General features: G+C 46.3%; 6 protein-coding genes across 10 annotated transcripts; 3 read left to right on the forward strand and 3 right to left on the reverse strand.

Moving 5' to 3' along the window:
* Positions 1-236: 236 nt before the first annotated feature.
* On the reverse strand, positions 237-41384 carry LOC140190006 (uncharacterized). Of its 3 annotated transcripts, XM_072246396.1 has the most exons (10): positions 41285-41384; positions 24247-24359; positions 19068-19178; positions 18576-18606; positions 17002-17028; positions 15313-15339; positions 13157-13183; positions 9936-10005; positions 9690-9839; positions 237-5872 (listed from the first exon to the last, which is right to left on the reverse strand). In XM_072246396.1, the coding sequence occupies exons 1-10, from the start codon at positions 41358-41360 to the stop codon at positions 5833-5835; spliced, it is 672 nt and encodes a 223-aa protein (XP_072102497.1). In that variant the 5' UTR covers positions 41361-41384; the 3' UTR covers positions 237-5832. The 3 variants fall into 3 exon arrangements, with proteins under 3 accessions (XP_072102497.1, XP_072102498.1, XP_072102499.1); XM_072246397.1 differs by lacking the exon at positions 15313-15339; XM_072246398.1 differs by lacking the exon at positions 24247-24359 and having other exon boundaries at positions 41285-41370.
* A 9750-nt stretch (positions 41385-51134) lies between these two features.
* LOC140189864 (uncharacterized) lies at positions 51135-73863 on the reverse strand. Its single transcript, XM_072246188.1, has 9 exons — positions 73708-73863; positions 62038-62150; positions 60347-60469; positions 60092-60122; positions 57480-57545; positions 55990-56055; positions 55618-55675; positions 55390-55490; positions 51135-53169 (listed from the first exon to the last, which is right to left on the reverse strand). Exons 1-8 carry the CDS (start codon positions 73781-73783, stop codon positions 55418-55420), a joined length of 606 nt encoding a protein of 201 aa, XP_072102289.1. The 5' UTR covers positions 73784-73863; the 3' UTR covers positions 51135-53169; positions 55390-55417.
* Positions 73864-102195: 28332 nt separating this feature from the next.
* Positions 102196-149065, forward strand: LOC140189972 (cytohesin-2). 2 transcript variants are annotated; one of them, XM_072246356.1, is made up of 12 exons: positions 102198-102315; positions 118236-118383; positions 119570-119636; positions 119945-120063; positions 127484-127564; positions 128077-128189; positions 129480-129628; positions 130262-130373; positions 138542-138618; positions 139059-139130; positions 144948-145102; positions 148459-148630. In XM_072246356.1, exons 1-12 carry the CDS (start codon positions 102297-102299, stop codon positions 148541-148543), a joined length of 1197 nt encoding a protein of 398 aa, XP_072102457.1. In that variant the 5' UTR covers positions 102198-102296; the 3' UTR covers positions 148544-148630. The 2 variants fall into 2 exon arrangements, with proteins under 2 accessions (XP_072102456.1, XP_072102457.1); XM_072246355.1 differs by lacking the exon at positions 144948-145102 and having other exon boundaries at positions 102196-102315; positions 148459-149065.
* An 11769-nt stretch (positions 149066-160834) lies between these two features.
* Positions 160835-196749, forward strand: ecsit (ECSIT signaling integrator). 2 transcript variants are annotated; one of them, XM_072246538.1, is made up of 9 exons: positions 160835-161405; positions 162182-162347; positions 167308-167573; positions 172510-172936; positions 174766-174989; positions 178568-178625; positions 181257-181405; positions 195152-195257; positions 195680-196749. In XM_072246538.1, exons 3-9 carry the CDS (start codon positions 167463-167465, stop codon positions 195988-195990), a joined length of 1386 nt encoding a protein of 461 aa, XP_072102639.1. In that variant the 5' UTR covers positions 160835-161405; positions 162182-162347; positions 167308-167462; the 3' UTR covers positions 195991-196749. The 2 variants fall into 2 exon arrangements, with proteins under 2 accessions (XP_072102639.1, XP_072102640.1); XM_072246539.1 differs by having other exon boundaries at positions 162253-162347.
* A 10579-nt stretch (positions 196750-207328) lies between these two features.
* On the reverse strand, positions 207329-235112 carry LOC140189905 (neuronal pentraxin-2-like). Its single transcript, XM_072246245.1, has 5 exons — positions 234711-235112; positions 225092-225233; positions 222562-222812; positions 212887-213066; positions 207329-207544 (listed from the first exon to the last, which is right to left on the reverse strand). Exons 1-5 carry the CDS (start codon positions 235110-235112, stop codon positions 207329-207331), a joined length of 1191 nt encoding a protein of 396 aa, XP_072102346.1.
* A 37156-nt stretch (positions 235113-272268) lies between these two features.
* On the forward strand, positions 272269-284816 carry LOC140189908 (scavenger receptor cysteine-rich type 1 protein M130-like). Its single transcript, XM_072246252.1, has 4 exons — positions 272269-272368; positions 273058-273360; positions 279412-279714; positions 284500-284816. The coding sequence occupies exons 1-4, from the start codon at positions 272269-272271 to the stop codon at positions 284814-284816; spliced, it is 1023 nt and encodes a 340-aa protein (XP_072102353.1).
* Positions 284817-287904: the final 3088 nt, after the last annotated feature.

The following is a 287904-nucleotide window of genomic DNA, read 5'->3' on the forward strand; positions in this document are numbered from 1 at the left end:
TTTGGGATGTATCTATCCTGTGCCTTACAAAGTGTCCCCAGAAACTTCAGACAGTGCTGCTCTGCTGTCATCACTGCCAGTATCCCCTTCCAATCAACGTTGACCAGCTCCTCTCTCATGCCTCTGTAATTCCCTTTACTGACACATCTGACTTTAGCTTCTCCCTGCAGAGTGAATTCTATTAAATTAAATCGTACAAGTTAGTAGGTACATAGGTCACATGAGTACAACTTGGCGAAACAGTTCATTCAAAATCAATTTATTACCAAAGTGTTTATACAATATTTTTTGAGATTCCCATTCTTATAGGCACTTACAGGAAAGTAAAGAAATACAATAGAATGTTGACAAACCATACATAATAAAAACAGCCCCTCTTCCAGCTTAAAACCAAGCACCATTTTACAAGTTGGACCAGTGGGCCTGTGACTGTGCTGTACCTCGAAATAAAAAGTACAAACTCATGTACACAGTCCAAACATCATCCACAATATGAGGAATTGGCCCCAAAATGTGTGGACGGGTTTGGCTTTCACACAGAACAGTCAATACCAATGGAGGGGCTTACAGGCGGTCCCTGGGTTTTGAATAGGTTTCCTTCTTGGGTGCTAACTGTGAGCCAAATTCTCCCGTCATTAGAAATATCCACTTTTACAAGCCACCCATGCAACATATGCCTGTTGCAATCCTTTCATTTCATCATACATTCCGTCCCAACACTGCCCAGAATGGAACATGTACCATATACACTCATTTAAAGGCATCCATTAGTCTTGCGAGACCACGGATCTGCGCCTGGAAAGTCTTCACTCTCCAGGACGCAGGCCTGGGCAAGGTTGTATGGAAGACCAGCAGTTGCCCATGCTGCAAGTCTCCCCTCCCCACGACACCAATGTTGTCCAAGGGAAGGGCATTAGGACCCATACAGCTTGGCACCGGTGTCGTCACAAGGCAATGTGTGATTAAGTGCCTTGCTCAAGGACACAATACGTTGCCTTGGCTGGGGCTTGAACTCACAACCTTCAGGTAGCTAGTGTAATGCCTTACCCACTTGGCCACCTGCCCACTATATACACTCATTAATCACACATTATTAATATCAATTAATTATACTATTTTTAAAAACTTTTAAAATATTCCTAGCTCAAGTATTCAGGCCTGCCAAGCCTGCTTTGAACACTCTAACTGGTTCAAAGTAAATATAGGGAAGAATTTGGGAAAAGTCAGATGACCCACGGGTCAGGTCACCCATAACCTTGGGAACCTGTCTCCAACATTTTATGACATCTCTGAATGTGAAGCCACATCATGTCCAGCTGACCAGAGGGAACAGACCCCATCAGGGCTGGCATGGGCTAGTTACTCGTGCCAGCAGGATCCATCGCTAGACAGCGTATAAGATCCACCCATTTATTGCTATGAAAACTTCAAGACGAAGAATACCCCTCGAGTCTGCGAAAGCAGCAGCGCAAGATGACTCACTGACAGACAACATAGTAACAGACCTAGGAATGGAAACGATGACGAAACAGACAAGTAGCACGGCGTTTGACACAGCAGCAGCTCTGGCAGGATACAAACTACAATGCTGCATCTGTGGCTGGACAAAGATAACATCAGAGAAGGGGCTTAAGATCTACCAGGGCAGGAAAAAGTGCCCAAAGGAGCTCGGCGAGGGGCCTCGCATTGACCATTACCTTCTAAGAGGTAGATCAAATCAGTCGAGTGAAGCCCAGTGACAGGACAAACACCACAGTCCACAGGGTATCAGCACCCCAGGCAAAGCTCAACCAAGCACAGGTCCACCGACGGACACAAGTCCCGAGCCCCACCAGCCACAGCCAGCAGCAGAAGGACGGAAGCCCCAAATCTTGTGGCCTAAATCCTGCCAGAAGAATGAGTGGGAGATCATCAACACAGGCCTAGTCCATCTTCTAGAAGGAATGAAGAGAAATATGGAAAAAATAACTGGAGAAGTGGGGAGACACCATATACAGCTATGGGGTAGAGAGATTTGGAGTGAAAACAGAGGACACAGAAGGAACCTTCAGTCCAGCCTAAGTCTAGGAGACAGCAGGAAATTGAAAGACTGTTGAAGGAAAGGAGACAGCTGAGGAAACAGTGGAGGAAGTCCACAGAAGGGGAAAGGACTCAAGGTATTACAAGCAGAAATAAAGCAGCGCTTGACAAAGCTGCGAAGAGCAGAATGCTTGAGAAAACAACGTAAGAGGAAAGAACGGGCGAGGGCAAGCTTTTACAGAAACCCTTACAAGTTCGTCAAAAGCCTCTTTGGCAAGGAGAAGAGCGGGGTCCTTAGAGTACCTGTGAGGGAACTGGAGGAGCACCTGAGGAAGACCCACTCTGATAACCAGAGGCATGAGCCAGTCACCCATTCCGAATGACATGCCACCAACCCACCCACCTGAGCACCAGATGGACGTAAGGCCCCCAACATGGAGGGAGGTGGAAAGTAAAGTTAAACAAGCAAGATTAGCATCAGCTCCAGGGCCCAATGTCATCCTGTACAGGCTCTATCAGAACACCCCCAGCGTCCTGAAATACCTCTGGAATCTAATGAAGATGGCATGGGGGAAAGGAATTATACTGATGTGGCGAAGAGCAGGAGGGATACTAATTCCCAAAGAGAAGAATTCCTCAACAATCAGTCAGTTCCGCCAGATCAGCCTCCTGAATGTGGAAGGTGTCGTGGCTCAAAGGCTCTCAGCCTTTTTGCAGAGCAACTTCGTCAACACATCAGTGCAGAAAGCAGGAATACATGGTTTCCCAGGATGTCCGGAACATGCAAATGTCATCTGGCACCAGATACAAACTGCCAAGAGAGAAAAGAAAGACCTGCATGTGGTCTTCCTAGATCTTGCCAATGCTTTTGGATCGGTGCCTCACAAGACTCTATGGGCACCTTTCAATTTTTTCCAGGTTCCAAAGGGCATCACAAAGCTGGTCAAAGCGTACTTCCAGGATCTGCAGTTCTGTGTCACAACACAAGATAACACCAGCACATGGAAGCACCTTGAAATAGGCATAATGGTGGGCTGTACCATCTCTCCTCTGGCATTTATCATGCTCATTATCCGAGCATCACAATGGGTGGCCAGAGGGCAACTCTTGAAGAATGGGCTGCGTCTTCCTCCAATCAGGGCATACATGGATGACATGACCACAATAACAACAACAAAAGCATGCACCAAACGCCTGCTGGATAAACGCCAGGGAAACATCAAATGGGCACGAATGGAGATCAAACCCAGTAAGTCTCGCAGTATCTCAATTGTCAAAGGCCGGCTCACCGACATAAGGTTTTGTATCAACGCTGAGCCAATACCAACTGTCCTGGAGAAGCCCATCAAAAGCCTCGGACATTGGTACAACGCAGACCACAGAGACACAGTGCAGGTGGAACAACTAAAGCAAGATACAAACAGTGGCCTCAAGCTAATCAACAACACGGCTCTCCCAGGGAGGTTGAAGCTTTGGTGCTTTCAGTTTGGACTGCTGCCCCAACTTACGTGGCCAATTACCATCTATGAGGTCACTATATCTCATGCAAATCGGCTGGAGAGGCTGGTGAACTGACATGTGAGGAAGTGGCTTGGGCTACCAAGATGCCTTAGCAGCATAGGGCTTTACGGGAACGGAGCCCTTTCTCTGCCAATTTGTAGCCTGGTGGATGAATACAAATGTTCCAAAGCAAGGCTGGAAATGACACTCAGAAAATCTCGGGACCCAATCGTAAGAGGCGTTGCTCCTGCTCGAGCAACAGGAAAGAAATGGACCCCAGCCACAGTAGTACTGGATGCAGAAGCCACCCTCCGACACCAGGACATAGTGGGCAGCGGAGGCTTTGGCCTTGGAGTGATGAAGCACTTGCTAATGCCGCCGAAATGAGCAGTCACTGGCTGTGGTGGCTGTAAAGGAGGCATGCTGCCTGGGCTGCCAAGTGACCATCTAGAGACTAACCATGTGACACACACCCAGGTCTGATCAGCCTGTGGTGGGCCTGCCTCGGCTGAGGGTATCTTGTGAAACATCCAGTGATGTTGAGGTACACAACTGAAGGTGTGTCGTAATGGTAGTAACATCATCTAGTGGTCATCCTTCACAACCACTTCCACTCAAGTGCAGTGCAGGAACTTCAGGGATTGTAACATCCAGTCCTATTAATCAAACATATACACTCATTAATCACACATTATTAATATTATTTAATTATTATATTATATTTTAAAACTTTTAAAATATTCTTAGCTCGAGTATTCAGGCATGCCAAGCCTGCTTTGAACACTCTAATTTTTTTCAAAGTAAATATAAGGGAGAATTTGGGAAAAGTCAGATGACCCACGGGTCAGGTCACCCATAACCTTGGGAACCTGTCTCCATCGGTTTATGACATCTCTGAATGTGAAGCCACATCACGTCCAGCCTGACCCCAGCCACCCATTTACACCGATCCTACTTAGATTCTGTCCTTTACTAGGGAGGAACAGCACAGGGAAAGTCCATTTGGCCCACTGAGTCCATTCCAGACTCCAACTAGCTCCTTTTCACACCGATCCTCATCGAAATCTTCATATCAATCAACCGGCCACATCCCCCCAACCCACCTACAGATTCCTCCCTTCAGCCACAGACCAGGGAGATTTACAGTGTCCCATTCACCCATAAATCTTGCACAGTTTCTGGGGATGTGGGAGAAAATCGATGGGAAGACCCACAGGGAGAATGGGAAGAGCTCCCTACTTCACGCAGAGAGAGCTTGGGCGGAGACGAGGATCGAATGGGGAGCCGCCAAGAGGAGAGTGCCGGCGGGTAACCACTCCACCTGAAGGGCTCTCCGTAAAGCAGAGGGAGATGAGGGCCGGTTAAAAAAAAAACAGATGTACCCACCATCCAGGGACAAGCATCGCTATTGTTCTCAAAGTCTCTTCAGAACTCAGGATATACAGAGGAACAGGATTTAGTCTTGACTGAACTGGAAACAGAAGAAAACCCTCCCTTCTCTCACTCCACATGAGATAAACACAGTAACTCTGATGAACTAACCCCCGGGAGTTTGGAGATACGCTACCCCACAGGCCTTTCCCGTGCCAGAGGACTTGGATGCACCCTTTCATAAAATTCTCCACTCCTTAATGGCGGGCAGCTTAAAAAAAAACAGCAATTTGTCCGTTGGTAGGTTGGGTGGGGGAACAAAGCAAAAAGTCTGGAAAAACCCCCAAAGTCATACATATCCCTGTGCAGTTACAATTTCTGATCAGGGAACTCATCCTATGTAACCTTAACAGTTATAACAAAAAACATTTTATACAATACAAATTTACTTATTGCTATCATGCCCAATGGATCCACTCCATTGGTAATAAGCACCAACCACATATCCAAAACAGATTATGCAAGACTAATGCCATATGTAAATACATGAACTATAATGTCCATTGGATCTATTCTAATGGATATAAATCCTTTAGACCCTCAGCAGTATATTCTGGGTTAACACATCTGTTAAATACAACATACAAGATGCAAAGGCCAAGGAAGCAAACACACATCTCTAACCAATTAAGTTTATGTCAGAAAATCTCTCAGAGTTTTCTCCAGGACCTCTCTTCGGACGTCGATGGACGGGCCACATCAATGTGAATCCCATCATTCCAGTCACCTCCCATCCACACCATCAGCGACACACGACAACTCCCTTCCGAGTCCATCCCGGGAGAGTTCGCCGTGACAAAAGCAAGTAGCTGAAGGTGTGATAGGGGTGCAGGGAGGGAGAGGCGATGGCAATCTGGAACAAGTTTGCCAGACACGGCGAGTTCAACAGAAGTTGGATAAGCAAATTGATTGTCGACATGAGCTGCAGAAAAGAACATTGAAGGGTTTAGCAGAGTCAGCAAGAATTCAACACGTTTGTCTAATCTACTAGCAAAGATACAATGGGCAGTGTAGATCTGGTGATACACTAGATGTGGTACACAGTGGTTTCCAGTAAAATGGGCTATTATTTCATTAGGACAGTCGCTTATTTGGGGCAACTCTTAAAGGACAAAAACTAATCCAGAAAATAGCTAAGCTTCCCTTTGTTTATTTGGGACACTATGCTGCTTAATTGGGACAGGATACAGCTGCCAAAAGTTACCTAACTAGTGTCAGTCACATACACTTGCATGGTCGTTAGATCGAACACCATGCTTAAAGAAAATAGGTTTTAAATAGCACCAGTTGTGTGTTCCTGTTCAAAACACCTTTCTTTGCACTGATCTTTGGCGAGAAAGAAGTAGAAAGACAATTCAGAACCGATTTTCTCAGTGCGGTTCCAAGCATTTGGGCTTGGATATGCCAGAAATGATCGGGAGTGAAAATGAAACAATTTTGCAACTTCACTAAGTTAAAAACGATGAAAAAATTCAAGGTGTCGACAATCACTTTGAATGTTACAACGAAACTGAAAATTTGGAGGATGCAACTGTTGACAGCATTGTATGAAGGCAGTCCATTATCTGCACTCAGTGTCTATCCTGAATTTAGAACATAGAATAGTACAGCACATTACAGGCCCTTCGGCCCACAAAGTTGTGCTGACCCTCAAACCCTGCCTCCCATTTAACCCCCCACCTTAAATTCCTCCATATACCTGCCTAGTAGTCTCTTAAACTTCACTAGTAAATCTGCCTCCACCACTGACTCAGGCAGTGCATTCCACGCACCAACACTCTCTGAGTAAAAAACCTTCCTCTAATATCCCCCTTGAACTTCTCACCCCTTACCTTAAAGCCATGTCCTCTTGTATTGAGCAGTGGTGCCCTGGGAAAGAGGCATTGGCTATCCACTCTATCTATTCCTCTTATTATCTTGTACACCTCTATCATGTCTCCTCTCATCCTCCTTCTCTCCAAAGAGTAAAGCCCTAGCTCCCTTAATCTCTGATCATAATGCATACTCTCTAAACCAGGCAGCATCCTGGTAAATCTCCTCTGTACCCTTTCCAATGCTTCCACATCCTTCCTATAGTAAGGCGACCAGAACTGGACACAGTACTCCAAGTGTGGCCTAACCAGAGTTTTATAGAGCTGCATCATTACATCGCGACTCTTAAACTCTATCCCTCGACTTATGAAAGCTAACACCCCATAAGCTTTCTTAACTACCCTTTCTACCTGTGAGGCAACTTTCAGGGATCTGTGGACATGTATCCCCAGATCCCTCTGCCCCTCCACACTACCAAGTATCCTGCCATTTACTTTGTACTCTGCCTTGGAGTTCGTCCTTCCAAAGTGTACCACCTCACATTTCTCCAGGCTGAACTCCATCTGCCACTTCTCAGCCCACTTCTGCGTCCTATCAATGTCTCTCTGCAATCTTCGACAATCTTCTACACTAGCTACAACAGCACCAACCTTTGTGTCGTCTGCAAACTTGCCAACCCACCCTTCTACCCCAACATCCAGGTCGTTAATAAAAATCACGAAAAGTCGAGGTCCCAGAACAGATCCTTGCGGGACACCACTAGTCATAATCCTCCAATCTGAATGTACTCACTCCACCACCACCCTCTGCCTTCTGCAGGCAAGCCAATTCTGAATCCACCTGGCCAAACTTCCCTGGATCCCATGCCTTCTGACTTTCTGTATAAGCCTACCGTGTGGAACCTTGTCAAATGCCTTACTAAAATCCATATAGATCACATCCACTGCAGTACCCTCATCTATATGCCTGGTCACCTCCTCAAAGAACTCTATCAGGCTTGTTAGACACGATGTGCCCTTCACAAAGCCATGCTGACTGTCCCTGATCAGACCATGATTCTCTAAATGTCCATAGATCCTATCTCTAAGAATCTTTTCCAACAGCTTTCCCACCACAGACGTAAGGCTCACTGGTCTATAATTATCCGGACTATCCCTACTACCTTTTTTGAACAAGGGGACAACATTCGCCTCCCTCCAATCCTCCGGTACCATTCCCATGGACAACGAGGACATAAAGATCCTAGCCAGAGGCTCAGCAATCTCTTCCCTCGCCTCATGGAGCAGCCTGGGGAATATCCTGTCAGGCTCCAGGGACTTATCCGTCCTAATGTATTTTAACAACTCCAACATCTCCTCTCCCTTAATATCAACATGCTCCAGAACATCAACCTCACTCATATTGTCCTCACCATCAAGTTCCCTCTCATTGGTGAATACCGAAGAGAAGTATTCATTGAGGACCTCGCTCACTTCCACAGCCTCCAGGCACACCTTCCCACCTTTATCTCTAATCGGTCCTACCTTCATTCCTGTCATCCGTTTGTTCTTCACTAATTTGCTCATTTACAGTCAAAAGAAGCAATACAGATGAATTCCTCTGTTGCTTGCTATACAATACTATAAAAACTATTAGTTCCTAATAAGTATTGACAGTGTTTTACTGGTTCTGTGTTTCATTTAAATACAAAATCTGTTGCTCAGTCCATTCTTTAAATTCACCTTTAAAATATTTCTGTGAAACTTTGACTAATTGCAGCAGCCGCTATAAAGTAGTGGCCCCAACTTGCCCAATTGAGCAGAATCCACTCCTTGGAGATTTTTGGAATGTGCTCAATAGGTTCCAACGTAGGGGGAAGCTCCACACCTTGAGGGGGTGGTGGGGAGGGCTCAGGTGGTAGTGGCATGCTTGCCTTTATTTGTCAAGGCACTGAGTCAAAGGGTCAGGAAATTATATCAGAGGTTAACCACCTGCCAGGCCTTACTGTGCTGCTATAAGACTATTGAATGGATTCCTAGCACTCGGGTTGACCTCACTATCTACTACATTGTTGCCCTTGCACCTTATTATCTGTCTGCACTGCACCTTCTCATTAACTGTAACACTTTAATCTGCATTTTGCTGTGGTGTTCCCACAGTCAACTGTTTCAATGGAATGATTTGTACAGACGGCATGCACCATAAAAAGCATCCGATCCAGGTACATCACGGCTTGGACAAGCAACTGCTCTGCCTGACCACACAAAATAAACTGTAGACAGTTATGGACACAGTTCAGTACATCACAGAAACTAGCCTCTCCTCAATGGACTCTGTCCACACTTCTTGCTTGCTCAGTAAAGCAGCCAGCATAATCAAAAGATCCCACACTCCCTGAACATTCTCTCTTCACCCCTTTCCCATCAGGCTGATGATACAGAAGCCTGAATGCACACACCACCAGGCACAAGGACGGCTTCTATCGCACTGTTGTCGAAATGGAGACAAACTGGTCAAGGACCACTTCCCACCCACACTCTCTCTTCTCCCGTCCTACCGGGCAGAAGATACAGAAGCATGAAAGCATGTACCAACAGGCCCTCGGACAGCTTCCACCCCGCTGCCATCAGATATTGAACGGCCCCCTAGTACGATAGAATGGACTCGAACTCACAATCTACCTCATCGTGGCCCTTGCAGTCTGTCTACACTGTACTTTCTCTGTAACACTTTGTCCTGCATTCTGTTATTGTTTTACCTTGCTTACCTCAATGCACTGTGCACTGATCAGATCTGTACGGATGGTGTGTAAAACAGAGTTTCTCACTGCAACTCAGTACGTGTGACAAGGGCTGGTGGAGTGAGAGCACAGCGATGCTCCCTCAACGGGTAGCGGTGGGTGAAGCAGGGGGACGGGCAGCAGGGGGTGAGCTGTTCAGCAGACCTACCTGGGATCAGGACAGTCCGGCTGCTGCTCCGACTGCAGGGTTTCCTGGGATTCACGCAGGCTCTCATTCACAGCGGGTTCCTCGGTGGGGACCTTCCTTTGGGATTCACAGCAGAAGGGCAAAATGTGTTGATCCCGGCCACGTACCTTGCTGTGTGGAGAAGGAGAGAGACAGTCAGGCACTGCATGTCCAAGGAGTGCAACAGCTGAGAGTGGGCGGGGGTCAAAGGGAGAGGTTGCGATTTACCTGTAGTAAACTGCGAATGGCAGGAGCAGACAGACCAGGACGCCCACAACTACCCCGGCGATCCAATATCCTGCAGGGAACAAGGTCAGTCACATTCGGTTCGTTCCCCTCTGTCCCAAGGGAGGGACTGAAGGATAGCACGAGAAGGGCAGAGGAGGCGAGAGAGGTGTGGAAAGAGGGGTCGCATGAGGGATGGATGGAGGTGGTGAGGGAGAGATGGAGGAGGCAAGGGAGGTGCAGAGAGAGGGGTGGTCCAAAGGATGGAGGGAGCAAGGAATATCTGAAAAGAGGGGTGGTGTGATGGACAGATGCAGCGATCAGAGGGAGAGAGAGTGAGGGCAAGGGAAATATTGAGAGAGGGGAAGCGCAAGGGGGATAGCGAGGCGCTGCAAGTTAGCAAGGAAGATGTGGAGAGAGGGGTGACATGTCAGAGGGATGGATGGAGGGGGCGGGGGAGCAATAAGAGAGGGGGTAAATGAGGAACGAGGGTTGGTGTAAGTGAGATGGAAAGAGAACAGATGAAGGTGGGCCAGGTGAACAGGTGAGCGAGTAGCGAGTGATGAGACGGGGAGTGCTGGATGAGACAGCGAGAGGTGACAGAGGCAGGCAGAGATTGAAGGATGAGGATCACTCACTATTGCCGTCAACACCCTTTTCCTTCATTGCAAGCAAAAACAATAACATGGCCATTAATAGGGTGCTTCCAGTCTCCTTTTACTTCAACCCCTCCCTCTCCTACTCCTCCCTACCTCCCTCCAGCACTCCCTAAATTAGTTGTGCCCTCTGCATCACACTGTCAGTGGCCCCTGCATCTCTCCTTTATGATGTGCTGTCTTCTCACACCTCCCATCGAAGGATGAGGTACAGAAACCTGAGGTCACATAGCACCAGGTTCAGGAACAGCTACTTCCCTTCAACCACCTGGTCCAGAAACAACTGACACAACTCTAATCATCAAACTTCGAAAATCAGAATCACGTTTATTTCACTGGCAGACATCGCGAAACCTGATGTTTTGCGGTGGCAGTGCAGTGTAATAAATAATTTAAAAACTATAATTTACACTAACAATGAAATTAAATAAGTACTCCAAAAACAGGCAGTGTTCATGGGATGATTGCCCATTCAGAAATCTGAAGATGGAGGGGAAGTAGCTGTTCGTAAAAAGTTGACTTGCTGATAGGTCTTTGGACAGTGGGAGGAAACCAGAGCACCCAGAGGAAACCCACGTGGTCACAGGGAGAACATACAAACTACTTACCAGCAGCAGTGGGAATTGAACGTGGGTTGCTGGTACTGTAAAGCGTTGCACAAACCACTATGCTACCATGCCATGTAGATCACCCACCATCCCGGCCATGCCATCGTCTCACACCTATTATCAGGCAGAAGCCTGAAGTGCCACAACACCATGTTCAAGGACAGCTACTTCCCTTCCACTATGCTGATTCTGAACTGACATCTACAACTTACTCCTCCCTCAGCAACAGAACAGGACAGAACCACATCTCGCACTACTCCAGACATTTCTCAAAGTTCATAAGTGCATTTATTAGCAAAGCATGCAAACATTACACACCCTTGAGGTCTGTCTAACAGGCAAACATGAAGCAAAGAAACCCGAAAGAGCTCATAAAAAAAAAAGGACTGTCAGTCACCCAATGGGCAGAGAGAAAAAAAAATCATGCCTTGATTTGGCTTCAACACAACCTTTCCGATTCGTCATGGCGCTTAAATCGCTCTCGGTGATGGTCGCCACCGTGAATTGCCTCCAACTCGAAAGGGAGGTTACATTCTATCGCTTGCGATGATTGTTAATCACACTTTTTCTGGCAAACAAAGAACTTAGTTGTAGTCCCTGTTTCCTCAGCCAACAGCCAGGCGTCACTGAGACTAACCACCACAATCTGAGCTGGAACTGGTCCCTGAGTGTGTCTTTGCTGCACTCTTGTTTCTGCACACTCTTTATTTTTACTTTGTAATTTATCTCCTGTGTGTTGTCGAAATCTGCATTACCAGTAATGCTGCTGTAAGCAAGTCTTTCATTGTATCAGAACCCCACTGTACCAGTGCACAGGGCAATGAAATCAAATTAACTTGTTTTCCCTTCATTCTACTTCCTAATCTTCCCTTCAGCTCTCCTTCCCCATCTATCTGCCCCTCCATCCTTCTCCCTTCCTACCCCCTTCCAGTTATTGCACCCACCCTGACATTGTCTCTTCTCCCCTCTCCATCGGATACAAAATACAAAAGCCTGAAAGCACCTACCACTAGGCTCAGGAACGGCTTCTACCCGGCTGTTGTCAGATTATTGAACACTGTTCTAGGACGACAAAACGGACTCTTCACCTTATAATTCATCCTAAGACCTTGTTTATTGTCTGCCTGCACTGCACCTTCTCTGTAACTATTCGGCATTCTGTTATTGATTTCCTTTGTTCTACCTCAAGGCAGTGTGTGATGATCTGATCTGTATGAACAGTGTGCAAGACAAGATCTTCACTGCATCCCCGTACATTTAACAATAAAAAAAAAGTTGCCACAGCTCAGCACATCATGGAAACCAGCCCCTCTGCCATGGACTCTGTCTACACTTCCCGCTGCCTCAGTAAAACAGCCAGCAGAATCAGAGACCCCCCTCACACTGAACATTCTCTCTTCTCCCCTCTCCCATCAGGCAGAAGATATAAAAGACCAAAAACATGTCCCACTGGGCTCAAGGACAGCTTCTACCCCACTGTTATCAGACTATTCAATAGATCTCCAGTGTATGAAATTGGATTCCCGCCCTCACAATCTATGTCGTTATCATCTTGCACCTTGTCTGCCTGCACTGCACTTTCTCTGTAACTGTAACACTTTATTCTGCGTTCTGTTATTGTTTTACCTTGTTGCCCTGTGTAATGATCTGATCTGTATGAACAGTGTGCAAGACAAGCTTTTCACTGTATCTCGGTATACATGACAATAATAACTGAACCAATAATTACAGGCTACAAATAGTGGGAGCAAGGGAGGAACATGGGAGGGGACAGGAATAAAGGAGGGGCTGAGAAATGAGAGAAAGAGTAGGGAGCAAGTGACGATTAGAGGGAAGGAGTGATCATGCTGGGGAGGTTGGGATGATGGAGGGGAAAGAGTGAACATGAGTGGAGTGAGGAAGGAGGGCAGAGGGAAAGGAATGAGGGACAATGGAGGGTCACCCTCAGCGATCCACTCACCGTTATTACTTTCAGCATCCTCCGTCCCTGGAAAAAGCAGCAACCATAACGTTAGTGGGGTGGATCCAACCTCCATCCCTCTCTCCCCACTCCTGATCTTCATCCATCACCTCACTCATTCTCCGTCCATTCCCCTCCATCCATTCCTCTCCCCTCCACCCCATTCTCTCCATTCCACCACTCTCCCCAACTCCCTCTGTACCTCTCTGTCCCACTCCTTCCCTCCCTCCCCCATCCCTACTCCCTCCCTCCATCACACAGTCACACTTACTCCCTGCATTTCACCCTTCCTCATCGACTCCCCTTTCCTCCCTCCTACTCTCCCCCCCCTCCTCTGGACACCCTCCAGACATCACAAGACTCTGCCGCTCAAAACATATCCCTGCATTTTACACCACCTCATGTGACCTGCCGCAGGCCACTGGTTCCTGCCGGGGACAAAGCCCCGTGGACCTCACTTCCCCGTCCTCTCTCCCTCCCTGTTAAAGCTCCCTTATCCCCCTCTCCCACCAAGTGTACAGTTCTCACTGCCTCAGTACAGCAGCCTGCAGAATCAATGACCCCACCCATCCCAGACATTCTCTCTCCTCCCTTGTCCCATCAGGCAGATGATACAAAAGCCTGAAAGCACATCCCACCAGGCTCAAGGACAACTTCTATCCCACTGTCATCTGGCTGTTAAACAGATTTCTTGTTCGAAATTGAGCTCTTGCCCTTACAACCTATGTCATATGATCTTACACCTTATTGTCTGCCTGCACTGTACTTGCTCTGTAACTGTAACACTTAATTCTGCATTCTCTTCTTGTTTCCCCTTGTTCTACCTCAATTCACTGCGTAATGATCTGACCACCACCAGCTGAGCCGAAACTGGTCCCTGATTGTGTCTTCGCTGCTCTCTTGTTTCTGCACACTCTTTATTTTTACTCTCTGTAATTTATCTCACGTGTGTTGTCGAAATCCACATTGCCAGTGATGCCTCTGCAAGCAAATCTTTCATTGCATCACAACCCCACTGTACCAGTGCACAGGGCAATGAATTCAAATTCCCTTCCAACTATTTCCTACTCCTCTTCCCTCCAGCTCTCCTTCCCCATCTGTCCGCCCCTCCATCTTTCTCCTATTACACCCACCCTGACATTGTCTCTTCTCCCCTCTCCATCGGATACAAAATATGAAAGCCTGAAAGCACCTACCACTAGGCTCAGGAACAACTTCTACCCAGCTGTTGTCAGATTATTGAACAGTGTCCTAGGATGACAAGATGGACTCTTCACCTCATAATTCATCCTGTTATGATCTTGTTCATTGTCTGCCTAAACTGCACTTTCTCTGTAACACTTCATTCTGCATTCTGTTATTGTTTTCCCGTGTTCTACCACAATGCACCGTGTGATGATCTGAACTGTATGAGCAGTGTGCAAGACAAGATTTTCACTGTATCTCCGTACATCTAACAATAAAAAAAACGATTGCCACAGCTCAGCACATCATGGAAACCAGCCTCTCTGCCATGGACTCTGTCTACACTTCCCGCTGCCTCGGTAAAACAGCCAGCAGAATCAGAGACCCCTCTCACACTGAACATTCTCTCTTCTCCCCTCTCCCATCAGGCAGAAGATATAAAAGACCGAAAACTTGTCCCACTGAGCTCAAGGACAGCTTCTACCCCACTGTCATCAGACAATTCAATAGATCTCCAGTGTATGAAATTGGATTCCTGCCCTCACAATCTATGTCGTTATCATCTGGCACCTTGTCTGCCTGCACTGCACTTTCTCTGTAACTGTAAGACTTTATTCTGCGTTCTGTTATTGTTCTACCTTGTTGCCCTGGGTAATGATCTCATCTGTATGAAGTGTGCAAGACAAGCTTTTCACTGTATCTCAGTATACATGACAATTATAACTGCACCAATCTTCACGGGCTACAAATAGCGGGAGCAAGGGAGGTACATGGGAGGGGGGGAGGAATAAAGGAGGGGAGGAGAAATGAGGGAAAGGGTAGGGAGCAAGTGAGGATTAGAGGGAGGGAATGATCATACTGGGGAGGTTGGGATGATGGAGGGGAAAGAGTGAACATGAGGGGAGTGAGGAAGGAGGGCAGGGGGAAAGGAATGAGGGACAATGGAGGGTCACCCTCAGCGATCCACTCACCGTTATTACTTTTGGCATCCTCCGTCCCTGGAAAAAGCAGCAACCATAACGTTAGTGGGGTGGATCCAACCTCCATCCCTCATTCCCCACTCCTGATCTTCATCCATCGCCTCACTCATTCTCCGTCCACCACCCTCCATCCATCCCTCTCCCCTCCACCCCATTCTCTCCGTTTCACCACTCTCCCCAACTCCCTCTGCACCTCTCTGCCCCACTCCTTTCCTCCCTCGGTCACACAGTCACAGTTACTCCCTGCATTTCATCCTTCCTCATCGACTCCCCTTTCCTCCCTCCTACTCTCCCTCCCCTCCACCGGACACCCTCCAGACATCACAAGACTCTGCCACTCAAAACATATCCCTGCATTTTATGCCACCTCATGTGACCTACCACAGGCCACTGGGTCCTGTCGGGGACAAAGCCCCATGGACCTCACTTCCCTGTCCTCTCTCCCTCCCTGTTCTATTTCCCTTATCCCTCCCCCCACCAAGTGTACAGTTCTCACTGCCTCAGTAGAGCAGCCTGCAGAATCAATGACCCCACCCATCCCAGACATTCTCTCTCCTCCTTTGTCCCATCAGGCAGATGATACAAAAGCCTGAAAGCACATCCCACCAGGCTCAAGGACAACTATCCCACTGTTATCTGGCTGTTAAACAGATCTCCTGTTCGAAATTGAGCTCTTGCCCTTACAATCTATGTCGTATGATCTTACACCTTATTGTCTGCCTGCACTGTACTTGCTCTGTAACTGTAACACTTTATTCTGCATTCTCTTCTTGTTTCCCCTTGTTCTACCTCAATTCACTGCGTAATGATCTGACCACCACCAGCTGAGCCGAAACTGGTCCCTGATTGTGTCTTCGCTGCACCCTCCTTTCTGCACACTATATTTTTACTCTCTGTAATTTATCTCCTGTGTTGTCGAAATCCACACTGCCAGTGATGCCTCTGCAAGCAAATCTTTCACTGAATCGGAATCTCACTGTACCAGTGCACAGGGCAATGAATTCAAATTCCCTTCCAACTATTTCCTACTCCTCTTCACTCCAGCTCTCCTTCCCCATCTGTCCGCCCCTCCATCCTTCTCCTATTACACCCACCCTGACATTGTCTCTTCTCCCCTCTCCATCGGATACAAAATACGAAAGCCTGGAAGCACCTACCACTAGGCTCAGGAACAGCTTCTACCCAGCTGTTATCAGATTATTGAACACTGTCCTAGGATGACAAGGTGGACTCTTCACCTCATAATTCATCCTGTTATGATCTTGTTCATTGCCTGCCTGCACTGCACTCTCTCTGTAACTGTAAGACTTTATTCTGCGTTCTGTTATTGTTTTACCTTGTTCTCCCTTGTTGCCCTGTGTAATGATCTGATCTGTATGAACAGTGTGCAAGACAAGCTTTTCACTGTATCTCGGAATACATGACAATAATAACTGTACCAATCATCACGGGCTACAAATAGTGGGAGCAAGGGAGTTACATGGGAGGGGGGAGGAATAAAGGAGAGGATGTGAAATGAGGGAAAGGGTAGGGAGCAAGTGGGGATTAGAGGGAGGGAATGATCATACTGGGGAGGTTGGGATGATGGAGGGGAAAGAGTGAACATGAGGGGAGTGAGGAAGGAGGGCAGGGGGAAAGGAATGAGGGATAATGGAGGGTCACCCTCGGCAATCCACTCACCATTATTACTTTTGGCGTCCTTCGTCCCTGGAAAAAGCAGCAACCAGAACTTTAGTGGGGCGATTCAACCTCCATCCCTCTCTCCCCACATCACCTCATTCATTCTCCGCCCATCCCCCTCCATCCATCCCTCTCCCTCCCCACCCCATTCTCTCCATTTCACCACTCTCCCCAACTCCCTCTGTACCTCTGTCCCGCTCCATCCCTCATCCCTACTCCCTCCCTCCATCACAGACACTTACTCCCTGCATTCCACCCTTCCTCATCGATTCCCTTTTCCACCCTCCTACTCTTGCTCTCCTCCCCTCCACCGGACACCCTCCAGACATCACAAGACTCGGCCGCTCAAAACATATCCCGGCATTTTATGCCAGCTCATGTGACCTGCCGCAGGCCACTGGTTCCTGCCGGGGACAAAGCCCCGTGGACTTCACTTCCCTGTCTTCTCTCCCTCCCTGTTAAATCTCTCTTATCCCTCCCCCCCTACCAAGTGTACGGTTCTCACTGCCTCAGTACAGCAGCCTGCAGAATCAATGATCCAACCCACCCGACATTCTCTCTCCTCCCTTGTCCCATCAGGCAGATGATACAAAAGCCTGAAAACAGATCCCACCAGGCTCAAGGATTGCTTCTACCCCACTGTTATCATGCTGTTAAATAGATCCCTTGTGTATGAAATTGAGCTTTTGCCCTTACAATCTATGTCTTTATGATCTTACACCTTGTTGTCTGCCTGCACCGTACTTTCTCTGTAACTGTAACACTTTCTTCTCCGTTCTGTTCTTGTTTTCCCTTGTTCTACCTTAATTCACTATGTGATGATCTGACCAGTGCCATCTGAGACAGAACTGGTCCCTGATTGTGTGTTCGCTGCACCCTCTTGTTTCTGCACTCTCTTTATTTTTACTCTCTGTAATTTATCTCCTATGTGTTGTCGAAATCTACATTACCAGAGATGCTGCTGCAAGCAAGTCTTTCATTCTATCGGAACCTCACCGTACCAGTGCACAAGACAATGAGTTCAAATTAACTTGAATTCCCTTCCAACTACTTCCGACTCCTCTTCCCTCCAGCTCTCCTTCCCCGTCTGTCTGCCTTTCCATCTTTCTCCCTTCTTACCCCCTGCCAGTTATTGCACCCACCCTGACATTGTCTCTTCTCCCCTCTCCATCATATACAAACTATGAAAGCCTGAAAGCACCTATCACTAGGCTCAGGAACAGCTTCTACCCGGCTGTTATCAGATTATTGAACAGTGTCCTTGGACGACAAGATGGACTCTTCACCTCATAATCAATCCTATGATCTTGTTCATTGCCTGCCTGCACTTTCTCTGTAACTAACACTTTATTCTCCATTCTGTTATTGTTTTCCCTCGTTCTACCTCAATGCACTGTGTAATGATCTGATCTGTATGAACAGTGTGCAAGACAAGATTTTCACTGAACCTGGGTACCTGTGATAATAATAAAAAAACAATTTTCCCATGATCCCAGTGTAATTTGTGTTCCATGAGCTGTCTGCTATGAATCTGTGATTAAACGCCGATCGCAATACAGGGAGACCAGACTGACCTTGGACTATATAATGCGTCTCCATGTCATCCTGTAAGATAATGGGGACAGAGTGGCAGGGTGACTCACACGATTCGGCACGATTGCTCAACACAGTACGGTATGAAAGAAGGGGTTGTGGAACAGGAGCAGTGGGTGTTGGAGAGACGGATGCCTGGGGGATGGGGGAGGAGGGAGGGGTGCAATAGAGGAGAGACGGAGGAGGGGGACAGACACTGGAGAGGCAGCGGATAGGGGATGGGTCTAGATGCCAGAACGTTGGGGGAAGTGGGTGTGTACGTGGATGTCAGAGGACAGAGGAGGTGGACCGACACCGGAGGTACATGGTGGGGGCTGCAGAGGAAGAGGGAGGAATGGGGGTAGAGAGGAGACATAGGGGGAGAGAGGAGTGGCAGTGGAAAAGGGAAGCCAATGAAAGACAGAGGGATAGAGGCAAAAACAGAGAGACTCAATGCAGGAGGGAGACAGAGTTCGGATTGTTGCGGTTCTCACCATGTAGCACCTCATGAATACAGTTCGGCAGCCTTCCACCACGAATCCCTTAGACTTCATGAATTTCTTTACGGGCAGATGATGTTCGTCGACATCGAGGATCGTTCTATTCTGTAGGAGTGGGGAGGAGAATGCGACAAAACAGTTCTCAGCAGTAGCAACTTTGCCCATGTGTCTGAACACACATCTCTCCCCCACACCCTCTGACCATTTCCTCAAGGTATCACTGAGACAAACATTTTGACCATGTACCCTGTCCCATGTAGTATCGGACTGGCAACTTCATTTCAGTATTTAGAAATACTGTGCGCAACAGTCCTTTTCAGCCCAACGAGCCATACCCAGCAACCGATCCATTCAACCCCAGCCTGATCACAGGACAATTTACAACGACCAATTAACCAGAGCACCCAGAGGAAACCCAGGCATTCCATGGGGAGGACGTACAAACTCCACCCAGATCCAGCAACATCCTTGTAGATTTTCTCTGCACTCTTTTAATCTTATTTACATCTTTCTTGCAGGTAGGTGGCCAAAACTATGCACAATACTCCAAATTAGGCCTCACCAATGTCTTAGACAATTTCAACATGCCATCTCCTGTGCTCAGCACTTTGATTTATGAAGGCCAATGTGCCAACAGCTTTCTTTACGGCCCTATCTCACCAGCATGTTATTTAACGTGCTCCTGAGGTTGCACTCAGAGTAGCGTGCACAGTTTTAGTCACCTTGCTACAGTATTATATGACTTAAATCGCACGGAAACTGGCCTTTTGGCCCATCCAGTCTACATTGACTGACCTTTGCCTCGCCCCACAAGTATTATAGCCCTCCATACCCCTCCTATCCATGTACCTATCCAAACTTTTCTTCAACGTTACAAGTGAACCCACGTCCACCACTTGTGCTGGCAGCTCGTTCCACACTCTCCCCACCCTCTGAGTGAAGAAGTTTCCCTTAAACATTTCACCTTTTACCCTTAACCCATGACCTCTCGTTCTAGTCTCTCACAACCTCAGTTGAAAGATTCTGCATTCACTTACCTTATCTATACTCTTCATAATTTTGTACACCCCTATCAAATCTCCTCTCATTCAGAATCAGATTTAATACCGCTGACAAATGTTGTGAAATTTGTTGTTTTGTGGCAGCAGTACATTGCAAAACATCACAATAAAAACTGAACTACAGTAAGTACTTGACAGAGGTTTATAAGATTATGAGAGACAAACAGAGTAGACAGGGTTGAAGTGTCTAATTCCAGAGGGGGTGCACTGACGGTGGGGGGGCGCAGGGGAGAGGCAGTTCAAAGGGAATGTGAGAGGCAAGTTTTTTTTTTTTTACTCAGAGTGGTGAATGCATTGAATGCTATGGTGGTTGAGGCAAACACATTAGAGACTTTTAAGAGACGTTTAGATAGGCAAAGGAATATGAGGAAGATGGAGGGATTTGATGAGGAAGATGGAGGGATTTGTGTAGGTAGGAGGGATTAGTGCTTGGGTGTTTTGGATTTGCTTTTTAGCTGATTGAGCACAACACTGTGTGCCAAAGGGCCTGTTCCTGTGCTATACTGTTCTATATTCCATCTAATACAAGTTACAGGCATCCCTTAGTCTTGTAAGACCATGGATTTGCACCTTGGAAGGTTTCCAGGGTGCAGGCCTGGGCAAGGTTGTATGGAAGACCGGCAGTTGCCCATGCTGCAAGTCTCCCCTCTCCACACCACCGATGTTGTCCAAGGGCACTGGGGCCAATACAGCTTGGCACCGGTGTCGTCGCAGAGCAATGTGTGGTTAAGTGCCTTGCTCAAGGACACAACATACAAATAACATTATTTAATTATATAAATAAATTAAGTAAGGAGGGGAAAATGGCAAGGAAGTGTTCATGCATTCATTGTCCATTCAGAAATCTGACGGCAGAGCGGAAGAATCTGTTTCTGAAACATTGAGTGTGTGGCTTTAGGCTCCTGAGCCTCCTCCATGATGGTAGCAATGAGAAGAGGGCATGACCTGAGTGATGGGGGTCCTTAATGATGTACGCTGCCTTTTTTGACGCTTAGCCTTTTGAAGGTGTCCTGAATGCTGGGGAAACTAGTGCTCATGATGGAGCTGGCTGTGTTTTCAACTTCCTGCAGTGAATTCCGATCCTGTGCGGTGACCCCTCCATATGTCGGTAATGCAAGCAGTTAGAATGCTCTCCACCGTACATCTACAGAAATTTGCGATTGTCTTTGGTAACATGAAGAAATAACAAGTAGGATAGACAAAGGAGAATTAGTTGATGTTGTGTACCTGCACTTTCTATAAGACTTTTAAGAAGGTGCCATAAATGAGCCTGCTGAACAAGCTTTGAGCCCATAGTATTACAGGAAAGATTCTAACAGGGATAAAGCAGTGGCTGATTAGCAGAAGGCAAAAAGTGGTAATAAAGGGAGCCTTTTCGCATTGGCTGCCATTGACTACTGGTGTTCCACAGGATTCTGTATTGGGACCACTATTTCAATAATTAGGATGATGGAATTGATGGCTTTGTTGGCACATTTTGCAGATGATATGAAGATAGGTGGAGGGCCAGATAGTCTCAAGGAAGTAGAGAGGCTACAGAAGGACTTAGACAAATCAGGAGAATGGTCATAGTGGCGGAAGGATTACAGTGATGGGAAGTGTACAGTCCTGCACTTTGGTAGAAGAAAGGAAAGGGAAATGAGAGAAAAATACAAAAATCTGAGGTGCAAAGGGACCTGGGAGTCCTACTGCAGGTTGAGTCTGTGGTGAGGCAGACAAATGCAATTAATTTCAAGACAGCTAGAATACAAACACCAGGATACCAATGTTGCGACTTCATAAAGCATTGGTGAGGCCTCACTTGGAGTACTGTAAGCAGCTTTGGGAATGTTAACTTAGAAAATGTGTGCTGAAACTGGACAGGGTTCAAAGGAGGTTCAGATAAATGATTCCAGGATTGAAAGGATTGGCATAGGAAGAGCATTTGATGGTTCCATGCCTGTATTCACTAGAAATCAGAAAAATGAGAGGTGACCTCACTGAAACCTTTCGAATGGTGAAAGGCCTTGATAGAGTGGATGTTCACCGGACGGTTCCTGTGATAGTTCTGTTGTTGGTAAATTTATAGATGCATTTGAGTTGTGCCTAGTCACACAATCGTGGGTGCAGAGTTGAGCAGTGGGCTAAGCACACATCCTTGAGGTGCAGCAGTGTCGATTGTGAGGAGGAGATTTTTTTTCTGATCCACACACAATGGGGAAGTCAAGGATCCAGTTGCAGAGGGAGGTAGAGGCTAGGTTTTGGAGCGTTTTTGGTTAGAACCAATGGTACGATTATGTTGAACGCTGAGTTGTAGTCAATAAACAGTAGCCTGACATAGGTATTGCAATTGTCCAGATGATCCAAGGCTGAGTGAACAGCCAGTGAGGTTGCATCTGCTGCAGGCCTATTATTACGATAAGCAAACTGCAGCAGGTCCAGGTCCTTGCTCAGGCAGGAGTTAATTCTGGCCATGACCGACCTCTCAAAGCACTTCATCCTAGTCGATGTGAGTACAACTGCTCACCCTGCTCTCCTTGGGCACTGGTATGATTAACGACCTTGTGAAGCAGGTGGGAACCACTGACTGCAGCAGTGAGAGTTTGAAGATTTCCTTGAACACTCCCACCAGTAGGTTGGCACAGGTCTTCAGAGCCCTACCAGACAGACCATCAGAGACTAATGCCTTTCCAGAGTTCACCCGCTAGAAAGACGCTCTGACTTTGGCCTCTGAGACAGAGATCACAGGGTCACCAAGTGCTGCAGGTGTTCGCATAGATGTACGTTTATTCTCCCTTTCAAAACATGCATTCTTCAGCATTCAAGGGAATAAAGTCCTATCCTATTGAACATTTCCCAACAACTCAGGTCCTCATGTCTTGCCAACATCCTTGCTGGTTGTCTCTGCACTCTTTCAGTCTTGATGTTTCCTGTAGGTAGGTGACCAGAAATGCACAGAATACTCCAAATTCGGCCTTGACAACGTCTTGTACAGCTTGAACATCAGCGTCCCAACTCTTGTAATCAGTACTCTGATATATGAAGACCAAAGGGTCAGAAGGTCTATTTACGACCCTATCTACCTGTGACACCACCTTCAAGGAATTGTTGTTCCGCTCCACGCCTTGTAGCACATGGGTCAGAAGCATACCATTTCTACAGCTTGTCTGATATTGTTTTTGAGCACAGAATGAAAATGTGCAAGGAGCTGGTGGGATTTGAACCCAAGACCACTCAACTCGAAGTCCAGTGCAGATGCCACCACACCAATGGCTGGCTTCCAAGGAATTATGCAACTGAAACCCTGTGTTCTACCGCACTCCTCAGTGTCCTACCATTCGCAGTGCAAGACCTACTCTTTGGTTTCTCCTGCCAAAGTAAAAACATCTCACACTTGTCTGCAATACAAAAGGCCTGAACCAGAAAGATTGGAAAGATTTACCAGAGACTGGGGGCCCAAGTTACAAGGACAAGCTGCATAGACTTTTGGATTTCATGCCCTGCAATGTAGGAGATTGAATGGCGACGAGATAAAGGTGTGTAAAATTATGAGAGACAGAGACAAGGTAAAACCACAGACTTTTGTTACGGGAGGGGCTACTTAAACAAGGGGGAATACGTTTAAGATCAGAGGTGAGAAATTTAAAAGGAACATCAGGGCCAACTGCTTCACATGAAGGGTGGTGCGTAGTTGGATTGAGCTGCCGGAAATCATGGTGGAAGTGGGTAAATTAGCAATACCTATAAGCCAGTTAGACAACTTCATGGATAGGTGAGGTTTAGAGGGCAGATAGGACCGTCTCTCTAGCCAAGACCAGTAAATTCTTTGGTCTTACTGACGTTGAATGCAAAGTGGTTGCTGCCACACCACTCAACCAGCTGATCCATCTCACTCCCATATGCCTCCTTGTCAAGGTCAAGTCTCTTTAGGCTTTCTGAGTATGGACCATTTGGGGGTGAAGAGCCTGCTGAGGTGCTGTATATCTCTGTGACTGAAGTCCCCCCAGCACAGTTTTATCCTTCCTGAGAGCATCACCAGAGCTAGACGCAGTGATCCGAAAGATTCGCACCGCCCCTCCCACACCACCGTCACCCACCACCCTCATTGCCTACAGGTTATGAAGGATACTTACATTAATGGAAAGATGTATATAATTACAAGTAATATTGTAATACTTGAAATCAAACCAGCAATTCTGCATATGTTGAGACACATAAGATATATTTATAACCTTTATAGTGGTATCTGTAAAAAAAAACAAAAAAAAATCATTTAAAAAACCTTTGAACAGGGCACAACTGCACAAACGCGTGGAGGTCGGCCACTGAGAACAGCGGGAAGAGATTAAAAGGAAGACAGGTTTACAGAGCGGGCATCAGAGGAGCAGGTGACGGAGTAGTGGGAGACAGAGTAGGAAGGCCATGGCGATAAAGGGTCTCCTGTCTTTATTTTAAACAGTAGGTTATCTGTTTAAAATAAAGACAGGAAATACGTGTGTGAGGCCGTTTTCTGTGCTCGGTGTCAGACGTGGAGGTCCTGGAGACTCCCAGTCTCCCGGATGACCACATCTGCACCAGGTGCGTCAAGCTGCAGCTCCTTAGAGACTGCGTTAGGGAACTGGAGCTGCAGCTCGATGACCTTCCTCTGGTCAGGGAGAGTGAGGAGGTGATAGAGAGGAGCCATAGGCAGGTAGTCACCCCGGGACCACAGGAGACGGAGAAGTGGTTAACAGTCAGGAGAGGGAAGGGCAAGAAGAATTACTAGAGAGTACCCCAGTGGCTGTCCCCCTTAACAATGCATTCCTGCTTGAGTACTATGGGGGGGAGGGGAACGGCCTATCTGAGGGAAGCAACAGTGGTCGCGCCTCTGGCACAGAGTCTGGCCTTGTAGCTCAGAAGGGTAAGGAGAGGAAGAGGATGGCAGCAGTGATAGGGGACTCTACAGTTTGGGGGGGGAGGGGTCAGATAGGCAATTCTGCGGACGCAGGAAAGAAACACGGATGGTAGTTTGCCTCCCAGGTGCCACGGTCCGAGATGTTTCTGATCGCGTCCATGATATCTTGTAGTGGGAAGAAGAACAGCCAGAGGTCATGGTACATATTGGTACCAATGACATAGGTAGGAAAAGGGAGGAGGTCCTGAAAACAGACTACAGGAAGTCAGGAAAGAAGTTGAGAAGCAGGACCTCAAAGGTAGTAATCTCAGGAATACTGCCTGTGCCACATGACAGCGAGTATAGAATTAGAATGAGGTGGAGGATAAATGCGTGGCTGAGGGATTGGAGCAGGGGGCAGGGATTCAGATTTCTGGATCATTGGGACCTCTTTTGGGGCAGGTGCGACCTGTACTAAAAAGACAGGTTGCACTTGAATCCGAGGGGGACCAATATCCCAGTGGGAAGGTTTGCTAAGGCTATTGAGGGAAAGAGTTTAAACTAGAATTGCTGGGGGTTGGGAACCGAACTGAAGTGACGGAGGAAAAGGAGGTTGGCTCATGAACAGAGAAAGCTTGGAGGCAGTGCGAAAGGGAGGATAGGCAGGTGATAGAGAAGGGACGCACTCAGTCCAATGGTTTGAGATGTGTCTATTTCAATGCGAGAAGTATCATGAATAAAGCGGATAAGCTTAGAGCGTGGATCAGCACTTGGCGCTATGATGTTGTGGCCATTACAGAGACTTGGATGGTGCAGGGGCAGGAATGGCTTCTTCAAGTGCTCGGCTTTAGAAGTTTCAGAAATGATAGGGAGGGAGGCAAAAGAGGTGGGGGCATGGCACTGTTGATCAGAAATAATGTCACGGCTGCAGAAAAGGAAGAAGTCATGGAGGGGTTGTCTGTGGAGTCTCTGTGGGTGGAAGTTAGTAATAGGCAGGGGTCAATAACTCAACTGGGTGTTTTTTATAGACCACCCAATAGTAACAGAAACATCCAGGAGCAGATAGGGAGGCAGATTCTGGAAAGGAGTAATAATAACAGGGTTGTTGTGGTGGGAGATTTTAATTTCCCAAATATTGACTGGCATCTCCCTAGAGCAAGGGGTTTAGATGGGGTAGAGTTTGTTGTGTTCAGGAAGGTTTCCTGACAATATGTAGATAAGCCTACAAGAGGAGAGACTGTACTTGATTTGGTATTGGGAAATGAACCTGGTCAGGTGTCAGGTCTCTCAGTGGGAGAGCATTTTGGAGATAGTGATCACAATTCTATCTCCTTTACCATAGCATTGGAGAGGGATAGGAACAGACAAGTTCGGGAAATGTTTAATTGGAGTAAGGGGAAATATGAGGCGATCAGGCAGGAACTTGGAAGCATAAATTGGAAACAGATGTTCTCAGGGAAACGTACGGAAGAAATGTGGCAAATGTTCAGGGGATATTTGCGTGGGGTTCTGTGTAGGTACGTTCCAATGAGACATGGAAAGGATGGTAGGGTACAAGATCCGTGGAGTACAAAGGCTGTTGTAAATCTAGTCAAGAAGAAGAGCTTAAGAAAGGTTCAAAAAGCTAGGTAATGATAGGAATCTAGAAGATTATAACGCTAGCAGGAAGGAGTTTAAGAATGAAATTAGGAGAGCCAGAAGGGGCCACGAGAAGGCATTGGTGGACAGGATTAAAGAAAACTCCAAGGCATTCTACAAGTATGTGAACAGCAAGAGGATAAAACATGAGAGAATAGGACCAATCAAGTGTGACAGTGGAAAAGTGTGTATGGAACTGGAGGAGATAGCGGAGGTACTTAATGAATACTTTGCTCCAGTATTTACCACAGAAAAGGATATTGGCGATTGTAGGGATGACTTGCAGTGGACTGAAAAGCTTGAGATTGTAGATATTAAAAAAAGAGGATGTGCTGGAGCTTTCGGAAAGTATCAAGTTGGATAAGTCACCAGGACCGGACGTTATGCACCCCAGGCTATTGTGGCAAGTGAGGGAGGAGATTGCTGAGCCTCTGGCAATTATCTTTGCATCAATGAGGATGGGAGAGGTTCCGGAGGACTGGACAGTTGTGGATGTTGTTCCCTTATTCAAGAAAGGGAGTAGGGATAGCCCAGGAAATAAGCCAGTGAGTCTTACTTCAGTGGTTGGCAAGTTGATGGGGAAGATCCTGAGATGCAGGATTTATAAACATTCGATGAGGCATAATATGATTAAGAATAATCAGCGGGGCTTTGTCAAAGGCAGGTCGTGCCTTATGAGCCTGACTGAATTTTTTTGAGGATGACTAAATACATAGATGAAGGTAGAGCCGTAGGTATAGCGTATATTGATTTTAGCAAGGCATTTGATAAGATACCCCATGCAAGGCTTATTAAGAAGTAAGGAGGCATGGGATCTAAGGGAACACTCACAACACGCTGGAGGAACTCAGCAGGTCGGGCAGCATCCGTGGAAACGATCAGTCGATGTTTCGGGCCGGAACCCTTCGTCAGGACTGTAGAGGGAAGGGGCAGAGGCCCTATAAAGAAGGTGGGGGGAGGGTGGGAAGGTGAAGGCTGGAAGGTTCCAGGTGAAAAACCAGTAAGGGGAAAGATAAAGGGGTGGGGGAGGGGAAGCAGGGAGGTGATAGGCAGGAAAGGTGAAGAAGGAACAGGGGAAAACACAATGGGTAGTAGGAGGAGGCGGAACCATGAGGGAGGTGATAGGCAGCTGGGGGAGGGGGCAGAGTGAAATAGGGACAGAGGAAGGGCGGGGGAGGGAATTACCGGAAGTTGGAGAATTCTATGTTCATACCAAGGGACTGGAGACTACCTAAACGGTATATGAGGTGTTGCTCCTCCAACCTGAGTTTAGCCTCATCATGGCAGTAGAGGAGGCCATGTATGGACATATCTGAATGGGAATGGGAAGCAGAGTAAAAGTGGGTGGCTATCGGGAGATCCTGTCTGTTGTGGTGGACGGAGTGGAGGTGCTCGACGTAGTGGTCCCTCAATCTGCGTCTGGTTTCACAGATGTAGAGGAGGCCGCACCAGGAGCACCGTATGCAACAGATGACCCCAACAGACTCACAAGTGAAGTATTGCCTCACCTGGAAGGACTGTTTGGGGCCCTGAATGGTGGCAAGAAAGGAGGTGTAGGCACAGGTGTAGCACATAAGTGGCGGGCAGTGTGGAGGATCAGAGGGATCTTGGGGTCTGAGTCCATAGGACACTCAAAGCTGCTATGCAGGTTGACTGTCTGGTTAAGAAGGCATACAGTGCATTGGCCTTCATCAATTGAGTTTAAGAGCTAAGAGCTAACGCTGCAGCTATATAGGACCCTCATCAGACCCCACTTGGAGTACTGTGCTCAATTCTGCTTGCCTCACTACAGGAAGGACATGAAAACCATAGAAAGGGTGCAGAGGAGATTTACAAGGATGTTGCCTGGATTGGGGAGCATGTCTTATGAGAATAGGTTGAGTGAAGTCAGCCCTTTCTCCTTGGAGCAACGGAGGATGACAGGTGACCTGATAGAAGTGTACAAGACAATGAGAGGCTTTGATCATGTGGATAGTCAGAGGCTTTTCCCCAGGGCTGAAATGGCTAGCACAAGAGGCATAGTTTTAAGGTGCTTGGAAGTAGGTACAGAGATGTCAGGGGTAAGTTGTTTTACGCAGAGAGGGGTGAGTGCTTGGAATGGGCTGCCAGCAGTGGTGGTGGAGGTGGAAATGATAGGGTCTTTTAAGAGACTCCTGGATGGCTGCATGGAGCTTAGAAAAATAGAGGGCCATGGGTAAAGCCTAGGTAGATCTAAGGTAGGAACATGTCTGGCACAGCTTTGTGGGCCGAAGGGCCTGTATTGTGCTGTATGTTTTCTATGTTTCTAAATTCACCACCACTGCATATCCGGTAGGCATGACAAACCCCGACACTGAGTGGACAGTCTCAGAGTATCCAAAAAATAGACCATTCAGCCCATTAAGTCTGCTCCTATCAGGGAGAGAGTAAACATCACGAACAGAACAGGAACGGGTAGACTCTGCCCCTGGTCTGTGTTCCCCCCCCCCCCCCCCCCACCAATGGATGCCAAGGAGTGAGATACAGGCTGGGGTCTAATCCTGGGGTTCAGGGGAGTTTATATATAGAACAACAGATCCTTGGGAGTGGGTTACAGTCTGGGATCTTAGCCAGGGGCCGGGGGTGGATTGTGTGTAGAAAAACAGATCCCTGGGAGCCGGTAACATACTGGGATCAAATCCAGAGATTCGTGGACATTTATATATAAACAACAGATCCCTGGAAGAGGGTTATAGACTAGATCAATATATAGAATAATTGACCTCCAGAAGTGGGTTGCAGGCTGGGATCTATGCGAGGGGTTCTGGGGTTTATACATTCCAGTGAGATGGCAGTGCGACTGGTAGCAGCAGCTTCTACAGGGTCAACAGAAGGTGCTACCATTCTACTTAAACGTACATCTAATAAGTGCCAGATTCTGTTACAGGTTAAGAACTCCAAAGTACTGCAGGTCTACACCATCAGCAAGTTGCTTGCTGACTGAGATAATGAGGGAGCTGCCACAGCCTTGAGTCTATGGGAACTGGTCTCTATCTGGACACTGCTTTGCACATCTGGACACAGCAACTTTCCCCCTTCTTCACTACAAAACTCTGTCAGATTGCACAGGGATCGTGAGTGAACAACTTTTTTCAAGTCCAGCCACAAAATTTTCAATTGGAGAGAGGTCTGGACTCTGACTAGGCCACTACAGGACATTAGTCACTCAGTTTTTGAGGACGGCCTGCTCTAGGCAGATATGCAGCTGTGCTTTCCATTTCTTAATGATTGGCTTAACTGTATTCCAATGGATATTCAGTGACTTGGAAATTTCCTTGAATCCATCTCCTGACTTGTACTTTTCAATAACCTTTTTGTGGAGTTCCTTAGAGTATTCTTTTGACTTCATGGTGTAGTTTTTGCCAGGATACTGACTCATCAGCAGTTGTATTTTCCAGATACAGGTGTAACTGACTACAATCAATTGAAAGATCATAAGACATAGGAGCAGAATTAAGCCATCCGGCCCATCGAGTCTGCTCTACGATTCAATCATGACTGATCCTTTTTTCCCTCATCTCCTCCTCAACCCCAGCTCCCAGCCTTCTCCCCTCAACCTTTGATACCATGACCAATAAAAAACCTAACAATCTCTGCTTTAAACACACTCAATGACCTGGCCTCCACAGCTGCATGTGGCAAAAAATTCCACAAATTCACCACCCTTTGGCTAAATAAATTTCTCCACATCTGTTTTGAGAGGGCGCCCCTCTATCCTGAGGCTGTGACTTCTTGTCCTAGACTCTCCCACCATGGGAAACATCCTTTCCACATCTACTGTCCAGGTCTTTCAACATTTAAAAGGTTTCAATGAGATCCCTCCTCATCCTTCTGTATTCCAGTGAGTATAGAAACATAGAAAATAGGTGCAGGAGTAAGCCTTTCGGCCCTTCGAGCCTACACCGCCATTCAGTACTATCATGGCTGATCATCCAACTCAGAACCCTATACCTGCCTTCTCTCCATACCCCCTGATCCCTATAGCCACAAGGGCCTTATCTAACTGCCTCTTAAATATAGCCAACGAACTGGCCTCAACTGTTTCCTGTGGCAGAGAATTCCACAGATTCACCACTCTCTGTGTGAAGAAGTTTTTCCTCATCTCGGTCCTAAAAGGCTTCCCCTTTATCCTCAAACTGTGACCCCTCGTACTGGACTTCCCCAACATCAGGAACAATCTTCCTACATCTAGCCTGTCCAATCCCTTTAGAATTTTAAACATTTCAATAAGATCCCCCCTCAATCTTCTAAATTCAAGAGAGTATAAGCCTAGTCGATCCAGTCTTTCATCATATGAAAGTCCTGCCATCCCAGGAATCAATCTGGTGAACCTTCTTTGTACCCCCTCTATGGCAAGAATGTCTTTCCTCAGATTAGGGAACCAAAACTGCACACAATACTCCAGGTGTGGTCTCACCAAGACCTTGTACAACTGCAGTAGAACCTCCCTGCTCCTGTACTCGAATCCTCTTGCTATGAATGCCAGCATACCATTCGCCTTTTTCACCACCTGCTGTACCTGCATGCCCACTTTCAATGACTGGTGTACAATGACACCCAGGTCTCGTTGCACCTCCCCTTTTCCTAACTGGCCACCATTCAGATAATAATCTGTTTTCCTGTTCTTGCCACCAAAGTGGATAACCTCACATTTATCCACATTAACTTGCATCTGCCATGAATTTGCCCACTCACCTAACCTATCCAAGTCACCCTGCATCCTCTTAGCATCCTCCTCACAGCTAACACTGCCGCCCAGCTTCGTGTCATCCGCAAACTTGGAGATGCTGCATTTAATTCCTTCGTCTAAATCATTAATATATATTGGAAACAACTGGGGTCCCAGCACTGAGCCTTGCGGTACCCCACTAGTCACTGCCTGACATTCTGAAAAGGTCCCGTTTATTCCCACTCTTTGCTTCCTGTCTGCCAACCAATTCTCTATCCACATCAATACCATACCCCCAATACCGTGTGCTTTAAGTTTGCACACTAATCTCCTGTGGGACCTTGTCAAAAGCCTTTTGAAAATCCAAATATACCACATACACTGGTTCTTCCCTATCCACTCTACTAGTTACATACTCAAAAAATTCTATGAGATTCGTCATACATGACTTTCCTTTCACAAATCCATGCTGACTTTGTCTGATGAGTTCACCACTTTCCAAATGTGCTGTTATCACCGATGTCAGGCTTACCGGTCTATAATTCCCCAGTTTCTCTCTCCCTCTTTTTTTTTAAAAAGCGGGGTTACATTAGCCACCCTCCAATCCTCAGGAACTAATCCAGAATCTGAAGAGTTTTGAAAAATTATCACTAATGCATCCACTATTTCTTGGGCTACTTCCTTAAGCACTCTGGGATGCAGACCATCTGGCCCTGGGGATTTATCTGCTTTCAATCCCTTCAATTTACCTAAAACCACTTCCCTACTAACATGTATTTCCCTCAGTTCTTCCATCTCACTGGACCCTCTGTCCCCTACTATTTCTAGAAGATTATTTATGTCCTCTTTAGTGAAGACAGAACCAAAGTAGTTAATTCAATTGGTCTGCCATGTCCTTGTTCCTCATGATCAATTCACCTGTTTCTGACTGTAAGGGACCTACATTTGTCTTAACCAATCATCTTCTTTTCACATATCTATAAAAGCTTTTACAGTCAGTTTTTATGTTCCCTGCCAGCTTTCTCTCAATCTTTTTTCCCTTTCCTAATTAAGCCCTTTGTCCTCCTCTGCTAGACTCTGAATTTCTCCCAGTCCTCAGGTGTGCCGCTTTTTCCGGCTAATTTGTATGTTTCTTCTTTGGAATTGATACTATCCCTAATTTCCCTTGTCAACCACAGGTGCACTACCTTCCCTGGTTCACTCTTTTGCCAAACTGGGATGAACAATTGTTGTAGTTCATCCATGCGATCTTTAAATGCTTGCCATTGCATATCCACCGTCAACCCTTTAAGTGTCATTTGCCAGTCTATCTTAGCTAATTCACGTCTCATACCTTCAAAGTTACCCTTCTCTATAGACCCAATATAGTCAATGTTCTATAGACCCAGAGCCATCAATCGTTCCTCATGTGATAATACTTTCATTCCTGGAATCATCCTTGTGAACCTCCTCTGGACCCTCACCAACCCCAGCACATCTTTTCTATGATGAGGGGCCCAAAACTGTTCACTATACACAAGGTGAGGCCTCACCAGAGCCTTATAAAGCCTCAGCATCACATCCCTGCTCTTGTATTCTAGACATCTTGAAATGAATGCTAACATGGCATTTGCCTTCCTTACCACCAACTCTACCTGCTAGTTAACCTTCAGGCTGTTCTACACAAGGCCTCCCAAGTCCCTTTGCATCTCAGATTTTTGGATTTTCTCCCTGTTTAGAAAATAGTCCACACATTTATTTCTACTACTAAAGTGCATGACTGTGCATTTTCCAACATTGTATTTCATTTGCCACTTTCTTGCCCGTTCTCCTAATCTAAGTCCTTCTGCATCCCACCTGTTTCCTCAACACTACCTGCCGCTCCACCAATCTTGGTATCATCTGCAAACTTGGCAACAAAGCCATCTGTTCCATCATCTAAATCATTTATATACAGCATAAAAAGAAGTGGTCCCAACACTGACCCCTGCGGAACACCACTAATCACTGGCAGCCAACCAGAATAGGATCCTTTTATTCCCACTCGCTGCCTCCTACCAATCAGCCAATGCTCTAAACATGTTGGCAACTTTCCTGTAATACCATGGGCTGCTTCCTACCATCTAGCTGTTCCCAGACTCTGGGCTCTGTGACAAAGCCCAGGTCCCTCCTTTCTCGGCCATCCGATTCTGTAGCACTGTTTGGCGAATTGCAATCATCCTAGTGGATATCTCAGTTACCTGTGCTTGAGTGTCAGTCAGTGCTGCAGCTGTATTATTGGCCAATTCAATTAATTATTTCCCTGGAATTTCTGGCTCCCCCACAGGAGGGGAAGGCAATCATCCACAATCTCTCAGACTCCGTTATACGCCTTCGCTGCCTATTCCACTGGGGGTGATCCAGGATCCTCAGGTGTGACACATTGTCGGCCAAACAGCGACAACCACTCCAACCCTCGTCCCGCCCTCGAGGACCCGTCTGGTTGGGTGTGGCTCCATGCCGCTGCCCTGTTATTTCTCCCAACAGCCAGAGATAGGCCCGGTTTTCCTGATTGATTCCTGGGATGGCAGGACTTTCATATGGTGAAAGACTGGATCGGCTAGGCTTATACTCGCTGGAATTTAGAAAGTTGAGGGGGGATCTTATTGAAACGTATAAAATCCTAAAGGGATTGGACAGGCTAGATGCAGAAAGATTGTTCCCGATGTTGGGGAAGTCCAGAACGAGAGGTCACAGTTTAATGATAAAGGGGAAGCCTTTTAGGACTGAGATGAGGAAAAACTCCTTCACACAGAGTGGTGAATCTGTGGAATTCTCTACCACAGGAAACAGTTGAGGCCAGTTCATTGGCCATATTTAAGAGGGAGTTAGATATGGCCCTTGTGGCTAAAGGGATCAGGGGGTATGGAGGGAAGGCTGGTACAGGGTTCTGAGTTGGATGATCAGCCATGATCGTACTGAATGGCGCTACAGGTTCGAAGGGCTGAATGGCCTACTCCTGCACCTATTTTCTATGTGTAGCACCTTGTCAACGGCCTTCTGAAAAGTCCAAATATATAACATCCACTGCATCCCCTTTATCTATCCAACTTGTAACCTCCTCAAAGGATTCCAACAGGTTCGCCAGGCAGTATTTTCCCTGAAGGAAACCATACTGACTTCGTACTATCTTGTCCTGTGTCACCAGGTACTCCATCACCTCATCCTTAACAATTGACTCAACATCTTCCCAACCACTGAGGTCTGGCTAACTGGTCAATAATTTCCTTTCTGCTGCCTTCCTCCTTTCTTAAAGGGTGGACTAACATTTGCAATTTTCCAGTTCTCTGGCACCATGCCAGAGTCCAATGATTTTTGAAAGATCATTTCTAATGCCACCACAATCTGTAACACCACCCCTTTCAGAACCCCGGGGTGCAGTTCCTCTGGTCCAGGTGACTTATGTACCTTTAGGTCTTTCAATTTTTTGAGCACCTTCTCTCTTGTAACAGTAGCTGCACCCACTTCTCTTCCTTCACACACTACAACATCAGACATACTGCTAGTGTCTTCTAGAGTGAAGACTGACACAAATATTCATTTACATTATGAAGACACGTAGTACCCTTTATTGTCATTTAGTAATGCATGCATTAAGAAATGATACATTAAATGACATATTTCCTCCGGCGTGATATCACAAAACATAGGACAGACCAAGACTGAAAAAACTGACAAAACCACATAATTATAACATAGTTACAACAGTGCAACAATACCATAACTTGATCAAGAAGTCCATGAAGAAGTTCATCTGCCATCCCCTTGCCCCCATTATTATTTCTCCTGCCTCATTTTCTAGTGGTTCGATATCCATTCTCATTTCTGTCTTATTTTTAACGTACTTGAAAAAACATTACAATCCACTTTGATATTATTTGCTAGCTTGCTTTCATATTTCATCTTTGTTTTTCTAATGATTTTTTAAAAAATTATTCTGTGTAGGCTTTTAAAAACTTCCCAATCCTCTATCTTCTCACTAATTTTTGCTTTGTTGTATGCACTTTCTTTTGCTTTTACAAAAGATTTGACTTTCCTTGTCAACCACAGTTGTACTATTTTATGATTTGAGTATTTCTTCATTTTTGGAATACATGTCCTATACCTTCCTCATTTTTGCCACAAACACACATCATTGCTGCTCTGCTGACATCCCTGCCAATAGCTCCTTCCAATTTACTTTGGCCAACTCCTCTCTCATACCACTGTAATTTCCCTTACTCCACCGAAATACTGCTACACCAGACTTTACTTTCTCCCTATCAAATTTCAAGTTGAACACAATCATATTGTGATCACTGGTTCCTAAGGGTTTTTTTACCTTAAGCTCCCTAATCACCTCCAGTTCATTACATAACACCCCATCCAGTATTAGCTGAACACCCTTGTAGGCTCAACAACAAGCTGCTCTAAAAAGTTTGATCGTTAAAAAGCTTGACTCTAAAAGGACTGATCGTTTGCACGGATGCTGCCCGAACTGCTGAGTTCCTCCAGCGTGTGGTGAGTGTTGCTTTGACCCCAGCATCTGCAGAGTATTTTGTGTTTGCTCTAAAAAAGCCATCTCGTAGGCATTCAACAAACTCACTCTCTTGAGATCCATTACCAACCTGATTTTCCAATCAATCTGCAGGTTGTAATCTCCCATGACTACCATAACATAGCCCTTTTGACTCGCTTTTTCTATTTCCTGGTGTAACCTGTGGTTCACCACCCAGCCACTGTTGGGAAGCCATCAACGTCCTTTTACCCTTGTAGTTTCTTACCTCAAACCACAAGAGTTCAACATCTTCAATCCTATGCCACATCTTTCTACTGATTTGATGCCATTCCTTACCAGCAGAGCCACACCACCCCCTCTGCCTACCTTCCTGTCCCTCCGATATAATACCTTGACTGCACACAGGTCTCCAAAAACAGATCTCCATTTAACTAATTATGTGACTTTCAAAACCAATTGGCTACAACAGTGATGATTTGGCTGGGCGGATACTTGTACAATTATTTTACGTTTCATATTTCTAATTAATTTAGATCATTTCATTGAGATCTGTTTTCAGTTTGACACAGAAGTGTCTTTTTCTGTTGATCAATGTTAAGAAAGCCAAATTAAATATCTACCACGGTTCAATGTTGCGAAAAATAAAACATGAAAACTTCTGGGGGGCGCGGGGGGAAATACTTTTTATAGGCGCTCTATATATTTGTCTGGTTGTGTTTTTACTAATATTGTATATGGGCTTGTATATGTGAGGACTGGGTCGCAACGCCACCGTGTCACCTAGCAGGCACCAGGGCTGTCGACTGATAATGTCAATGGACTGTGGAATCTGGACTAATATATCTCCGCACATTCCGCGTCATTGTATTTTAACTAATATTCGACACCGATTTGTTGGCTTGCACCTTGAACCCGTAGTAACAGTGTCTCATTTGGCTATAGTCATGAATATTCATGAATGGTTAAATGCCAATTAAACATGATTTGAATAACAGATCTCCAGGATAGGATCTAATCCAGGGGTTCAATGCGTTTATATTTAGACAAAAACAGATCCCCGTGAATGGGTTACAGCAGCGGTCCCCAACCACCGGGCCGCAGAGCATGCGCTACCGGGCCGCGAGGAAACGATACGATTTGGCGATATGAGTCAGCTGCACCTTTCCTCATTCCCTGTCACGCACTGCTGAGCTTGAACGCACGCGAGGTCACTACCCGCGCATCATCCACGTCAGCGCAGGAAGAAGATCAACTCCTCGAGCTCGCAACTGACGGCGAGCTGAAAAGTATGTTTGACATAACACCTCTGCCGGCATTCTGGATCAAATCAAGGCTAAAAATCCTGAGATAGCCACAAAAGCACTGAACACGTTGCTTCCATTTCCAACATACCTCTGCAAAGAATGCAACGAGAACTAAATTGCAGAATAGACCGGACATAAGGAACCTCCTTCGAGTATCGCTGTCTCCCATCACCCCTCGACAGGACCGTCTCGTTGCAGGGAAACAAGCCCAGGGCTCCCACTGATTCAGCGATATTGGTGTGTTGCAATGATTTTATATGTTCATACGGGGAAAATATGTGCCGTGTTTAATATCCAAACATTACTTAAAATGTTATGATGCTATTGACTGATAAGTGACTTATATAACCATATAACAATTACAGCACGGAAATAGGCGATCTCGGCCCTTCTAGTCCGTGCCGAAAGCTACTCTCACCTAGTTCCACCGACCTGCACGCAGCCCATACCCTTCCATTCCTTTCTTGTCCATATACCTATCCATTTTTTCTTTAAATGATATCGAACCTGCCTCTACCACTTCTACTGGAAGTTCTTTCAACACTTAATTCAAGCTCCCCTGATGATTGACTTATCACTATATTCATGCTAGGAAAATATGCGCTGTGTGTTTAATATTAAATTCGTCAGATAAACCCTCTTAGAAACGAAATTGAGTGTATTAGCCCCTTATTACCAATATTCCGGTCGTGATTAACACCCCCCACCCCCGAACAGAATCGCCAAAAAAGACTTACAGAGAATAATATCGGCAGGTTCACGCATGCGCACTGGCGCCCGCGCAAGGCTTCATGGTCATTGTAGTCTTTCTTGGGGCAAACCCAACGTATTTTTTGACTGCTACTCTTGTCCGTTGGCAACCCTACCCCCCCGGGTCGGCCGGTCCGCAGCGCAAAAAAGATTGGGGACCCCTGGGTTACAGACTGGGATTCAGTCCAGAGGTGCGGGGGTGGTTTATATATAGAATAACAGATCCCCAGGATTGGGTTATAGGCTGGGACCTAATTTAGGGGTTAGAACATAGAAATTTACAGCACATTACAGGCTCTTCGGCCCACAATATTGTGCAAACCATGTAACCTACTCTAAAAATTGCCTAGAATTACCCTAGTGCATAGCCCTCTATTTTTCTAAGGTCCATGTATCTCAGACTCTCTTAAAAGACTGTTCTGCATCCACCTCCACCACTGTCGCCGGCACCTAGCACTCTCTGTGCGAAAAACTTACTCCTGAAATCCCCTCTGTACATACCTCCAAGCACCTTAAAACCACGTCCCCTCATGTTAGACATTTCAGCCCTGGGAAAAAGCCTCTGGCTATCCACACGATCAATGCCCATCATCATCTTATACACCTCTGTCAGGTCACCTCTCATCCTCCATTGCTCCAAGGAGAAAAGGCCGAGTACACTCAACTTATTCTCACAAGGTACGTCCTCCAATCCAGGCAACATCCTTGTAAATCTCATCTGCACTCTCTATAGCATCCACATCCTTCCCGTAGTGAGGTGACCAGAACTGAACATAGATTCGGGGTTTACAGCTATAGAATGATAGATTCCTATGAGTAGGTCACAAACTGAGATCTGATCGGAGGTTGGGTTCTATAATGTATAGACACGCACTGGGAGGTGGGGGGGGGGGAGTGGAGCCCGTGTCCAGTGAATTCAAAGTAAATTTGTGATCAAAGCATGTATATGTTATGTTATCACAAACAACTTGAGGTACATTTTCTTACAGGCATTCACAGAAAAAATCAAATACAATAGAAATTTATAAAAGACTATGCATAAACATAACAAAGACTGAAAACCAACCAATACGCAAAAGAAGAGAAACTATAAGTAAAAACATTAGAGAACAAGAATTGTAAAGAGTCCTTGAAAGTGAGTCTGTAGGTCATAGGATCGGTTCAGAGTCGTGGTGACTGACGTTATCCACACTAGTTCAGGAGACTACTGGTAATGGTTTCTGAACTTGGTAGCGTGGGACCCAAGGCTCCTGTCCAATGGGAGTAGTGAGAAGATCGAATGGTGGAGTAGACCCGATGGGCTGAATGGCCTAATTCTATCGGTGTGTCTGAAAGCCTTGAAAGACAGCGGGCTGTGAGGGAGTAAGGCGATGGTGATCCAGCCCGGGGAGGACTTTGGATGCGGCTGGAACAGGCTCGCTCCCTCCCTCCCACTGCAGGGTGGGGAGAGATCCTTCAATTCAAGTCTGTCATTTAATCATTTAACTTATGAAACAGCCAAACAAGACAGTGTTACTATGGGTCACGGTGCAAAGACACATCAATAATAGTCACACCCAAGATGATAATCATTCCAAGGGCATCCTCATTCCAACACCATCAACTCTGCCCTCAACTGCATCTCTTCCCTTTCGCTTAACCCATCCTCCTGCCACCCCACCAGGGAAAGGCTTCCTCTTGTCCTCATCTACCACCCCACCAGCCTCTGCACCCAGCACAGAATTCTCCGTAACTTCCACCATGTCCAACAGGATCCCACCATCATGTTCATCTTTTCCACCTTCATCCCACCTTCTGCTTTCTGCAGGGATCGCTCCCTACGTAGCTGCCTTGTCCATTCGTCCCTCCCCACTGATCTCCCTCCTGGCACTTATCCTTGCAAGTGGAACAGGTGCGAAACTTGGCTGCACACCACCTTCCTCACCATCATTCAGGGCCCCAAACAGTCCTTCCAGGTGAGGCAACATTTCACCTGCGAGTCTGTTGGGGTCATATACTATATCCAGTGTATACGGCTGAGACCTCCCGGTGTGGTCTGCTGTATATCGGTGAGACCAGACACAGACTGGAGACTGCTTTGCCGAGCACCTACACTCCGTTGGCTAGAAAAAGTGGTATCTCCAATTTAATTTTAATTCCACTTTCCATTTCCATTCTGACATGTTAGTCCACGGCCTCCTTTATTGTTGCAATGAGACCACACTCATGTTGGAGGAACAAGACCTTGTACTGCGTCTGGGTAACCAACTTGATGGCATGAACATCAATTTCCTGAACTTCCGGTAATAACCCCCCACCATTCCCCATTCCTCCCTCTCACCTTATCTTCCTATCTGCCCATCACTTCACTCTGGTGCTCATCCTCCTTTTTCTACTGTGGCCTTCTGTCCTCTATCAGATTCTCCCTCCTCCAGCCCTCTATCTCTTTCACCAGGCGACTTCCCAGTTCTTTACTTCACCCCTCTCCTCCATCTGGTTTCATCTGTCACCTTGTGGTTCCCCACTTCCTGCTGTGACTCCTAATCTTTTTTCCCCGTCCTGGTGAAGGGTCTTGGCCCAAAACGTTGACTGTACTCTTTCCTATAGATGCTGCCTGGCCTGCTGGGTTCCTCCAGCGTTTTGTGTGTGGTGATGGCGGCGGAGTCCGGGCACTGAATCTGCTCGGGATCGTCAGAACCATGCAGGGATGGCTGTCTGGAGACGTCTGTGCCCGCCGACGCCCACATCTCTCCTCTCTCTCTCCCCCACCCACCCCCGGCGACGCCGCAGCTTGATGCATACATGTCAACAAACCCATGGAGAATATCTGTTAACATACAACGATGCAAAATATGCATTTATACACAGTCCAGACCCCACTGCCCACCAATATCATCTGCCGACTGGCTCCCGACGCCTGCTAGGCGACACCGTGGCTTTTGAGGCCCAGTCCTCGAATATAGAAGCACGTACAGATTAGTGAAAACACAACCAGACAAATATATATATATATATGTGTATAGTCCAGACACCCTTCAGTCTATTTAAATATTCAGTCGCCACAAATGCGCTATAGCACCCCGCAAGCTTGAGGCCCGAGTCCATAGAGTGCCGCTAAAAAAATCTGCAGTCGGCCCCAGCAGAACTGTTCATGCCGAGCGAAAGCATGGAATGGCGGCTGCACACAGGCGACACCGTGGCTTCGGCCGAGTCCTAGGCCCCCTCCATCCGCGTCCCAGATTAACGATGTCCAAATGGGTCACAACAGAAGCGACCGTGCCGGCCTTCGTCCAAAGCCCGAAAACTCCCACCCCTCTCCTCCCTCCACCGTCCGACCAAAACGGGCCCTTTCCGTCACCAAGCTCGGGGCTCCGTCCCGGAGCCCCGGGACACGGGAGTAAGAGTGGGGAAGTGGGATCCTCACCTTCAGTAAACAGCGCCGTGGACCAGTGGAGCCACGTTATTAGTATCAGACGCCAGAACCACCAGCAGGTCCCCATCTCCACCTCGAACAGCGGTACACGGGGAGCCGAACGTGACGCAATTTTGTGACGTAATGTTGTGACGTAAGCCAGTATAGAGCAGCACGGGGAATTCTGCAGATGCTGGAATTTCAAGCAACACACACAAAAGTTGCTGGTGAACGCAGCAGGCCAGGCAGCATCTCTAGAAAGAGGTACGGTCGACGTTTCAGGCCGAGACCCTTCGTCAGGACTAACTGAAGTAAGAGTCAGTAAGAGATTTGAAAGTGGGAGGGGGAGGGGAGATCCAAAAAGATAGGAGAAGACAGGAGGGGGAGGGATGGAGCCAAGAGCTGGACAGGTGATTGGCAAAAGGGATATGAGAGGATCAGGGGACAGGAGGCCCACGGAGAAAGAAAAGGGAGGGGGAGAACCCAGAGGATGGCCAAGGGGTATAGTCAGAGGGAGAAAAAGGAGAGAGAGAGAAAGAATGTGTATATCTAAAAAATAACGGATGGGGTACGAGGGGGAGGTGGGGCATTAGCGTTTGAGAAGTCAATGTTCATGCCATCAGGTTGGAGGCTACCCAGACCGAATATAAGGTGTTGTTCCTCCAACCTGAGTGTGGCTTCATCTTTACAGTAGAGGAGACCGTGGATAGACATGTCAGAATGGGAATGGGATGTGGAATTAAAATGTGTGGCCACTGAGAGATCCTGCTTTCTCTAGCGGACAGAGCATAGGTATTCAGCAAAGCGGTCTCCCAGTCTGCATTGGGTCTCGCCAATATATAGAAGGCCACATCGGGAGCACCGGACGCAGTATATGACCCCAGCCGACTCACAGGTGAAGTGTCGCCTCACCTGGAAGGACGTCTGGGGCCCTGAATGGTGGTGAGGGAGGAAGTGTCAGGGCATGTGTAGCACTTGTTCCGCTTACAAGGATAAGTGCCAGGAGGGAGATCAGTAGGGAGGGACGAATGGACAAGAGAGCTGCATCGGCAGTTAGCAATAAAGAAATCCAGAGCAGGCAGAAGACCAGAGCGGGGTGTCCATGAAGAGGAGGAGGGTTGAAGAAGGGAGAAGGGGTCATCGGTAAGGGTGGAAGAGTCCTCGCCGAAGAAGTAGGCTCGGAGACGGAGATGGCGGAAGAAGAGTTCCGCGTCATGGCGAACACGGAACTCGCTGAGGTGTGGGCAAAAGTGGACAAAGGTGAGGCCCTTACTGAGGACAGAGCGTTCCGCCTCTGATAGATCAGAAAGTTGGCAGCGGAGTGACGTAGAAATTATGACGTGCTCGCCAGTATAGAGCAGGAAGTTGGCAGCGGAGTGACGTAGAAATCATGACGTGCTCGCCAGTATAGAGCAGGAAGTTGGCAGTGGAAGCGTTCAAATGAGGATATGTCAGTTTAAGAGCAATTAAGAAAGAGGTGCTGACTTAGATTAGGGTTTTTTTCTTATTGGGGTATTTTTTCTTTTTTCTTTTTCCATGATATTTTTGTATTTTTTTTCTATATACTATTATATTTGTACTCTGTAAGATTTTGGGAGGTTAATATCTGTGTATTAACTGTGTTTATATCTATATATACTAATTATTAACAATGTAATCCCAATTGCTTTGTATCAATTCTTTGTAATGTTCAAGAAGTTGATATTAATAAAAAGTTTGAAAAAGAAAGAGGCGCTGCGTTCCGACGGAGAGAAGTCACCGGCCAGAGAGCACGTCATGTCCTGAAGCTGCCGAAGTTCACTGCTTTCTCAGTTATCTCTTAAATTCATTGGCAGCGCCAGAGATTTTTTCTTGCTGGTGGTACAGTGGGGCTGAATTATTCAGTGATGCTGCTGAGGGGTGCACAGTATGGTAATATGTATTCGCAAGGCCAGACGCGTGGCGTTCAAAAGTCAGTTTCAAGCATTATGTGCCTACTATAAATGCCTCTGTTGGTTTACAGGCAAGAACAATTGACAGATATAATAATATAGGAGTGAACTGTGACAGTGTCAACAGCATAGGAGACAACCCGGGCTGCACAGAGCATAAACAAACAAACCAACAGAGCATCCGACCCACAGTGCACAACATGAATCACGCCCCAATCACGCAATCAGCATCAAATGCGTGGTTTTCAACTGAAAAACACAACACTCACCCACAATCAATGTCCACTGCTATTCACATTACATAGACAGACAATGCCAAAAGATACACTGTTATTAAAGTCAAATGAGGCAAACAACAGATGCAAGGCTTTACCAGGAGTTGGACAAATCATACTCTGACCATGCAATACTTCAATTAATTCGGCTACTGAATTTAAAACAAAAATCAACAGAATCACCGCTTGGAAGTCTAAGCAAAACCAGTAGGCTTAATAGCAGTAAATGTAATATTTTAGGATTTGCAGGAAACATAAGGACTATGGGGTATCCACCACAAAATAATAATAATAATCAGCAAACAACAAGAATTCTGCAGATGCTGGAAATTCAAGCAACACACATCAAAGTTGCTGGTGAACGCAGCAGGCCAAGCAGCATCTGTAGGAAGAGGTGCAGTCGACGTTTCAGGCCGAGACCCTTCGTCAGGACTAACTGAAGGAAGAGTGAGTAAGGGATTTGAAAGTTGGAGGGGGAGGGGGAGGGGGAGGGGGAGGGGGAGATCCAAAATGATAGGAGAAGACAGGAGGGGGAGGGATAGAGCCAAGAGCTGGACAGGTGATAGGCAAAAGGGGATACGAGAGGATCATGGGACAGGAGGTCCGGGAAGAAAGACAAGGTGGGGTGGACCCAGAGGATGGGCAAGAGGTATATTCAGAGGGACAGAGGGAGAAAAAGGAGAGTGAGAGAAAGAATGTGTGCATAAAAATGAGTAACAGATGGGGTACGAGGGGGAGGTGGGGCCTTAGCAGAAGTTAGAGAAGTCGATGTTCATGCAATCAGGTTGGAGGCTGCCTAGACGGAATATAAGGTGTTGTTCCTCCAACCTGAGTGTGGCTTCATCTTTAAAGTAGAGGAGGCCGTAGATAGACATGTCAGAATGGGAATGGGATGTGGAATTAAAATGTGTGGCCACGGGGAGATCCTGCTTTCTCTGGCAGACAGAGCGTAGATGTTCAGCAAAGCGGTCTCCCAGTCTGCGTCGTGTCTCGCCAATATATAAAAGGCCACATCGGGAGCACCGGACGCAGTATATCACCTCAGTCGACTCACAGGTGAAGTGTTGCCTCACCTGAAAGGACTGTTTGCGGCCCTGAATGGTGGTAAGGGAGGAAGTGTAAGGGCATGTGTAGCACTTGTTCCGCTTACACGGATAAGTGCCAGGAGGGAGATCAGTGGGGAGGGATGGGGGGGACGAATGGACAAGGGAGTTGTGTAGGGAGCGATCCCTGCGGAATGCAGAGAGGGGGTGGAGGGAAAGATGTGCTTAGTGGTGGGATCCCGTTGGAGGTGGTGGAAGTTACGGAGAATAATATGTTGGACCCGGAGGCTGGTGGGGTGGTAGGTGAGGACCAGGGGAACCCTATTCCTAGCGGGGTGGCGGGAGGATGGAGTGAGAGCAGATGTACGTGAAATGGGGGAGATGCATTTAAGAGCAGAGTTGATAGTGGAGGAAGGGAAGCCCCTTTCTTTAAAAAAAGGAAGACATCTCCCTCGTCCTAGAATGAAAGGCCTCATCCTGAGAGCAGATGCGGCGGAGACGGAGGAATTGCGAGAAGGGGATGGCGTTTTTTGAAGAGACAGGGTGAGAAGAGGAATAGTCCAGATAGCTGTGAGAGTCAGTAGGCTTATAGTAGACATCAGTGGATAAGCTGTCTCCAGAGAAAGAGTCAGAAAGATCTAGAAAGGGGAGGGAAGTGTCGGAAATGGACCAGGTAAACTTGAGGGCAGGGTGAAAGTTGGAGGCAAAGTTAATAAAGTCAACGAGTTCTGCATGCGTGCAGGAAGCAGCGCCAATGCAGTCGTCGATGTAGCGAAGGAAAAGTGGGGGACAGATACCAGAATAGGCACGGAACATAGATTGTTCCACAAACCCAACAAAAAGGCAGGCATAGCTAGGACCCATACGGGTGCCCATAGCTACACCTTTAGTTTGGAGGAAGTGGGAGGAGCCAAAGGAGAAATTATTAAGAGTAAGGACTAATTCCGCTAGACGGAGCAGAGTGGTGGTAGAGGGGAACTGATTAGGTCCGGAATCCAAAAAGAAGCGTAGAGCTATGAGACCTTGGGATGGAAGTATATAAGGACTGGATATCCATGGTGAAAATAAAGCGGTGGGGGCCAGGGAACTTAAAATCATCGAAAAGTTTAAGAGCGTGAGAAGTGTCACGAACATAGGTCGGAAGGGATTGAACAAGGGGTGATAAAACAGTGTCGAGGTATGCAGAAATGAGTTCGGTGGGGCAGGAGCAAGCTGAGACAATAGGTCGGCCAGGACAGGCAGGTTTGTGGATCTTGGTTAGGAAGTAGAAACGGGAAATGCGGGGTGTGGGAACTATAAGGTTGGTAGCAGTGGATGGGAGATCCCCTGAGCGGATAAAGTCGGTGATGGTGTGGGAGACAATGGCCTGGTGCTCCTTAGTGGGGTCACGATCGAGGGTTAAATAAGAGGAGGTATCCGCGAGTTGTCGCTGTGCCTCGGCAAGGTAGAGGTCAGTACGCCAGACTACAACAGCACCCCCCTTATCGGCGGGTTTAATAATAAGGTTAGGATTAGTGCGGAGGGAGTGGAGAGCAGAGCGTTCCGAAGGAGTGAGGTTGGAATGGGGACAAGGTGCGGTGAAGTCGAGACGGTTGATGTCCCGTTGGCAGTTAGCGATAAAGAGATCCAGAGCAGGCAGAAGACCAGAGCGGAGTGTCCATGAAGAAGAGGAGGGTTGAAGACGGGAGAAGGGGTCATCGGTGGGGGTGGAAGAGTCCTTGCCGAAGAAGTAGGCTCGGAGACGGAGACGGCGGAAGAAAAGTTCCGCATCGTGGCGAACACGGAACTCGCTGAGGTGTTGGCGAAGGGGGACGAAGGTGAGGCCCTTTCTGAGAACAGAGAGTTCTGCCTCCGACAGTTGAAGGTCGGAGGGGATGGTAAAGACCCGGCACGGATGAGAGCTGGGATCAGAGGGGGGAGGGGGGAGTCTGGGGGTGTCAATGGAGAGGGGAGGGTTGGGGTGAGAGGAAGATGGAGCCTCTGAGGGCCCAGGAGTTGACGGTGGGATCTGAGGAAGACGGGGCTGCGGAGTGGTGGTGGGGGAAGGGGAGACGGGAGTCACAACAGCAGCACTTGAAGACCCGGCCTGGAGTTCAAGGTACTCACATTTTATTAATCCCAGGTACTCACATTTTATTGACCACATTTTAATTCCACATCCCATTCCCATTCTGACATGTCTATCCACGGCCTCCTCTACTGTAAAGATGAAGCCACACTCAGGTTGGAGGAACAACACCTTATATTCCGTCTGGGTAGCCTCCAACCTGATGGCATGAACATCGACTTCTCTAACTTCCGCTAAGGCCCCACCTCCCCCTCGTACCCCATCTGTTACTCATTTTTATGCACACATTCTTTCTCTCACTCTCCTTTTTCTCCCTCTGTCCCTCTGAATATACCTCTTGCCCATCCTCTGGGTCCACCCCACCTTGTCTTTCTTCCCGGACCTCCTGTCCCATGATCCTCTCGTATCCCCTTTTGCCTATCACCTGTCCAGCTCTTGGCTCTATCCTTCCCCCTCCTGTCTTCTCCTATCATGTTGGACCTCCCCCTCCCCCTCCAACTTTCAAATCCCTTACTCACTCTTTCTTCAGTTAGTCCTGACGAAGGCTCTCGGCCTGAAGCGTGGACTGCACCTCTTCCTACAGATGCTGCTTGGCCTGCTGCGCTCACCAGCAACTTTGATGTGTTGTGGCTTCATCTTTACAGTAGGGCAAGTCGTGGATAGACATATCAGAATGGGAGTGGGACGTGGAATTAAAATGTGTGGCCACTGGAAGATCCTGCTTTCTCTGGCGGACAGAGCGTAGGTGTTCAGCGAAACGATCTCCCAGTCTGCGTCGGGTCTCGCCAATATATAGAAGGCCACATCGAGAGCACTGGATGCAGTATATCACCCCAGCCGACTCCCAGGTGAAGGATGGCCAGAAACTAAGAATGACTGTCCAATGTGCATTCAGGACTATTGGGCATGCAGAGCTGAACTGTCAGTAGTGGAAGATATCGTCTTCAAAGGCGACAGAGTTTTGACTCCTGTGTCGCTACGCAAGGGCTCCAGAAGATACATGAAAGGCATCTTGGTGAGAAAAATGTAAATAAAGAGCTCGTAAAGTGATGTACTAGCCAAGAATGAACCAAGGCATCAGCCAGACCACTGCTTCATGTGAAATATGTCTTACCTACAGACCAAAACAGCAAGCAGAAATGCTTACACCATATACTGTACCAGACAAACCGTACTTCAAATTTGAGGTAGATTTGTTTGATTGAAATGGGAAGAGTCATATTGTTGTAACAGACTGCTCCTCCAATTACCCAGAAGCTGCAACACTGCAATCAACATCCAGCAAAGTGGTTATCACCTTCTTGGAAACAGTGTTGTGCGATATGGAGTTCTATGAGAAATGGTATCAGACAATGGTCCACAATTGTTGACCTGTGAATTAGAGTCCTTTGGGGTTTCGACATATAACTTCAAACCCACATCACCCAAAATTGAATGGCCTGGCAGAGAGTTTGGTCAAATTAGTGAAGGGCCTCATGAAGAAGACATCAGATGGATGAGAGGACTTCCACAAGAGATTATTTACAGAAGTGTACCACTGCAGAATGGCCTTTCACCAGCCCAAATGCTGATGGGTCGACGTATACACACTAACCTTCCAGTGCACAAATACCTGTTGACACCTAAAAGAGCACACAAGGTCAAATTGGCTAAGGAGAAAGGGAAAGAAATATTATCATGATAAGACTGTGAAAAGCCTACAAGTCCTGAAGCCTAGAGATCAAGTGTGAATCCATGATCACAATTCCGGCACATGGTCCATGCTAGGATATATGCAAGAGAAAGTTGCCCCACATTCCTACCTTTTCAGACGGAGCAAGGAACACCTCTGAGAAGGAATCAAATTGATCTATGACCACGAGCCATGAAACATCACTGCCTGTACACCAAAGGGACCAGCAGATTTAAAAATTAAACTTGTGGTTCATTCCTTAGAAAGACACTGTATTAACACAGCCAGTGAAAGCAATACATCAGTGGAGACAAATTGCAGCCCAGAAATGATCATCAAACCATCTCAGAGACTGATTGAGAGGCGTTGAGTGAATAAGAGACTGTATTTGCTCATTTGAATTGAAGTTAAAGTAAATATCTTTGGAAAGCATGACTGTTTATTGCAGGTTTATAACGATATAGTTTTTTTTCAATAAAGGGGAAAGATATGTTATTATGTATATACATAATTAAGAACTGCAGTTCCCAATGGGTAATACAGGTGGTTCGCTGGGAACTAGAAGTGCCATCACTTAGTGACTATGCATGCTAGTGTGGGGCTAAGCCATTACTAGAGTGTTCAGATAAAGAAGTGTTAGTCTTACCCATGCTAAGCTTGTTTTTAGAAGAATAAACATAACATCCAGTATGTGGCAATGAGATGATGCAAGATCAAATGCTCTTCTAATCCTTTTGTGCAACTGGTGACTCACACATATTAAGAACATGCATCAACTGTAATGGAGAATGATAGGAACCATGACAGGGATCAGATCCCTCCTCCAAAACCTGATTTGATTCAGAAGTTCACCGGGACCCTTCTGGTCCCTGCCTCTGGTGCCAGAATATCTAACGAACTAGTAGCCCCAGATCTACCCAATAATTGCCTAAACCCTTTCTTCTTCTGACTTTTTATGGCGATTGGCAGTCAACTTAAAGGTGCATTCCCGCCACCAACTGGAGTGTGGTGTAGAGAATTGGGAATAAAAATAACCCTTTCTACTTCTCTTTCAAATGAAAGCAAAATACCCCTAAATGCCCATCAAAGTTGCTGGTTTCACCAGCAACTTTGATGTGTGTTGCTTGAATTTCCAGCATCTGCAAAATTCCTCATGTTTACCCCTAAATGTGCCTCAGATTGTAATTAATGAAGGACGATACTGTGAATTACATTAAAGGCACTCCCATAACTTAATAAAGTTTTAAAATGAAAACTATCAGCCCCCAAAGATTGTAATGAAGTCTGCATTTGATTTCTTTCAATCTCATATGCTTCAAACTGTAGTGGTACATGTTCAACTGTTTCATAATGACAAAACCTACACAACCCAGAATGATGTTTTCCGACAAGATATCCTCCTTCTCTGAGAGTTGTGAGATTGTGGAACGATTTGGCAGCTCAAATGGTGCAAGTGATCTCAACTTCAGTGTTTAACCAAAGTTTGGATGGGTACCTGGATGGCAGGGATATGGAAGGCCGTGGTTCCAGTGCAGGTCAATTGAAGTAGGCAGTTTAAATGGCTCAGCACAGACTAAATGGGCCAATGGGCCTGCTTCTGTGCTGTACTTTTCTATGACTCTATAAGGAATAATTAAGCATAGTATGCCCAATCTAAGCCATGTCAAAATAATTACTTCCCTTTGTGTTTTACCCTTTTCTCCCACAAACCCAACAGTTTTGTGTATTCTATGAAGGTGTCTCCTGTTATTCTCTTCATCCCACAAGGCTTGCCAAAACCCCTCCCCCCCCGCCAGTTCTCAACCCTACCAACCTCTTAGCTTCCGATTTGAAAATTTTAATTGAATTGAATTGATTTTATTTCTTACATCCTTCACATACATGAGGAGTAAAAATCTTTGTTATGTCTCCGTCTAAGAGTGCAATGTGCAATTAATAGTAATTTGTCGTAAATAGTATGTACAACAGGACTGTTGATATAGCATAGAAGTATAATTGTATCAGCATGAATTAATCAGCCTGATGGCCTAGAGGAAGAAGCTGTTCTGGAGCCTGTACGTCCTGGCTTTTATGCTGCGGTACCATTTCTCGGATGGTAGCAGTTGGAAGAGTTTATGGCTGGGGTGACTCAGATCCTCAATGATCCTTCGGGCTCTTTTTATGCACTTGTCTCTGTAAATGTCTTGAGTAGTGGGAAGTTCACAACTACAGATGAATACAGAGAATTGAGCAGTGGGCTAAGCACACCTCACTGAGGTGCACCTGTGTTGATCGTCAGCAAGGAGGATATGTTATCACCAATCCGCACAGACTGTGGTCTTCCGGTTAGGAAGTCGAGGATCCAATTACAAAGGGAGGTACAGCCTATTTTATCATTTGCCACCAAGTGTCCTGAAACCTCATGCTTAATAATGGACTCTTAACATTTTGCAAGCCAATAAAGTCAGGCTAACTGGTCTATACAGTAATTTCCTGTCTTTTTCAAATTTTACTGAACTATTAGCTACATAACATATCCCCTTTGATATTATTGGTGAGTTTACTTTCATATTTCATCTTTTCCCTCCTTGTGGCCTTTTTAGTTCCTTCTGCTGGGTTTTAAAAGCTTCCCAATTATCTAACTTCCTATCATTTTTATTTCATCATATATATGCCCTCTCTTTTGCTTGTATGTTGGCTTTGACTTCCGTTGTCAGCCACGGTTGTGTCGTCTTGCCTTTAGAGCACTTACTCTTCATTGGGATGCATTTATCCTGTGCTTTCAAACAGCAGGGTGAATTCTATCATATTAATACATTCGGGTTAGTAGGTTCATAGGTCACATGGATACAATTAGGCGACACAAACTTATTCAAAGCAAATTTAATACCACAGTGTATACAAGTATAGCAAAATAAAGTACAATAAAATTTTGAAAAACCGTCCATAACCAAAGCTGTCTCCCTTCCAGCTTAAGACCAGAGCACGTTTCACAAGTTGGGCTGGGAGGACCTGTGACTGTGCTGTACCTCGGAATAAAAAGTAGTAACTTGTATATCCAGTCCAAACATTATCTACGATCTGAGGGATTGGCCCCAAGATGGGTGGATTTTGGTCTTCACACCACCACAGCCAATATCAGTGGACGAGCTCAGAGGCCTTCCCCAAGTTTTGAATGGGTTCCCTTCCTGCGTACCATCTCTGAGCCGAATTCTCCCCACGTTAGAAATATCCACTTCCACCGGCCACCTGTGCAAGTTAATTTCATCACACTAACACTGGCCAGAATGGAACGTGTACCATATCCACACATTAATCACACCATGACACAGTATTAATAATACTAATTAATATTATTATTATTATTATTATATTTTTAAATGCACTTTAAAAATATAGATGAGAATTTGGGATAAGGCAGACAAACCGTGGGTCAGGTCACCCATAACCCTGGGAACCTCCTGTGTCTCCAAAGGTTTATGACATCTCTGAACGTGAAGCCACATTATGTCCAGCCTGACCCCAGCTACCCATTTACACCGATCCTACTTAATTTCTGTTCTTTACTGGGGAGGTACAGCACAGGAACAGTCCATTCATCCCATCAAGTGCATTCCAACCCCTTTATACCGATCCTCATCCCGGTTCTTCACGTCAATCAACAGCCCACCTACAGTTTCTACCCCCTCGGCCACAGCCCAGGGATGGTGGGGGGTGGGTAGGGGGGCACTTACAGCGTCTCAATGACCCACAGACACAGCACGGTTTCTGGGGTGGTGGGAGGAAATCAGAGGAAAAAACCCACTGGGAAGCGTTTCCCACTCTCACGCTCACGCACACGCAGAAAGGGCATGACGGAGGCGAGGATGAGTTTGGGGGCCACCAGGAAGAGGTAAACACTCTGCCTGAAGAGTTGTCCTTCAAGAGGAGGGGTGGCGGTGCAGTTAAAAAGAAAAGAAGCGCCCACCACGCAGGGACAAGCGCCCCTATCGTTCCCCAAGGCTCCTGTACGTCTTGCCTGAGCTGGAAACAGAAGGAAACTCTCCCTTCTCTCACTGCACGTGAGATAGGCACCATAACTCTGACAAACTAACCCCCAAGAGTTTGGAGTTATGCGGCCCCGCCCGGTCTTGGTGAATGCTCCCTTTCATAAAGTCCCTTAATTGCCAACAGGTAAAAAAAAAATGATTTGCCGTGCATTTGGCTGTTGGTCGGCGGGGGAGGGTGGAAGAAAGGTCATACGTCTGGAGAAATCCCTTAAGTCATATACTGTATATCCCTACTCAGCTACAGAATCTGGTGAAGGGAGAATTAATCATATGTAACTTCGGATGTAACAGGAACAACATTGGAGTGGTCTCCTTGATACAATACAAATGTAAGTATTGCTGCCATGCCCAATAGATTCACTCTATAGACACACCAACCGCATATCTGAAACATCAGATGATGCAGGACTGTTAAGTCATATTTAAATACATGAACTGTAATGTCTATTGGATCTATTCCACTAAACATAGATCCTTAAACCCATATATTCTATTCAGTAGAATATTCTGGGATAACATATTTGATAAATACAACATATGTAATACAAAGCCCAAGGAATCCACTCCATTGGACGGAGATATTTATATAGCAAAATAAACTCATAGCAGAAATGCTCCTGGACATTTCTCCGAGACAGATGACTGGGACTTCGATGTCAATGTGGGATCCTGTCATTTTGTGCGCCTCCCCTCCACACCATCTGCGGCATGCATCAACTCCCTCCCAGGTCCATCGCGGGAGGGTTTGCCGTCACGAAAGCAGGCAGCTGACGTGATAGGGAAGTGAGCAAGTAGAGGCGATGCTGGTCAGGGACACCGTTGTCAGGTGGTGAGAGTTCATTGGAAGAAAGACAGAAAGGAGATTTCACTGGAGATCGAGCTGCAGAAAGTAACATTTGATGGTTAGGCAGAGTTAGCAAGAATACAACACATTTGTCTAATATATTAGTGAAATTAGGACGGGGAGGGTGGGTCAGGTGACATAGTAGATGTAGTATATTCAGATTTTCAGAACATGTTCGAAAAATTCCAACACAGGGTAGGGCTCAGAAGGCATATGCCATGCCTCCCTTTATTAGTCAAGACACTGAGTTGACGAGTCAGCAAGTTAACCATCTACCAGGCTCGAGGACAGCATCCTATGACAAACAGCTCCTAACTCAGGTCATAGCATAGAGATCAGATCTTGAGGTGGGGCTTGGAAGGCGGCAGATGCCAGGGGTTATCAGGTGGGCAACCCCCTTCTTTAGATGCCTTATCTTAAGTAAAAAGTGGCAGCCTCTGCATATTCGGCATCTTTGTCTTGGCCTCAGTCTGCTCTTTAGTTCACATGCTCTGTATCTGTTCCTTTGTCTGAACTTTAAAATAAACTATCGTGAAACAACATATTTTCGCATTCTGGGACTCCTAAAAAAATCACCAGATCCTACACTGACAACAATAATTGACTGATTACTTACACTCTGTGGCCGCTTTATTAGCTACACCTGCTCGTTAACGCAAACATCCAATCTGCCAATCCTGCGGCAGCAACTCAATGCATTAAAGCATGCAGACATGGTCTAGAGGTTCAGTTGTTGTTCAGACCAAGCATCAGAGTGGGGGAAGAAATGTGATCTAAGTGAATTTGATCATTGGAGCCAGATGGGATGGTTTGAGTAACTCAGAAACTGCTGTTCTCCTGGGATTTTCACGCACAACAGTCTCTACAAGTTTACAGAGAACGGTGCAGAAAAAATAAAAAGTCCAGTGAGTGGCAGTTCTGTGGGTGAAAACACCTTGTTAATGAGAGAGGTCAGAGGAGACTGGCCGGACTGGTTCATGGCAGGTGCAGAAGAGCATCGTGTCGAACTTTGAAGTGGATGGGCTACAGTAGCAGAAGACTAGGGATAAACCCTCAGTAGCCACTTTATTAGGTACCGGAGGCACATAACGAAATGGCTACTGAGGGGAAACTGCTGTTAGCGTGAGCCAGACAGGGTGAACAATTATGGAGCCGGTGGTCGTTGAGATAGTCATAGTCATAGTTATACTTTATTAATCCCAGGGGAAATTGGTTTTTGTTACAGTTGCTCTATAAATAATAAATAGTAATAGAACCATAAATAGTTAAATAGTAATATGTAAATTATGCCACTAAATTATGAAATAAGTCCAGGACCAGCCTATTGACTCAGGATGTCTGACCCTCCAAGGGAGGAGTTGTAAAGTTTGATGGCCACAGGCAGGAATGACTTCCTATGACGCTCAGTGCTGCATCTCGGTGGAATGAGTCTCTGGCTGAATGTACTCCTGTGCCCAACCAGTACATTATGTAGTTGATGGGAGACATTGACCAAGATGGCATGCAACTTAGACAGCATCCTCTTTTCAGACACCACAGTAAGAGAGTCCAGTTCCATCCCCACAACATCACTGGCCTTATGAATGAGTTTGTTGATTCTGTTGGTGTCTGCCACCCTCAGCCTGCTGCCCCAGCACACAACAGCAAACATGATAGCACTGGCCACCACAGACTCATAGAACATCCTCAGCATCGTCCGGCAGATGTTAAAGGACCTCAGTCTCCTCAGGAAATAGAGACGGCTCTGACCCTTCTTGTAGACAGCCTCAGTGTTCTTTAACCAGTCCAGTTTATTGTTAATTCATATCCCCAGGTATTTGTAATCCTTCACAATGTCCACATTGACCCCCTGGATGGAAACAGGGGTCACTGGTACCTTAGCTCTCCTCAGGTCTACCACCAGCTCCTTAGCCTTTTTCACATTAAGCTGCAGATAATTCTGCTCACACCATGTGACAAAGTTTCCTACCGTAACCCTGTACTCAACCTCATCTCCCTTGCTGATGCATCCAACTATGGCAGAGTCATCCGAAAACTTCTGAAAATGACAAGACTCTGTGCAGTAGTTGAAGTCTGAAGTAGTTGAAGATGGTGGGGTGGGGACTGAGTGGGAGAGGGACAGTGGGACGGGGGTGAGGGACAGGGGCATTGAGGGTTAGAGTGACAGTGGTAGGCAGGATAAGGTGGCTACACTGTGAGCTGGGTGGGGGGGGGGGCGCAGCAGGGTGATCAGTCTGGTTACTCAGTCTTCCCCACCTGGAACAAGATGTCTCGCCATCAGTGGCTAAACGACCTCCTGGAGTCTTCGCGATTTCACATGTTGGTAGCAACTTCGAAAGCAGCATTTGATCTTCTCACTGCGTGGAGAGAGAGGGCGTAGAGTGAGTTGGGCGCAGAACATCCAAGGAGCAGGCACCCCGCGGTGGTGGTGGTGGGGGGTTAATGAGGGGAGTGTGAGGGAGAAGGAGAGGGGATGGGATTTACCTGTTGGCAACCATCACCAAGAGCAGCACGATAAAGATCACGAGTCCTCCAGGAAGTCCTGCGGGGAGCAAAATCAAAATCTATCAGCAGCAGTTCACTCTCTAACAGAGCGGAGGGAGGGAGGTGGCAGAGGTAAGAATAGCAAATAGAGGGAGGGGTGGGGGAAGAGATGGGAGGTGGGAAATCGAACAGGCGGGAGGGAGAGGAATGGCCGGCGGGGTGGTGTTGAAAGAATGACAGCCGGTGGGTGGAGAGTGCAACGGCAGGTGGGAAGGGATAGCGGGATGATGGGAGGAGGGGGTGGGAGGAGTGTGTGGAAGGGCCTACACTGGTAAACCAGAATTACAAACAATAATCCAAGTGCAGTCTCACCAGGTAGAAAGTGATTTCTTGATGACATTTTGCCCTCGTTGGTATTGTTTTTGTGATTTTCTATCCCTGGGGAGAGAAGCAGAGATCCGATTGGCAATGATTTTTCTCCACTGTCCCAGGCCCTCTTCCAAAGCCACTCCGAACATCCCTCAGTAGGACAGTCCCATAATCCTCCATGTCCCCAAACATGCCAGAACCGCTGATTTGGGAGGTTAAGGTTCAGCTTGTCAGCGGTGGACATTTGCAGACACAGTCCACCTTGTGACCCCACCCCCACCCTCCAACAGCATCGTTAGGAGGTCCTGGATCAAGAAAGCTGCATCAAGGATCCTCACCGGTGAGGCCATGACATTTTTCTCTCTGCTACACCAACACTCCTGAATGGAAAATCCTACAGAACGTAATGGATATGGTCCAGTCCGTCTGCACGGAGCGTTAGGAACATAAGAAACAGGAACAGAAGTATATCATCTGGCCTGTCGCGCCTGCTCCACCATTCAATAAGACCATGGCTGATCTGACCATGGACTCATCTCCACCTGCCTGCCATTAATACCCCTACTATGCAAAGATCTATCCAAACTTGTCTTAAGTATATTTACTGAGGTAGCCTCCACTGCTTCATTGGGCAGAGAATGCCACAGATTCACCACTCTCTGGGAAAAACCAGTTCCTCCTTATCTCCGTCCTCAATCTACTCCCCCGAACTTTGAGGCAATGTCACCTAGTTCTAGTCTCACTGACCAGTGGAAACAACCTTCTTGCCTCTATCTTTTCTAAAATTTTGTATGTTTCTATATTATCTCCTATCATTCTTCTGTATTCCAGCGAGTACAGTCGCTGGCAGCTTGTGCTGGCAGCTCTTTCCGCACACTCACGACCCTCTGAGTGAAGAGGTTTCCCGTCAAGTTCCCCTTAAACTTTTCACCTTTCACCCTTAACCCATGACCTCTGGCTGCAGTCCGCCCAACGTCAGCTGGCATTTACCCTATCTGCACCCTTCATTATTTCATATACCTCTATCAAATCTCCTCTCAATCTTCTGTATTCCGGGGAATAAAGTTGTAAGCTATTCAGTCTTTCCATGGATCTCAGGTTGCCCAGACCTGGCAACAGCATTGTAAATTTTCTCTTTCGTTATTCCTATATCTTACACTTATTCCTATATTCCTATACTTGTGCTCAGGGCAATGAACTGCAATTGACTTTCAAACTTTTCCCCTCTCACCTTAGACCTATGCCCTCCGGTTTCAGACTCCCCTGTCCTGGGGAAAAGACTGTAATCATTCACTTCATCGATGCCCGTCAATGCCATAAACATCTACAAGATCACCGCTCAGCCTCAATCTTATCGAGTCTTCCCTTGTACCTCAATGCCTCACAGTTCCAGCAATGTCATTTCTGTCACCCATTCCCCTCTCCAGCTTAATGAAAACCCTCCTGTGCACGGGTACCCAGAACTACACACGATGATCTGAATGCAGTCTCACCGTATGTAAGATTATCTCCAGAGTCCTTTATCCCCTCGTCAGTATTGTTAATATGATTTTTTATTGCTGTGGAGAGAAGCGGAGATCCGATTGTCAGTGAGTTCTCTTGGCTGTCCCAGGCCCCTCCCCCAGTGTCAGTCTGACCATCCCTCAATGAGACATTTCCACAACCCTCCATGTCCCCAGACACCACGCCACCCACCTCGTCTCTGGCCTGAAGAAGCAATGTGTCTGCTACTTTCTCAAGGGGTGGGGGTGGTGAAGGGAGTTTAGGGGTGGAAAGGAAGGGGATGAATGAGTGAGAGAGAGAAAGAGAGGGAGAGAGTGTGGGGAGACAGAGATATGGGAGAGAGAGGATGGAAAGAGAGAGGGTGTGGGGAGAGAGGGGTGTGGGGGAGAGAGGGGGGTGGGGAGAGAGAGGGGGGTGGGGAGAGAGAGGGGGGTGGGGAGAGAGAGGGGGTGGGGAGAGAGAGGTGTGGGGAGAGAGGTGTGGGGAGAGAGGTGTGGGGAGAGTGAGGTGGGGAGAGAGAGGTGGGGAGAGAGATATGGGGAGAGAGATATGGTGGGAACAAAGAGAAAGGGTGGGAAGATAGAGAGAGGGGTGGGGTGAGAGAAAAGGGGAGAGCGAGAGCGAGGGAGATGGGGAGGGAGACATACAGAGAGAGGGTGGGAGTGGGGGAGGGGGAGAGAGGGTGGGGGAGGGAGGACAGGGAGGTGGGAGAAAGTGGGGGAAGAGGGAGTGGAAAGAGGGAGGCGATAGGGAGGGTGAGGAGGGTAGAGTGGGGGGAGAGAGGGGGTGAGAGAAGGGTAGAGGGAGAGCGAGGAGAAGGAGATTGTGAAGAGGGAGAGTGGGAGGGAGGGGGTGTGAGGAGAGATACGGGAGAGAGAGATGGGGAGAGAGAGGTGGGGGAGAGAGAGGTGGGGGAGAGAGAGGTGGGGGAGAGAGAGGTGGGGGAGAGAGATATGGTGGGAACAGAGAGAGAGGGGTGGGGTGAGAGAAAAGGGGAGAGCGAGAGAGAGGGAGACGTACAGAGAGAGGGTGGGGTGGGGAAGGGGGAGAGAGGGTGGGGGAAGGAGGACAGGGAGGTGGGAGAAAGTGGGGGAAGAGGGAGTGGAAAGAGGGAGGCGATAGGGAGTGTGAGGAGGGTAGAGTGGGGGGAGAGAGGGGGTGAGAGAAGGGTAGAGGGAGAGCGAGGAGAAGGAGATTGTGAAGAGGGAGAGTGGGAGGGAGGGGGTGTGAGGAGAGATACGGGAGAGAGAGATGGGGAGAGAGAGGTGGGGGAGAGAGAGGTGGGGGAGAGAGAGGTGGGGGAGAGAGAGGTGGGGGAGAGAGATATGGTGGGAACAGAGAGAGAGGGGTGGGGTGAGAGAAAAGGGGAGAGCGAGAGAGAGGGAGACGTACAGAGAGAGGGTGGGGTGGGGAAGGGGGAGAGAGGGTGGGGGAAGGAGGACAGGGAGGTGGGAGAAAGTGGGGGAAGAGGGAGTGGAAAGAGGAAGGCGATAGGGAGTGTGAGGAGGGGAGAGTGGAGGGAGAGAAGGGTAGAGGGAGAGCGAGGAGAAGGAGATTGTGAAGAGGGAGAGTGGGAGGGAGGGGGAGTGAGGAGAGATACGGGAGAGAGAGATGGGGAGAGAGAGGCAGGGGGAGAGAGAGATATAGAGCAGGGAAAGGGTGGGGAGGGAGAGAGATGGGGAGAGAGATAAACACAAAATACTCTGCAGATGCTGGGGTCAAAGCAACACTCACAACACGCTGGAGGAACTCAGCAGGTCGGGCAGCATCCGTGGAAAAGATCGGTCAACGTTTCAGGCCGGAACCCTTCGTCAGGACTGAAAAGGGATGGGGCAGAGGCCCTATAAAGAAGGTGGGGGGAGGGTGGGAAGGAGAAGGCTGGTGGGTTCCAGGTGAAAAACCAGTAAGGGGAAAGGTAAAGGGGTGGGGGAGGGAAGGCAGGGAGGAGATAGGCAGGAAAGGTGAAGAAAGAATAGGGAAAAACACAATGGGTAGTAGAAGGAGGCAGAACCATGAGGGAGGTGATAGGCAGCTGGTGGAGGGGGCAGACTGAAATAGGGATAGGAGAAGGGAGGGGGCAGAAATTATCGGAAGTTGGAGAATTCAATGTTCATACCAAGGGGCTGGAGACCTAGACGGTATATGAGGTGCTGCTCCTCCAACCTGAGTTTAGCTTCATCATGGCTCAACGGACCAGACGGCTACTCCTGCTCCTATTTCTTATGTTCTTATTTCCTTAGGGCATGGAGAGAGAGGGGGATGGAGAGAGAGAGAGTGCGAGGATGGTTTCAGGAAGGAGAATTGATGGGGGCCAAAGAGGGAGCGAGGAGAGTGAGGGATGAGGGAAGTGACCAGGTGAAAGTGGGTGAGGGTGTGGTGAATAGTGAGGGTGTAGGGGGATTGTGGAGGAAGGAGAGGGTATAGAGTGAGGAGGAGGCATCATGGAAAGTGGATGGGAAGTGTGCGAGGGGACAGAGGAGGATTTTGAGTGGGAAACAAAGGAGCACTAGCAATGGAGGAAGGGATAATAGGCAGAGTTGGGAGTGGGGCATTGAGGGAGTTCAGGTCTAAGGTCATTACTACACAGGAAGATGAGACTCACCTATTATTGTTAGATGTTTCTCTCTGAAACCCTGTAAGAAGAGATATGAGGGTTGATAAACTCACTACACAATGGGTCAACAAGGAGAGAGGACGATAAGGGATGCACGCAAAGGAAGCCGCGCGAGGTGAGCAGGTGGTGGATAGTGAAGGGTGTGGGACAGTGTGTGTGGGGAATGGGAGCAGATATCGGGGGTGGGGAGCAATTGACATTAAAAGGGAGGGCTCAGGAGAGGTGGCGGGAGACAATACGCACCGATTTGTCGCTCCAGTTACATATGTATTCAATGGTATGGCAGCCACGGATTGTGAAGTTTTTGCCTGGTGTAGAGTTAATTATTGGTGTATAAAAACTATTTGAGGCAATAACTCGTTTGTTCTGTGATGGAGAGGGAGACAGAGAAAACAGTCGTCAAGAACACAAATTCTGCTCACTTGCCCTGTCTCCACCCCACTCCTCCCTCCCAAAATCCTCTCTCCTCCCCAGGTCTAGCAGGGTCCAGTACAGAGCACAAAGGGGCCATGTTGACTTATGAACCCATCTACGTCAATCCCGTTCGCTCACATCGGGACCACTTTCCAATTTAACTGCCCCTAATGCCTCTTAAATGTAGTAATTATATCTGAAACTACCACCTCCTCTGGCCGACATCCAAAATATAAACCACGGCCTGTATTAAAAGAAAAGCCTACCCATTAGATCCCCTTAAATCTCTTTCATCTCAACATGCCCTCCCCTTAACGATACCCCCTAGGAAAAACTCTTTGACCGTCCGCCCTTATCTTCTGAAATTTAGGATTGGGAAGTTACGTACAAGTAATACAAGATGCTGCTGAGGCCACACTTCGATTAGTGCGCCCAATCTCAGCACCATGTTGTGAGAAAGTTGTTATTAAATTAGGAGGAGTCTGGGGAGGATTTACCAGGACACTACCTGCCCTCCACCTGTCTTTAAATCATTGGCAAAATTGGCCATACACCCATCAAGCATCCCTTGATCATCATCGCCCTTCCCGTTCCCCCACAACATGAAGCCATTCACACCACCGTCCCGTAACTCAACACCGTCTCTCATCACTCTCAGCACAGGATGGTAAGGAATGGGTCTTGATGATGTGATGAAAAAGCAAGTTATCAGAAGATTGATGCTGATGACAGAGATAAGGGAGACAATGGAGAAACATTCAAAATGCCAATAAGAGAGAAGAGAGAATTAACCAGAAAGAAACACATTTCAGATATTGACAGACCAATTGCTTTGAACCTGAACTGTTTGAAGTTTGATGGACAGGCGATACCCCAGCAGGAGGATAAAAAGAACAGGTTCGCTAAGGCACGACACACACCACGAGATCACGAGACCCATAAGAGCAGTGTGCCCTCACAAGTTGGTGGAAGTTGGAGGTCTGTTTCGAGGGAACCGACCATAGACTGACAGGGTGAAAAGGGACGATCGGCAGGAACCTGGTGTGTGTGTCCACCCTTGCCTGGGTGCCGGGTTCACCGCGGAAGAATGGTCGTATCCGGAACGGAGGGGTCACAGTCGGTGACCACAGAAGACATAAAAGGGTTCGCCCGAAAACTAACTGCGAAGAACATCAAAGGTCTGTCTGAATCAAAATTTGCATTCTCTCTCTCTCCAATGGCACAACAGCGATTACTGCGAACTGTACTAAGCTGAACTGAACTCTGCATCACTTGAGACTGATCATTTTACCCCTAGACTGCGATAGAGCATTATTGATTCCTATTATCCTAGTTCTGTGTACGTGTGTGTTTTATCATTGCTAACCTGTTGCATTTATATCCCTACGATTAGAGTACTGTGTTACTTATTTCTTTAATAAAACTTTATTAGTTTCTGTTAAACCAGACTCCAACTAAGTGGTCCATTTCTGCTGGTTTGGCAACCCAGTTTTGGGGTACATAACAATGAGTACACTTACATTAATAGAGGCATTCAGCTCATCACATGGCAGATTATATGCAGATAAGTTTACCACTGTTTCTGATGATTGATCACACAGATAAGTTATATTTAACGGTTGTACGTATTCCCCTGTAAAATAAACAGACACACAATAAGATGGATTCTTGGCCTCACAACTACCTCGTTACGATCTTTCACTTTTTCAGTACTTTTTACACTTATTGTTTTCGCTTGTCCTGCCACAACACACTGTTATCTGATCTGATCTGTATGACCAGTGCCCAAGACAAGATTTTCACTGTACATGTGACAATACAGAAACAATTCCTGATGCAGTTCAAAATTTAATGTAAATTTATTATCAAAGCACACACGTCACCATACCCAACCCTGAGATTCATTATCTTATGGGCATCCTGAATAAATCCAAAATTAAATAACAACCTTAATAGAATCAATGAAGGACCACACCAACTGGGCATTCAACCAGTGGTTAAAAGATACCAAACTATGAAAATACGAAAAGAAAAAAAAACATATAAATAAATAAATACATAAGGAAGCAAGCAAGCAATAATTATCAAGAACATGAGATGAAGAGTCCTTGAAAGTGAGTCCAGAGATTGTGGGAACATTTCAATGATGGGCAAATGAAGTTGAGTAAATTTGATTCAAAAGCCTGATGATTGAAAGTGGGCATGCAAGTACAGCAGGCGGTGAAAAAGGTGAATGGTATGCTGGCATTCATAGCAAGAAGATTCGAGTACAGGAGCAGGGAGGTACTACCGCAGTTGTACAAGGCCTTGGTGAGACCACACCTGGAGTATTGTGTGCAGTTTTGGTCCCCTAATCTGAGGAAAGACATTCTTGCCATAGAGAGGGTATAAAGAAGGTTCACCAGATTGATTTCTGGGATGGCAGGACTTTCCTATGATGAAAGACTGGATTGACTAGGCTTCTACTCTCTGGAATTTAGAAGATTGAGGGGGGATCTGATTAAAAGGTATAAAATTCTAAAAGGATTGGACAGGCTAGATGCAGGAAGATTGTTCCTGATGTTGGGGAAGTCCAGAACGAGGGGTCACAGTTTGAGGATAAAGGGGAAGCCTTTTAGGACCGAGATGAGGAAAAACTTCTTCACACAGAGTGGTGAATCTGTGGAACTCTCTGCCACAGGCAACAGTTGAGGCCAGTTCACTGGCTATATTTAAGAGGGAGTTAGATATGGCCCTTGTGGCTAAATGGATCAGGGAGTATGGAGAGAAGGCAGGTTCTGAGTTGGATGATCAGTCATGATCATACTGAATGATGGTGCAGGCTTGAAGGGCCGAATGGCCTACTCCTGCACCTATTTTCTATGTTTCTATGATTGAGGGGTAATAACTGTTCCTGAACCTGGTGGTGTGGATCCTGAGGCTCCTGTACCTCCTTCCTGAAGGGAGCAGTGAGTTTGTCCTGGGTGGTAGGGATCCCCGATGACGGGTGCTGCTTTCCAGCAACAACACTACCTGTAGGTGTGCTCGATGACTTCACCCATAAGACCATAAAACCATAAGATCTAGGACCAGAATTTGGCCATTTAGTCCATCAGGCCTGCTTCACCATTTCATCATGGCTGAACTATTTTCCCTCTCAGGCCCAGTCTCCTGCCTTCTCCCTGTACCTTTTCGGGCCCTGACAAATCAAGAGTCAATCTGCCTTGAATATATGTAAAGACATGACCTCCACAGCCACCTGTGGCAACAAATTCCACAAATGGACTGAGCTGTATCAACAACTTTTTGTAGGATTTTCCGTTCAAAGGAATTAGTGTTTCCATACCATGCTGTGATTGCAGCTAGGCATACAAGAGCATTCCAGGTTCCACCTACTCTCTGGATAGAGAGGTTTCACCTCAGAATCCCCATTGCATCTCTTACCCATCACATTAAACACAGGAATAGTATAGAGTTTGGGATCTAATCCCTAGGGATTTAAAGGAGTTAAATACAAAATAACAGATCACTGGGACTGGGTTACAAGCTGGAATCAAATCTAGTGGTACAGATCCCAGGAGTGACTGTTGTGTGTTGAGGACTGCAGAATAACAGGTCCCCAGGAGAGTTATAATAAGGAAGCTAATTGAGAGTTGTTTTTGTGGGGGTGCACAATTAGTCTATTGGTTATGTGCCATGTCATATGACATGGGCAATGCTGATCTTTCCATGACCACGGTTGTGGTTGGCAAATCTTTCTACAGAAGTGATTAGCCACACCTCATATGCCTGATTTTATTCTCACAAGTCAATGAATAGGTTGTAAAAAAGATCACTCCCTACTCTCTACATAATTTTCTTCTTTTGATTCTTCTTTCTTTCCTCTCCCCTCTGTAAGTGTATACCTCAGATAAATATTATGTGGAAATGTGTGACAAATATGAATATATGATATATATGTACAGTATCTGAAATACATCTTATGGAAATGTTTGTTTGATGATGAACTTCAATAAAAAATAAATTACCAAAAAAAAAGTGATTTGCCATTGTCTTCTTCTGGACAGTGTCTTTACAAGACAGACGATCCCAGCCATTATCAATACTCTCCAGAGGTTGTCTGCCTGGCATCAGTGGTCCCATAACCTGGACTGGTGATATACACCGGCTGTTCAGGCGACCATCCACTACCTGCTCCCATGACTTCCCATGACCTTTACCGAGAGGCTAAGCAGATGCTACTCTTTACCCAAGGGTGACCTGCAGGCTGGCGGAGGGAAGGAGTGCCTTACACCTCCTTTGGTAGAGACATATCTCCACCCAGCCGCTCAAATATTTAGATCAGTATCATTCAGCTGGAGAGGGTGCAGAAAAGATTTACAAGGTGCTAAGGAACTGTGCAGGGGTCCTAATGGACATCTTTTAACATCTCCTTGAAATAGTCCACTTTCCCTTCAAGGCAGCCACCATCACTCCGGTGCCCAATTGAGCCACGGTAACTGGCCTATACAATTAGCACCCAGTGCGGCTGACTTCAACAATCACGAAGTGCTTTGAGCGGCTGGTAATGGATCATATAAAATGCCATCTTCCAGCCACATTGGACCCTTTCCAGTTCGCCTACCACTCAAACCAGTGCAACAATGACTCGGCCCTCCACTCTGTCCTGTCCCACATGAAAAACTACGCCTCAAATGCCACGACGTTGTTCATTGACTTCAGCTTGGTGGTTATCACAATCATCCCTCAGAGGCTGGTGGGTAAACTGTCCTCGTTTGCTTTTTGGACTTATTGATGGAACGACCCCAGTCAGTCCAAGTTGGCAACAACATCATGCTGAGCACTGACACCCCCGCTCTCCCCCCCCCCAGGCTATGTGCTCAGCCTTCTGCCATTCACGCTGCTCACTGACAACTGCAGAGCCAGATCCGGCACAAACTGCATCAAGTTCGCTGATCGTACTACAGCGGGTGGCCTCGTCAGCACAATGATGAGTCGGCCTACAGAGAGGAGGTAAGAGAGGCTTGCCAAGTGGTGTGAGAAGAACAACCTGAGTCTTAACGTGGACAAGACAAAAGAGATGATTGTGGACTTCAGGAAGGCACAGGTTGACCACTCTCCATTGCACAACAATATCTCTAGCTGGGCGAGAGTGAAGAGCACAAAGTTCCTTGGAGAGCACATAACGGAGGACCTAACCTGGACCCACACAACCTCCTCGGGAGTCAAGAAGGCACAGCAGCATCTACACTTTCTGAGGAGACTGAGGCGTGCAAGGCTCCCCACCCCCATCTTAACAATGTTCTGCAGGAGAACCACCAACAATGTCCTGTCTGGCTGCATCATTGTGTGGTCCGGAAGCTACGAGGCAGCGGGCTGCAAGACACTACAGAGGACAGCAAAAACTGCTGAGGGGATCACTGGGGTCTTCCTCCCCCAATTTACCGGGAGCATTGGAGATGAAGGGAGTGTTGAGGATCCCCGCCATCGATCCCACAGTCTCTTTGGCCCACTGCCGTCAGGAGGGAGGAACAGCAGCAGGACTGGAGCTGCCAGGCTTCCACCCTCAGGCTGTGAGAGTAATGAATACCCTGCCACCCCAGAGGTCTCGTCACTCGGTCAGTGAGCTGTTTACTGATTACCTGTGCTGTGCTTTACAACATGCATTTTGAAATATATTTTATTAACTTATTTATGGTAATCCTTTGCTTTATGTGCCGTTTGTAGCTTTGCTCAGTATATATACAGATGACCAATTTCCCCCAGGATCAATAAAGTATGACTATGACTATGACAATACACTTGATATTGCTGGGACTTGAGGATTTGAGTTACGAGGAGAGGCTGGGTCTGATTTCCCTGGAGCGGAGGAGGCTGAGGTGTACGGTGGCTACTCATGGTCTTTATTTATTTATTTGGATTAGAGAGACAAGCCCTTCAACACTAACGAGCCACACCACCCAAAAACCCACAAAATTAACCCAAGATTGATCACAGGGCAACGTACAATGACCAATTAACCTCCTCACCAGTGCGTCTTCACACGGTGGGAGGAAACCAGAGCAGCCAGAGAAAGCGCGTACGTTCGTGAGTCCGACAAACAAACTCCTTCCAGGCAGCGGGGGAGGGAGGAGCAGTGAGGAAGAGAGGAGGGAGAGGCTTAGAAGAGGGGGAGGGGGTGGAAGGGTAGAAGGGGGGAGGAAGAGGAGGAGAAAAGGGGTGGAGGGGTGAGGAGTGAGGAAGAGGGGGAGGGGGCACAGGGGGTGGGGGAGGAAAAGATGGAGTGGAGGGGGAAGAGGGGTGGAGGAAAGGGGGTGAAGAGGGATGGTGAAGAGGTGGAAGCGGAGGGAAAACAGATGGGAGGGTAGAAGGATGAAAGTGTAGGAAGAGGTGAGAGGTGAAGAAGGGAAGGGGAGGAAGAGGTGTGAGGGGAGGAGGGAAGAGGTGGGAGGAATGGGGAGGAAGTGGGGAGGGGTCAAGAGGAAGAAGGAAGAAGAGCAGAGGGAGAGAGAAGGAGGAAGTCAGGGAATGGGAGGAAGGTGAGGGTGCGGAGGAGAAAGGGGAAGGGGAGGGAGGAAGCATTGGGGGAGGAGTGGAGAAATAGGTGAGACAAGTGAGAGGGGCAGCGGTGGAGGAAGAAGTGTGGGGGAGGGGAAGAGGGTGAATAGGAAGGGGGAGGGGTGGATGAGGAAAGATGAGGGGGGAAGGGGAGGCACAAAGAGGGGGAGGGAAGTAGAGGGGTGAGGAGAAGGAAGAGGATCAAAGGGAGAAAGAGAGGCGAGGGAGGGCAATGGGGCGGGATGGGAGAGGAGGGGAGGGAGAAGGAGTGAGGTAGGTAGATGGGGGAGAGAGGGAAGCGAGGCAAAAAAGGGAAGGGAGGGGGAATGGGAGGTTTAGGAGAGAGGAGGGAGGGGAATGGGGAGGGGGTGTGGGAGAGAGGGATGTGAGGGAGGGTAGATGGGGAGAGGGGAGTGAGGGAAGAAGAGGTGGGGAGTTAGGGAGAGCAGGAAGTGAGGGAGGGGAGGGGGAAAAAGTGGAGAGGGAAGTAAGGGAGGGGTTGAGGGGAAGGGGTGTGGGAGAAGCTAGGGAGCGCAGCTGTGGGAGAAAGGGGAGCCTGGGAGGGGAGGGTGGAGTGGTGTGATGGAGCGAGGTGGCGGAGATATGGAGGAACACACACAAAATTCTAAAGGAACGCAACAGGTCAGGCAATGGAAATCAGTTGATATTTTGGGCAGGTGAAGGGTTCAGATGCAGCCAAGGCAGGTGATGCTTGTTGCCTCCTGAACACGACCTTTATTTATATATCTTCTACAGATGTTATTTTTAACATATGGATTTTTATTTACATATGTATTTTATACATACGTGTGTGTGTCTATTTTTATATATGTTATATATCTATTTATAGTTCCAAGGAAGTCAAGCTGAGGAGTGGTAGTGGGGACAAGCTCCCACTTCCTAAAAGCACTCCTCACAGCATGCACCTCAAATAGCCTCTGACAACCAAGTCCAACTCCTGGCCTTCTCGTGTGGCTTAGCCTCTAAGCCCGGCGGAACTGTTTCTATTGACAGGAGAAGGGGAGAAGGCGGGTTCTGAGTGCTAGGCAGCTGCTTAGAGGAGCCCATGGCTGCTGATTGTTGGGACAAGGTTTGAGGAGTCAGGGTATTTATAAAGCTTTGATATTTTTATAACCTGGCCCTTCCTAATGATGCTTGTAAACAAGCCATAGCCCTAACAAGCTAATTATGATCTGAGACTTTGATAAAAGTTATCTGGCAGCTCAAATCTCTTGGGGAGCCCAAACTTTTGCATGGTGCTCCTTTCCTTTTTTCCCCACTCTAAAATTGTACAAAACAAAAATAATACACTAATCTTGCTGAAGGTGTTAAAAAGAATGTTTCAGCTTTAACTTTATGCATTTTGGAGATCAGTTCATCTTCTGCTCACTTAACTATTCACAGTAACAGAAATTTTGACCAGGGGTGCCCAAACTTTTCCATGCCACTGTATATATCTACATGTGTGTTATGGGTACGTGTGTGTATATACAAATACAATTTTTGTGCGTGTGTGTGGGAGGGTAGTTGGGAAGAGAGGGTAGTGAGGAAGAGAAGAGAGGGAGGTGAGGGGAGGGCTGGGAAAGGGAGAGGGGGAAGTGAGGGAGGAAAGAGGGTAGAGTGGTGCGATGGAGCGAGATGGCAGAGGAACACACAAAATTCTGGAGGAAATCAACAGAGATGGAGGGGGTGAGGGGGAAGAAGGAAGGGGGTGGAAGAGGGAAGTAGAGGAATGGGAGGGAAAGGTTGAGGGGTGAGGGGGAGGAATGGGGAAGGTTGAAGAGGGTTAGAGTGAGGGAGGAAAAGGGTGTGGGAGTAAGAGGGTGAAGGACAAAGGGTGCAGGAAGGAAGGGGAGGAAGTAGGAGGAGAATGAGGGGTGGGTTCCAAGGAGGGAGTGTGAGGAAGGGGGTTGGGTTCGAGGGAGGGAGTGTGGGGGGGAAGAGGAATGCAGGAAGGGAGATGAGGGGTGAGGGAGGAAGGGGTTGAGGTAAGTGAGATGAATTAGGGGGAGGAGGAGGATGGGGAGGGGTAGAGGAAGAGAGGGAGGGTGAATGAGGAAGGGGTGGGTGAGGGTTGAAGGGAAGGATGATTGAGAGGGGGTGGGAGGGAGGAAGGGGTGAGGAGAGGATGGAAGGGAGGGGGAGAGGGAAGAGGAATGGGAGGGACGAGGGGGAGGGTGGAAGAGCGGGAGGCAGGAAGAGGGTTAGGGATGTAGAGGGTTGATGGGAAGGGAGGAAGACAGGAAAGGGGGAAATGGAAAGGAGGAAAGGGGGAAATGGAAAGGAGGAATAGGAGAAAGTGGGGGATGGGAGGGAGGAAGAGGGGAGGGGAAGGGATGGAAGAGGGAGGAAGGAAGTGATGGAGAGAGGAAGGAGCAGGGAGGAAGGGGGAGAGAAATGAGTGAGGGAAGAAGGGGTGGAGGAGGAAGGGAAGATGAGTTGAGGGTGAAGGATGAAGGGGAGGGAGAGAAAAAAGGGTAGGAAGAGTGGAGGAGAGGGGTGGAAGGAGTAAGGGGGACTGGGAGGTAGGGGATGATGAAAAGAGGGGTAGGGGTGAGGGGAAGGAAGATGAGGGGGAAGCAGGGAGGCAGGAAGAGGGGGAGGGAAGTAAAGGGGTGAGGGAAAGGAAGAGGGGCAAAGGGAGAAAGAGAGGGATGGGGGTGATGGGGAGGGATAGGAGGGGAGGGAGAAAGGGTAGAATATATGGAGAGAGGGAAGTGAGGGGGGAGGGTAGAGGGTTAAATGGGGAGAGGGGAAGGGAACGGAGGGAGAGGAGTGGAAGGAGAGGGGAGAGAGGGAAGCAAAGGGGAGATAAGGGAAGGTGATGGGATGTTTGGGAGAGGGAGAGTGGGAGAGGGAAGGTAGGAAGAGAGGGAAGTGAGGGAGGGAAATGAGGGAAGTGAAGGTGAAAGTAGGAGAGGGAAATGAGGGAGGGGTAAATGGGAAGAGTGGGAAGTGAGGGAGTGCAGATGGGGAAAGGGGGGAGCTAGGCAGGGAGAGGGTGGAGTGGTGTGATGGAGCGAGATGGAGGAGATACGGAGGAACGCACACAAAATTCTGTAAGAACTCAATAGGTCAGGCAATGGAAATCAGTTGATATTTTGGGCCATCCCTTCAGCCCCGTGAAAGGTTCGGAGGCAGCCAAGGCAGGTGGCGCTCGTTGCCTCTTGAACACTACCTCTTCCCATGTGTATATAAATCTTATACAGATATCATTTTTAACATATGGATCTTGATGTACATATATTTCAAGTCAGTCAAGTCACTTCTTATTGTCATTTCCACCATAACTGCCTGTACAGTACACAGTATAAATATTTATATATATTTATACATTTTATGGATATATACACATACAAACACTTAAATATTTTATATATGTTATATATCTATTGTTTTCTATGTATATTGTTTTAAATATATTTATATATGCATTTAATTTTTAATTTATTTGTACATTACATTTTATTTATGTGTATGTGTGTATATATACATATATATTTTTCTGTGTGTCTGTGATTGAGTGGGGTAGATGGGGAGAGAGGGAAGTGAGGAAGAGAAGAGGGGGAGGGGAGAGATGCAAGCTGGGGAGGGTAGATGGGAGGTAGAGAGAGAAGCGACAGAAGGGAGAGGATAGAGTGGTGTGATGTAGTGTGATGATAGTTTGACTCTTATACATATTGACTATTATTTTAGTATATATTTTTGTTGTCAATTTTCAATAATAATTAATAAAAAGATTTTAAAATTGGAGAGAGAGAGAAGCGAGGGAGGGGAGAGGATAGAGTGGTGCGATGGAGCGAGGGATGGAGATAAAGAAATACACACACAAAATTCTGGAGGAGATCAACAGATCAGGCAATGAGAAATCAATGGACGTTTCGGGCCGTCTCTTCAGCCTGTGGCTTTGGAGGTGGCCGGGACAGGTGGCGTTCACTGCCTCTTCCCGCCGGAGGGTAGGGGCTGGGGGGAGCGATCCTTCTTCCTTTTCAAATCTTTTTATTGTTATATTATACAGGAAAAATAACATGAGTACATTGAAGTAACAACATTTACAATGTCTGAAAAAAGACATTATCTTAAAGATTGAAAAAAAATTGTGATAACAAAAAAAACCTACTAAGCAGAAAAGTGAGAGAAAAAAAAAAGACCCCATTAGGTGTACAACCCCGGAGTCACGCGTCATACAAAAAGCTTCTAAAAATAAACATCAAACCGCCAGCAAGAAAAGAAAATATATTAAAAAATTTACAATTAGATCGTGGAAAAATTATATCAATTAGCTCAAATGATAATAATGAGCAAATGAGCCCCATCTTTTCTCAAAATCAAATAAAGGTTCGTAAGTTTGACTTCTAATTTTCTCCAAACTAAGACATAGCATCACTTGAGAGAACCATTGTGACAAAGGGGGAGCTGATGTATCCTTCCACTTCAACAAAATGGCCCTCCTAGCTACCAATGTAACAAATGCAATAACATGTTGGTCAGACACAGAAATACCATGAATATTTTGAGGAATTATTCCAAAAAGCACAGTTAATTTATTAGGTTGTAGATTAATTTTAAGTGCTTTAGAAATTGTTGAAAAAAATCGACTTCCAGAACTGTTCCAATATAGAACAAGACCAAAACATAAGCGTCAGTGTAGCTATCTCAGTTTTATATCTATCACAATGACTATCAGCATTAGAAAAGATTTTAGCAAGTTCTTCTTCGTCAAATGATAACGATGTACAATTTTAAATTGAATCAATGAATGGCTAGGACAAATTGAAGAAGAGTTAACCAACTTCAAGATCCACAACCAATCCTCCGTCGTAAAAGTCAAATTAAGTTCCTTTTCCCAATCCTGTTTAATTTAGATAAAGGACGCTTATCCCACTGTAATAATAAATTATAAATTCTTCCAATAGAACCCTTAATCGAAGGGTTCATACTCATAATAGTATCTAACAGGTCAGCCTCCAATATGTAAGGAAAATTACTTAAATATTTTTGTAAAAAATGTCTAACTTGAAGGTACTGCAGAAAGTGTGAGTATGAAAGAGAATATTTATCAATTAATTGTTCAAAAGACATCAATCTATCTTCTTTAAATAAATCCAAAAAAGAATTAATACCTTTATTTTTCCAAAGCAAAAAAATTGATCACTCAGAGAAGGCTTAAAAAAGTAATTTTGATAAATTAAACTACAAAGTTTAGATTTTTTAAGATTAAAAAAATTGCAGAACGGGAGCCAAATTTGTAAAGAATGCTTAATCACAGGATATAGGTTTAAATTAACAACTTTAACTAATTGCATAGGTAAAGGAGCTCCCAATAACGAGGTTAAATAAAACTGTTTTACAACTTTCAGTTCCAGGTCTACCCAAATTGGCTGATCACTCTTATCAACCCAGTATAACCAAAGAGACATGTATCGCACATCAACTGCCCAATAATACATTCTTAGATTAGGCAAAGCAAGACCTCCATCTTTTTTCAATTTTTGTAAGTGACATTTACTAATTCTTGGTCTTTTATTATTCCAAATAAAAGATAAAATAATAATATCAATCCGATCAAAAAAACTTCCTAGTCAAAAAAACATGAATATTCTGAAATAAATATAAAAATTTTGGTAAAATCATTTTAACTATATGAATACGACCAACAAGTGAAAACGTAAGTAGACTCCATCAACTAAATAAATACTCCAGAGTCTACTAAAGGAACAAAATCGGCTTTATAAAGATCTTTATATTTTTTAGTAATTATAATACCTAAATATCTAAAAGAGTCTGTGACTTTAAAAGTATCATATATAGAGACAGAATCATTTAAAGGAAACAATTCACTTTTACTAAAATTTATTTTATATCCTGAAAAACCTCCAAATTCATTAAATAATTTTAGCAAGGCAGGAACGGATTCGTCAGGGTTAGATATATAAACCAATAAATCATCAGCGTAAAGAGAGATCTTATGCAATGTCTCATTCACAAAAATACCTTGGATATTTTGAGACTCACGAAGAGAAATAGCAAGGGGTTCTAATGTTAAATTAAACAACAAATGACTTAATGGACAGCCTTGCCTTGTCCCCCGTGAAAGCAGAAAAAAAGACCTACAATTGTTAGTGATTTGATTATTTTAATGTATTTTTTGTTGTCAATTTTCAATAATAATTAATAAAAAGATTTTAAAATTGGAGAGAGAGAGAAGCGAGGGAGGGGAGAGGATAGAGTGGTGCGATGGAGAGAGGGATGGAGGTAAAGAAAAACACACACAAAATTCTGGAGGAGATCAACAGATCAGGCAATGAGAAATCAATGGACGTTTCGGGCCGTCTCTTCAGCCTGTGGCTTCGGAGGCGGCCGGGACGGGTGGCGTTCGCTGCCTCTTCCCGCCGGAGGGTTGGGGGTCGGGGGAGCGATCCTTCATGCAAAGCCCGAAACCGCCGTCCCCTCGCCTTCCCTCACTGCGGCCCACCAGCTGATCTCCCAATACGAGCCTCTCTCCTCAGCCACATCCTCCACTCAAGCCTCGGGGCTCCCTCCCAAGCAGAGCCGAAGCCCGGCTCCAATGTCCCGGGGCGGGTGGTGGGTGAGGGTCAGATATTCGGAAGGAAAGGGTCCTGATCCAGCCCTCACCGACGGCAGCTGCTCACCTTTGACTGAGACTTCCATGGATAGACAGATCAATATTATCAATAATATCACAAAGTTACAGCCAAGGAGCTCCATATTCTACGACTGAATTGATACGCAAGATTGTAATGCTTTAACTCGCTCGATCTAGCGCTGACTTGAAAAAACTGGTTGAATGAGTCATTAACGAACCAACCCTAATTACGTCACTGAAGAATCCGGCCTAGGAGCCTTAAAAATCACTTCAGTGAAAATATGTTGAGTCATTTCCGCATCCAAGTGAGATTTACAATCAGAATCAGTTTTACTGTATTATTGTCAATTTAGCAGCAGCAGTACAATGCAACACATGGTAATACAGAAGGAAAAAATAAAGTAATTCAATTACAGTTAGTATATTAAATGCTGGTGAACGCAGCCGGCCAGGCAGCATCTATAGGAAGAGGTACAGTCGACATTTCGGGCCGGGACCCTTCGTCAGGACCAACTGAAAGAAGAGATAGTAAGAGATTTGAAAGCGGGAGGGGGAGATCCGAAATGATAGGAGAAGACAGGAGGGGAGAGATGGATCTGAGAGCTGGAGAAGGGAGAGGATCATGGAACAGGAAGCCTGGGGGGAGAGAGAGAGAAGAGGGGAGGGGAGCCTGGAGGGTGGACAGCAGGCAAGGAGTTATTGTGAGAGGGACAGAGGAGAAAATTAAAAAAAATAAATAAATAAGGGTGGGGTGTTGAAGGGAAGGGGGGCATTAACGGAAGTTAGAGAAGTCAATATTTATGCCATCACAGATGGGAAAGAAAGGGGAGGCTGGGAGGGGAGAGAGTGGTAAGATGGAGCGAGGTGGCAGAGGAAACAAAATTGCAGAGAACACGCACAAAACTCTGGAAGAACTCAACAGGTCAGGCAATGGAAATCAGTTCATATTTTGGGCCATCTCTTCCTGAACACTACCTCTTCTATATGAGCAAGTATATATATTCTTTACATGTTATTTTTAACATATGGATTTTTATTTATGTATGTATTTTATACATATATATATATATATATCTGTGTGTGTGTGTCTATTTTTATATATGTTATACATCTATTATAGTTCCAAGGTTGTCAAGCCGAGGAGTGGTAGTGGGGATAGCTCCCACCACCTAAAAGTGCTCCTCATGGCACGCGCCTCATATAGCCTCTGACAACCAAGTCCAACTCCTGCCCTTCTCGTGTGGCTTAGCCTCTATGCCCGGCGGAACTGTTTCTACTGACAGGAGAAGGGGCGAAGGCGGGTTCTGACGCTTTAAAGCCAGCGCTTCAGGTAGGTAGAGCTTGTCAGCCTCAGAAGGCAGTCCATCTAAGAGAGAGAAAACCCTGATTTCAAACCTCCGCTGCCTTGCGGCCATAGCCACTCATGGGAAAGGCTTCGGGAGTAAACTCTGAGGACAAATCCAGAGCTGGAGTCCCTAAGGCAGTCCGACGTTGACTTCGACCTCGTTTTGGCAATTCCTGCCACGACACCGATGCCACGCTGTATCGGTCCTTGCCCTTCCTTGGACAATATCGGTGTCGTGGAGAGGGGAGACTCGCAGCACGGGCAACTGCCGGTCTTCCATACAACCTTGCCCAAGCCTGCGCCCTGGAGAGGACACTCCACAGACAGACTTTCCAGGCGTAGATCCATGGTCTCGCGAGACTAATGGATGCCATCATGCTATCCATTATATGTGTTCTTTGTGTATACCTACATTTATATTTTTAATGTAATTGTATATACAGTGGCATGCAGAAGTTTGGGCACCCCGGTCAAAATTTCTGTTACTGTGAATAGCTGAGTAAGTAAAAGATGACCTGATTTCCAAAAGGCATAAAGTTAAAAATGACACATTTCTTTAATATTTTAAGCAAGATTACTTTTTATTTCCATCTTTTACAGTTTCAAAATAACTAAAAAGGAAAAGGGCCCGAAGCAAAAGTTTGGGCACCCTGCGTGGTCAGTACTTAGTAACACCCCCTTTGGCAAGTATCACACCTTGTAAACGCTTTTTGTAGCCAGCTAAGAGTCTTTCAATTCTTGTTTCGGGGATTTTCACCCATTCTTCCTTGCAAAAGGCTTCTAGTTCTGTGAGATTCTTGAGCCGTCTTGCATGCACTGCTCTTTTGAGGTCTATCCACAGATTTTCGATGATGTTTAGGTCAGGGGACTGTGAGGGCCATGGCAAAACCTTCAGCTTGCACCTCTTGAGGTAGTCCATAGTGGATTTTGAGGTGTATTTAGGATCATTATCCTGTTGTAGAAGCCATCCTCTTTTCATCTTCAGCTTTTTTACAGACGGTGTGATGTCTGCTTCCAGAATTTGCTGGTATCTAACTGAATTCATTCTTCCCTCTACCAGTGAAATGTTCCCTGTGCCACTGGCTGCAACCCAAGCCCAAAGCATGATCGATCCCTCCCCGTGCTTAACAGTTGGAGAGGTGTTCTTTTCATGAAATTCTGCACCCTTTTTTCTCCAAACATACCTTTGCTCATTGCGGCCAAAAAGTTCTATTTGAACTTCATCAGTCCACAGGCATTTCCAAAATGCATCAGGCTTGTTTTGATGTTCCTTTGCAAACTTCTGACGCTGAATGTTGTGGTGAGGACACAGGAAAGATTTTCTTCTGATGACTCTTCCATGAAGGTCATATTTGTGCAGGTGTCGCTACACAGTAGAACAGTACACCACCACTCCAGAGTTGCTAAATCTTCCTGAGGGTCTTTTGCAGTCAAACAGGGGGTTTGATTTGCCTTTCTAGCAATTCTATGAGCAGTTCTCTTGGAAAGTTTTCTTGGTCTTCCAGACCTCAACTTGACCTCCACTGTTCCTGTTAACTGCCATTTCTTAATTACATTACAAACTGAGGAAACGGCTACCTGAAAACGCTTTGCTATCTTCTTATAGCCTTCTCCTGCTTTGTGGGCATCAATTATTTTAATTTTTAGAGTGCTAAGCAGCTGCTTAGAGGAGCCCATGGCTGCTGATTATTGGGACAAGATTTGAGGAGTCAGGGTATTTATAAAGCTTTGAAATTTGCGTCACCTGGCCTTTCTTAACAATGATTGTGAACAAGCCATAGCCCTAACAAGCTAGTTAAGGTCTGAGACCTTAGTAAAAGTTATCTGAGAGCTCAAATCTCTTGGGGCGCCCAAAATTTTGCATGGTGCTCCTTTCCTTTTTTTCACTCTAAAATTGTACAAAACAAAAATAATATACTAATCTTGCTTAAGATGTTGGAAAGAATGTTTCATCTTTAACTTTATGACTTTTGGAGATCAGTTCATCTTCTACTCACTAAACTAGTCACAGTAAGAGAAATTTTGACAAGGGGTGCCCAAACTTTTCCATGCCACTGTATATATCTACATGTGTGTTACGGGTATGTGTGTGTATGTATGTGTGTGTGTATATATATATATATATATATATATGTGTGTGTGTATGTATAAAAATAAATATTTTTGTGTGCGCGCGTATGAGAGAGAATGTGGGAGGGTAGTTGGAAAGAGCGGGAAGTGAGGAAGAGAAGGGGGGAGGGGAGAGGCAGGTGCAGGGCGGGGAGGGGTCTGGGAAAGATGGAATCTAAGGAGGGTAGACGGGAGAGGGAAGCGAGGCAGGGGAGAGCGTAGAGTGGTGCGATGGAGCGAGATGGCAGAGAAACGGAGGAACACACAAAATTCTGGAGGAAATGAACAGAGATGGAGGGAGGCATAGTTCCCTCTAAGCTGTGCGTGTGTGCACGCGCACACACATTTTTCAACCAGCGCACAAAGGAAATTAATGTGCGTACCAAAGGTTAATTACCTAAAATAATGTAGTAGTTAATAATTATACATATTGAAAATAATCTTTTAGCTAACTGTTAATGTTAACTAGTTAGTCAGCTTTTCAAATACCACAATGCACGTCGCTAATTTACATCACCTCACCTATCCTGCTCCGGTTTGTACAGCTGCATCACGGCGGCAGCCATCTTTGGCGGACAGTGTTCATATCGTAAAGTTTACAAAGATCTGTTTCAGATCCTGTAGATAGCTTACTAAGTTTTTATTGGAAAAAATATTGATTCACTATGTCGAATTCAAAAGAAGCGAAGGGCGTGAAGCGCAAAAGAACTGCAAATTTGTTTAAAGTTGAATGGCTTAACAAAATAGTAGAAACCGTTACACCGAAAGCTCCTGAGGTCATGAACGTTCAGCTACGAGAAATATTTATGTATGATTTGGAAACTGGAGTTATTTGTTTATATTGTCGTGATGTGAAAGTTGCTGGAGAATTTGCTAGTGGAAAGAAGTGGGATGATATTTGGAAATGACTTTTTGAAGCATCATTTGGCAAGTAAATCGCATTTGGACAGTGTACAAAGGCTCAGGCAACAGAACCTGTCATTACCCGTTACAGGAGTGCTATGCATGTTACGGTTGAGCGCAGATTAGCGAGAGTGAAAATGATCAAACCCAGAGGAGATCAAAGTTGAGGTACAAGAATGGTCAGCTTTTGATTTCTCCGCAATTACAGATTGTGACTTCACATTTGGCGATGAACAAGTTAATGCCTTATGCCTAAACTATCATGATTTTCTAGCTGAAAATATTGTAATAGTTAGACAGTTTAATGATTTCCTATTTTCCGTGCAAGAAAAAATTAAAACTGCTCAATTGATGGCATTTGAACTTCAAAATAAACAGATTTGCGACCTTGCACAGTTGATGGGCATTGGGGGAACCTCTCTTGCATCTAGTGTGGACTGTGAGCGAGGTTTTAGCCTAATGAATCAATTCGAGAACAAGCTGAGAAACCATTTAGGTGAATATCATTTGGCTATGTTAATGAGAATCAAAAGCTATCAATGGGATAGAAGTTCTATTGGTCGAGATAGAGTTTACAAAGAATGGGTAAATGCCAAAGACAGGAGAAAGAAAAAATAACTGAGTGACTTAAATATGAGAAAAATTAAATACCTCCAACCTGATATCATGAACTAACTTCCATTAATGCCCCTCCCCCCTTCGTACCCCATCCCTTATTTATCTATCTATCTATTTATTTATTTTCTTTCCCCTTTATTTCTCTTTTTTTCTCCCTCTGACCCTCTCACTATAACTCCTTACCCATCCTCTGGGATCCCCTCCCCCTTTCTTTCTCTCTCAGCCTCCCGTCCCATGATCCTCTCCCTTCTCCAGCCTCGTATCCCTTTTGCCAATCAACTTTCCAGCTCTTAGCTCCATCCCTCCCCCTCCTGTTTTCTCCTAGCATTTCGGATCTCTCCCTCACCCTCCTCCTCCCACTTTCAAATCTCTTACTATCTCTTCTTTCAGTTCGTCCTGACGAAGGGCCTCAGCCCAAGATATCGACTGTACCTCTTCCTATAGATGCTGCCTAGCCTGCTGAGTTCACCAGCATTTTTTTTGTGTGTGAATTAAATATGCACGTTATTTTGTTGTTATTCTGTGCACTTTTTAGTCAAATATTTTGTAAACCTACATAAACTGTCCCATGTGTGCATTCAGTGTGCTCATACTTTTGTCACGAAAAAAATTTGCACAACATAAGATTTTTGCGCACACTGACTACGAAAAATTAGAGGGAATATTGGAGGGGGGTGAGGGGAAGAAGGGGGTTATGGGGAGGAAGGAAGGGGGTGGAAGAGGGAAGTGGAAGAGGGAAGTGGAGGAATGGGAGGAAAAGGGTGAGGGGTGAGGGGGAGGAATGGGGAAGGTTGAAGAGGGCTAGAGCGAGGGAGGGAAAGGGTGTGGGAGTAAGAGGGTGAAGGACAAAGAGGGCAGGGAGGAAGGGGAGAGAGGGAGGGAGGGATGAGAATAAGGGGTGAGTTTGAAGGAGGGAGTGGGAGGAAGGGGGTGGGTTCGAGGGATGGAGTGTGAGGAAGGGGGTGGGTTCGAGGGAGGAAGGGCAGTGGGTTTGAGGGAGGGAGTGTGAGGGGGAAGAGGGAGGGGGAAGAGGAGTGGAGGCAGAGAGATGAGGGGTGGAGGGAAGGGAGATGAATGAGGGGGATGAGGAGCAATGAAGGAAGAAAGAAAGGGGGAGGAAGCCCAGAGGATGGGCAAGGGCTTATAGTGAGAGGGACAGAGGGAGAAAAAAGAGAGAGAGGAAAAAGGGAAAGAAAAAAATCATAATGATAATAATAAATAAATAAGGGATGGGGTGTGAAGGGGAGGAGGGGCATTAACGGAAGTTAGAGAAGTCAATGTTCATGCCATCAGGTTGGAGATATTTAATTTTTCTCATATTTAAGTCACTCAGTTATTTTTTCTCTCTCCTGTCTTTGGCACTTACCCATTCTTTGTAAACTCTATCTCAACCAATAGAACTTCCATCCCATTGATAGCTTTTGATTCTCATTAACATATCCAAATGACATTCACCTAAACGGTTTCTCAGCTTGTTTTTGAGTTGATTCATTTGGCTAAAACCTCGCTCACAGTCCGTACAAGACGCAAGAAAGGTTCCCCCAATGTCCATCAACTGTGCAAGGTCGCAAATCTGTCCATTTTGAAGTACAAGTGCAACCATTTGAGCAAAGTTTGAAATCGGTTGGATTTAATTTTTTCTTGCATGGAAAATTTGAAATCATTAAACTGTCTAACTATTACAATATTTTCAGCTAGAAAATGATGATATTTTAGACATAAGGCATTAACTTGTTCATCACCAAATGTGAAGTCACAATCTGCAATTGCGAAGAAATCAAAAGCTGACCATTCTTGTACCTCAACTTTGATCTACTCTGGGTTTGATTGTTTTCGCTCTCGCTCATCTGCACTCAACCGTAACATGCGTAGCACTCCTGTAACGGGTAATGACGGGTTCTGTTGCTTGAGCTTTTGTACACCGTCCAATGCGATTTACTTGCCAAATGACGCTTCAAAAAGTCAAGTTTCCAAATATCCTCCCACTTCTTTCCACTAGCAAGTTCTCCAGCAACTTTCGCATCACGACAATACAAACAGTTAACTCCAGTTTCCGAATCATACATAAATATTTCTCGTGACCTCATGAGCTTTCGGTGTAACAGTTTCTACTATTTTGTTAAGCCTTCAACTTTAAGCAAATTTGCAGTTCTTTTGCACTTCACACCCTTTGCTTCTTTTGAATTTGACATAGTGAATCCAATAAAAACAGTAAGCTATCCACAGGCTTTGAAACAGATCTTTGTAAACCTTACGATATGAACACTGTCCGCCAAACATGGCTGCCGCCCTGATGCAGCTGTACAAACCGGAACAGGATAGGTGAGGTGACGTAAATTAGTGACGTGCGTTGTGGTATTTGAAAAACTGACTAACTAGTTAATAGAAACAGTTAGCTAAAAGATTATTTTCAATAAGTATAATTAATAACTACTACATAATTTTAGGTAACTAACCTTTTGTGCGCACATTAGAGGGAACTATGATGAGGAGGAGGGTGAGGGAGGAAGGGGTGGAGAGAAGGGAGCTGAATGAGGGGAGGAGGAGGAAGAGGGGGAGGGGATGGGGAAGGGAAAGATGATGGAGTGGTGGTGGGAGGGAGGAAGTGGTGAGGGAGGATGGAAGTGAGGGGAAGAGGAATGGGAGGTGCAAGGGGGAGGGTGGAAGATGGGGAGGCAGGAAGAGGGTTAGGGATGTAGAGGGTTTAAGGGAAGAGGGGAAATAGGGGAAAGTAGGAATGGGAGGAAGTGGGGAATGGGAGGGAGGAAGAGGGGAGGGGATGGAAGAGAGGGAGGAAGTGATGGAGAGAGGAAGGGGGAGAGAAATGAGTGAGGGAAGAAAGGAAGATGAGTAAGAGGGTGAAGGATAAAAGGAGTAAGGGGGACTGGGGGAAGGGGAAGATGGAAAGAAGAAGGGTAGGGGTGAGGGGAAGAAAGATGAGGGGGAAAGGGGAGGCAGGAAGAGGGGAGGGAAGTAGAGGGGTGAGGGGAAGGAAGAGGAGCAAAGGGAGGAAGAGAGGTGAGAGAGGGCGATGGCGAGGGATGGGAGGGGAGGGAGAAAGGGTAGAGTAGATGAGGAGAGGGAAGTAAGGGAACGGAAGAGATGGAGGGGAGGTGGGTGGAGAGGGAGGGGAGGGTAGAGGGTTCGATGAGGAGAGTGGAAGGGAAAAGGGGGAGGGGGTGGGAGGGGAGGAAGAGGAGAGAGGGAAGTGAGGGGAGGGAAGAGAGGGAAGGGAAGGTGATGGGATATTTGGGAGAGGGGATGGGGGAGTGGGAAAGGGTATGTAGGGAGAGAGGGAACTGAGGGGGCAAAGTGGGAGAAGGAAATGAGGGAGGGGTGGAGGGGAGAGTGGGAAGGGAGTGTAGATAGGGGAGAGAGGGGAGCTAGGAGGGGAGAGGGTGGAGTGGTGTGATGGAGCGAGGTGGCGGAGATACGGAGTACACACATAAAATTCTAGAAGAACTCAACAGGCAGGCAACGGAAATCAGTTGATATTTGGGGCCGTCTCTTCAGCCTGTAAAGGGTTCAGAGGCAGCCAAGGCAGGTGGCACTCGTTGCCTCTTGAACACTACCTCTTCTCTATGTGTATATAAATCTTATACAGATATTATTTTTAACACATGGATTTTGATGTACATATATTTCAAGTCAAGTCACTTTTTATTGTCATTTCGACCATAACTGCTGGTACAGTACACAGTATAAATGTTTTTATATATTTATATGTTTTATGGATATATACACACACAAACACTTAAGTATTTTATATATGTTATATAACTATTTTGTGTGTTTTGTGTGTATATTTTTTATGTATACTGTATATACATTTAGATTTTTAATTTATATATATTACATGTTTTATGTGTATGTGTGTATATATACATACATATATAATATATTTTTGTGTGCGTGTATGATTGAGTGGGAGGGTAGATGGGAGGAGAGAGGGAAGCGAGGAAGAAAAGAGGGGGAGGGAAGAGGGAGGAGAAGGGGAGAGATGCAAGCTAGGGAGGGTAGATGGTGGGGCAGAGAGAGAGGCGAGCGGGGACTTCCGCCTGCGACTCGATGGACTGATACATAAATTATGTGGCTGCCTTTAATTCCTCCTTTTCCCCAGTTTAAACCTTGAATGTTTAACTTTTATTTCTCGGATCTTAGAGGGAAATAGTTGTCATTATGTCATATCCTTTAAGAAGCGGAAAGCTGCCTTTTGAATCCAGCAATGGAACGGAAAAAACTTTGAAACAAAAATCGGAAGATATGCCTGTCTGGGCTGAGTGCTTGGAACGTGTGTTGATGGCTGTCGACAACAAAATAGACAATAACACTCCTGAGTTGAAGTCGTTCCGACAGAGTTTTCAGACTGTTGAGGAAAATATTATTTCCTTCAATACTGAGTTTAAAGAATCAAAACGTCTGATTGTGGATATTTCAACCCACTTGGAACAGGCTCAACGTAAAATTGTCGTTTTAGAGGCGAAGTCTCGTTGGAATAATATACAAATTATCGGACTCAAGGAAGGTTCTGAGAGTGGGAATTTATTGGACTATTTTGCCAATTTGTTTCAATCTTTGTTTCTGGATATTCTACCTCAACCTCCCGATATTGAAAGAGCTCATAGAATTTTCATATCGAATTCTCAGATTTCAGGTAAACCTCAGCCTATTTTGGTCAACTTTCTTCATTTTAAAGTTAAAGACAAATCATAATATGTGCAAGGAAACAGAGAGTTTTTAAATTTAACGGTTCCGTGATCCGTTTTTACGAAGACCATCTACGGGAAATTATGGAACAGTGGATCAAATTTGCCCCAGCAATGAAAACTGCTTATGCAAAGGGACTTTTTCCATCGCTCCGCTATCCAGCTTGTTTAAAATTATTTCCTAAAGATTCTACACCTCGTGTTTTTGGATCCCCAAGCAGCATTGGACTTTATTAACTCTATCGTGGAGTCGGCTGATGCATGAAGGATACTTGGGTTGCTGAATAATTTTCTGAAAGAAAACAGGCTTTGAAGATTTCTGATATGCTGAAGATTTTGTTTGATTATTGAACTATTTAAAGAAGAGGTGAACTTCTTGGTTTGGCTAATGAATGACATTTTTGAAGTCTTGGTACATGGAGTGAACTAACAAAGTGGGCAGATTATTAACTGGTTTGATTATTTGCTTCTTTCTTCCTTTTTATTAATTAAGTGATAGCTTTCCTAGTTTATATAGACTTTTTCTTATATAATGAGGAGTGTTTAGAACAGATAATTAGCTTTAGTTTTAAGCTAGAGGAATAATGGTGTCTTTTTCTTGTTAGAGATTGTATTGTTGAGGTTTAATAGCGTTGTTTTGACGCTTCTGGAGACTGTTTTCACATTCCTAGTTTATTTTCAATGATTAACTTTAAACATCTTTTTTCTGCTTCTCTGCTGGGCTTTCTTATCTTAGGGTCATTTGATTTCTTTGTAAAGGGGAGGGGGGAATTGGGAGAAAAACTTTTAAATCACTATTTATTTTGCGCTGCACATGGCGTTCTACTTTTTTTTCTTCTCTTTGGGGAGGCACTCCAGCTTTTTCCTTCCTTTTTGCCGGATTTCTACCTTTTGGGATGGGGGGAAGGATTCAGGTTTTTTTTTTGCATTTTGAGGTTTATTATAGGTTTTTTTTCAGGTTTTTTCCCCATTATGGAGCTCCGGAGCATGCGTGTTTTCTATATGGTTATATTCATCACCTCCATCTTTGATTAGCCCATGATGGTATGCGTGTTTTCTATATGGTTATATGCATCACCTCCATCTTTGATTAGCCCATGATGGTATGCGTGTTTTTTCGTGTTTAAAACAATATTCTATGGTTATTAAACAGATAAACGTTATTAGTTGGAACGTACATGGCTGGAATCACCCTATTAAGCGAAAGAAGACTTTTAAAATTATTAACCGATTCCGGCCCGATATAATTTTTGTTCAAGAAACGCATATCAGAATGGGCGATCAAAATAGATTTTTTAAAATGTGGAAGGGCCTTCAATATCATGCTACTTGTCAAAATAAAACAAAGGGAGTATCTATTTTTATTAAAGCTAATATTTTATCTATCCAAGAAGATATCATCTCAGATATCAATGGTAGATTTTTAATTATTAAAGGAACAATTTTCAATATAAAAATTGTCTTGGTTAATCTATATGGACCTAAAATAGATGATCCTTTTTTTTAAAAATGTATTTGGTTCATTACCAGATTTAAATGAATGTACACTGCTGATGGGAGGTGACTTCAACTGTTGTTTAAACCCTTTGATTGACAAGAGTTCAACCAATCTGCAGCTTCCGAGTTGTTCAGCATCACTTATTAATTCCTTTTTAATTGATTATGGTTTGATAGAAATCCGAAGAAATCTACATCCTAATGACAGAGATTATTATTTTTATTCACATGTCCATAAAAAATACTCGCGAATTGATTATTTTATAGCTGATTTCCGATTTTTGTTCAAGGTCCAGAAATGTGAATATGATGCTATTGCTGTCTCGGATCATGCACCTTTAAACTTAACTTTTGAATTGAATGATGTTAGCAATGTAAACTTGCCTTGGCATGTTCCGGAAAGCTTAGTACAAAGTTTGGACTTTGTCAAATTTATAGAGATTAAAATATAAGATTTTTTTCTTTTTAATAATACGGAAGATATGTCAAAATTGATTATATGGGATACATTTAAAGTGTATTTTCGAGGTCAGATAATCTCCTGTTTGGCTAAGCTTAAGAAACAGACAAAAATAGAGTTAGATTGGATTTCAAAACAAATTAAAGACTTGGATAACACTTGTGCAGTTTCTCCTAATATTGATTTATTTAAACAAAGGGTTGAACTTAAATCCCAATATAATTTATTATTAATTTATTCTATTGAAAGAACTTTGCTTAAATTAAAAAGTCAATTTTATGTGTCTGGAGGTAAAAGTAATAAGCTACTAGCATTCCAACTGAAAGCAGTTAGAGCTAAAAGACAAATTTTAAAAATTCGTAAGGGAGATGGTAGATTAGCTTGTAACTATGAAGATATTAATAAAATTTATCAAGACTATTACAGTGAACTCTATAAATCTCAGTTTCCAGCTGATCCTTCCAAAATGAATGCCTTTTTACAAAACGCAAACACGAGGAAATCTGCAGATGCTGGAAATTCAAGCAACACACATCAAAGTTGCTGATGAACGCAACAGGCCAGGCAGCATCTATAGAAAGAGGTACAGTCGATGTTTCGGGCTGAGACCCTTCGTCAGGACTAACTGAAAGAAGAGCTAGTAAGAGATTTGAAAGTGGGAGGGGGAGGGGGAGATCCGTAATGATAGGAGAAGACAGGAGGGGGAGGGATGGAGCCAAGGGCTGGACAGTTGATTGGCAAAAGGGATATGAGAGGATCATGGGACAGGAGGCCCAGGGAGAAAGAAAAGGGGAGGGGGGAAAAACCCTGAGGATGGGCAAGGGATATAGTGAGAGGGACAGAGGGAGATGAAGGAGAGAGAGAAAAAGAATGTGTGTATATAAATAAATAATGGATGGGGTACAAGGGGGAGGTGGGGCATTAGCGGAAGTTTGAGAAGTCAATGTTCATGCCAACAGGTTGGAGGCTACCCAGATGGAATATAAGGGGTTGTTCCTCTAACCTGAGTGTGGCTTCATCTTTACAGTAGAGGAGGCTGTGGATAGACATATCGAAATGGGAATGGGACGTGAAATTAAAATGTGTGGCCACTGGGAAATCCTGCTTTCTCTGGCAGACAGAGCGTAGGTGTTCAGCGAAACTTTTTACAAAATATTGATTTTCCTAGAATATCTGTTGAAGATCAACAAATTCTTGATACTCCTTTTACTGAAAGAGAAATTCAGAAAGCTATTTTTTCAATGCAATCTGGTAAAGCTCCTGGACTAGATGGTTTTTCTGTAGCATTTTATAAAAAATTTGAAAATTTGTTTACTCCTTATATTTAGGAAATGTATAAAGATTCTTTTTTGTTGGGAGAGTTACCTTCTACATTTTATGAAGCTTCTATTTCTTTAATTCTTAAGAAAGATAAAGACCCTACGGATTGTGCTTCATATAGACCTATCTCATTTTTAAATGTAGATGCCAAAATTCTTTCAAAAATAATGGCTAATCGGTTGGAGAATATACTAGTTAAAATTATTTCTCAGGACCAAACAGGTTTTATAAAAGGCCGTTATTCTTTTTCTAACACTCAGAGACTGTTAAATCTTATATACTCATCCCCCTCGAGAACTCCCCAATGTGTTGTTTCTCTTGATGCTGAAAAGGCATTTGATAGAGTTGAATGGAAATATTTATTTAACGTTTTAGAGAAATTTAGCTTTGGTACTAATTTTAATAAGTGGATTAGAATGATGTATAAAAGCCCTATTGCCACTGTGATTACTAATAACTGTAGATCCCCTTTTTTCAACTTTTGCGGGGTACGAGACAAGGATGTCCGTTAAGTTCTTTGTTATTCAATTTGGTGCTAGAACCTTAGGCTATTGCACTTCGTGAAGATAAGGATATTCAAGGAATTTCCATAAATGGAATTATTCAAAAGATTTCCTTTTATGCTGATGATCTCTTAGTTTATATTTCGAATCCTGAAGAATCTATTCCCAATTTATTGAAATTATTAAATGAATTTGGAAAGCTTTCAGAATATAAATTAAACCTGCATAAATGAATTATTTCCTTTAAATGATTCTGCTTTTATATATGATGATATTCCTTTTAAAATTATGAATTCTTTTAAATATATAGGTATTATCATCACCAAAGTTATGGAGACCTTTATAGTGCTAATTTAGTTCCCTTAGCGGATTTTATGAAGCAATTATTTTCTAGATGGAATCCTCTTACACTTTTGTTAGTTGGTCGAATTCATGCAATTAAAATGATGATCTTACCAAAATTTTTATATGTATTTCAAAATATTCCTATTTTTTTAACTAAGAAGTTTTTTGAGCAGGTTGACTCTATTATTTCATCTTTTGTGTTTAATAATAAAAGACCAAGAATTGGAAAATATCATTTACAAAAATTAAAAAAGGATGGCGGTCTTGCTTTGCCTAATTTAAGAATGTGTTATTGGGCAGTTAATATATGCTATGCGTGTTCTTGGTTATATTGTACAGATAAAAATGAACGTCCACCATGGGTTGACTTGGAACTGAAAGCTGTGAAACAATTTTACTTAAGTTCGTTATTAGGAGTTTCTTCACCTGTACAACTAGCCAAAATTTCAATTTTAAATATTAATCTGATGATTAAGCAGTCATTATGAATTTGGTACCAGTTTCTTAAGTTTTTTAATCTTAAAAAATTTAACCTTCTTAGTTTAATTTATCAAAACTATTTATTTAAACCTTCACTTAGTGATCCTACCTTTTCTCTTTGAAGGAATAAAGGAATTTATTCCCTTATGGATTTGTTTCAAGAAGGCTGATTGATGTCCTTTGAGAAATTAGTAACTAAATACTCTTTCATACTCACACTTTTTGCAATATCTTTAGGTCAGACATTTTTTACAAGAATATTTAAGTAATTTTCCATATATACAAGATTCTGACCTGTTAGACACTATTTAAAAAATTAACCCTTTAGTGAAAGGTTTTATTGGGAAAATTTATAATTTACTATAACAACAGGATAATTATCCTCTATTTAAGATTAAGCAAGATTGAGAAAGAAAGCTTAACAAGACCTTGATAACAGAGGATAGGTTGCAAATTTTGAAGCTGGTTAACTCTTCTTCGATTCACGCCAGTCATTCTTTGATTCAATTTAAAATTGTACATCGTTATTATTTGACAAAGGAGAGACTGTCTAAAATATTTCCTAATGTTAATAGTCAGTGTAATAGATGTAAAACTGAGATAGCTACATTGACACATACGTTTTGGTTGTGTTCTGTACTGAAACAGTTTTGGAAATCTCTTTTTTGTACAATTTCTAAAGCTTTAAAAATTAATTTACAACCTAATAAATTGGCAGTTTTATTTGGTATAATTCCTCAATATATTCATGGTATTTCTATATCAGACCAATATGTAATTGCATTTGTTACATTATTGGCTAGAAGGGCTATTTATTAAAATAGAAAGATGCTTCTGCTCCCACTTTGAAACAATGGTGATGCTATGTCTTAGTTTGGAAAAAAATCAGAAGTCGAACTTTTGATCCTCGATTTGACTTTGAGAAAAGGTGGGGCTCTTTTGCCTGCTACACTATCATTTGATTTAATTAAGATGGTTCCTTTCTGATTCTTGGGTAAATGGATTTGGTTGGCAGATTGATGTCTTTTTTTTATAGAAGCTTGTATGGCGTATAGCTCCAGGTTTGTGCTCCAAATGGGTTTTTGTTTTCCTCTTTTTTTTTTGTTTGTTAGCTGTTTTTTTTTGTTTTAGTTATTAGGGGTTCTGTTTTCCTTCTTTCTTTTTTCAAAAAAAAAGCTTTAACATTGTTTTTTAAAACATTATTATTGATATACTGTTTAGCTTGGTTAATAGTTTGACTCTTATTATACATATTGATATATTGACTTGATTATTTTAATGTGTTTTTTTGTTGTCAATTTTCGATAATAATTAATAAAAAGATGTTAAAAATAGAGAGAGAAGCGAGGGAGGAGAGTGGTGCGATGGAGTGAGGGACGGAGATAAAGAGGAACACACAAAATTCTGGAGGAAATCAACAGATCAGGCAATGAGAAATCAATTGACGTTTCGGGCCATCTCTTCAGCCTGTGGCTTCAGAGGCGGCCGGGACGGGTGGCGTTTGCTGCCTCTTCCCACTGAAGGGTTGGGGGGGGGTGCAGAGCGATCCTTCATGCAAAGCCCGAAACCGCCGTCCCCTCTCCTTCCCTCACCGCGGCCCACCAGCTGATCTCCAAATACGAGCCTCTCTCCTCAGCCACATCCTCCACTCATGCCTCGGGGCTCCCTCCCAAGCAGAGCCGAAGCCCGGCTCCAACGTCCCGGGGCGGGTGGAGGGTGAGGGTCGGGTATCTGGAAGGAAAGGGTCCTGATCCAGCCCTCACCGACGGCAGCTGCTCACCTTTGACAGAGACCTCTGTGGACAGACACATCAACTTTATCAATAAACACACATCAAAGTTGCTGGTGAACACAGCAGGCCAGGCAGCATCTCTAGGAAGAGGTACAGTCGACGTTTCGGGCCGAGACCCTTCGTCAGGACTAACTGAAAGAAGAGAAAGTAAGAGATTTGAAAGTGGGAGGGGGAAGGGGAGGGGGAGATCCAAAATGATAGAAGAGACAGGAGGGGGAGGGATTAGCATGAACATTGACTTCTCAAACTTCCGCTAATGCCCCACCTTCCCCTCGTACCCCACCGTTATTTATTTATATGTACACGTTCTTTTTCTCTCTCTCCTTTTTCTCCCTGTGCCCCCCTCACTATACCCCTTGCCCATCCTCTGGGCTTTTCCCCCCCTCCCCCTTTTCTTTCTCCCTGGGCCTCCTGTCCCATGATCCTCTCATATCCCTTTTGCCAATCACCTGTCCAGCTCTTGGCTCCATCCCTCCCCCTCCTGTCTTCTCCTATCATTTCAGATCTCTCCCTCCCCCTCCCACTTTCAAATCTCTCACTAGCTCTTCCTTCAGTTAGTCCTGACAAAGGGTCTCGGCCTGAAACATCGACTGTACCTCTTCCTGGAGATGCTGCCTGGCCTGCTGCGTTCACCAGCAACTTTGATGTGTGTTACTAGTACAAAGAGATCGGGATTACATTATTGGTAATTAACATACGTGAATATAAACTACAGATAACACAGGTATACTAAGCCTCCCAAACTCTTATTATAAATAAACGTAATAAAAAGAAAAATGTCAAAATATCAAGGAAAAAATATAAATCAGAAAAAAAACTGAACTAAACAAAGCTGTGCTATTATATTACATCGGATACAATCATTAATGTCGTTAACTCTGCTCCTCTGTCCATATATTTTAGGTTAGTAAAAAGGATTCGGAAAAGGTCAAGCTACATCATATGGGAGTGTTGAATAAATGGCCTCTAAGTCTCTTTAAATTTAACCGAAGGATCAAAAATGACACTTCTGATTTTTTTTCTAAATTTAAAGAAGATATAGTTTGGGAAAACCATTGAAATGTAGTAGGAGGATTGATCTCTTTCCAATTCAATAAAATGGATCTTCTCGCCATTAATGTAACAAATGCAATCATCCGATGAGCTAAAGAGGATAAATAACTGTTCCATCATTGGTAAACCAAAAATTGCCGTAATAGGATGAGGTTGTAAATCAATATGCAAAACTGTTGAAATAATATAAAAAATGTCTTTCCAATGTTTTTCCAAAAGAGGACAAGACCAGAACATATGAGTCAAAGAAGCTACCTCAGAGTGACATCTGTCACAGACAGGATTTATATGAGAGTAAAAATGGGCTAGTTTATCTTTAGACATGTGGGCCCTATCAACATATGTTTAGCACATACAGAGGAAAAGTTAACTAATTGAAAGATTTTCTCCCATTTCTCTATAGGTAAGAGAAGTTGAAGTTCCCTTTCCCATTCATTCTTAATTTTATCAGATATACCGGGCTGTATTTTCATAATCATATCATAAATAGTTGCTAGTAAACCCTTCTGATAAGGGTTTAAACATAACATTTTTTTCTGTGATATCAGTTGGATATGAAGTCAGAAAAGTAGGTTGCGTAGTATTTTAAAAGTTTCTCATTTGTAAGTATCTGAAAAAAATGGGATCTAGGCTAATTATATTTATGAGACAACTGTTCAAAAGACATGAAACAGTTATCCAAGAATAAATCAAAAACATATTATACCCTTCATTTTCCATACCAAAAAGGCTTGATCCATAACAAAGGGTTGGAAAAAAATTAGATATAATAGGGCTTGATAAAATAAATTTGTTCAAACCAAAAAATTTACGAAATTGAAACCATATTCATGATGTAATTTGTTTATTCAGTTTAGAGAGAACAAAGGGAAGTGAAATCCCTGAAATAGAAACCAGTGAAAACCCTTGTACAGATTTACATTCAAGGTTTACTCATTGCAGACTTGGAAATATATCCAAATCCTGTTTCCAAAATATTAAATATTGGATATTAATTGCCCAGTAATAAAATCTTGAATTCGGCAATGCCAAACCACCATCCTTTTTAGACTTCTGTAAGTATTTTTTACTTAGCCTAGGATTTTTATTCTGCCATATATATGAAGAAATTTAAAGTCAGCAGTATCAGAAAAGGATTTAGAAATAAAAATTGGTACCACTTGAAATAGATATAAAAATTTAGGTAGAATAATCATCTTATTAGCATTGATTCAACCAATCAGTGATAAAGACAATGGGGACCATTTAGTAAGCAATTGTTTAACCTGATTAATTAAGAGTAAAAGAACTGACGTTAAATAATTCCTTTTGCTTCTTAGTAATTTTAACACCCAGATAAGTAAAATAGTCACCAATCTGAATGGTGAAGGTCTATAAATTGGAACCTGCATATTTAACGGGAAGAGTTTACTCTTATTAAGATTCCGTTTGTAGCTAGGAAAATTACTAAACAAGCAGGGATATTACTGCCGGAATGGATTTCTCAGGGTTAGAGATATATAGTAACAGATCATCTGTATATGTATATAGTGATAACTTGTGCATCCCATTCCCATGGGTAATGCCAAGTATATTAGGTGAGTTACGAATAGCAATAGCTAAAGGTTCCAAGGCAATATCAAATAATAATGAGCTGAGAGGACAGCCCTGCCTAGTGCCACAAAACAACTGGAAAAAAAAGGGAGATCTTAGATTATTTGTAAATACCAAAGTAGAAGGAATATGGTAAATCAATTTAATCCAAGATATAAATATCGGACTAAAATTAAATTTCTCAAGCGTACTAAATAAATATGCCCATTCGACTCTGTCAAACGTTTTCTCAGCGTCCAGTGAAATGACACATTCTGGAGTTCTAGATGAAGTATAAACAACATTCATTAATCTCCTAACATTAAAAGACAAATAACGATTTTTAATAAATCCAGTCTGGTCGACAGAAATAATTTGAGGCAATGCATTCTCCAATCTAGTTGCCAGAATTTAAAAAAAAATCTTGGAATCCACATTCAGCAAGGATATCGGCCAATATGATGCACATTCAGTAGGATCCTTATCTTTTTCAAGAATTAGGGAAATAGAGGCTCTGTAGAAAGATTGGTAATTTACCTATAAATAATGCATCCTTAAAGATTCTACATAACCAAGGAGAAAGTATAGTAGAAAAGGATTTTTAAAAATTCTACTGTGTAGCCGTCCGGACCAGGTGCTTTACCTGAATTCATTGAAGAAATAACATCCTTTATTTCTTCTTCCGTAATAGGTGCATCTATTGTTAAATGTTCATTGGGTAGTAATTTTGGAATATTCAATTTCCTTAAAAATTCATGCATAATAGTGGGGTCTTAAGGAAATTCTGATTGATATAAAGAAGTATAAAATTCTTGAAAAGATTTGTTTATCTCATCATGATCAACCGTCAAGAGTACCATCTCTTTTAGTAACCTTAATAATCTGGCGTTGAACCGAAGCAGTTTTTGATTGATTACCCAGTAATTTACCAGATTTATCACCATGTATATAAAACTGACTCCTAGTTTTAATTACGCAGACACGAGGAAACCTGCAGATGCTGGAAATTAAGCAACACACACAAAAAAAATGCTGGTGAACACAGCAGGCCAGGCAGCATCTATAGGAAGAGTCCTGACGAAGGGTCCCGGCCTGAAACGTTGACTGTACCTCTTCCTATAGATGCTGCCTGGCCTGCTGCGTTCACCAGCATTTTTTGTGTTCCTGTAGTTTTAATTAATTGATTTTCAATCGAGGATGTTAGTAATAGACCATGCTCCATTTGAAGTTCAGCTCTCTTTTTATAAAGCTCCAAACTGGAAGCGATAGAATATTTCTTGTCAATTTCTTTAATCTTATCAACCAGCATAAGTATTTCATTATTAATTTGTTTTCTCAGTCCAGTAGAATATGAAATAATTTGCCCACAGATACATGCTTTAAAAGTGTCCCACACACCTAGTTTCTGTCCCTGTCTCACTCTCTCACACACACCCAGTTTCTGTCTCTCTCACACACACACACACTTCCCCCTTCCCCCCCAGACACACAGTCCCTCTCTCTGTCACACACTCACACACCCAGTCACTGTCTGTTTTGCCTCTCTCTGTCACACATACAATCTCTCTCCCTCCCTCTCACAGACATTTAGACACATAACCTCTGCCCCCCCACACAGTTTCTGTCTGTCACACACAGCCACACAATCTCTCTTGCACATTGTGTGAGAAAGAGAGACAGACTCTTTTCCCCCTATACACAGTCTGTCTCTCTCCCTCACACAGACACACAGTCTATCTACACACACACACACACACACACACACACTGTCTATCTACACACACACACAGTTTCTGTCTTTCTCTCTCTCTGACAGGACGCTGGAGCAGCGATCCAATCGCAGACCCAGTACAGTGATATTAACTGAGTCACAAATCCCGAGGTAGGAACAAAGTCAGTGCCAAAGTTCAGGCAGAGAACAAAGCATCCAGAGAAATCCAAAAACCAGAATCGGGAAACAGGCAGAGTCAATATTCAGAGAGACAAGAGTACAGATACAAATACTGGATCAGCTTGGGAAAATTCACCAGCACAATCTGGCAACAAACAGGTGAAAACACAGGACTGAAATACACTGAGCAATAAAGAGAGGCAGATGATAAGTGGAGCACAGTGAGACACGGGTGGCAGCGATACAGGTAATAATGAGAAACGAACGAGAGACGGAGTACTCAGTAATACAGGAGTACAGCAGGAGTGGGGACAGGAGCACATGGCAATACAAAACCACAGACTGACATAGGGAGAAACACAAAAAGACAGTTGAACTGGAGGTGCTGACACTCTCCCATACTTACAGTCCCTGTCTCTCTCTCCCCATAAACACACAGTCTTAATCTCTCTCCCACGCACACGCAGTCTGTCTCTCTCCTCTCTCCTCTCTTCTCTCTCTCTCTCTCTCTCTCTCTCTCTCTCTCTCACACACACACACACTTACATACACAGTCTGTCTGTCATACACACATACACTGTCTCTGACTCCGGCTCTCTATCTTTCACATGTGTCTCTGCCTCTCTCTGTCTGTCTTTCTCTCTCTGTGACACAGTCTCTCTCTGCCTCACACACACTTGCACACCCTGTCTATCTGTGTCTGTCACACACACACACACACACACCACTCCTTCTCCTTCTCCCCCTCCCCACTCACTCACTCACTCTCTCAGACATACAGCCTCTCTCTCTGTCACACATACAGTCTCTGTCTCTCTCTCCCCGTCTCTTTCTCACACTTGGGCACACATGATCTGCCCCTTTCTCTCTCTCTCTCTCTCTTTCTCTCACAGACAGACACACATAGCCTCTGCCCTTCTCTCTCCCTCACACACAAACACAAAATCTCTCCCTCTCCTTCTCCCCATCCCCCACTCACACCCTCCCTCTCAGACACACAGTCCCTCTCTCTCTCTGTCACACACACTTACATGCTCAGTCACTGTCTGACCGTCTGTTTCTCTCTGTCACACATACAGTCTCCATCTCTCCCTTTCTCAAACACACATTTCTGCATACCTCGACACTGTTTTATCCCCTCTTGTTCAATCCCTTCCCACCTAGGTTTGTGACACTTCTCACGCTCTGAATTTTTTCAATGATTTTAATTTCCTTGGCCTCCACTGCCTTATTTTCACCTGGATGTCCAGTCCCTATATACTTCCATCCTCCATCAGGAAGGTTTAAAAGCTTTCTGCTTCTTTTTGGATTCCAGACCTAACCAGTTCCCCTCTACCACCACTCTCCTCCGTCTAGTGGAATTAGTCCTTACTCTTTATAATTTCTCCTTTGGCTCCTCCCACTTCCTCCAAACTAAAGATGTAGCAACGGGCACCCATATGGGTCCCAGCTATGCCTGCCATTTTGTTGGCTTTGTGGAACAGTTCCTCCCACTTCCTTCAAACTAAAGATGTAGCAACGGGCACCCATATGGGTCCCAGCTATGCCTGCCATTTTGTTGGCTTTGTGGAACAGTCCATGTTCCAAGCCTATACTGGTATCTGTCGCAAACACGAGGAAATCTGCAGATGCTGGAATTTCAAGCAACACACATAAAATGTGCTGGTGAACGCAGCAGGGCCAGGCAGCATCTCTAGGAAGAGGTACAGTCAACGTTTCGGGCCGAGACCCTTGGTCAGGACACTGTCCTCCACTTTTCCTTCACTACATCAATGACTGCATTGGCGCTGCTTCCTGCACGCATGCTGAGCTCGTTGACTTCATTCACTTTGCCTCCAACTTTCACCCTGCCCTCAAGTTTACCTGGTCCATTTCCGACACCTCCCTCCCCTTTCTTGATCCTTCTGTCTCTATCTCTGGAGACAGCTTATCTACTGACGTCTACTATAAGCCTACAGACTCTCACAGCTACCTGGACTATTCCTCTTCCCACCCTGTCTCTTGCAAAAATGCAATCCCCTTCTCGCAATTCCTCCATCTCCGCCGCATCTGCTCTCAGGATGAGGGTTTTCATTCCAGGACGAAGGAGATGTCCTCCTTTTATAAAGAAAGGGGCTTCCCTTCCTCCACCATCAACTCTGCTCTCAAATGCATCTCTCCCATTTCATGCACATCTGCTCTCACCCCATCCTCCCGCCACCCCACTAGGAATAGGGTTCCCCTGGTCCTCACCTACCACCCCACCAGCCTCCGGGTCCAACATATTATTCTCTGTAACTTCTGCCACCTCCAATGGGATCCCACCACTAAGCACAGCTTTCCCTCTCCCCCTCTCTCTGCTTTCCGCAGGGATCGCTCCCTACGCAACTCCCTTGTCCATTCGTCCCCCCATCCCTTCCCACCGATCTCCCTCCCAGCACTTCTCCTTGTAAGCGGACAAGTGCTACACATGCCCTTACACTTCCTCCCTTACCACCATTCAGGGCCCCAGACAGTCCTTCCAGGTGAGGCGACACTTCACCTGTGAGTTGGCTGGGGTGATATACTGCGTCTGGTGCTCCCGATGCGGCCTTCTATATATTGGCGAGATCTGATGCAGGCTGGGAGACCATTTCACTGAACACCTATGCTCTGTCCGCCAGAGAAAGCAGGATCTCCCAGTGGCCACACATTTTAATTCCATATCTCATTCCCCTTCTGATATGTCTATCCACGGCCTCCTCTACTGTCAAGATGAAACCTTGCAGTTCCTCCCGTGGAGGGTCAGACACCCTGAGCCAATAGGCTGGTCCTGGAATTATTTCCATCTGGCATAGTTTGCATATTGTTGTTTGATTGTTTGTGGTTTTTTGTATTGCTATATTTATGCTCTATTCCTGGTTGGTGCAGCTGTAATGAAACCCAATTTCGTTCGCGATCAATAAAGTATGTCTATCTATCTATCTATCACTCAGGTTGGAGGAACAACACCTTATCTTCCACCTAGGTAGCCTCCAACCTGATGGCATGAACATTGACTTCTCTAACTTCTGTTAATGCCCCACCTCCCCTTCTTACCCATCTCTCATTTATTTATTTATTCATTCATTTATCTAGCTATCTATTTATTTATTATGATGAATTTTTTCTTTCCCCTTTTTTTTTCTGTCTCTCGCTTTTTTCTCCTGCTGTCCTTCTCACTATAACTCCTTGCCCATCCTCTGGGCTCCACCTCCCCCTTTCTTTCTCCCTTGGCCTCCTGTCCCATGATCCTCTCCCTACTCCAACCTTGTATCCCTTTTGCCAATCACCTGTCCAGCTCTTGGCTCCATCCCTCCCCCTCCTGTCTTCTCCCGTCATTTTGGATCTCCCCCTCCCCCTCCCACTTTCAATCTCTTACTAGCTCTTCTTTCAGTTAGTCCTGACGAAGGGTCTTGGCCCGAAACGTGGACTGTACCTCTTCCTAGAGATGCTGCCTGGCCGGCTGCATTCACCAGCAACTTTGATGTGTGTTACTTGAAATTCCAGCATCTGCAGATTTCCACATTTACACTTAGCACCGGCTCTATTTTTCTCTCTTTGACAGGTACACTTGCGCGCGTGCACACAGACAGACAGACACACACACACACACACACACACACACACACAGTCTCTGACTCTGTCTCTCTCTCTCTCTCTCTCTCTCTCTCTCTCTCTCTCTCTCTCTCTCTCTCACACACACACAGTCTCTGCCTCTCTCTGTCTCTCTCGGACACAATCTCTTTCTCTCTCTGCCTCACACAGACTTACACACCCAGTCACTGTCTGTCTGTCTCTCTGTCTCTCTCTCATACACACACAAAGTCTTTCCCTCTCCTGCTCCCCACTCACTCACTCACTGTCACACACACTTACACACCCTGTCACTGTCTCACTGTCTGTCTCTGTCACACATACAGTGTCTTTCTCTCCCTCTCTCTCACACACAGACACACAGTCTCTGCCCATCTTTTTCTCTCTCTCTCTCTCTCTCTCTCTCTCTCTCTGTGTCCGCCCCCTTTCTGTTTCTCTCACACACACACAGTCTCTCCCTCTGCCTCCCCCACCCCTCACCCATTCTCTCTCTCTCTTAGACAGACAGTCCCTCTCTCTGTCACACACACTTACACACCCAGTCCGTCTGTCTGTGTCCCTCTGTGACCCATACAGTCTCTGTCTCTCCCTCTCTCCACACACATTTAGACACAGAATCTTTGCTCCTCTCTCTTGCTCTCTCTCACAAACACACACACGGAGTTTCTGTCTCTGTCTCTCTCACACACACACAGGTTCTCTCACACACTGTCTCTGCCTCTCTTTCTCTCTCACACACACACACACACACACACACACACACACACACACACACACACACACACACACACACACACAGTCCCTCTCTCTCTCTCCCACACATACACACAGTTTCTGTCTCTCTCCCACATAGTCTCTGTCTTTCTTTCTCCCACACACACACTTATACATCTAGACTGCTTCTGTCTCTGTCACACACACCCACATCGTCTCTGTCACTCTCTCTCTGCCACACACACACAGTCTCTGCCTCTTTCTTTCTGTCACACACTCTTTGTCTCAGACACACACACAGGCTCAGTTTCTCTCTCGCTTTCTCTGTACACACACACTTGCACGCACAGTCTGACTCACACACACACAGATAGTCTCTGCCTCTCTGTCTCATTCACACACACAATTTTTCTCTCTCTCTCACTCACACACACAATTTTTCTCTCTCTCTCTCACTCACACACACACACACACACACAGTCTGTCTCTCTCTCTCCCACACACAGTTTCTGTCTCTCAGACACACACTTACACACAGTCTGTGTCTCAAAAACAGACTTACACACACAGTCTCTAATCCGTTCTCTCTCTTTCTCACACACACACACACGCACAGTCTCTGCCTCTTTCTTTCTGTCACACACTCTCCCTGTCTCAGACACACACACACACGGGCTCGGTTTCTCTCTTGCTTTCTCTCTGTACACACACAGTCTGACTCATACACACAGACACTTACAGGTAGTCTCTGACTCCCTCTGTTTCTCTCTCATTCTCTCTCTCAGACACAGTCTCTCTCTCTCTCTGTCACACACACTTACACATCCAGTCTCCGTCTGTCTCCCACTCACACACACTTATCTATCTCTGTCTCTGACATACACATACAGTCGATACCTCTGTCATTTTCTCTGTCCAGATAGAGACCAGATAGTTCTTTTAGGAATAGGAGAGCCAGAGATATAGTATAGATAAATGTATAGTTCCTTAAGGTTTTTTAGCCGGGGGTGGTAGCGGGGATAATTTCCCACTGCCTATTAAATCCTCCCAATGGCATGCATGTCAAATAGCCTCTGACAACCAGAAATCCAGCTCCTGTCCTTCACATATTGCTTAGCTACTAAGCGTGACAGAATCATTTCTACTGACAGAAGAACGGGGCAAAAGCAGGTTACTGGCACCTTAAAACCAGCCACTTCAGGCAGATGGGGATCATCTGCCATAGTCAACAGCTCATCGAGGAGAAGGAAAACTCTGATCTCAAAACTCTGCTGCCTTGTGACTATACCCACTCATGGAGAAGACTTTGGGAGTAAACCCTGAGGAAAAATCTGGAGCTGGAGTCCCTAAGGCCCTACATTGAGTTCAACGCTGACTGTCAACTCCTGCGATGCCTCTGGTGCCAGACTGTATCGGTCTTTGCCGTTCCTTTGGATTCATCAGCTGCGTGGAGAGAGGGAGCCTGCTGCATGGGGGCAACAGCTTGCACTGCCCTGGATTGTGTATTGGCTTGCTTATCTCGTAGACAGCAAAAATGCAACATTAGATTATGAGGACACTCAGTCCTCGTTTGTTGTCATTTAGAAATACATGCATTAAAAAATGATACAATGTTCCTCCAGAATGATATGACAGAAACACGGGACAAACCAAGACTAAAACTGACAAAACCACATGATTATAACATATAATTACAACAGTGCAAAGCAATACCATAATTTGATAAAGAACAGACCATGGGCACGGTTGAAAAAAAGTCTCAAAGTCTCTCGAAAGTCCCATCATCTCACGCAGACAGTAGAAGGGAGAAACTCTCCCTGCCATGAGCTTCCAGCGCCGCAAACTTGCCGATGCAGCACCCTGGAAGCACCCGACCACAGCCGACTCTCGAGTCCGTCCCAAAACTTCGAGCCTCCGACCAGCCCTCCGACACCGAGCACCATCTCTGCCGAGTGCTTCGACCCCGGCCCTGGCAACAGGCAATAGGCAAAGCCGAGGATTTGGGGCCTTCCCCTCCAGAGATTCTCAATCGCACAGTAGCAGCGGCAGCAAAGCAGGCATATGACTGGTATATGTCGAGAAATTTGTTGTCTTTGCGGTAGCAGCATAATGCAATACATAATAATAAAGGGAAAAAATGTGAATTACAGTAAGTATATCTACGAAATCTCCTCAGACTCCTAGTGAAATATAGCGGCTGTTGTGCCTTCTTTGTAGCTGCATCGATATGTTGGGTCCAGGTTAAATCCTCAGAGATATTGACACCCAGGAACTTGAACTTGCTCTCTCTTCCCATTTCTGATCCCTCTGTGAGGATCAGTGGGTGTTCCCTCATCTTACCCTTTCTGAAGTCCACAATCAGCTTTTTGATCTTGCTGACATTGAGTGCAAGGTTGTTGCTGCGACACCACCCAACTAGCTGACATATTTTGCTCCTGTGCACCCTCTCGTTGCCATCTGAAATTCTACCAACAATAGTTGTATTGTTAGCAAATTTATGTATAAATGGCATTTGAGCTGTGTCTAGCCACTTAGTCAAGGGTACAGAGAGAGTAGAGCGGTGGGCTAAGCACACATCCCTGTGGTGCGTCAGTGTTAGTTGTCAGCGAGAAGGAGATGCTATTTCTGTTCCATGCCGATTGTGGTCTTCCGGTTAGGAAGTTGAGGATCCATTTGCAGAGGGAGGTACAGAGGCCCAGGTTTTGAAGCCTTTTCATCAGAACTGTAGGAATGATTGTGTTAAACGCTGAGTTGTAGTCAATAAACAGCATCCTGACATAGCTTTGTGCATTGTCCAGGAGATCCAAGGCTGCATGAGATTGCATCCGCTGTAGACCTATTGTGACAAATTGTAGTGGGTCTATGTCCTTGCTAAGACAGGAGATAATTCTAGCCATAACCAACCTCTCAAAGCACTTCTTCTTCACCATTAACTTCGACAAAAATATACTTGAGTACAAGGACCCAGCTGCAGAACCTTCTGAATATAAGTATTTTGAAAAAGGGTGAATTGGAAAATACTGGAGTATGCAAAGTTTGCGGGGAAGGCATATGCAATCTACCCTAGCTAATTCTGGGACGCACAGCAAATTGCAGCCCATTGTTAGTTAGCCTGTGCAGAGAAAAAGATGGGGAGGACAACGGGACCCATTCCTGCAACTTAAATGGTGTACATAGACATCAATCACACGTAACCCTGGACTAACCACCCAGCGGCGCAGCTGAATGGTTGCTGCATGAATGGAAGGAGGACCTGGTCGGTGCCTTTCACTGTTAATGGGCAAGATGGACGTCAATCACACAATGGCGACCTTTCACTGGATGGTGGGTGAACCACAGTCGAAAGCCGTGCACAGCGGCGTCTCTGTGAGGTCACACAGGTATCATGGAGCTGGCCAAGTTATTGGAATAATGGCTGTCCATCAAAGATTTGCGAAATATTACTGGGCTGGTCTGGCGTCAATCAGAGTGTATGGACGGGACGCGTTTAGTTTGTGACAGGCGGCAGGGCGAGGCGAAGAGGGAGGGCACAGAGACGGAAGGCGGTTATTGGCGAAAGAGGATGAGAGAGGAAAACTATTGGCGGACTGGCTTGCGGGGTATGTGGTGATTGGCCGAGGGCGGTGTCCGACGGAGGAAAGTGGGACCGCCCTTCAGCGACGGGCGGTGCTGGTGGCCGGGGTGTAGAAGCGGAGGAAAGAGCGGGGACCGAGGTCCGGGGTAGGCCGCAGCCATGGAGGACAGCGGGCTGAGTAAGTGATGGCTGGGGTGTGGAGGGAGGGAATGTGAAGAGAGGGAGAGGGAGAGGGAGGGAATGTGAAGAGAGAGAGGGAGGGAATGTGAAGAGAGAGAGAGGGAGGGAATGTGAAGAGAGAGGGAGGGAATGTGAAGAGAGAGAGAGGGAGGGAATGTGAAGAAAGAGAGAGGGAGGGAATGTGAAGAGAGGGAGAGGGAGGGAATGTGAAGAGAGAGAGGGAGGGAATGTGAAGAGAGAGAGGGAGGGAATGTGAAGAGAGAGAGGGAGGGAATGTGAAGAGAGAGAGGGAGGGAATGTGAAGAGAGAGGGAGAGGGAGGGAATGTGAAGAGAGGGAGAGGGAGGGAATGTGAAGAGAGAGTGATGGACGGAGGGAATGTGGGGGGGAGGTGGACAAAATGTGAAGGAAGAGAAAGAGGTGGGATGGAAATGTGAAGGGACAGGGAGGAAGGGAATGTGAAGGGACAGGGAGGAAGGGAATGTGAAGGGACAGATGGAGGGAGGGAATGTGAAGGGACAGATGGAGGGTGGGAATGTGAAGGGACAGATGGAGGGAGGAATTGTGAAGGGACAGATGGAGGGAGGGAATGTGAAGGGACAGATGGAGGGAGGGAATGTGAAGGGACAGATGGAGGGAGGAATTGTGAAGGGACAGATGGAGGGAGGGAATGTGAAGGGACAGATGGAGGGAGGAATTGTGAAGGGACAGATGGAGGGAGGGAATGTGAAAGGACAGACGGAGGGAGGGAATGTGAAAGGACAGAGATGGAGGGAGGGAATGTGAAGGGACAGACAGAGGGAGGGAATGTGGAGGGAGAGACGGAGCGAGAGAATGTGAAGGGAGAGGAGGGAGGGATTGTGGGGGAGAGACGGATGGAGAGAACGTGAAGGGGGAGACAGAGAAGGGAACGCAAGGGGGGAGAGATGGAGGGAGAGGCATGAGGGGAGGAGGCAGAGGGAACCTGATGGGGAAATGGAGGCAGGTTATGTGAGGGGCAATACGGGGAGGAGATGGAGAGGCAATAGGAGGGGAGATGGAGGGGGAATGTAAAGGGAGAGAGACTATGAGGGGAGAGATGGAGGGGGAATGTGAGAGGCGAGATGGAGGAGGGAATGTGAGCGGAGAGATGGAGGGGGGAATGTGAGGGGAGAGATGGAGGGGGGAATGTGAGGGGTGTGTCGGTGGGGGGATCGTGAGAGCAAAGCGGAGTGAGGGGATGAAGGGCGAGATGCGCGGAGGTGGCGTAAGTGGTGAGGATGGGTCTGTCATTGTATGACATTGGGGTACAGGACTGGTGGGGACAGGTACTGACACTGTGTAACACCGAGGTGCAGTACTGGTAGAGATGGGTCATTCACTGTATAACACCAGGGTTCAGTATTGCTGGGGTATGACTGTCACTATGACACTGGGGTACAGTGGCAGTGGGGACAGGCCTATCATTGTAACACTAGGGTACAGTAGTTGTGGGGACTGGTCTGTCACTGTCTGACACCGAAGTATGGTACTGGTGAGGACAAGTCTTTTGCTGTATAACACTGTGGTACAGTACAGCTGGGATGGGTCTTTCACTATTTAACACCAAGGTTCAGTACAGCTGGGTATGGGTCTGTCTTTGTATAACACTATGGTGTAGTACAGGTGGAGACAGTCTATTGCTGAATAACACAGGTATGCAATGTCGGTGGGAGTGATTCTGTCACTATAATATAGGGGTACAGTGCTGGTGGGGAAGCACATGTCACTATATAACACTGGGGTACAGTACTGGTGGGAACAGTTCTGACACTGGGGTACAGTACATGTGGGGAAGGTTCTGACGGGTACAGTACTGGTGGGGACAGTTCTGACACTGGGGTACAGTACATGTGGGGAAGGTTCTGACACTGGGGTACAGTACTGGTGGGGACGATTCTGACACTGGGGTATAGTACTAGTGGGGACAGTTCTGCCTCTGGGGTACAGTACTGGTGAGGACGTTTCTGACACTGGGGTAGAGTACTGGTGAGGACAGTTCTGACACTGGGGTACAGTACTAGTGGGGACGGTTCTGACACGGGTACAGTACTGGTGGGGATGGTTCTGACACTGAGGTATAGTACTGGTGGGGACAGTTCTGCCCCTGGGGTACAGTACTGGTGGGGATGGTTCTGCCTCGGGGTACAGTACTGGTGGGGACAGTTCTGCCTTGGGGGTACAGTACTGGTGGGGATGGTTCTGCCTCGGGGTACAGTTCTGTCAAGGGTGCAGTACCAGTGGGGACCGTTCTGATTCTGGGGTACTACTGGTGGGGATAGCTTTGACACTGGAGTACAGTACTAGTGGTGGTATTGTTGTGTAACACTGGTGTGCAATACCAGTGGAGACAGTCTATCACTGATTAACACGTGCTTACAGTACTGGTGGGGTTGGGTCTGTCACTGTATAACACGTGCTTACTGTACTGTTGCGGTGTCAGTGTCTAACACTGAAGTCCAGTGCCATGGGAGAAAGTGTGTCACTGTATAACATTGTGTGCAGTACTTCTGGGACAAGTTGTCACTGTATAACACTGGGCTGCAATACTATTGGTTATGGGTCTGTCACTATCTTAGACTGGAGTACAATAACCGAGGGAATGGGTGGTTGTTGTGATTGAGGCCCTCCGGTAGTTGGGGTCGACTGTGATTGTTGCTTCCTTGCTGTCTACGTGGTATGCAAGCCAGGGCAGTACGATATGGAGAGCAAGCTGTTGCCCATGCAGCAGGCTCCCCCTCTCCACGAAGCTACTGAAACTAAAGGAACACCAGAGGCTGATGTTCAAAGGATGGCATCAAAGGAGTTGCCAGTCAGCATTGAACTTAATGTAGCACTGCCTTAGTGACTCCAGCTCCAGATTTTTCCTTGTTCTTTACTCCCGAAGCCTTCCCCACGGGTAGGTATAGCCGCAAGGCAGCGGACGTTTCACATCAGTGTTTTCCTTCTCCTGGGTGAACTCCCAACCACAGCTGATATCCCCATCTATCTGAAGCGACTGGTTTTAAGGTGCCAATAACTCGCCTTTGCCCTGTCTCCTGTCAATAGAAATGGTTCCGCCAGGCTTAAATCACTAAGCCATACATGATGGCCAGGAGCTGAACTTGGTTTTCAGAGGCTGTTTGAGATGTGTACCATTGAGATCCTTTAGTAGGCAACTGGAGCTTATCCCCGCTACCTATCCTGGCTATAACAACCTTAAGGAACTGATAACATTTAAGATAGTACTGGTGAGCTTCAGTGACTTCTGGCTGGTGGCAACTGAAACAAGGAAAACAACTAAACACTTTGTTAATCACATTCATTGTATAACAGTGGTGTACGGTACTGGTGGTCACAGGTCTGTTGCTGTTTAACACTGAGGTATGGTACCTGTACATTTCAATCAGATCTCTGCCTATCTGCATCTGAGAGAAGGGGAAGAAGCTAGCGGGAGGGGAAGGAGTACAAGCTAGAAGGTATTAGGTAAAGTTAGATGAAGGGGAAGTTGGGGTGGGATGAAGTATGATGCTGGGAGGTGATAAGAGGAAAAGGTAAAAGGTTGAAGAACAAGGAATCTGATAGTAGAGGAGAGTGGACGGTGGGAGAATGAGTATGGGTGAGTACGTGGTCAAAGAGTAGGAGAGCAGCAGAGATCACAAATGGGAATCAGTGAAAGAGGATCTCAGTAAACTCCTGTCGAAGGAAGATTTACCCTTGAATGCAAGTCCAGTCTTTCCACAATTTTCTTTATACTCCATCTGACCTTTTTCCAGGATCTGGTCCAGTGAAGCATTTCTGAATTGTTTCCAATGCTATGAAGTAAGAAAGCACCAATGTCCTTGAACAGAATATCCAACAAAAAGTGGTGGACATGGTGCAGTCCATCACGGGTAAAGCCCTCCCCACCATTGACCACATCTACACAGATTACAGTCACGGGAAAGCAGCATCCATCATTGAAACCCACCACCCAGGACATGCTCTCTTTTCGCTGCTGCCATCAGGAAGAAGATACAGGAGTCTCAGGACCCGCACCACCAGGTTCAGGAGGAGTTATTACCCCTCAACTATCAGGCTCTTGAACCAGAGGGGATAACTTCACCCAACTTCACTCTTCCCACTACTGAACTGTTCCCACAACCTATCTATCACAACCACTCTATTTGGACCTTTCAACATTTGATAGTTTTTCAATGAGATCCGCCCCTCTTCATTCTTCTAAACCCCAGCAAGCACAGGTCCAGAGCCATCAAACCCTCATGTGATAACCCTTTCATTCCCAGAATCATTCTCGTGAACCTCCTCTGAACCCTGTCCAATGACAGCAGATCCTTTCTTAGATAAGGACCCAAAACTGCCCGCAATACTCCCAAGTGATGATTCACCCATGCCTTATAAAGCCTTAGCATTACAACCTTGTTTTTAGGTTCTATATCCGTCAGCATTGCCACAGAAGTTGATGGGGTGATTAAGAAGGCATTTGGTGTATTGGCTTTCATTAGTCTGGGAACTGAGTTCAAGAGTCACAAGGTAATGTTGTAAGTCTATAAAACTCTGGTTAGAACCCACTTGGAGTATCCTGTTCAGTTCTGGTCACCTCATTATAGGAAAGATGTGGAAGCTTTAGAGAGGGTGCAGAGGAGACTTACCAGGATGCTGCCTGGATTAGAGAGCAGGTTTTGAGAGGAAAGGTTGAGCGAATTAGGGCTTTTCTCTTTGAAGCAAAGGAGGATGAGAGGCAATTTGATAAGGGTGTACAAGTTGATAAGTGTGTGAAGGTAGAGCAGACAGCCTGCAGCTTTCTCCCCTGCATGGTAAAGACTAATACAAGACAGCACACATTTAAGGTGATTGGAGTAAAGTATAGGGGGGATCTCAGAGACATGTTGGGGTGGTGGTAGAGGCAGATACATGAGGGACATTTAAGAGTCTCAGATAGGCACATGGATGATAGAGAAATGGAAGACTACTTGGGAGGGAACAGTTAGATTGATCTTAGAGTACGTTAATAGGTTGGCACAACATTGTACTGTTTATGATACAATGGTGACATTTAAGAGACTCTTAGATAGGCACATGGATGTAAAAAAAATGGAGGGTGAGGGAGAAAAGGGTTAGATTATTCTTGGAGTTGGTTAAAAGTTCGGCATTCAACCTTGTGACCTCATAGGGAGGATGTACTGTAACTGTTCTATGTTGTTTGACAGGGTGGTGAAGAAGGTGCTTGCTATGCTGGCCTTCATCAGTCAGGGCAGACAACAGAGAAACTAGGACGTTATGTTACTGTTGTACAAGCTGTTGGTGAGGCAACGTTTGGAGTACAGTGTTCGGTTTTGGTCACCTTGCTGTGCGAAGGGTTAGATTGATTGCGGAGTACATAGTTCAAAAGCTCGAGTAAATTTATTATCAAAGTACATGTATGTCACCAGATACAACCCTGAGATTGATTTTCTTGCAGGCATATTCAATAAATCCATAACAGAATAATAACCATAATAGAATTGATGAAAGACCATGCCAATGTGGGTGTTCAACCAGTGTGCGAAAGACAACAAATGGCAAATACAAAAAGAAAGAAATAATATAAGTAAGCAATAAATATCAAGAAAGTGAGAAGAAGAGTCCTTGAAAGTCCTTGAACAAGTAGGGTTGTGGGAACATTTCAGTGATGAGGCGAGTGAAATTATCCCCTTTGGTTCAAGAGCCTGTTGGCTGAGGGGTAACAATTGTTCCTGAACCTGGTGGTGGGGGTCCATGATGATGGATGCTGCTTTCCTCTGATGATGATCTGTGTAGATGTGCTCAGTGGTGGTGGTGGTGGGGCTTTACCCATGATGGACTGGGCCATATCCACTACCTTTAGTAAGATTTTACATTCAAGGGCATTGGTGTTTCCATACCAGGCCGTGATGCAGCCAATATGCTCTCCATTACACATCTATAGAAGATTATCAAAGCTTTGCTTGTTATGCCGAATCTTCGCAAACTCCTCAGGAAATAGAGGTGCTGCCATACTCTTTCACAATTGAATTTACTTGCTGAGCCCAAGACAGGTCCTCTGAATTTGCAAATCTGAGGAATTTATAGTGCTGACCCTACCCACCTCTGATCCTCTGAGGACTGGCTTCTGGACCCCTGGTTTTTGTCTCCTGAAGTCCTGAGGTTGAAAGATGAGCATGACATTGTGGGCCGAAGGGCCTGTGCTTTGCTGTACTGTTCTATGCTCTTGCACCGCTGCAGCCCTTCAGCTGTGGGATGAAGGTATATTTCTAAGTTGGGACAGTCTGAGGTTTGGAGCACAACTTATGGGTGGTAGTGGACCCCATATGCCTTGCTGCCCTCATCCACCTCACTGGCAGACTTGTGCTTGTTTGGAAGGGTCACTGTTGTAGGAGTCTTGCTGATTTGCTCTGGTGCATCCTGTAGGGTCAGGGGTTCCCAGCCTTTGTTATGCCATGGACAAATACCATTAGGCAACGCGTCCATGGACCCTAGGTTGGGAAACCCTGCAAACTGCTGTTATTGTTTGTTAGAGGTGGAGTACGTGAATGGATGCCCATCAGGGATTATAGGAAATCAATTGGCGCTTTCAACTGAGTGTTGCAAAGTTTGCTTCACCGCAGGAGGGATGTGATTGCATCAGAGGCAGTGTAGAAGTTTGCCAGGATGTTGCTTAGATTAGAGCACATAACTTGCAGAGATAGATTGGATAGGCTCAGCTTGTCTTTCCCCGGACCGAATTGGAATTGGTGTGTTATTGTTACATGTGCATTTGGGAAGGAGAAGCTAAAGTCAGATGTATCAGTATTACAGTGGATGAGAGAGATTTGCCAGAATTGATTGGAAAAGAACACTGGCAGTGAGGACAACAGAGCTGCAATGGCTGGAATTTCTGGATGCAGTTCGGAAGGCACAGGATATGTACATCGAAAAGAGAAAGAAGCATCCCAAGGGAAAGATGAGACAACCATAGATAACAAGAGAAGTCAAAGCCAACATAACAGCCAAAGAGAGGGCATATAATAGAGCAAAAATTAGTGGGAAGTTAGAAGATTGGGGAGTGGGAAGTTAGAAGATTGGGGAGCTTTCAAAAACCAATAAAAGGCACCTAAAAAAGTCATTAAGAAGGTAAAGAAGGAATACGGAGGTAGTATTAAAGAGGAAACCATAATTTTCTTCAGATACATAAAGTACTAGAGAGAGGCGAGAGTGGATGTCGGACTGCTGGAAAACAACGCTGGAGAGATGGTAGATAGATAACTACTTTATTGATCCCAAAGGAAATTCCAGTGTCACAGTAGCATTATAAGTGCACAGATATACAAATATTAGGAGAGTAGTATGAAAGAATTAAAAAAAAGCCTAGTGAAACAGGAGGGGATCATCATTTCCCTGGCTGCAGGTTGACTCATTATAGAGCTGAATGGCTGAGGGTAAGAATGACTTCATATAAAGCTCATTGGAACAGCGCAGTTGTTGTAGTCTATTACTAAAAGTGCTTCTCTGTTCACCTAAGGTGGCAGCAGAGGATGAGAAACATTGTCCAGAATTGTCAGGATTTTCCGTAGGGTCCTTTCTTCTACCACAGCCTCCAGTGTGTCCAGTTTGACTTTTATGACAGAGCCAATATTCTAAGCAGTTTATTGAGCCTGTTGGCATCACCCATGTTGATGCCATTGTCCCAGCACACCACTTCATAGAAGATTGTACTGGTGACAACAGACTGGTAGAACATGTGAAGGAGAGGCCTGCATACTCCAAAGGACTTAAGTCTCTTCAGGAAGTAGAGGTGACTCTGGCTGTTCTTGTACATAGCTTCTGTGTTGGTGCTCCACTCAAGTCTGTCATCAGGGTGCACCCCCAGATACTTGTAGATCCTCACCAACATTAGTAACAGGGAGCAGTGCAGGTTTAACTCTTCCTAAAGTCCATCGCCATTTCCTTTGTCTTGATGTTGAGCTGCAGATGATTCAGTTTGCACCATTTAGTAAAGTCCTCCACCAGGACCCTGTATTCACCCCCCACCCCCCGCCCCCCATCCTCCCGTTATACACTCAGCTATGGCTAAGTCATCAGAGGATTTCAGCAGATGACATGACTCAATGTTGTATCTGAAGTCCGAGGTATCAGGGTAAAGAGGAAAGGGTGCCTCAGTGCTGCTTGTAGCCATGTCTGACACACAGCTCTGAAGCCGCACAAACTGAGGTCTGCCACTCAGGTAGTCCATTATCCTGGATACAATGGGAGTGCCAAACTGCATTGAACGGAGTTTTCCCTTCAGCAATGAGGGCTGTATGGTATTGAAGGCACAAAAAAATAGGATCCTCACAGTGCTGCCCTGCTTATCAAAATGGGAGTAAGCTCTGTTCAGCAGGTAGATGACAGCATCAGCAACTCCAATGTGCTCCGGGTAGGCAAACCATAGGGGATCGAGGGCTGATCTGACCGGGGTCAGAAGTGAATCAGGACCAGCCTCTCTAGGGTCTTCATGATGTGTTAGGCCAGGGCCACTGTACAGTAGTCTTTCAAGACTTTCGGTTGGCCCTTCTTGGATACTGGGACCACACATGATGTTTTCTACTGTCAGGACCCTTTCCAGGCTGAGACTCAGTAAAGGGGGACAATGAAATAGCGGATGAACTGAATAAATGTTTTGCATCAGTCTTCACTGTGGAAGATACTAGCAGTATGGTGGAAGTTCCAGGTGTCAGGGGGCATGACATGTGTGAAGTTACCATAACTAGAGAGAAGGTTCTTGGGAAACTGAAAAGTCTGAAGGTGGATACCTTGACCAACCTCTGAAAGAGGAGGCTGAAGAGATTGTGCAGACGTTAGTAATAATCTTTCAAGGATCATTACATTCTGGAATAGTTCCAGAAGACTTGAAAATTACAAATGTCACTCCACTCTTCAAGAAGGGAGAGAGGCAGAAGAAAGGAAACTGTAGGCCAGTTAGTCTGACCTCAGTGGTTGAGAAGATGTTGGAGTCGATTATTAAGGATGAGGTCTCAGGGTACTTGGAGACACATGATCAAATAGGCTGTAGTCAGCATGGTTTCCTCAAGGGAAAATCTTGCCTGACAAATCTGTCAGAATTCTTTGAAGAAATAACAAGCAGTATAGACTAAGGAGATTCAGTTGATATTGTGCACTTGAATTTTCAGAAGTCCTTTGACAAGGTGCCACATATGAGGCTGCTTAACAAGCTACGAGCCCATGCTATTATAAGAAAGATTCTAGCATGGATAAAGCACTGGCTGATTGGCAGGAGGCAAAGAGTGGGAATAAAGGGACCTTTTTCCGATTGGCTACCGGTGACTAGTGGTGTTCCACAGGGGTCAGTGTTGGGACTGATTCTTTTTATACTATATGTCAATGATTTGGATGATGGAAAAGATATCTTTATTCTAAAGTTTGCAGATGCTATGAAGGTAGGTGGAGGGGCAGGTAGTTATTAGGCAGAAGAGAGGCTACAGAATGACTGAAGCAGATTAGGAGAATGGGCAAAGAAGTGGCAGATGGAATACAGTATTGGGAAGTGTATCATCATGCACTTAAGTACAAGAAATGATAGGGTTGACTATTTTTTAAATGGAGAGAAAATACAAAAAAGCAAAGGTGCAAAGGGACTTTGGAGTCCTTATGCAGGATTCTCTCAAGGTTAATTTGCAGGTTGAGTCTGTGGTGAGGAAGGTAAATGCAATGTTAGCATTCATTTTAAGAGGACTAGAATATAAAAGCAAAGATGTAATGTTGAGACTTTATAAAGCACTGATGGGGCCTCACTTGTGAGCAGTTTTGGGTCCCTTATCTTTGAAAGAATGTGCTGATACTGGAGAGGGTTCAAAGGAGGTTCACAAAATGATTCCAGGATTGAATGGCTTGTCATATGAAGAGTGTTGATGGCTTTAGGCCTGTATTTATTGGAATTCAGAAGAAGTCAATTCAGGTGACCTCACTCAAACCTATTGAATGGATGAGGGGACATCCTTTTAGAGCGGAGATGAGCTCTTCTTTTCTTCTTGATAAAATTTACAACAGCCTTTGTAACCATGGTTCTTGTACCCTACCATCCTTTCCATATCTCATTGGAATGTACCTATGCAGAACCCCATGCAAATATCCCCTGAACATTTGCTATATTTCTTCCGTACGTTTCCCTGAGAACATCTGTTTCCAATATATGCTTCCAAGTTCCTGCCGGACAGCCTCATGTTTCCCCTTACTGCAATTAAGCATTTCCCTAACTTAACTGTTCCTGTCCCGCTCCAATGCTATGGTACAGGAGATAGAATTGTGATCACTATCTCCAAAATGTTCTCACACTGAGAGACCTGACACCTGGCCAGGTTCATTTCCCAAGACCAGATCAAGTACAGCCTGTCCTCTTGTAGGATTATCCACATTTTGTGTCAAGAAACCTCCCTGAGCACACCTAACAAACTCCACCCCATCTAAACCCCTCATTCTAGGGAGATGCCGATCAATATTTGGGAAATTAAAATCCCCTACCACAACAATCCTGTTATTATTACTCCTTTCCAGAATCTGCCTATCTGCTCCTTGATGTCTGTGTTACTATTGGGTGGTCTACTAAAAAACACCCAGAAGAGTTATTGACCCCTTCCTGTTCCTAACTTCCACCCACAGAGACTCCATAGACAATCCCTCCATGTCTTCCTCCTTTTCTGCAGCTGTGACACTATCTGTGATCAACAGTGCCACGCCCCCACCTCTTTTGCCTCTCTACCTGTCCTTTCTGAAACATCTAAAGCCTGGCACTTGAAGTAGCCATTCCTGTCCGTGCACCATCCAAGTCTCTATAATGGCCACAACATCATAGCTCCAAGTGCTGATCAACACTCTAAGCTCATCCGTTTTGTTCATAATACTCCTTGCATTAAAATAGACACAGCTCAAACCATCGGTCTGAGTGCGTGCCTTTTCTATCATCTGCCTATCCTCCCTCTCGCACTGTCTCCAAGCTTTCTCTATTTGTGACCCAACTGCCCCTTCCTCCGTCACATCAGTTCAGTTCCCAAACCCCAGCAATTTTAGTTTGAACTCTCCCCAATATCCTTTGCAAAGGTCCCCACCAGGAGATTGGTCCCCCGGGATTCAAGAGCAACTTGTCCTATTTGTACAGGTCCCACCTGCCCCAAAAGAGGTCCTAATGATCCAGAAATCTGAATCCCTGCCCCCTGCTGCAGCCCCTCAGCCATGCATTTATCCTCCACCTCACACTATTCCTATACTCGCTATCACGTGGCACAGGCAGTAATCCCAAGATTACTACCTTTGAGGTCCTGCTTTTCAACTTCCTTTCTAACTCCCTTTAATCTGCTTTCAGAACCTCCTCCCTTTTCCTACCTATGTGGTTGGTACCAATATGTAACACGACCTCCGGCTGATCTCCTTCCCACTTCAGGATATCATGGACGCGATCAGAAACATCTCAGACCCCGGCACCTGGGAGACAAACTACCATTCGCGTTTCTTTCCTGCATCCACAGAATCGCCTCTCTGACTCCCTAACCGTAGAGTCCCCTGTCACTGCTGCCATCTTCTTTCCCTACCCTTCTGAGTCATAGGGCCTGTCTCTGTGCCAGAGGCTTGGCCTATGTTGCTTCCCCCTGGTAGGCTGTCTCTTCCAACAGTACTCAAACAGGAGTACTTATTGTTAAGGGGGACAGCCACTGGGGTACGCTCTAGTATCTGCCTCTTGCTCTTCCCTACCTGACTGTTACCCACTTATCTGTCTCCTGAGGCCTCGGTGTGACTACCTGTCTATAGCTCCTCTCTATCGCCTCCAGACCAGACAAAGGTCATCGAGTTGTATTTCCATTTCCTAACGTGGTCCCTAATGAGCTGCAGCTCAACGCACCTGGTGCAGATGTGGCCGTCTGGGAGGCTGGGAGTCTCCAGGACTTCCCACATCTGACACTGAGCACAGAACTCTGGCCTCACACACATACTTCCTGTCTGTATTCTACACAGGTAACCTACCTTGGCTCGACCCATTATCACCTAAGCCCCGTTAAGCCAAAACCTTCCTACTCTGACTCCCTCTCCTCTGGTGCCCGCTCTATAAAGGTGTCTTCTTTTTAAACTCTTCTCTCTGTTCTCACTGACTGACCTCCATGCACCTGTGCAATTGTGTCCTGATCAAACTGGTGAAGAAGTTAACCGTCTCCTTTTAAACTCTTCTCACTGTTATCGCTGGCTGACCTCCACGCGCTTGCACAGTCGTGCCCTGATCAAATTGGTGAAGAAATAATGTTCTCCTTTTAAACTCTTCTCGTTGTTCTCACTGGCTGACCTCCACGCGCTTGCGCAGTTGTGCCCCGATCAGCCATTATGAAATGGCGGAGCAGACTCTATGGGTCAAATGGCCTAATTCTGCTATTTCTTATGGTCTTGTGGTACTGAGATACATAGGGTCGCTCGCAACACGCTGGAGGAACTCAGCAGGTCGGGCAGCATCCGTAGAAAAGATCGGTCGATGTTTCGGGCTGGAACCCTTCGTCAAGACTGAAGAGGGAAGGGGCAGAGGCCCTATAAGGAAGGTTTGGGGAGGCTGGGAAGGAGAAGGCTGGTAGGTTCCAGGTGAAAAACCAGTAAGGGGAAAGATAAAGGGGTGGAGAAGGGAAGCAGGGAGGTGATAGGCAGGGCAGGTGAAGAAAGAATAGGGGAAAACACAATGGGTAGTAGAAGGAGGCAGAACCATGAGGGAGGTGATAGGCAGCTGGGGGAGGGGGCAGAGTGAAATAGGGATAGGGGAAGGGAGGGGGAGGGAATTACCGGAAGTTGGAGAATTCTAATGTTCATACCAAGGGGCTGGAGACTACCTAGACGGTATATGAGGTGTTGCTCCTCCAACCTGAGTTTAGCCTCATTATGGCAGTAGAGGAGGCCATGTATGGACATATCTGAATGGGCCTCATCATGGCAGTAGAGGAGGCCATCTCTACTCCCTTTCTTGAACAAGGAAATATTTGCAACCCTCTAATCCTCCGGTATGTCTCTCATCCCTATTAATGATGCAAAGATCATTGCCAGAGGCTTAGTATCTCCTCCCTCACTTCCCACAGTAACCTGGGGTATATCTTGTCTAGACCTGGTGACTTTATCTAACTTAATGCTTTCAAAAGCTCCAGCATATCCTCGTTCTTAACGTCTATATGCTCAAGCGTTTCAGTCTGCTCTATCATCCCCACCATTGCCAAGTTCCTTGTCCCTGGTGAATACTGAAGCAAAGTATTTATTAAGTACCTCTGCTACCTTCTCCGACTCCATGCACACGTTTCCACTATTGCACCTGATTCTCATAACGGCTCATCCTCTTGCTCTTCACATACTTGTAGAATGCCTTGGGGTTTTCCTTTGTCCTGCTTGCCAAGGCCTTCTCATGGCCCTTTCTTTCTTAACCTCCTTCCTGGCAATCTTGTAATTTTCTGGAACTCTATTATTGCTTTCGTAAACTTTTCTTCTTAACTAGATTTTCCACATCCTTTGTACACCATGGTTATTTTACCCTACCATCCTTTTCCTGTCTCATGCAAACGCCATGCAAATGTTCCCTGAACACTTGTCACATTTCTGCTGTGCATTTCCCTGAATACACTTCTCCCAATTTATGCTCCCAAGTTGCATCATATTTCCCCTTACCCCAATTAAATGTTTTCCCAAATTGTATGCTTCTATCCCTCTCCAGTGCTATGGTAAAGGAGATAGAGTTGTGATCACTACCTGCAAAATGCTCTCCCACTGAGAGATCTGACACCTAACCAGGTTCATTTCCCAATACCAGATCAAGTACAGCCTCTCCTCTAGTTGGCTTATCTACCTATTGCGTCAGGAAACCTTCCTGAACACACCTAACAATCTCCACCCCATCTAAACCCCTTGCTCTTTGGAGATGCCAGTCAATATTGTGAAAGTTAAAATCTCCCACCACGACAACCCTATTGTTGCACAGTTCCAGAATCTGCCTCCCTATCTGCTTCTCGATGTCCCTGTTACTCGTGGGGGGGGGTCTGTAAAAAAAAAAAGTAGAGTTGTTGCCCCCTTCCTGTTTCTGACTTCCACCCACATTGACTCAGTAGATAATCCTTCCATGACTTCCTCCTTTTCTGCAGCTGTGACCCTACCCCTGATTATCAATGCCACACCCCCAGCTCTTTTGCCTCCCTCCCTGTCCTTTTTGAAACATCTAAAGCCTGGCACACTCAGCAGCCATTCTTGCCTCTGAGATGTCCAAGCTTCTAATAAACAGGATGTCATAGTTCCACGTGTTGATCCACACCCTAAGTTCATTGGCCTTGTATTTGATACTGCTTGCATTAAAATAGATACATCTCAAACCATCAGGCTGAGCATCTTTGCTCTAACATCTGCCTATCCTTCCTCACAAACTCCCTACAAGCTGTTTCTACTTGTGTGGCAACCACCCCATCCTCTGCCTCTTCGTCCCCCCCCCCCCGCAAACCTAGTTTAATCCCTCCCCAATAGCATTGGCAAACCTTCCTGCCAGGATATCGGTCCCCCTCTGATTCAAGTGTAACCCGTCCTTTTTGTACAGGTCACACCTGCCCCAGAAGAGGTCCCAATGATCCAGAAATCTGAATCACTGCCCCCTGCTACATTCCCTCAGCCACGCATTTCTCCGCCACCTCATTCTATTCCTATCTGTCACTGTCGCATGGCACAGGAAGCGATCCCGAGATTACTATCGTTGAGGCTTTGTTTCTCAGCTTCCTTCCTAACTCCCTGTATTCTGCTTTCAGGACCTTCTCCCTTTCTCTACCTATGTTGTTGGTACCAATATGTACTACGACCTCTGGCTGCTCACCCCCGCCCCCCCCCCCTTGATAATCAGCAAGAATCTAATGATGGAGCAGATTTGATGGGCTGAGTGGCCTAATTCTGCTCCCATACTTAGTGGTCACTTTATTAGGCACACAAGTACACATTGTTAGTGCAAATTTGTAATCAGCCAATCATGAGGCAGCAATTCAATGCAAAAAAAGCATGCAGACATCTAGCGGTTCATTTGCTGTTCAGGCCAAACACCAGAATAAGGAAGAAATATGACTGATGTGAAGTTGACCATGGAATGATTGTTGGTATTGGCCATTGCTGCCCTGGTAAGAAGGGTGCTAGCTTTTCACTCTATCAGTGCCCCTCATAGTAAGACCATAAGACATAGGAGCAGAATTAGGCCATTTGGGCCATAGAGTTTGTTCTGCTGTTCCATCATTGCTGATTTATTATCCCTCTCAGCTCCTCCTCATCTATGTTCTAAAGGATAACCTTGTATTCTGAGGCTCTGGCCTCTGGTCCTAGACTTTCCACTATAGGAAACATCCTCTCCAACTTCAGTCTGTCTGGGCCTTTCAAATTTTGATAGGTTTCAGTGAGAACCCCCCCCACCACATTCTTCTAAACTCCAGACCAGTGCCATCAAAAACTCCTGGTATGTTAACCCTTTCATTTCTGGGACCATTCTCATGAGCCTCCTCTGGATGCTCATCTTTCTTAGATAAGAGGCAGAAAACTGCTTGCAATACTCCAAATGCAGACTGACCAATGTATATAAAGCCTCAGCATTATGTCCATCCCTCTATATTCCAGTCCTCTCGATATCCTCCTGTGCTCCAAGGAGAAAAGTTCTAGTTTGCTCAACCTTTCCTCATAAGACGTGTTCTCTAATCCAGAAATCTCCAATGGACTCTCTCTAAAGCTCCAATCCATTTTATAATCAGTAAGGATTTTTTTTTGTAACTCAATTGACTATAATTTCTCAGGCTTAAAGTACTACATTCAAGTAAATGACACCAAATGATTCAACATCGTGAACTATGTAATTGTGGAGGCTCAGCTAACCTTCTGCACTGTCCCTGTTCTCTTTCCCTGCTAGTCCCTCCGGACCTGACCCCGGACGAGAGACTGGAGTTAGAGAGCATCCGCCGGCGGAAGCTGGAGCTGATGGCTGAGATCCAGAGGCTGCGGGATGAGCTCAAGGAGGCCATGTTTGAGGTGGAAGGGCTGGAAATCAACGAGGGCAGGTGGGTGACAGGGAGAGAGGGTGAAGGGGAAGGGGCATAAGTGTAGTTGAATAACAAAGGGGAAATGGGGTGGAGAGGGAGGTAGTGCAGATTGGGAGGGGAGGGGTTGGAGGGTTTGGATGAGGGGGCAGCAGGTTGGATGAAGGAAAGGGGATTGGCAGTGCAGGGAAAGGGGGTTAGAGGTGGGAAGGGTGTTTGGAGAGTGGATGAGGTAGAGGAGGAAGAGGCATTTAGAAAGGGGGAAGAGAGAGGGAGCTTGGAGGCAGGATGAAGGATGGTTTGGAAGAGAGTAGGGAAGGGAACGAAGGGATGGACTATTGGAAAAAGCCATGGGGGTTGAGGGTTTGGATAAGCCATGGAGTTGGGGTGTGAGAACTTTTTTGGAAAGGAATGAAGAGGGAGGGGTGTTGGAAGAGAGGGGAAGGCTGAAGGTTTGGAAGCAAGAAGGTTGGGAGGATGAAAGGTTTGGAAGAGGAGGAGGGGGTTGGGCTGGAAGGGGTTTAGATTGAGGGTGAGCAGGAGGGAGTTGGAAAAGGGGCGAAGATGGTGGAGCATGAAGGGGATTAGAGAAGGAGAGGGGGAGTTTGGGTAGGGCGAGGCATTTGGAAAGGGGGAAGAGGAAGAGGGAAGGGTAGTGAGTTTGGAAGGGGAGAAGTGTTTGGAAAAGAGAGATGGGGAGCGGTATTGGAAAAAGTGAGGTTTTGGAAGGGGGATGATGGGATGTGATGGGGCAGGGAGTTGTAAGAGGGATGGAGGAAGTGGGTGAGGGGATGGGTCGCAAGAGTAGGGAACTTGAGGGCTGTGGTAGGTGTAGGGAGGGAGGAGGGGTACAGTGGAGGGAAAGGGTTTGGGGATTGCTCGGAATTGATGAGAGGACAGTGGGATGGAAGCAGAGACAAGAGAGATGGTGGAAGAGACAGGAGGGGTTCATGGAGTATATGTGGTGGCAGAGGAGTCAAGGAGACTGGACAAGAGGAGAGAAATGAGGCTGGACTTCCCTCCAACCTCCCGAGGAAGGGAAGATCGGTGAGGGATCAGTGGATCCAAGGAGCATCATCTCTCCTGCTGCTCTCCCAGTGCTGGGGGTGGGGGGCGGGATGTCCTGAGGGTGGGGGTGGCAATCCAGGGGATGGGTTAGTTGACCGTGAGAAGGGTCAGTCAACCCTCTGCCTCATCTCATTCCCAGTAAAACGCTGCAGAGGAGCAAGCAGATGGCCATGGGCAGGAAAAAGTTCAACATGGACCCCAAGAAGGTTGGTTCTCCCTCTCTCCCTCTCTCCCTCTCTCCCTCTCCCCTTCTCTCCCTCTCCCCCTCTCCCCCTCTCCCCCTCTCCCCCTCTCCCCCTCTCCCCCTCTCCCCCTCTCCCCCTCTCCCCCTCTCCCCCTCTTCTCACATTTCTTCTCCCATGCACCCCACGTACTACTCTCCTGTCCCCTCCTCCTCCCCTCTCCCCTCCCCTGCTCCCCCTCCTCCTTTCCACCACACCTGTCCTCTCTCTACTGTCCTGCGTTGTCCCCTGTCTCTTGAATCAAAGTCCGCTCTCTCTCACGTTCTTCGCAGGGAATCCAGTTCCTGGTGGAGAACGACCTGTTGAAGAATGTGGCTGAGGAAATTGCACAGTTCCTCTACAAGGGCGAAGGGCTCAACAAAACTGCCATTGGCGACTACCTCGGGGAGAGGTAAGGGTGGTGGGGGGGTGGTAGTGGCTGGTGCCTGCTAATGAGCATGTTTGTGAGCAAGGTTCATGCAAAGCTGTGCTGGTTCATTGTGGAGAGGCTGAGTGCTTTGGACGACAACACAACATGTACTCAGTGACCCCTTCGGTAGCTACACCTGTACACCTGCTCGTTCATGCAAATACCTAATCAGCTAATCATGTCACAGCAACTCGATACATAAGAGCATGCAGACATGGTCAAGAGGCTCTACTGTTAATGGGGGAAGAAATGTTATCTTAGTGACTTGGACCAATAATTGTTGGTGCCTGATGGGGTGTTTTGAGTATCTCAGGAAATTCTGATACCCTGGGATTTTCATGCACGACAGCCTCTAGAGCAGGGGTTCACAAATTTTTATGCCAAGGACCCCAGCCATTAACCAAGGAGTCCGTGGACATTGGATTGGGAGCCCCTGCTCTGAGATTTACAGAGAATAGTGTGGAAAAACAGAACAAAAGGCCAGTGAGCAGCAGTTATGTGGCTGAAAACACGTTTTTAATGAGGGAGGTCAGAGGAGAAGACCAGACTGGTTCAAACTGACAGAAAGGTGACAGTATTGCCAATAAACACACGTTACAATAGTGATATGCAGTAGAACATCTCTGAACACATAACGTATGGAACCTTTAAGTGGGTGGGCTACAGCAGCAGAAGACCCGATTCCACTCCTGTACCTAATAAAGTCACTGAGTGCAGAACAGAACACATGGCAATGGGCTCTTTGTTACATCACGTTGTGCTGACCGAGTTAAACCAGTAATACATAATCTCTTTTCCTTGCACAAGGTTCAAAAGTTCAATTAGTATCGGAGAACGTATACAGTAGACAACCTGAAATTTGTACTCTTCACGGACATTCACAAAACAAGAAACCCCAAAGAATGAATGATAGAAACATCAGAACCCCAATGTCCCCCTCCCATTGCACAAACAGCAGCAAGAGCATCGACTCCCATCCCTCACCCCACCCCCCACTCGTGCTGTCAGAAACACTGAAACCCCACCATGCAAGCAATAGCAAATGCCCTCCAAAGAGACATTGATCCAGATCCAATATCCATACCCTCTCATTCTCTGTACATTCCTGATAATCTAAGTGCCCTTTGAATGCCTCTATTGTATCTGTGTCCACCACCACTCCTGGCTGTGCATTCTAGGCACCCACTGCTCTCTGTGTAAAAATAAAAAATTTAAAAAAAAAATCCCTTCACTTATTCAAAGATCATTCTCCATTGAACTTGCACCCTCTCATCTTAAATGCAGACAAGGTTCACCCAGATGCTGCCTGGATTAGAGGGCATTAGAGCTTGGACAAACCTGAGTTGTTTTCTATTGTTAATTTGTTGTTAACAAAGTTCATGACATATGGCAGTGATATGAAACCTGATTCTGATTCTCTGGAGTGGTGTAAGGTGAGGGGGACCTGATGGAGGTGTTAGACATCAGACAATTCTGGTTTTAGACTTTTCCACCCTGGGGAAGAACTACCAGCTGACTGTTATAATCTTACAAACCTCCATCAGGACTGAGCACAGTACTCCAAGAGAGGTGTGACCAGGGTCCTGTAAAGCTGAAACATTACCTCTCGGCTCTTAAACTCAGTTCCATGGTTGATGAAGGCCAATGCACCGTATGCCTTTATCACAGAGTCAACCTGCGCAGCAGCTTTGTGTCCTATGGACATGGACCCTAAGATCCTTCTGATCCTCCACACTGCCAAGAGTCTTACCATTAATACTATATTCTGCCATCATATTTGATGTACCAAAATGAATCACCTCACACTTATCTGGGTTGAACTCCATCTGTCAATTCTCAGCCCAGTTTTGCATCATATCGATGTCCTGCTGTAACCTCTGACAGCCCCCCATACTATCCACAGCACCCCCAACCTTAGTGTCATCAGCATATTTACTAACCCATCCCTCCACTTCCTTATCCAGGTCATTTATAAAAATCACAAAGAGAAGGGGTCCCAGAACAGATCCCTGAGGCACATCACTGGTCACCAACCTCCATGCAGAATATGACCCATCTACAACCACTCTTTGCCTTCTGTGGGCAAGCCAATTCTGGATCCACAAAGCAAGGTCCCCTTGGATTGCATGCCTCCTTACTTTCTCAATAAGCCTACATCTACTGTTCTACTTTAATCAATGTGTTTAATCACATCCTTAAACAATTCAGCCAGGCTCGTAAGGCACGATCTGCCTTTGACAAAGCAATGATGTCGTGCTATGACTATTCCTAATCATATTATGCCTCTCTAAATGTTCATAAATCCTGCCTCCTAGGATCTTCTCCATCAAATTACTAACCACAAGTAAAACTTACTGGTCTATAATTTCCTTAGCCATCTCTACTCCCTTTCTTGATTAAGGGAACAACATCTGCAACCCTCCAGTCCTCCTGAACCTCTCCCGTCTCCATTGATGATGCAACGATCATTGCCAGAGGATCAGCAGTCTCCCCCATGCCTCCCACAGTAGTCTGGGGTATATCTCGTCCGGTCCCAGTGATTTATCCAACTTGATGCTTTCTAAAAGCTCCAGTACATCCTCTTTCTTAATGTCTGTATGCTCAAGCTTTTCAGTCTGCTGTACGTCATCCCTACAATCGCCAAGATCCTTTTCCGTAGTGAATACTGTAGCAAAGTATTCATTAAGTATCCCTGCTCTCTCCTGCGGTTCCATACACACTTTTCCACTGTCACACTTGATTCGTCCTATTCTCTCACCTCTTATCCTCTTGCTCGTCACATACTTGTAGAATGCCTTGGGGTTTTCCTTAATCCTGCTCACCAAGGCCTAATGGTCACTTCTGGCTCTCCTAATTTCATTCTTAAGCTCCTTTCTACTAGCCTTATAATCTTCTAGATCTCTATCGTTACCTAGTTTTTTGAACTTTTCATAAGCTTTTCTTCTTGACTAAATTTTCAACAGCCTTTGTACACCATGGTTCCTATACCCTACCATCCTTTCCCTCTCATTGGAACGTACCTATGCAGAAAGTCACACAACCATCCCCTGAATAGTTGCCACATTTCTGCCATACATTTCTCTGAGAACATCTGTTCTCAATTCATACTTCCAAGTTCCTGCCTGATAGCTTCATATTTCCCCTTACTCCAATTAAACACTTTCCTAACTTGAATGCTCCTGTCCCTCTCCACTGCTATGGTAAAGGAGATAAAATTATGATCACTATCTCCAAAATGCTCTCCCACTGAGAGACCTGACACCTGACCAGGTTCATTTCCCAATACTAGATCAAGTACCGCCTCTCCTCTTGTAGGCTTATCTACATATTGTGTCTTCCTGAACTCACCTAACAAACTCCACCCATCTAAACCCCTTGCTCTAGGAAGATGCCCATCAATATTTGGGAAATTAAAATCTCCGACCACGTCGATCCTGTAATTGTTACACCATCCAGAATCTGTCTCCCTATCTGCTCCTCGATGTCCCTGTTACTATTGGGTGGTATGTAAAAAAAAACACCCAGTAGAGTTATTGACCCCTTCCTGTACTTAACTTCCACCCACAGAAACTCAGTAGATAATCCCTCCATGACTTTCTTTTTCTGCAGCTGTGACACTATCTCTGAACAACAGTGCCACGCCTCACCTCTTTTGCCTCTCTCCCTGATCTTTCTGAAACATCTAAAGCCTGGCAGTCTAAGTAACCATTCCTGCCCTTGAGCCATCCAAGTCTCTGTAATGGCCACAACATCATAGCTCCGAGTACTGATCCACACTCTGCCCTCACCCACTTTGTTCATAATACTCCTTGCATTAAAATAGACACATCTCAAACCATCAGTCTGAGCGCATCCCTTCTCTATCACCTGCCTATCCTTCCTCTCCTTTCTCTATTTGTGAGCAAACGGCCCCCTCCTCTGTCTCTTCAGTTCGGTTCCCACCCCCCAACAATTCTAGTTTAAACTCTCCCCAGTAGCCTTAGCAAACCTCCCTGCCAGGATATTGGTCCCCCTCGGATTCAAGTGCAACCCCACCTTTTTGTACTGGTCGCGCCTGCCTAAAAAGAGGTCCCAATGATCCTGAACTCTGAATCCCTGCCCCCTGCTCCAATCCCTCAGCTACGCATTTATCCTCCACCTCACTCTGTTCCTATACTCACTGGCGCGTGGCACAGGCAGTGATCCTGAGGGTACTACCTTTGAGGTCACACTTCTCAGCTTGTTTCCTAACTCCCTGTAGTCTGTTTTCAGGACCTCCTCCCTTTTCCTACCTATATCGTTGGTACCAATATGTACCATGATCTCTGGCTGTTCACCTTCCCACTTCAGGATTTCGTGGACGTGATCTGAAACATCCCGGACCCTACCACCTGGGAGGCAAACAGCCATCCGTGTTTTTTTCCTGCGTCCACAGAATCACCTGTCTGATCCCCTAACTATAGAGTCCTCTATCTCCTCTGCCATCCTCTTCCTCTCCTTACCCTTCTGAGCCACAGGGCCAGACCCTGTGCCAGAGGCACATCCACTGTTCCTTCCCTTTAGGTAGGCCGTTCCCCCCCCCAACAGTACTCAAACAGGAGTGCTTATTATTAAGGGGCACAGCCACTGGAGTACTCTCCAGTATCTGACTCTTGCTCTTCCCTCTCCTGACTGTTACCCACTTAGGCCTCCCGAGGCCCCGGTGTGACTACCTGCCTATAGCTCCTCTCTGTCACCTCCTCACTTTCCCTGACCAGACGAAGGTCATCGAGTTGCAGCTCCAGTTCCCTAACACGGTCCCTAAGGAGCTGCAGCTCGACGCACCTGGCGCAGATGTGACCCTCCGGGAGGCTGGGAGTCACCCGAACATCCCACATCTGACACTGAGTACAGAACACCGGCCTCACAGACATACTTCCTATTCGTCATGTGTAGCTTACCTCACCTCGAACCTGTATCACCGAAGCCCCGTTGAACTGAAGCCCTCCTACTCTGTCTACCTCTACTCCGTTGCCGGCTGTGACGCCCGCTCTAAGAAGCTGTCTTCTTCTAAATCCTTACTGCCGGTCTAACTCGTTGATGCCCACACTCTTGTGCAGTCGTACCTTGATCAAACCTCTGAGGTGCTTGGAATCGTTTGAATGAACCTTTGTTTCTGCTTTGTTTCCACTGTCTTACGTTAGAGTGCATAGGTTTGACATGAGCAGTTTCATGAGGATCTGAGTGATCGAATTGGTTTCTTATTGTCACTTGCTGGAGGTGACAATAATGTGAGAGCTTGACTTGCATAATGTGGGTAGCGAAGAAGAGAGGATTGGGGAGGGAGGTGGGAGGGTTGGGGTGTAATGGGAAGGGAAGGAGAGATTTAGAGAGGGACGGTAAGATCTTCCCTCTCTGTGGCTCTCATGGTTTATACACCCAACATTTAAGTTCACCACTTAACTCGGTCTTCTACATCACCCCTCGAAACTGAGATCCTCAAGACTTAGCAGTCTTCCATGCACTTTTACTAGTGCAATGATGTGTTTCACTCTAGCAGGTTGTGGTTGTCCATTGTGTCCGATGATGACAGGGTACCTGTGTGGAAGAGTTTTTTAAGTGGAAAAGTCATTGCACTGGGGCATTTTCACTCTTAATCTCAGAAGTCCGAGGCCAGTTGGGTTGATCTTATTTTGTCAGTTGTGCTGAGGTACAGTGGAAAGCTTGTTTGTACACTGTTCATACAGATCAGATCATTTTGCAGTGCATTGACGTAGAACAAGGTAAAGCAATAACAGAATGCAGAATAAAGCGTAACAGCAGAGAAAGTCACTGTAGGTAAACAATAAGGTGCAAGATTGTGACGTCAAGCATCCTCCTTAACGCACTGGGGAACTTTTCAATAGTCTTTCAACAGTGGTGTCGAAGCTGATGGTAATGCAGCCAGTTAGAATGCTCAAAAAGGTACATCTGCAGAAATTTGTGAGTGTCTTTGGTGACATACCAAGACTCCTCCAACTCCTAATGAAATATAGCCACTTTCATTTGGACATTTTCTCCCCTCGAATGTGCGGGTTTCCTCCGGGTGCCATGGTTCCCTCCTACGGCTGAAAGACATGCCTGTTCATAGGTCATTATAAACTGTCCTGTGATTAGGCTAGTGCTAAAGGAGGGGGCGTTGCTGGGAGGTATGGTTCGGTTGGCTGGAAAGAGTGAAACCAGCTAAAGGGTCCTCATGGTGATGATGGAGTGCTGTTTAGCTCCTGCCCAGTCTTTGTAACCTTACCAGTGCTTTTTTTTTACCCAAGCTTCTTTCAGAAGTCAGTAGAGCCAGAAAACAGGTTGCTTCATGATTGTTTCTAAAGTGTTATCAGAACAAAGAGAATTGGAAATAAACAGTAACAAAAGGCTAAGAACAAAGAACATAGTGCCAATGTGTTCATCTGTTCCTATACCATAGGTAAGAGACATTTCATTCAGATTCATGCAAAAGAGTGACCGATCAGGTAGCATCTATTCAAATATTGTGAACACACTGGGGTGGCGGGGACACACTGAACAATTGCATTTACATACTGTGACCACTAGGAAACATACTAAACAGGTACGTGTAGTTACATAAAATACAAACAGTCATAAATTGTTAAACTGCAAAGAAACTTGTAATTATACTGTCAAATCCAATTTCAGCTTCTTGCTGCATAGGCACAGTGATGTTCTCCGACATATCAGGGGTGTATGTATAATATTATTCTTCTTAGCCCATCACTGCTGCTGGGGCATAGGCTGCCAAAAGCAGCCCGCCAGAGTCCTCTGTCCTGTGCCAGTCTTTCATTTCGTCAAGGAGTGGCCCATCAAAGATCCTTGTACACTATCCCTCAAAACCACTCACTGTGTGTCCTACCCTGTATACTGAAATCCCTCAATCCCTCAGTACTCTCTCGACCCTACCAGTCACTGTGTGTGTGTGTGTATTTGTGTCCTAGTGTCCTACCATGTACACTGAGGTCCCTCAATCCCTCAGTACTCCCTCGACCCTACCATTCACTGTGTGTGTTTGTGTCCTAGTGTCCTACCCTGTACACTGAGGTCCCTCAATCCCTCGGTACTCCCTCACCCGACCATTCACTGTGTGTGTGCTACCCTACACACCGAGGTCCCTCAATACCTCAGTATTCCCTCGACTCTAGCATTCTGTGTGTGTCCTAAGCTAAACTGACCTAAGGAAAATACTGGTTTGAAGTGAAGTTAATATTAAAAGAAATGTATTTCCCTGTGAGCAGCGACCAGGAGATACAAGATTGAGGTGAACTTGAGCTGCCCAAGGTTGACTCGCAGACTAGTTCTGAGGATGGTGCAGGGTTTGATGGTGTCTGATTTCTCTCTCCCTCTCTTCCTCCCTCTTCTTTCTCTCTGTCTGTCCCCCTCTGCCTTCCTTCACCAGGGACGAGTTCAACATCAAGGTGCTACATGCGTTCGTGGAGCTGCACGAGTTCACCGACCTCAACCTGGTGCAAGCCTTGCGGTGAGCCTTCCAGCCCCTTCCACTTTCCCTGCTGTGACTTGCTGTGCATCCTGTGGCATATTTCACTAGCCCATGCTTTCCATTCCCTGAGGGTCTCTCACATCCTCACTCCTAGTTCCCTTCATCTCTGTCTCTCGCTCTCTCCCAGCCCCGCGCGCTCCCGGCCCCGCACTCTCCCGGCCCCGCTCTCCCCCCCCCGGCCCCGCTCTCTCCCCCCGGCCCCGCTCTCTCCCCCCGGCCCCACGCTCTCCCCCCGGCCCCACTCTCTCCCAGCCCCGCACTCTCCCAGCCCTGCTCTCCCCCAGCCTTGCTCCCCCTCCCGTTTTCCCCCTCGCTCTGCTTCTCTCTCTGTCTTTTTCTTCCTCTTTCTGTCTATTGCTGTCCTCCTTTCCTCTCCCTCTCTTTCGTTTCCATTCCCTCCATCCATTGCTCCCGCCCTTTCCCCCAATCCCACTGCCTGAATTATTCACCCTCTCTTTCTCTTCCCTCCTTCCCCCATCCCACTGCTTCAGACAGTTTCTGTGGAGTTTCCGACTCCCAGGAGAGGCACAGAAGATTGACCGGATGATGGAGGCGTTTGCCCAGAGATACTGTCACTGTAACCCCGGAGTCTTCCAGTCCACAGGTAGCCACCCCCTCTCCCTCCCTCCGTCCCTCCCCGGAGCTCTCAGGGATCCCAGCACAGCTCCCCTCCATTGTAACCCCGGAGTCTTCCTGTCTACAGGTAGACTTGTCACTCTTCTGTGCTGTCCCAAGGCTGCTTTGGGATCCCGGTACAGCTTCCTTCCACTGTTACCTCAGTGTCTTCCAATCCACAGGTAGAGTTGGAATTGGTTTACTATTGGCACTGAGATACAGTGAAAACTTTGTCTTTCACACTGTTCATACAGATCAGATCATTACACACTGTATGGAGCTAGATTACTTACTTAAGCCATCACCCCTACTGGGGCTTAGGCTCAACTATCACCTGCCAGATTCCTGTACTGGGCCAGTCTTTCAAGTTGTCCCAGGTGTAGCCCATCTTCAACTTCCTCTCCCAGGGATGAGGTTTTGGAGCTTCTGTAGCTCTGGGTTTTTACGGGTTAATTTTGCTCGCCCCATGTCCAACCTTTCTCCTTTCGCAGCCAGGCTTGTGACCGTCAATGGCGGAGTTGAGCTCTATTAAGGTAAAACAAGAACAGAACGTAGCATAATGTGTAACAGTTACTGAAGAAGTATAGCGCAGGTAAACGATAAACTGCAAGGTTAGAACCAGGTAGATTGCGCGGCCAAGCCTCCATCTCATCGTACAGAAGGCCAATAACAGGGGGGTAGAAGCTGTCCTTGAGCCCAGTCGGAGGTGCTTTCAGGCTTTTGTATCATCTGCCCGATAGGAGAGGAGAGAAAAGAGAACGTACGGGGTGAGAGGAGTCTTTGATCGTACTGGCTGCTTTACCAAGGCAATGGGAAGTGTAGACAGAGGAAGGGAGGAAGGGCTGGTATCTGTGGTGTGTTGAGCATCAGATGTGGTTTATTATTGTACTACCTGTAGACCCCAGCCCATGGACCCCACTGTTCCGGAGGGCTGAGCGGTACTGTGTGAGGGAGCAGCGATTAACCACATTGTGACTTGATTGTTCACATCCCTCCTTGACCCTTCCCCCCCCCCACTTCCACCACCCATCCCCCTTACTATCCCCCTCTTCTCCCTGCCCCCTCTTCACCACACCTGCCTCCTCAACCTTTCCCCCTTTCACCCCCATTTCAACCCCTCTCTTCCACCCCGGACCCCCCTTCCCAATGCCCCTCTACCCAAACCACCCACCCTCCCCTTAACCCCTTTCCATATTCACTATCTCCCATACTTTATCACTTCCTCCCCCATCTCCTTCCCCCTCCCTATCTCCCCTCCTTTATCTCTCTCTTCCTACAGATACCTGCTACGTTCTCTCCTTCGCCATCATCATGTTGAACACCAGTCTACACAACCCCAACGTCCGGGACAAGCCCACCGTTGAACGCTTCATCTCCATGAATCGTGGCATCAACGATGGCGGTGACCTTCCTGAGGAGCTGCTCCGGGTGGGTGTGGGAAAGGAATGGTCTCTCGCTCCCTTTAAACTCACCAGGACCCCGCCTCCTGCTCCCTTTAAACCTACTGGAACGCCACCTCCTGCCCCCATTAAGCCCGCCAGGACGCTGCCTCCCAATCCCTTTTAGTCCGGCGAGACCTCGCCTCCGGATCCCTTTTATTCCAGCGAGGCCTCGCTTCCGCATCCCTTTTATTCCAGCCAGGCCTCGCCTCTCGATCCCTTTTATTCCAGCCAGGCCTCGCCTCCTGATCCCTTTTATTCCAGCCAGGCCTCACGTCCCGATCCCTTTTATTCCAGCCAGGCCTCGCCTCCCGATCCCTTTTATTCCAGCCAGGCCTCGTCTCCTGATCCCTTAAGTCCCAACAGGTCTGTGGTTGTCGAACTTGTAAGTGAAATTGGAAGGACTGAGTGAGGAACTGGTCACCTTGCTTAACTGGGGCCGAGAAGTCTCTCATTGTGCTGTACCACTTTGGGAAATGGGATTCGGCAGGGTTGGTGGAATAAACCTTTCAAAACGAGGGTGGCATTGAGGGGCTGACATTTCTCGCTTCCTCCATCTCCTCTCTCTCATGCTTGCCTCTCTCTCTCTAACCTTCACCCTCACTTTGCCACCCCACCACAGAACCTCCACGAGAGCATCAAGAACGAGCCCTTCAAGATCCCAGAGGACGACGGCAATGACCTGACCCACACCTTCTTCAACCCTGACCGGGAGGGCTGGTTGCTCAAATTGGGTGAGTGGGCAAAGGGTCCTGTGGAGGGGAACGGTGATGGTGGGTGGGATGGTAAGGTCTACTCAGCTTCCCACCCTACCCTGCATCACCTCAACCCTTCTGTCCTCTCACCCGATGGGCAGCACAGATTTCCTGGCACACCTTTCTGTCCCTCTGTCTACTCCGGCCCCAGAACAACCATTCCTCAACACAATAGCCCCACTGCACGTGACTTGAACCCACCTCTCCCTCCCTCCCTCCCTTTTTCCCCATCCCTTCCACCCCACCACTTCCCCCAACCATGTCTCCCCTCCCCCTCCTCACCTCACACTCTGCCTCCCTCCACCCTCAACACAGCTCCCTCCCCCTCTCCCCACCGCTTCTCTCTCCATCGACCCCTCTCCCCCACCGCTTCTCTCCCCATCGACCCCTCTCCAGCTCTCTCGCCAATGTCTATCCTGCATGCGAACCCGCCCCCCCACTTGTGCAGTCGCAGCCCCCCCACACATCTCCCCTCCCCACCACTTCTCTCCCCTCCTTCCTCTCTCTCCCCTTCCTCTCGCCACCCCCATCCCCCTTGCAATCTCGCCATGCCCCTCCCCTCCTCCCTCTCCTTCTTTCCTTTCATCCATTCCACACATCATCCCAGCCCATAGTCATCCCTGTTCTCTGAACCTTTCTTCATATTGTGTATATTCCCCCCTCCCTCCCACTGTCCCAACTCCTCCTTCCTCCTTTATTACACCTCCCCTCCTACAATTCCCACTCCCCATCCTCCTCCTCCCCTTCCTCTCTCTTCCCCCTCCCCTCTCTTGCCACCCCCCTCGCAAACCCCCCTCTCTTGCCACCCCCTTCCCCTTGCTCTCTCGCCATGCCCCTCCCCTCCTCCCTCTTGCCCCTCCCCTCCTCCTTCTCCCTCTTTCCTTTCATCCATTCCACACATCATCCCAGCCCATAGTCATCCCTGTTCTCTAAACCTTTCTTCATATTGTGTATATTCCTCCCTCCCTCCCACTGTCCCAACTCCTCCTCCTTCTCCCTTTATTACTCCTCCTCTCGTGCAATTCCTCCCTCCCCATCCTGCCCCTCCTCTTCCCCTCATCCCCACCCATCCTGACAATCTCCTTTTTCTCCCTCAGACAGTGCTGCTTATATTGCTGGCCGTTGGCAAGCCTGTGTTCCGTTCCCTCCTTCCCTCCTTCCATCCTTTCATCGCTCAGCCCTGCCCCATGTCATTCATTAGATCAATAAATGTTGTGGGGAGTGGGTGTTGGGTGGGGTGTGGTGCTCCAGGGGGGTGATTTCTGGATAGCACAGCCATCCTGTCTCCATGCACCCAACTGTCTGGAAAGTTCTCCCCCTCTCCAGGGGTTAGGGTGTGGAAGCCGGTTTGTTGGAGTGGAATTTCTCTCCTCCTATTGGATCTCCCTGACCTGCTGTGTCATGTCACCAAGCTGAAGGTTGTTTCAAGGAGAGTGTGTGTGTATGTGTGTGTGTGTGTGTGTGTGTGTGTGTGTGTGTGTGTGTGTGTGTGTGAGTGATTGTGTGAGAGAGAGAAAGATTGTGCGTGTGTGTGAGTGTAAGACAAAGAGATTATCTGCGTGAGACAGAGAGTGTGTCTGTGTGTGTACATGGCAGAGAGAGGGAGAGATTGTCTGCGTGAGACAGAGAGGGATTGTGTATGTGTGAGACAGAGAGAGTGTGTGTGTATGTGTGTGTGTGTGTGTGTGTGTATACATGGCAGAGAGAGGGAGAGATTGTCTGTGTGAGACAGAGGGATTGCGTATGTGTGTGACAGAGAAAGAAAGACAGCGCAAGATGACTACACATCCCTACAGGCAACGCTCACTTGGTGGACAGGTGGGCAGTGTGACTGGGGAGGTGACAGAAACCTGTTCAACACCCCACTGTACTGGCAACCATTGCATGCCCAGACTGGAGATCTCTTCCCTACTTAGTTATGGGTAACACCCTGGATACAGGGAACAGGGTCCCCCTCTCGTTCTCCGCCCCTTCCAAGACTGATCGAATGTGAGGAGTAGATACCCCCACTTTGTGTTACTGCCAATCCTTTCGTGTGCTGTCGTAACTATTGGTTTATCCTCCTCCATCCTGGGTTTGAATAACCTTTTCTTTCTTTCTCTCTCTCTCTCTCTCTCTCTCTCTCTCTGTATCTGTCCCTCTTTCTACTTCTGGCCCCCCTTTTGCTCTCTATATTTTCCTCTCCTCTCTGTATATATCTCTATCGCTCTCTCTGTCCCCTGTCTGTCTCTCCCCGTCTCTCTCTGTCTGTCTCTCTGTCACTCTGTCTCTTTTTCTCTGTTTCTCTCCATCCCTAAAAATCTCACTCTTCATCTTGATCTCCCCGTCTCCTTCTTTTGACTCCCATGCCCCTATCCCCACCTCGCTCTACCACTCCACTGCTCCTTCCCCCACTATCTGCCCCTGTTCTCCACCCCATGTGTCCATTCCCTCTCCATGCCTGTTTCCCATTTCTATTTCTCTTTCTCTATTTATATTTCTCCCTCTCCTTCCATTTCTGTATTTTCCTTATCCCTTTCTCTCTTTCTCTCTCTCTATCCTTCTTTCTCACTCCCTCTTTATCCTTCTTTCTCCCCCACCTCTCTTCCCCTCTCCTCTTCCCCTGCTCTCCACTCCCCTCCTCTCCCACCCCTCCTTCCCCCCCTCCATCTCCCCCCCCCCTGTGTTCCCCACCTCCGCACTCTTCCCCCTCGGCTGACGATCGGCTTCTCTCGCTCTCTGCTTGCTTTCTGCTTCTTCTCAACCTAGGAGGTACGTAAACCGTGTCCCTCTTCCCTCCCCCTCCCTCGTCACCCCCACATTCCCTCATCACATCCTCCTCCACCCCCCTGCATGCTGCTCTCCCCTGTGTAACCCTCCGAGCCTCCCCTCACTTCCCCCTCAGCCTCACTCTCTCTTACCTGCACTTCATCTCCCTCCTGCACCCCGTCAGCCCCCCTCCCTTTCCCCGGTCTCTATGTACGTATGTCTCAGCTCAGTGACTCTGGAGGACCTAGTTGGGGAGAGACGGAGATTCGGCAGAGCGCGTGGGTCCGGGGTGCATGAGGGGTGGGGTGGGTCTGATCTGGTCAGGGAGTGAGAGGAGTAAGTGTTAGGGGTTGGAGGGAGGGAGTGTTGTTTCAGGAAAAATTTATTCCCCTCCACAGTCAGATTTCTGAATTGACAATGAACTCACGAACACCACCTCAGTATCCCCCCTCTTTTTGTGCTGCTTATTTAATTTAGTATTTATTATTATGCATTACACTGTACTGCCAGAAAATAACACGTTTCATGACATATGCCAGGTATATTAAACCTGATTCTGCTTCTCGGGGGGCATAGCAAAGGGGAGGTGAGAGGAAAGATGCCACTCCCTCCATTATCCTGGCAGCTGCCAATGAACTTCAGGGTGGGGAATTTCCTCTCCCGAACTTACCAAGGACCGGTTCTGAACCCAGGATTTTCCTGCCTCTCTCCCAGTGGGAGAACTCATCCGAAGATCTGGAAACACTGGAGGGTTTGCTCGTGATCACCTAGAGCCCCACTTCCTCGTGAGATGAAGTAGATATACATGCTGCCCCCTCTGTCCAACACCCTTTTTGCAATCCTGTCTTTCACCTTCCCATTACCCATGTCCCTCTCTCTCTTGTGAAATTCCCCACCCGTCAACCCACCTCTCCATCCCCCTCCCCCTCTCCATCCCCCCCCTCTCCTGCCCCTCACCCCCCTCCAGCCCCTCACCCTCTCCACGCCCTCCCCTTCTCTTCCCCTTTGCCCTCTTCCCTGTTTCCCCTTCCTCTCACTTGCCTGTCTCCCCCCTCCCTCTCTCCCTCATGTGTTACTCCCTCAGTCTCCATCCTGTATTCCTTGCTTCCCTTTCTCACTCTCTCCCTTGCTCCTGTGGTTTCCTCTGCCCCACAGTGTTCCTGAGCCCTAAATTATGTTGTACACCTCCCCTAATACTCCTCTGATCTGCTTGGGTGTTACCCCTGGGCAGTCAATGTGTGTTGCTGTGACTGATGAGGGGGTGGAAGAGGCAGAGGGGGAGAGGTAGAGAGGTGGATTATGTGGGGGTGGGGGAGGATGAGGCAGAGTGGGACAGGAAGCAGAGGGAGGGAGGGGGAGAGAGAGGTGGCAGACGTGGAAGGATAGGTCTAAGAGGGAGGAGGAGACAGAGAATCAGAACCAGGTTTATTAATCAGTGTGTGATGTGAAATTTGTTAACTTAGCAGCAGCAGTTCAATGCAATACATAATCTAGCAGAGAGAGAGAGAGAAAAAAATATTTTATACTTTATACTTTTCGTCAGGACAGTTAGTCCTGACGAAGGGTCTCGGCCTGAAACGTCAACTGCACCTCTTCCTAGAGATGCTGCCTGGCCTGCTGCGTTCACCAGCAACTTTTATGTGTGTTGCTTTATACTTTATACTTTATTGTCGCCAAACAATTGATACTAGAACATACAATCATCACAGCGATATTTGATTCTGCACTTCCCGCTCCCTGGATTACAAATCGATAGTAAATATTAAAAATTTAAATTATAAATCATAAATAGAAAATAGAAAAATGGAAAGTAAGGCAGTGCAAAAAAAACCGAGAGGCAGGTCCGGATATTTGGAGGGTACAGACCAGATCAGGGTCAGGATCCGTTCAGCAAATAATAAATAAAATAAAACATAATAAATAAACAAGTAAATCAATTGTGTGTTTTGAATAGATTTTTAAAAAATGTGCAAAAACAGAAATACTGTATATTAAAAAAAAGTGAGGTAGTATCCAAAGCTTCAATGTCTACTTAGGAATCGGATGGCAGAGGGGAAGAAGCTGTTCCTGAATCGCTGAGTGTGTGCCTTCAGGCTTCTATACCTCCTACCTGATGGTAACGGTGAGAAAAGGGCATGCCCTGGTTGCTGGAGGTCCTTAATAATGGATGCTGCTTTTCTGAGACACCGCTCCCTAAAGCCGTCCTGGGTACTTTGTAGGCTAGTGCGCAGGATGGAGCTGACTAGATTTACAACCTTCTGCAGCTTCTTTTGGTTCTGTGCAGTAGCCCCTCCATGCCAGACAGTGATGCAGCCTGTCAGAATGCTCTCCACGGTACAACTATAGAAGTTTTTGACTGTATTTGTTGACATGTCAAATCTCTTCAAACTCCTAATAAAGTATAGCCGCTGTCTTGCCTTCTTTATGACTGCATCAATATGTTGGGACCAGGTTAGATCCTCAGAGATCTTTGATACCCAGGAACTTGAAGCTGCTCACTCTCTCCACTTCTGATCCCTCTATGAGGATTGGTGTGTGTTCCTTTGTCTTACCTTTCCTGAAGTCCACAATCAGCTCTTTCGTCTTACTGACGTTGAGTGCCAGGTTGTTCCAGCGGCACCACTCCACTAGTTGGCATATCTCACTCCTGTACGCCCTCTCATCACCACCTGAGATTCTACCAACAATGGTTGTATCGTCAGCAAATTTGTGGATGGTATTTGAGCTATGCCTAGCCACACAGTCATGTGTATACAGAGAGTAGGGCAGTGGGCTAAGCACACACCCCTGAGGTGTGCCAGTGTTGATTGTCAGCGAGGAGGATACGTTATCACCAATCTGCACAGACTGTGGTCTCCGGTTAGGAAGTCGAGGATCCCATTGCAGAGGGAGCTGCAGAGGCTCAGGTTGTGCAACTTCTCAATCAGGATTGTGGGAATGATGGTATTAAACGCTGAGCTATAGTCGATGAACAGCATCCTGACAAAGGAGAGGGAGGACAGGGCTGGGGTGGTGGGGTACAGAGGAGGGTGGAGGTTACCAAGACAATGAGTAAGGGCAGAAATAGGAATAAACAGGGGATGCAATAGGGGACAGATAGAGGAGGGATAAGAGCAAGAAGAGGGGCAAAGTGGGATGGGTGGAGAAGGGGAAGAAATGAGGGATGGAACAGTGGACAGAGGAGTGAGGGGTTGGATGGTGGGGAGAGGGAGGAAGGGCTAGAAAGCATGAGGGGACAGAGTCGGACAGAGGGGGAGAGATGAGGGGAGGGAGGAGGGGAAGGGAAGAGAGTGGTGAGAGAGAGGAGAGGGAGAATGGGAGAGAGTGAGAGAAAGGGAGGAGGCCAAATGTGAAAAGAGTATGGCGGAGAGAGGAGGGAGTGACAGGGAGAAAGGACAGAGGTGGAGGAAGGGGTGGCCAGAGAATGAGAGGGGGAGCGGGAGAGAGGTTGGGAGGTGGAGTGGAAGGGAGATAAAGAGGGCAGAAAGAAAATAAAATGGAGTGAGAGAGGGAGTGGGTGAGAGAGAGCACGACAGAGAGAAAGGGGCAGGGAGAACTGACAAACCAAGCCAGAGGCCTGTGAGAGGAGGGGGAGAGTCATGTCTGTGTGCTCCAGGGAGGTGTATAGGTTCAGGGGTTTTGTGTCAGCATGGGGAGAGGCCGTGTGAGGGGGGGGGGGGGGAAGAGAGTGAATCGGTACATGCTCGTGTTCTTAATCAGAATCAGGTTTATCTTCAATGACATTAGTTGTGAAATTTGTTGTTCTGTGGCAGCAGTACAGTGCAGGAAAATCAGAATAAGCTCTCAGAAAATAAATAGCTCACAAGACTAATAGTGAGGTAGTATTCATGGTCCATGGTCCTTCAGAAATAGTCATAGTCATACTTGATTGATCCCGAGGGAAATTGGTTTTCGTTACAGTTGCACCATAAATAATTAAATAGTAATGAAACCATAAATAATTACATAGTAATATGTAAATTATGCCAGGAAATAAATCCAGGACCAGCCTATTGGCTCAGGGTGTCTGACCCTCCAAGGGAGGAGTTGTAAAGTTTGATGGCCACAGGAATGACTTCCTATGATGCTCAGTGTTGCATGTCGGTGGAATGAGTCTCTGGCTGAATGTACTCCTGTGCCCACCCAGTACATTATGTAGTGGATGGGAGACATTGTCCAAGATGAGATGCAACTTAGACAGCATCTGATGGTGGAGGGGAAGAAGCTGTTCCTGAAACTGAGTGTGTGTTTTCAGGCTCCCACTGTACTTCCTCCCTGATGGTGTCAATGAGAAGAGGGCATGTTCTGGGTGGTGGGGGTCCTTAATGGTGGATGCCAACTCCATCATCATTATGTGCCTTGTCGTACGATGTAGGGCATCGTGGTCTCATGACCATGCTTGGTCTTGGTAAATTTTTCTACAGAAGTGGTTTACCTTCAGGGTAGTGCCTTTACAAGACAGGTGACCCCAGCCATTATCAATATTCTTCAGAGATTGTCTACCTGGCATCAATGGTCGCATAACCAGAACTTGTGATGTGCACTGACTGCTCATACGTCCATCCAACAACTGCTCCTGTGGCTCCACATGAACTTGATCGGGGGTTGGGGGGTGGGTGGGCTAAGTGGGTGCTACACCTCGCTCAAGGGTGACCTGCAGCTAGTGGAGGGAAGGAGCGCCTTACACCTCCTTTGGGAGAGGCGTATCTCCACCCAGCCACGCATTGGCTCTAAGCAAGAAGCCCTCGACGGTGGGTAGGGTTGAGCCTGAGATGGAGCTTGCTGGGTACACAGTTCACTGTGGCCTCTTGTGATCCTGTGCAAGATATGAAAAAAGCAATGCTTTAAGGTAGTGAGGTTGTATCATGGGTTCATGGAATGTCCAGAAACATGATGGCAGAGGGGAAGAAACCATTCCTGATTTGTCCAGGCTCCTGTATTTCCTCATCGAGCTGCGGAGGGGCAGCTATTTCTGGTGGAGGAGGGCTGTTTCAGGGCAGAATAGGTGGCATTGATTAGGGTACGCGAGCGAGGATGGGATGGGAAGTGGTCTCATTGTCTGTTTCTCTCCACTTCCTCTCGCCTACCCTCTGTCCTCCCCCTCCCCACTCCACCCTCCATCCCCCTCTCCTTCCTCCCTCCATTTGCCCCCTCCCACTGACCCCCCCTCCACTCCCTCTGTCCCCCTCCCATTCCACTTCTGTCTCTCTGTCCCCCCTGCCCTTTGCTTTCCCTCCCTCTGCCATCCTCCTCATTCTTCTCTACATCCCTCTCCCCTTCCCCTTCCATCCATCCATCCTGCCCCCTCCTTCCCCCTATCTCCCTCCTTTGCCCCCCCCCCCATTCCACACCCTTTCACACTTCTCGCCTCTGTCTGCTCTCGTGTGTCAATGGGACAGGGGGCAGGGTGAAGACGTGGAAACGCCGCTGGTTCATTCTGACGGACAACTGCCTCTACTACTTCGAGTACACAACGGTGAGTAGGGATGGGGACGGACTGTAGATGGGGAGGGGCACATCCGAGGATTCACCCCTCCACCACCCCACCACTCCTTCACTTGTATTCATGCTTCCCTTGTCCCCTCCCTCACCTTCCCCTCTCTCACCTTCCTCTCTCTCCCTCACTCCACTCTCCCTACCCCGACTCTCTCTGTTTCCCCAACCCTCCCCTTGTTATGCCCATCTCTCTGTTTCCCTATTCATCCCTTGCTCAGTCCTCTCTCTTTCCCTAATCCTTCCCTCGCTCTCACCCTGTGTTTCCCCTCCCCTCCCCCGCTCTCACCCTCTGTATTCCCTCACCCCCTCCCCGCACTTTCACTCTTTCTGTGTTCCTCCACCTCTCCCTTTACTCTGACTCTCTCTGTTTCCCCACCACTCTGCCTTGCCCTGAACCCCTCTTCCTTTGCTGCCACGCAGGACAAGGAGCCGAGGGGAATCATCCCACTGGAGAACCTGAGCATCCGTGAGGTGGAAGACCCCAGGAAGCCGGTGAGTGTTCTCCCCTGACCCCCATTCACTGTCTGACGCACCCTTTTCAACGTCATCGTTAACCTGAGGGCAGTGCTGCTGAATCCGGCCCTCCAACCAGATGTACGCGAGAGACAGTACCTCTGTGAATGTGGCCATCCAGCCTCTTGGGTCTGCTCTCATTCAATCATGGCTGACTTTTTCTTTCAGCCTTATTCACACCCTTTATCTCAGTTACCTTTCACTGTCTCCCGTCTGAGTGAGAGACAGAGAAGTGTGTGCGTGTGTGTGTGAGAGAGAGGGAGAATGTGTGATGAGAGAGAGGGAGAACGTGTGTATGAGAGGGAGAACGTGTGTGAGAGGGAGAACGTGTGTGTGAGAGAGGGAGAATCTGTGTGAGAGAGGGAGAATCTGTGTGTGAGAGGGAGAAGTGTGTGTGAGAGAGGGAGAAGTGTGTGTGAGAGAGGGAGAATGTGTGTGTGTGAGAGAGGGAGAATGTGTATGTGAGAGAGGGAGAAGTGTGTGTGAGAGAGGGAGAAGTGTGTGAGAGAGAGGGAGAAGTGTGTGTGAGAGAGGGAGAAGTGTGTGTGAGAGAGGGAGAATGTGTGTGTGAGAGAGGGAGAAGTGTGTGTGAGAGAGGGAGAAGTGTGTGTGAGAGAGGGAGAACGTGTGTGTGAGAGAGGGAGAACGTGTGTGTGTGAGAGAGGGAGAAGTGTGTGTGAGAGAGGGAGAAGTGTGTGAGAGAGGGAGAACGTGTGTGTGTGTGTGAGGGGGGAATAGTGTGCATGAGAGGGGGGAAGTGCGTGCATGTGTGTGTGCGCGCGTGGGCGAGAGAGGGGGAAGTGTGCGCGAGAGGGAGATGGAGGGAGAGAAGTGTGTGTCTGAGAGAGACTGAGAAAGGGGGTCTAAGTGTGGGAGAGATCTGTGGGTGTGAGAGAGGGGAGGCTCTGTCCAAGTGAGGATGTGTGAGAGAGGCACATTTGAGAGGCTGTGTGTTCCAGAGAGAGAGCTCAAAAGATCTCTGAGTGAGAGAAAGGCAGTGTGAGTGAGAGGCAGAAATTGTGTGTGTCTATGCATGGTGTTTTGCAAGTATATGCATTTCTGTGTGAGTGTAGTGTCTATCTTTGTGGAGTTTGCACGATTTGTGTGGGGTTTCCCTTTCCAGGTGCTCAATATACCTCCCACATCCCAGGTGGGTGGGGAAACTTCCCACTGTAAAATGGGTTCCCCTTATGTGGGTGGGAGTTGATGGGAATGTTGGGAGAATGAAATGGGACCAGTGCTTGATAGCTTAGCACAGACTCACCCGATGCCATGTTCAGAAGCAGTGGATCTGTGGGAGAATGAATCAGCAAGGGAATGGCTCCTTTGGCCCATTGAGTCTCTGCTGACCATCAGTCAGCCATTTATACTGATCCCCACATTCACATGAGCTGTTCCACTTCCACCATCCAAACTCCGGTGGCCCAATCAGCGGCAGGGGCAGGCCACAGCAACGAGGTTTCTTGCAGGTCAACAATTCTTGTTTAACAGTACAGAAGGGACAAACGGTGTGGTCATTGTTGGGAGTAGGCCAGTGGTGAGTGTGGGAGTATCAGGCTTTGGCTCGAAGCTTCGGCTCAAAAGAGGTGTTGGCTCTGGGTAAGTTTCTGTTAAGATTCTCTTTTTTGTGTTCTTCATGCCTGATGTTGGACTCCTGGGAGACCCAGTGTCTCCCAGGGAACTACATCCGTGTGAATTGCATCCAGCTGCATCTCCTTGAAGACTGTGTTAGGGATCTGGAGCAGCAGCTGGATGACCTTCAGATTGTTCGGTAGGGTGAGGAGATAATCGATCGGCTACAGGGAAGTAGTCACCCCTAAGATGCAGGAGACAAGTAGCTGGGTGACTATCAGGAGAAATGGAAATGTGAATAGCCAGTTAGAGCAGAGCATACCTGTGACCATTTCCCTCAATAATAAGTGCACCATTTTGGATACTGTTGTGGGGGATGACCTCCCCAGGGAATGTTGCGGAGACCGGATTACTGGCACTGAGCATGGGTCTGTGGTGCAGAATGGAAAGAGGGAGAAGAGGGGATTGATAGTGATAGGGCACTCAATAGTGAGGGGAACGGACAGGAGATTCTGTGGACGTGAATGGGACACCTGATTGGTATGTTGCTTCCCAGGTGCCAGGGTCAAGGATGTCTCGGATCGTGTCCAAACCATTTTGGAGGGGGAGGGAGAGCTGCAAGATGTCTTGGTACATATTAGTACCAGTGACGTAGGAAGGAAAAATAGAGGTCTTGAAAAGAGAATTTCAAGATCTAGGCAGAAAGCTAAGAAGCAGGACCTCCAGGGTAGTAATTTCTGGATTGCTGCCTGTGCCATGTGCCCGTGAGGGTAGAAACAGGATGATTTTGCAGAGTAACGTGTGGCTGAGAAGTTGGTGCAGGGGAAAGGACTTTAAGTTCTTGGATCATTGCGATCTGTTCTGGGGAGGTATGACCTTGTACAAAAGTGATGGGTTGCATATGAACCCTAGGGGGACCGATATTCTCGCAGGCAGGTTTGTTAGAGCTGTTGGGGAAGGTTTAAAGTAATTTGGCAGGGAGTTGGAACCAGAGTGATGGGACTCAGGGTAGGACGGCTGGTAAAAAAGTGAAGATAGCATGCAGTCAGACTGTCAGGAAGGACAGGCCGATGATAGAACAGAATTGCAATCAGCTGAGTGAGTATCAGTGCATTAAGAATGTAGAATCAAAAAGGGTAGCAAATACAGTATTCAAAGTATTATATCTCAATGCACAGAGTATAAGAAAGAAGGTGGATGATCTTGTTGCACTATTACTGATTATCAGGTATGATGTTGTGGCCATCACTGAATCATGGCTGAAGAATGGTTGAAGCTGGGAGCTGAATGTCCAAGGTTACACGTTGTATTGGAGGGATAGGAAGGTAGGCAGAGGGGGTGACATGGCTGTGCTTGTAAAGAATGGCATCAAATCAGTATAAAGGTGTGACATACAACTGGAAGATGTTGAATTCTTGTGGGTTGAGTTATAACTGCAAGGGTAAAAGGACCCTGATAGCAGTTATATACAGGCCTCCCAACGATAGATGAATTGTGGACTACAGATTACAATGGGAAAGAGAAAAGGCGTGTGAAAAGGGCAGTGTTATGATAGTCATGGGAGATTTCAACATGCAGGTCAATTGGGAAAATCAGGTTGGTAATGGATTTCAAGAGAGTGAATTTGCTGAATGCCTGTCAGATGGCTTTTTAGAGCAGTTTGTCATTGAGTCTACTAGGGGATCAGTGATACTGGATTGGGTGTTAACGTGATGAACTGGAGGTGATAGGGAGCTTAAGGTAAAAGAATTATGATTGAGTTCAACTTGAAGTTTGATAGGGAGAAAGTAAAGTCTGATGTGGCAGTATTTCAGCGGAGTAAAGTAAAGGTATGAGAGAGTAGTTGGCCAAAATAAATTGGAAAGATATGCTGGCAGAGATGACAGCAGAACAGAAATCACATGAGTTTTTTGGGAAAAATGAGGAAGGTGCAGGATAAATATATTCCAAAAGCGAAGAAATACTGAAATGGCAAGATAGTATAACCGCAGCTGACAAGAAAAGTCAAAGCTAATGTAAAAGCTAAAAGGAGGGCATATAACAAAGAAAAAAATTAGTGGGAAGGTAGAGGATTGGGAAGCTTTTAAAAACCTTCAGAGTGCAACTAAAAGACTCATTAGGAGGGAAAAGATGAAATATGAAAGCAAGCTAGCAAACAATATCAAAGTGAATAGTAAATCCTATTTCAAGTGTTTAAAAAAATAAAAGAGAGATGAGAGTGGATATAAGACTGCTAGAAAATGAGGCAGCAGAAATAATAACAGGGGACAAGGAGATGGCAGATGAACTGAATAAGTATCTTGCATCAGTCTTCACTGTGGAAGACACTAGCAGTGTGCCAGATGTTGGAGGGTGTGAGGGAAGAGAACTGAGTGCAGTTTCTATTGCAAGGAAGAAGGTGCTCAAAAAGCTAAAGGACCTCAGGGTACATAAGTTACCCAGACCAGATGGACTACACCCTGCGGTTCTAAAAGAGGTAGCAGTACAGATTGTGGAGGTGGTTCTAAAAGAGGTAGCAGTACAGATTGTGGAGGCATTAGTAATGATCTTTCAAAAAGCATTTTGGACTCTGGCATGGTGCCAAAGGACTGGAAAATTGCAAATGTCACTCCACTCTTTAAGAAAGGAAGAAGGCAGCAAAAAGGAAATTATAGACCAGTCAGCCTGACCTCAGTGGTTGGGAAGGTGTTGGAGTCAGTTGTTAAGGATGAGGTTATGGAGTACTTGGTGACACAGGACAAGATAGTACAAAGTCAGCATGGTTTCCTTAAGGGAAAATTCTTGACGAACATGTTGGAATTCTTTGAGGAGATTGCAGGCATAAAAGGGATGCAGTGGGTGTTGTATATTTGGATTTCAGAAGGTCTTTAACAAGGTGCCACACATGAGCCTGCAGAGCCCTTGGTGTTACAGGAATGTTACTCGCATGCTTAGAGCATTGGCTGATTGGTAGGAGGCAGCGAGTGGGAATAAAGAGATTCTTTTCTGGTTGGCTGCCAGTGACTAGTGGTGATCCGTAGGGGTCAGTGTTGGAACCACTTCTCTTTATGCTGTATACCAATGATTTAGATGATGGAATAGAAAGCTTTATTGCCAAGTTTGCAGATGATACGAAGATTGGTGAAGGGACAGTAGTGTTGAGGAAACAGGTCAGCTGCAGAAGGAGTTAGATTTGCAGAAAGGGCAAGAAAGTGGCATATGAAATACAATGTTGTAAAATGCATGGTCGTGCACTTTGGTAGTAGAAATAAATGTGCTGACTATTTTCTAAATGGGAAGAAAATGCAAAAATTTGATATGCAAAGGGACTTGAGAGTCCTTGTGCAGAACACCCTAAAGGTTAACTTACAGGTACAGTTGGTGGTGAGGAAGGCAAATGCAATGTTAGCATTCGTTTCAAGAGGTCTAGAATCCAAAATCAGGGTTGTGATGCTGAGGCTTTATAAGGCTCTGATGAGGCCTCACCTTGAGTATTGTGAACAGTTTTGGGCTCTTCATCTAAGAAAAGGTGTGCTGGCAATGGAGAGGGTTCGGTGGAGGTTCACAAGGATGATTCCGGGAATGAAAGAATTACCATCCGATAATTTAGAAGGATGAGGGAGGGAGCTTATTGAAACCTTTCGCATATTGAAAGGCCTAGATGGAGTAGATATGGAAAGAATGCTTCCCATGGTGCAGGAGTCTAGGACAAGAGGGAACAGCCTAAGGATAGAGGGGAGTCCACTTAAAACAGAGATACAGAGAAATTTCGTTAGCCAGAAGGTGCTGAATTTGTGGAATTTGTTACCACAGGCAACTGTGGAGGCCATACTCACGCACATACCGACAATCTCTCTTTGGCTTTCTCCCCCTCTCCCTAATTCCCTAATTCCCTCCTCCCTCCTCTCCTCTTGTGCCCTCCCCACTCCTCTCCTCATGTGCCTTCCCCTGTCTCCTTCTTCCCTCTTTCTTACTCTCCCTCTCCCTTACTCTCCCTCTCCCTTTCTCTCCCTCTCCCTTTCTCTCCTTCTACCCCCTCCCTCTAACCCTTCTCCCTCTCTCCTCCACTCTCCCTCACCCCCTCCCTCCCCACCCTATTCCCCCCACTCCTATCCCCCCACTCCTATCCCCGCTCTCCTCTCCCCTTCTCCTCCTCCTCCTTTACCCCTTACACCTTCCCAACTCCCTTCTCTCACCTCTCCCATGTCCGTCTCCCTTTCTTTCCACCCCCCACCCGACCCCCAGAACTGCTTTGAGTTGTACATCCCCAATAACCGAGGCCAGCTGATCAAGGCCTGCAAAACGGAGGCAGACGGCCGCGTGGTGGAGGGCAACCACATGGTGTACCGCATCTCCGCCCCAACTCCCGAGGAGAAGGATGAGTGGATCAAGTGCATCAAGTGAGTCCTCAGGCGGGGTGGGAACAGTGGCAGAGAGGGAATGAGGCCTGAGAGGGCAGTAGGTGACCTTACATCAGTGCTGCTCTGCAGTGCTTACTGAGTGGAAAACTGGGACAACATCCTAAGCACCATCAATCTACAGACCATGATACTGAGGGACTTGGGGGTTTTGGGTCTGTATAGTTTCCTGTTGTTGTAACTATCGGAGCTGTGTGCCCTTGGGACTGTGTCTTGCCCCTTGGCTCTGGAGGAATGCTGTTTCGTTTGACTGCATTCATGTGTGGTTGAATGATAACTGAGCTTGAACGAGAGGGAGAGAGGACAGCAAAAGAGGTAGCGAGGGGAAGCAGAGGGGGAGTGTGGGATATGAGGAGGTGGGGTGGCGATGGAAGGAGCTGGGAAATGAAGGAGGGGAGTCCGTGGAACGCATGGGTTTTCTCCACGTGCCCTGGTTTCCTCCCACAGTCCAAAGATGTACCCAGTAGGTTAATTGGTCATTTTCCCATGTTTGGGTTTGGGTTTGGGTTAAATCAAGATTGTCAGGGTTACTGAGCTTGAAGGACTGGAAGGGCCTTTTCTGCACTGTATCTCTAAATAAAATAAATCAAAATCAGGTTTAATGTCACCAGCATATGTCATGAAATTTGTTGTTTTGGCGGCAGCAGTGCATTGCAATACATAATAAAAACTCTAAATTTCAGTAAGTATATACAGTGCCTATAAAAAATATTCACTCCCCCTTGGAAGTTTTCATGTTTTTTTGTTTTACAGCATTGAATCACAGTGGATTTAGTTTGGCTTTTTTGACACTGATCAACAGAAAAAGACTCTATTGTGTCAAAGTGAACAGATCTCTACAAAAGTGATCTAAATTAATTACAAATAAAAAACACAAAATAATTGATTGCATAAGTATTTACCCTCTTTTATATGACACACCAGATCATCAGTGGTTGAGGGTCTTGGCCTGAAATGGCAACTGTTTAACTCTTTTCCATAGATGCTGAGTTCCTCCAGCATTTTGTGTATGTTACCTTGATTTCAAGCATCTGCAGACCTTCCCTTGTTTGTGGAGGGTTATGGGCTGTAAAGAAGAGAAGGATTAGATTGATCATTCAGTAGGCCAAAAAAGTGACACAACTTCATGGGTAAAGGCCCATACTGTGCTGTTGTGTTTCCAAATGGTACAAGTAAGGAACAGAGAGGTAGTAATCATACATTCATGGACTGTTCAGAAATCTGATGGCGAAGGGGAAGGAGCTGTTCCTAAAACATTGAGTGTGTGTCTTCAGGCTGCTGTATCTCTTCCCCGAAGATAGTAACAAGAGGAGAGGATGTAAAATGTGGTGAGGGTGCTCAGTATCAAATGCTGCTTTCTTGAGGCACCACCTCTTGAAGATACTACGCATCCATGGGTGAAATGGGAAAAGTTTCAGGGGAACATGAGGGGAAGCTTCTTCACTCAGAGGGACATGAGAGTGTGCACTGAGCTGCCAGCGCAAGTGAGCTCGATTTCAATGTTTCAGAGAAGTTTGGATGGGTACGTGGATGGTATGGGTATGGAGGCCTGTGGTCCCGGTATGTCGATAGGAGTAGGCTGTTTAAATGGTTCAACACAGTCCAGAAGGGCTGAAGGGCCTTTTCTGTTCTGTACTTTTCTATGACTCTATGACTAAGTTGATAGAGCGATTAAGAAGGTGTATAGTGTGTTGGCCTTCATTAGTTGGAGTATTGAGGTAATGTTGCAGCTCTGTAAAAGCCTGGTTAGACTACACTTGGAGTATTGTAGAACATAGAATAGTACAGCACATTACAGGCCTTTCGGCGTGCAATGTTGTGCCGACCCTCAAACCCTGCCTCCCATATAACCCCCCACCTTAAATTCCTCCATATACCTGTCTAGTAGTCTCTTAAACTTCACGAGTGTATCTGCCTCCACCACTGACTCAGGCAGTGCATTCCACGCACCAACCACTTTCTGAGCAAAAAAACCTTCCTCTAATATCCACCTTGAACTTCCCACCCCTTACCTTAAAGCCATGTCCTCTTGTATTGAGCAGTGGTGCCCTGGGGAAGAGGCGCTGGCTATCCACTTATTATCTTGTACACCTCTATCATGTCTCCTCTCATCCTCCTTCTCTCCAAAGAGTAAAGCCCTAGCTCCCTTAATCTCTGATCATAATGCATACTCTCTAAACCAGGCAGCATCCTGGTAAATCTCCTCTGTACCCTTTCCAATGCTTCCACATCCTTCCTATAGTGAGGTGACCAGAACTGGACACAGTACTCCAAGTGTGGTCTAACCAGAGTTTTATAGAGCTGCATCATTACATCGCGACTCTTAAACTCTATCCCTCGATTTATGAAAGCTAACACCCCATAAGCTTTCTTAACTACCCTGTCTACCTGTGAGGCAACTTTCAGGGATCTGTGGACATTTACCCCCAGATCCTTCTGCTCCTCCACACTACCAAGTATCCTGTGTTCGTTTTGGTCACCGCGTTATGGGAAGAATGTGGAAACTTTAGAGAGAGTGCTGAAGAGATGTACCAGGATTCTGCCTGGATTAGAGAGCATGTCTTGTGAGGAAGGATTGAGTGAGCTAGGGCTTTTTTGGAGAGGAAGAGGATGACAGGTGACGAGATGGTAAGAGGCATAGATTGAGTGGACAGCCAGAGACATTTTCCCAGAGCAGTAGTGGCTAATACAAAGGGCTCAATTTTAAAGTAGTTGGAGGAAAGTACAAGGGGATGTCAGAGTTAAGTATTTCACATAGAGGGTGATGGGTGTGTGAAACTACCTGCCAGGTGCGCTGGTGGAGACAGATACATTAAGGACTTTTAAGAGACTCTGAGACAGGCACATGGATGAAAGAGAAATGGAGGGTTATGGGCTATGTAGGAGAGAAGGGTTAGATTGATTATGTAGGTTAAAAACTTGGCACAACATTGCGGGCCTTCGTTCCAGTACTATATCATTATATCCTATGTTGTAAAAGGTTGAGTGTAAGGTCTTCAGGGTGCTGTATCTCTTTCTTTTCAAATCTTTTTATTGTTATATTATACAAAAGAAATAACACGAGTACATTGAAGTAACAACACTTACAATGTCTCAAAAAAGACACTATCTTAAAGAGGGTCCTGTATCTCATCCCCAGTGGTAGCAACCATCAGTGAGGGATACAGGACGAAGGTCTGTCCTGGGTGGTGAGGGTCCTCAGTGCCTTCTCCGTGCACCAATTCTTGAAGACGCCCTTGATGGCCCTTTGCGATTCTGTGCATCCGCGGCAGAGGATCCCCGCACCTTTACGTGCTTCAGTTAATCTCTTCCCTTTTCTCTTCTACCCCACCCCACAGGGCAGCTGTCAGCATCGACCCGTTCTACGAGATGCTTGCTGCGCGGAAGAAGCGCATCTCAGTGAAGAAGGTGGAACAGCCCTGATGGATGGAGGGGGAGAGGGAGCGGGGAGCTCCCCAGCGAGGAAAGAGAAAGGGAGGGTGAACCTTTGCCCCATCACCCCATCCCCCCCTCCTGTCACAGCAGTCAGCCGTGGTCTCGTTTTCAAGAAGTTGGAAGATGAGACATTTCAGACGAGAGACCAGTCCCCTGTGGAGGTTCTCTCCTCCCTCCCTTTCATCTTCCCCTCCCCCCTCTCCATTGCCACCACCCCTGGAGACTCGACATATGTGGCTGAGAGAGAGGACGGCCCCATTTCTTCCCCTGGGCCCCGGACCATTTTGCACCCCCCACCAACTCCTCTCCCGAGTTTGCAAGTGGGGTCAGGTGGGAGGTGGAGAGAGGGTGAGGACTTGGTCTCACTTCCGGTATTCCGGAATTTTACAGACTTTTGACGATTTAATGAGCTTCCAGAATTGTTGAACACTCATTATTCTCACTACTGTTGGTAATTATTATTAATATTATTATTGTTATTATTATTATTAATATTTCACTACAAATTCATTGTGATGCTGTTGTGCTCTATACTGCGAGCAGGGCTCGGGATATGGAATGCTGCCTCAAAGAGGCATAACCGCAGCCACTGAACAGTGTGTCAAACAGCGAGGGAAAAAGCCCTTCAGCCCACACTATGTATGCCGACCACCCTACCCATAGCCACTAAAACCCACTTGCCTGCGTTTATATATAATGCGATCACTTGAGTCGAGAATAATGTTCTCTTACAGGGTTGTCTATTGGTGGGTCCTCAGGTGGTTGGGATCCACGTATTCTGGTGCAGTGTAGGCAAGAATAATTGGTGGCTATGGTTAGTAGGTTGGGTCTTTTGATTGTTTGGTCTCTCCCTCTTGGACCTGCCGCTTGTACTCTGCGGCACAGCAGAGATCAACCTCGTGCAGCGCAACTCCCTCTTGAACAGACTTCCTCTAGGTGTGTCTACTGAATGCAATGTCTTCCCAGTTTTTAGGTGTAATGTTGAATTTCTTCTGGCCGATCTTGATGTTTTTGAAGGTTTCCTTTGAGCCCACCAGGGGCTCTGTGACCTTCCTTCAACTGTGAGTAACGGATCTGTTTGGGGAGATGTGAGATAGGCATCCGGATGACATGACTGATCCATCGGAGTTGGTGTTGATTTATCGTGGTGGAGATGCTGTTCGTATTGGCCTCCTCCTGTATGCTGGTGTTGATGCATCTGTCCTTCCAGATGATCCTCAAAATCTTTTGTAAGGATCTTTAGTGGTATTGCTTCAGGTAGGTGATCCATGATTCAGCTGCATACAGTAATATAGGAAGGATGACTGCTCTTTTTCCTGCCTGGTAGCTGTGAGATGTTAGCTATGACCTGCACTCATTGGCCACTTTATTAGGTACACCTTGAAACCCAGTGTGGTCTTTTGCTGACGTAGTCCATCCACTTCAAGTTTGACATGTTGTTTCTTCAGAGATGCTCTTCTGCAGACCACTGACCTAATGTGTAGCTATTTGAGTTACTGCTGCCATTCTGTCAGCTTGAACTGGTCTGGCCATTCTCCTCTGACCTCTCATTAACAAGGAACTGCTGCTCACTAGATTTTTTTTTTGTTTTTTACACCATTCTCTGTAAACTCTAGAGATTGATGTGTGTGAAAATCACAGGAGATCAGTAGTTTCTGAGATACTCAAATCACCCCCCTGGCATCAACAATCACTCCACAGTTAAAATCACTCAGATCACATTTTTCCACATTATGATATTAGGGCTGAAGAACAACTCATTACCAAGACTCCATGCTTTTATGCATTGCATTGCTGCCACATGATTGGTTGATTAGATATTTGCATTCATGAGCAGGTGTACATAATCAATTGGCTGCTGACTGTATGTTTGAGGGACCATAAGCCATAGGAGCAGAATTAGGCTATTTGGCCTGTTGCATCTGCTCTGCTATTCCATTATTGCTGAACTAATTTTGCAAGACCATAGGGAATGGGTATTGGTTTATTACCGACGGTTACTAAGGATTTAATGCTGAGGCTTTATAAGGCATTGGTCAGATCGCACAGGGTATTGTGAGCAGTTTTGGACCTCTTATGTAAGAAAAGATCTGCTGGCATTGGCGAGGGTTCAGAGGAGGTTCACAGGAATGGTTTTGGGAATGAAAGGGTTAATGTAGGAGGAGTGTTTGATTGCTCTGGACCTGTACTCATGGGAGTTTAGAAGAGTGAGGAGGGATATCATTGAAATCTATTGAATATTGAAAGGCTTGGAAAGAGTGGACATGGGCAGTATGTTTTCTAAAGTGGAGGTGGAGGGAGTTGAAGACCAGAGGGCACAGCGAAATTGAGGGATGGAGTTAGTGAATCTTTAGAATTCACTGCCACAGACAAGTGTGGAGGCCAAGTCATTAGGTGAACTTAAAGTGGAGGTTGATAGTTTCTTGATTAGTAAGGGTTTTGTATGTTCCAGGGAGAAAACAGGGGGATGGGGTTGAGAGGGATTTTAATCAGCCACGATGGAATGGTGGAGCAGACTTGATGGGCTGAATGGACTAATTCTGTTCCTAGGTTTTATGGTCCTGTTAATTTCATTTGTCAAGGTTGAGTTTATTGTCATATTCCCAAGTACCTGTCTGTACAGGTGCAATGAAAAACAGCATCATGGCCTCATAGTGTCATATAATCAGCATTCAGAAGGAAAGCATCAATGAAACATAATTAGACATAACTATTACACGAAAGAGCGCAATTAGAAGATGGGATCTGCAGATGCCCCTCTCCCAGGTACTCACCAGTCTGCCTGTCTAGAATCTCAATCCCCCCCAAGCCCTGACTGTTTAAATGCCTGTTTACACACCCTTGAAAGTTCAAAGTAAACTTATCAACAAATTATGTATGCCATATACAGCCTTGGGGGTTCTCCATCCAATGTGAAGGATGTGAAGTGGCGGGAAATGACTCATCAGGACGTTGCCTGCTCTGGGCAGCTGGAGTTATAAGGAGAGACTAGAAGGGCTAGGACCGGTGGTGGAATACAATTACTACAGATACTTGGACAGACGTTAGGCAAAGCACGGAAGTAGACAGGCCTAGTATCGTCAATTGGGAGCAGTATGGATGGCATTGTGGTCAAGGTTAAAGCAGATTTTATTGTCTGTCGAACAAGGCCGTGTGTATACAGGAGCAATGACAAACTTTGGATCTAGCATCAGAGGCATATCACATCAGATACACAAGATAAAAGAAAATTATATAATTGTGCACCATATTTTTACAAGAAATGATACAAATAGTACAAATAAACCAAAAAATGTCCTGATAGTAGTTGGAGGGGGGGTGTCATGGTGCTGCAAAGTACGGACTATTATTTGTTTTATTTATTGAGGTACAGTGCGGAACAGGCCCTTCTGGTCCTTTGAGCAGCGCTGCCCAGTAATCTCCTGACTTAACCCTTGCCCAATCACAGGACAATTTACAATGACCAAGTCACCAGCTAGCCGGGAGGAAACCACAGCACCTGGATGAAACTCGTGCGCTCACGGGAAGAACATACAAACTCCTTCCGGGGAGCAGTGGGAATTGAACCCGGGTTGCTGGTACTGTGGAGCATTCTGCTAGCCACTATATTAGTGCCACCCATGTTACTGTTAAAGTACCTGTCCAGATACTTCTTTAAGTGCTGTTAGTGTTCCTGCCTCCAGCCCCTCCAACAGTTCATTCCGGATACCATCTTATTGGTTTAGTACGGTCACATCTCCTTCATCGGTCACAGTGCTGAATAGGTAAGCAGGGAAGTTGTGAGGATGTTGCAATTAATGTAAGATGTTGGTGAGGGCACCCCTGAAGATTGTGTCACCCTGTTATTAAACTAGAACACAACACCTCTTCTTCAGCCCTTTGCCTTTTCCACCTATCACCTCCCAGCTTCTCAGTTCATCACCCAGTCCCCCACCCACACACCTTTCCCCTCACCTGGTCTCCCCTACAACCTTCCAGCTTGTACTCCTTTGCCTCCCTTCCCCCACACCTTATTCTAGCTGCTTCCCCTTCCTTTCCAGGTCTCACCTATCACCTTCTATCTTGTTCTGCTTCTCATAAGATATAAAAATAGAATTAGGGCATTTGGCCCATCGAGTCTGCTCCATCATTTCATCGTGGCTGATCCATTTCCCTCTCGGCCCCGTTCTCCTGCCTTCTCGCCATATCTCTTCATGCCTTTACTAATCAAGAATCTATCAACTTCTGCTTTAAATGTATACTCAATGACTTAGCCTCCACAGCCACCTGTGGCAATGAATTTCACAGGTTTGCCACTCTCTCGCTAAAGAACACCCCTCTATTATGAGGCTGTGTCCTCTGGTCTTTGATTCTCCCACCATAGGAAACATCCTCTCCACATCCGCTCTGTCGAGGCCTTTCAATATTTGGTAGAGTTCAATGAGATCCTCTCTCATTCTGCTGAGTTCCTGTGAGCTGAGGCCCAGAGCCATTAAATGCTGCTTATACGACAGGCCTTTCGATCCTGGAATCATTTTTCGTGAACCTCCTTTGAACCATCTCCAATGTCAGCACATCCTTTCTTAGCCTTTAAATATTTGGTAGGTTTCCCTCTCATTCTTCTGAATTCCTGTGCGCCAAGGCCCAGAGCCATCAAATGCTCCTTATATGACATGCTTTTCAATCCTGGAATAATTTGTGAACCTCCTTTGAAAATTCTCCAACGTCAGCACATCCTTTCTTAGATAAGAAACTCAAAGCTGCTCACAAGCCTCCAAATGAGGCCTCACCAGTGCTTTATAAAGCCTCAACATTACATCCTTGCTTTTATATTCTAGCCCTCTTGAAATGAGTCTAACATTGTATTTGCCTTCCTCACTGTTGACTCGACCTGCAAAATCTTACTTTCCCTCATATTCTTAATCTGGCTATGTTCCTCTTTCTTTCCATCACCGATGGTCCTCAGCCTGAAATGTTGACTCTTTATTCCTTTCCATAGATGCTGGCTGACCTGTTGAGCTTCTCCAGCATTTTGAGTACATTAAACTAGAAAGAGAGTGGAAAAGATTTACCGGAACGTTGACTGTACTTGGTGCCAGGAGAGTAGACTGGGGCTTTATTCTCTGGAATGTAGGAGATTAAGGGGGTGACCTGAATGAGGTACATAAGGTTTGAGAGGCATTAGAGTGAAAACACATAGCACTTTTTCCTGAGGAGGGGGTGTGAAAATCAAGAGGGCAGAGATGTAAGATCAGAATTGAGAGATTTAAAAGGGATACTAGGGGCAGCTTTTACACACAAAGGTTGGTGTATTTTTGGAATGAGCTGCTGAAAGCAGTTCAGCAAGCATATTAGCAATATTTTAAAGTCATCTAGATAAGTCACATTGGTGAAACCCAATGTAAATTGGGCGGCCACTTTGTCAAGCATGTCTACTCCATCCACCAAAAGCTATATTTCCCGGTGGCCATCCATTTTAATTCCTATTTCCATCCCTGTTCTGACATGTTGGTCCATGTTCTCTTTACTCTCAGGATGGAGGAGCAACACCTCAGGGCTAGGTAGCCTTCAACCTGATGATATGGATGTTGATTTCTCCTTCACGTGATTTTTTTCCCCTCGCCCTCCTCTCTTCTATTCCTCACTTTGACCTCTTACCTCACCTGCCCATCACCTTGCCGAGTCCTCCTTCTCTCATGGTCCGTTCTCCTCTTCTATCAGATTACTTCTTCTCCAGCCCCTTACCTTTCCCGGCCTCTTGGCTTCACCTATCAACTTCTAGCTAGTCCTCTTCCTTTTCCCTCCACCTTTTCATTCTGGCGTCTTCCCCCTTTCTTTCCAGTCCATAAGAATGGTCTTGGCCCAAAATGTTGACTGTTTATTCATTTCCATAGACACTGCCTGACTTGCTGAGTTCCTCCAGCATTTTGTGTAATGTTGCTCTGTATTTCTGGCATCTGAAGAATCTCTTGTGTTTATGATCTCAATAAGTACCTGTAGAGATGTTTAGAGGGCCATGGGCCAAACATAGGCAGATGTGACTACCTGGCAGGGCAACACAATCAGCATAGAAGATTTCGGCCGAAGGGTCTGTTTCTGCTGTATGACTCGATGTACGAAGATGCAGTAAAAACTTTCATTTTACTTGCCAATCTAACATACTCAACAGTAAGTAATGTTCGTTATGAGCCATGTCATAAGATTTGGGTGATCATGTTCTTTCCATGACACTGATTGTTCTTGGCTAATTTTTCGACAGAAATGGTTTGCCATTGCCAACATTTGGGTAGTCTCTTTACAAGACGAGTGACCTTAGCCACTATCAATATTCTTCAGAGATTATATGCTTGGCATTTGTCGTCCATTCAACAGGACTTGTGATATGCACCAGCTGCCCATATGACCATCTACCACCTGCTTCCATGGCTTCACGTGACTGATCAGTGGGCTAAGTAGGTGCTATACCTTGCCAAAGGGTGACCTACAGGTTAGCGGAGAGAAGAAGAAACGCCTTATATCTCCTTTGGTAGAAACATATCTCCATGCCGCCACCCGAGGGGGTAAGAATAGAGAAGCAATTCAGTTCTGGTCACCTCATTATAGGTAGGATATAGAAGCTTTAGAGAGTGTGCAGAGCAAATTTACAAGGATGCTGTGCATATTAGGGAGCATGTCTTATGAGGAGTGGTTAAGCGAGAAGGAGGTTTTCTCTCTGGAGTGGAGGAGGATGACAAGTAATGATAGAGGTGTATAAGATGATAAAAGGCATATAATAGATAGCGAGAGACTTTCCCCCATGGTGGCAAAGGCAAATGTGATTGGAGGAAAGTGTAAGGGTGGGAGAATTTTTTTTTAGCGTGTCGCATCAGAGAGTCAGCCATTCTTGTCTGGCGCGTGGTGTCAGGATTGGTCTCCTTTCGGATTAACCGGGTCACAATATAAACGTTCCTGACTCGATCCTTTTTTTTTAAGGAGGCCGAGTAGCCAGCTCAATGTTCAACACAGCACGGATGGAAAACGTGCTCGGGGGGTGGGGGGGGGGGGCGGAATGGTGGCCTGACTTGGATTCGCACTCAGGAGCCTTCGCTCCGGAGTCCGGCGCTGATGCCATTGCGCCACCAGCCGGCACGGGGTTGGTGGGGCGGTGGGGAATGGGTGATGCGTGGTAGTCTTTTCAATGTGCAGAGTGGTAACTGCATGGAACATCCAGCCAAGCGTGGTGGTAGAGGCGGGTACATTGTGAACATTTAAGAGACTCTTCAATAGACACATGGACGATAGAAAAATGGAGGGCTCCGAGTGAAGGGAGGGTTAGATTGACCTTGGAGTAAGTGAAAAGGTCGATACAACCTTGTGGGCTGAAGGGTCTGTATTGTGCTGTGATGTTCTATGTTAATAACAGAACGCAGACGATACTGTTTTCTGTGTGGGAAAAATGTACTCAATTTCCCCTTTTAAACTTCCTCCCTCTGTTATTAGGACTGGAGGGCTGGGACTGTTTCCATGCAGCAAAGACGGCTGAGATCCGACTGTTATAAAATCATGAGGGGCGTAGATAAGGTGGATGGCCACACATTTTTCCTCCAGGGCGCAGGTGTCTAAAACGAGAGATTCACCGTGGGAAGGTGAGATTGGGAGGGTACCCGAGGGGCAAATTTTCTACAAAGAAAGTGGTAGGTACATGGAACGAGCTGCCAGCAGAAGTGGTAGAGGTGGGTATAATTTGATAAGTTAAAGCGGGTACTTGGATATGGGCCAAACGTGTTTGAGTGTACTATCGCAGGTGAGATGAATGGTCTGTTTCCAAGTTGTATGACTATGATTTCACACTACCTGTATCTTGTTTTAGACTCCCCCGCCCTAGGAAAGGGACTGACCATCTATCTGTGCCCTTGGTGATTTTATAAATCTCTCAGCGATCTATTCTCCCCCCCCCCCCCCCCACAAATCCAGTCACAGTCTCTCCTGACTGAGTCCTGATGAAGGGGCTCAGCCCGAAACGTCGACAGTTCACTCTTTTCCATAGATACATGATCTGTTAGTTTCTCCAGCATTTTGTGTGTGTTGCTTTGGGTTTCCAGCAACTGCAGATTTTTTCGTGTTTGTCATACACACAGTGGCCACGTTATTAGGTATACTTGTACACCTGCTCGTTAATGCAAATATCTAATCAGCCAATCAATGCATGAAGGCATGCCAGTTGTTCTGATCAAACATTAGAATAGGGAAGACTTTGTGGAATGATTGTTGGTGCCAGACGGGGTGGTTTGAGAAGCTGGTGATCTGCAATTTTCAGGTACAGCAATCTCTAGATAATGGCTCAGGGGGAAAAAAAATCCCGTGAGAGGCTGTTTTGTGGGGGAAAATGCTTTGTTAATGAGAGATCAGAGGGGAATGGGCAGGCTGGTTCAAGTTGACAAGAACTCAAATACTCACGTATTACAACAGCGGTGTGCAGAAGAGCATCTCTGAACGCTTTCATGAATCTTTTGCACGCTCGCCAGTTTAATGGCATCCCTCCGGGACGACAAGAACTCCAGAAAATATTCCCAAGTGCACTCTCAAGAGGACCCACTAACGTTAGACGGATATAGGGTTTTCAGCCCACCAAGTTCTCTCTGTCTCACACACACAATCCTGCCTCACGAAGACCTCTCACTTCTACTTAATCTCATTTTGCTGAACCCGCATTACCGTGAAATACCCCTCACGCATTAGCGATAGGCAACTGCTGATTAACTCCCGTTCGCCCCGCTGGTCGTTGCAGGATAGTCGCACGTTGTCACGGGGTTCTGACGATCTAATCTGGGGCCAACATATGCAATTACAATGATGGCTCCTTCATTAGGAGTTTGAAGAGATTTGGTATGCCACCAAAGTCTAGCAAATTTCTACAGCTGTACAGTGGAGAGCATTCTAACTGCCTGGTATGGAGGGACAACTGCACAGGATCGGAAATCGCTCCAGAAGGCTGTCATCTCCATCACGAGCGCTAGCCTTCCCAGCATGGAGTACACCTTCAAAAGGCGAAAGCTGCATCCATCACTAAGGACCCCCATCACCCAGGACGTGCCCTCTTCTCATTGCTACCATCAAGGAGGAGCTCCAGAAGCCTGAAGGCACACACTCGACACTTCTTCCCCTCCGCCATCAAATTTCAGAATGGACACCTCACTTCTTCGCTTTTTTTCTCTTTTGCACGACTGATTTAATAAATTCTTAATATAATTTGTACTTTATTATTATTAGCACTTTACGACTGCCGTGAAATAAATTTAACTACATGTATAAGTAATATTGAACCCGAAGCTGAATGTGCAAACTACTTCTCACTCACATGCACACCAGAGGGCGGGTTTGAACAGTGTCATCAGAGCCTCGAGACAACCGCTTTGCTCGCTGCGCCACCCTGTGGTCGTCACGGTAAGTGAGTTCTCACACACAAAATGCTGGGGGAACTCAGCAGGCCAGGCAACATCTATGAAAAAGAGTAAACAGTCGACGTTTCGGACCGAGGGCCTTGGGTCTGTTTACTCTCTTACATAGATGCTGCCTGGCCTGCTGAGTTCCTCCAGCGTTTTTTGTGTGTTGCTTTGATTTTCAGCATCTGTTGATTTTCTCTTGTGCGTTCCCACGTCCCAATTGCCAGGTCAGGCAAGCTTCTATTTCTCGTGCACACAACTCACGGTACGACATACATCAGTACGGCGCAGGAACAGGCCCTTTGGCCTACCCTTATCTGGAGACGCATGGCAAACAGGGTGATGAAGGAGTCGTCCATCAGATGGAGCAGCAAGACATGCTGAGACCACACTTGGTATATTATAGAACAGTACAACACCCTAACCTTTGACCCTCGTGTTGTGCCGAACTAACTAAACTAGTATTAAACGAATCGTCCAAGCTGGAAAGGGTGCAGAAGAGACTTACGAGTGTGCTGCCTGGACGAGGACGAGAGGTCAGCCTGGCCACCGCTGGATCTGTATTTCCTGGAGGGCAGGAGAATAACTGGTGAAGACATAGTATTAAGATACGTGGGTTACGATTGAAGGAAAAAATGGCTGGAGTCGCTTAGCACTCTTGTTCAAGGGTGTGTAAGTGTGTCAAAATCCAAACTTACAAACAATAGCGGAAAAAAATTGCCAGTATTTACAAAAAGAGTTCTACCAGAAAACAAAATAAGTAGCTCCATACTATTTGTCCAGTGGCAGCTCGATCTCTTTCTCTTCTAAAAGCCATTCGCACCATTTTTCTCGGCACATAGTCATAGTCATAGTCATACTTTATTGATCCCGGGGGAAATTTGTTTTCGTTACAGTTGCACCATAAATAATAAATAGTAATAGAACCATTAATAGTTAAATAGTAATATGTAAATTATGCCAGTAAATTATGAAATAAGTCCAGGACCTGCCTATTGGCTCAGGGTGTCTGACCCTCCAAGGGAGGAGTTGTAAAGTTTGATGGCCACAAGCAGGAATGACTTCCTATGACGCTCTGTGTTGCATCTTGGTGGAATGAGACTCTGGCTGAATGTACTCCTGTGCCCAACCAGTACATTATGTAGTAGATGGGAGACATTGACCAAGATGGCATGCAACTTAGACAGCATCCTCTTTTCAGACACCACTGTGAGAGAGCCACCACCATGATATACCATCTTTAATTACCCAGAAAGTTAATGTAAGGTTACGCATGGATCAGAATATGATGAACTTCATAATGTAATTACAATCATATTGCAAAATAAACATAAGTAGCTACCTCATAGTATATAAACAATATATACACATTTCCACATCCCCATTACTAAAGAGGTGGAATATTCTGCAGTTTATGGCGGGGAAAAGCACCATACAGCTAAACCCTTTATGACCCATCAGTAGAACATACCAGGGTGGGGGGGAGACATTGAAGTGCGCACACTCAGTGCAACGACAGCAAAATGACAAGGCTGTGTGTGCGTGTAAATACCCAGGTGTAAGGAATGCGTTTACCGAGCGCTCTCTGTCACACTTAGATGTTCATAAAAAAAAACATGAGGGCCATGAGGTGGACGGTCATTGTCTTTTTTTCGGGGTTGGGGAGTCTAGAACCAAAGGGTATAGATACAAGGTAATGGGTGGGGGGCGAGGAGGGAAGATAGGGAAGTTTATACTTAGAATGAACTGCCAATGGAAGTTGGCCGGGCATGTATAATCAGAACATTTAAGATGCATTTGGACGGCTGTATGCAGGGGAAAGAGCACGGAGGGTTATAGCTAAACGCAGACAAATGGAACTAGCAGGGAAGATGTTGCGGCTGGCGTGGACCAGTTGGCCGAAGGGCCTGTACCTGTGTCATATGACTGTGAACCGTGAGTCTCCTTGACCTAAAATGGAAACAGGAATATAAGTGTAAGGGGTTTTTGTCTCTTATGTTACTGCCTAGGCTAATTAAAATGGCTTCTTTGTTATGTTATACTTGGGAATGCTTCTTTGTTATGTTAAATGCTGAGGAAGCCGTCCCGCTAGCAGTTTGTTGAATCATGTTACTGATAAGAAAGTGTTATGAACCAATTTGGATAGTTGTTATGTTTTTGGTGTATCTGTAAGATATTGTATGCGCGGGGTTTTGGGGGAGAAGGTAGGAGAGAGAGAGAGACAGAGAATGGACCAGGTGCTGTGAGTCCGCCAGGGGTGCTACATAAGTATAATCTGAGTCTTAAAACTGCTCAGATTTACTGTTGGAAGCTTTATCAAACATTATTTCATATAAAAAATTTTGGTGTATAGGCTGGCTTCTTAAGGTTCACCGCACATAGAGGTGTAGAGGGGAATGAGTGGATTGATTGCTTAGCTAAGAAAGCTGTTAAAAGTTCGACAGTGGATATTGACCTACCACTAAGCAAATCAGAAGCTAAGGGATTGGTAGGGTTGAGAATTAGGGGGTTATGGCAAGACGTGGTATAATGTGCATAATGGGAGACACCTTTATAGAATACCTAAAACTGTTGGGTTTACTGGAGAAGGAGGTAAAACAAAAAGAGAAAGAATCATTTAGACGCGATTTAGAATTGGGTAATTATTCCTTGTATCTTGTTAGAAAACATCATTCTAGGTTATGCAGGTTTGTTATCATTATGTAATAGATGAACGCATAGTATTATTGTGTGGAGCATATAAGGTTGAAATAAATCAAATGCGGGCTTCATTACAGTCCTTGGGGGTTGATAATTTTCATTTAAAAACTTTAAGTTACGGGAATGACTTTAGTTTAATTCACGGTATCGTGTTTCATTACTTACAAGCTCTGGGGCGATTTTTCATCTGAAACAACCGGTAACCAGCACTTCCCACCCCACCAATTCACTACACCACACTCCAGTCCAGTTGGCGGCGGTAATGCACATTTAAGTTGGACTGCCAACTCCCATAAAAAGTCAGAAGAAGAAGAAAAAATAATATCATCTGGTTTGATAGAAAAGAAGAGACTCCTGGAAAGACAGAAACATGGGAGGGGGATTGAAGGGAAAGAAACAGAAAGAGAGACAGCAAACATGAGGAAATCTGCAGATGCTGGAATTTCAAGCACCACACTTAAAAGTTGCTGGTGAACGCAGTAGGCCAGGCAGCATCTCTAGGAAGTGGTACAGTCGACGTTTCGGGCCGAGACTCTTCGTCAGGACTAACTAAAGAGAGACAGCCTGCCTTTGCAGACAAGAAACTATCAGTCTTCGGAACTAATAATAGGAGACACAATGCTCCGAGAGTGGGGAGCCTCAGAAGCTGTCGGACCCATCACAGTCAATGCGCGGCGGCGTGGCGGAACGGAGAGGGTGGTGGACTAATAATGGTGCTGCTCTGAACGAGGGAGGAAATGACCTCGAAGGTAAAATTTCCCGCAAAAGCGGCAGACTTTGTGGGAAAGTGGGAGGTTATGTTTAATTTATGTCAGCGGGATAGGCTGTTTAACCAGAGAGAGGGAATAGTAACCGAGGAACAATTATATATAATATTTGTCACGTCTGTGTAACCAGGGCGAGGGAATGGAGACTGAGTCAGGTTTATTATCACTGACATACTTGATATCATTTATACTGACATACTTGATGAAAATTATTATTGTGTAGCAGTAAAGGACATAAAATTGTGTTACAATAGAAATAAATAGCGGAAAAGATGAATACTGAGGTAATGTATGGGTTCATGAACTAATCTGATGGCAGAGGGGAAGAAACTGTTCCTGAAACGTTGAATTGTGGTTCTTCTGGGTCCTATACCTCCTCCCTGATGGTCGTAATGGGGGGGGGGCGCGGAAATGCCCCGGCCGCTGAGGGACCTTAATGCCTTCGTGAGGCACTACCTTTTTGAATGTCCACCTTTTGATGGAAAGGGTTGTGCCGTGATAGAGCCGTCTGAATCTACAACTTTCTGCAGCTTCTGTCGGTCCTGTTATGTGGTGATGCAGCCAATCAAAACGACTTAACGGACCATCTGTAAAAATGAGCTGGGGGACAATTTTGTATAATATCTGTGAGTGGGTCAGGAATGTATAACTAGGGAGAGGGAATTTGGGACTTAAGATATGTTGGTTTATTTATTTATTCATTCATTTATTGAGCCCTTCGAGCCTCGCTGCCCAGCAATCTCTTGATTTAATCCTAGCTTAAACACAGGGCAAAGGGCAATGGACAATGGCCAATGAACCTACTGACTGGTACGTCTTTGGACTGTAGGAGGAAACTGAAGCACCAACGTGGTCACAGAGAGAACATGCAAACTCTTTAGAGGCAGCGGCGGGAAATGAACCTGGGTCGCCGATAGTGTAAAGGTATGTATAATATCTATCAGTGGGATGGCTTTATGTAAACAGAGAGATGGAATAGGAACTGGGGAATAATTATATAGATAATACCTGTTAGTTGGACAAGTCTGTATAGCTAGGGGGAGAGAATAAGGACTGGGGGATAAATATGGATAATATCTGTTAGTAGGACTGGCCTGTGCAACTGGGGAGAAGGAACTGTAACTGAGGGACCATTATATATGATATCTGTTAGTGGAAAAGGTTGTGTGTAAGCAATAGGAACCTAGGAACAAATATTATCTATGCTCTTCCCTGCACTAAGGCTGAGGCTGTGGGCCTGCTCCAGCTTTGTGTCTTCAAGCTCTGCGATGTTTTGCTCTGCCGTGTGGTGAGCTGAGGCTGTGGGCCTGCTCTGGACTTCATGTCCATGGACTCACTTTTGTTCTGGATGCGGTTGGTTGCTTTTACTGAATGCATGATGTGTGTTCTTGTTCGCGCTCTCTCTCTCCCCTCCCCCCTCTCTCCCTCCTCCCCCTCTCCCTCCCCCCCTCTCCCTCCCCCCCTCTCCCTCCCCCCCTCTCCCTCCCCCCCTCTCCCTCCCCCCCCTCTCCCTCCCCCCCCTCTCCCTCCCCCCTCTCCCTCCCCCCTCTCCCTCCCCCCCCTCTCCCTCCCCCCCCTCTCCCTCCCCCCCCTCTCCCTCCCCCCCTCTCCCTCCCCCCCTCTCCCTCCCCCCCCTCTCCCTCCCCCCTCCCTCCCCCCTCTCCCTCCCCCCTCCCTCCCCCCTCCCCCTCCCCCCTCCCTCCCCCCCTCCCCCTCCCCCCTCCCTCCCCCCCTCCCCCTCCCCTCTCCCTCCCCCTCTCCCTCCCCCTCTCCCTCCCCCCCTCTCCCTCCCCCCCCTCTCCCTCCCCCCCCTCTCCCCCCCTCTCCCTCCCCCCCCTCTCCCTCCCCCCCCTCTCCCTCTCCCCCTCTCTCTCCCTCCCCCCCTCTCTCTCCCTCCCCCCCTCTCTCTCCCTCCCCCCCTCTCTCTCCCTCCCCCCCTCTCTCTCCCCCCCCCCTCTCTCTCCCCCCCCCCCTCTCTCTCCCTCCCCCCCTCTCTCTCCCTCCCCCCCCTCTCTCTCCCTCCCCCCCCTCTCTCTCCCTCCCCCCCCTCTCTCTCCCTCCCCCCCCTCTCTCTCCCTCCTTCCCTCCTCCCCACCACCACATTGGATGTCTGTCAGGTTTTTTTTTATGGGTTCTTTTGGATTTCTTGCCTTGTGGCTGCCTGTGAGGAGACAAATCTCAAGGGTGTATAATGAACACCTACTTTGATCATAAATGTACTTCGAACTTTGAACTTCTCTGTCAGCAGGACAGGTTTGTGTAACCAGGGAGCAAGATTAGGGACTGAGGGAAAATTATATATAATATCCGTAAATGGGACTGGTCTATGTAACCAAGAAAAGGGCTTTATAACTGGCAATTATACATAATAACTTTTATTGGGACAGCAACACACATCAAAGTTGCTGGTGAATGCAGCAGGCCAAGCAACATCTGTAGGAAGAGGTGCAGTCGGCGTTTCAGGCTGAGACCCTTCGTCAGGACTAACTGAAGGAAGAGTGAGTAAGGGATTTGAAAGTTGGAGGGGGAGGGGGAGATTCAAAATGATAGGAGAAGACAGGAGGGGGAGGGATAGAGCCAAGAGCTGGACAGGTGATAGGTAAAAGGGGATATGAGAGGATCATGGGACAGAAGGTCCGGGAAGAAAGACAAGGGGGGGGGGGACCCAGAGGATGGGCAACAGGTATATTCAGAGGGACAGAGGGAGAAAAAGGGGAGTGAGTGAAAGAATGTGTGCATAAAAATGAGTAACAGATGGGGTACGAGGGGGAGGTGGGGCCTTAGCGGAAGTTAGAGAAGTCGATGTTCATGCCATCAGGTTGGAGGCTACCCAGACGGAATATAAGGTGTTGTTCCTCCAACCTGAGTGTGGCTTCATCTTTACAGTAGAGGAGGCCGTGGATGGACATGTCAGAATGGGAATGGGATGTGGAATTAAAATGTGTGGCCACTGGGAGATCCTGCTTTCTCTGGCGGACAGGTCTGTTTTACCAGCGAGAGAGAGAATAGGGACTGTGGGACAGTTGTATATAGTGTCTGTCAGAAGGACAGGTGTGTGATCGGGGAGAGGAATAATTAGTTTCAAAGTACATTTATTATTGAAGTATGTATACAATAGACAACTCTGAGATTTGGCCTCCCGCAGGCAGCCACAAAACAAAGAAGCCATTTAAAGAAAACATCAAGGACCCAGTGCACGAAAAAAAAACCTCAAATCACGCAATCTGAATAGTGTAATCATCAAACCGCAGGGTCTCTGAAATGGTCCAGGAGCAACAGCCACTGAGTCTTGTCAATGGCTGCAGGCCTCAGCCGCAGAGCCATTTCTGTGCCAAAGAGCCTCGATCCAATTGTGCATATTGCAATAAAAAGAGTAACCAGAAACAGATGGACCATGAACCGCAGCGTACCCCAAAAGTGAGTCCACAACTGTGGTCAGCGCTGAGGACATTAAACATCAAATATTATATATATCTTCAGTTAGTGCAACAGGTAACTAGGGAGAGGGGTCTGTAACTGAGGGACAATTCTATATATCTGTCAGTAGGATAGGTGTCTGTAATAATGTTCCCTTTAATTTTTTTTTACAGTTGCTCGGACCAACTATTGCTCTGAGCAGGGAATTTTTACGTGGCCTGAAAACTGTGGGGCACTTTATTATAAAAGAAAATTCCAGCTGTGGGGCAACAAAGGCTATGTGCATAGGAGCATTTCAGTTACTGCGTTTCTTACTATGCACCTATCCAGTTTAAAGGGAATTGTGGTCTGTAACCACGGAGAAGGAATAGGGACTGAGTAACAATTATATGTGTGGGCACGTGGCCAAGTGGTTAAGGCATTGGACTAGCTACCTGAAGGTCATGAGTTCGAGCCCCAGCCGAGGGAATGTGTTGTGTCCTTGAGCAAGGCACTTAATCACACATTGTTCTGCGACGACACTGGTGCCAAGCTGTATGGGTCCTAATGCCCTTCCCTTGGACAACATTGGTGTTGTGGAGAGGGGAGACTTGCAGCATGGGCAACTGCTGGTCTTCCATACAACCTTGCCCAGGCCTGCGCCCTGGAGAGTGAAGACTTTCCAGGCGCAGATCCGTGGTCTCGCAAGAATAACGGATGCTTTTACTAACAATTATATATGATTTCACTGAGTGGGACAGGTCTGTGGGACTAAGAGTGAATAGAGACCAAAGGACAATTATATGTGATATGGCAGAGTGGGTGAGGTCTGTGGGACCAAGGAGAGGGAATGGAGACTGAGGGATAATTAAGGTATCTGAATGGGACAGGTCTGTGGGACCAAGGTGAGGGAGTAGGGACAATGTAACTAATCATAATACCATTAGTTTCAAAGTAAATATGCAAAAAGAGATGCCTGGTCAATGGGTTGAGAAAGGCCAATTTTGATGGCATCAGAAAGGATCTGGCAAGTGGTGATTGGGACAGGCTGTTTTCTGGCAAAGGTGTACAGTAAGTGAGAGGCCTTAAAAAATGGAATTTTGAGGGTACAAAACTTGTATGTACCTGCCAGAATAAAAGGTAAAGATAACAGGTGTAGGGAACCTTGTTTTTTTACAGATGTTGAGGCCCTGTTTTTTCAAAAAAGGAGGTGCACAGTAGGTATAGAAAGCTAGGAACAAATGAGGTGCTTATGGAGTATAAAAATGCAAGAGAGCACTTAAGAACGAAATCAGGAGAACTAAAAAAATGCATGAGGTTGCCGTAGCAGACGAGGTGAAGGAGAATCGTAAGGGATTCTACAGATATGTTAAGAACCAAAGGACTGCAATGACAGAATTGGTCCTCTGGAAGATCAGAATGGTAATTCATGTTTGGAGCCAAAAGCAATGGGGGTGATCTTTAATTTTTTTTTTGTGTCTGTGCAATGTACTGTAAGGTTTCACTGCTAATGTAATGGCCTCTCTGTAAGGTTTCACCACTAAAGTAGTGGTTTCTCTGTAGCAGCAACGTTTGGGTTATGACTGGAGATAATGCGGGCTTTGGAATGTGTATTAGCCAATGAGAGGCATGTTGTTCTTTCCTGTGGGTCCGGGAGCAGGGATTTCGCGGTCTTTTGTCGGCGAGAGATGAGGGAAGACGCGAGTGGAGAGAGTTGGTAGACTGCCGGACGGAGTGGACTAGGGGCAAGGGTCCGAAGGTCAGCGACACTCGGAGGAGGTTGACGTGGACGAATGGACGAATCCGTGAGCTCCAGTGCGCACATTGGACTGTTTCATTAAAATGGGCCCTCTTTCAGATTAAGATTTATAAAGTTCGATCGTTTAACTGTAAATGGTGTACTGTCTGATATTTTACGGTTCGGATTTGTAACTGGGTACACATCACCCAGCATCCACACAAATGAGATTTCTCATTTTGGCTGGGTCAGAGGCCGTCTTCCCCTAGACAAACGCATGCTGGCTGAACCTCAGGGTTACATCTGTATTTACTCAGGAGATGAACAAAGTGTCTATAGAAGTGAGGAAACTAATGGTATTATATTAGCTACAATTGTCCAAATTCCCTCATCTTAGTCCCGCAGACCTGTTCCACTCAGAGATATCATTTATATAATTGTCTCTCAGTCTCTATTCCCTGTGCTTGGTCCCACAGACCTGACCCACTCAGATATAGCACATATAATTGTCCTCAGTTCCAATTCACTCATCGACTTCATGGGCCCTATACAGATCTCTGAGTGGGACAGGTCTGTGGACCAAGGAGAGACAATAGGAACTGAGAGACAATTATATATAATGTTATTCAAATCGATCTGGGTAATGTCAGTTTATTTACTGAGCTGATTTTTCTTTTACATTGTCCATCTGTGGATCTTTTGAGTTTTTGAGGTCGATGATCTAAATGAAAGAAATGTACAATTTTGCAGGGGCATCCGAACGTTCGGCTGTTTCCTCTTGCTGACTGGAAGGACCTTGGCCCTCCACAGACTCTGCCTTGACCATCTGAGGTTCCTTCTCTCCACCACCTCCTCTGCTGTTGGCCTTGGACTCTGTCTCTGCGGAGGCTCACGCTTCCCTCGGGATGAGCTGTGCCAGGTGTTTCCGGGCACTACGGAGCCATGCCTTTACCCCCTGGCCAGCTCCTCTCTGTAGATTGCCGGCCTCTGCAGCTTGGAGAGCCACTTCACTGCAGGTGAGTTAAGAGCACTAAACACTTCGGCACAGGAGCCGGCCCTCCGTCCCGCATGTCATACTGAACCAAACAAATTAGTCATCAACTGGCCAACTAATCTAATTCCCTTTGCCTACACAATGTCCATATCCTTCCATTTTCCTCACATTCATGTGCCTATTTAAACACGTCTTGAAAGTCTTTAATACTACCAGCACAGGCAGCTCATTCCAGCCACTTTACTCTCTCGGTGTTTTAAAAGAAAAACTTGCCCCTCACATTTCCTTTGAAATGACTCCCTTTCACCATAAATCATTTCCCCCTGGAAATGGACATTTCCACTCCGGGACAGAAAGTTACCGGCTGTCTACTCTATTTTTCCTCTATGAGATCTCTCCTCAGCCTCCACCGCTCCAGAGAAAACAGCCCAAGTTTGTCCAACCTTATAGCACGTCCTTTAATTCAGGGCTGGTGAATCTCTTCTGCACCCTATTTAAAGCCTCGGGATCCTTTCTATAATGGGGCAACCAGAACTGTATGCAGTGCCCCAGATGTGGGCTAACTAGAGTTTTACAAAGCTGCACCATGAGCAGACTTTTGTTATTGGACATTTCATCTGCTCACTGTTCATCCCACCCTGAACCAGAGGTCATCACTTGACAGTGAGGGGTGCTCCCGTTGTGTGATCGAGGGGAATCTTTATACTTTTTTTCTCCCAATGGGTCTTGTATGCAACCACTTTTGAGGGTGGTAAAGAAGGCATACTTGCTTTCGTCAGACGGGACTTTCATTACAGGAGCCAAAAAGTCACCCACACAAGATGCTGGGGGGAGCTCAGGAAATCAATAAACGGTTGAGACCACTCACCAGGACCGGGAAGGAAGGGCGAAGAAGCCAGAACAAGAAGTTGGGAGGAGGTGGAGGATTGCAAGCTGGAAGGTGATAGGTGAAGCCAGGAGGGTCGGGGAGGGGATTAATGCAAGAACTGGGAGGTGATAGGTGGAAAAGGCTGGAGAAGAAGGAATCTGATGTGAGAGGAGAGTGGACCATGGGAGATGGGGAAGGAGGAGGGGCACCGAGGGAGGTTATAGGTTGATGAGGAGAAGAGGGCCAGATTTTGTCTTTTCCAACCCTATTCTCCTGTAACCTTTGACATCCTGACTAATCAAGACTAATTAGGCCTCTGCTATGAACATGCTCAATGAGCTGGCCTCCATAGCTGTCTGTGGCAATGTATTCCAAAGATTCACCACCATCTGCTCGAAGAAATTACTCCTCATCTCTGTTCTAAATGGACATCCCTCTATACTGAGGCTGTGCCCTCTGGTCCTCGACTCCTCCACTATAGTTGTTTAAAAAGGGTTCTAAGAGTAAACGGAGCAATTATCAGCCTGCAAGTTTGACGTCAGTGGTGGGTAAATTGATGGAAAGTATTCTTAGAGATGGTATATATAATTATCTGGATAGACACGGTCTGATTAGGAACAGTCAACATGGATTTGTGCGTGGAAGGTCATGTTTGACAAATCTTACTGAATTTTTTGAAGAGGTTGCTAGGAAAGTTGATGAGGGTAAAGCAGTGGATGTTGTCTTTTTGGACTACAGTAAGGCCTTTGACAAAGTTCCACATGGAAGGTTAGTTCGGAAGGTTCAATTGTTAGGTAGTAATATTGAAGTAGAAAAATGGATTCAGCAGAGGCTGGATGGGAGACGCCATAGAGTAGTGGTGGATGACTTGTCAGGTTGGAGGCCGGTGACTAGTGGTGTGCTTCAGGGATCTGTACTGGGTCCAATGTTGTTTGTAATATATATTAATGATCTGGATGATGGGGTGGTAAATTGGATTAGTAAGTATGCAGATGATACTAAGATAGGTGGTGTTGTGGATGATGAGGTAGGTTTTCAAAACTTGCAGAGAGATTTAGGACAGTTAGAAGAGTGGGCTGAAAGATGGCAAATGGAGTTTAATACTGATAAATGTGAGGTGCTACCTTTTGGTAGGACTAATCAAAATAGGACATACATGGTAAATGGTAGGGCATTGAAGAATGCAGTAGAACAGAGGGATCTAGGAATAATGGTGCATAGTTCCCTGAAGGTGGAATCTCATGTGGATAGGGTGGTGAAGAAAGCTTTTGGTATGCTGGCCTTTATAAATCAGAGCATTGAGTATAGGAGTTGGGATGTAGTGTTAAAATTGTAGAAGGCTTTGGTAAGGCCAAATTTGGAGTATTGTGTACAGTTCTGGTCACCAAATTATAGGAAAGATGTTAACAAAATAGAGAGAGTACAGAGAAGATTTGCTAGAGTGTTACCTGAGTTTTAGCACCTAAGTTACAGAGAAAGGTTGAACAAGTTGGGTCTTTATTCTTTGGAGTGTAGAAAGTTGAGGGGGGACTTCATAGAGGTATTTAAAATTATGGCGGGGATAGATAGAGTTGACTTGGATAGGCTATTTCCATTGAGAGTGGGGGAGATTCAAACAAGTGGACATGAGTTGAGAGTTAAAGGGCAAAAGTTTAGGGGTAACACAAGGGGGAACTTCTTTACTCAGAGAGCGGTAGCTGTGTGGAACGAGCTTCCAGCAGAAGTGGTAGAGGCAGTCTCGATATTGTCATTTAAAGTAAAATTGGATAGCTATATGGACAGGAAAGGAATGGAGGGTTATGGGCTGAGTGCAGGTCGGTGGGACTAGGTGAGAGTAAGCATTCAGCATGGACCAGGAGGTCTGAGATGGCCTGTTTCCGAGCTGTAATTGTTATATGGTTATGAAGAAACATTCTCTTCTTGTCCACGCTATCAAGGCCTTTCAACGATCGATAGGTTTCAATGAGATCGCGCCCCCCCCCCCCCCATTCATCCAAACTCCAGTGAAAAGTGTTTAGAAACTTCTTCACTCAGGGGATGGTGCAAGGACGGAATGAGCTGCCAGCAGAAGTGGTGGATGGGGCTCCACTTGCAACATTTGAGAAACTTGGGCAGGGTCCTGGATGGGAGATGTTTGGAGGGAAATAGTGAGAGTGGTGAGAGGGGATATCTTGTGGGAGGGGGAATATAGTCTGGGCAGAAGACCGGGTTGGTATGGGCCAGATGGGCTGAAGGGCCTTCTGTGCTGTAGAGCTCTATAACTCTAATCTTCCCCTTAGCATCCCCTCTCCCATGCCACAATCCCTACCCCCCACCAAGTTCTTCCCCCCCTCCTGCCTCCTCTGCGTGAGAGATCCTTCCTGGATTCCCAGTGCCCAACTCTTGTGGATGCCTTATCTCCCTGACCGCCTACCCGAGCCACAGCGATTGTGGGTTGTAGTTGGGGTAGCTCTGGGTAGAGCTGGGCGCTGCCTCTTTCCCCCTCTTCCACCCAGTGAGCCACCTGGCTTGCTGTCCTCCCACACCAGCTGCCTTGTTGAGGCTTTCTGTGTGCGCTATTCCCATTCCTTACCTGAACCGCAGTGGTGTCTCCGGGAGTGGATGGAAGCCCCCTCCTTTGCGAACGGGAGAGCACCCATAGGGTGCAGTGGATGACAGGGACTCACCCAGTAGGGTGTAGGAGAGAGAACTCAGGGACACAAGTCCATGTCTGCACAGGAGCAGTGAAAACCTTACCTGCAGCAGCATCGCAGCTACAGAGCGTCAGATACAGAAGATTCACAAGAAAAATAGTACTCAATTTTTAGAAGGAAGAACTTAATTAGAACAAAAAGAAAGCAAAGTGATCACAGTGTTGCTGTACTGAGGTAGTGATTAGGGTTGTGCCGGTTGGTTCAAGAACAGAATGGTTGACGGGAAGCTGCTGCTCCTGAGCTTGGTGGTATGGGACTTCAGGTTCCCCACCCTCTCACCCTCTCCCTCCCTATGCTGTCCCCACCTCTCCCTCTCTCTCTCACGTGGTCTGTTTGTCTCTCTCCCTCTCACAGACACAGTCTCTCTTTCTCTCTGTCAGCCCATGCATAGACAGGTAGAGGGGCACGTATGCACACATATATACAAGCGCAGACGGCGGCAGACGTCAGGATAGAACATGGCTTCCGTCTGGTACGGGGAGTGTGTGAAGGGACGGTGTGGAGGGAGCCTCACTTTGTGTCTGACGCTGGGAGGGTGTTTGGGACGGTGTGGAAGGAGCCTCGCTTTGTCTCTCACTGTGGGAGTGTGTGATGGTACAGTGTGGAGGGAGCATCGCTCTGTGCCTAACCCTGGGAATGTGTGATGGGACGGTGTGGAGGGAGCATCGCTCTGTGTCTGATCCCGGGAGTGTGTATGGGGCAGTGTGGAGAAAGCCTCACTTTGCTTCTGACTGCGGGAGTGTGTGATGGTACAGTGTGGAGGGAGCATCGCTCTGTGCCTAACCCTGGGAATGTGTGATGGGACGGTGTGGAGGGAGCATCGCTCTGTGTCTGATCCCGGGAGTGTGTATGGGGCAGTGTGGAGAAAGCCTCACTTTGCCTCTGACTGCGGGAGTGTGTGATGGTACAGTGTGGAGGGAGCATCGCTCTGTGTCTGACCCTGGGAGTGTGTGATGGGACGTTGCGGGGGGAAATTCACTCTGTGTCTGACTGCGGGAGTGTGTGATGGTACAGTGTGGAGGGAGCATCGCTCTGTGTCTGACCCTGGGAGTGTGTGATGGGATGGTGTGGAGGGAGCTTCGCTCTGTGTCTGACCCCGGGAGTGTGTGATGGGACATTGTGGGGGGAAATTCACTCTGTGTCTGATCCCGGGAGTGTGTGATGGGACGGTGTGGAGGGAGCACCGCTCTGTGTCTGACCCTGGGAGTGTGCGATGGGACAGTGTGGAGGGAGCATCGCTCTGTGTCTGACCCTGGGAGTGTGTGATGGGACAGTGTGGAGGGAGCCTGGCTCTGTGTCTGTTGGGTGGTGTGGAAAGACGCAGACATTGAGTGTTCCTACACCGGTTCACTAACAATCCCCTCCTGCTCTCTCTCAATCTCCCACAACCCCTGCAGGATTCCCCAGGGCCCCGACCCAGCTTCCACTCCGGCCCCCGCCTGGAGAAAGAGCCCTCAGCACCACTCTCTGATGTGGGTGGGGCAGCTCGGAAGGAGGGGCGCCCTGCCCCACTCTCAGCCACCGACGACTTCTTCTCCCGGGCGGCCTCCTCGGCCCAGTGGGACCAGGCAACCTTCGAGAGGGTGCTGGCCACCTACTGTCGACAGGAGGCCCGCCGGCGCGGCCACGTGGAGTTCATCTACGCCGCCCTGCGCCGGATGCCCGAGTTCGGGGTGGAGCGGGAGCTGACCGTCTACAACCGGCTGCTTGACGTTTTCCCCAAGGAGGTGTTTGTCCCGCGCAACTTCATCCAGCGTATGTTCAACCACTTCCCACGGCAGCAGGAGTGTGCCGTGCAAGTGCTGGAGCAGATGGAGAATTATGGTAAACAGCCTGGCAGGGGCAAGATGTCGGGGGGGGGGGGGGGACAGGGAAATGTTGGTGTGGGGGTAGGGGTATGGTTCTGAGGGGGAGTGGCGAGGTGAGGGACGGGATAGGGATGTGGTGAAGAGGGACATGGTGGAGGGGTTGGGGAAGTGGCAGCCAGGGTTGTGGAGTGTGGGGGGAAGGGGATGGCAGAGAGGTGGGGAAGGGACTGCGAGGAGGCAAGGTAAGGGCTTGGCGTTAGGGGAGGGCGGATGGTTGAGAAGGGGTTGAGGTGAGGGGCAGAGTTGAGGTGAGGTTCAGAGGGGCATGAGGAGGGGTCTGGGTTGAGGAAGTAGAGTGGCGACGGGGCTGGGAGGTGGTGAAGGAGGGCAGAGGGTGGAGTTTGTGGCCCAGTGAGTGAGCAATCCCCACCCTCCTCCTGGTGGAGATGTCCCATGGGAAACAATTATACTTTCCCATTCGGGATGCCTGGATAGAAATGATCCTACCTGACTTGAAGGAGGGAGATTCCACAAGGAGAGATCTGACCATCCACCACAGGAGGTCACAATGGGATCAGTCCCACCCTCCCAAAGGGAAAGGTTCCATCAGAAATCATCCTATCTTCCTTGAGATGGGGAGAGATCCCAATGGAAATGGTCCCACCATCTCTGGAGGGAGAGAAGCCCCAGTAAGAGCAGTCCCATCATCCAGCTGGGAGAGGGACATTTAAAATAGGATCGATCTCACCCTCCCAAATCTGTCCTGAGGGAGAGGTTCCCTTGGGGACAGAACCGACCCCTCATGAGAGTTATAGAGGTTCCACTGGGAGTGATCCCACCCTACAGCACGAGGAGAGGTCCTATCAGAAATGGTCCCACAATCCCTAAGAGGGAGGCATCCCGATTGACAGTCCGAGGGAGAGAGGGAAGTCCCAGTGGAGACAGTCCCATACACCGAGTGTCAGAGGTCCCTTGAGGAATGATCCCACCTTCCTGGGGGGGAGCGGGGAGATTCCAATGGTTCCATTTCCCAGAGAGATGGAGATTTCTTGTGGACATACTACTATCCTTGAGGGAGCAGCGTCCCACTGACATGATCCCACTCTTCACTGGGAGGAGGGGATGTTTCCACCGGGACAAGTACCAACACTCCCTGAAGGAGGAATGTTCCAGTGGAAAGGGCCCCATACTCTGTGAGGGGGAAAAAGATCCCATTGGGAATGAAGTAGCCTCTGTCAAAGGGGAGAGTTTCCACTGGGACTATTTGCCCCCCCCCCCCCCCCCCATGGGAGAGTAGAGACTGTTCTACCCTTCCTGAGTGCAAGACGTCCCACTGGGACAGACAGATGCCACCCTTCCTGAGTCAGGGACGGGGAGAGAGAGAGATTACATCCCCCTCTGAGGGACAGAGGTCCCATGGGATTCAATCCCTCCCTTTCCCAAGTTAGCCCTCTCTGCCACCAAATGTTCCGGCTCATATGGAGACGGGAGTCCCAACAGAATGAAACGCTATCAACGGGACCTGTTCCATGAGCTCTAGCTGTGTACTTTCGTGTCTAAATCCACTGATCACTGTCATTCTTCTCCTCCATCACCACCTCCCCTCCACCTCCTTCCCCTCCCCCCTCACTTTACCTCCTTCTGCCTGTCTATACCCTCCACTCCCTGTCTCATCCACCCTTCTCCATCTACCCCAACCCTTCCCTGTTGTCCCATCCACTCCTCTTTGACCCTCCCTTCCCGACCACCTTCCCCTGGTCTTTTGGACCTGCCTCTCCTTTTACCACTCTCCACACGCCCTTCCTCCCTCCCATCCCATCCCTCTTCTCCTCCCTATCCCCACAGGGGTCCTGCCCGACGTGAACACCAAGGTGCTGCTGGTGCAGATCTTTGGCCACAAGAGCCATCCGATGCGCAAGTACCAGCGGATGCTGTACTGGTTCCCCCGCTTCCGACATGCCAATCCCTTCCCTGTGGCTGAGCCCTTGCCACAAGACCCTGTTGAACTGGCTCGCCTCGCCCTTCTCCGCATCGCCCCTGACCTCGATAGCGAGGTCACCGTCTACCAGGTAAGGGGCCAGACATAGAGCACTATGCCACAGGACCAGATCTAGACCCTCCCACACATTTAGTCCAAGCCCACCTGATCTGTAGAATCCCATCCACTTGATTCCTCTTCTCTATGTACTATGCGTATTGTTGTGTGTGTATCTTTGTCTTCCTCTCTCTGTGCATGCTGCACCCTCTCTCAACGAGCTGCCCCTCGGCCTTTCCTCCTCCCTACGCCCCCCCCCCCACTGTCTTTCCCCATCTCACTCCCCCTGTCTTTCACTCCATCTCTCCCTTTCTTTCCCTCTTCTCTCTTTCCGTCATTTTCTCTCTTTCTGTCTGTCTGTTTCTCATTCTCTCTCTCTCTGTCACTGTTTGTCAGAGGTCTCTTTCTGCCTCTCCTTCTGCCTTTTTCTGTTTCTTGCTGCCTCTATCACAAACAGTGCACGTCAACAGAAGATACAGCAGCTTGAAAGTACTTATCAAGCTCAAGGACAGCTTGTACTCCGCTGTTTTCCCTGGTTAACAGGACTCCGAAGGCTTGCGCTCATTTCTCACTTACTTTATTTACTTGTGTGCAAGGAGAAAAACTCCTTGCTACTGAACCACTATGAAACCCAGTTCTGAATTGTTGATTTGTGTACATATCAAAACTTCGCATTTCCAATTCCATTCTTTGCGCGTATAAGGCGGGTGCCTCAACAAGGTGGTGCCGTCATTAAGGACCCTCACCATTCAGAACATGCTGTCTTCTCAACGCTACATCTTAAAGGGTGATACCTCAAAAAGGCAGCATCTTCCATTTAGGACCCTCACTGTAAACTTAAAAAAAGGTTGCCGGACCAATAACCACATCACACAGTTATTACTTTAACCTCTTCACCCGTTTATTGCACTCAGTTCAGCTGGTGAGAAAGACTTGGAACCAGTTAGACAGAGTCTCAGTCAGTGTGTCTGTGTCTGTCTGTCTGTGTCTGTCTGTCTGTGTCTCTCTCTCTCTCTCTCTCTCTCTCTCTCTCACTCTCACGAGTTTTTCTGATTTTAGAACGGAGGTGCTACAGTATATAGCAGATAAAGAACACTCAGTTACAATGGTATGTCAAGGTCAGTTAGAGCGAAACCCAATTACTTTGATGAGAGAGTCCACTAAATAACTGGTTTTAATTACAGACAAATTCTTGCCTTATCAGTAAAACTTGAACAGACAAAGGTGGGAACATAGATCAATATGTGAACTCATAAGACATGATGTATGCAGCATGTGTGAACCCAGCTCACAGATTGTTCTCAAAGGGACAGCTGTGAGTTGTTTAAAAAAAACACTGAAGGCAGTTTTTTCAGTCAAGAACAGTCTCCAACTTTTCACAGAAGAGAGCAAACACAAGCTGGCACCTAATTTTAACCCGCTATTTACCAGAATCAGAGAATCATTTCTTACTTCCCCAACACCCTTAAACTTCATCATCACTACCCGAGTCATGCCTTCTCATCATGGGGGAGGTACAGGAGCCTGAAGACATGCACTGAAAGTTTTAGGAACAGCTTCTTCCTCTCTCTCATCAGATTTCTGAATGGTCCATGAGCATGACTTTGCTATTCCTCTTTTGCGCTTTGATTTTATTGCAACCTATGCCTTTTTATGCAGTGCACTGCACTGCTGCCACAAAACAAAAAAATTGCTGAGCCATGTCAGAATAAATAGTTTCTGATTCTATATGAAAATCACCTTACTCTCACTATCCATGCTATTAATATGAGACTTTGTCTCCGGCTCACGGGGACATCTACTGCCCTCCTTCCATCTACCCTCCTGGTTCTTCTCCGAGGATCGTCACCTGTTGTGGTGCAGAGGCTTGGGAGCTCCTGGATCCCGAGAGCGACCTTGTCTGGAGTTTCGTGATCTGGTGCTTAGCTCCTGGTAGGGTCACCCATGATGGCAATAAGGTCACGGGGCAGGTCCCAGGCAAAGATCAAGACCCCAGTGGTGGAGCTGGTGGAAGATGATGTCACATCACAACGACAGTGAAGGTGGTAGGAGGCTGCGGCAGTGCAGCACCCAGTCACCTTGCATTCCATGCCACTGAGCCCGAGCATCAGCCTCACCCCGTTAAATAAAGTCACGCACAGGTGTTCCCCATTTAAGGGAATCCTCCTGAACATGCTGGATATATGGATCTCAGATTGTCGTCTTCAACCACCTGAAGAAGCACAATAGACAACCCCTTAGGAGAACATCATTGATTGCACTTGTGCTCCCCTCATCCACCTCAGTTAGTTCCAAGAGTGTCAGACATGATTTCCCAGACACAAAGCTACACTGACAGGAGTTGGTCTATTATCGCCACATGTACGAGTACAGAGCAGAGCTTGTCGTGCATACGGATCAGATCATTGCACAGTGCATTGAGGTAGAACAAGGAAAAACGATAACAATGCAGAATAAGGTGTAGCAGCTACAGAGAAAGTGCAGTGCAGTTGAACAATACGGTGCAGGATCAAAACGAGGTAGATCCTGAGGTCAAGGGTCGTATCATACCAGGGAACCGTTCAGTAGTCTTATCACAACAGGTTACAAGCTGTCCCTGAGCCTGGTGGTACGTGCTTTCAGACTTTTGTATCTTGTGCCTGATGGGAGGGGAGAAGAGAGAATGTCCTGCGTGGGTGCGGGTCTTTGATTATACTGCTTTACTGAGGCAGTGGGAATTGTGGATAGAGTCCATGGAGGGGAGGCTTGTTTCTGTGCTGTGCTGAGCTGTGTTTTCAAATCTCTGTGGTTTTTTTGTGGTCACAGGCAGAGCAGCTGCTGTACCAAGCCCTGTTGCATCCATTTAGGATGCTTTCTGTGGTGCCTCGATTAAAAATTGTTGGTCGATGGGGACATGTCTTATTTGTTTAGCCTCCTAAGGAAGCATATGTTTTTGGTGAGTTCTCTCGGCAGTGACGCCAACGTGGTTGGACCAGGGCAAGCTATCAGTGATGTGCACTCCGGTACGCTGTGTCCCAGATCACATCCTGTCTGACCAAGTATTGGTAGATCCTGTTCTAGCAAACCCCTCCAGCAATATGCCCATCACCAATTTCAAACTTGCCGTCCCACCCTTTGGGTTTCTCTCCCTCCCAATTCCCACTCTCCCCTCACTCTATCTCCCTCTCTCCCTCTCCCCCTCCCCATCTCCCCCTCCCCCTCCCCCTCCCCATATCTGCCTCTCTCCCTCCCCTTCACACTACCTCCCTCTTTCCCTTTTTCTCACCCCTCTCCCTCCCTCGTCGTTCTCTCTCCCTCTGTCTCCCCCCACTCTCCGTCTTTGCCTCCCTCTGTCTCCCCTCTACGTCTCTCTCTCCCTCCCTCCGTCTCCCCTTCCGTCCCTCCATCTCCCCTTCCCTGTCTCTCTCTCTCTCCCTCCCTCCATCTCCCCTTCCCTGTCTCTCACTCTCCCTCCCTCTGTCTACCCCCTCACAATCTCTCTCTCCCTCCCTCCGTCTCCCCCCACTCTCTGTCTCTCTCTGCCTTCCTTTGTCTCTCCGCCCCGTCCGTCTGTCCCTCCCTCTCTTTCCCCTCACGGTCTCACTTTCTCTCTCTCTCTCTCTCTCATTGTAGCATCCCCAGGAAGAGGAAGGACCAGATGGACGGATAGTCTGCATCCCACACCTCGTGGGTGAGTGGTATCTCGGATGTGCGGGGAATTTTTTGGGTGGAGAGGTCTTGCTTGGCTGGAGGAATGGACGTGTGCACAGGCTTGTGTTTGAGTGCATGTTTGTCTGTGCACGTGCGTGCCCGATTCTAGCACAGAAGCGGCCCTTCACCCGAACTCGTCCGTGCTAACCAACGTGCCTTTATAACCTGGTCCCATTTGCCCCAGTTTGGCCCATATCCCACTAATCCTCTAATCAAGTACCCGTCCAAGCATCTTTTGAACGCTGTAATTCAAGAGATTTAATATCCCTTATTATCGATCAGCGCACTGTAAAGGAGAATGAAGCGATTCTTACTCTGGATCTGATGCAGCATAAAAAAGGAAAGCATAAATATAAAAGCAATCGAAGACAATCCAATCTCCTGCCACAGGCAGGAATTCCTGGTGGCCAATCATTTCAATTCCCATTCCCGTTCCAACATGTTGATCCATGGCCTCCTCTTCTGCCAAGATGAGGCCAGCCTCAGGGTGGAGGAGCAGCATCCTGTATTCTATCTGGGGTGCTCTCCAAGCTGATGGCATGAATATCGATTTCTCCTTCCAGTAAACAAATTCCCCCTACCCTCCCCTTCCTCTATTCCGCACTCTGACCTTTTACTTCTCACCTGCCTAATACTACCCCCTGTGTGCCCCTCCTCCTTCCCTTTCTCCTACGGTCCTCTCTCCTCTCCTATCAGATTCTTTCTTCTCCAGGCCTTGACCACCCACCTGGCTTCACCTATCACCTTCCAGCTAGCCGCCTCCTCCTCCCCCCAACATTTTATTCTGGCATCTTCCCCCTTCCTTCTCAGTGCTGAAGAACGGTCTCGGTCTGAAACGTCAACTCTTATTCATTTCCATAGATGCTGCCTGACCTGCTGAGTCTCTCCTGCATTTTCTGTGTGCTGCTTTGGATTTCTAGCATCTGCAGACTTTCTCTTGTTTAAAGTAAACACATCATTTATCGTTATTTTGTGATTCTATAGAAATATTAAATATAAAAACTATGTTATCAAATGTAATTGGCGTAAGAGGAGGCCATGGACCGACACGTTGGAATAGGAATGGGAATTACAATGTTTGGCCACTGGAAGGTCCTGATTGTGGCCGATGGTGTGGAGGTGTATATTATATATTTCATAAAAAAAAAATAATATTTTTTGTCTTGGAATATACATTAACTATAGATAATAAATCTAAGTAGAAATTAGCTACATTTTAGATTAAGTTACAAATATACTGTTACTATATTTAATAAATTAAAATTAAATTATAAATTAAATGTAAATAATTTAAAATCAAAATTTTGTACTATTCTATTCAATACCGTACTCTTCTCTCTACTATTATGAATATTGTTATAACAATAATTATAACAATGTTATAAAAATATAATTAACAAAATACGGTAGGTTCCAATTAATTGGGACACATCAGGACCAGTATGTTTTGGCCCGATTAAGTGGCGGCTCCAATTCGCTGATGTTTCATGGAAATAATTAAGAAGGTATGAAAAAGACAAACGACTGTTTAGCTGAATAAAGAATTATGTATTTAAATGAAATATAGAACAGATTAGAACATTACCAGTACTACTATACTGAAATAAAACTGTGCTAGTTCCTAATACTTATTGACAGAGGAATGCTGTATGCTGCCGTGTTCTTTTGATTGACTGTAAATGTACAAAATCAGTGCCGACACCAAGTGCAGATAATGGCCTGCTTCGATACAATGCTTTCGATGATTGCATCCTCCCAATCATCATTTTCATGACAATGTTAAAGTTGACTGTCAATACCTTCAAATTTGTTGCAGTTTCTAACTTGCCAAAATCGTGAAATCGTTTCATTTTCACACTTAGCCGTTTCACCACCTCCAAGCCTGAATGCTTGAAACTGCAGTGAGCAAAACTGTTCAGAACTGTCTTACTGCTCACTAGCTATCCGTGACAAAAATCATAAACACAAGAGATTCTGCAAATGCTGGAAATCCAAAGCAACATAATGCCGGAGGAACTCGACAGGCAGGCAGCATCCATGGAAATAAACAAACAGTCGACATTTTGTGCTGAGACCCTTCTTCAGGAGAGAAGAAGGGTCTTGACCTGAAACGTCAACTGTTTATTTATTTCCATAGATGCTGTCTGACCTCCCGAGTTCCTCCAGCATTTTGTGTATTTTGCTAACGACAAAAATCACTACTTGAAAACAAATATACACAACTGATGCTAACTTAAAAACTGTTTGCTCTCGGGACGGTGTACTGTCTGGTGGCCACACAAGTACACGTGACTGATGCTGGTTTGCCAACTGTCTCCTGTCCCGATTATGCAACATGGTGTTCCAAATTAATGAAGGGGATCCCGGCCATCTTTATGATCAGTTTTTGTTCTTTGAGCTGCCCCAAATAAGTGGCTACCCATATTAATTGATGGCTGATTAACTGGAATCCACTGTATTGTATTGATTACATTGTATAGTATTGAATAAAATGAAACAAATATATATAATTTTAAATGTAAGAATAGTTATTATTAATGAACAAATAATTGAGAAATAATCAAAGCGAACACAAATCATTCCCAGCGTTGACTGCCTCTCCCTGTTGCAGGTCTGCAGAGTCCGGAGCAGCGGGAACTCCTGGCACAGCATGACCCCCACCGGCCCGTCTTTGTGGAGGGACCCTTCCCCCTCTGGCTCCGCCGCACCTGCCTCCACTACTACTTGCTGCGCTCTGACCCCCTGCCGCCTGAGCTCAAGGTGAGAGTGAGGGTTTTAGCGGGCGGGAGGGGTGAACAACACGATCCTTGCCTGATCTGTGGGGAGGCCTAACTCAAAAAGGAGGGGGTCGCGCCAGGTGGAGAGGGTGAGCGGCCTTCGACGAGATACACGGGGATCTTGTAGTCTGAGTCTGAGGTGGCCTGAAAGTGACCACGGGGTGGTAAAAGTGGGCTTAAGGGCACGCTTGCCTTTGTTAGTCAAGGCATTGAGTTGTGGAGTCAGGTAGCTGCATTGTAGCATTATAAAACTGCTTGGGATTAGACTCATTATTGTCAAATTAAACCATAAGATATAGGGGCAAAATTAGGCCATTTGGCCCTTTGAGTCTGCTCCGTCATTTCATCATGGCTGATCCTTTTTACGTCTCAGCCCCAATCTCCCGTCTTCTCCTTTATCCCTTCATGACCTTGCGTCTCACCTATCACCTTCCAGCTTGTACTCTTTCACCTCCACCCGACCTTTTTATTCTGTCTTCTCCCACTTCCTTCACCTACCACCTTCTATCTTCTACTGCTTACCATAAGATATCGGAGTAGAATTAGGCCATTTGGCCCATCAAATATTCTCTGACATTTCATCATGGCTGATCCATTTCCACCCCAGCCTCAATCTCCTGCCTTCTCCCTTCATCCCTTCAGGCTGTAACCAATCAAGAATCTATTAACCTCTGCCCTTAAATATGAAGAAAGACTTGGCTTCCACAGCTGCCTGTGGCAAAGAATTCCACATTCACCAATCTCTGGCTAAAGAAATTCCTCCTCATCTCCATTCTAAAGGCCAACCCCTCTATTCTGAGGCTGTACTGCCTTGTCCTAGACCCTACCACCATAGGAAATATCCTCTTCACATCAACTCTCTCGAAGCCTTCACCACTTGATAAGTTTCAATTAATTCACCACTTATTCTTCTGAATTTTAGCGAATACAGCCCCAGAGTCATCAAACGCTTTCCAAATGACAAGTTGTTCCACCCTGGAATTATTTTCATAAACCTCCTTTGAACCCTTTCCAGTTTCATCACATCCTTTCTATGGGGCGCAGAACTGCTCCAAGTGAGTCCTCACCAGTGCTTTACAAAGTTTCAAAAAAAAGTTACGTCTTTACATAGAAACATAGAAAACCTACAGCAGAATACAGGCCCTTCGGCCGTCAATGCTGTGCCGAACACGTACTTACTTTAGAAATTACCTCAGGTAATTTGCCCTGTATTTTTCGAAGTTCCATGCAGCTATCCAGGAGCCTCTTAAAAGACCCTATTGTATCCGTCTCCATCACTGTCGCCGGCAGCCCATTCCACGCACTCGCCAATTTCTGTGTAAAAACAAAAAAAAACACCACCACCAACAACAACAACTTAGCCCTGACATATCCTTTGTACCTTCTTCCAAGCACCTTAAAACTGTGTCTTTCATTTTAGCCATTTCAGCTCTGGGATAAAGCCTTTGACTATCCACACGGTCAATGCCTCTCATCATCTTATACATCTCTATCAGGTGACCTCTCATCCTCCGTCGCTCCAAGGAGAAAAGGCCAAGTTCACTCAACCTATTCTCATCAGGCATGCTTCCCAATCCAGGCAACATCCTTGTAAATATCCCGTGCACCCTTTCTATAATTTCCACGTCCATCCTGTAGTGAGCACAGTACTCCAAGTGGGGTCTGACCAGGGTCCTATATAACTGCAACATTACTTGATGAAGACCAATACACCATATGCCTTCTTAACCACACAGTCAACCTGCGTAGCAGCTTTGAGTGTCCTATGGAATGGGACCCCAAGATCCCTCTGTCCACACTGCCAAGAGTCTTACCATTAATACTATATTCTGCCATCACATTTGACCTACCAAAATGAACCACCTCACACTTATCTGGGTTGAACTCCATCTGCCACTTCTTAGCCCAGTTTTGCATCCTATTGATGTCCCATTGTAACCTCTGACAGCCTTCCACACTATACACAGTACCCCCAATCTTTGTGTCATCAGCAAATTTACTAACCCGTCCCTCCACTTCCTCCTCCAGGTCATTTATAAAAATCATGAAGAGTAAGGGTCCCAGAACAGACGCCTGAGGCACACCACTGGTTGCCATCCTCCATGCAGAATATGACCTGTCTACAACCACTCTTTGCCTTCTGTGGGCAAACCAGTTCTGGATCCACAGAATAATGTCCCCTTGGATTCCATGCCTCCTTACTTTCTCAATAAGCTTTGCATGGGGTACCTTATCAAATGCCTTATTGAAATCCATATACACTACATCTACTGCTCTATCAATGTGTTTAGTCATGTGCTCTAAAAATTCAATCAGGCTCATAAGGCATGACCTGCCTTTGACAAAGCCATGCTGACTATTCATATTATGCCTCTCCAAATGTTCATAAATCCTGCCTCTCAGGATCTTTTCCATCAATTTACCAACCACTAAAGTAAGACTCACTGGTCTATAATTTCCTGGGCTATCTCTACTCCCTTGCTTGAAAAAAGAGAACAACATTTGCAACCCTCCAGTCCTCTGGAACCTCTCCCATCCCCATTGATGATGCAAAGATCATCACCAGAGTCTCAGCAATCTCCCCCCTCACCTCCCACAGTAGTCTGGAATACATCTCATCCGGTCCTGGAGACTTATCCAACTTGATGCTTTCCAAAAGACCAGCACATTAAGAAAGAGGATGTATATGCTCAAGCTTTTCAATCCACTGTAAGTCATCCCTACAATCACTAAGATCCTTTTCTATGGTGAATATTGAAGCAAAATATTTGTGAAGTATCTCTGCTATCTTCTCCGGTTCTATACACACTTTTCCACTGTCACACTTGATTGGTCCTATTCTCTCATGTCTTATCCTCTTGCTCGTCACATACTTGTAGAATGCCTTGGGGTTTTCCTTAATCCTGCTCGCCAAGGCCTTCTCATGGCCCTTCTGGCTCTCCTAATTTCATTCTTAAGCTCCTTCCTGCTAGCCTTATAATTTTCTGGATCTCTATCATTGTCTAGGTTTTTGAACTTTTCGCAAGCTTTTCTTTTCTTCTTGACTAGATTTTCAACAACCTTTGTACATCACAGTTCCTGTACACTACCATCCTTTCCTTGTCTCATTGGAACGTACCTATGCAGAATGCCACGCAAATATCCCCTGAGCACTTGCCATATTTCTGCTGTACATTTGCCTGAGAGCATCTGTTCCCAATTTATGCTTCCAAGTTCCTGCCTGATAGCTTTATATTTCCCCTTGCTCCAATTAAACGCTTTCCCAACTTGTCTGTTCCCATCCCTCTCCAATTCTATGGTAAAGGAGATAGAATTGTGATCACTATCTCCAAAATGCTCTCCCACTGAGAGATCTGACACCTGAGCAGGTCTTTTACTTGTATAGTCTAGCTGTCTTGAAATGAACGCTAACATACTCCTCACCATTGACTCAACCTGAAAATTAACTCTTATGGAATCCTGCACAAGGACTGTTTGGAGAGAAGTAGGATGAGAGGTGTTACAGTTACAGGGAAAGTGCAGTGCAGGTTACCAATAGGGTGGAAGGGTCTTGACGCGGTACCTGTGAGAGGGCAAGAGTCCTGTAACCCTGAAAGTGGCTGCACAAATCTACAGGATGGTAAAAATGGGCTTAAGGGCATGCCTGCCTTTATGAGTCAAGGAACTGAATTGTAGCTACGTTGCAGCATAATAAAACTCTGCCTAGGGTGAGACTCATTTCTAACCCCAGGGATAGAATCTGTCCCTGAGTCTGGTGGGACGTACTTTCAGGCTTCTGTATCTTCTACAGAAGGGGGGAGAAGAGAGAATGTCTGGGGTTGGTGGGGTTTTTGATTACCCTGGCTTCTTTAGAGGAGCAGTGATAAATGTAAGATGTGTATTGTATTGAGTATGAAAGGGTGTGTTAGGACTGGTGTGGGCAGAGTGGGACCGACGGCCTGCTTCCATGCTGTATGACTCAGAATGCAAATCATTGAACCACCAGCCAAGGCTGACAGTGCCTGTTTCCTTGCTTCTCTGGCATTCCCTCATTTATCTTAAAATGATGCCCTCTTGTATTCGCTATTTCCATGCTGGGAAGGGTCTGTGGTAGCCCACTCTGTCTGTGGCTCTTTTCATCTTGTACATCTCTGTCAAGTCAGCTCTCATCCTCCTTCGCTAAAGAGGAGTAAAGCCCTAACTTGCTCAATCTTTGCAGTGTGGAGGAACAGAGGGACGTTGAGTCAACATCTACAGATCCCTCAACATTGTTGTGTAAGTTGACAGGGTGGTTAAGCAGGTATACGTCCAAGAGGACCACAACTTTGTCGTTGGGTTTGGAGCCTTGTGTGCCTCAATGACCAGAGAGCTATGTTGGCTGTAGTCAGGGATTTATACTTTGGCTCTTGGTAGGGTCACCAAACTGGTCAAAGCGTAGAGGACAAACTAAGAGTGGTCCACCAGTTCTCCAGGTTTAGGGTTCAGCTCAGGGCTAACAACCCTGACTGGCAAAATAAAATTGTTACGGAAAAAGCAATGTCTATGTCTATGTCCGAGTGTGACAGTATTCCTGGATCTCCATCTGAGACTTGCATGATTGACTAGAGTGAAAACCGAGAAGCAGCTACCGATATGATGAAGGAAGCCCTGAGTACCGCCAGAGATTTTGCATAGTAGGGGAATTAAGGGTTATGGGGAAAAGGCAGGTAGCTAGAGGTGAGTCCATGGCCAGATCAGTCATGATCTTATAAGAATTAGGAGCTGGATTAGGCCATCTGGCCCGTTGAGCCTACTCCGCCATTCAATGTTATTGTGTTCGGAGATGAAGGACCTTCATTGCTGTCCTAAATGCCAGTTGTGTAATGGGCAGTAAGTAAGAAGGTGTAAGGTGTGCTGGCCTTCATTAGTTGGGGGATTGTGATCAAGAGCCTTGAGGGAATGTTGCAGCTCTATAAAACCCTGGTTAGACCACACTTGGAGTATTGTGTTCGGTTCTGGTCGTCTCATTGTAGGAAGGATATGGAAGCTTAAGAGAGAGTACAGAGAAGATCTACCAGGATTCTGCCTGGTTTAGAGAGCATGTCTTATGAGGATAGGTTGCGTGAGTGAGGCATTTTCTCTTTGGAGCGAACCAAAATGAGAGACAACTTAATAGAGATGTACAAGATGATAGGAGGCATAGACTGAGCAGACAGCCAGAGACTTTTCCCCAGGGAGGAACTGGCTAACACGAGGGGCCATAATTTTAAGGTGCTTGGAAGAAAATATAGGGGGAATGTCAGAGGTAGGATTTTTACACAGAATGGGTGGTGTGTGGAACATCCTGTCAGGAGTGGTGGTAGAGGCAGGTACATTAGTGACTTCTAAGAAACTCTTATATGAACACATGGATGATAGAAAAATGGTGAATTACGTAGAAAGGAAGGGTTCGATTGATCTTGGAGTAGGTTAAAAGGTCAACAGAACATTGGGGGCTGAAAGGCCTATACTGTGCTGTAATGTTCTATATTCCATATGTTCTTTCTTCATGCTAGCCCGACTGCCCAGCCACACACTTCCTGTTCCCCTCCCTGTCCAAAACACATTGACCTATAGGCAAAGAAGTGGCTGATGGATTACGGTGTAAGTAAGTTTATGGTGTTACGTACCCCGTAACTGGGTTGCCAAACCAGCAGAAATGGATCACTCAGTTGGAGTCTGGATTACTAGAACTAAGAAAGTTTTATTAAGGAAACAAGCAACACACTACTCTAATCAAAAGGATAATGAATGCAACAGTTCAGCAATGATAAACATACATGTACACAGAATTAAGATAACAGGATCAATCAAGCTCTATTGTTGTCTAGGGGTAAATGACCAGTTTCAAAGTGACGCAAAGTTCAGTTCAAGTTAGTTCAGTTCAGTTCGCGGTAATCGCTGCTGTGGCGATGGACAGTGGGGGGAAGGAGAGAGAGAGCAAAACGAATGAATATTCAAAACGGCTTCCACACAGACCTTCGCAGTCAGCTTTCGGGCGAGTCCCTTGTGATGTCATCTGAGGTCACCGACCGTGATCCCTCCGTTTCCCGATACGATCGTTTCTCTGTGGTGAACCCGGCACCCAGGCAAGGGTGGACACACACCGGGTTCCCGCCGATCGTGCCTTTCCACCCGGAGCGTATATGGCCTGGTCCCGCAACTGGCCTTCCAAAACTTCCCACTGACTTGTGAGAGATGCACCGCTTCCAGGGTCTCGTTACCTCGGGGTGTCGTGTGTGTCTTGCCTTAGCGAACCTGTCCCTTTTTATCCCCCTGCTGGGGTATCGCCTATCCATCACTTCAAACAGTTCAGGGTTGAAAGGGGGAGCCGATCTTGACAGCTCTCTCCTTCCGTTACTCTCTCCCGTCCCTTCATTAACATCTCCAAATGCTGCTCCATTGTTTTCCTTATCTCTCTCTCTCCTGAAGACAGGTGGCAGACCAACTGCTGATCCCACTGGTGCCAGCACAGGACAGCTAACATCTTAATCTATGTGTATTCTTGTCACACTTCCCCCCTTTAAAGGATTTTTACCGGGGTAAAAATTGCAAACGTGAATACATTATTTGATACACACAAATACACATCTTTATCAGCTATTTGGCTAATACAGCGAATTTGAAGTTGTCAACACCTGACAGACAGTCAGCCATCACATTTTCTGTTCCTTTTATATGTGTTATTAATAATCCCTTAGACCAGGCTCCAACTTAGAAAACTTCATAGTGGCCAAAAACACTGATGAATTGCGATCAGTGTAACCTCTCATTGGGTTTCGTCCCGGACCACAATAACAAGGGTCGTCCCATTCCGACTTAGTTTTCTCTCGCAAGGGCTTAATAGGAGGGGGAGGGGTAGTAACCGCAGAGTTATTGCAAAACTTCCTACAGTACCCCACCATCTCCAAGAGCCTTCTGAGGGCCGTCTTGTCTGTTGGGGTTGGGATGTCAGAGATATCCCGCACTTTAGCTTGCATTGCTGCCAGCTGCCCCTGTGTCACCACAATTCCCAGGTAAGTGACCTTCGTGTAGCTGAACTCATTTTTTTTCAAGGTTCACTATCAAGCTGGCTTCAGATAGCCGTATTACATTGCCAATACACACCTCTGTGTTCGTCAGCCCTTTAGTCACTGAATTACTCATTCTATAGGGTAGTGCTCGCTCGGCTACCCTAGTGTAACAAACACCACCCAACGTCCCAGTTCTTTGCATCGCCTCAGGACAATCAAACACACGTGTGTGAGTCGTTTAATTACTTCTCCTAAAGTGTCGCTTTGTTCGGGGATTAAGGGAGAGACCTTATCAGCAGAGCTGACCAAAACAATAGCCTTCTCCCATCTGGTCGATAGCATACTCATCTTTTCAAAATGGTTTTTTTCTCTTATCAGGGGGACCCTAGCTTCATTGATTTCCGCGCTAACACCGACTAGGTTTGTTAGCGTATCAAAAGCCTGTGACCGTCTCAGTTCGCGGTGGCCATAATCAATAACATCCTTCCTCCTGGGCAGCTGGTAAACCTCTTTCATGATTCCACCAACTGTTTCCTCCAGCACCGCAAAATGTCCACCGGGGGGTACCTTGTGGGCCAGGTTAAAAATCTCATCCCCATAACTCTTTTGCACCACCTCCATTCTGCATCTGTGGGTACGGTACTTGGTTTCCCTTTCTTCCTTAGCACTTCCTCCTCCACACAATAGCCTACTAGTTCCCTTGTTAATTCTGCGTCAGAGAGAGCTGTCTCTGCCAAAACCATCAGCCCCTCGTCTCGCTCCTGCGCCTGCACAAATTCTTTCCTGGCTAATGCTAAGTCTGTCTCAGCTCCCTCACTACCTCTTGTCTCACTACACTCCTCCTTTTCACTTTCTACCCCCTTCTCGCACAAGGCTGGCAGAAACGTCTCAGCTAAATTCACTACCGCAGTCCCGTGATGAACCTGTGAGTCCATGGACGGGGCCTCAATGCTGGCAGGCTGACCTGTCAATCTCATTGCTGGGAACACGATTCCCCCGGCGAGGTCATTACCGAGCAAGACTTCCACGCCTTTCATCAGTAATTCGGGCCTCACCCCGATCGTGACTAGTTCAGAGACCAGGTTGCTTTGTAAGTGTATCTGGTGCAAAGGGACGGCCTCTGTCCCTTCCCCAGTACCTTTGACTTTGACCTCCCCAGTCTGGGTCTCTGAGCTAAACTCTAATACACTCTTCAGTATCAATGACTGACACGCTCCCGTGTCTCTCCAGATCCGCACTGGAACTGGTTTTAACCCCTCCTTCACTGACACCAATCCGGCCGAGATAAACCTCTCGCTCCCTTCCTGAACTTTGGCAGACCTGTCCTGTCCTAGCGGTTCGTTTACCAGCTCGATACAGCCAGTCAAAATCGCCGTTTTTCCTTTTCCCGTCTCCTTCTTTGGGGCAAAGCACCTGGACGCAAAGTGTCCGACTTCCCCGCAATTATAACAGACGACCCCAGGAGACTTCCTACCAGACTGCTCCCGATCTACCTTATCCTTCTCGTTAGTCCCTGGTTTACTTTCTGACTTTTCTGGCAGACTCTCCCCGCCGTCCTGACTACCCTTCTGGTAGCCTTTACTCGGGGCAAACTTCATTTTATGCGTCAACGCATACTCATCCGCTAACTTAGCAGTTGTGGCTAACATGGCTGCCTCTTTCTCATCTAGGTAGGGTCTCATACCCTCAGGGACACAACTTTTAAACTGCTCAATCAAGATCAGCTGTAGCAGTCTGTCATAATCCCCCTCTACCCCCTTCGAGGCGCACCAACGCTCACAATATGTCTGCATCTCACAGGCAAACTCTAAATATGTGCGGTCCCACTGCTTCCTCGCATCCCGGAACCTCTGCCGGTATGCCTCCGGGACCAACTCATAAATCCTGAGGATGGCTTCTTTCACCACCTCATACCTCTGGGCATCGTCCGTGGACAAAGCTGAGTAAGCTTGTTGGGCTTTCCCTTTCAGTACACTCTGAAGCAAAACAGCCCACTTATCCTTCGGCCAGTCCTGACTTGTAGCAACTTTTTCGAAATGGAGAAAGTACTGATCCACGTCGGTATCGTCAAATGGGGGAACCAGCCTAACCTCCTGGGTCACCCGGAACCCTCCATCTTGGTTCGGCACGGGCCCCTGCTCTGCCCTTATCCTTAACTTCTCCAGCTCGAATTCCCTTTCCCTCTGTTTCTCCTCTCGCTCCAACTGTCTGTCTGTCTCTCTCTCTCTCTCTCCTGCCTTTCTAACTCTCTCTCCTGCCTTTCTAACTCTTTCTCTTTCTCCCGCCTTTCTAACTCTTTCTCTTTCTCCCGCCTTTCTAACTGTTTCTCTCTCTCCTGCCTTTCTAACTCTCTCTCTTGCCTTTCTAACTCTCTCTCCTTCTCTTCTCGCTCCAACTGTCTGTCCCTCTCTTTCTGTTCTCGCTCCAACTGCCGTACCCGGAACTCGTGCTCGAGTCTCAGTTTTTCAAGCTGCACCTGTACCGCGTCTCCAGCAGGTTTTTCAATAGACACCACCTCCAGCTCCCCTTGGGGAAACACACCTTTAGATACATAGTGCTCTACGATAGCTCTGTGTATCTCCTCTCTCCTCATTGTCGACTTCCCCTTAGCAAGATTCAACCGTTTGGCCACAGCTACCAATTCCGATTTCCTGGCATCCTCTAATGCCTCCAAGGTCGGCGCCTTTATAAATTCCTCAGCCTCCATTTCTGCTGTTTGTCTTTTCTTTCTTTCGGGAATTTTGACCCAATCAATTTACTCAGTCCCAAATTTAGCGTTCAAAATCGCGGACGAGAACCCCACTTACGTTACGTACCCCGTAACTGGGTTGCCAAACCAACAGAAATGGATCACTCAGTTGGAGTCTGGATTACTAGAACTAAGAAAGTTTTGTTAAAGAAACAAGCAACACAGTACTCTAATCAAAAGGATAATGAATGCAACAGTTCAGCAATGATAAACATACATGTACACAGAATTAAGATAACAGGATCAATCAAGCTCTATCGTTGTCGAGGGGTAAATGACCAGTTTCAAAGTGATGCAAAGTTCAGTTCAATTTAGTTCAGTTCAGTTCGCAGTAATTGCTGCCGTGGCGATGGACAGTGGGGGGAAGGAGAGAGAGAGCAAAATGAATGAATATTCAAAACGGCTTCCACACAGACCTTCGTAGTCAGCTTTCGGGCGAGTCCTTTGTGATGTCATCTGAGGTCACCGACCGTGACCCCTCCGTTTCCCGATACGATCGTTTCTCTGTGGTGAACCCGGCACCCAGGCAAGGGTGCACACACACCAGGTTCCCGCCGATCGTGCCTTTCCACCTTGAGCGGCTACGGCCTGGTCCTGCAACCGGCCTTCCAAAACTTCCCACCGACTTGTGAGAGACGCACCGCTTCCAGGGTCTCGTTACCTCGGGGTGTCGTGTGTGTCTTGCCCTAGCGAACCTGTCCCTTTTTATCCCCCTGCTGGGGTATCGCCTGTCCATCACTTCAAACAGTTCAGGGTTGAAAGGGGGAGCCGATCTTGACAGCTCTCTCCTTCCGTTACTCTCTCCCGTCCCTTCATTAACATCTCCAAATGCTGCTCCATTGTTTTCCTTATCTCTCTCTCTCCTGAAGACAGGTGGCAGACCAACTGCTGATCCCACTGGTGCCAGCACAGGACAGCTAACATCTTAATCTATGTGTATTCTCGTCACAATGGTCATGTAGTTTGGCAGGAGGAACAAGGGTGTACACTTACTTTCTAAGTGGGGGGCAAATTCAGAAATCAGGTGTGCAGTGGGAGACCTCATGCAGGGTTCCCTAAAGTTTAACTTGCAAGTTGAGTTGGTGGTAAGGAATGCAAATGCAAAGTTAGCATTCATCTTGAGAAGACGTTCATTTAGTACAGAGATGAGGAATTTCTTTAGTCAGAGGGTGGTGAATCTGTGAAATCCATTGCCACAGAGGGCTGTGGAGGCCGTTATTGAGTACAGTATACTTAAAGCAAAGGTTGATATGTTCCTGATTAGTCAGGGCATCAAAGGTTATGGGGAGAAGGCAGGTGAATGAGGTTGAGAGGGAAAATAAATCTGTCATGATAGAATGGCAGAGAAGACTAAATGGGTCGAATGGCCGAATTCTGCTCTTGTGTCTTATGGTCTAACAGAGGCGTTTAAGAGGCCCATGAACGTGCAGGGAATGGAGGGATACGATCACGCATAGGGAGAAAGAATCAGTTTAAATATGCAACAAGCTTGACACAAACATGGTGCGGACAATGTACTGGATTTTGATTTGCCGCACTAAACTGTGATACGACCAGTCAGGGCATTTTCAACACGACGTGCAGAAGGTGCTGGACGGTTTTGTGACAAACCACACCTCCTTAAACTCTTAAGAAAGTTGAGGTTTTCACCTCTGTTGTTTGACACAGAGGGAGCAAACAACAGGTACAGAGGTACCAATGCAGAGGGAGGAATCTACAGGTCCAGAGTTACGATGCATTGGGAGAGAAATACAGGTCCAGGGGTACTGACACAGAGGGAGGAATTTACAGGTCCAGAGGTACCCACGCAGACAGAGGGAACTACAGGTCCAGAGTTTCGATGCACTGGGAAAGAAGTACAGGTTCAGGGGTGTCAACGGCGATCAGCCCGATGTAATGAAACAAGTACCACAGTTGATTCTTTTCCACCTTTATTAGTAGCAAACTACGAGAGAGAACCTTCCGTCTGCACTCAGAGAGTCAGCTACAGAAGTCTCTCTGTCTAAGCACAGAGATAGTTTTTTATATCATTCTTGTCACGAAAGCCTAGCAACAGTGATAGTCCGAGACAAAGGCCACTTAATCACCTAAAGCAGAGGTAAACACACTTGACAAAGAATACTTAATCACATCAGTCAGAGGTAAACAGAGGGTACGTCCACACTACGCCGGATAATTTTGAAAACAAAGCTTTTTCTCTTCGTTTTGCCCTCCCGTCCACGCTGAGCTGGCGTTCTCAGCCCCTGAAAACAGAGATTTTCAAAAACACTCTCCAGAGTGAATAAATCTGAAAACGCTTAATATCCGGCATAGTGTGTACGGGATAACCGGAGAGATTTTAAAACGCTGTCATGACAACACCACAACAACAACGCTTTTTTCTGCTTCTGCTTGGTACTGCGCAAGCTGTTATAACGCACAGTCGGTGCGAACGGCGTGAGAGTTAAATTGTAAAGTGAGCTTTTTGTTATTTAAAAACGCTGTCATGATGTGCTGGAACAGATGTTCGCTGTTTTCTTGAACGCCACCACCTAACAATTTCAGAACAGACGGACGAGACTGAAGCCAGTTGACCCATAGCTTACTGAATAAATAAGTATACTCACTTCGCCCTGTTTTCTGTCCTTGCTTGTATGAAGGTGGTTTACCTATTTATGCAAGTACTTCTCTGACAATAGATGTGTAACAGCCTAATGTAACATTGTATGGAAATACAAGATAATGCTGATGCAGACGTTTTATACATTTAACAAGGTGCTTTATTAATGTAACAGAGTTAGTTTTTCAATGTTCATCGTCAGCTGGGTCATACTGTCCGTGAACTCCCTGTCGATTGCCTCCATACGCTCCAGTATTTGTTTTTTTTTAAGTTTTAAGTCCTCCTGTGTGAGAGCCAAGAGCAATTCCTTTAAAGTTTTTCTCCTCTGTATCTGGACAAACGCGCACGAAGTATATTGTTTCCTCTTTGCTTGTTTTCTGTGTGTGTCCTGAGCATGCCCAGTAGGAGGAGATTCGCCCAAATATCCGCCTAATGTGGATGGAGATATTTTGAAAAACGCTTAGTGTGGACGCCTGTGGTTTTTACTCGGAACCGACGTTTTCAAAATTATCTGGCATAGTGTGGACATAGCCAGAGAACAGAGTGTAATTAATTCTCACATCCTGCATGTCCTTGTCTGGACACTCAGCATTTACATGTTAGCAGGACAGATTGATCCTTTAACATCTCAATACAAAAGAACAGTCAGATCAACGGATATTCCAGCTACTCAAATAGAGCAGAACTTAATAATTTAGATAAGAGACTCTACCAAAATTAAGAAAGGAATGTCCTGCCTTATCTCCATTAGTAACCAGCTTTTGTCGAAACCAAAATGTGGGAAAACTCGGAGATGTCTTTTGTGGGTCTGTGTGAGCTTTAATCCTTATCTTGCTCCAAAGAAGCAGCTGTGAGACATTATTTAAACATACTGCAGTTACAGACATAGTCGGTACTTAACCCAAAGTTGAAATTTAAACACGAAACCAAAAGGTGTGAAAAGTCAGGAGACAACAGCTGCTCAAACTGCTGCCATTCTCAAACCAGAATACATAGACTCAACCTTAACCATTATTTACAGGAATCTGAGAATCTCCCAATTCCCTTAAAACTTTATCAGGGGTACTGGCGCAGAGGGAGGGAACTACAGGTCCAGAGGTATCAACACAGAGGGAGGAATCTACAGGTCCAGAAGGTACCCATGCAGACAGAGGGAACTGCAGGTTCAGAGGTACGATTCATTGGGAGAGAAGTACAGGTCCAGGGGAACTGGCGCATTGGGAGATATCTACTGGTCCAGCGGTATTGACGCATTGGGTAGTAACTGCAGGTTCATGTTCTGATGCAGGGGGAGGTTAAGTACAGGTATTCTCTGCATCATTTACTCAGTGTGACACTGTAACCCCCTTCCACTGACCTTTGCCCCACTAGGTGACCAAGCCATTGGATCTCGAGCGAAACCTGTTCTACCCCATGGAGTTGGACCTAGAGCTGGAGCGGGATCTTGGCGATGATGATGACCTGGAGGTTGAGGAAGGTAACCCTCCATGGGGCAACAGGGGAAACCGGCCCCCTTCGGTGTTTCTGAGCTTCATCTCTCCCCTCCCTCTGTCCTCGCACCCCGTCACCTACCCTTTCCTCTTCCACCCATCTGTCCATCAAAATAAAGACCCAATAGCCACTCAAGACCCCGCCTGTCTCCAAGGGAATACATCGAAGTCATGTTGCTGGGGCTGCTGGTGGGTCTGGGGGAGGAGGAAGTGGAGCGTGTTGCCTTTCTGATGGGGTAGTGGTTGGCTGAATGGGCTGTGAATGGATGGGGCTGGGAATTCTGTGGTGATGCATCCACTCACTGTCTCTCTCCCTCTCTCCCACCCCACCTTCCAACCCTCTCTATCCCCCCCTTCCCTCTATTCCACCCCCCCCACCTTATCACACCTTGCCCCTGCCTCCCAATAGTTGAGGAGGGCCCAGTGTTCGCGCTGTGCCAGGCTGGATCAGGTGACCCAGCTTTGCTAACCCGCTGGATCAGCGGTCTACAGGAGACCAACCCGAAGCTAAGCCTCACGCCAGTCCTCTTCCGCACTGCGCCTGCCTCCCGCCAGTTAGAGCCTGCTTCAGGCATCTCAGATGGGACAGCTGGGAAGGAGGAGGAGAAAGCGGCCGAGCCGGGTGCCTGGAGAGTGCAGGACGGTCCAGGTGTCCCAGAGTCGACGGCTGAGGAGCAGGAGGAAGTGGAGGAGCCGGGTGCCCGAAGAATGCAACGCTGAGTCGTGGTCTGTCGGCGTCAGCAGCATTATCTGGACGTCCTGGAACTGGCAGTTGAGGAGGGGGAGCAGCAGGAGCTGGATGCCAGGAGGCCTGGAGCCAATGGCTGAGGATGGGAGGTGTAGGAGGAAGAGGAGGAGCTGGGTGGCTGGGAAGTGCACAGCTGACTGAGCTTGGGAGTAGGGAAGGTCTAAAGCCTCCCACATTCCATCACTCCCACTCCTAACTCCCGGGGTCTGGGAATATCAGGAACGTAGGAAGTATGCTGGGAAGGAGAGGCTGGGATCGTCTTTAAGGGTGGGAGGTTTTGTCCTTCTGTGACATCCCCTCTTCTGTTCCTTCATTCCCAAATACCCTCCCTACCTCCTCCCTGCTTCCTTCCCTCTCCACTGTCTTATTCCGTTTGTTCCCTCCCCGTGACTACTTCTCCCTCTTCCCTTTAAACCCCTACCTCGTGAACACTTTCTTTCTATAGCTGATGCTCCCTAAAATCTGTTCCTTTCCCTTTATTCTGTCCCTTTCTCTCCCTCACCTCTGACTCCCTCCATCTGCACCTCTCTTTTTTACCCTCACTTACGGATTTCTCTTTTCCTCCCTCCCTTGTTGACTCCTCTTTCCCATATCTCCTGTCCCCCCCAACTCTGCCCTCATCTCTTGCTCCCTATTTCCGTCCCTCCTGCCCTCCCCTGTGGCGCCCTCCCTCCTACTTAGTAAATGACATTGTGTATATACCAAGGTTTGAATAAACATGTGTGACTAAACCTGTTTAGTCTTTGCCGTGTCTCTCTCCTCCACCAACTTGTGGCCTTCTATTGGTTGGAGCGGGGCAGGCTGCTGGTGTGCACCCACACAAAGCGCCTCTGGTCCTAACTTCCATCCACGCCCTGAACTGTCCTCTTGCGCGGTGCAGCCAGCCACGCCAGCATAGAGGGTGAGAAAGGCCTTGAAGGCTCTCACTAGAGGCAGGAGAAACTTGGATCCAAAGCTGAAAATGATGCACTGGAGGAATTCAGAGGAGGTTGTGATACAGGGTTTTGCCTGGAAACTGCGATGGTTTCTTCCCGCAGATGCTGCTCGACCTGTTGAATTCTTCCAATGCAATGTTTGTTGTTGCACCTTTAATTACAAAGCACAAGATCCCACAGGATGTCACATGGCATAGAAACAGGCCTTTCAGCACCAATTCTCCATGTGAATGCAATATTCTTCTATCACCAAATTCTCCGGGTAACCCAAACAGATACATCCCTTGTGCTCCTTGGTGCGGGTTTCCACCATGTGTTCCGTCTGGCCGATATATGCTGCCCTGTGTTCACAGGGAATCCTGTAATGTTGGCCCACCTGAGGTCCAGGTCATCTACATTGTGTGTAATTGTAGTATTTCCTCGGGGAGACACTCCGGGTCTGAAATAGTTTTTGCATGGTTAATCAAAGTGCAAAGAATTTCCTGTTCCTGGACGTACTTATACGATGGAAAGCAGACGGTAGCCTTGGACACAGTGTCTATCAGAAACCCACTCACACAGACCTGTACCTCAACAATGACAGCCACCATCATGCCCCCAACATAGAGCAGCTCTTTCTACTTGGATTAACAGTGTGAAAACAAATTCGGACCTGGAGAGTCTTCCCGTTGAAATAAGGTAACTACACACAATGTTCCTAAAGAATGGCTACAAGCTGAAGGAAATCAATCGAGCCCTTAAAAGGGCTGATGGAAAAACTAGTAAACTAAACAACAAGGAGGAACCAGTTGCTTCTGCCTGTCTTTTGCATATTTACAGAGTTTCTGGAAAAAATATCTGATGAATAACCTTCCATAAACCCGTAAGGAATCTCAGATCACAGCTTATGTGGGTCAAAGATGACCCAAGACTCAGGAAGGTTGGCATTTACAGAATTCCCTGTGAATGAGGACCAGCGAATATCAGCACAGTGGAAACCCACATCAAGGATTACAGGAGGTGTATCCGTTTGGGTTACCTGGAGAAACCAGCTGTAGCAGAGCATAACGTTCACAATGGCCATAGGATTGACTTCAGCACAAAATAACTGTGCCACACTAATGGTTTTTGAGACTGCCTGGAAAAGGAAGCCATTGAAATAAAGTAGAGGAAAAGAATTTTAACAAAGAAGGTCTCGCTTTAAGCAAGAACTGGAATTTGATTGTAAACAAGGTGGGAGAGCGGAAACTCGATTGGAGGAGGACTAACCAATCAGGAGGGATGGACTACGGGGTTATAAATACCACTGGACTCGACATGCCCAGGTATCATCCCTGACGAAGTCGGTGGAGCTTGTAATCGAAGCATTGGTTATAATCGATACCTGTACCTGACTCAAAGCCCGAGAAGTTTATTCATCATTCATAAAAATCTACAGCACTTCTACAGGCCCTTCGGCCTACAAAGTTGTGCCGACCATGTAACCTACTCTTAGAAACTGCCTAGAATTTCCCTACCCCTCTATTTTTCTAAGCTCCATGTACCCTCTAAGAGTGTCTTAAAGGACTATTGTATCCACCTCGACCACCTTCGCCGGCAGTTCACTCCATGCACCCACCGCTCTGTATTGAAAGTTTACCTGTGACATCCCTTCTGTACCTGCTTCCAAGCACCTTACACCCTAGGAAAAAGCCTCTGACTTTCCACACCATCAATGCCCTTCATCATCTGATACATCTCTATCAGGTCACCTCTCATTCTCTGTCGCTCCGAGGCGAAAAGGCCAAATTCACTCAACCTATTCTCATAAGGCAACACCCCACTATTGATAGTCTATCTATCTAAATTTATCACCAGTTTTATGCATTGAACTGCACTGCTGCTATAAAAGAAGAAATTTCATGACATATTCAATGGTGATAAAACTGATTTTGACAGATCTAGAGGTACAACTCCATAGTCCTATGAAAATGGTAACGCGTGTTGAAAGACCCGTGAAGAAGGTGTATGGCATAGTTACCTTCCTATGTAGAGGCATAGAATAGAAGAGTTGGGTACATTGTCTGTTATCTTTATACGATGCTGGCTAGGCCGCACTTGGGAATACTACATGTGCTTGTTATTACGTGCTGGGCCCTGATAGCTCCTCCAAAATAATAACACACAAGTTTAAAGTTGCTGGCCCTCTCCAGCTTTGATCCTCTGATGAACACTGGCCCATAGACCTATGGTTTCCTCCTCCTGAAGACAATAATCAGCTCCTTGGTCTTGCTGACATTGAGTAAGAGGTTGTTATGGCACCACTCAGTCAGATATTTAATCTCCCTCCTGTATGCCGATTTTTTTTTTTTTTACCTCCTTTGATTTGACCTACATCAGCAAACTTGAATATGGCAACGGAGCTGCACTTAGCCACACAAGCATGTGTAAAGCAAGTGTAAAACAATGTTTAAGCACCTGTAAACATGAGGAAATCTGCAGATGCTGGAATTTCAAGCAACACACATCAAAGTTGCTGGTGAATGCAGCAGGCCAGGCAGCATCTCTAGGAAGAAGTCAATGTTTCGGGCTGAGTCACTTCGTCAGGACTAACTGAAAGAAGAGCAAGTAAGCGATTTGAAAGTGGGAGGGGGAGATCCGAAATGATAGAAGACAGGAGGGGGAGGAATGGATCTGAAATATCCCTTTTGTCCTCCTGTTCCATGATCCTCTCATATCCCTTTTGCCAATCAACTGTCCAGCTCTTGGCTCCATCCCTCCCCCTCCTGTCTTCTCCTTTCATTTCGGATTCCCCCCCCCGTCCCCCTCCCACTTTCAAATCTCTTACCAGCTCTTCTTTCACTTAGTCCTGACGAAGGGTCTCGGCCCGAAACGTCTTCTGTACCTCTTCCTAGAGATGCTGCCTGACCTGCTGCGTTCACCAGCAACTTTTATGTGTGTTGCTTTAAGCACCTGTGCTGATTTATGTTCTAAGAGAAATGTAGCCCTCAAGTCCCCTTTTAAACCATCCATTCTCATCTTATTCCCTCTTGTTGCTGAAGCGTCTATCATGGGAAATTCACTGACCATCCACTCTCTCAATGTCTCTCATATTCTTACACATATTATTGGGTCAGCCCTCAGCTTCCCCCACTCCGGAGTAAATAGTCTCAGCTGGTTAAGTCTGACCCCGTGACCGAAGTTCTCCAAATCCAGGCAGCGTCCCAGGGATTCATCTCTGCACTCTTTCCAATGCCACCATTCTCTTTCTCTCTCTCTACTCCTCCCTCTCTCTGGGAGCAAAGATTTTGAGAGGCATAGAGGGAATAGACGGTCAGTTAATTTCGCATGAGAGGGGTTCTATTTTAACTTCATCAGTCCACAGGACTTATTTCCAAAATGCATCAGGCTTGTTTAGATGTTCCTTTGAACTTTTTTCGCTGCAACGAGCTAAGTACGTTTGGAGAAAAAAGGGTGCAGAATTTCATGAAAAGAACACCTCTCCAACTATTAAGCACGGGGTGGATCGATCATGCTTTGCACATGTGTTGCAGCCAGTGGCACAGGAAACATTTACCGGTAGAGGGAAGGATGAACTTAATTAAATAGCAACAAATTCTCGAAGCAAACATCACACCGTCTGTAAAAAAAGCTGAAGATGAAAAGAGGATGGCTTTTACAACAGGATAATGAACCTAAACACGCCTCAAAATCCACAATGGACTACCTGAAGACGCGCAAGCTGAAGGTTTTGCCATGGTCCTCACAGTTCCCTGACCTAAACATCATCGAGAATCTGTGGATAGACGTCAAAAGAGCAGTGCATGCAAGACATCCCAAGAATCTCAGAACTAGAAGCCTTTTGCAAGGAAGAATGGGCGAAAACCTCTCAAACAAGAATTGAAAGACTCTTAGCTGGCTACAAAAAGCGTTAACAAGCTGTGATACTTGCCAAAGGAGGTGTTACTAAGTACTACCATGCAGGGTGCCCATACTTTTGCTTCGGGCCCTTTTCCTTTTTTGTTATTTTGAAACTGTAAAAGATGGAATTAAAAGTTTTCTTGCTTAAAATATTAAAGAAATGTGTCATCTTTAACTTTATGCCTTTTGGAAATCCGTTCATCTTTTACTCGCTTAGCTATTCACAGTAACAGAAATTTTGACCAGGGGCGCCCAAACTTTTGCGTGCCACTGTATGCACCATGATAATAAATTTACTTTCAACTTTGAACAGTACGGGTCCTTCAACCCAGAAAGATGCGCTGACCTATACAAACCTACTTCATGATCCATCTGACCTTTCCCTCCTATGCAACCCAAAACAGATTTTTTTTCTTACATGCACGTGCCTATCTTAAATGTCCCTAATGTATCTGCCTCTGCCACCATTCCCTGCAGTGTGATCCAAGCACCTAAAATACTCTATGTAATATAACAACTTCCTCTGACGTTTCTGCTAAACTGTGCTCCAATCATCTTAAACTGATGTCTGATTTTGGTAATTGCCGCCTTGGAAAATAAAACACAAAAAGGTACTGAATGTCCGCTCTGTCAATGCCTTGTATAACGTTATACACCTGTATCAAGTAGACCCGAATCCCTCGCAGGTGCACAGAAAAAAGATACAGCTTGCTCAGCCTTCCCTCACAAACCATGGAGAGCGGTAGGTATACGGAACACGCCGTACTTCCGTCTCTATCGCTCTCTCCTGACCTCTATGTTTTTCTCTGTCTGCCTTTATTTATCTTCCTCTCTCACTCTCTATTGCTCTGTGTCTCTCAATCCGTCTGTTAATTGGATTGGAGACACTGGCAGCGCGCGGAAGCCGCTTAACAGGAGGTGGGGTGGGGAGGGGGGCCGTTTGGGGGGTGGAGTGACTGAGCGCCCGCAAGAGGAGGGGGGAGGGCGGCCGGAGGCGGTGTTACGGGGGCTGCAGCGGGGTGGGGCATAGAGATCGCCGATGGGGATTAGCACACATCTGCGAGAAAGGCTGGAACGGGCTCAGCCGTGGGGCAGGACGGAACTGGAGGGAGCAGTTCAGCACCACCCTCCCCCCCCCCCCCCCCCCCCCCCGAGACACTGCAGATTTTCTCAATTAACCAATGATGTGAATTTACTTCTCCGGATATTTAACCCCCTCCCCCGAGGATGGAGGAATTCTTCTCACTTGCCGGGAGAATTCACAAAATGTGAAGCTGGGGCAGAAGGAGTTTCCCTGAGCGGAAGTTCGCTGAGACAATATTAGAAATACTACTGTATAAACGGGTTCCATCCTCGGACATGGAGGAAAATGCGACGGGGGAGGAAAAAGGAGATAAATCAGGACATTGATAAGTCACTGCAGGAAAGAGTTAAGTAAATTTTACAAGAATCCATCTCAATGATGAACATGTCCATCAATGATTTATATTCCGGCATGTAATAAATTTCATCGTAATCTGGTCTGTGATAACTCTCCCTGTAATCCGGTCTGTGATATCTCTCCCTGTAGTTCGGCGGAATTTAAGTATCATTGATCTCGGGTGCGTGTAGTGTTTAACATCTCAAGAGCGGCTAATTCACTGGCAAATTGATGGCGTACCAATGTGCGAGGTATTTTCTATAAAGAGATGTCGTGTCTCTGTAACAAGTCGGAACCCGAAGTTGGTTGCAGAGCATCTTAGAGACCATTTCAAGAGGACGTGGCAGTAGTAACATTAGGGTTTGTCAGCGTGTCCCTTAGACTGAGGATCACGGATCTGATTTCTTGGACAGATGCTATATAGTAACAGGGATCATCGATCAGAGAGCATTACAGTACAGGAAGAGGACCCAGGGCACCTGTGTTGTGTCAGTGGAACTAAACTAATGGCACCTAATATCTTAAACTTACACATTCCTGCATTCTTTGCGCACCCACATACTACCTAGCAGCATTTTAACACCTCTGTTGTATACGTCACCACCACCGACCCTCGTAGCGCTTTCCAGGCACTCGCCACTTTCCTTAGAGTCATAGTGTCACAGAAAAGTATTGCACAGAAACAGGCCCTTCGGCCCATCTAATCCGTGCCGAGCAATCCATACTCAAAGCTGCTGCGCAGGTTGACTGTGTGGTTAAGAAGGCCTTCATCAACCGTGGAACTGAGTTCAAGAGCCGAGAGGTAATGTTACAGCTATATAGGACCCTGGTCAGACCCCACTTGGAATACTGAGCTCAGTTCTGGTCACCTCACTACAGGAAGGATGTGGAAATTATAGAAAGGGTGCAGAGGAGATTTACAAGTATGTTGCCTGGATTGGGGAGCATGCCTTATGAGAATAGGTTGAGTGAACTTGGCCTTTTCTCCTTGGAGTGACGGAGGATGAGAGGTGACCTGATAGAGGTGTATAAAATGATGAGAGGCATTGATTGTGTGGATAGTCAGAGGCCTTTTCCCAGGACTGAAATGGCTAACACGAGAGGGCACAGTTTTAAGGTGCTGGGAAATAGGTAGCAAGGAGATGTCAGGGCTAAGTTTTTTACGCAGAGAATGGTGAGTGCGTGGAATGCGCTGCCGGCGACGGTGGTGGAGGCGGATACAACAGGATCTTTTCAGAGCTTCCTGGATAGGTACATGGAGCTTAGAAAAATAGAGGGATATGGGTAACTCGAGGCAATTTCTAAAGTTAAGTACATGTTCAGCACAACATTGTGGGCCGTTGTAGGTTTTCTATGTTTCAATTTAAACTGCTTACTTCCATCGACCTGCACAGGGACCATAGAGCCTATACCCTTACCACTTACGCTGGCAGCACATTCCACACTCTCATGACCCTCTGACTGAAATTGTTTCTCCTCATGTTCCCCTTAAACTTTTCACCTTTCATTCTTAATTCTTGACCTCTGGCTGTAGTCCCACCCAACCTCAGTGAAAAAAAAGCCTGCTTGCATTTACCCCATCTATAACCCTCATCATTTTGTATGCTATCAAATCTCCGCAATACTTGCTGATCAGGTTAACCACATTGTCATCCAGATCATTGATATAGATGGCAAAAAGCAAGCGAACCAGCACCAGATCCCTGCGGCACGCCACTAGTCACAGGCTTCCAGTCAGAAAGGCAGCCGTATACTATACTCTCTGGCTTCGTCCATAAAGCAAATATCTAATCCAATTTACTACCACATCATGAATGCCGAGCGAATGAATCTTCTGGACCAGCCTCTAATGTGGGACCTTGTCAGATGCCTTGCTAAAGTCTATGTAGACAACACCCGGTCCCTTCGAATACTTTCCAATAACTTCCCCACTACTGATGTCAGGCTCACGGCCTATAATTTCCTGGTTTATTTTTAGAGCCTTTCTTAAACAGCTGAAAAGCATTCACAATCTTCCAACCCTCCGGCATATTACCTGTTGCTAAGGAGGTTTTAAATATCTTTGCTAAGGCCTCCACAATTTCTACACTTGCCTCCCACGTGGTCCGAGGGGATTCATCCTCTCTAATTTGCCGCAAGACAGCAAACACCTCCTTCTCTGTAATGCGCATAGAGCTCATGAAGTTTTGCCTTACTCCTTCCCCATCGCTATTGGCTCCACACACGGTTTACCATTCTGATCTTCCAGAGGATCAATTTTTGTCCCTCACAATCCTTTTGCTCTTAGCATATCTGTAGAGTCCTTTAGGATTCTTTTTCACCTTGTCTGCTAGGGCAGCCTCATGCCTTCTTTTAGCCCTCCTGATTTCTTTCTTATGTGTTCTCTTGCCTTTCATCCTCAAGCACCTCATTTGTTCTTACCTGCCTTTACCTACAATACAACTCAATTTTTTCTTAATCAGGGCCTCAATATCTCTTGATAACTAATGTTCCCTACACCTTTTATCTTTCCCTTTTATTCCGACAGGCACATACAAGTTCTGAACTCCCAAAATCTCTCTTTCGAAGGCCTTCCACTTACCAAGTACACTATTGCCAGAAAACAGCCTGTCGCAATCCACACTTGCCAGATCCTTTCTGATGCCATTAAAATTGGTCTTTCTCCCATTTAGAACCGGAACCCGCAGGGCAGGCCTGTCTCTTTCTGCATATTTACTTTGAAACTAATGGCGCTGTGATCACTAGATGCAAAATGTTCCCTTACACAAACCTCTGTCACCTGCCACATCTCATTCCCTAATGGCGGATCAAGTATCTCACACTCTCCAGTTGGGACTTGTACGTACTGAAAACAACTTGTCCACTTTGAACTCTTCACACATAAATTGACCTTTTCTGTTCTAATTACATTTTCTGTAAAACATTGTTTTATTTATATATAATTTATTCTTTCCTTCCGTATAATTATACACAAAAGTTTGTTATAACCGGGGGTGATAATGAGATCAAGCTCCCACTATCTATTAAATGCTCCCAATGATATGCGTCTGAAAAACTCTCTGACAACCAAGTTCAGTTCCGGCCTTCACGTGTGGTTTAGCTACTAAATCTGGTGGAACCGTTTCTTCTGACAGGAGAAGGGGCAAAGGCGGTCTAAAACCAGTCGCTTCGGGCAGATGGGGTTCGTCAGTAGTGGTTGGCAGTTCATCTAGGAGAAGGAAAGGTCTAATTCAAACCTCCGCTGCCTTGCGGCAATATCCACTCACGGGGAAGGCTTCGGGAGTAAAATCCGAGGGAAAAATCTGGAGCCGGAGTCCCTAAGGCAATCATAATTTGAGTTCAACGGTGACTGGCAATTCCTGCGACTCCACTGGATTCCGTTTGACTGCGCCCAACTGTATCGGTCCCTGCCGTTCTTTTGGGTTCACTACATGCATGGAGAGGGGGTGTCTGCTGGATGGGCAACACCATGCTCACCGTATCGTACTGCCCCGTCTTGTGTATCTAGACAGCTAAGACGCAACATCTATGGTCCACCCAGATCAACGGAGGCCTCCGAATTATGCATCATTTTCTTGCATAATTTATGCTTTTCTTGACACTTTATGGACATATAGCTCTATGTATATACGCTATCTGTTGTATTTATACGTATTTGTATTATTACTATTATCATTCTGCTCTTTATCTATTGTGTTTTCTTTTTTTGTGCTGCATCGGATCGGGAGTAACAATTAATTTCGTTCTCCTTTACACATGTATACTGAAAATGACAACAAATAATCTTGAAGCTCGAGTGCTGCTAATACAATGCGAAGTGTTTGCGAAGCTGCTGCAAGTATGTTTTTCCTTGCGCCTGTACACGTACGCACTTGTTTAGAACCGTCGACCTTGAATTTGACGGCACTCCGCGCCAAGTCGCTGGAACGAGACACGGGAGCCAGACACTGGGTAAGCGGAGAGACTGAGTTGTGTCGATAAGGAGGGGTCGCTGATGAGAGGTCTTCGATCTGACAAGTTGACTCTGCTTCCCGCCCCATAGATGCTGCCCGACTGGATGAACGTTTACAACAGTTTTAATTTTGACTCCAGCAGAGAAGGGGGCCGGGAGGAGAAGGACTGGAGCGCTCTGGAGGGCATTTAACTGAAGATCGCGGAGGTCTCTTACAGAGATAGGGAGGGGTTGAGGGCTGTAGATGGGTTTAAATATAAGGAAAGAAAACGCAAGTGTTCGTGGGTGTTACAGAGATGAGGAGGTAGGGAGGGCTACAGGGGGATTTGAATAGGAAGACCTGTAATGCTAAGCTACATGGGGTTACAGAGATAGGGAAAGGGCGAGTTTGGGCGGGGAGCGTAGGTGCTGGAGGGGGTGACAGAGAGGGAATAGAGAGAGGGAATAGAGAGAGGGAGAGGGTTGTAGAGACAGGGCAGGGTCGAGGGCGTGGAGAGGTTTGGACGGGGAGTGCAGGGACTGTAAGGACAACAGAGACAAGGAAGGGGTTTACAAGATAGGGAGGGGTTTACTGATATAGGAGGGGAATTATTATAGCTATTGGGAAGGATCAACGGCTTGGCGAGATTTGGACGGCGAAATGTAGGCGCTAGAGGCAAAATAGTACCAGATTACGGACATGGAGGAGTTACAGAGATAGACAGATAGAGAGAGAGAGAGAGAGAGAGAGAGAGAGAGAGAGAGAGGAAGGGAGGGGTTAGAAAGAGTTATAGTGAGAAGGCTGAGTTTATAGAGATAGGGCGGTTTACAGACAGAAGCAGGGCCAGGGAAAGAGTGAGGGAAGGTTCAGAGATGCGGAGAGGTTTGGACGAGGAGTTCAGAGGCCGCAGGTTTAACAGAGACGGAAAGGGGTTTACAGATATCGGTGTGGTTACAGAGCGAGGGGGGTTACAGATATAGGCAGAGGCTTGTACAGATCGCGAAGGGGATTGGCCGTTGACAGCAACACGCTCATCTCCCGATTGCCCCATTCGGCATGACAGTCACGCCCCGGGGCTGGGTACGAGCCACCAGCAGCCAACCCCCACCCTGATCCTCCTGCTTCCTCCATCCAGGTCCCTGGCTCAGGACCCCTGGCAGGGGAGCGACGGCAAACCGACGGCCCCGCCCCGCAACTCCACGCCGTCCGCCGTCCACGTCACCAGGTTGCCGACTGCCCGGACCTCGCAGGCCGTCAGCTGGCGCACTTCCGCGGGCTCCAGCACTCGGTCCCACATGTTGAAGTCCGACAGGTTGCCCACGAAGGCTTGCGTGGCGTCGAACAGCCCGCCCACGGAGTCCTGGGGAGAACAAAGGGGAGAGCGTGTAAAATATCCTAAGCCCGGCAGAGGATCGGGAAAAAAAAGCAGCAAATGGTTGTAAACTCCGCCAGCTTCATCATGGGCACTGGCCTCCCCAGCAATAAGGACATTTTCAGAAGACAATGTCTTAATAAGAGCGGTTACATGGTCGGCACAGCAGTCTTTGCCAGATAAGGTTTGGGCACAGAGTTAACCAGGCTTTGAGCAACCTCCTTCACGATATACTGTGTCCAGAACGTTGGGATGTACGGGATCTACGGCGAATTGCCCGTTCGGATTCAGAATCGGTTTGCCATTGTAGACAGGGTCGCAGTGGAAGGCTGTGACTCTGGTTCTAAAGTCCGTAAACCAGTGGTGACCCGCGGATATTTGTCCTGGAACTTCCCTGTTTGTGATATTAGTTATATCTTACTATCTGCTGACTAAATGCCTCTCATAATCTTATAATTGACTGGTTTCCCCTCAACTTCCGCCTTTCCAGATAGAACATCCCCTCCTTATACCTCATGCCTACCTATAGAAAAGATGTGAATAAGGTTGAAAGAGCACAGAGAAAACATGCAAGGATATTACCGGATCTCGAGGACCTGAGATATAGGGACAGACTGAATAGTTTAGGGCTGTCTTCTTTAGAACATAGAAAATTGAGGGGAGATTAGGTAGAGGTATACAAAATTATGAGGGGTATAGATAAGTTAAATGAAAGCAGGCTTTTTCCACTGAGGTTGGATTGGGTGGGATCATGGGTTAAAGGTGAAAGGTGAAAAGGTTAAGGGAAACATGAGGGGAATCGTCTTCACTGAGAGGGTTGTGAGAGTATGGAACGAGCTGCCAGCACAAGTGGTGCATGTGAGCTCGATTTCAACGTTTAAGAGAAGTTTAGATTGGTACATGGATGGTAGGGTTATGGTTACGATGCAGGCCGATGAGAGGAAGCAGTTTAATTGATTTCGGCACGGACTGATGCGCCGAAGGACGTTTTTTTGTGCTGTACTTTTCTATGATTCTATCACCCTCTAATGGAGACAGCATCCCTCCCGTTGAACCTCATCGTGGCGAACCTCTTCAATGGCAGGTCTGGTGTGAGAAGCCGAGTGACTTTCTGCTCCAGTTTTCCCGCAGGCCGATAGTTTAATCACGAGGCCAGGTTGCAATTACTTTGGCCTTGCGCTACCTCGGGTTCAATAGATAGCAAGCTTATCCAATTGATGTATATAAGACGATTAAGGGCTTTACTGTTAAAGAGAGAGAACCTATATCTTTGCCTCAATATCCAGATGTCCATTACCCTGAAACGCACCTAACAGTATTACTCCATTCTGTATTCCGTTACAGTGTTGCTCTTTCCCTCAATGGGCTGTTGTAATGAAATGACCTATACGGCTGGCCCACAGTGACACGCAGGGACACACATGCACTTATAGACATGCAGGCAAACACATACACAAGAAAGCATGCAGATACATGCATGCAAGACCGCACGGTGGCACACAAAGGAACACACAGGCGCATTCAGAAGACCACGCACAGAGGGTGCGCACAGATACTCCGAATGCACACAGGCACACGAATAACGCATGGTGTGGTGGAGTAGTGGTTAGGACAACGCTTTATAGTACCAGTGACCCAGGCTCAATTTCCCCTGCTGTCTGTAAAGAGTATGTACATTCTCCCCGTGACCGCGTGGGTTCTCCCCGTGTGCTCCGGCTTCCTCCCACAGTCCAAAGACCCACCAGTTGGTAGATTAATTGGTCATTGTAAATTGACCCGCGACTAGGCTTGGGTTACATCGGGTGCTGTTGCTCAAAGGATTAATTCCACGCTGTATCTCAATAAATAAAAAGAACGCACACACAAGAACACGTTCACACACACACACAGACACAGGATCACAGCCGCATACACGCAAGAGCACAGGAAGACCCATAAAACGATGACACAGTAAAGCAGACAGATGTACAGTAGACAGATACAGGTACAGAACAACGGACACAGAAGAACCCGCAAATGCACAGAAAAGAGGACAAGAAGGCGCACACAGATACACAGAGAAGGAAAAGAGACAAACATACACAAATACACAGACATACAGGCAGACGCCCACAGATACTGTACACAAAATCAGACACAGTACACTTGCAAACACACACATACACAAACACAGAGAGTTACACAGACACACCAACACACACTTACAGACGAACACCGACACGGGCACACTGATAGTCACACACACACACACACACACACACGCTGAAGGCCAGACAGACCCGGGGTTTTGGCAGAGTGTGGGAGTGGGGGTTAATATCATCCTATTGATGGCGGAGCAGGGTGGAGCTGCAGAGTGTCCTGTTCTCGCTCCTAAATTTGAGCTTTCTTCCATTAATTCCTCCATCCTGATATTTCCTCATTTTCTTAACATTGCCTGAAAACCAATAACGCTCTGTATTGGAAAAGCTACGCGAATTCGTTTCTGACTTTAAGGTGGGGGGGGGGGGGGTTGGTGGTAGTGGGAGGAGAGAAACAGATTTTTTTGGGGGGGGATTTTGATTAATTTAACGTGGTTTTCGGGGAAAACACGCCTGGAGATTAACGCACTCAGTCTGACGAATCACTAACCGCGACGGACAGATGGAGGGAAATGACGGATATCACGCTCCGCATTATTGTCTGAATCAAGTAGGGGATTAACGTGGTTTAACTGGCTTTGGGAGCTGCTGTCAAGAGAGAAACGTTTCACGCAACCGCAAAACAATGCTGACCTGATATTCACTGTGTGAGGGAAAGCAGCAGAGAGAGAGAGAGCGAGAGAATGAGTGAAAGAGAGAGAGAGAGAGAGAGAGAGAGAGAGATAAGGCAGAGAAGGGAGCGAATGAGTGACATAAAAAGAGAGAGAGAGGCCGAGAGAGGAGAGAAGAGGTAGTGTGAGTGAGTGAGAGAGGAGAATGAGTGTGTGAAAGGAGAGAGAAAGGGAGGGAGAGAGACAACGTGTGCGTGAATGAGAGGGAGATAATGCGTAGAGATGGGAGAAGGGGAGAGGAGAGAGTGGGGTAGTGTGAGAGAGGCGAGAGGAGCGGGAAAGGGGAGGAAAGTGTGTGTCCATATGACAGGAAACGCAGTGGTGAGGGGGCAGAAAGAGAATGGAAGAGCCAAAATATTGGAGAAGAATGGATAAAGTCTCAGGATTGGAGAGCGAGAGGCAGAGAGAAGAAGGCGAATCAGAAGAGAGGGGACGGAAGCATTGTGTGTCAGTGATTTGAATGAAGGAATTGATGGCTTAGTGGCCAGGTTTGCGGACGATATAAAGATAGGTAGAGCGGCAGGTAATATTATGGAAGCAGGGAGGCTACAAAAGGACTTAGACAGATTAGGAGAATGCGCTAAGAAGGGGCAAATGAAGTATAGTGTCGGGAAGTGTAGGGTCATACACTTTGGTAGAAGAAATAAAAGCGTAGATTATTTTCTAAATAGAGAGAAGGTTCAAAAATCTGAGGTGCAAAGGTACTTGGGAGTCCTCTTGCAGACTGAGTGGGTGGTGAGGAAGGCAAATGCAATGTTAGCATTCATTTCGAGAGGATTATATTATAAAAACAGGGATTCGATGCAGAACCTTTATGCACTGGTGAGACCTCACTTGGAGCATTGTGAACAGTTTTGGGCCCCTTATTTCAGAACGGATGTACTGACACTGGAGAGGGTTCAGAGGAGGTTCACGTGAAAGATTCTGGGATTGAAGGGCCTATCATAAGACGAGCGTTTGACGGGCCCGCGCCTGTACTCACTCGAATTCAGAAGAATGACGGGAGGGGTCTCATTGAAACCTATCGAGGGTTGAAACACCAAGGTAGAATGCATGTGGAGAGGAACTTTTCTATGGTGGGGAAGTCTCGGATTAGAGGGCGCATCCTCGGATTAGAGGGACGTTCATTTAGAACGGAGGTGAGGAGGAATTTCTTCAGCCAGAGTGTGGTGAATCTGTGGAATTCATTACCGCAAGGGGCTGTTTAGGCCAGCTGATTGGGTGTATTTAGGGCAGAAGTTGATACGTTCTTGATTAATCAGGGCATGAAAGGTTACGGGAGAAGGCAGGAGAATGGGGTTCTGAGGGACAATAAAGCAGCCAGGACGAATGGCGGAGAAGACTCGACAGGCCAATGGCCTAATTCTGGTCCTACATCTGATCGTCTTATAAGGGAAAGAGAGAAAGACCAGCATAATATTTGGCCAGAGAAAGATGGAGGAGGAAGAAAGAGGAGAGAGGATGAGAAGAAAGTGAATGTGAGAGAGAATGAGAGGGAGAGATGGGAGAGATTGGAATCGTGAGAGAGCAAAGAGAAAGAGAGAGTGCAGTGGCAGAGAGAGAGAGAAAGGGAAGAGAAAGGGGATGGAGCAGCGAGGGGAAAGGTGTGAGGAGAAAAAAGAGAGTGAAATTAAAAGAGAGTGAGAGTTAGGGTAGAACGTAGCGAGAGAGTTAGGAGAGATGAAAGGGAGGAGAGAGGGAAGAGAGGGTAGACAGGAGTGGCAGAATGGATGGGAAGGAAAGGGAAAGAGAAGAGAGATAGGGTAGAGGGCAGAGAGATAGAGATAGAGTAGACGAAGGGGACAGGAATTGGAGAGAGCGGAGAGGGAAGTGGGATTGACAGAACGAGAGGGAAGAAAACGGAGAGAGGGAAGAAAATGGAGAGAGGAAAAATGGAGAGGGAGCTAGGGCTTTACTCTGTGGAGAGAAGGAGGATGAGAGGAGACATGATAAAGGTGTACAAGATAATAAGAGGAATAGATAGAGTGGATAGCCAGCGCCTCTTCCCCAGGGCACCACTGCTCAATACAAGAGGACATGGCTTTAAGGTAAGGGGTGGGAAGTTCAAGGGGGATATTAGAGGAAGGTTTTTTACTCAGAGAGTGGTTGGTGCGTGGAATGCACTGCCTGAGTCAGTGGTGGAGGTAGATACACTAGTGAAGTTTAAGAGACTACTAGACAGGTATATGGAGGAATTTAAGGTGGGAGTTTATATGGGAGGCAGGGTTTGAGGGTCAGCACAACATTGTGGGCCGAAGGGCCTGTAAAGTACTGTACTATTCTATGTTCTATTAAAAAGGCACGGAATAGATCTATTGGATACCGAAGCAGAAAGCAAAATGGAAGGAAGAGAACTGGGAAGGAATAGACATAAAGGACAGACAGGGAAATTGAGAGTTGGGTGATAAGAAAAAAGCACAGAGAAACGTTCAGCCCATCTAACCTCGTCTACCTGCTCCTATACTAGCCACCCCTGAGGCTTTAATCTGTGAAGGGAAGGGCCCAGAGAAGCGACGCTCACCTGCTCCTGGCCCAGGATGAAGATGCCACCCAGCCCGATCGGATGCCAAGGAGCCAGACTCCTTCCGCAGCCCCGACTGACTCCGTCCTGGTAGACCTCCCAGACGCCGTCGCGCGTTGCCCACGTGACGCAGACGTGGTGCCACTCCCCATCGTTGAGCACCAGAGGCAGCGTGGCGACCTGGAAAGCAGGCGGGGCTCAAGTTAATTTCCATTGGCAGAAAACCAACGGGAGACTTACCCCACCCGGTGCCTCCCACCCTGAGTCACAGGGTCATAGTCACAGTCACAGAGTACTACTGCACAGAAACAGGTCCTTCGACCCATCTGTTATTCTGCTTAGTTCCAGCGACCCGCACCTAGAACATAGCCTTCAAAATCCCGCCCTCCATGTACTTACCCAAACTTCTCTTAAATGTTACAATCGAATCCTCAAACGTCACTTCCGCTGGTCGCTCATTCCACACTCTCATCACCCTCTGAGTGATACTTACTCCCTCAGGCTCCGCTGAAATATTTCATCTTTCACCTTTAATTTATGGCCTCTAGTTCTATTCTCACCCAATCTTAGTGGAAAAAGCCTGCTTGCACTTACTCTATCTATACCATAATTTTGTATATAGTACCTCTGTCAAATCTTTCCTAATTATCTTAGACTCCAGAGAATAAATTCCTAACCTATTCAATCTTCCTTTCTAACTCGTGTCCCCATGTCCCGCAGACATCCTCTTAAATTTTCCCATGAACCCATCTGACTTCAAGAGCCAGCAGGAAGTTGGGATGGTTAAGGGATATTAAGCTTCCATTCGTATGCGTTTTCCCAAGAAAAAGTCAAATGGAGACCCCGAAGTCGCACAGCGATAATGGACTTTGTCCATCTGGATTTCACCTAAGACTTTGACTAAGTCCTTTATGGCAGCCTACTCTGGAAGGTTGTCACACATGCAATCCAGGTGGTGTTAACTGACTAGATTCACAATTAGACCGGTGGTGAGAAATAGAGGGTGATGCTCGAGGGTTTTTTTCTTGGACTGGAGGACGGTGTCTCGGGATGCACCGCAGGTATCGCTACTCAGACCTTTGCTGCTTGTAATTTATATGAAGGGATGGGATGTGAATGCACAACGCTCGGCGAGTAAGTGTGCGGATGATACTAAAGTAGGGGTGCTGCAGACTCTGTAGAAAGTTATGAAATTTCACGGGGGGGGGGGTCTTGACGGCCTCTGTGTGTGGGTTGAGAATTGTAACCCAGGTAATATGTGAGGTACTGCAGTTTGGGAGCTGTAGCCTGGGTAGTACTTTTACAGTACCCGTTCGGTAGCACTCCCCAGGTAGGACCATGGAGCGTTATGAAACACAGAGAGATCGAGGAGTGCAAGTGCATAGTTCACTGAAAGTGGCACCACTGGTGGATAGAGTGGAGAAGAAGGTGATTGGACCTGACATATCTCGCAATTAAGTACCGTCCATTTTACCTGCCACAGGAGATTCCTGTCATCATTTTGGGGTGGTGTACATTCCACCTCAGGCCAATATAAATCAAACACTCCGGATGATCTGAGCAATGGGATCAATATGCATGCATAACGCTGCATATTCTGACGCGTTCACCATCATTTTTGGAGGATTGTAAACAACTGCGATCAAGAAATCACTTGCAGAGCCAGATGAAACAACACACTGGATCACTGTTGCACCACCATCAAGAATGCCTACCGTACTATTCCACGCCCTCACTTCGAAAAGTCTAAGTACTTGGCTGTACTTCTATAGTATAGCCAGAGGCTGAATACTCGGAGATGCTTACAACATCATACATGTCAGTCTGTAACTATGCTACAAATTCATCTACCGAATTCGGTATACTGCAAACACGAGGAAATCTGGAGATGCTGAAACTTCAAGCAGCACACACAAAAGTTGCTGGTGAACGCAGCAAGCCAGGCAGCATCTCCAGGAAGAGGTACAGTCGACGTTTCGGGCCGAGACCCTTCGTCAGGACTAACTGAAAGAAGAGCTAGTAAGAGATTTGAAAGTGGGAGGGGGAGGGGGACATCCAAAATGATAAGAGGAGGGGGAGGGATGGAGCCAAGAGCTGGATAGTTGATTGGCAAAAAGGGATATGAGACGATCATGGGACAGGAGGCCTAGGGAGAAAGAAAAGGTGGCGGGGGGGGGGGCGGTGGAACCAGAGGTTGGGCAAGGGGTATAGTGAGAGGGACAGAGAGAGAAAAAGGAGAGAGGAAAAAGAATGTGTGTATATAAATAAGTAACGGATGGGGTCCGAGGGGAAGGTAGGGCATTAGCGGAAGTTTGAGAAGTCAATCGACTGTACCTCTTCCTAGAGATGCTGCCTGGCCTGTTGCGTTCACCAACAACTTTTGTGTGTGCTGCTCGGTATACTGCGCGCAGTTTAGTATAACACCTTCAGTCCTGCATTCACTCTTTTCGATTTTGTCCACATTTCACATTGCAACCCATTCTGTTGACTGTAATTTTGCCCGATGATTAGCCTCTCCTTGCTAGGAGTCTCACTACACCTCTATATGTAAGCCAACTGCCTCATCTTCAGCACTATCGCCCCGGTTCCCATTCTTCCGCCAAATTAGTTTAAATACGCATGTGTTTGGACTGTGGGAGTAAACGGGAGCGACCGGAGGAAGCCAGACGTTCATGGGATGAACATACAAACTTCTTACAGATGGCGGCGGGAAATGAACCCGCAGTAGCTGGGGCTGTAAATTCTTTCATTTACGAAGTCTTTGGGACCTGTGATACAAGGACAGTTTGCGAAGACGAGACTTTATTCGCTGGAACGTAGCAGAAAGATCTGATAAAGGTGTGGGGGTCAGATCATGAGGGACATAGAGAGGGTGAAAGCGCATAGTCTTTTTCCGAGGGAGGGGGGAGTTAAAAACAAGACGGCACAAGTCTAAGATTAGAGCCGAGGTATTTGAAAAGGCACCAGGGCAGCTTCTACGCACAAAGAGTGACGCGTATATGAATGACCTGCCAGAAATAGTGACTGAAGCGGACACATAAGTAAGAGTTAACAAATATCTAGGTAATTACCGGGATTCTGGGATTGAGGAGCGTTTGATGGCTCTGGGCCTGTACTCATCGGAATTCATAAGAATTACGGGAGACTTCATTGAAACCTATCGAATGATTAAAGTCCTCGATAGAGTGGATGCGGAGAGAATATTCCTTATGGTGCGGGTGTCTAAAACCAGAGGACACTGCCTTAGAACAGAGGAATATCCATTTATAACGCAGATGTGGAGGAATTTCTTTACCCAGAGGCTGGTGCATCTATGGAATTCATTGCCACAGGCGGCTGTGGAGCCCAAGTCAGAGAGTATATTTAAGGCAAAGGCTGATAGGTTATTTATTAATCATGGCATAAAGGATACGGCGAGAGGACAGGAGCTTGGAGCTGAAATGGAAATGGATCAACCATGACGAACTGGTGGAGGTGACTCAATGAGAAAATAACCTAATTCTGATCCTGTGTCCTATGGTCTTATTATTATGGGTGTTTGAGGTTTACAGGTCAATGGGCCAAATGCGGGCTGATGGGACTAACCCACTGAGCAACACGGTCTAGCAGGGACCAGTAGGGTTTGTTTCCGTGCTGTAGGACTCCCTGACCCTGTCAATGCCCATAATGTCAAGTACTGTCAGACCCCCTCGATCCCTTTCGTTCCAGGGAGAACAGCCCCAGCCTCTCCGATCTCTTCTCAAGACGAAATTCCTCAATCTAGAGAACATCGCTGCGAAAACGCCTCCGATATAATGATACCCGTCCTTTTCATGGGACTGCATGTTTCCCTAACGCCTCTTTACGCAATCACCTCTCTTTTACGTCAGGCACCGACCCCCCTTCCCCCAGTGCCTCTTAACTGTAGAGATTGTGTCTGATTTTATTGGACATCAAACACGAAGTGGAGGTCAGAAGGCACCGCACAGAAAATGCCGGACGAATTGTATTTCCAGCATATCTTGTGGTTGTGCTTTAAAGGGCAACTGGTCAAAGCCCGCGGGGCAAAACAGTCAAGAGTCTATTACCACATTGTAGCACTCCACGACTCTGACAAGGGAAGGTATGGCAGGAATAGGTTGAAGGGATGGCACATCATCGTGGGCCGAAGGGCCTGTACTGAGCTGTATTGTTCCACAAAGAGGGGACAACACTTGCAATTCCACCACCTAGGATAAGTGAGTATGTAAACGTTTTCTTTTCTGATGATTGACAGGCTGAGCCAGACTTTAGCTTCGCACCCGCAATTGGCCAGGAGAAGGTGGGCTAACACTCAGCAGGTCAGGCAACATCTAGGTGAAGAGTCATCGCCTCGCCTAAACAAGAGGACGGAAATCAGCTGGCAAAGTGGACAATCCAATGGCAATTAGGATTGAAATCCAACAAGTAAAATGCTGCACTTTGTGGGTTTAGGACAAGGCAGGATTTATAGTAAATGCTGGAGCCTTTCTGACTTCTTCTCCTTTCTGTTCCGGTTTAGATGAAGCGCCTCGGCTCGAAACGATGGTATTTTATTCCTCTCTGTAAATGCTGCCTAACCTGCTGAGATTCTGACATGTCTATCCACGGCCTCCTCTACTGTAAAGATGAAGCCGCACTCAGGTTGGAGGAACAGCCCCTTGTATTCCGTCTGGGTAGCCTCCAACCTGATGGCATGAACATGGACTTCTCAAACTTCCGCTAATGCCCCGCCTCCCCCTCCTACCCCATCCGTTATTTATTTTTATACACACATTCTTTCTCTCACTCTCCTTTTTCTCCCTCTATCCCTCTGACTATACCCCTTGCCCATTCTCTGGGTTCCCCCCCCCCCCTTGTCTTTTTCCCCGGACCTCCTGTCCCATGATCCTCTCATATCCCCCTTGCCAATCACCTGTCCAGCTCTTGGCTCCATCCCTCCCCCTCCTGTCTTCTCCTATCATTTTGTATCTCCCCCTCCCCCTCCCACTTTCAAATCTCTTACTAGCTCTTCCTTCAGTTAGTCCTGACGAAGGGTCTCGGCCCGAAACGTCGACTGTACCTCTTCCTAGAGATGCTGCCTGGCCTGCTGCGTTCACCAGCAACTTTGATGTGTGTTGCGTGAGTTGCTCCAGCAGTTTGTGTGTGTTACTTTGGATTTCCAGCACCTGCGGAATCTTTTGTGTAAATGACAGGGCGCCGGGGAGCGTTGAAGAACGGAGAGACCTATGGCCACAGGGAACCGGTTCTCTGAAGTGCCAACGCAGGGAGGCAGGGTAGTGAAGGCATTTAGTACAACAACTGGGGCGTCACGTCACAGTCGTATCAGTCGTTGATACGGGAATTGGAATTGCTTTATTATGGTTGGGTTAGCGTAATTCTTCGCACAGCACGTTACAGTAGAGGCGACTCAGGTTCGATTCCTGCCGCTGCCTGTAAGGAACTTATAGGTTCTCCCTGTGACCTCGTTGGCTTCCTCCGGGTAATCCGGTTTGCTCCTACATTCCAAAGACGGGTACTGGTTGTTAGGTTAATTGATCATTGTAAATTGACCCGTGATTAGGGTACAATTAAATCGAGAGAATGCTGGGCGGTGTGGTTTGAAGGGCCGGAGGAACCCATTCCGCGCTGCATTTCAATACGTAATTGTACCGAAAAACAGAGAAAATCTTGACTTGCACACTGTCTATACAGATCAGATTATCACACAGTGAATTGAGGTAGAATAAGGTAAAGCAATAACAGAACACAGAATAGAATGTAACAGCTAAAGAGAATGTGCAGTGCAGGTAGACAATAAGGTGAAAGATCACGAAGGAGTGGGTTGTAAAGTCAAGAGACGATCGTAGCGTACTGTTTGCCATTTAATAGTCTTATTACAGAGGGATAGAAGTTGTCCCTGAGCCTCGGGATGCGTTCTTTCAGGCTTTTGTATCTTCTCTCCATAGGAGAGAATGTGTGGGGTGGGTGGGGTCTTTGATTATGTTGGCTGTTTTATTGAGGCAGCGAGTAGTGTAGACAGAGTCAATGGAGGGGAAGGTGGTTTCTGTGATGTGCTGAGCTGTGTCCACTACTCCCTGCTGTTCTGCAGGTCACATGCAAGTGCCGTGCCAAGCCACGATGTTTCTGGTCTAAGATGCATGGATGCAAATTGGTAAGGGTCGAGGGGACATACTAACTCTCTTCAGCCTCGTCAGCAAGAATACGCATATAGTTCTGGTCATCAAGCTATAGGAAGGATGTGATTAAGCAGGAGACAGTACAGAAACAATGCATAGACATGTTACCATGAGCGGCGAGGAGTGATCGGATAGGCTGGGACTGTTTTTCCTTTGAATGAAGCCGAGCGTGATATTAAATAGACGTGTAAATTCATGAGGGGTGTAGATAAAGTGACTGGTCACTGTGTTCTACCTCGGGTATGGGAGTCAAAAAGTTAAGGCCCTGAGTTTAAAATAGAGAGGAGAAGCTTTAAAGGGGACCTGAAGGGCAGATTTTCACCCAAAGGGCAGTGGATATATGAAACAAGATGCCAGAAAAAGTGATAGACCCGGGTACAATTATTCGATTGATTTATTAAGAGATACAGCACGGCAACAGACCCTTCCGGTCCAATGATCCCACGCCGCCCATCTACGCCCATGTGTCTAATTAACCTTCTAACTCGTAATTTTTTGGAATGTTGTAGGAAACCGGAGGAAACCAACGTGGTCACGGGGAGAACATACCAACTTCTTACAGACGACGTCGGAATTGAACCCGTGCTACTTGCCGCTGCAATAGCGTCACAATAATCATTATGCTGCCGTGCCAACCCACGTTTACAACACATTTTGACGGGTAATTGGATAGGAAAGCCTGAGACGTAAATGGGCCAAGTGGGTCTAGCTCAGAAAGGCATTTCCAACGGCATGAAAGAGTCATTTCACTGTGTCTCAGTATCATCATCATCATCATCATTATGTGCTGTGTCCGATGACTTGGCGATCATGGTCTATTACCACTATTGGTTCTTGGCAAATTTTTCTACGGAAGTGGCTTGCCAACTCCTTCTTCTGGGCAGTGTGTTTACAAGACGCATTATCCCAGCCATTATCAATACTCTTCAGAGGTTATCTGCCGAGGCCCTAGGGTCCGTAGTCGCATAACCAAGACTTATGATACGCATACAACTGTCCACCACTTGCTGATATGGGTTTATGTGACGCTTGTTGGGGGGTGGGGTTAAGCAAGTGCTACGCCTTGTCAAAGGGTGAGCTTCAGGCCAGCGGGGGGAAGGTGCGCCGTACACCTTCTTTGGTAGAGACCTGTCTCCACCCTGCCACCCATTCAGTATATGCGACAATAACAAACTAATTTCAACTTCAATACCAATTTAGTCCTGCACTGTTTCTTTGTCTGATTCATTACTCTCATCCATCTTCGACGCGCTTCCGGAAGTCAGATAAATTTCTATAATCCAGTTTAGACTCCCTACTCCCGGCAGGGATTACACTACGTAGGTTGATCACACCCTCTTTAGTTCTCCGCTTGCAAATGGAATTCATTCTGTATTGCAGTACATGTGACAATAATAAAACAATCGCAACATCAATGGGAAATATATCCTTTTGTCCCCAAAAAGTGCCCCAAATTAGCTTCTGTGCATACTTGTTGCGTCTGGAATTTATTATCCCCTCCCCAACCCCTGAATGAAAAAAAATATAATCAAAGGAAGTTGGGTCAGTGGCTTTACTTTCTTGGAAAATAGAGAAGGTTTTGCTTGTTAGAATACTCTGACAAACTTCTGCTGGAAGTGCCTTGGCAGGTCTGGTACGGCAATTCTAATACGAAGTTGGACGGAGCAGTGGACTCAGGACAGTACCTCCCCATGATTAGAGATTACACCTGGATTAGAGGGTGCAAAACATCCGGAAAGGCTGGGCATACTTAGATTGTTCTTCCGAGAGCGTCGGAGGCGGAGGGAAAACCTGCCCGAGCTTTTTAAAAAAAAATATGAGAGGAGAATTTATCAGTCAGAATCGTTTCTCCAGGGCAGCTCATGTACCCAATAAAGTGGTCACTCAGTGTACGTTCGTGGTCCTCTACTGCTGTTACACAGCTACTTCAAGGTTCGACATGCTGTGCGATCAGAGATGCTCTTTTGCACAGCACCATTGTAACAAGTTGTTACTTGAGTTACTGTCTCCTTCCTGTCAGCTTGCACGAGTCTGGACACTGTCCTTTGATCTAAATCATTAAAGAGGCATTTTCGCCCACAGAATTCCTTTTTTTTTTGTTTTTCACACTATTTTGCGTAAACTCTAGAGACTGTTGTGAGCTTGTGAGAGACCCAACCCACCCCGTCTGGGTCATCATTCTACGCTCAAAGACACTTAGATTGCGTTTCTTCCCCATTTGGATGTTTGGTCTGAACTTCTTTGTATTTGTGAAAGCATGCAGTTTGTGGCAGTTTATGAGGCTTTTGGATAGGCACATACATATGAGGAAAACGGAGGGATAGGGATGAGACACAGTTACCAGCTGGCAGAACGATCGGTACAATATCGTGGGTCTATGTGTGCTGTCCTGGTTACCTATTGACAGGAAAGATGAAAATAAGATTGGAAGAGGGCAGAGAAGATTTAGACGGGACTTGACGACCTGAGTCATTGGGAGTGGCCGACTACGTGAGGAATTTATTCCCTGGAGTGTAGGAGAATGGGGGAGATTTGATGCAAGAAAATAAAGTTATGGGAGGTAAAGTCGGGGCTGAGGTTGGGTGAGACTAGAACTAGAGGTCATGGATTAAGGGTGAAAGGTGAACTGTTTAAGGGGAAGATGTTAGGGAATTGGACTCAAGGGACAGTGTGAGTGTGGAACCAGCTGCTGGCGCAAGTGGCTGATGTGGATTCATTTCCACCATTCGGATAAATTTGGATAAGTGCATAGATGGGACCATTATGGAGGTCTATGGGCTACGGGCCATGTGCAGGTCAATGGGACAAGGCGGAATAGTAGTTTGGTATGCACGGTAAGGGCCGAAAGGCCTGTGCTGTGCGGGTGTTCTATTACTTTGCGACTATGACTGAGCTCAGTTATGGTCACCTCACTACAGGAAGGATGTGGAAACCATAGAAAGGATGCAGAGGAGATTTACAAGGACGTTGCCTGGATTGGGAGCATTGCTTATGAGAATAGGTTGAGTGAACTCGGCCCTTTCTGCCTGAAACGACGGAGGATGAGAGCTGACTCGATAGAGGTGTATAAGATGATGAGAGGCATTGATCTTGTGGACAGTCAGAGGCTTTTCCCCAGGGCTGAAATGGCTAGCACTAGAGGGCACAGTTTTAAAGTTCTTGGAAGTAGGTACAGAGGAGATGTCTGGGGTACGTTTTTTACGTAGGGAGTGCTGAGTGCTTGGAATGGGCTGCCGACGAAGTTGGTGGAGGTGGATACGATAGGGTCTTTTAAGAGACTCCTGGACAAGTACGTGGAGCTCGGAAAAATGGAGGGCTATGGGTAACCTTAGGTAATTTCTAAGATAAGAACATGATCGGCACAGCTTTGTGGGTAGGAGAGCTTGTATTGTGCTGTAAGTTCTATGTTCCTATGTTTCAATGTATGACCTGTCCAGTACTGTATCGTTCTGTGCTTTTTTGTAACCCACCACAACCGGCGTCTCTCGGCCATGCACACCTTGTCGTTAATGATGAGTTCCAGAGGGTTCGTTCCCCACTCGGCCAGAACGAGTTCGTTGGGCTGTCCGGGCACGGCGTAGGAGAAGGGTGTCCCAATCCCGGGGGCTTCCGAGGTCTTCAAGCGCAGGCAAATGGTGAAGGCGAAGATTTCCTGCGACAGGGTCTGGGTCATCCTGGCGAACATGTAATTGGTCCTCAGCGGGAAGGACACTTGGAATTCGTCGTGGCTCTTCGCCGTGTCTTCCTCTGCTGGGAAGTGAATTACAGAACTGGTTAAGCATAGCTCCAAAGGGAAGCCTGGGAAAATTGGTGAGATACCTTGGTAGTCAGAAGGAAAGATGGACTAGGAGGCGAGGAGAGAAAGGCAACTATAGACTAGGGGCAGAAGGGGAATAAGAGAGGTTCAGACCATAAGACGGTAAGACATAAGAGCAGAATCAGGTCATTCAGCCCATCATGGCTGATCCAGGATCCCACGCATTCCTATACACATGCCTTCTCGCCAAATCCTTTGATGCCCTGACGGCAGTAGATCGATGAGATAGAAGGAAGGGTGAGAGTGAATGCAAAAGATGGAGCGATACGATGGATGTAAAGAAGTTTAAATTGATGGGTGCAGAGTACCATAGACGGATACGTTTTAATGGGTAAGTTTCGAATGGAGGACAGATGATTGAATGGATCGATAGCGAACAACTAGGGATGGATAGAGAGTTCCATGGATGGGCGGGCGAATGCGGTGGATGGGTAGAAAAGCAATGGAAAGATAGATTGCCTGCTAGATGGATGGAGAGATATAAAGAATGGATAGGGTGTTCGTAAGGATAGTTGAAGGAATATGGAGTTAAAATGGAGGGATAGTTAGACGGAAATGTACCGAGTATAGATAGTGGATAGGCGAGGCTATACTGGGTGGTGATAGTGATTGGGTAGGGATAAAATGGAGGACTGAGTGATAGATAAAGAGGTACAAAGGATGTTTAAAAGGTTATAAACACGCGAAATTCTGCAGATGCTTCATACACAGAGCAACACACACAAAATGCTGGAGGAACGCAGCAGGTCATGCAACATCTGTCAAAAAAGCAGTCGACGTTTCGGACCGAGAGCCTTCTTCAGGATTGGAAAGGAAGGGGGAAGACGCCTGAATAAAAGAAAATCTGGCGCGGGGGGGGGGAATGAAGGACATCTAGCAGGTGTTAGGCGATGACAGGTGGATAGGAAAGGTAAAAGGCTAGAGAGGAAGGAATCTGATAGGAGAGGTGAGTGGATAATAGGTGAAAGGGAAAGAGGAGGGGTCCCAGGGAAGGTAAATGGCAAGTGAGAAGAGGTAAGAGGCCAGAGTCGGGAACACAAAAAGCTACTCCTTTACCATTGGTAAATGAAACAAGAGTGGGTAGATTTAGGCCTGGGGGGGGGCGGGTGATGAGTTTCAATGTCGACCTAAGAGACTAAATAGTTCTTGGAACACATTGCCGGAGAGAGCGGTGGAAGAAAATTCGTGGAGAGATTTTAGAAAGTGTCCAAACGACCACCTAACCCTGGCATAGCGTGTTTCAGGCAGGCGGTACTAATGGGGCAAACGCTGGAAGATGATATCAATAGGGATGGGCACTGACACGTTGGCATGCACGTTGTTGCCCTAATGACCAATTTACACGCTGCAGGACTCTGTGATAATCAATATACAGTATGACGTTGTATGTTAAGAACACAGAACAGTGTAGCACAGGGTGGGCTTTATGGCCCACGATGTTAGGTCGACCCTTTAACTGACTCTATGTTCAATCCGCACAACCTATAACCATCAATTTATCTTACATCATTGTGAGTATGTAACAGTCTCCGAAATGTCCCTTTTGTACTAGCCTCTACTGTAACCCTCGGCACTGCGTTCCAAAGCCCACCTCTATTTGCGTCAAAAGAGTTACCTTACCTCTGACATCTCCCCCAAGCGTTCCTCCGGTCTTTAAAGTGATATCCTCTGGTATTAGCCACTGCGTACCCGGGAAAAAAAGGCTTTTCCCTCTATCTGTGCCTGTGATAATCTTATGCACCTCCATCAACTTGCCTTTCACCCTTCTCGCTCCAAACAGAAAAACCCTGTCTCCATCAACCTTTCCTCACAATGCTTTCTATTCCAGGCAACATCCTGGCGATTCTCCTCCACACCCTTTCTAAATCTTGCATATCCGTCCTATAAAGACGATATCAGAACTGAACGCAATACTTCATGTGTGGACAAACCAGAGTTTCATAGAACTGCAACATTACCTCACTGCTATCGAACTCGCTTAATCACCCTATCAACTTGCGGGGCAAATTTCAGAGATCTATGGACTTGGAACTCAAGATCCATCTCTTTTTCCACATGCTAAGAATCATGCCTTTAACCACGTATTCCGCAAGATTTATAGTTCGTGCCCACGCGGGAATTGTTAAATTCTTGCGCAAAATCCTGCAATATTTTATGATATCCGCACACACCCAGCCGCCCCGTTCGTACCCTTCGACCACGTTGACCTCACCTGCTGTGAATCTGGGCTGCTGCTTCGGGCTCATCTCGCTGAGGACGTCGTCCAGCTTGAGGTGACCCCCGCGGAGCGTCTCCTCGGTGCGATTGGCCGCTCGGGCCCTCCAGCTCCCGGCCACCCTGCGCTGCGACTTCCACTGCGGATGAAGGAGGCTGAGCAGAGCCTTGGCACGTTCAGGGTCTGGGCCCTTCCCTTTTACCTAATCCAAAAGCGAGGAAGCGTGTCAGCCGGACTCCCCTACTCCCAGCCCTTCCGATATCGCTTTGACACTCCCTCGTCCAGTTCCCCGATCTCCTCCTCCCCGTAGTCTGATAGCTTACCCGCAGACATACTTGATTCTTTTCCTTCTCCCGTCTCCCACTCCCTGCGGCCATTAAACTCTTTCCTCTCTCTGTCATATTTTCATTAACTCTGTCTCTTGCACTCCCGCCCTTGTCCACCGTTCCACCCATCCTCTCATCCCCGGTTGTAATAAACTGTATTTTCTTCTTCCTCCCTCCTTTCATAATTCTCCTGCTCTCCTGCTTGTTGCTTATTCGCGGAACAAGAACTGCAACGGAGCAGTAGGATTGAACGTTTTAACTGAGTCATGTTAGTAACGGTACACGCTAGGCTTCAGTGAGATTCTTCGCTCATTCTCTAAACTCCAGGCTCAGAGCTATTAAACGCTCTTCATACATTAACCCTTTCATTCCTGCGATCATTCTTGTGAACCTCCCCTAGACCCCCTCCAATGCCAGCATATTCCTCTTAGGTAAGGGGCTTAAAATAGTCCGATTTCGGACTGACCAATGCTTATAAATCCTCAGCATTACATCCTTGCTTTTATATTCTAGTCTTCTCAAGCCGAATGCTAACATCGCGTTTGCCTCTGCTCATTTAGCAGGTTTTATCTAGGTTACCTCCCTCCCTCCCAATCATTAATCCAACCCCAAACCTTCTCTCTCCTGCCCCTATTTTTTTGTCCCTCAAAAGGAACGAAAGCAATCATAATGATCTGCTTTATTTTATGGCCTGTCTGCACTTGGGAACAGAGTTTGGAAATTAAAAGTAAAACATCCCCCGGACACTCTAAATTTGACAATAATAGAGGAAATCCTAGAAATACTCAGCAGGTCGGTCAGCGTCCGTGGAGAGAGAAACAGAATTAACGTTTGAGTTCTATATTAACAACCTAGAATACTGCAAACACCCAGAATGTCAGGCAACATTGAAGACACTGACATCTACACTCAGTGCTAACTTTATCAGGAACACCAGTACATCTGCCCGATAATGCAAATAACTAATCAGCCAATCATGTAGCAGCACTCAGAATCAGGGAATGCGTAGGGCTTTTGTAGTGAAGTATATTGTTTCTCGGCAGCAGAACATTGAAATACATAATCAAAACTATAAATTGCATTTATTATTGTATATGCATTGTCCATTCAGAAATCTAATGGCGATGGGGAAGAAGTTAGTATAACTTTGAGTGTGTGGCTTCAGGCTCCTGTACCTCCCCCTGGATGATAGTAATGAAAAGAGGGCATGTCCTGGGTGATGGGGCTCCTTTCTGACGCATCGCTTTTTGACGGTGTATTGGATGCTGTGGAATCTAGTGGCCATGATGAACTGGACGAGTTTGCAAATTTCTGGGCAGAGGCCGTTCCCTACCATACTGTGATGCAGCCAATCGGAATGCTCTCCACACCAGATCTGTAAAAATTTGTGGCAGTCTTTGGTGACACGCCAATCTTCTCAAACTACTGCTGAAATATCGCCGCTGTCGTGCCTTCTTTGTAATTGCATCAATACATTGGGGCTAGGATAGGCAGAGACATAAAGTCACAGAAGAGTACAGTACAGAAACAGGCCATTCGACCCAACCTCATTGGCGTAGAGCTGCCTGCTCCCATCGACCTGCACCATCACCGTAGCCCTCTATACCTATCCAAACCTCACTTAAACTTTGAAATCAAGTTCGCATGCACCACCTGCGCTGGAAGTTCGTTCCACACTCTCAGGACTTACTGAGTGAAGAAGTTTCCTCTCATGTTCCTCTTAAATTTTTCACCATTCACCCTTTACCGATTACCTCCGTTTGTATTCCCACCCAACCTCAGTGGACAAAGCCTGCTTACATTTACCCCATCATAATTCTGTATACCACTTTCAAATCTCCTCCCCTCGCGGCCGCTCCGAAATTATATCGGTGTTTGTTAAGTAGGGGCCGTGCACAATCCTGATTTGATGGAGACAGACGTGAGAAGCACGAAGGAACATCTGGAGAAACTTCTGAAATGCCTGCTTCGCAGCCGCTGCTACTGTGCGATCGAGAATCTCCGGAGGGGAAGGCCCCAAATCTTCGGCTTTACCTATTGCCTGTTGCCGGGGCCAGGGTTGAAGCGCTCGGCAGAGATGGTGCTCGGTTCTCGGTGTCGGAGGGCTGGTCGGAGGCTCGAAGTTTTCGGACGGACTTAAGAGTCGGCTGTGGTCGGGTGCTTCCAGGGTGCTGCATCGGCAAGTTTGCGGCGCTGGAGATTCATGGCAGGGAGAGTTTTCTTCCTTCTACAGTCTGCGTGAGATGATGGGACTTTGGAGAGACGTTTAGATTTTTTTTTACCGCGCCCATGGTCTGTTCTTTATCAAATTACGGTATTGCTTTGCACTGTTGTAACTATACGTTATAATTATGTGGTTTTTGTCAGTTTTTTTAGTCTTGGTTTGTCTTGCGTTTCTGTGATATCATTCTGGAGGAACATTGTATCATTTCTTAATGCATGCATTACTAAATGACAATAAAAGAGGACTATGTGTCCTCATAATCTAAATAAAAAAATTCTTCTACGCTCCAAGGAATAAAACCCTAAATATTCAATCTTTCCATATAACTCAGGTCCTCCACACCTGCAATACCCTTGTAGAATTTCTCTGTACTCTTTCAAACTTATTTCTTCAGAGGTGTTGACAACCAGAAATTTGAAACTGGTTACCCTTTCGACTATTGATTCCTCGATGGGTACTCGTGTGTGTGTCCCACTCGACTTCCCCATCCTGAAGTCCACAATCAATTCCTCGGACTCACTGATGCTGAATGCAAAGGTTTGTTTCGACACCACTCAATCAGATGATCGATCTCATTCTTGCACACCTCTCGTCACTATTTGAAATTCTGCTAACAATAGCTATGTCTTCGGCAAAGTTATAGATGGTGCTTGAGCTGAGCCTATCCACACAGTCGTGGATGTAGAGAGAGTAGAGCAATGCGCAAAGCACAGGTCTTTGAGTGGCACCAGTGTTGATTGTCGGCGAGTAGAAGTTGGTATTTCAGATGTGCACTGACCACGGTCTCCCGATGCACTGACCGTGGTCTTCCGATGAGTACTGTAAGTCTAGGATCCAGTACAGAGGGAGGTACAGAGGTCCAGATTCTGGAGCTTGGTATGATGGTGTTGAAAGTTGATTTGTATTCAGTAAGAAGCTCCTGACCTAGGTATTGCTATTGATCGGATGACCCAGTGCAATTGCATCTGCCGTAGACCTACTGGGGCGATAGATAAATTGCACTGGTCCAGGTCCTTGTTTAGGCAGAAGCTTATTCGGGCAACTTTTAAAAGCACTCCATCACAATAGATGTGAGTGCAACTGAGTTTACCCTGTTCTTCTTGGGCATTGTTGTGATTGTCGGTCTTCTAAGCAGGTGGGTACCTCTGACTGCTGCAGTGGGAGGTGAAAAATGTCCTCGAACAACCCCACTTGTTGGTTTTCACAGGTTTTCAGTGCCGAACCAGGTACATTATCAGAGCATGACAATTTACAAGGTTTCATCACCATAAAAAATGTTCTGACGTCGCCTTCAGAGACAGAGAATACAGGGTCACCAGCTGCTGCAGCAGTTCGGACAGGTGTAGTTTTATTCTTTTCAAAGCGTGCATACAAGGTGTTTAGGTCATCTGAGAGTTAGACATCACTATCATTTATGATAGGTTTCTCCATGTAGAAAGTAATGGCTTGTAAACCCTTCCAGAACTGCCGTGCATCTGATTTCATCTCTAACTTGAATAAGAATTGTTTTTTTTTCGTTCTTAAAACACCTTCCGTAGGTCGTTTCTGAACTTCATATACAGTTGTGGAGATCACAGTTCTTGAATGTCATTATCAGCAGACTACCAATATCCTGATTGATCCACGGCATTTGTTTTGGTTATGTCTGGTATGTTCTCGAAGGCACACACTCATCCACTCAGGTGCTGATGCAATCCGTGACAACTGTGACGTTTTCATTCCGATCCGAAGAAGAGTCTCTGCCTTTAAAATACTCAACTGACGTTTCTGTCGAGAATGGTGAAGCCTTCAGGCCGCAGCTGTGCGTCCAAAATGGAGCCATGTTTCCGTGAAACCAAGTACACAGCAGTCCCAGATGTCCTTCTGAAATCTTGCTCCTAAGTCTTCAGTTTTGCTTTACAGATACTATACTATTGCCAGCAGGATAGCCAGGAGTGGGGGGGGGGCGCGGGTCAAAGGTCTCTGCATTTCAATCTTACCTGTACGATTCGCGCAGTTCCCGCTTCCGTTTTTTTAAAGAGGAACTGTACTCGCGACCTTAGCCTTCTGTCCAGGTTCCGTCGATTTTGAGGATCATTTGATGCCTTAAATGTCTGAAAACGGTGTTGCTTACTGGTACCCATGACAGTGACTGTGGATTTCAGCTGTAGTGGTCCTAAATGGGAATATTTGATGATTTCCATCGAGTCTACACACAAAGTGTAGCCACTTATCCGCGCCATCTTAGTAAACTCATGCAGAGATGGTAAAGAGGTCCAGTTGTTGTTCAGACCAAGCATCGGAACCTCATATGATCTAAGTGACTTTGATCGTGGAATTATTGTTGAGCAAAACGAGGAGGATTCTTTAATTAACGAACTGCTGATCACCTGGGATTTTCACGCGCAGTTGTCTCTGGAGTTTACAGAGAATGGTGCGAAAAAAAAAACACCAAGTGAGCGGCAGTTTGGTGGGCAAAAACGCCTTGTTAATGACAGAGGTCAAAGGGTAATGGCTAGACTGTTCCAGCTGGCAGGAACTAAAATAACCACACGTTATTTTAACATCTGTCGGACGATGCTGAGGATGTTCTACGAGTCTGTGTGGCCAGTGCAACATGTTTGCTGTTGTGTGCTGGAGCAGCAGGCTGAGGGTAGCAGACACCAACAGGATCAACAAACTCATTCGTAAGGCCAGTAATGTTGTGGGGATGGAACTGGACTCTCTCACGGTGGTGTCTGAAAGGAGGATACTATCCAAGTTGCATGCCATCTTGGACAATATCTCTCATCCACTACATAATGGACTGGGTGGGCACAGGAGTACATTCAGCCAGAGACTCATTCCACCGAGATGCAACACAAAGCGTCATAGGAAGTCATTCCTGCCTGTGGCCATCAAACTTTACAACTCCTCCCTTGGAGGGTTAGACACCCTGAGCCAATAGGCTGGTCCTGGACTTATTTGCTGCCATAATTTACATATTACTATTTAATTATTTATTGTTTTATTACTATTTAATTATTTATTGTTTTATTACTATTTAATTATTTATTGTTTTATTACTATTTAATTATTTATGGTGCAACTGTAACGAAAACCAATTTCCCTCGGGATCAATAAAGTATGGCTATGACTATGACTATGACTATGTTACAACAGAGGTGTGCAGAAGAACATCTCTAAATTACATCACTTCGAACATCGAAAAAGATGGGCTACAGCAGCAGAAATCAATGAACATACAGAAGTACACTCAATGGCTGCTTTATTAGGTACAAGAGGCTCATACATTTTATTCAGCCCTATTCCTGGAATTTAGGTAATCCACCGCTGCCTGGTTGTGTCCGTCTATCGACCACACTTCCTTGAGTTTTGTTCTGCACTCCCTACTTTAGCTATCATAAGCCAGTGGAGCTTCAGTATCATTGTTTTATGTCCTCTGCCGTTCGCAGGAGACAGATGGAAATTGCCCTAATTGAATTATCTCCTTAATTCTTGATCTCTCATACTTATCCCCTCATTCCCTGTTGTTCGTGTCCACTTAATCCAATTGTCTTCTTCTGCCTCTCTTCACTCTCTCGACTCCCGTCATTTTGCGCTCTTTCGCTTCACCCTTTGGCATTTACTGGCTTTAATTTCCTGTGTCCGGTGCGGCTTCGTATTTGTGATTGACTTACCCTCCTACTTCTTTTCCGAATTTTATTTCCTCCCCTTATATCACACACACTTTCACCAATTCTACCCCTTCGTTTTTCCATTCGTTCTCTCTGTTCCAATCGTTTCCCTTTTTCATAATTTTTTTTCACATCAAATAACTGTCTTCACTCTGGTTTAGAACAGAAACGAGGAATAAATTTCTTTAGCCGGAAAGTGGTGAATCAATGGAATTCATTACCACAGATGGTTGTGCAGGCCAAAGGGGAGGATGATCGTTTCGTGGTTAGTAAGGGCGGTCAAAGGTTTCGGGGAAAAGGCAGAATAATTTATTTATTATTATTTACTTATTGAGAAACAGCGCGGAAATGAACGTTCCAGCCCTTTGAGCCGCACCACCCTGCAATCCCCCGATTTAATCCTAGCCTAATTACAGGTAAATTTACAACAATCAATTAACCTACCTAGCGGTACATCTTTGGACAGTAGAAGGGAACCGGATCATCCGGAGGAAACCCACGTGATCACGGGGAGAATGTACAGACTCTTTACAAACAGTGGCCGGATTTGAACTGTAAAGCGTTGAGTTAATCACTACGCTACTGATCTACCCTCAGTAGTGTTGAGGGGGATAATAAGTCAGCGATGATGAAGTAGACATGATGGGCTGAATGGCCTAATTCTGCTCCTACGTCTTATTGTCTGATGGTCTTATGGTTCTAACCCATCGGTGTTCCTTGCTTTTCCCTATGCGCTCACTTCTCCCTAACACGTTCACACCTTCCTCCTGCTTCTACCTAAGTCGCTCTTTCTAATTATCTCTCCAAACTCCTATTCTTTTCGAATAAACTCTCCTTGGGCTTCCAGCCGGGTATAGGTATCGATGTTAACCGACTTTTCGATGACAAACTCTGCCGTCTTCATTAGGGATTCATCTGTCTTACACAATTCTTTCGAAAGTTCCATAATCATGGCGTTATACACGGCTGGAGTAGAGTCTCCCTTGCAACTCTTCTAAATTTTTCCGAACTCTTCTAACCTCTTCTGAGTTAGTAGTGAAGAAGGCGAATGCAAGGTTGGCATTCATTTCTAGAGGAATAGAGTATAGGAGCAGGGATGTGATGTTGAGGCTCTATAAGGCGCTGGTGAGACCTCACTTGGAGTACTGTGGGCAGTTTTGGTCTCTTTATTTAAGAAAGGATGTGCTGACGTTGGAGAGGGTACAGAGAAGATTCACTAGAATGATTCCGGGAATGAGAGGGTTAACATATGAGGAACATTTGCCCGCTCCTGGACTGTATTCCTTGGAGTCTAGAATAATGAGGGGAGACCTCATAGAAACATTTCGAATGTTGAAAGGCATGGACAGAGTGGATGTGGCAAAGTTGTTTCCCATGATGGGGGAGTCTAGTACGAGAGGGCATGACTTAAAGGATTCAAGGGCGCCCATTCAGAACAGAAATGCGAAGAAATTATTTTAGTCAGAGAGTGGTGAACCTATGGAATTTGTTGCCACGGGCAGCAGTGGAGAACAAATCATTGGGTGTATTTAAGGCAGAGATTGATAGGCATCTGAGTAGCCAGGGCATCAAAGGTTATGGTGAGAAGGCGGGGGAGTGGGACTAAATAGGAGAATGGATCAACTCATGATAAAATGAGGAGCAGACTCGATGGGCCGAATGGCCTACTTCTGCTCCTTTGTCTTATGGTCTTATGGTCTCAAATTCCCAAAAAGGCTGATCCCATCGGCCCACATCCCCTGTAAACATTTTAGACTCATGCTTTAAATGTGCTTTAAATGTTGTAATTGTTCAAGCTAGCATGTACCCTACAGCCCGTTCCGGATATCTAACATAACAGATTCAAAATGTTAGAGGAACACGACAGGTTAAGCAGCATTGATGGAAAGGTAAAACAGTCGACAAATCTCTTGTTCTCTCAATAACCGTCACCTCCACCACGACCACTTTAGTTTATTCCTCTCTCCGTTTAGGTCTACTCTTTCTAGATTTGCCCGCCTCTGCTCTGGGATAGAAAGACTGTGACCATTCAGCATTTGTAGGCCTCTCAAGATGTTATAAATCCCTGTCGGGTCTCCCTCGGCCTCCTACGCTCCAGGTGAAGTAACCCATCCAGCAACTCTCACATTCCCATTGTTATTTGTTTTCACCTATCTCTTCCTATAGACCACAAGACACAAGAACAGACAGGCTGATTTACTGTTCCTCTCAACCCCATTCTCCTGCCATCTCCCCGTAACCTTTGACGCCCTGTCGAATCAAGAACCTATCAACCACCGCTTAAAATGTACCCACTGACTTGACCTTCACTGCTACATGTGGCGATGAATTCCACAAATTCACCACCCACTGGCTGAAGAAATTCCTCCTCATCTCCGTTTTAAAAGGACGTTCTTGCATTCTGAGGCTGTGTCTTCTGGTTGTAGATTCCCCCACTATAGAAAATATCCACTCCACCTCTACTCTACCTAGGCCTTTCAACATCGGATAGGTTGGAATGAGATTCAGGCCCAGAGACATCAAACCCTCGTCATGCCTTGTCATAAGCTTCTGTTTATCCCATTCAGTGACAAATGACCGTCCCCCCCCCCCCCCCCCCCATATGCCGTAGTAATCCGTGCTTCTGGTTCAGACCTTGCCAGAAGTGTAAACGGATGGCGGTTTACCCAGTCATGCCTCCCCAGCATCTTGTATGAATTAGACATCAACCATCTAATAAACTCCAAGGAATCTCTGCCTTACATCTTAACCCTTCCGATACTAGACGCCTAAAATATTCACCCCCTCATTTTCTCTCTGTCTTTAGTCAGGCCTCTAGCATTGTAGTCCTCTCACCTCTCTTTCACTCGCCACAATTACTCATTGGCTTCTCTTCCCTCCAATCTATCCTCTCTCTCTCCTCCGTATTACATTCTCTCATTCAGACGATCTCTCTTTCCACTCCTTATCCGCCCAAGCCTCTCTATGACATTCACTAATTCAGCTCTGTTTCTATTCCTGCCTCTCTTAAACCCCTCCGTCAATCAGTTTTCTTCCTCCACCCTCGCTGCTCTCTCTGCCTCTTACTTGTTCCATCTCCTCATCTTCCTATCTCTTTCAATCCAGGCCACTCATTCACTTCCCCGTGTCCATGCCCTCCTTCCTCCTCTATCACTCTTTCCAACCTCTCTCCTCCAATAAATGCACGCGCTCTTTCGTCCCACTCTCTCACTTCTCATCGACTTTCTATACTGTCTGATTCACCCTTCTCATATCCTCTCCCGCACCATTTACCTTCCTGCCTCTCGCCACTTCCCTTCCTGTGTCTCGCTGTTTGCTGCTTCGAAGGACAGTCATTCTATTCCCTCCTCTATTTTGTCCGCCGCGACCCCTCTGCCGGCCGGCTTGTATTTCCCCTCCCCCTCATTCACCTGGCCGACGTGCGAGTCGGAAGTGGTTGGCGGGTCTCCCATGGTGTTCCGGATTTTGCCGAATCCCTGTCGATGGTCCTTGCGGTAGCCGGAACGGCGGTGAACCCGATCCATGCTGGAGTCAGAGCCGAGGTCGTGGCCGTGCTCCAGGTGCGCCGAGCCCTCGCATAGAGCCAGCTTGCTAGTTAGCTCCTGGATGATCTCCCGCTGGTCCAGCAGTGACTCTTTCTGCTGGACCAGCTCTTCTCGCATGTGGAGGATAACGCTCTTGGCGTGATCCGATACCCTTGGCTGCGCGCCTCCGTGCTCCGTGTCCCGTGTCACCTGAGTGCAAAGGTAGCTGGCTGGCTGGCTGTTGGCCGCGCAGCGGACGGCCACCCAGCACCAGCAGGCCGCCCACATGGCCCATAGCCGTCCCATCTCACGGGTTCTCACCGTCCTTCGGTCACCTCGAGGGGAGGATATCTTGGGTTTCTCTCTTTAATCTTTGTGACACTGCCGTGCCCTCGATCAGGGGATTAACTCAGACCGCCTCTTAGTCTGCATCGCCTGCGTCAGTTTCCAATGCAATCCCGTTACTATGGCAGCCGCGTCGATTTAAAAGAGAGAGGGCGGGGCTAAGAATAAATCTTTAAACGGTGGCTAATTGAACTTCTGTAATGAAATACAGTCGTCATTCTCCCCTGGTCGCTCGGCCTTCAGCGCCGTTTTGACGCGTTTGCTTGTCCCTAGAACATATTTCCAGTAGCCACTTTATTAGTAATATCCTACACTTTATCACTATGTATGATCGTATTCTTTGGCTGCTCTGTCCCATCCACTTGTACGTTCAGAGATGCTCTTCTGCACACCACTGTTTTAACGCATGGTTATTTGAATAACTCTCGGCTTCCTGTCAGCTTGGGCCAGTCTGGAATTTCCTCTGATCCTTGTCATTAAAAGGCCGTTTTCTCCCACCACACTGCCGCTCACTGGTGCATTTTCCCTCCCCACCGATATCCCTGCTACCACTTATACTTGCAAGCGGGACAAGCTCTATACCTGCTCCTACACCTTCTCCCTCACTACCATTCAGGGCCCTAAACAGTCCTTCCAGGTGAGGTGACACTTCACCTGTGAGTCCTTTGGGGTCACATGCTCTGTTCGGTGCTCCGAGTGTGGCCTCCTGTATATCGATGAGACCCGACGTAGATTGGGAGACCGCTTCGCCGAGCACCTGCACCCCGACCGCCAGAAAAAAAAGCGGAATCTCATTTTAATTCCACTCCCATTCTCATTCCGATACGTCCATTCATGTCCATCTTTTAAATCTACTCCCTAGATTTTTTTCTCCAGTCCTGCCGAAGGGGTTCGGCCCAAAACGTCCACTGTACTCTTCCTAGATGCTGCCTGGCCTGCTGAGTTCTTCCAGCATTTTGTGTGTTGCTCACGGGAAGGTGTTTATTTTTAGTTTTTCGCAACATTCTCTGGAAACCCTAGACTGTTGTGTGTGAAAATCTCAGGAGATCAGAAGTTGCTGAGATACTCAAGACACCCTCCCTGGCAACAACCATCCCACGATCAATGTCACCTTGATCACATTTCGTCCCCACTCTGATGTTTGGTCTGAACAGGACTGAACCTCTTGAATATACCTGCATGTATTTATGCATTGTGTTACTGATTAGACATTTGCATTAACGAGCAGGTGCATCGGTTTTCCTAATAAATTAGCGCTGAGGGTTCTAATTAGATCAGATCCACCGCCTCATCTGCATTGCAGATATCAATCAATCTCCCTGTAAGAATAATATCTAGAAAAATAGTTTCTTGATTTGAGCTCCTGCCAGGACTGAATTTCATCTTACAACTTCATCGAGGAGATGCTTGTGTGAGAGATGGCGAAAAAGCTGCAGCAGATCTCCAAAGTGCCGATTGCGCAACCTCCAACTCCGGTTCCAGCCTTGACTTCCAGACTGGGTCATCACGCCCTGCCGCTGGAAACCCGGTCTCCCCTTCTCCCACCACCAGTCCGCAATCCCGAAGTCTCTCAGGTGCCACCGCCAGCTCTTGGGTCCTCGATGACTTCATCTTCCTCTCACCTCACATCCCTGAACACCCCAAACGTTCCTTCCCCTCAGACACAACCATATCTCTTCGTCCCCCCGATCTCATCTGTCATCCATAGCGGGTTTTCACCACTCCTTCAACCTTCCACTCTCTGAAGCATAACGTTCTGTCTTCAGTAAGGGCTTCATTTTTGTCCCTCGGCGCCCACACCTCAGTGACTTCCGCGCCCGCCACAGCGCTGAAGACTTCTTCCGTCGCCCTTGTCTCCGAGCCTATTTCATTGGCCAGGACTCTTCATCCCGCAACGATGACCCCTTTTCCCGTCTTCAACCCTCCTCCACTTTTTCTGGACACCCCGCCCTGGTCTTCTGCCTGCTCTGGATCTTTTCATTGCTAAATGCCGACGAGACATCAACTGTCTAGACTGCAGCACTTTCTTCTCCTATTCCAACCTTCCTATTCCACTCTTTCCGAATGTTCAGTTCTTCACTCCCTCCGCATCAATCCTAACCTCACCATCAAACCTTCAGATCAGGGAGGTGCTGTAGTGGTCTGGCGTACTGAGCCAGCGTCAACCCTCAGACACCTTCTTTTACTTAGCCCTCGAACAGGACCTGACTAAAGAACACAGGCCATTGTCTCCCACACCATAACCAAACTTACTGACTCTGGAGATCTCGCAGCCACTGCAACCAACCTCATAGTTCCAGCACCCCGCACCTCCCGTTTCTACCTCCTACCCAAGATCCAGAAACCCGCTTGTCCAGGTAGACCCTTTATTTCAGCTTGTTCCTGCCGCACTGAACTCAATCTCGACTCTGCTTTATCCCTCCCCGCTCCCGTTCAGTCTCTTCCTACCTACATCCGTGACACTTCTCAGGCGCTGGATCTTTTCAATGATTTCAGATTCCCTGATCCCCTTCATCTTACTTTTACTATGGATGTCCAGTCCCTGTACACGCCCTTCCTTATTTCTCAGTTCCACCCATACACGTTAATGGGGCAGATAAGGGATTCTGCAAGTATGTTAAGAGCAATAGGATTGCAAGCGACAAAATTGATCCTCTGGGAATCAGAATGGTAATCCATGTGTGGAGCCAATACAGACGGGGGAGGTCTTAAGTGCATTCTATGCATCTGTATTTACTCGGGAGACGGATACAGGGGCAAATCGACATCAACTGCGTGGACCCTGTACAGATTACAAAGGAGAGGTGTTTGCTACCCTGAGGGAAATCAGGCTGGATAAATGCCCAGTGCCTGGAAAGCTGTTCCATCCAAAGTGGACCTCATTGAAACCTATCGATTTGTAAAAGGCCTTGATAAAGTAGATATGGAGAGGATATTTCCTATGATGTGAGAGTTCAGAGGACACAGCCTCAGAATATAGATGCGTCTCTTTGGAACGGAACTGAGGATTAATTTCTTCTGGCAGAGAGTGGTGAATCTGTGGAATTCGTTGTCAGATGCAGGTGTGGAGGCCACGACTGTACCTATATTTAAGGCACAGGGTGCTAGATTCTTGATTGGGCAGAACATGAAGAGATACGGGGTGAATGCAGGAGATTGGGGCCAATCTTCTACCTTCTAATGAATAAAGTCATTACCTATTCAACCTTTTACTATGGTTGTTTCCTACAGAGAAGCGGAATTTGAGGTGGATTTCATAGAAATTTTCAAATTTTGAGGCGTAGATAGAAACGATTGCTAATAGAAACATAGAAAATAGGTGCAGAAGTAGGCCATTCGGCCCTTCGAGCCTGCACCGCCATTCAGTATGATCATGGCTGATCATCCAACTCAGAACCCTGTACCTGCTTTCTCTCCATACCCCCCGATCCCTTTAGTCACAAGGGCCATATCTAACTCCCTCTTAAATATAGCCAATGAACTGGCCTCAACTGTTTCCTGTGGCAGAGAATTCCACAGATTCACCATCCACTGTGTGAAGAAGTTTTTCCTCATTTCGGTCCTAAAAGGCTTTCCCTTTATCCTCAAACTGTGACCCCTCGTTCTGCACTTCCTCAACATCGGGAACAATCTTCCTGCATCTAGCCTGTCCAATCCCTTTAGAATTTTATACGTTTCAATAGATCCCCCCGCAATCTTCTAAATTCCAGCGAGTATAAGCCTAGTCGATCCAGTCTTTCTTCATATGAAAGTCCTGCCATCCCAGGAATCAATCTGGTGAACCTTCTTTGTACTCCCTCTATGGCAAGAATGTCTTACCTCAGATTAGGGGACCAAAACTGCACACAGTACTCCAGGTGTGGTCTCAGCAAGGCCTTGTACAACTGCAGTAGAACCTCCCTGCTCCAGTACTCGAATCGTCTTGCTATGAATGCCAACATACCATTTGCCAGTTTCACCGCCTGCTGTACCTGCATGCCCACTTTCAATGACTAGTGTACAATGACACCCAGGTCTCGTTGCACCTCTCCTTTTCATAATCGGCCACCATTCAGATAATAATATGTTTTCCTGTTCTCGCTACCAAAGTGGATAACCTCACATTTATCCACATTAAATTGCATCTGCCATGAATTTGCCCACTCACCTATCCTATCCAAGTCACCTTGCATCCTCTTAGCATCCTCCACACAGTTAACACTGCCGCCCAGCTCCGGGTCATCCACAAACTTGGAGATGCTGCATTTAATTCCCTCGTCTAAATCATTAATATATATTGTAAACAACTGGGGTCCCAGTACTGAACCTTGCAGTACCCAACGTCCCGTTTATTCCCACTCTTTGCTTCCTGTCTGCCAACCAATTCTCTATCCACATCAATATCATACCCCCAATACAGGGTTCTTTAAGTTTGCACACTAATCTCCTGTGTGGGACCTTGTCAAAAGCCTTTTGTAAAGCCAAATATACCACATCCACTGGTTCTCCCCGATCCACTCTACTAGTTACATCCTCAAAAAATTCTGCAAGGTTCGTCAGACATGATTTTCCTTTCACAAATCCATGCTGACTTTGTCCGATGATTTCACCGCTTTCCCAATGTGCTGTTATCACGTCTTTGATAACTGATTCCAGCATTTTCCCCACCACCGATGTCAGGCTAAGCGGTCTATAATTCCCCGGTTTCTCTCTCCCTCCTTTTTTAAAAAGCGGGGTTACATTAGCCACCCTGCAATCCTCAGGAACTAATCCAGAATTTAAAGAGTTCTGAAAAATTATCACTAATGCATCCACTATTTCTTAGGCTACTTCCTTAAGCATTCTGGGATGCAGACCATCTAGCCCTGGGGATTTATCTGCCTTTAATCCCTTCCATTTACCTAACACCACTTCCCTACTAACATGTATTTCCCTCAGTTCCTCCATCTCACTAGACCCTCGGTCCCCTACCACAAACGGTTTGTATTTCCGGAAGATTATTTATGGCCTCCTTAGTGAAGACAGAACCAAAGTAGTTATTCAGTTGGTCTGCCATGTCCTTGTTCCCCATGATCAATTCCCCTGTTTCTGACTGTAAGGGACCTACATTTGTCTTAAACAATCTTTTTCTTTTCACATATCTATAAAAACTTTTACAGTCAGTTTTTATGTTCCCTGCCAGCTTTCTCTCATTTTTTTCCCTTTCCTAATTAAGCCCTTGGTCCTCCTCTGCTGGACTCTGAATTTCTCCCAGTCCTCAGGTGTGCCGCTTTTTCTGGCTAATTTGTATGTTTCTTCTTTGGAATTGATACTATCCCTCCTTTCCCTTATCAGGCACGTGTGTACTACCTTCCTTGGTTTATTCTTTTGCCAAACTGGGATGAACAATTGTTGTAGTTCATCCATGCGATCTTTAAATGCTTGCTATTGCATATCCACTGTCAACCCTTTAAGTATCGTTTACCAGTCTATCTCCCTTCTTCCCCAAAGAGAGAAATGTACGTATTATTTGTTTATTTGTGGACAGGCCTTTCCGGCCCAATGAGCCCCCGGCCTCCAACCCATCTATTTAACACAACACGTAATCACAGGACCATTTCGAATGACTAATTAACCTACTAGTTGATACGACTTTGGACTGTGGGAGGAAGGCAGACCACGCGGAAGAAAGACACACGTTCATTCCTGACATAGGGCGTGGAGATGAACTCCGAACTCCGTCCGGAACAGCCCGAGCCGGAATAGCAACGCGCTAGCTGCTAGGCTACCGTGGACCCCCAGGTTACAAGAGGGCATGCAATCATCCCGCGCGGTGAAATTGCGAAGGAGGTGTATGAGGCAGTTTGTTTTTACGCAGAGAATGTCGGTGACCTGGAATGCACTGCGGGAGTACTGGTGAGGCAGATGTTATGGGAGCATTTATGGGACGCTGACACAGAATGAATATACTGAGAAGGGTCATTGGATGGGGAAGAGCGAATGGATTAATTCGGCGCAATCGGATCAGGTAATTTAGTGCGGTATCATCAGAGATTGCACTGTCCTTTGTTGTAGTGTTCTTAACCGGGCTTTCAGGGTGGTGCTAGAAATGGGAGGGGTATGGATATGCATTTTAATTGGCGGGTCATTAACTTCTGCAACAAGGTTCTCTAAGCAGCACAGGCGCTGCGTGATCTGAACACATCAAACGTTCCGACGGATTGATCAACAGAGCTAAAGGTCGTACTCCTCATTCTTTCGGCGATCAAACTAGTTCTCGTGGAGATTATCGCTATCCAGTCCCAGTTCGTTGCAGATCGACTGGAGAAAGCAATAGCGATCTCTGTGACAAATCCGTGGTCAATTTCCTCTAGATTCGGGTGAGTGGTCCCATTACAGTGCCAGCCATGGAGTGCAGAAGCAGAGCGCTCGGCCCACCATAAAACGCCCTATCCATATCAACCCTATTCTTACCCCTTTCTGCACCCTCATTCAATTTTCCTGCCTTTCAACCGCTCACCAGCGGTAAATACAGCGGCCAATTACCCTCTTTCTATTTCTACCTTCATTCTTCTTAACGCGTCTTTTCTGCTGATTCCCTCTCTCTTTCTTCGGCTTCTTTTTTTCTTTGTGCTATCTTTACTCTGCAACTTTCATTCTGTAATTCTTTCCTTTTCCATTATTGCCATAGGTATTAGAAGCGGCCTTTGGACTCTTCTGTCAGATCAATCCACACTAATCTCATACATGTAAACTATTCACCCACATTCCCATGAGCACACCCTGCGCCAATAGTCCTAACGGATCACCTACGATCTAGCCGGCAATTTACAGCGTCGCATTAACCCCACCCACCTACACGCACGGTTTTGGGGCGTGACAGTAACCGGGAAGACGCCGGGAAAAATGTCACGCGGTCAAAGGGAGAACGTGCAAACTTCACACACAGGCGGTGCTTTGAGGACGGGATCGAACCTGTACACATTGGAGGCTTGAAGCAGCAGTATATCCACTCTGCGAGTGTGACACAGAGGAGAATAATGGTTGACACGCTTCTACTGAAGACATGAGTGAAGCAGCCAGATTTTAACAACGCTCCAGTTATCGACATCTCAGAAATTTATTATGACCAGATATCCTTCCCAATGACGATTAAACAGGTTAATTTATCTATCTATCTATCTATCTATCTATCTATCTATCTATCTCTGGTTTGGGTGAGGCACTGGACTCCATTCACAGTTCTCTGTATTTTCTCGCGATGCCGGGCAGTTGTTTAGGAAGTTGTGATGCATCAACATCGGATGCCTCCTATGGCGCATCTGTACAGAGGATGTTTGATATGAGTGCCCCCCTTGAGTACGACATTGATATTATTCCTGTTTGATGGAACAGGCACATAATAGATAGAGGTGTAGAATAAACATGAACAGGTTTCGCTATAACTGCGGCAATGATTTCAGGCGATGGACTGAAAACTTACTGGGGATTTGAGCAGGACGTCTTATAACCTGAGCCTAGTTAGTGCTCGATGACACCCGGAAATGGGGTACTGAGGCGGTGGATGCAGCGACTCTCACAACTTTATATTTTGAGGCCAAATTGAATTGCCAAGGCCCAGAAGCTTATAGGAGGAGTTAGTGGCCGAGTGGCGTTAGTGCCCGAGCAGAAACAGGCCATTCAGCACATCGAATCTGCTTAGCCATTCCATCATGGCTGATCCCGGATCCCACTCAAGCCTATACACCTGCCTACAGGCCATAACCTTTGATGCCCTGACCAATCAGGAAACTATCAATTTTCGTTCTAACTATATCCAGGGTCTTGGCCTCCACAGCTGTCTGTGGCGGAACATTCCGCAGATTCATTACTCTCTGGCTAAAAAGTTCCTCCTTATCTTTGTTCTAAAAGGTCGCCCCTCTCTCCAATGACAACATATCCTTTCTGAGATATGGGGCCCCAAACTCATGACAATACCCCAAGTGCGGCCTGACCAGTGTCTTATAAAGTACCAGCGTTATCTCCTTGTTTTTATATTCTATTCCCTTTGAAATAAATGCCAAAATTGTATTTGCCTTCATTACCACAGACTCAACCTGTGAGAATTAACCTTCTGGCACTCTTGCATGAGGACTCCTAAGTCCATCTGCACCGCTGATTTGTTTGTATTTTTTATCTAGTTAGATAATAGTTTGCACTTTTCTTCCTTTCACCAAAATGCATTATCATACATTTCTCAACACTGTATTCCATACAGTGGAATACTGTGGAGTGTGGCGGCGTCCGCGCTTTCTGCATTCTGGGGCCGCACTGGTTCGCGTGGGCCACATTCAGAGGGTGTGGTGCAGTTGGTAAATCTGGTGAATCACTGAGCCAGCGATCTGGGCTAGTTGTCGAATTTTGCCCCCTGTCTGTGTGTGTCAGGAATTCCCACATCTTCCCTGTGACCAGCCTCGGTTTCTCCGGGTGCTACAGATTCCCCCCACGTCCTGTATGCACATTGACTGATTATTTTGCCAATAGAAGTCGCCCATAGCGTGGAACAGGGTTGTGGAATTCAGTGGGGTTGACGTGGGGTGAACAAAACAGGATCAGTAGAGGAAAGTCAAAGTCCAATTCGAATTTATTGCCATATGCACAAGTGGGTGGTGTGTTGGAAATACATGTCTACCAGAGGAAGTGTAAGGCGTTCCTTCCCTCCGCTAGCCTGTAGGTCACCGCTGGGCAAGGTGCAGTACCTGCTAAGCCCCACGATCAGGGTCACGTAACGCTATGGGAGCTGGTGGTGGATGGTCATATAGGCAGTTGGTTTGGGACCACTGACGCCAGGCAGAGAGACGGAAGTCCAAGATCAACCACGTCATACGACGTTGCACTTAGTGATGATGATGACCCTGCGGAAAAGGCCATTGCCAATCATTTTATCTGCTTCTGGCGATTTTATAAACTTCAAGAAGGACATCATCTTTTTGCTACCCAATCTTTCCAGTCCCTCGTAGTTTTCACCTTCTCGAAATCTTAATTAAGCCTCTCGAATATTGAAAGGCTTGGATTGAGTGGACATGGAGTGGATGTTTCCGAAAGTGGGGGTGTCTTTGACCAGCGGCCGAAGTCTCAGAATACAAGGACGTCCCTTTAGAAAAGAGATGAAGAAATATTTCTTTAGCTAGCGCGTGGTGAATCTGTGGAATTCATTCCCGTAGATGGCAATAGAGACCAATTCATTGGATATATTTAAATCGGAGATTGGTGGGTTCTTGATTAGTAAGGGCGACCAAGGCAACATGGAGAAGACAAGAGAATGGATTTGGGAGGGAAGGTGGATGGGCCATTTTGTAGTGACCGAGTGGACTCGGTGGGCCGAATGACCTAATTCTGCTCTTATGTCTTATGATCTCAATGCCAGATGTGGAAAAGTTTGTGTTATACAATGGAGTGAAAGGGTGGGCGAGAATGTGGAGATGCTTACGGTACTGTGCGAAATAGCACTGTGTTTGTCAACGTGGAGCGGAGAACAAGTTTGTAAATCTGGCAGGTTCAACATATGTCGGGTAGCGAGGGTGTAGCGCCGCGGGAGGGATGTGGGACAGTTGGCTGAGAAGAAATGCCAGGGATGAGGTTACAGCAGGTGCAGGCACACCCAGACCTGAGACACCAGGCAAGATCAGTTAATTCCAAAGAATTGCATCATTTTAAAATGTCTCTCTGGTACTTCCCTCTCCCTTCCCCTTTTGTCAACCATGATTCTCCTCTTTGTGCCCCATTCCACTCTCAGTCCACAGTAGATACCCATATCAGAATCAGGTTGACCATCACTCACATACGTCATGAAATCTCTTTTGTTGCGGCAGCAGTACATTGCAGTACATAAGATTACTACAGCACTGTGCAAAGTCTGAGAAACCGTCGCTATATATACTATATATGATAAGACTTTTGTACACTCTTGTCCATCCAGCTCAACAGACTGGAATGTGCTTCTAATTCATGTGTTGGTTTGGTCCGTGCTAGGCATGATGTAGCCTTCCATACTGATTATATTTGTAAAACTTGTATCTGCAGTGTGATAACCACCGAAACGGGCTATTCGGCCCGACGATCGTGCACTAGGCTTCAAAGACAATAATCCTCAAGAAAGATTAATTTAGAAAACACCATTCATCAATAAACACCGCCACTATCCGGACCTTGCCAACTTCTCGCATCTACCATCGGGCAGAAGGTACAGAAGCTTGAGGTCTAACACCACCAGGTTCAGAAAAAGTGATTTCTCGTCAACGATTCGGTCATGAAACAACAGGAACGACCCTAATCATTAGAATCTAGCAACACTATGCCTTCTTTGATCACTTTACACTAAAATGGACGTCAGGGTCACGACAGTCAAAAACTTTCCCAAGTCGTCAGGCTATCAACACTTTCACCCGTTCACCCACTCCACCACCGCTACCTAGCCGGCCGGTGGTGCAGTGGCATCCGTATCGGACTTGAGGAAATTAGTCCCAGGTCCGAAACCGGCCAGTCCTTTGCAAGCTTTCCGTCCGTGCTGGGTTGATCGTCTCGGCCTCTTGAAAAGCAGGGAAAAACTCTTAAGAACCGGCAAGTTTGCCGCCCAATGCGCCATGAGGCGCAGAAGGGAGCAACAATCGTCACTACATACATATTACCTTGCGTCACTTTATGTACATACAATCAATCCATGCATATAGGAGTTACTTGTACATTGTGTTTTATAGGATTACTTTTATATTTATTGAATAATGTTTTCTTCTGTTTTCTTGTGCTGCATCGGATCCGGAATAAGAATCATTTCGTTTTCTTATGCACTCGTTCGGAGTTCAAAGTAAAGTTTTTATCAGAGTACATACATGTCACCACCTGCAACCGTGAGATTCTTTTTCCTGCTGGCACACTTAGTAAATCTATAGAACAGCAACTGTAAACAGGAACAATGAACAACAAACTGTGTCAAAGCAAATGTAAATAGATAGCAATAAATAACGACAGCATGAAATAGCAAAATAAAGCTCCATAAAAGTGAGAGCATCGGTTCGGGGAACACCCGAAATAGAATGAGTCAGTTACCCTTGTTGTTCAACAGTCTGATTGGTTGAGGGGTATTAACTGTTCTTGAACGTAGTGCTGCGAGCCCTGAGGCACGTACCTTCTATCTAATGGCAGCAGCCAGAAAAGAGCGTGGCCTGGGTGGTGAGGACCTTTGATGATGGCCGCTGCTTTTCGACGGCAACCTTTCATGTAGCTGTGCCCCGTGATGTACTGGGCCAAATCCACTACCTTTTGTCGGATTTTCCGCTCAGAGGCATTGCTTTTCCCATACCAGGCTGTAATGCAGCCAGTCAGCACACTTTCCACCACAAACCTTTCGATGCTTGTCAAAGTTTTTGATGACATACCGAATCTCCACAGACTCCAGAGGAAGCAGAGGTGCTGTCGTGTTTTCTTCGCAATCATATTCATATGATGTGTCCAGGACAGGTCCTCTGAAATAGTGATACCCAGGAATTTCAAGTTGTTGACGCTCTCCACTCATATCCCCGATGAGTACTGGGTTATGGACCGCTGGTTGCCCTCTCCTGAAGTCTACAATCAGTTCCCTGGTCTTCTTGACATTGAGTGCGAGGTTCTTACTACACCACTCATCTACTCCGTCTGTGCACTGTGTACTAAAGAACAAGAATAAACAATCCGATAATTATTAAATACTGATCTTTTTGTTTTTATTGTCCTTTCTTTTAAGTTCGTGTTTCATCTGCTTTCACTGAATGTTTCGTTTCGTGAATGTTCTTCATATCTTGTTATGATATGATGCTGCTGCAAGTAAGTTATTCTTTGCACCTGCGGATGCATGTACTTCTGCATTATTATCATCATCATCATCATCACGATCATCATCATCATCATCATCAACATCATTCTCATCAACATCATCAGCATCATCATTATGCGTTGTATCCTATGGCGTTGGCGATCAAAGTCTCATAACCATGATTGTTCCTTGGAAATGTTTCCACAGAAGTGGTTGGCCATTGCCTTCTAAGCAGTATCTTTACAAGACGGGTGATCTCAGCCGTTATAAAGTCGCTGCAGAGATTGTCTACCTAGCGTCAGCAGTCGCATAACCAGGATTTCTGGTGTGCACTAGCAGCTCATATGACTATTCCATGGTTTCACGTGACTCTGATTGGGGGTTATGTGGGTGCTACACCTTGCCCAGTGGTGACCATCACCGCAGGGAATGCAAGCCCAGCCTCTCCAAATCTTTCCTCGTACCTAAAACAGTGGGACGAGCAGAGCTGAAATTGGAATTAATTGGTGTTTCATTCTCAGCCAACAGAGAACTGCCGGGCTCAATGGTCTAATTTTTCTCTGTGAATTAAAGAGGCTCACGTGGAACATAGATTTGGAGAGAGATCAGACGTGGGCAGTGGTGGCGTAGTAGTTGCATTGGTTGGCGGAGTTCTGGAGTATTGATTTGCTGCCACAGGTTCAAGGCGCACTGTCGCAGGCTGGGAAGTTATATCCAAATAATAAAATCAATGTGGAATTATTTACACCCTGGCTCAGCATATTACAGGGATCGTTCACCCCTCTCTCTCTCTCTCTTTCTCCTCTTCTCCCTCGTTCTCTAAGAAATTCTGCCTTATCTCAATCCTTAATGAGCATACTTTTATTGTGACCCGGTAAAAATGCTGTTCTCTGTTGCTTCTTCCTTTCTATCCACTTTCATCTCCTTTTGCAGCTAATTTTCTCCACTCTCTCTTTCTATCTTTGCTTCTCTACTCTCGTTCTCCATGTCCCCTCCCCCTTCGCTCTCTCCGTCTGTCTCCCATTTCGTTTCCTCCCTATTTCGAGCCCCTCTCTACTCCCTTTTTTCTTCCTCTCGCATGCTCTCTGACCCCGCCATTTTCCAACACACACTCCGTCTCTCCTCTTCTCCCCTCTTTCCCCCTTTCCCTTCTCGTCACCTGTCTCTCACTCTCCTCTTTCTGTCTCCCACTTCCTTATCTCTATCTTCTCACGGCGTATTCCCCTTTCCCCTCTCCTCTCTTCCGCCTCACTTACACTTTCTCTCTCCCCTCTTTCTCGCTCTTCCTTTTGTCGCTTTTTCTCTGTCCACCAGCTCTCTTTCCTGTCCCTGTCTGTCATTCTTTCTCCCCCACTATCTCTCTCCCATTCTCCTCCATACCTTCCATTCTCTTCCATTATCTCCTATCTCTCTCCTGTCATCTTTCCCCACTTCTCTGTCTATCTCACTCCGTCTTTTCTTTCTCTCTACTTCTCTCGTCATCCCTCTTTCTCTCGCTCCTTGTCTCTCTCTTCTTCTCTTTGTAGTCTTCCTTTCTTCCCACTTTCTCGGCCTGTCATTGCTTCCCCCCCCCCCCGTGACTGTCTCTCCCTTTCTCCCCATTTCGCTCTCCTCACCCTCCCTATCCCCTTATCCACTACCTTCTCGATTACCAAGAAAATCCTTGTTGAATCCAAGTTGTCCAGTTTGGCTGCGATTCTTTCTCTGCTCTATGCTTTCTATGTGACCCCTTCCTCTGAATTTTACTGAATCTAAGTCCCGTTGACCAAGCATTGCTTCATACGCCAGCCGTCTCCCCTCTGTAATCAGTCTGGCGAATCTTCACGAAGTCCCTTCCACAGAGCAGGAGGACGGAATTTCCCAGAGCTCTCCAGGCTCGGACTCAGCAGGAATCTGCTTAGTTTCAGCAGGAATTACTTCTCGAGTCCTGCTCTCACTATCTACGCCAGGGTGTTTTGTGTCTTCATTACCACCTGCTTCATCTACATACTTACCGCCACTGACGAGAGATCCATCGAAATCCATTCAGATTCCCATTTCCATTCCGGCATGTTGGTCCTTGGCCTTCTCTTGTGCTAAGAGGAGGCCACTCTCAGGGTGGACGAGCAACAGCTTATATTTTATTACGGTAGCCTCCAAACTGATGGCATGAATATCGGTTTCTCCTTCCAGTAGAACAAATTCTCTCCCCGTCCCTTCTTCTATTCCCCATTCTGGCTCCTTACCTCTTCTCACTTGCCTATCACTTCCTCCGAGACCTCTCCTCCATCTCGTTCTCCTGTGGTTAACTTTTCTTTCCTATTAGATTCCTTCTTCGCCAAGCCTTTAACCAGCCTGGCTTCTCCAATCAGCTTCTAGCTATCTTCCTTCCCCTCTCTCCACCTTTTTGTTTAATTATGGCGACTTTCCGCTTTCTTCTCACTCCTGAAGAATGATCTTAGCACGAAATGTCGACTGCTTATTTATTTCTATAGATGCTGTCCGACTTGTTGAGTTCCTTCAGTATTTCCTGTGTGTTGTTCTGGATTTCCAGTATCTGCAGAACTCCAGTGTTTTAGGTGATCCAGATGTCTTTACAAACACTCCCTTCCCAGTCTAACTCCATTGAACTGCTTTCCTATTCCGGCCACCTCATGTTTGCCCACATTATAGTGTCTGCTACTTCTTCAACTGCAAAGATGAATACTTTGAATGCATTCAGAACAGAGAATAATACAGCACATTATAAAAGTTATTTCTTTAAGCAGAGTGTGGTGAGTCTATGGAATTGATTGCTGCAGGCGGCTGTGGAGATCAAGTCATGGGTGTATTTAAAGCAGAGGCCGGGTTCATTATTAGTAACGCCGTCAAAGTTTATGGGGAGAAGGCAGGAGAATGGGACACTAAGAAGGTTAATAAGTAAGCCATGCTGGAGTGGCCTAACTCGCCTTCTATGTCTTATGGTCCTTCGGTAAATTTATTATAAAAGTCTTCAAACTACGTTGAGATTCTCCAAACGCGGCCAAACAGGTTTCATACACCTGCATCATGAGTTCGAGGCCTTTACCCTCATCATCCTGACCGATGTAGCCCGAGAGTCGGAGGGTCGTGATGCCACCTTTTCTATGACAAATCACGTTTTTCGTTCCAGCTGGGTGAAGTTTAGGCATTCATGCAGTCACAGCGCCGATGGGCCAAATGGCCTCTTTCAGTGTGGTTTTAGACAATTAGAGTCATACAGCGAAACAGCATGGAAATGGACCGTTGGGCCCACCCTACCCATACATTCGCACTTAGTTGCACTCAGGCCTTCTAGTCGTGGCAATATCCTCTTAAATCTTCTCTTACGCCTTTCCACTTTATCCATGTCTTTCCTCTAACGGGGTGACAAAACTGTACACAACACACCAAATTAAGCTTGTTTTATTTTCCACGCTATCCAATCAATTTCCTCCCACGCCAGATTCTACAACTCACCTACAAACTGGGGACTATCTGCACTTTCAGTCTGTCCTTCGGAACGGGGGCACTCGGGTAAAACCGAACCGGATGTATTCCATACCTGTCTCACTTCCTCAGCCCTGATGCAGTCATTTGGGACTAACTCAATAAGGCACCTTGGCCGCTCTGGACTAGTTCAGTCGCAGGGGCCGTTTCCGTGTTGCGTCGGAATGCGACTGATCGGCGGATTAAGCATAAGAACAAAGAAGGCATGCCTAATTAAGGAATGGTGTGAATTTGTGGGAAGCCGGTAGACGGTGGAAGGTGGCTGATTTTGCCAAGTGTGAGGCGATGCATTTTGGGAGGTAAAGAATGTTCACAGTAAATGTCAACGATGTCAAGACCGTATGGAGTCATCCTGCAGTCCAATTTCGTAATTATCTGAGAGTGCCAATAGGTAGGTAGCGTGGCAATGAAAGTGCATCGCGCCATTCCCTTGCCATTTCGCGCATTAAGCATGAGAGCAAAGAAGGCATGCTGTGGGTGCGTAAATGCGGGATGGCCCATTCGGAGTATCGAGTTCATATCTGTTTGTTGTTTATGAAGAGAGGATGTGGAAACTTTGAAGAGGACGTTCTGTAGGATTCTTTTTAGATTAGGGAATATTAGCCACCAGGAGAGGTTGGTCAGCGTTATATTGTTTCACCCGGAGTAGCCGAGGCTAAGTGCAAACCTTATAGAAGTTTAGAAGGTTATGGGGGTGAGTCACAATATATAATTATGGTCCCTTACCCAGGGCAGAAGTGTCAACCCTAAGAGCGTAGACCTTTTATGTGAAAGGGGGAAAGTCAAAGAAAGATGTTCTTGTAATATGGAACATAGCGCTTGCCTGGAACGGGCTGCTGGGGAAAGAGGTGGAAGCAGTCAACACAGACATCGCTTGCGAAGCGTTCAGACAGATAAATGAACGTGCAGGGAACGAAGAGGTGTGGGTCACGAGCAGAGGGATGGGGTCTGTTTCATTTCGCATCCTGTTTGGCACTGACACCGATGGCTCTGGGTCGTACTCACAGGACGCCAGGTGTCCTGTCCTATGTTCTGTATTCTACGTTCAATGCCCATTTCAGAATATTTCCACTGGACCAATCCTTGGAATGATCGGTTTGTGCTGTGAGGAATAGTCTTGGCCGAGGCTTGTATCCAGTAGGGTTCAGAGGAGAGAACGGGGAGTGGGTTGATCAGGGACAACTGAATGTTGGTGGAATGAATGCACTATCCCACAAAACATACTAACATACTCCCCTTCCTCGTGTTGGCAATGAATGCCTAGTATTGATCTTGGTAAATAAGATTATCTTAGTCACAGTCATGTGTATTTACAGAACCTTGAACATTGTGTCTGATTTCACAATATTTCATTGCGGGGCTGGAGTTTATGAGTCTTATTTCCTTCTGCCTGTCGGAGGGAGTGTGTGTGTGTGGGGGGGGGGGAGGGAGGGAATTAAAATCTTAAGGCGCTTCTCTGTTTTGATTTCCAAGGAAAATGTGGAGTTGATGGTTGATGGCTTTTAGTGGGCCTGGGCCACATTCACTGGAATTTAGAAGAATAGGGGATGGAGTGAATCTCATTGCAAGCTATCGAATATTGAATAGCCCAGACAGCATGAACGTGGGAGTCTAGGACCAGAGAACCCAACCTCAGAATACAAAGAGGTCCCTTTAGAACAGAGATGAGGATGTTCTTCTTTAGCCAGAGGGAAGCTAGTCTGTGGAATTCATTGCCACAGACTGCTGTGGAGGTCAAGTCACTTAATATATGGAAAGCAGAGGATGATAGCCTCCAAGAGGACCACGAACTTGTCTTAGTGTTGGAAGGCTTTCGTGTCTCAATGACCTGGAGAGCTATGTTGGATGAAGTTAGGACTTTCTGCTTTGGCTCTTGGTAGGATTACCCATGCCAAACAGGTCAAAGGATAGAGGTCAGACTAATAGTGGCTCACCGGCTCTCCAGGTTCAGGGGGTCCAGCTCAGGACTAACAACCCTGACTGGTAAACAGCATTGTTACGGAAAAAGCAGTGAAGATTATTTCTACATCATACTGCAATGGTAATCCTGAGTCTCCATACGGGGCTTGCATGACTGAATATAGTGAAATTCCAGAGGAAGCTACTGAAATGATGAAGGAAGACCTGGACAACATCAGAGATGGATGACTTGCATTGCTGCCCTAAACGCCAGCGGCGTAATGGGCAGTCCCACGAAGTTGATAGGTTCTTGATTAGTAAGGGCATCAAAAGCTCTGTGGAGAAGGCGGTAGAATAAGGTTGAGAGCAATAATAAAGAAGTCAGGGTAGAATGACAGAGAAGAAGCGATAGGCTGAAGAGCATACTTCTTCTCCTCTATCTTATGGTGCAATTGGTAGGATCACCCATGTCAAACAGGTCAAAGGGTAGAGGCCAGACTAAAAGTGGCTGACTGGTCCTCCAGATTCAAGGGGTTCAGTTCAGTGCCAACAACCCTAACTGGTAAACAACATAGTCACGGAAACAGTAATGACGATTCCTTCTACATCTGATTGCAGTGTCATTCCTGAGTCTCCGTCCGGAACTTGCACGACTGACAGTAGTGAAGTCCAAAAGGAAGTCCTAAACACCACCAGAGATGGCGGACCTTCAATGTCGGCCTAACCGCCAGCGGCGCAATTGGCAGTTCCTTGAGGTTATTAAGTTCCTGATTAGTAAGAGCGCCAAATACTATATGGAGAAGGCAAAAGAATAGGGTTCAGAGGAACAAAATAATCACCCACGATGAAGTGTCTGAGTAGGCACGGTGGCCGCAAGGCATAATTCATCTACTATATCTTATGACATTAAGAAAGTAACGCTTCGGGGTCATGGATTCATACAACATGGAGAAGGGCCCTTCTGCAGACCATCCATTATCTGATGAATAAACTTTTCTTGGGCATCCAGCCGGATACAGGTATCAACTTCAACCGACGTTTCGGTGACAAACTCCGTCATCTTCATCAGGGATGATGCCTAGGCACGTTTCGTCCGGTGGTATACGAGAAGAGTTTATTCCACAGATACGCCCGGAAAGCACCTGATCATTTCCATCCAGCATCCGTCCTGTACTTTCACTAGTTCCTCACTCCTGATTCCCCATGCGTTCCCTACTCTCTCGCAGTTGCACTGCCATCCGCCTGAAACAAAGGCCCATCTAGCCGCCGTTTAACCGTCCATTCTACACACGACTTTGGGACGCGTAAGGACGCCGGAGAGCCCGGGGAGAGGGTGAAGACGCGCGGCCATAGGGAGAACACATACACACACACACACACACACACACACACACACACACACACACACACACACACACACACATACCCCACTCAAAACACACGTTCAGTGCCGCAGGTTTCGAACCCTAGAACGAAGATGAGATTTTTGGGCCGGAGGCATTTACAAAGACAGGGAGTGGGTGAGGGCTGCCGAAGAGGTTCTGTAGGAGAAGGGTTTCGGGTGGGGGTTTCAGGAACAGGAGGACTGAGTGTATGTTCAGAATTTAACATTTTCAGTGAGTTTTCTTCTGCGCATTTTGTGTTGAAACATTTTCCGTTCTCGGATTGTGTGCATATTCTGGTAACACGTGCAGTGGGTTCAGTTATTCACTTGAAACACTCGCACTGGGCTCTACTGTATCTGTATTCCACGGAGCCATTTTCTCCCGGTTTGTGTTGTGTGCTTATTCTGAAGAAGCAGTTGCAGTTGTTTTGGAGTTTATGTGTATTTTGAACTATCTTACACAGTGAATGGTTAGGGTACTGAGGAGTGTGGTAGAACAAAATGATCTGGGAATACAGGCCCATAGTTCCTTGAAAGAGGCGTCACAGGTAGATAATGTCGTAAAGAAAGCTTTTGGCCCATTGGTCTTCATAAATCAATGTATTGAGTACACGAAGTGGGATGTCATGTTGAAGTTGTATAAGACGTTGGTGAGGTCTAATTTAGAGTATTTTGTGCAGTTATGGTACCTATCTACAGGAAAGGTAAAAATAAAGTTGAAAGAGTACAGATAATATTTTGATGGATGTTGCCGGGTCAGGTGTACCTGAATTATAAAGAAAGATTGAACAGGTTATGACTTTATTCCTTAGATAGCAGAAGATTGAAAGGGGATTTGATAGAGTTGTACAAGATCATGAGGTTGGGTGGAACTGCAACCACAAGTCAAAGAAGACTGAGGCTGTCTACAAGAAGGGTCAGAGCCGTCTCTATTTCCTGAGGAGACCGAGGTCCTTTAACATCTGTCGGACGATGCTGAGGATGTTCTACGAGTCTGTGGTGGCCAGTGCTATCATGTTTGCTGTTGTATGCTGGGGCAGCAGGCTGAGGGTAGCAGACACCAACAGAATCAACAAACTCTTTCGTAAGGCCAGTGATGTTGTGGGGATAGAACTGGACTCTCTGACGGCGGTGTCTGAAAAGAGGATGCTGTCCAAGTTGCATGCCTTCTTGGGCAATGTCTCCCATCCACTGGTTGGGCACAGGAGTACATACAGCCAGAGACTCATTCCACCGAGATGCAACACTGAGCGTCATAGTAAGTCATTCCTGCCTGTGGCCGTCAAACTTTACAACTCCTCCCTTGGAGGGTCGGACACCCTGAGCCAATAGGCTGGTCCTGGACTTATTTCCTGTCATAATTTACATATTATTATTTATTTTTTTATGGTTTTATATTGCTATATTTATACTCTATTCTTGGTTGGTGCTACTGTAACGAAACCCAGTTTCCCTCGGGATCAATAAAGTATGACTATGACTATGACTACTATGATGGGTTAAGGATGAAAGGTGAAAAGCTTAAGGGAAACGTGAGGGGAAGCCTCTACACTCAGAGTGCCGTGAGAATGTGGTATGAGCTAACAGCACAAGTGGAGCATGCAAGCTTGATTTAAGCTTTTAAGAGAAGTTTGCTTTGGCACATTGATATTAGGGGTATGGAGGGCTATGGGCCAGGTGCAGGTCGCTGTGAGTAGGCAGCTGAAATGTTTTCGGCATGGACTTTTCTATAAATATTTACAGTGGGCTCAGCTGCGTGTCTATTCCGATTAAATATTTGCCGTGAGTGTGTTTGTGTGCATGTTTTGATCAATTATTCACAGTGGACTCATTGTCAGCGCAACGTTTGATCAAACACTTGGTCCAAGTGTATGTGCACTCGGTGGCCACTTTATTAGGTACATATGATCCTTAATACAAATATCCAATGAACTAATAACCTGGTGGAAACATGAAGACGTAGTCAAGACGTTCAGTTGTTGTAACCAAACATCCACATTAGCAAGGGCAAATAAAAATAAGGCAGTGGCAAGCGGAGCCACAATTGTGCGAGTGGACCAGAGTTAGAGTGGGGACGATTTGGCTTATCAGGGATCGGCGAGAACAGGTTTAGGCGAGGTAAGCATTGGTGAGTTTCTTTTTCATTCTTTATTCTTCGTCTGTTACTGTATAGTTAGAGCAGTGAGGATGGTCCCAGGGGCTGTGCTGTGTTCTTTGTATGAGATGGGAGAATTCTGGGACGCCTCCAGCCTCCCGGTTAACCACCTCTGCACCAAAGGCACCGAGCTGCAGCTCCTGAGATAACTTGCCAGGTAACAGGAGATCCATCTCAATGATTTTCGGCACATACGGTAAACTGAGGAGATGATAGAGAGGCAGATAGATAGCGAGGTAGCCGCCCCTATGTTGCAGGAGGCAAGTAAATAGATGACTGTCAGCAGAGGGAAGGGAATATGGGCAGCTAGTTCACGTACAACCGTGGCTGTTCACCACAATAATAAGGTTACCATTTTTGATACTGTTGAGGGGACGACGTGCTAAGGTTACGGTGGGGAAAGCCACAGCGACCAGGTGACGGACACTGAGTTGGTGGTGGTGTCAGAATGGAAGAGTGGTGGAGAAGAGGGCTTCAGTAGTGATAGGGAACTACATTGTTGGACGAATAGACATGAAATTGTGTGGAGACAATATAAACATCTGGATGGTATGTTGCCTCTCAGGTGCCAGGGCCAGTGACATCTCGGATCGGGTCTACCTCAACCAAAAGGGGAAAGTTGAGCAGCCAGAAGTTTGGTACCAATGACACAGGTAGGATAAACGAGAAGGTCCGGAAGAAAGATTTTATGGAGCTAGGCAGAGAACCGAGAAGCCGGAACTGCAGGGTAGCAATCTCTGAGTGTTAGAATAGGATGAATTTGAAGATGAATGCGTGGCGGAGAAACTGGTGCAGGAAGCAGTGTTTCAGAGTTCTGCATCATTGAAATCTCTTCTGGGGAACTTATGTCCAGTACTACAGGAACGGCTTACACCTGAACGCCGGTGTGCCCAATGTTCTTGCAGGCAGGTTTACTGGAGTTGCTGGAAACGGTTTGAACTGATTTTGAAGGGGGAAGGGAACCAAAGTGATAGGGCTGTGGATATGGCTGTTGGTTTAAAGCAGAGATCGTGAGTTCTGAGACTATCATGAAGGACTGGAATACGGTAGGGTAAACTTGCATCAGTGGGATGAATTACAGTGTAAAAGGAGGACAAAATCTAAAATGGTGATGGATATAGGACTAATGATATGTGATCTTGTAGCGCAGTTAGGGATTGGCAGGTACTGTATGCCGTTGTGAGCATTACTGAGTCATGGCTAAAAGAAATTCAAAGCTGGGTTTTAACGCCAAGGATGCACATTGTATCGAAAGAACAGGTGAGGTGGATCTATTGGTAAAAAATGAAATCAGATCTTTATAGAACCCTTTCTCTGGGGCTTGTACACCAATTTGGCTCGTTAATTGACTCAGCTGACAGTCATGTGACTCAGCGGTGAGAAGGTCACCTTTCGTAAGCAATACGAGTCTAGAGTCGGTTTGATTTGGGGTTGAACCAAACAAGAACATCGCGATGTTCCAATTAAAGGAATCTGGATTTGAGCGAATGCTGTGTAAATACTGCCCATGCACAGTTATCAGTAGCCCAGAAATGATGGATCGTAAAGCAGCATAAAATTATAAGGAGAGAATGTTTTCCAGACTTCAACTTAATCAAACAATTAACAGAGAAAGAAAAAAAAAATAAAAGGGCTCATTACATTTAAGCCAATATAAATGTGCACATAAATTTTGGAGCTCATTTCTGAAGTTGCTGGGAGTATCTTTACTGAATTCACTTCACCAACCACAGGTAGAATTTCCTTCTTGCAATCCCCTGCCTCGCAAATCACTCCTTTCAAGAGGGTCTCTCCTCTGGTTGGGATCCTCCAGGTATCTTATCTAGTAGCCTTCTCTCAGAACCTTTCACCAAAAGACCTCAAACTATACTACTGTACTGTCTTTCAGATAACTCTTCTCGTCCATCTCTCGAGAACGTCGTATGCCATCCCGCTACTGACTGGCTGATACAATATTCCTAAATTGGACAACATGGCTCTTTATCTTTAGCCGAATCTGAAACACTCTTACCAGTGGGTCTTACTGGTGTAACAAAAAACTGTTAAAGTAAAATACCTCAAAGCATAACAGCGGAGATCTTAATGAGGGCATTACTCTTCGAAGGAGGTGCCATTGGATTGGAAGAAGTACGGTGGTGTTAGAAAATTTGTGAATCCTGCAGATTTTTCTTTTTATCTGCGTAAGTATGACCCAAAATGTGATCAGATCTTGATATATGTCCTAAAATTAGTGAAAGCCAATTCAATTGATTGAATAGCACAAGCCATTATGCTGGTTCATTTATTTATAGAGAAAAATATTTACATGTATTTATTGGAAAAGAAGTATGTGAGTATATAGGGTAATGCCCTTTAAAACTGCTATTTGGAGTCAGGTGTTCCAATCAATGAGATGACATTGGAGGTATGGGTATGTGCCCTGCCCTATCGAAACAGTTCGGTTACTTCAGAGTCTGCTCTTCTCAGGAAAGATCTGTTTATGTGCACCATGCCTCACTCAAAACATCTTTCAGAGGACCTTAGAAGGAGAATTGTAGAGGTGCGTGAGGCTGGAAAAGACTACAGAAGCATTTCTAATGACCTGAGTGCTTATCAGTCTACAATAAGAGAATTGTCTCCAAGTGAATCAAACTCAGTAATGTTGCAACTCTCCGCAGCAGTGGGACTCCTGCAAAGATCACACCAAGAGGACAACATGCAATGCTGAAGGAGATGAAAAATAACCCAAGAGTAACAGTAAACGCCCTGCATGTGTGCTCTGTAAGAAAAACACTGAAGATGAATGGTGTTCATGGAAGGACACCATGGGGGAAACCGCTGCTCTCCAAAAACATTGCTGCACATGTGAAGTTTGCAAAAGACAACATGGATGTTCTACAACGCTTCTGGGGCAGGGTTCCGTGGGCAGATGAGACAGAAGTTGAACTTTTTGGCAGAAATCCACATGCTATGTTTGGAGGAAAAAGAGCAATACATACCAACACAAAACCTCCTCCCAACTGTGAAGCATGGTAGAAGGTATATTATGGTTTTGGGTTGTTTTGCTGCCCCAGGGCCTGGACAAATTGCAATCGTTGAGGGAACAATTAATTCAGAATTGTATCAATTGTATGAAGACATCTTACAGAAGAATGTCAGGATAGCTGTCCATCACCGGAAGCTTAATAGAAGTTGGATAATGCAACAAGACAATGATCCGAATGACAAGAGTAAATCAACAACTGAATGGAAGAAAATTCATGGCCGAGTCAATGTCCTGACGTTAATCCTACAGAAATGTTGTGGAAGTGCTTGAAGCAAGCAGTTCATGCAAGGAAGCCCACCAACATCCTAAAGTTGAAGCAGTTTTGTAAGGACAAATTGCTTACAATTCCTCTACGCTAACATGCAGGACTGAGCAACAGTTACTGGACAGGTTTGGTTGAAGTTATTGCTGGACAAGGGTTCACATCAGTTACTGATATCAAAGGTTCACATACTTTTTCCGACAAATACATGAAATAGTGGATCATTTTTCTCAATAAATAAAGGAACAAGCATAATATTTTTGTGTTTTTTATTCAATTGGGATCTCTTTATCTAGGAAGTAGGACTTAGGTGAAGATCTGATCACATTTTAGATCACATTTGTGCAGAAATAGAGAAAACTCTACAGGGTTCACAAACTTTCTAGTACAATTGGAGAATCCTTGTGGATAGAAACTGCAAGGTTAAAAGGACCCTGATGGGAGTTATATACAGACCTCCGAACAGTAGCTAGGATGTGGCTACAAATTTGAACAGCAGATAGAAAACGCATGTCAAAATGACAATATTCCGATAGTCATAGCGATGTCAATAGGCAGGTAGATTGGGACAATCAGGGTGCTGGATCCCAAGAGTGGAATCTCCAGAATGCCAACAAGATGACTTTTTAGCGCTTCTCATGTTTGAGTCCACAAAGGGATCCGCTATTCTCGATTGGGTGTTGTGTAATGACCGGGATTTAATTAGATAGTTTTAGGTAAAGGAACCCTGAAGTGTCAGTAATTATAATTCACCTTGCAATTTGATGGCGAGAAGCTGCAATCGGATGTATCAGTATTACGGCGGAGTAATATGAATTACAGAGGCATAAAAGAGAAGCTGGCAGAAGTTCTGTTCAAAAGGTTCAAAGGAACATCTAAACAAGCCTGATGCATTTTGGAAACAAGTGCTGTGGACTGATGAAGTCAAAAATAGAACTTTTTGGCCTCAATGAGCAAAGCTATGTTTGGAGAAAAAAGGGTGCAGAATTTCATGAAAAGAACCCTTCTCCAACTGTTAAGCACGGGAGTACATTGATCATGCTATGGGCTTGTGTTGCAGCCAATGGCACGGGGAACATTTGCTGGTGGAGGGAAGAATGAATTCAATTTAATTCCAGCAAACTCTGGAAGCAAAGATCACAAAAAAAAAAAAACAAAGATGAAAAGAGGATGGCTTCCACAATAGGATAATGAATCTAAACATACCTCAAAACCCAGAATGGACTACCTCAAGAGGCGCATGCTGAAGGTTTTGCTATGGCCCTCACAGTCACCTGACCTAAGCATCGTCGAGAATCTGTGGATAGACCTCAAAAGAGCAGCGCATGCAAGACGACCCAAGAATCTCAGAGAACTAGAAAGCTTTTGCAAGGAAGAATGGTCGAAAATCCCCCAAACAAGAATTGAAAGACTCTTAGCTGGTTACAAAAAGCGCTTACAAGCTGTGATACTTGCCAAAGGGGGTGTTACTAAGTACTGCCCTGCAGGGTGCCCAAAATTTTGCTTCGGGCCCTTTTCCCTTTTTGTTATTTTGAAACTGTAAAAAATGGAAATAAAAAGGTTTTCTTGCTTAAAATATTAAAGAAATGTGTCATCTTTAACTTTATGCCTTTTGGAAATCAGGTCATCTTTTACTCGCTTAGCTATTCACAGTAACAGAAATTTTGACCAGGTGTACCCAAGCTTTTGCATGCTACTGTAGATGAAATAAAAATGGAGGTATATGCTGAAGAAGGGTTGGATTGATCTTGGAGTTAATGAGCAGGGATGACATTATATGCCAGTACTACACTTTAGTGTTACATGTTTTATATTCTAGGAACGGATAAATTTGTATTTGAGTCCAGAGGAGCTTCACAAGGATAATCGCGGAATGAAGTGTTGAGGTGTGAGGAGCATTTGATATTTCTGGGCCTTTACTTAATGGGGTCCAGTAGCATGAAGGTGAAGTACATTGATATCTGCCGAATACCGAAAGTCCTGGATAGTGTGGACGTGCTAAAGACGTTTTCGTCAGTAGGAGATGCCACGATCCAGGGACAAAATCTCCAAATAGAAGGACAACCCGTTAAAATTGAGGTTTCTTAAGTCAGAAGGAATCAATATGTGTAATGCGTTGCTGCAGAGGACTATAGGGGCCACCCAAGTGTATATATTTAACATAGGTCTTCTGTAAGGCCTGATGTCATGGTTTGTACATTCCAAGTACCTATCATGAGGGCTGGATTCTTTTGACGTTTCCTTTTCTTGTCAAGTGTAAGTTTATCGATCCACCTGTCGGGGGTCCCTGAGCCCCACACATCCAGTGGAACAAGTGAACCGTGGCGAAGGAGCGCGTATTTGGCTGGGCACTGCCCAGCTTGAGGCGCGGTAGCCTCCTAGTAAGGTCGTAGGACCTCCCCCACCGTTAGAAGCAGCCCCTGGCGCCTCACTCTACGCCAATCGAGTGCAGTGGCTTATCACCGGTAACTGTTGCTTCCCATGTTGTGTCAACTCTGAGTAGCGATGCTGGAGTGTCCTCTCCAGGGCGCAAGCTTGGCCGGAAATATCTGAAGTACCGACTGTTGCCCATGCAGCGGGTTCCCCATCTCTACGTCCAAGGGAAGGGCAACCGCCGGTTCAGCTTGTCACCAGTATCGTCCCTGGCGTACATCTGTAGAAATATGCTACAGTGTTTGATGTACCAAATCTCTTTAAACTCCTAATAAAGTAGAACCAGTTAACCTCTTTGAAAGTGCCCTCACAGTCTTATAGGGCCGTCAAACGAGCTTTTGGCTCATTGACCATCATAAATCAAGGTAATGATTACAGGAATTGGGATGTTATGTTGAAGTTGTATAAGACGTTGGTGAGACCAATCCTGGAGTATTGTCTGCAGTTCCAGCCACCTACCGACAGGAAAGATGTAAATGATATTGACAGGATACAGAGGGTGTTTAGACTACATGATCCGGATATTGGCATGCTCAGAGCTCGGGCGACGCGCAGCAGTTTTGATTGTACGAACAGCAGAACGACTGTAAATAATAAATAATCCTCATTCAGGTTCTACTTTATCGCCGAACGCAGGAGAGGAGCCTCGTGAACTTCTACCGAGGCACGTCTGTCGGATTTTCCATGCTGCTTGGAGCAGATTTCTGGAGATGACCTCAACCACGGTGATTTTCATTTCCCGTAAGTTCGACCGATTTTGCATCCCAGCGTCACTCTGTCAGAGCTTCACAATATGGGTTGCGGGGGCTTGGGGGGGGGGGGGGGTGGGTGGACGTAAATCCAGGAGGAAGGGAGTAGTGCCGTGAGGTTTCGAGGTGGATTTGTTAGAAATTGCAGAAGAAAGAGAAGGTGAAACTGCTTTTGTCCTCCAGATATCAACAATCGATTTCCACCTTTCAGCACTCGGGGGTTCAGGTGTCGGTTTTGCAAGTTTGCTGACGATGCAAATCGAGGTGGGATTGTGATCTCGGGGCTCAAAGCGGATCTGAGCATGCTGAGAGCGTGGACGGGAGCATGCCCGAAAAGGCAAGAAATTGCAAGGGAGTTGTGAACACCCGATCCATCACAAGAACCAGTCGCCCCTTCAGTGACTGGTAAAGCGACGATCACTGCAGCACAGTAGCATACCATTTGGTCCATGATGTCGTGCCGACCGAATTAAACGAGTAGTTAAATGTCTAACTGAACTAATCCCACCTGCCTACACCATGTCCACGTTCTTTTATTCCCCACATATTGTTGTGGCCATAGGAAAGCCCCTTAAACAGCTCCATCCAGCACTTCCTCGACAGCGTATTCCAGACACCTACCATTCTCCCTATTTAAATTAATCTGCCCCACATAACTCATTTGAACTTACCCTTTTTCATGGCATTTAGTATTAGGTATTTCTGTCTCGGGCAGAAAACAATTAGGCCAACAGAGTAAAATTGATGTAAATCTCCAGAAACCCCCAATAGCAAACACCACTGGAATAGTTGGAAAGTTCCTAACAATTGAAAAAAGAGTATTGTCTCTGCCCGTACCCCAGGCTTTCCAGCTTGAGCATATAAAAACACAATAATAAAATCCAATAAAAAGAAGAAAAATTGGGAAAAGCGAGACATACACTGTTTTGCACGAAACAGAAAAGCATATCTTTCAAGTTGTTTTCAGATTGGAAATTGTTCATGTGCAAAGGGATCTGAGAGCCATTTTACATACGTCACTAAAGGCCAATGTCTAGGTGCATCAAGAGATTAGGAAAGCGAATGGTAATTGCTGAGAGCGATTTGAGAAGGTGACGAAAGAAGTCTTGCAAATGTATAGAGCTTGATGAAACCATGCCTGGGGTCTTGTGCCCGGTTTTGGTCTCAGTTCTATACTTAACGTAATGTTACTCACGAGCATGATTCCGGAAATGAAGGAGTTAACGTATGAGGAACGTTTGATGGCTCTGGGCCTGTACTCGATGGAGTTCAAAAGAATAAGTGGGGAGGGGTGGTGGATCACTTTGAGACCTATGAAATATTGAATGGCCCGGATACAGTGGATGTTGAGAGATGTTTCCCAGAGTGAAGAGGTCTATGACCAGAGCTCACAGTCTCAGAGAAAGAGCCGTGAATCCATGGAATTCATTGCCATAGCCCGCTGTGGAGGCTAGGTTACTGGGTATATTTAAAGCAGAAGATTATAACTTCTTGATTAGTCAGGGCGTCAAAGATTATGGAATAAAGGCAGGAGAATGGGGTTGAGATGACACATAAAACAGTTATTATAGAATGGTGGAGATGATAGAGTCAGGTGGGGGTAAGAAAGGGGAGACAGCGGGAGAGACTTGGAGGTAGTAGTTGGAGGCACCGAAGGGCGGCAGATGAAATCTGACGGGGAATGAAGGCGAAGGTTGGAACCAAGAGATGTTTTGACAAACGGCCGAGTAGATAAGGAACCTAGGTTCAGAGTATGATCGTCATTAGCATGTGGAGTCATGAGGGTGGGGGAAGAATCTACGTTTGTAGGTCATAAGGAGACTGGGGCTGGGGGTTGAAAAAGAAAAAAAAAACAAGGGACGTGTGTTAGAAGGCTTGCACAGATCAGAAGGAAACAGCAAGATCACACAATCCAAAATTAGAGATTTCCATGTTTCTAGAAAATGCTGAAGGAACTCTATGGGTCCGAAACTTCCATTCTTTGTTTCTCTCCATAGATACTGCCTGACACGCTGTTCCTCCAGCAATTTTTGTGTGTTATTGTGGTTTTCCAGCATCTGCAGAATCTCATCTGCTTCTGCATTCCTTCTGATTTCAATATTAACCTTAAGTCCACTAACCACTGTTGCCATCACTTTTGGCAATGCATCTGCCTTGATTGAAGGATTTTTATTTTCATTCGGAATTATCCCTTCGGAGTTTTCTATATCACCGTAAATTTCAACCCACTCCACCCCTCAGCTGCCTCTAAATAATTTCTAGTGTCTCCTCATCACTGAAGTACTCGATCACAATCTTCTTATTGACTTAAGCCCAGAATCCGCCGACAAGTTGTCCCCAGGTGTAGCCCACCTTCGAAGAGCCTTCCTCGACAGGAAAGAGTTTCTCTTTTTTTTTACAGGATTGGGTAGATCGTCCCAAGCCTATTCCTTCTCCATTCGCAGCTGGGCATGGCGAATGATCTCAAGTTACATTCTGCAAAATGTAGGCTGCGTCCCACTCAGTGCATTTACAGTGCCTGTTAAAAATATTTTCCTCCTCCCCAGCCCTCAGAAGCTTTCATGTTTTATTGTTTTGCAACATTGAATCACAATGGATTTAATTTGGCCTTTTTGACACTGATGAAAAGAAAAAAAGACTCTTGTATCAAAGTGAAAACAGATCTTTGCAAATGATCAAAATTAATTATAAATATAAAGCACAAAAGAATTGATTGCATAGCATTCTTTCGAGTCAGTATTTAGTAAATGCACCTTTGGCAGCAACTAAAGCCTTGAGTCTGTGTGGATAGGTTACTATGAGCTTTGCAAATCTGGACACTGCAATTTTCCCCCATTCATCCTTTCAACATTGCTCAGGCTCTGTATGATTACATGGGGATGGTGAGTGAACAGCACTTTTCAAGCCGATCCACAAATTCTCAATTGGATTGAGGTCTGGACTCCGACTTGGCCACTCCAAGACATTAACCATGTTGTTTTTTTAAAGCCGTTCCTGTATTCCTTTGGCTTTATCCCAGGGGTTACTGGCTTGCTGGAAAACATATCTTCTCTCAATTCAAAGTTCTCTTGCAGATTGCATCAGGTTTTCCTTCATGATTTCCCTATAGTTCGCTGCTTTCATTTTACCCTCTACCTTCACAAGCCTTCCAGGACCTGCTGCAGTGAAGCATCCCTACAGCATGTTGCAACTACCACTATGCTTCATGGTAGGGATGGTGTGTTGTTGATGATGTGCGGTGTTCGGCTTACTCCAAACATAGCATTTGTTCTGATGGCCAAAAAGCTCAACTTTGGTTCCATCAGACCATAGAATCTTCTTCCAGCTGACTCCAGAGTCTTCTATATGTCTTCTTACAATCAGTAGCCAAGATGTCATATGAGTCTTTTCCAATAGCGGTTTTCTTTTTGCCACTCCCTCATTAGGCCGCGACTGGTGAAGCACACGGGCAACAGTTGCATGCACAGTCTCTCCCCTCACAGCCACTGAAGCTTGTAACTCTTCCAGAGTTGTTCTAGGTCTCCTGGTGGCCTCCCTCACCAGTCCCCTTCTTGCACGGTCGCTGAGTTTTGAAGACAGGCTGCCCTAGGCAGGTTTACAGTTATGCCATGTTCTTTCCATTTCTTAATTGATTTAACTGTACTGCAACGGATATTCAGTGATTTGAAAATGTTCTTGCATCCATCTCCTGATTTGTGCTTTTCAATAACCTTTTCGAGGAGTTGCTTGGAGTGTTCTTTTATCTCCACGGAGTAGTTTTTGCCATGATGTTGACACGTCAGCAATTGAACGTTTCAAATACAAGTGCATTTTTACTACAATCAATTGAAACACTGACTGCACACAGATCTCCAAAAACATCTCCGTTTAACTAATAACGTGGCGTCTAATACTGATTGATTGATGATTAATTGGGTATATTAAAGAGGAGTGAATACTTACGCAATCAATTATTTTGTGTTTTATATTTGGAATTAATTTAGATCACTTTGGAAAGATCTGTTTCACTTTGACACGAAAGAGTCTTTTTCCGTCGATTAGTATCAAAAATGCCGAATTAAATCCACTATGATTTAATGAAATACGAAAACGGGGATGATAAATACTTTTTATTGGCACTCGGGAGCGCGTCTGACGGCTTTACGCTCTTTGGCCTACAAATAACCCCAAGCTTACCCCAATTCTGTTGCTGCTTTTAAATGCCTGAAAAGGCTTGGGAAACCAAAGACATTTAGGTAAGGTTATTATTTGTTTGCCTTGTCAGGAATATACAGATTTGATAAAGTCACAATCAAATAGTGGGATCTTCCTGTGCGATTTGAGGTGCCTTGTTCTTTCTTCTTTGCGACAGTAACTAAGCACCTAACACAATACATTGTCTATGAAACAGTTTAAGAGCGTGGCAAGAAATATAACTCCATATTTCGTATATTGTATTAAATATAAAATTATGCAACAATATAATACAATATTATGTATTATATTATACTATACTATATCGTACTGTGTTATGTTATATTATATTATTACATTAATAGGTAATATAATTGCACAAAGTAATATTTAATATAATTATATATTAGATATTGCATTGAACAATGATCTCAAAAGAAACTTTCTTCTGGCACCTTTGCAATGATCAATTTACCAAATGGAAACCCTCAAGCTTCATTTGTTTTTTTTTTTATCTTATAGTTCTTGTATTGACGGAAGCGAATCAGGATTTAGACGGTGAGTATCTATGGCCGAAGGTTAAATGAGACGAAGCGCTGTGCTTGTTAATGCAAGTGGACAAGGGAGGCAGCGTCTGCAAACGGAGAGTTTATTGATTTATTTATGAGAGCGGTAACAGAGCCATCGGTCCTCCCCATTCACTCCCTTTTCCTCGCAGCGGCACCTGTAAATCCAGACCCAAGCCACTCCCTCCAGCTGCAGCATGAGCAAGAGACATCTCCTGCCTCGTTTCTCCCTCTGCACTACAGCCTCGAAATAAAGTCACTGCACGCCCATTACCCCCGTACTTTTGGTACCGTCTGCGCTGCGGCACAACAGATACAGCCAATCCGGCGAGACGGCCACTTGCACTGCCTCCGCGAGGTTGACCCCGAAGAGCACACGCAGAATGCCGGAGGATCTCAGCAGGTCAAGCATTTTGTTTGTGCTGCTCTGGATTTTCTGCATATGCAGAATCCCTTGTGCTCACATTTTCCCTGAGACAGCATGCATTCGAATTCTTGATCAATCCAGGGAGGCCATCTCTTCTTCTGGGATCCTTTGAACCTCCCTGTGTCGCCCCTGACATCCTTTCTGGGACATGTGAGGTCTCGTTTCTGGACACATACGGATCTGTCTCCCCCACAAACACGCTGGCATCCCTTCTCCAACCTCAGGACCCCGCGTCCTGAGACAAATGTTCCCAGCGCAGTCTCTTACACTCTTGATGCTTTTATAGTGTGGTAGACAGACATCGCACAGAACCGACCGAGATACACGAGACTGTAGATGTTGAAATCTGAAGCCACTAGCAATCTGCAACTTTTTATGCTGTATATCAATGACTTAGGTGATGACCTAGAAGACTTTGTTGTCAAGTTTGCAGATGATACGAAGGTTGGTGTAGGGACAGGTATTGTTGAGGAAACAGGTAGGCTGCAGAAGGATTTAGACAGATTAGCAGAATAGGCAAGAGAGTGGCAAGTGAAATACAACGTTGGAAAATGCATGGTCATGTAGTTTGGTAGTAGAAATAAATGAGCAGACTATTTTCTAAACGGAGAGAAAATCCAAAAATATGAGATGCAAAGGAGCTTGGGAGTCCTTGTGCAGAACACCCTCAACGTTAACTTGCCGGTACAGTCAGTGATGAGGAAGGCAAATGCAATGTTGGCATAAAATGTCTAGAATGCATGAGCAAGGATGTGAAGCTTTATAAGCTACGAATGAGGCCTCACCTTGAGTATTGTTAACAGTTTTGGGCACCTCAGCAAAGAAAAGATGTGCTGGCATTGGAGAGGGTTCAGAAGAGGTTCACAGGGATGATTCTGGGAATGAAAGGGTTATCATACAAGGAACGTTTGATAGCTCTGGGTCTACACTCGCTGGAATTTAGAAGATAGGGTAGATGTGGAAAGGATGCTTCCCATGGTGGGGAAGTCTAGGACAAGAGGGCAAAGCCTCGGGATATAGGGGTGTCCAGTTAAAACAGAGATGAAGAGAAATTTCTTTAGCCAGAAGATGATGAACTTGTGGAGTTTGTTACCACAGGCAACTGTGGAGGCCAGGTCGTTGGGTGTAAATGAGGCAGAGATCAGAGGGCACACATTTGGGTGTATTTAAGGCAGAGTCTCAGATGGTAAACATTTGAGTTTAAGCCTAACTAAGCTTCCCAGTGAGGTCTGAGGTTACCTGAAATGGAAGGTGGTAGCGGCGCATAAAATTTCAATCTTTAAAAGGTGTTAGGACATTTTTTTGTCATGCAGTGAATGGGTTGCCGGAGATCGGTATGACAACCGGCCTGGACCTGTGGTGTATTGTTGTATGATTCTATCACTCCCTGTTTCATACTGTAGGTAGGTAAACAGAACTGCACCCAATTTTCTGTACACTTATAGATAGGTTGCCGATATCTCAAATCTAATTTGACCCCGAATTCACCAAATTCCATCCTTTGAGAATTATCGAGTGCTTTAGACCGCCGGAGTATAATATCTGCCGATTTTATTTCATGGAGAAAGGAAACAAAACTCATCTACGCACGTCCCGTCTCGTTTTCCATCTATACGGTGCAGTCGCTCGTCGATGTGGATGGCAGATTAGCCACTCCAGCCCCTCGTACAGCTTGGGAGAGGTAAAGATGGCGGAGGTTATGGAATATTGTGTGCTGGACGCGGTGTGGAGTAGTTGGTGAAGACAAGAGGAACATTATCCCTAGTGTGGCCCCAGGAGGAGGGGTTGATGGCGGATGTGCACGAAATGAAAGAGATGTAGGCGAAGGCAGTGTTGATGGTGGAGGAAGGGAAGCCACTTTCTTTGAAGAAAGAGAACACCTCTGTAGTTCTGGGATGAAACGTGTCGTCCCAAGAGCAGGTGCAGCGGAGAAGAAGGAACTGAGAAAGTGATGACATTTTTATAAGTGACAGGGTTGGAAGAGGTATAGTCCAGAGAGATGTGAGAGTCAGTAGATTTATAAAAGATATCAGTGGATAGACTGTCTCCAGAGATGGAAACAGATAGCTCGAAAAAGGGGAGGCAGGTGACAGAAATGATCGAAGTAAATTTGAGAGCAGGTAGGAAGCTAGAGGCAAAGTTGATGAAACCGACGCGCTCAGCATGGGCGAAGAAAGCAGCACCAATGCAGTGTAGGAAGAATTGTGGAGAAATGCCGGTGTAGGCTTGGAACATGGATTGTTCCCTGTAGACAACAGAAGGAAGTGAGAGAAGCCGAGGTAGAAATTATTGATGGTGAGGACCAGCTTCGCCAGACGAACGAGAGTGGTGGTGGAGGGGAGCTGGTTAGGTCTGGTATCCAGAAGGAAACGGAGGGCTTTAAGGCCCTCCTGATGGTGGATGGAGGTGTATAGGGACTGGACGTTCGTGCTGAAAATGGGACAATCGGGGCCAGGGAACTTAAAGTCATTGAAAAGATCAAAAGCGTGTGAAGTGTCACGGATGTAGGTAGAAAGGGACTGAACCAGGAGGGATAAAGAGTCGAGGAATGTAGACTCATGTTCGGTGGGGCAGGAGCAGGTAGAAACAATGTTACTACTTGGACAGGGAGGTTTATGGATCGTGGATAGGAGGTAGAAAAGGGAGGTGCGAGATAAAGGAACTATGAGGTTGTTGGTAGTGGATGGAAAATCCCCAGAGTCGATAATGTCTGTAATGATGCCGGAGAAAATTGTCTGATGCTCCTGTTCAAGGGGTAAGTAAGGCGAGGAGTTTGCGAGTTACCGCTTGACCTAAGCCGATAAAGCTCTGAGTCCTGGGATCTTAACTTCTTAGGAGGAAATGGGAGGGACAAATCTCCTGTTTCTCACACAGAAAGCATGTCTAGCGAGCTCCCAGAGAAAGCTGTACTGGCGGGTACAATTATAATGTTTAAGGGATATTAGGAGAAGGTTAGGTAGGTTATGAAATTTATTCAGTGGCACTGCAGAACAGAGGATATTGTAGTCAGAGGCCCTGGAGATTCCTCGACCGGAAGGAACTTTATGACTGCCCGTAATTTCATCACTGGTAATTCATATGAGGAACAAAACATCGCAAATCATTGGCCCATGATTCCACAACTTTCATGACGTTTTCCACGGTAAAAACTGATGAGAAATTTTGACTATCAATCTTGCCCACCTTCCGTGGTTCCAGACATAGCTAGTTGTTTTTTTAAAGAGCCACATTCTCTCCCTAGCTAACCGTTTTACTCCTGATGAATCTGTTGGCGATTTCTTCACCCTTGCCTGTCAGATCCATCTCCTTTCCTACCCTTGATTTCCCTCTTAATTTTCCTCCTGCACGTCAGATGCAACTTGAGTGATGCGCCTGGCCGGACTGTCGAAAGCCAATTGCGTGCGGCCTTTTCCTGACCCGAGTCTTGCAATTTATCGCCAACTAGGGTCTTCGGAAGTTTCCAGTTATTCCCATCATCCTAACCGGAATATCATGTCTCTGCACTCTTGATGGCACAATTTTATAATACTCTTTTGACACACTGGCCGTTATAAATCGAAATATTGAGTACTGGATTTGGGCTGTTATGTTCAAATTGTTTACGACATATTTGATCCCTAATTTGAATTATTGCGGCAGTTCTGGTAACCTACCTCCAGGAAAGTTGTCAATAAGATTGAAAGAGTACAGAAAATATTTACAAGCGTAATGCCGGGACGGGTACCTGAGTTACATGGAAAGGTTGAATAAATTAAGACTATTTCCCGGAATGCAGGGGATTGAAGGGAGATTTGACAAAGGTACACAAAATTATGAGTGGCATATATTGGATAAATGCAAGCATACTTTTTTCCAATGAGTTTGGGTGAAACTTGAACTAGGGGTTGAGGGTGAAATGTTAAGTATTTACAGTGCATGAGAGGGGAGTTTCTTCACTCAGAGATTACCGAAAATGTGGAAATAACTTTCAGCGGAGACGGTGGATGCAGATTCGATTTCAGCATTTATGATACGTTTGGAGAAGTACATGGACGGGAGGGGTATAGAGGGCTATGGTCCAGCGATCCAATTGATCGAAATAGACAGAATAATAGTTTAGCATGGACTAGATAAGCTGAAGGGCTTGCTTCTGTGTTGTAGTGCTTTATGAGTCCCACTTGTCAGACATGTCTGGTAGACCAATTAATAGTACCAGCCAAGAGACCTCTGCATGTTAAAAGACATAATGATAGTTCAGAAGAAAAGGAATCGTGCACAGTTAGCGGAAATACACTTAATATTGTTGATATAGCGAGGATTCAAGTCCATAGCTTCCTTAAAATGGCTGCACGCGTTTAAAGTGGTAGCAAAGAAAGCTTATCGCATGCTTGCATTTATTAGGCGAGACACTGAGTTTAAGAGTCAAGAATTTACGTTGCTCTTTATCAAACTCTGGCTAAGCCACATTTGGAGTACTGGATACAATTCCAGACACCGCTCAGAAGAAAAGATGTGGGCGCTTTCGCAAGGGTGCAGAAGAGGATGCTAATTTGACGGGTGGCCATGTTTTTGAGGAGAATTTAGAGAAGTCTTACTTGTTTTATCGGAGAGTCGGTGGACCATAGAAATTTAGATCGGAAGTGAGGCACTGATAGGGTAGACAGTCGGTATCTTTTACCCAGGCCCGAAATGCTTAACATTAGAAGGCGTGCATTTCGGGAGACAGGAGATATATGGGGATAAGTCCTTACATAGGGAGAGTACTGGGTGTCTGAAATGCGCTGCCAGCTGTGGCGCTGGAGGCAATTACGACAGAGCCGTTGCAGACTCTTAGAAAGGCACGTGAATGCACAGAAAACGGAGTGGCATGAACAAGGTAGGAAGCAGAGTTCACGTAGAAGTTTAGTTTCTGGACTTGACACATATCCTTGGGCCCAAGGACCTGTACGCTGTTTTGTATTCTATAAGGAGGTGTGTATAGAGTAAAAAACTATACAGCACAGGAACAGGCGCTTCCTCCCTCAAAGTCCATACGGCCACAATGCGAATTTGTCTAATTCCATTCGACTGTACACAATCACCATCACACATTCGCTGCATGTTCCTATCTCCACAGAATTTTTCTTAAACGTACCTATATCATGTAGATGACAAAATCGCATTGTTACCAGAAGGTAAGGGTTTATGGAAAGGAATAAATGTCTCAGCTGCGATCGACGGTGGTGGAGGGAGGGCGGGGGGTCGGGATGTGGGGGTTGGGGCTTGAAGGGACTGTTTTTTTTTAACTCCATAACGCATTTGCGATTCATAACGCACTGTCTGTGAAATGTGCTGGAGGGAGAGGTTCCCACAACATTTAGGACACGTCTGGAGCAGCGGTTAATTTTTCAAAGCATATAGATTTCTGGGTAAAATCGAATTAGACGACTGGCCATCGATGGTCAGCATGTATAGTGGTCGAATGTCATCTTTCTGCGGTTGCATAGCTCCCGTGAGCTGCAAATGATGTTACTCGCCCCTCTGCCAGCGCCGCTCACTATTCACTTCTGTGTGCTTCTCTTGCAGGCGCGATGCGACTGAGACTGACGAACGGAACGACTCGATGCTCCGGACGGGTGGAGATCTGGCACAACGGTACCTGGGGCACGGTCTGCAAGAAAGGCTGGGGCCCAAAGGAAGAGGAGGTGGTCTGCCGTCATCTCGGATGCGGATTCGGCGGAGGGAGGGTGCAACACAGTTTCACTGCCCTTTCCACCTCGAGCACTCAAGTCTGGCACGTTGACTGCAGTGGAACAGAGTCCTCACTTTGGCATTGCGACCTGAAGCAAGATTGCGGTTTTCGGAGAGACGCAGAACTAGCCTGTGACGGTAAGCTCCCACTGGGCAGAGGAATGTAGCCGATCTGCGGTCACAGATTACTAGCAGGATTCACACAGCCTCGCCCTTTACGCTGGGCGCTATCGTAGCGTCGCGGTTAGCGCGACGCTATTACAGCTCGGGGCGTTTTGCAGTTCGGAGTTCAAATCCGCCACCATCCGTAAAGAACTTGTACAGTAACTGGGTACTCCGATTTTTTTCTGCACAGTTCAAAGACGTACCGGTTAGGAGGTGAATCTGTCATTACAAATTATGTTTATTAGGTGGGTGGGTAGCTGGCCTGAAGGGCCTGTTGCGATCTGTATTTCTCACTTAAAAACTCAAATATACTGACATAATGTAATTAGAGCTAGAAATGGTTTTACATTACTGAGATACGGTGAAAAGCTTACATTGTATACAGTTCAAATAAATCAAATCACCGTGCATTGAGGTAGAGCAAGATAATTAAAAAGAATAATAGGGTGCAGAGAAAAGTATAATAAAGAGAATGCTCAGTGCACACAAACAATAAGGCGCAGGGGCCACAACGGTGCAGACTGCGAGGTGAACGAGAACTCTGTTTAACAGTCTTATACAGTGGTGCTAGACAGTTTGTGAACCCTGTAGAATTTCCTATATTGCTCCATAAATATGATCTAAAACGTGATCAGATCTTCACGTGAGTCCTAAAATTAGATAAAGAGATCCCAATTAAATAAGCAATACAAAACATTATACTTCCCCGTTTATTTATTGAGAAAAATGATCCACTATTAAATGTATCTGGTGGAAAAATTATGTGAACCTTTGCTATCAGTAACTTGTGTGACAACCTTGGACAGCAATAAATTCAACCAAACGATTCCAGTAACTGTTGATCAGGCTTGCACATCGACTTGGAGGAATCTTTCCTCCTTATAAAACTGAATCAGCTCTGGGATGCTGGTGGCTTCCTTGCATGAATCGCTTGCTTCAGGTCCTTCCACACCATTTAGACTAGAAGACCAAGATAAAGGATCAGAGGTCGGCCATTCGGCCCATCGAGTCTGCCCCGCCATTTTATCATGAGCTGATCCATTCTCCCATTTCGTCCTACTCCCCCGCCTTCTCACCATAACCTTTGATGCCCTGGCTACTCAGATACCTATCAATCTCTGCCTTAAATACACCCAATGACATGGTCTCCACAGCCGGCCGTGGCAACAAATTCCATAGATTCACCACCCTCTAGCTAAAAAAAATTCTTCGCATCTCTGTTCTTAATGGGCGCCCTTCAATCCTTAAGTCATGCCCTCTCGTACTAGACTCCTCCATCATGGGAAACAACTTTGCCACATCCACTCTGTCCATGCCTTTCAACATTCGAAATGTTTCTATGAGGTCCCCCCTCATTCTTCTAAACTCCAAGGGATACGATCCAAGAGCCGACAAACGTTCCTCATATGTTAACCCTCTCATTCCCAGAACCATTTTAATGAATCTTCTCTGTACCCTGTCCAAAGTCAGCATATTCTTTCTTAAATAAGGAGCCCAAAGCTGCCCACAGTACTCCAAGTGAGGTCTCACCAGCACCTTATAGAGCCTCAACATCATATCCCTGCTCCTATACTCTATTCCTCCAGAAATGAATGCCAACATTGCTTTTGCCTTCTTCACCACCGACTTAACCTGGAGGTTAACCTTAAGGTATCCTTCACGAGGACTCCCAATTCCCGCTGCATCTCAGAACTTTGAATTCTCTCCCCATTTAAATAATAGTGTTCCCGTTTATTTCTTCTGCCATAGTGCATAACCATACACTTTCCAGCATTGTATTTCATTTGCCACTTCTTCGCCCATTCTTCCAATCTATCCAAGTCCCTCTGCAGACTCTTTGTTTCCTCAGCACTACCGGCCCCTCCACCTATCTTTGTATCATCAGCAAACTTAGCCACAAAGCCATCTATTCCATTATCCAAATCGTTGATGTGCAGCGTAAAAAGAAGCGGCCCGAACACGGACCCCTGTGGAACACCACTGGTAACCGGCAGCCAACCAGAATAGGACCCCTTTATTCCCACTCTCTGTTTCCTGCCAATCAGGCAACGCCCTATCCACTTATGTAACTTTCCCATAATTCCATGGGCTCTTATCTTGCTAAGCAGCCTCATGAATGGCACCTTGTCAAAGGCCTTCTGAAAATCCAAATATACAACATCCACTGCATCTCCCTTGCCTAGTCTACTTGTAATTTCCTCAAAAAAATTGTAATAGGTTTGTCAGACAAGATTTTCCTTTAGAGAAACCATGCTGAGTTCTGCCTATCTTGTCATATGCCTCCAGGTACTCGGTAACCTCATCCTTGACAACCGACTCCAACAACTTCCCAACCATCAATGTCAAGGTAACAGCTCTATAATTTCCTTTCTGTTTCCTTGCCCCCTTCTTAAATAGCGGAGTGACATTTGCAATCTTCCAGTTCTCTGGAATCATGCCAGAACCTATCGACTTTTGAAAGATCATTGCTAATGCCTCCGCAATCTCCACAGCTACTTCCTTCAGAACACGAGGGTGTATTCCATCTGGTCCGTGAGATTTATCTACCCTTAGACTATTCAGCTTCTTGAGTACTTTCTCTGTCGTAATTGTGACTGCGCACACTTCTCTTCCCTGCCACCCTTGAGTGTCCGGTATACTGCTGATGTCTTCCTCAGTGAAGACTGATGCAAAATACTCGGTCAGTTCCTCTGCTATCTCCTTATCTCCCATTACAATTTCTCCAGCATCATTTTCTATCGGTCCTAGATCTACTCTCACCTGTCTTTTACTCTTTATATACTTGAAAAAGCCTTTAGTATCCTCTTTGATATTATTTGGTAGCTTCCTTTCATAGTTCATCTTTTCCCTCATAATGACCTTCTTAGTTTCCTTTTGTAAGCTTTTAAGAACTTCCCAATCCTCTGTCTTCCCACTAATTTTTGCTTCCTTTTATGTCCTCTCCTTTGCTTTAACTTTGGCTTTGACTTCTCTTGTCAGCCACGGCTGCCTCCTTTTTCCATTCGAAAATTTCTTCTTTTTTGGAATATATCTGTCTTGTACCTTCCTCACTTCTCGCATAAACTCCAGCCACTGCTGCCCTGCCGTCCTTCCCGTTAGTGTCCCTTTCCAGTCATCTTTGGCCAGTTTCTCTCTCATGCCACTGTAATTTCCTTTACTCCACTGAAATACCGACACATCGGATTTCGGCTTCTCTTTTTCAAATTTCACAGTGAACTCAATCATATTATGATCACGGCCTCCTAAGGGTTCCTTCATCTCAATTTCTCTAATCACCTCCGGTTCATTACACAATACCCAATCCAGTACAGCCGACCCCCCAGTGGACTCAACAACAAGCTGTTCTAAAAAAACGATCTCGCAGACATTCTATAAATTCTCTCTCTTGAGATCCAGTGCCGACCTGATTTTTCCAATCCACTCGCATATTAAAATACCCCACAATTATAACACTGCCCTTCTGATAAGCCTTTTCGATTTACTGTTGTAATTTGTAGTCCACATCACTGCAGCTGTTTGGAGGCCTGTATATAACTGCCATCAGGGTCTTTTTACCCCTGCGATTTCTTAGCTCAACCCATGAAGATTCGGCACCTTCCTATCCTCTGTCACCTCTTTCTAATGATTTGATATCATTTCTTACCAATAAAGCCGCGCCACCCCCTCTGCCTACCTGCCTATCCTTCCAATACACCGTGCATCCTTGGACGTTCGGCTCCCAGTGACATGCATTCTTTAGCCACGGCTTAGTGATGGCCACAATATCATTCCTGCCAATCTGTAGCTGTACGACAAGATCATCCACCTTATTCCTTATGCTGCGTGCATTTAAGCATAACACCTTAAGACCAGTATTTGGTACCTTTTATATTTCAATAGGATTAAGGTCAGGATTATGACTCCACCATTACAAAACACGAATTCTCTTCTTTTTACACGATTTTGTTGTTTATTTAGTCTTGTCTTTTGGATCATTGTGTTGTTGCATTATCCAACTTCTATTAAGCTTCAGGTTTCGGGCTGCTACCCTGACATTCTCTTGCAAAATATCTTGATACAATCTTGAATTTATTCTTCCCTGTAAGCTGTCCAGACCCTGATGCAGCAAAGCAGCCCCAAACCATGATGCTCCTTCCAATTACTTCACAGTTGGGATGAGGTTTTGGTACTGCTGTGCAGAGCCCTTTTTCCTGCAAACATAGCAACGTGCATTTCTGCCAAAACATTCACCTTTTGTTTCACTGTCCAGTGAACATTGTCCCGGAATCGTTGTAGAACATCCAGGTGGACTTTTGCAAACTTCAGACGTGCAGCAATGATTTTCTTTGGAGAGAAGTGGTTTCCTCCGTGGCATGCTTCTATGAACACCATTTTTGTTCAGTGTTTTTCTTACAGTGGACACATGAACAGAGACTTTAGCAAGTTCTAAAGATTTCGGCAGGAGTTTTGCTGTTACCCTTTGGTTCCTTTCCACCTCATTCAGCATCGCACGTTGTGTTCTTGGTATGATCTTGCAGGATGCCCACACCTAGGGAGAGTAGCAACAGTACTGAATTTCCACCATTTGTAGGTGTTTTCTCTTACTGTGGACTATTAAACACTGAAGTCTTTAGAAATGCTTTCTCGCCTTTTTCATCTTAATGCATCTCTACCATTTTCCCTCTAAAATCCCTTGAAAGGCATGGTGAACATAAACAAATCTTTCTTGAGAAACGTAGGCTCTGTCAGGAACCTGATTTTGTATGTGGTTTTATAGGGCAGCGTACCACTGCAACCTATACCTCCAATCTAACCTCATTGATTTAAACATCTGACTCCTAATGGCTTACCCCAGATTACATACTTTTCCCAACAAATTCATGTAATATTGGAAGATTCTTCTCAATAAATAAATGAACAAGTTTTATTTATTTAATTGGGTTCTTTTTTTAATCTAGCTTTAGGACTTATGTGAAGATCTGATCACATTTACGGAGAAATAGAGAAAATTCTACAGGATTCACAAATCTTCTAGCACCACTGTAACAATGGGATATATGCTGTCCTTGAGATTGGTGGCATGTACTTCAAAGCATTTTTTTAAATCTACCCGATGGAAGAGGAGAAAAATGAGTATGTCCGCTGTGGGCGGGAGTCTTTGATTATGGTGGCTGATTTACATTGGCTGCAAGAAGTGTAAATATAGGGGAAGCTGATTTCCGTGATGTGCTGGGCCGTGTCCACAACTCTTTGCAGTTTATTGCGGTCACGGGCAGACAGATGCCATACAAAACTGTGATGCATCTAGATAGGTTGCTTTCTTTGAAATTGCTAAGAGTAGACGAGGTCATGCCAATCTTCCTTAGCCTCCCGAAGGTGGACCGGGACATTGCAAATTTCTTTAGCCTCTTCAGGTGGCAGAAGCGTTGGTGACCTTTCATGCCCGGGGCCTCTATGTGTTTGGACAGTCTAATTGTGAACTTAAAATGTCAGCCCTCTCAGCCTCAACGTCTTTGACGTACTTAGGAGAATATGCACCGATATCCTCTCCCCATGAAGCCAATGACCAGTTGTTTTGTTGAGGGAACGCTGTTGCCATAACACCACACTACGAAGTCCTCTGTCTCTTTTCCGCGACTCATCATTCTTTGACATAACGCCTGTTAGGTTTTGCAAGCATGTAGATGTAGTTAGAGCAGAGTCTGGCCACGCAGCGGTGAGTGTAGCCGAACTGTAGTCACGGGATGTAGACGCAACCTTGTGCATCAGCAGTTTTGAGAAGAACCGTGGCGGAGTGTGGGTGCTAATTGCAGATCATTAGTCAGGAAGTTTGATATCCATTTATAGAGGGAGGTATTGATTCCCAGGTTTCGGAGTTTGGTGGTGAGAATGCTTGGAATTATAGTATCGTTGTAAGCATCATGAGCTTTACTAGTTCGGAAAAATATCGTGGGCCGAATGGCCTCTTCCAGTCCTGTGCTGTTCTACGTTCTATACTTATATTTGCATATCAACTGCAGGTTTCCATTAATTTTGTTTTTGCAGATCAACCGACGAGACCATCGATATTAATCGTGGGCTCCAGACACACTTTCTTGGAAGGAGAAGAAATAACCATCTGGTGTTCAGCCCAACCGTTTTACAGGGAGAGCATTTTCTACTTCAACAACCGTTACGAGCCCTCTTCTGAAATATCATTGGCGGCTTCCGCTTATGAATTCAGCGTTTCCTTCCTGATCGCAAACGTGACTGCGAAGCAGAGTGGGGATTATTTGTGCCGTTATCAGACCCATCGAGACGGAGTGTGGGTCGACTCAGCTAGTTCCTCTGTGACGATTACGGTGCAAGGTGGGTGGTCCGACTATTGGGTAATACGTTGGACTCGTCAATGCTGCCCCGTCAACCTGATGAGGACAATACCTGGCAAGCAGGCTAATCTCTGTTTGCGCAATGGAGGCAGGTAATTCGAAGTTTTCGGATCAGGACCCTGCTAATGGAACTAGGTCAGTTTCACATCTTTGTCGGCTTTAACCAGATGGGCTGTTTTCATGCTCTTCGACTCTACAACATTATTGGCGTTGTGGACAGTGTAGAAGAATGCCAAATAATATAGTGGCTATAGATTATTTACAGGTATGGGCTGAGATGTGGCAGATGGAGTTTAATCCAGCCAATCGTGAGACAATATTGACAGTTTCTAATCAGTCTCCGCCTTTCCATGTAGTTGTAGACCATGTTGTTCAGAATCCCAGCAGTGATGACACTCAAATAGGACAATTAAAGCTGCTGCGCAGGTTGACTCTGTGGTTAAGAAGGCATATTGTGCATTGGCCCTCATCAACAGTGGGACTGAGTTTAAGAGCCGAGAGGTAATGTTACAGCTATATAGGAACCTGGTCAGACCCCACTTGGAGTACGGACCTGATTTCTGGTCACCTCACTACAGGAAGGATGTGGAAGCTATAGAAAGGGTGCAGAGGAGATTTACAAGGGTGTTGCCTGGATAGGGGAGCATGCCTTATGAGAATAGGTTGAGTGAACTTGGCCTTTTCTCCTTGGAGGGACGGAGAATGAGAGGTGATCTGATAGAGGTGTATTAGATGATGAGAGGCATTGATCGTGTGGATAGTCAGAGGCTTTTTCACAGGGCTGAAATGGCTAACTCGAGTGGGTACAGTTTTAACGTGCTTGGAAGTAGGTACAGAGGGGATGTCAGGGGTAAGTTTTTTCATGGAGTGCGTGGAATGGGCTGCTGGCAACGGTGGTGGAGGCGGGTACGATAGGGTCTTTTAAGAGACTCTTAGATAGGTACATGCAGCTTAGAAAAATAGAGGGCTATGGGTAACCCGAGGTAATTTCTAAAGCAAGTACGTTTTCGGCACAGCATTGTGGGCCGAAGGGCCCGTGTGGTGCTGTAGGTTTTCAATGTTCTATGCTCTATGATCTATGACGCTGAAGGTTTCTAATCATTCGCTGCATTTCCAAATGCCAGTAGATCATGGTCTTCAGAATCCCAATATTGATATTAGCCTGCAGTTTACTGGCTTGTCGTTATATCCTTTTTTGAAGAAAGGCAAAACAACAGACACCTTTAGCAAACCAGTTATTGGACGTTAGTTAAGTAAAATCAAAACACCCCTGCAAGAGCTTCTGAAATTCCACCTTAGCTTCCCACAACATCCTTGGCTACACGTGTGGGGAGACGGGAAATGTTGAAACCACAAGTTCGACCCAGTCCTACTCTTTGAATCTCCAATAAATGCAACCCTAGATCACCGGCTTCGCTCTTCTCACAAGCTCGCGATCACAGGCGTCAATTATTTGAGACTTTTCCGCACACTTCATAATTATTCGCTCAATCAGAATATGACGTGCAATTTGCCACAGAAATCCTGTGTAAAGAAATAAAATTACCACGAATTGTAACAATAAATAAATAATGCAAAGGGTAGGGATTATGGGATATTGTTCATGGGTCTATGTACTGTTTAGAAATCTGATGACAGAGGGAAATGCTGTTTTTGAAAAGTTTGCTCTGGGTCTTCTGGTTCCTGCATCTCCTCCAGATGGTGGTTAAAGAAGGAGGGCTTGTACCGGATTGCGACGAGCCTTAGCAATGGATACACCACCTCTTTAATTTGGTCTCGTTCTTGGGCAGTGCTACGTCAATGATCGACCTGGCTATGTGTATAACTCATCCACAGCCTCTTACGATTCTGTCAATGGGAGCACTAAGAATGTTCTCCACGGTACATATATAGAATAATGTAGGGTGACATACCGAAACTCACAGACACCTACGTTAAACCAATTCCTCTACAACAGGGCGCCAACCCGAAAAATCGATTCCTTCTCTGACTCCACAGAAGCTACTTGTCCCTCCGTGGTTCTCTAGAAGCTTGCCGTTGTCTTTCGCTCACGACTCCATCATATGCTGGACAAATTTGCTTTGCAGTTAGCATGCTTTCTGTGTAGGACCCTTTCAGGTAATCCTGTTTGCTCCCATGACCCCAGAGACAGGTTGGTAGGCGAATTGACCCGCCGCAAGCTGCGCCGTGTATTGGGGAACGGCAGAATCTGGCGTTGCCACAACAGGGGAGGAGGGTGTCGTTGGAGGGGGTTTGGGGTAGTGGTGTGGTGTGGTTAGTTGAGGTGGATCCCTATGGAGTGTCGGAGTAGGTGGGGACTGGTGTGTTAGTTGTTTGGTTAAGGCAAATTTCTGTTTAATAAAGAAGTAGTCCGGCCAATCGAGACGATTAAGATGTTCTCCTTAGGGTTTATTCCCATAAGGGCGAACACCTTTGAGGCTTTGTTTAGCGTGATGCACTGATAGCCACCACAATGTCCTTTACAGATCGTGGTCAGTCTAATGGCATGGAATGAGAGATGACTGGGGATCCGTCACTGCTGAAGCCTTGCTCTGCTCTCACTGCCGTTGTGTTGTGTCATTATCTTCGTCAGCTCCACTGCTGATGTCTTGGTTGGGTCGCTCTCTTTCTGGGTGCTCCCCCGTGGCCTTACCAGCACGTGCAGCCCAAGCAAGAGCTCAGCTCCAAGTGGCATCTTTATCGGGATCTCAGAAACTCACTAACTTCTTCACCACGACAGGGCAAGCATCTTGCTTAATATGAATGAATGCCGGAGCAAGCGGGCGTGGATAGTAGTCGCTGGGCACTTGCAATAACACATGTGCCACGGAATTGGGACTCCTCGAGAAACCAGCATGGTTTCGATGGGCGGAATGTCTTCCTTCTTTGCCGCAATGAATTATGAGAAAATTGCAGCCTGCAGTGGGACCCTGTGCTACTCAATCGAAAGTTAAATCGCATTGTTCCTACCGATCCCAGATATTGATCCTGTTAACCTCAGAACCCACCGTTCGAAATTGTAGCCTTGAAATCTGTCTTGCAAATTCAATTCTATGTTTTTATGTATCTTTCCAGACCAGCCCTCGAAGCCGACACTTGAAGTCTCACCTACCGACAGTTATCATGATCTGTACAGAAAGTTAACATGTTCCGCTTCCAGCAAATACGTGCTAAATATCATTTCCCTGCATAAGGAGGGACGGAAGAATCGAGTCGGCGTTTTGAGGATCAATGCTGGGCGACCTTCTGCAACTTTCCATATCCCCAATACTGACAAACGAAACAGCGGCAACTACACGTGCCGATATAAAGTGCAGGCATTTGGGAGAACATACAACTCAGCGGAAAGCAACTCAGTGCAGCTAGAAATAGGCAAGAGGAAATGTTTGTGTGGTTGTTGTGTTCTGGGCTGCAGTCTCTCCCTTTCTTGTTTACAGTTCTCATTCTGTCTCTGTCAGCCTTTGCATCTGGTCAGCTGTCGCTCTATATCTCCCTCACTCTTTCGTTACTTACCCTTCGCTTCTCCTTGTCTCTCCTCTCGCTGTCAACAGCCCTTTCTCCACATCCATCTCTCCCCTTCCTTCTTGCTGACTTCTCTCTCTCCCCGAATCGCTCACCGTCCCCTCGGCCGATTTTAGTTTTAACCACGCTTTCTCATGGACTATCCAGCACGTCACCCCCTCCCATTGCCGTTACTAGCTCTCTGCCTCCGTTTCCCTTTTTATCAGGATTTCCGAAAAAAACCCTCCAATTCCGCCTTTCCATTCTGCTCCTCTCTCCATTTCTCATCCGTCTTCTGTCTCACCCCACCGCTCTTTCCTTCTGTCTCCATCTATCTATCTATTTCTGCTGTCAAGCTGTCTTTTACATTGTCTTCACCTCCATCTCCACCTGTTTGCTTTGCTATATCAGCATATCTGGTCTCTCTCTCTCTCTCTCTTCCCAACCCCACTCTCTCCACCTCTCTTGCCTTTTCTTTCTCCCTCTCCTCCCCCTGCTTCTCCATTCTCGTTTTTCTCTACCTGATCCCCTGGCTCTCTCACTCTCTGACTCTCAATGGGATTCTATGGTCAACTCCTGCTTTCGTATACCCGTTTATGGGGACGTACAACAGGCGCCACCAGGATCACTCTCTCCTTTTCTGTCTGTCTGTCTCTCTCATTGCAACTGCGCTCACGGATTCCTTCCCATTCTCTCTTTTCCTCTCTTCATCCCATGTCTCTTAATTTCTCCTCTCCCCATCGACCCTCTCACAAGTCCATATAAACTTACTTTTAATCACGATTTTTTTTACGTTCTGTTTTCCTCCTCCCCTCTCTTTTTCTTACCTTCCTTTCCCCTCTACCGCCTCTGTTCATCACTCTTTCGTTCTCTCTCCCCATCTCTGTCTGACTGTCTATGTCTTTCTCTTCCCCCATCTCTTCCCTCTCGATGACTGCTTTATGTCTCTTTACCTGCCTCATTCTTTACTTACACATCTCCTCCCGGATCTTCTTCCCTGCCGTTTTTCTGTTTCTGTCTCAGCTATTCAATTGTTCGCCTGTGCCCGGTTTACAATTAAATGCGGCAGATGGGACGGAGTGATGTAACGTTCACTTAGGCAATGATAGGGGTCCTGCGGGGATTGGGGAAGAGGGGGAGGAAATCTGCAATTGGATTATTTCATCGGCTTGCCTTACGCCCCTATCCCAGTTTTCCCACACTCCGATGAGCGAGCGTCTCCTTCCTTCATGTCCTGACCCACATTACTTCCACCATGTTGCAGATGATGCCAAACTGACGCTAGTGAATGGACCGGACAACTGCTCGGGGAGGGTAGAGATTCACCATCGAGGCGAAAGGGGGCGCTTCGGAAACGACGGTTGGGACCTGAAAGATGCCGATGTACTTTGCCGCCAGGTGGGCTGCGGGTTTGTGGAATCCCTGCCCAGATTTCGACCGGGAACTGGAGTCATCTGGTACACTTGGGCTGACTGCCAGGATAACGAAAAATCGCTTTGGGATTGCAACCTGCAACGGTACCTCCCTACCAGATACAGGAACAAAGAGCAAGATGCCTCGGCCAAATGTTCCGGTGAGTAACTGTGTAATTTGCTCAAATACATGTATGCACAGGTGTAGTGAAATACCTACCTGCAGTAGGGTCACAGGTATGTAGCATCAAGTAAGCAACATTTCGGAACAATAGCAGAAATTAAACATATACTCAGTGGCAACTTTATTAGATACACTATTAGGTACAGCTGTTAACGAATCAGCCAATCAACTGACAGTTGTTCAATGCATAACAGCATGCAGTCAGGGTTAAGAGGTTCGGTTGTTGTTCAGATGAAACATCAGAAACGGGAAGAAATATGATGTAAATTACTTCGACCGTGGTGCCAGAGGAAGCAACTTGAGTATCTCAGAAACTGCTAACCTCCTTGGATTTTCACGCATAACAGTCTCTAGAGTTTACAGCGAATGGTATGTGTAATTAGCTCTTCGGTCTGTGCGGGGAGCCGGAGAGTGTTGGGCGCTGATATTTCTCCAGCACCTTAATCGGTAAATTCCTGTTTAACGAGATTCGTTAATGCTTTAACTTTGTTAAGTTCATTTTGTTTGGCTTCGGGATTCCGTGTATCTGTATTATTTAAACCGACGCACCTTAGCGTTCATCGCGGGGTCCTAGTTTGAAGAATATTATGTCTCGCGAAGTTGCTTGGCCAAGTCACTGATGCTCTGCTGGAATTTCTATGTACAAACTCTGGTTGCCACCTCTACATGCCAGTCTGTCTGTCTTCCACACCTGGGGTTCATCATTGTTTATTGTCGTTCTTCAGTGCACCAGTGCAAAGAAGAACGAAACTATTGCTATTCCGGATCGGATGCAGCATATAAAACACAAAAAGCATAAAGAACACAATAAAACAAACAAAGAAGAAGCACAATTAATATAACTATGAATGCACTCCTATAAAGCACATTGTATAAGTAAACTGTTGTATACATAGACTGATTGAATGTACATAAAGTGACGTTAGGTACAGGAATATCTGCTCATAAGGTTCAGCATTCTGACTGACAGGAACTGATAAAATGGTGGTAGTGTGCATGTGTGCTGGGTTCGTTAATGGGTGGAGGTATTGATCAGCTCGAGGGCTCGGGGGAAGTAACTGCTTTTGAGTCGGGCTCAACATTACTCCTATTCTTTTACAACCAGGCGGAGCAACCATGAGTCCGAGCAAGAAATTTTTACACAGCCTGAAAAACTGCATGACACTTAATTTTTTTTTGTAAGGTACATACTATGATCATTGCGAATAAAAATTAAAAAATCAGCATACTTTTATTAATTGGAGGGTACAATGAAACAGAGTACAACAAGAAAAATCTTTCACGTTTAGTAAACTTTTTCCAGTTGCGCCCATTTGCAGCTGCGCGGCAACAAAGACTACAGAGGTGCGTAGGAGCGTTTGAGTAACAGCGCGTCTGTGCACCCACGTAGCTTAGAGGGAGCAGTGCGAGTGATCTGGGCGTGGATGCTGCGTGCACTTGTCCCTGATGGGAGTAGGACAGAGTCCATACGCAGGGCGGGTGGGATTTCAAAATATGCTACAGCGTTATTGCAACGAGTTCCATGGAATGAGTATTCTCGCAATGACACTGTTTCCCATTTTATTTCAGCTAACCCGTTAAAACCAACGATATCATTATCAAGATCGCCTTCGGTTTTTGTCGAAGGAGAAAGCATTAACATAGATTGCGTGGCTCCGCGCTATTACTACGAGCTGACCTTTTACTTGGGTAAGGTCGGAGGCGATGTGCTGGTAGCAACCGCGGCGGCTTTCACCGGTTCTTTCACCTTTATCAATGCAACGTCAACCATCGGAGGATCCTATAACTGCTGGTATCAGTTGGAAAGAGGTGGAAAACTTTACAACTCATCAGTGAGCGAACCTGTCAATCTTACAGTCGGAGGTAATTTAAATCTTAATTAGTAGGTGATTTAACAGTTGTACAGTCATAATGGCCGAGAGGCATCCATGCCGAGAAGCAGGCTACAACACAGGAACCGAAATGCGAAATGAACTTTAAATTCGTTTCCACCTGCCCAGATCTCCACATAACCTGAATATTCCACATGGCCATAACACATAGTGGCAGGATTAGGCTATTCGTCCCATCGAGTCTGCTTCGCCATTCCATCATGGCTGATTTGCTATCACACTGAAACTAAGTCTCCTGCCTTCTCTCTATAACCTTTGACACCGTCATTAATCAAGAGCCTATCAACCTCTGCTTTAAATATACCCAATTGTCTGCCCTCCACACTCGTCTGCGGCAATGAATTCCACAGATTCACCATCCTCCGGCTGAAGTTCGAAAGAGATGTCTGATGCTAGACTCTCTCACTATAGGGAATATCCTCTTTAAGTCCTCTCTATCTAGGTATTTCAAAATTCAATAGGCTTCACCAATCGCCTTTCAGTTAGCCTCCCTCCGTACCCCCACCTATTTATTCTGGCATCTTCTCCCTTCCTTTTCAGTCCTGAAGAAGGGTCGTGACCCGAAACATCGATGCTACCTGACATGTTGAGTTCCTTTAACATTCTGTGCATGTTTCTTTCAATATTCGATAGGTTTCAATGAAATACACCCCCCCCCCCATTCTTCGAAACTTTGATGAATACAGGCCCAGAGCCAACAAATGCTCTGTACGTGAACTGTTTCATTCCAGGTATCATGCCCATGAATCTCATCTGGAAGGGCGCAGCTCTTTTTGTTTTCATTCTCTATCTTCTTGCTCTACGTTTCGGTTATCATAATGCATTTACTTTATTTTCCCAGAGAAAACGTAACCTGTCACTTCCAAGATACGAGATCTACGAACCTTTGCTTATGGTAAAATAAATGTGATTGTTTGAATTTTGTGGTTAGGAACTGCTGCATGATAATGATTTGTACACACAGTCTATATGATAGTTGCCTCAGTACTCTTCAGAGATGTCTGTCTGGCGTCAGTGGTCGCATAATCAGCACCAGCTGCTCATACGAACACTTACCACCTGATCCCATGGCTTCAATTGACCTTGATCAGTTGAGCGGAGGGGGTGGAGTGGTGGGGTAATCTGCAGGCTAGTGGAGGGGAAGAAGCGCCGTATATCTCCTTGCTGGAGACGTATCACCA

The sequence above is a fragment of the Mobula birostris genome, chromosome 29 (assembly GCF_030028105.1).
Source record: "Mobula birostris isolate sMobBir1 chromosome 29, sMobBir1.hap1, whole genome shotgun sequence".
NCBI lineage: Eukaryota > Metazoa > Chordata > Chondrichthyes > Myliobatiformes > Myliobatidae > Mobula > Mobula birostris.

What these genes read in the sequence shown, in the direction of transcription:
- LOC140189972 (XM_072246355.1), top strand. An exon ending in AACCTGGTGCAAGCCTTGCG is followed by an intron (nt 127,565 to 128,076) that starts GTGAGCCTTCCA and finishes CCACTGCTTCAG; the next exon opens with ACAGTTTCTGTGGAGTTTCC. An exon ending in TTCCTGAGGAGCTGCTCCGG is followed by an intron (nt 129,629 to 130,261) that starts GTGGGTGTGGGA and finishes ACCCCACCACAG; the next exon opens with AACCTCCACGAGAGCATCAA.
- LOC140189908 (XM_072246252.1), top strand. Translation starts at nt 272,269, where the DNA reads ATGCGCTGCCAGCTGTGGCGCTGGAGGCAATTACGACAGAGCCGTTGC. An exon ending in CGCAGAACTAGCCTGTGACG is followed by an intron (nt 273,361 to 279,411) that starts GTAAGCTCCCAC and finishes TTGTTTTTGCAG; the next exon opens with ATCAACCGACGAGACCATCG. An exon ending in TGTGACGATTACGGTGCAAG is followed by an intron (nt 279,715 to 284,499) that starts GTGGGTGGTCCG and finishes ACCATGTTGCAG; the next exon opens with ATGATGCCAAACTGACGCTA.
- LOC140189905 (XM_072246245.1), bottom strand. Translation starts at nt 235,112, where the DNA reads ATGTGGGCGGCCTGCTGGTGCTGGGTGGCCGTCCGCTGCGCGGCCAAC. An exon ending in AACTCATCATTAACGACAAG is followed by an intron (nt 213,067 to 222,561) that starts GTGTGCATGGCC and finishes CCTGCTTTCCAG; the next exon opens with GTCGCCACGCTGCCTCTGGT. An exon ending in TCATCCTGGGCCAGGAGCAG is followed by an intron (nt 207,545 to 212,886) that starts GTGAGCGTCGCT and finishes TGTTCTCCCCAG; the next exon opens with GACTCCGTGGGCGGGCTGTT.
- LOC140189864 (XM_072246188.1), bottom strand. Translation starts at nt 73,783, where the DNA reads ATGGAGCTCCTTGGCTGTAACTTTGTGATATTATTGATAATATTGATC. An exon ending in CATGGAAGTCTCAGTCAAAG is followed by an intron (nt 62,151 to 73,707) that starts GTGAGCAGCTGC and finishes TTTATTTTACAG; the next exon opens with GGGAATACGTACAACCGTTA. An exon ending in AGCTGAATGCCTCTATTAAT is followed by an intron (nt 60,470 to 62,037) that starts GTAAGTGTACTC and finishes TCTCCATCACAG; the next exon opens with AACAAACGAGTTATTGCCTC.
- LOC140190006 (XM_072246396.1), bottom strand. Translation starts at nt 41,360, where the DNA reads ATGGGGACCTGCTGGTGGTTCTGGCGTCTGATACTAATAACGTGGCTC. An exon ending in GACGCATTATATAGTCCAAG is followed by an intron (nt 17,029 to 18,575) that starts GTCAGTCTGGTC and finishes TGCTTTTTCCAG; the next exon opens with GGACGAAGGACGCCAAAAGT. An exon ending in GGATGCCAAAAGTAATAACG is followed by an intron (nt 13,184 to 15,312) that starts GTGAGTGGATCG and finishes TGCTTTTTCCAG; the next exon opens with GGACGGAGGATGCTGAAAGT.
- ecsit (XM_072246538.1), top strand. Translation starts at nt 167,463, where the DNA reads ATGAGCTGTGCCAGGTGTTTCCGGGCACTACGGAGCCATGCCTTTACC. An exon ending in GGAGAGCCACTTCACTGCAG is followed by an intron (nt 167,574 to 172,509) that starts GTGAGTTAAGAG and finishes CAACCCCTGCAG; the next exon opens with GATTCCCCAGGGCCCCGACC. An exon ending in GGAGCAGATGGAGAATTATG is followed by an intron (nt 172,937 to 174,765) that starts GTAAACAGCCTG and finishes CTATCCCCACAG; the next exon opens with GGGTCCTGCCCGACGTGAAC.